This window comes from Centruroides vittatus, unplaced genomic scaffold, assembly GCF_030686945.1.
Source record: "Centruroides vittatus isolate TY-2023 unplaced genomic scaffold, ASM3068694v2 contig_854, whole genome shotgun sequence".
Lineage (NCBI taxonomy): Eukaryota > Metazoa > Arthropoda > Arachnida > Scorpiones > Buthidae > Centruroides > Centruroides vittatus.
In genome coordinates, this window is record NW_027122558.1 from 3,569,802 (window position 1) to 3,858,159 (window position 288,358).

General features: G+C 32.1%; 4 protein-coding genes and 1 pseudogene across 4 annotated transcripts in view; 3 read left to right on the forward strand and 2 right to left on the reverse strand.

The window, feature by feature from the left end:
• The first annotated feature begins 9,108 nt into the window (after positions 1 to 9,108).
• Positions 9,109 to 210,459, forward strand: LOC136982618 (G protein-coupled receptor kinase 1). Its single transcript, XM_067279163.1, is given in 22 exon segments — positions 9,109 to 9,474; positions 46,829 to 46,905; positions 57,036 to 57,109; positions 64,893 to 64,994; positions 81,680 to 81,754; positions 81,820 to 81,881; positions 110,474 to 110,525; positions 145,725 to 145,816; positions 154,619 to 154,718; positions 154,812 to 154,893; positions 159,708 to 159,838; positions 165,559 to 165,653; positions 167,875 to 167,982; positions 178,618 to 178,684; positions 178,766 to 178,866; positions 183,738 to 183,808; positions 183,811 to 183,899; positions 191,617 to 191,782; positions 196,737 to 196,870; positions 200,052 to 200,177; positions 201,785 to 201,950; positions 209,607 to 210,459. Coding segments are annotated over 21 exon segments (2,076 nt in total). The 5' UTR covers positions 9,109 to 9,361; the 3' UTR covers positions 201,944 to 201,950; positions 209,607 to 210,459.
• On the forward strand, positions 52,022 to 52,112 carry LOC136982634 (U5 spliceosomal RNA; annotated as a pseudogene).
• Positions 210,460 to 225,003: 14,544 nt separating the features above from the next.
• LOC136982540 (piggyBac transposable element-derived protein 4-like) lies at positions 225,004 to 226,694 on the forward strand. Its single transcript, XM_067279034.1, has one exon. It carries the CDS (start codon positions 225,004 to 225,006, stop codon positions 226,663 to 226,665), a length of 1,662 nt encoding a protein of 553 aa, XP_067135135.1. The 3' UTR covers positions 226,666 to 226,694.
• An 18,207-nt stretch (positions 226,695 to 244,901) lies between these two features.
• LOC136982541 (uncharacterized protein F54H12.2-like) lies at positions 244,902 to 246,450 on the reverse strand. The gene is made up of 2 exons (XM_067279035.1): positions 245,721 to 246,450; positions 244,902 to 245,245 (listed from the first exon to the last, which is right to left on the reverse strand). Exons 1-2 carry the CDS (start codon positions 246,448 to 246,450, stop codon positions 244,902 to 244,904), a joined length of 1,074 nt encoding a protein of 357 aa, XP_067135136.1.
• A 38,804-nt stretch (positions 246,451 to 285,254) lies between these two features.
• Positions 285,255 to 288,358, reverse strand: part of LOC136982633 (B-cell lymphoma 3 protein-like) — a 16,054-nt gene continuing 12,950 nt past the window's right edge. The window contains exon 5 of the mRNA XM_067279191.1: positions 285,255 to 285,536. Within this exon, the coding sequence (XP_067135292.1) occupies positions 285,309 to 285,536 (228 nt within the window). The 3' untranslated portion in view covers positions 285,255 to 285,308. The remainder of the gene's footprint in view (positions 285,537 to 288,358) is intronic.

Sequence of the window (288,358 nt, forward strand, 5' to 3'; positions counted from 1 at the left end):
CCCAAAAATGTACAAAAGAAAAATGAAAAATATTCCTTTTTGACTTTATCGACATTTTTGTGTATAAGGAGCATTGATGCTCCTTATACACAAAATTTTGATGGTTACAGGTTAAAGAGGTGGGGATAGAGGGGTGTCATGTGCCATATTTCGATTGAGGTTGGACTTAATGAAGATGATATTTATTATTAACATTTACAATTTCTTTTAAAAAATTAAACTCATCCCTACTCTCAAAAGTAAGCTTTTTGCCATTCGATAATAATTAAAAATATAAAAAGTTTTAAGTAAAGGTTTCTTCTTCCAATAGACAAGTTGTATTTATCATGTCTTTCTTCATTATTCTCAATTAACAGAGACAAGATTAAAACAGTTCACTTTATTTCGCCTATTTGACATTGCATTTAGGATTGGTAATTTTCCAATTTCTCTTCGGGATCACGGCTTCAGTGTAAGGATGTTGTCTACAATATAACGAACAAAAATTTAGTTCGTGTTAATATACTTTTGTTATCCAGAATGATGCACACGGTGCCTAATTTGTGCACATCCTAATGGTGCAGTTTCTATATATCAGTCTCATTCACTTACTGGCATGCTTTCTCTATCTATTTTTCAGAGGCAAATGCAACACTACTTCCATTTCCCACAATTATTAGCTCCCGATTACCTCTTAGAAGGATTTTAACTTCAATAATGTGGTTTATAACATGACAAAGGTGAAAATGTTTTCATTGTAAATATTTTCACAAGTTGAAACCAAAATTTTCAGACTATAACTATAATGAAAACACAAGAACACTACATATATTCTGCAAAAGAAAAAAGCACTGTACGAAAAAATCAACAACGTACTGAGTTTGGTACGGACAGACTGACCTGAGTACACTATACTCTCAGCGATTTGATTGCTTACTTAAAGCACTTTTAAGACCTGGCTCGTACTTAGATTATAAAAATCTTGTTATATTGAGCGTTAAGTACTACACTTAGCAGTTTTAACTCTGATCTTACCTTCTTTATCATAATTAAATAAAATTTAGAAAATAGCTAAATAGCTAAATTCGAGATGAAACAATCTAGATTTATATCACTTATTTAATTGACTAAATCTCAAATCTAGGGGTAAAACAACAATCTAGATTTAGATGATAAAAATAGATTCTAAAATGATAATCCTGCCCAACACGTGGTTTTTGACTTAAAATAGAATGACGGTCGATAACACCCATCGTTGCCACCAAGAGCGCTGAATCTAAGGTTATAGCCACTCTATGTAGTATATTCTAGCTCATTGAGATTGGCAAAGATACTGACTACAAAGCCAATAGTTGAAGCCATTGCTCTGACAGGCAGAAAGTGCATTCTTTTGATTAGTCCCGTGTTTCTACTAAGCTTTCACTTTTAAATGATTTAAACACTAATACTTATATGAAGCAATTTTAAGTGGTCAAATATTTCATTTCCTTTGTTTAATGTGTTATATAGGTTTCCAGTCAGCAATGAAGAGTTGACAAAGAAGAGCTAATTGCAATGACAAGAGCAGTGCCGTAACTAGAGCGGTGCCAGCGGGACCCAGGCACAGGGCGTAGAAATAACCTGGACCAAGTTTTATATCATAGTTTTGGGGCGTAGTTACAGAAGCTCGCACCGGGAGCATAAAAGACTAGTTACGACGCTGGACAAGAGACGCATAGATGCTTACAGCTAGAAGCTACATTTGTTCAGTTCATTTTCATGAGACTGGCTTTAAATATATAAATGGAATAGGATATCTTGAACGACATGCAGTGCCAAGAATCATCTATTTTTCACCACACTTGAAAAAGACAATGCCACTGCTAAGAACCCTTCGAAAAAGGAAAAATAGTTCATATGAAAATAATATAAATGGTGGAATTGACTCTTCATCAAAGATACCTCATCTGCGAGCGTCGTGACTTAATAATGTGAATAGTGCTTTAATGGCATCTACCGAAGGTGTTCATAAGGAACATAATTACTCGTGTCCCAGATCCGGGAAGATACGGCAAAATAACTATTAGATAATCCATTTTATAGATGTACTAGCAGATAAGCCCGGTGTTGCTTGGGCAAAAAGTAACGATAGCAAAGATTAAGATTATCACATTATAGTCAATCTTACCCGTTTTCACAGAATGCAAGAATTAGGTCCCCCCTGTTTCCAGATTAATTAGATAATTTTTTAGATGGGTCTAAAAATATGTTCGATTTTCCGCAAAAACGCAAAAAAACCGCATCTGCGCCTGTAAATCTTGCACGCCGCTTTCTCTTAACACTTCCATTGTTAACACTCCGTTCTTAACACTTCCATTGTTAAGGAATACACTTCTTTCATCCCCACGTGATACCCTACTAAAACGCAGCTAAAAACAAAAAAATGCATCTAAAATGGTACAGTAGAAGCTGAGTTCTTTAGGATAAATCTTAATCCTCTCCCTCTCCCTCGCGGGTGGGGGGAATTTCGAAAAATCCCTTCTTAGTGTACGTTCTCGTGACGTACCCGAACTGTGTACCAAATTTCAACTTTCAACTCCTAACCGTTTGGGCTCTGCGCTGATTATTATTATTATTATTATTATTATCAACCCATCTCGATTATATATATATTTATTTATCAATGAGAATAAATGGCGTGCGTCACTTACACTCTTTACAGCATAGAGGTAGTGCTGTAAGACAGATTATCAGAAAACGTTAAAGGTCAATGAAAATTAAATACTTATATTATACTAACATCGTGCAGAGATTGCTACTATATTTATGTTCATTTGTATTACGATGTATTGTTGCTATTAAGGCTTGTATTACCGAAAGCTGTTTATGTCAAATTGTCAGAATTAATTGTTAATCCCTGTCACAAGGATTTTTTAATTCCTGTTTTTCTGCTAAAACAAATAACAATAATTCAAATTATACGCCGTAATCTATTTCTTACTACAATTACATTGCACGAAACTATCAAGACCTTTTATTCACATTTTTTAAATAGTGTTTATTTTTATTTTACAAATTTTAATTCGGCACGATTTAAACATTCTTTTTAATTTCAAGATTTCTATTATGACCATGCCTCGTATGAATTTTATAGTGCATATCTGACGTCATACGCGTATAGCGTAAAATTTTTATTTTAATTTTATATTTTAAGCCTACATGTTTTACTTTCTCTTTTTGAATAAAAATCAATTATAATATAATAAAACCTAAAGCAGTTTACTTCTTTACGATCTTAAACCGAGTTCTTCTTTAAGCTCTTCGATGGAATTTTGAGAAATCTTCGGGCACTACGTAGTATTTTAAAGCCCGCGCGGCCAATTTTGCCTTAGACACCAATTACGGAAAAAAGGAATAGGTTAGAGTTTTGGGGTGGAGGGAACGAAATAATACGCCGAGCGGTTTGAATAACGACGCGTTAGAAACGACTATGGCGATCTCGGAGGCCTACAATAATAGTTTAAATCGAAAACAACGGATACGCTAAGTGGGTGCACAGAAAAAAGGTCTACCGGGCCAGGTTCCTCTCTAAGAAGGCCGGGCCAAGCAGGTTCCGCAAAATTCAATTGTTAATTTGCTTAGTAACGGTCAAAGCCACCGGGAGACGAGGTGCGAAAACTCGCAGCGCTCGTCCTCTTGCTAATTTACGGAACGAGACCGGGACTCTGCCGTTTTCCGGGCGGCGAGGGCTACGAAAGCATTAAACTCTGTCCAATTAAACCCTTTCCGTTTTCCACCGTTAAACGACTAACAGATTCTTTTCGAATCGATTAACCGGGCTATTGCCGTCGGGTTTTCTATTTCCCACGGACGAGTGCGTCGGCCAACTGTCCGGTCTAACAAAAGTCGTCCGCCGTTCCCGTACCTTTATTTTCTGCTTTTCCTGCTCCGGTGCCCGGACCTAAGGACGAATTTCGGCCGGCGCGGAAGGAAAGCGGAGGGAATTTACTCCGCGAGTCCGGCGCCGATATTTCCCACTGAAAGAGGGTCGGGGGTACGGATCCCGGCAATTCGCTCTGACGGGCCTCCTATTACCTCCCGCTGCACAGCGGTCCACTGTCGATTGGGTGACTAAAGAAGAGACGCACTATAGACAAAATTTGACTGTTTTCTTCTACATATTTAAATGAGGATGTTTGTTTGTTTGTTTGTTCGTCATACACTCCTAGACCGTTCAAACAATTGCTACGAAACCCCGCAATTACGTTCAAATACTTCTAACTTAGATTCTGACTGCATCTCACCCCAAAATACCGATTAGATTTCTATATATCGACTAATTTCTGTCTACGTTCGATGTGTTGGCTTTACAGTTAGCGCCATCTATTAGAAAAAAATTAACGACAGTAACTAAATACACTTTCTACAAAAAAGATATAATTTAAAATAATATGTATTCTATTTACCGAATAACTGCGACAACGATATGTCGCGAAATAGACGCGCCATTATGCCATTACTGGGACAAGTAGCACATCGCACTTGCCTGCGCGGAATGGAATAGTGTTTTTTTTTTTTTTTTTAACTCTTTCCGCCCTGTGGGCACTAAGAGGGCCTTCTTTCAGAAGCGCCCATTATGGAGTTCGGGCCAGGCCCACAATGGGGCGACCGGGTGGTGAGGCAGATGGGGCCCGAGCCATATCCGAACGGACCACCCCCCGAAAAATTCCCTGGGATTATTCGACCCGTTCGGATTCGAATCCCGGGTCCCCCAGAGCGGGTAGGCTGCCACCTTGACCGCTCGGCCATCCGGCCAAAGTGGAATAGTGTTTCTGTCCCCGTGCATCGTACTCTTTCGCTTTAGCAATAGCGTCTCTGCCGGTTATGTATCTAACTCCGTTCTGGGAAAATTTTGAATTGAAATAACGTGATTCGCGGTACAAATCGGAAGTTCTTATATATATATTTATTTCATTACATTTAGAGGAAAAGTCTTGAGTAGACATTTGATTTCCTCCCCTACAATAGCACATATAAAAACAAATAACACCCCTTAAAACAAAGAGAAACAAAAATAAAAAAATAAATAAATAAAAATGAAAACAGGTAACAAATCTTAAAAGATAAACAACGCTTTTTTACATTTGAATTAAAAATCAAAAAGTGATCACCATGTAAAAATTCATCAAAATTATTAAGATTTTGCGATATACGGTAGAAGAGAGATCGAAGATCGTTGGGATAGATTTAGACGATAAAAATGAGTAAAAACAAGTAAATGAGCGAACTTTTCTCGATGGAATATGGAACGAAAACCAATCTTGATAAACAAGACTATTTAAATATAGTTAATCTGGTCTTCCTTCTCTTACGATTTCCACGTCAGGTCTCGACTTTCATCTATCTAACTCCGTTCTCCAGATTAAGAAAGGACAGAGACGGACGGACGGACGACAGTGGAAATTTATAGGTCTACAATAATAATAACAATAAAGGAGGAGGAGGGGCTGCCTCTTTTGCCAAACTTAGCCACTAGGAAGAGAGAAGGGGTGAAGGAAAGGCTTGAAGGAAGGGTTTCTGAAGGGATAGGGGTATAAAGTAAGAGGGGGAAAAAGGCGAAAAAGTTCTTAGGACCTCAGATTCGCTTCAATTTTTCCAAATGCACCCTCAATTACAGTAACAGAGTGAAGTTAATTACGACACACTTGTAGTCCGGCTCGTGGGTTCGCGCACGGCGCGAACAGACCCGACCAGGAAGTTTTTCGGCGTTTTCTTCGCGTTCTGTAACAACCTAAAATAGGGAACAGCTTTACATAAAGTCTCTTTCCGCGATTGCAGCCTCCCAGCTCACGGCAGGATCGCTCACTGTATTGGCATTGTCGCTAAACCAAGAATAAATATCGTATATACTCTACTGTATATTCTACATAATACTTTCTCATAAACGGCAATATTTGCCCGGAGCATTCCCGCCTCTCCTGATTTCATCTTTTTCTATCTAATTCACTAATACCCATTGCCTGGACAACTTCTTAAGCTGAATACTTGCTTACAAGGTGTTTCATAACTTTTGGTCTATAGAGCATTGAGATGTACGTTAGGTGCAACCATTCTTTGTAGAGGCACAAAGTTAGAGATGGAAGTCTTTTTTCATGTGCCGAATGTTTAATTATTTCCTATTTATATACTGTGGCCACATCCTGCTTCATCCAACTGTTGCTAGTCTGTTGTACTAATGTGCACTTTATTCACAAGTGGAGCTCTTACTGTCAAATCTACTTCCGGTATGCTTATGCTACAACTTTCAAAAGTTTCCTTTACTTAGATGTTTTTGCCGAGCTTTACTTTTTTACCCTGGTTTCACCAATTTTTTAAAATGGAATCACATAAAAGCAATTATTCTCGCATTTTTACAATAATTTTTTATTTAAAGATGTCGTATGAAGTCTTTCGGAGGTTAAGGTTAGCACCACGCGGGGCCATCACAACCTATCCAACATGGATCACTTTTCAAATATTAATAGCAGACCAGTATAATTAATAGTGGTTGACCATCCTCTCTTCCAGGAGGAGGTCAACGACTACTTTTGCTCGAATTACTTCAACCCCCTTCCGCAAGACTCCCTTCGTTCTATTGGACCCATCCGGTATGGTGGCATTTGAATAGGAAAATTACATAACACGAGATTATTGGCCATCACAAAATACGTTTCAAGTGGTTTTTCTAAGGCTACCGAGTTTAAATATTTGGTCTATTTTTCGCAAAATTTGATTGGTTAGCAGATTACCATTCGATATTCGGCTGCGAATAAAACAGTTTATTAAAGCTAACATTAGGAAAAAATAGGCTATATTTTAAAAAAGTATAATTTCAATCGCTTTTTGCTTGACCAATGAAATCGTGCTATTTCATACCATCGAATATGGTGATAAACGTCACAGTGGTAGGCTAAAATAACCAAACTGTCTATATTGTTTTCGTTTCAATGCTTGTTATATTATAGTATTTGATTTATATAACTACCAAGGTTATCATACGTAAGCAGGGCCGGATTTACCAATCCAGGGGCCCTGGGCGCACATTCGGTGGGGGCCCCCCTTAAAGAGTAGGCAAATTTGATGATTTAGAAAATTTACACAAAATACTGTACTTTCAATTAGATTTGAACTAGGAAGTTGTAAATTTCATTTAAAAATAAGGCTATTGTAAACATACATATATTTTATTGTGTAAAACTATTTTAATTTAACTGAAAAATACCTATGTGAAATTTTTTCCAGAAATTTTCCGATGTTTCATAGATTTTTTCCCCGGGTTTGGTTTTCTTTGCCTGTTACCCCTCATGATTAGGCCGCACTAGGCTGTCGCGGTAATAGAAAAAAAAATATGTTTAAACGTAATTTTTTTTTAGTTTTGTGGGGGCCCTGGGCACAGGCCCCAAATGCCCTTATGTAAATCCGGCCCTGTACGTAAGGGTGTATCACACCGAGTGACAACCCAACACATTTTAAATTAAAAAGTCTTTATTCTCTACTATACACAATTTAAAAAAAATTTCAAATGCGTTAGATTGTTTACTCGGTGTGATAAACTCTTACGTAAGATAACGTTTGTAGTTATATAAATCAAATACTATAATATACTACAATAGAAGGGTTAGTAGTACGAAATAAGGTAAATCTTAATGTCTGTTCCTCACTTTGTGCCCCGGCAACGCTAGTTTCTGTATAAAAATCGGCTTACCCGTTTTTTTTCTATCGGTCTCCTATCCTCTAAATTTCAATCGGATTTTTAAAGAAATAATTAACTGGTTTCTTAAAAAGAACGATATTGTAATTAACAAACATATTTATACAGACGACGTCCCGTATTTTTTATTTATTTATTTTTATAAGTAAATAGGAAAGTCCGGCAGGACGGTCGACATCTACCCCCCAAAATTGACAAATATATGTAAAACTAAAAGTACGTGGCGTTATACATCAAATACAGTATACGTTAAAAGAAAAACGCGTAAAAGTTGTGGGAAAGGATTTGTTTTCGAAGAATCGCGTTTCTCCGACATAAAATAATTACCGTGCTACGGTACGTCGTTCGGAAACGTTTCCTTTTCGTAACTCGTAGTTCCGAAGTCTTAACCCCATTTACGTGTATGTATATTTTACAGATATTTACAAGATAATCAGCCGATTCGTACGCTTTCTAAGCGACACCTCCTTTTCCGTCATGGAATCCGGAATGACGTCGGACCGTCTGTCCGTCCGAACCGTACGACCGGCCATCGTCCCGCAGCCGTTTTTCTCTTTTCCGGCCACGCTTTTGTTCCGTGGGTTACGCGCCGTAACGCCTAATCGTCCCGTCGCCGCTAACTTACCGCAACAGACTAATCGTTGGACGTTTCCTCTCGTCCCCCGCTCTGCTAGATTTTATAAATAAAATACTCGATCCGTCCTCCCCTTTCCCCTGCGTAAATCGTAACGACCAAAGGAAAGACGGGTTTTCGAGTGGAAATTTGTAAAAATTTAATTCCGCCGCCGTCCGACGCCGTTTGGGCTTCTTCCGCGTAAGTGTTTTCGCTCTCATCGACCCAAATAATTAAACTGGCCGCCGAGCGTCCGAACCCGACCGACGTTACGCGCAGATTTCCGGCCGCGTAATATTTATAAATATTTTCTAACTCGCTGGAGCAAAACGCGGTTAAAGTCGTGCTTTTCGGTCAGAATGGAAGGACGGAAGTGGACGAGAGTTTCCTAAAAAGTGCGATTGTCGCCTTTTGTTAAGAAGTTTCTAATCGAGAAGTTACGACGCGTTTGTCGCCGGCGAAAAAAGCCCGTTTCGTCCGATTACGACCGCGGCGGAACGTAATCGAGAAGAACGAAAGACCGTTTTAGCGCCGACGATTTTCCGAAAAGAAAAAAGTCGAGGAGTCGCCGCGTTAAAATCACTAACACCCGGAAACTAACGTTTAACGTTTGTGGTTTAAAAGCGATATTTGGAGTAAGAAATAGCTACGGGTGGAAAATAAGTTTAGTAAAAGGAAATTTCCTTTGCAGAAGGATAAATAATTTTTACCGAATTGCCGGGGAAGATACGATGTCGGTCGGAACTCTTTAAAGCTAGGCTCGTCCGGCCGGCCGACTCCGCACGTCGTCGACAGAGGGCGCTAGTCGGACTCATTCCGGTCTTCGGACTGCGACTATAGGATGCAGAAATGTCCATCCGGTTGCGACAGTCGTTGAACCAGAGTGCGTGATGTTACGTTCCTGATGATTAACGTAGTAGTACGAAACGTGTCGTATCGGAATACCACGCAACAAATTCTTAAAGATAGGTGCAGCAGAATAACGTAGTACACTTTAACAAGTTAGGCTTAACCGGAGTAAATTAGGAAGAGATCCCAAGATGGCGGATCTGGAGGCTGTCCTGGCCGATGTCAGTTATTTGATGGCGATGGAGAAAAGTAAGTCGACACCTGCTGCCAGAGCCAGTAAGAAGATCATACTGCCAGATCCCAGGTAAATACCTTATCGTGTCTTTATTTCCACCGTTCGCTAGCTTCCGGGTAGTTTTTAGCTCGGTGCTCGTCCGTCGGAAAATATTTCGAAAATCGTTATTGCCTCGGTCGGTGGCAGTTTCGCTCGTTTTCGTAGGTACGAAAGTAATTATAAATACGGCGCTAACGTTCGACGCTTAAGAAATGGAGTTTAAAGACACCGCTCCTTTAACTCGTATCTGACGTCTTCCCTTAACAATTATCGGTTAAATCGGAAAATAAGCTGCCACTGTGCTCCTTTGCGCTAAATTAGGAAAAAATCGCCGTTTACTTCTTTAAATATAAATCGAGTCCAGTCATTTCCATTTATGATGAAAATGTCCACTTCCCGTAAATTCTGTAATTTCGTTTCTTCCACTTAGGTTTTCTTCTTCCCGTTGATATTACATTGGTTTATACTTTCGTCGTGGCCGGTGTATTTTCTTTACGTCCAATGAATGCAAATTCTGCCGTTAATGCTTTACTGGAAGGATGGAGGAAAATACGAATTAAACGTAGTAAAAATGAAAATGACTCCTTTTAATGTTTCGTCCGTAAGCGATTAATGAGGAAAAATTCCGAATTCCGAAAGCTTTCGGTCGTCGTTCATCGTAAAACTAGACTCGGGATCCGAATCCCGAAATGCCTACGCTTTGGTCGAGTGAACCGTGAACTGGCCGAAAAGCCGGGAAGACCCGACGTCGTGGTGATTCGGCCCGTCCACGATTCGCTTGATTGGGGCGCGTGCGTTTCTCGATTCTGGTCGGTGATGCGCCGACCCCCCAAACCACTGTTTTTACTAATACGCGTGCGATATTTAGGATGTACTTTGCTTAAATACCGGGAAATTGATTCACTTTATAAGTGTTTTGATCTGACGTTATTCTTGACTTGTTAGGAAGTCTTAGTGTAAATGAGAATGTAATGTTTGGATGCAAAATTACTAATATTTGGGTTTCAGAATTATTAAAAAAAATATACAATTATGACAAGATTGGGCTATACTATAGATTACTACCTATGGAATTTCGAGACTTTGAGTATATATTTGAACCGATGGGACCGAGATGAGTTCGACGATACCCTACTTCTGGACCGGAGACGAAAATAAGAAAGTTCACGCGATTAGGCTTAGCGGAGAGAGCGACGTGACTCTCAATCATCGCGCAATTGCCGGAAAAAAGTATGGTAACTTTTTTATTTTTCGTTTCCGGTCCAAAAGTAGGATATTGTTGAACTTGTCTAGGTCCCCTCAGTCCCGAAATTCCATAGGTGGTAATCTATAGCATCCCCAAAGATTGAAATCTAAAGTCCGTAAAAATGCAAGAAAATAAATTTTGCAAGAATTTTATAAATAAGATATTTTTTTGTGGGCAGAAGATTTTGCCAGATGTTCAAGTCTTACTAAAATTATACCGGTTTCCGTCGTCGTTGATGGTATGCCCGAGACTTAGTTAGGTAGTTAGTTAAATAATTATCTGTTGTTCTTGGAGGGACTTGCAGCAAAATTAGTGTCTCCGTACGGAAGACTCGGTTATTTATCTATTTAAAATTTACCCGAAATGGTCACGATCATCCCTTACACAAAGTACGGTAGTTACACATCTAAGGTAAGCCGCCAGTATCCCATACTTTGCGTACGGGATGCTGGTGGCTTAAAAATTACCGCAACTTAAATGCAAAGGTTTTACACCTTTGCATTTAAGTTGCATTACACCTTAGCATTTAGTAACTACTGTTACTTTTGATGCCTATTATTGTTTGTTACTGAATATTTCTACCTGGTGTCGATGCTTCCGCTAAGCTGCGATACCGTGTCCCCAGTATGCAAATTCTTAGCTTTTAGTTCGCAGATTTTTACTTGACACACAAGCAGATGACATAATGACTAAATTTGCTATTGATATGATAATTTGAAAGAATTTCATAATAGTTGGAACTTTTTTATAAAGCTATCATTTTGAATAATTTAAATAAAGAAAATAAATGCAGCTATTAAGGAAACTGGCTTTTTAATTACCATAGAAACATTTTCTTGCCTTTCATTTTGCCCCAAATTTAGCTTGACAGTGTTTGTATCCACCGTAGATACGTGTGGTGTTTTTGGAGGTTTTGAAATTTCAAATTTGTGTGTAATCTTAATCTTACAATATTATTTAACTTGTTGAGGTAGACCATTAGCAAAGCCTTTTCTGTGTGGCTTAAGTTATTGCATTTGATCTCGGAATTTGATTGTCTTGATAAAACCTTGGCGTTTTCTGTTTCTTGCCATGAGAAATCGACAAATGTTACAAAAATGTGGCTATGTGACTTCGTTTTCCAGATAAGAGGTCATAGCATGAGGAAACAAGACGATGCAATATGGCATGAATCGTGCAACTTTATCAGGCAATGTCCTGAGGTCGATAGCATGTCTTCTATGGGCTTATAAAATTGAGTTAGATCTCAGAATTTGATGGGCTGATTTTGATAAAACTGTCATTTTCCATTAATTGTGATGAGGAATACAAAAATTAGGGTCCATTTAAATAGGAGTCTGTTGACTTCATTTTCCATATATAATTGAATCAAAGTGACAATGTTCGTGCTCCCTGATGTGATTGAGCGTGCCTAACAGAAGTTAGGGGAGAAAAATAAAAAAACAACATTGTGTGTGTCTAATGGAAAATAGATGCAAGAACTGAACAAAACACAAGAACAAAGCAGTCTCCATTTATTGCTTTGTCTTGGATTGCCTCTCCATATCGGCAAGTGCAAGGATCGTCTCTGTACCTGGCTGGTGCAAGGATTGCATCTCCCACGGCTGGCAGCTATGAGAATTGCCTCTCCTGTGGTTAGCAGGGGCAGAAGGGATATGTGCAGAGGGCCCCAAGACAATGGGGTGCCTGCCACAATTTCAAAATTGTCATATGAGCAAAGTAATAAATTTGTAGAATGTCATAAGTGAGTATGAAAAATTATATTATGAAATATAATATGCATTATATTAATAAAAAGTAATTTTATAATTAAATTTGTAACAGTCTAATGAAAGGCTTATCCAAAAGACACCATATTTAAGTTTCTCTCTGGTGCAAAATGCTCTAGCCACATATATAAGTACAAGGATAGCCTCTTGTAGTGACAAGTGAAAGTTTGCATGTGTGTCTGTCAGGTACATGGATCACCTGTTCTGTGCCTAACAAGTGTCAGGATCACTACTTTCTTTCTGGCTCTACCTCAATTCTATTGCAGTATGACAAAGTTGTACAATGACCTAGTAAATACATTTTTTTTAAAGTTACTACCATGATTACACCATTTAATAGTGGTGGTAATCTTCTCAAAACTAGTTTATGCAATGGTCAAGTGTGGGCTTCCTTAAAAACTTAAATGCAAATAATTATTATGGCTCACAAAGTATAATTTTTGCTCATGATGCCCTACAGCTTGGCTTTACAGCTTTGCTTAGCTTAACTTCATAATGCTATAGTTTTCTAAAACATTACTACTGTTACAACTAAAATTGAAAAGGAATTATCATAAAAATGAAAACTGGGGATCCGTCTAAAATTTGATTGAAAAACTTGTTCTTTAAACTGGTTTTGCCGAGAAATGTGGACCATAGTGGAATTTTTGAAAACACTGATTGAGAAAATATTATTGCAATGCAGATGCCATTATACAAGTTGTATAATGTTGCACCTTTAGTTATGATGAAGAAACAGTATTCAATTAATGGATTTATCCCATAAAGAGAAACAAATGTAAATTAACAACAAAAGAATTACTTTTATTCAAAAAACTTTAAATTCTTTTCTAAGGCTTTACACAACACAAACTTGTATAATTTTATAGAATCTATCTTCTTATCTATGCAAAGATGACAAAGCCTTTTAGTTTTACTTAGGCTTTTCAGGTGTACTTGATTGTTATGTCAGTGACTTCAGTTGCATTCATTTCAGAAAAGATTAACACTTTGACAGTAAAATTACACTATGTTATACACTGAATTTATGGTTTGAATTGTTTGGATTTTCTTTTTTATTTATACACATGCAGTCAGATGTAAATGAGTGATTCATTTAAAAAAATCCTCTAACTTATAACATAATTTAGTTTATGTGGTATTTCAGAGAAAGATTATTTGAATACCATTTTGTCGTCTCAGTTCCTGAGCATTTAATCCATTTATTCTTTCAATGAAAATATCTTTATTAGGATTTGTCAATGTATCTAGTTTTATGGTATCACTTAATGTATTGGGTGGTTTAGAAAGTAACATCATGTTTTACTATCAGAGGGATTAGTTGCATTTTTAACCAGCCAACTTCATTCTAAGCTATATTGTCATTATATATTTTGACAACTGACATTTCAAGGCTTATTTGTAAAAAATTTTGTTTGATTCTGTGCATTTTTTGGTGTCCCAAATAATATGGAAAATCAAAAGCAGCATTTTTGGCATATTTTGCTTTTTTATTACCGAAAAGATGAGAATGCTGTTCAAGCAAGAAAAAAATCGTGCGACCTGTATGAAGATGTGTTGACAGTGCCGAAACTGGTTTGCAAAATTTCAATCTGGCAATTTCAATATTGAAGATGCACCATGTTCTGGAAGGCCAATTGAAGCTGATGAAGACAAAATAAAGGTATTGATTGAAGCAAACTACTGAATAACAACACGAAAAATTGCTAAGAGATTAAGTTTGTCGAATTCAACTGTTTATGATCATGTGAAACAACTTGGTTTCATTTCAAAGCTCGATGTATTGGTTCCACATGTTCTTGAAGAAAGAGATTTGCTCCATTGCATTGACATTTGTGATTTGCTTATCAAATGCCGAGAAAATGATCCATTTTTGAAGTGAATCATAACTGGCGACAAGAAGTGGATTATTTACAACAATGTTGAATGCAAGCAATCATGAAGTAGAAGAGATGAGCTGGCTCATACCACTTGGAAAGTCAATATTTATCAAAAAAAAAAGTGATGCTCTCTGTTTGATGGGATTTTAAAGGAATTGTTTTTTCTTTTGTTTCTTGAGCTTCTACTAGACAATTTCACAATTAATTCGAAAGTGTACTGCCATCAACTGGACAAATTGAGTGATACCATCAAACAAAAAATACCAGAATTGATCAACAGAAAAGGTGTAGTGTTTCACCATGATAATGCCAGATCAAACTTCACACAAGTTTGGTAACATGTCAGAAGTTGTTACAGCTTTGATGGGATGTACTACCACACTCACCATATTCGCCAGATCTGGCACTCTTGGATTATTGCTTGTTTCGGATTTTACAAAATTTTTTAAACAGTAAAACATTTACTTCAAATGAGGATGTCAAAAAACACTTGGATCAGTTTTTTTTAAGCAAAGCTCAGAACTTATGAGTGTGGAATCATGCTACTATCAGAAAGATGGCAAAAGGTATTGGACAAAAATGGTCAATACATAATTCAATAAAATATTTATATATTATACGAATTTCTTTTTGTGAAAAAACGAAATTACTTTTGTAACATCCCAATATTATTTATACATAAATTAACAAAATTGCTCATTCAGGACTGTGATGTCAAATCTGAACATGACTTTTTATTGTCATATTCTTGCTTTGTTCTACTCAGACTACTTATATACAGGGTGGTTCATTTTAATCAAGCCAGTGGAATAATTCAAAAAATGCACATCCTACAAAAAAAAACTTCATTAAACCAAAGATATTAGACATTTGTTTTCTTGAAAATTACACACTGTTTCATCATAGATGGCAATACAATCAGTGAAAAAATAGATCAGCTTCATTTTATTAAAGGAGAATTTCCATCTTTTATTGCATATTATAATTCTACATAAAAAAAAACTTTAATCTGAATGTTTTCTGAAATCAGCACTTATCAGTGGTTGAATATTTAAACTTAGTGTGTTTGCTACACTGCATGCATGCATCTGTGAAGTTCATTGAAAAAAAGAAACAAAAAAATTATATGAACCAGTACAATGGACCTTATGATCACTTGTGATGCCTGATTTTATTTGTGAGGATATTTAAAGAATGCCTGTAATGGAAACCAACAACTAGAGAAGATATGATTGAGAGAATTCAATCGTCTTGTACAGTACACACTACAAACATACCATGAGATGTGTCTGTAAAATCAGACATAGCAAAAAACACATCCACCAAAGGGACTCAATTATTTCCAGTAACATTTGATGTGAAATAATTCAGGCTATTGGTGGATGTGTTGTTTGCTATATTATATTATTCAGGGTCGTGCTGTGCTATGATGCAGAGAGGCAGCCGCGCCATAAGGGGCCAGCATAAGTGGCATTTAAGAGGCGACATTTTGAAGATTTGCATCATACTGAGAAAATCTACTGCACGGCCCTGATGTTATTCCATTCTCCCATTGGTGTTTGAACTCAAAAACAGACATTATGACATAGAATTGATATATGCATTAGGAAAATAAAGGTGACTTTGAGCATCATTTACAATACGAGAGAACTGTGAGAGGCAAGGGGACTTTTGTTAATTAACCCTGCATGTCACATGAGGCTGACTAACTTAGTAGTATTGTGTGCATGGCATCTCTCAGATTCCATTGTTTATTCCAAAATTGTGAAATTATTGGCATCCTTACAATTATCTTTTATTTCCATATTTTGTCTTTTTTCTAATGATGTAAAATATGTGGATTGATGAAAATGCATATTTTGTTCATTTTATTGAAATTTGATCAGATAAACATTAAATTTCACTTTGCTGTAAATTATCTCAGATTTCTTAGATTAACACAGTGTTTATTTGTAATCGGAAACAGAAGTGTTGTCTTTCAAGGTCAGATAGGAAAACTTCATTACTTTAAAGGGAAATCATCAGTCAAGCTGGTGATGATTTCCACTCCAAATGTGAACAAAAAGCAAAGTGTTTGTTAACCCTGTAAGCGAAAGCTTTCATCCCACTTTTAAATTGGGCAGATGACAATGTTTTTGTTTTATTTTATTTGGAGGAATGTTCTCTTTAACATTTATCAACCAGGAAAAGATAAGGTACACCACTGTGTTGGTGTTACATAAAAATAATTTATTTTGTCAGTACTTTCGACAGTGTATAACTGTCCTCTTCAGGCAGAATCATTTTTAGAGAATAAAACATTTGAATTTAGGAAAAAGAACCCAAATATCAACCAATGTTTTTTCAAGTTGCTTGATCTGCATGCACATGGAAAATTTAAATTACATATGTATTTACAAAATTATACAATAATACAAAAATATGATGATATGTAAAAGAAAACATCAAGAATAAAATTGGATTAAAATAAAATACATGAATAATAAATTAAACAGTCAATAAAAAAAAATAAATGTATAGTGATGCACTGTCGCTAATGAGGTGTTTTATCAGAAACCATGTGATTTACGACTTTACAAGATTAAACAGTGCTATCCTCAATTGCAATATATCTGGTGTGGGAGAGTAGCATGGTGACATTGTTGAGATGCAAATTGTTGTTATGATACATAAAATTTGATATCCATATGAATAATACTTTTCAATCCCCACAATGTTTTAGGAGGAAAGTTTGCGACCAAAGCAGCTTAAAGTTATTCTCTTTTGCGTTTTTAGCTAGCTCTCTTATACATTTGTTACATACTACATGATCATCATGATCTGCAAGACGGAGACAGAGCATTCTAGTAGTGGTTTTAATATATAATAGTTTCAACCCAGTTAAGGGATTTGTAAGAGTATAGTATATACACCAGACTTTTCACACAGTGTAACCTCATCTCTATCATTACAAAGTATCCTATGTAAGATGGGCTAGAGTGCTAGTGGCATAATACAGTCAAATTTCTTGAAAACTCTATGAATACATAATGAAGTGAGACCCAGGTATGACATGGCTGCTGTTATGAAAAACTAATTCCTTCGTACGATACAAAGTGAATAGTGAAGATAATCATGCATTTGACTTGGTTGACTAGATGTTTGAACTTGGCTAAAGAATATAGTGCTGCAAACTGCTAATATAAGAAAGGAAAGCTTTTTATCTACAAGCAATTGTGAGAGGAAGGATATAAGAATGCCCTGCATATCAGTGATATAATAGCAGAGTTGTATCTGGAGGGCTGAAAAGCCGTAAAAGGAATGATATAAGGAGGTTTGCCAAATTTATGATTCACAGAAAGATGTCATCGTGAGATCTACTTACAAGCAGATCCAAAACAACAATCTTTGCTTCTTATCTTTTTCTATTAATATTTGGCATGTATAGTTATTTAAATACTTTATTATTTAGCAACCAGTTTTGTTAGAACTGATTACTTTAATTTTTATTTTTAAATGCAGTATAGTCATGCAATTATCAACAATCTATTATCTTAATTCAAAAATTAATGTTACTTGAAATATTACAGAAAGTATTAACATTTTTTGCTGATGGTTTAACTATGAATGGTTTCTGTATGAGAAATAAATCAAAGTAGTATTGCATGGACCATTGAAAATTTGACATGCAATGATATGTTTTTGAATGCATAAATCACTAGTTTTGTAACTTTAAAAGTTGTATACAGAGGTTCCACTGTAAATACCTGCTTTAGAATATGTCCAATTTGGAATATGTTCTGTTTGGACGAAACAAATTTTGCTCGGTATATGACTTAATTCAATTATACGCGCCATCTATGAACAAGTAGCACTATCGGTGTACTAGACCAGACTAGATGTTTGCAGTGCCACGGTTTATAACTTTGTTAAATTTCTTCTGATTTTAATTTGTAAGTAAACTTTTATTGTTTTTATTAATCATGAATTGCAAAAAAGCAAATGAAAAGCAACAAAAAACTAAAAAAAATGACTAGAATCACAATGGAACTGAAAAAAGAGATTGTTGAGAAATATGAAGTGGCATGCGTGTCGAGATTTAACTGTTGCATACCGTATTCTGAGAACGACGATATCGACAATCATGAAAAATAAAGACATTATTAAATCTGCTAACGTTGCGAAATCAATTTCTAAACAGATTATTAGTATTAAGGAGAGTTTGATTTGATTTTGATTTAATGATTTAAATAATATAATACAATATACTGTAATAACCTTAAAAATCTATAATAAAATTTATTTATTAATGTGCTCAAACAGTGTTTAAATTATTTTACAACCCCATTAATATACCATATAAAGAGGGGGGCTTTTTTTTAAATATGAGAACGGATTAATCATTTTTACATTACTTCTTATGAGAAAGGTTGGTTTGGTATACGTCCTATTCGATATAAGTCCAACCATCAGGAATGGATTAAGGTTGTATACCGAAGTTCGACTGTATTTATTTATTTTTATACATCAAATCTGATGACATCTCCAAGACAATATATACCATCACCTTGCTACAACAACACTAAAAATAACAAGACAGATAAAAACATGCAAAGCAATAAATGTTATTCAGAATGAAGCATTTTTTTTTACAGATAGCTTTAAATTTCAAGAATCATATTTTATTAAATAAATGCATTTTTTACCATGCCTTGATAACACTTATGAAATAAACAAAATTTTTGAATTCTGTTAGTTTGTATCATAAAAATGAATTTTATAATTTTTGTTGTGTTGCATTGCTGTACACAATTCATTGTTCCCATTTAAAATTAATTGTAACTTTTCTGAAATACTTAACTCATTCTGCATCTCCTTACAATTATCTATCACACCATCAATTTGAGATTATGTATTAATGAACTGGTTTAAAAATTAAAAGAAAGAGTAATATATGATAAATAATTGTACTTTAAACTAATATTTATCATTTTTAAATTACCAATAATTATTAGTGACTGTTTTGATTTGACCAGTTTATTAATATTTTATAAAGTTTGAGAAATTAATTAAGGAACAATAAATTTATACCTTTGTAAAATATTACAGGATTTATAGTATTAATGAATGATAAATTAAAAACTGTTTCTTTTCTCTTCATGGAAGTCATATAGTTTTACAGTTTTAGATTAATAACAGGATAAATTTTTATTTAATAAATTGTTTTATTTTAAATTTAAATAATTAATAATTAGAATTTCTTAATTAATTAATCTAATTAGAAATTAAAAATAAATTATTAGAATAATTTGATTGGTTAAAAGTTTGAAGAAATTAATAAAATTTGTTTTCAAAATTGATTTTTTAAAAATTGAATATGATAATTAATTTGAAAGAATGGTTGATTACTAATTACTAATGGTTTTTTTAAACATTTTTTATAATTTAATCATTTTGCTTGTTTATGATTTTTCATGTTGTGTATGCAGTTTTTTAAACGGTTAAGGTTATTCAGGTATCTGATTACTTGGGATAATAGCTTTGTACTCAAACTTCAGCACTATTCCATAGCTCTGATTTGTAGAGGAGAATTCAATAATTATTATTTTTTTGATATATATTAAGTGTTTCTTAAAACAATATCGTGGATGTAACTTTTATCATTTGATGTAAAATACAACTTGACTGATAGCCACCTGACTTATGTTTTACATTTTAGTACTGTTTAAACTTCATACTCATTTCTTTCATACATTATCAAATCAAAACTAAGTTAAAATGTCACATGGTATGTATGAATTCATATAATCTGGCAGGAATATCTTGAGTTGTCTGTACTCATGTTGTCTCAAGTGATTTGTTTAGTATCTAGTTACTAAAATGATGTATTTCTGAGCATCCATTTCTAATATAAATTTTTATATGTACAGTGAAGAAATGCATTTATGGGATTATAAAGATCTACAGTACTTTAAAAAGACTGGAGAGACAGTTATCATAACAGCTTGGGTATTTCTGTTCATGATTCATTTTTTTGTCCAGCCTTTCTTTTCTATCTTCTTCAGCTATGTTTTCTGCATGTTGCATTAACATTGTGATATTTTTTGTCTTGCAGTCATATTTATTTGCCTGCTATGTGATATTCTTGTGACCTTGGGTAGGAAAAATTGTATTGTGTGATTGGTAGTAATTGGAAAACATCACATTTCCCAGAAATTACTTCTGACAAAATTGCCCAATTTTCTCATATTATACCAGTCTTAGTCATGTAAAAAGCTTATATACATTATGAATACACTGATCCCCATGTTCATGATTAATTAATTAGCACCAATTGATCTCTCATGAATATTAAATTCTTGAACTTTGAGTTCCATTTTCAGTGTTAAATTTATAATTAGTTTCAAGCCTTTATGTATTATTGTTGTTTTAAAAAAATTTCAGAAAAGTCAATTGTTTTATGAAATAAATATACTGTGCAATGGTTTGTACTGCCAAAAGAAAATATAAACAAAATAGTAATATAACTTATGACAGGCACCATACCAAGTGAGTGAGTGCAGTGATCTTTTAGCACTGTACCTGCTTGAACATTCACAAATAGAACATTCAATTTCAGTTTTAACCTTTGAAGAATTCTAAATACAAATTTAAATTGAAACAAGTTAAATAAATAACTTATGAAAAATATGAGTCACCTATACACACCGGGTTAATACTATTCAAATCTCCTGCAAACCTTATAACCGGTGCAGTCAAAGTTCATACGCGAACGTTTTTGGCCCCTCACTAGGTCCTTCTTCAAGCGAAATTTTCTTTTTCGACCATTACATCGAATAATATCCTGTTAACGGATAAAAATTCGAATCGTCAAAATTCCGAATCTAACGAAACCGCGTGCTATCCAATATTCCAAAGTTTACGTAAGATGATCGCGTGCTTATCTTCGTGATGTAATCATCTAAACGCAATCCGATCGCACTTTTTCGATGCGACTTCCTCGTAAGGATCTTTTTTATTCATTTGGCCCCCATTGTTTCAAATCGCTGACTTGAATTAGTGCCTGCCACGCTAAAGACAGCTTCATCTCGTCCTTCGAATTGATTGGTTGGGTGTACTCGAAGGCTTTACAAATCTCCATTTGCTCTAACCATCTAAGGTGGTCCGTGTGCCGAGTGGTGATGAGGAGTTTTGCATTCGTGAAGTCCGCTGTTATTTCCGGATCTGAGGCGTAAATCGCAAGTGCGGTGCTGTTTCTGTTAGCCCTAATGTCTTGCTGATGTTCCTTCCACCTAATTTCCACCGATTGTTTTGTGGCGCCAATGTCCATTAAATCTTTATTAAATCTATGGTCCTTTAAAGGGACCGTGTACACCCCTGGAAGTTTTCTCCTGTCCGGTCTATCCTTATCATTACGGAGTATTTGAAAAATCGACGGGCATCGTCTGTATGCTATACGTATTCCTTGTTTTTTCGCAATTCTTTTATATAACGATGCCAACAGGGGGTTGTACGTTACCGGTACCAGTCGTTGTGTCGGCTGTCCTATGCCGCCGTTGGGGGGTGGCGCCCGACGCGTGCCGTCCTCATATTGCCTCTCTAACCTCCGTATTAATCTGTCATATCCATGCTCTTTTGCAACTTCTCGCAGGTACTTCATTTCCTGTTCAAGTGCTTCCCGTGTCAAGCAGTGCGTGTGTGCCCTTTTGACCAAAGTCCTGAACGCCGCAATTTTGTATTGGTGAGAGTCACAAGAATCCGCCGGTATATACGTCGGGAAATTCGAAGTCTTGCGGTATATGGAGGTATTTATGCTGTTTTCCCCTAAGTCTATGCTCAGGTCCAGGAAGTGTACCACCGTCTCGCTATGCTGCTCAAGCTCGACATTGAGGCCATACCGGTTGTCATTAAACTGCTCTATGAATACCTTGATGTCTATGTCCGTTTTCCATAGCACGAGGATGTCATCGACGTACCTTGCATATAAGCTTATGTTGTTGTAGTACGGTGGAATTATCCTCTCTTCCAGTTGCCGAATTACAAGCTCACAGAGGTCGCCCGAGACCGTACTGCCCATGGGTACGCCTCTCCCCTGCGTGTAAGTAATTCCTCCAAATTGGAATATCGGAGAGTAGCAAATTAAGTGCCCAATTCCAAAATCTGATTGTGTAAGCATTCTTCAAGTGAAAAAGAAAATTTCGCTTGAAGAAGGACCTAGTGAGGGGCCGAAAACGTTCGCGTACGAACTTTGACTGCACCGGTTATAAGGTTTGCAGGAGATTTGAATAGAAAAATATGAGGTTAACAATAAATAAAAATAAACTTAAAAAATATACAAGGTTAACAAAACACAAATAAATATGCTATTAAGAGAAATATATGAAATAAAACTATGAGAGTATAACACATAAGCTAAATATGATTATAGGGAGGGACATAATTCAGGAGTTTTATGTCCAAAACCTTTTTCATAATATCTTCTCAGTCTGAAGGTAATGTATTTGCATCTCTCTTGTTCAGGCACTACTCTTTGATCCTACAACACTGGATTTGGATCTAGGCTGTGACTTCAGGCTTGGCTTGCAACTGCATGTAGCTGTTATTCAAGTTGGAACTGATCAAGTAACTTGCCAAGCTCTTGCAACTCAGCTCCTTCCATAGTCTGATTTTCTCTAGTAAGAAATGGATGTCGGTAGAGCATCCCACCTCGTATGGTAGTACAAAACTGCTTCTAGCTACATTTTCCATCAAGTAGTAACTGGTGCAGGTGGCAATGCCGAAAAGTGGTTCTTGGAATGAATGCCTTCTGTTTGTCACCTTTATTAGAGCTGCCTTTACCCTTGAGATGAAACATTAGAATGCTGTTCTTAGTGTGCATTTCTTTAGCACCTAAATGTATAACATGTGCCCAGCATGTCGTATAGAACAATCTCGTGCACACTGGCATGAGTTTCAAAGCAGTAGCATTCATATATGGAGTGTTATCTATCAAAAGTCCAACAAAATTGTCTAACTCAACATTTAAAAGTTTAAGAGTTGCAAACACTACTTTGACATTGATATCACTGTTGCACTTCTTTACAATCTGTGATTGCACTAGTCTGGATTTGATATGTAATTTAATATATTGCACCAACTTGGAAATAAATTACTAAATATTACATATATATAATTACATATTTTCACAAAATTGTGGAAATAAAATTGTAAAAATAATAATAATAAGCAGAAATTAATACTTTCATCAAGAGCCGCATGTAACTCAAAAAGAGCCGCATTTGCCCATGTCTGCTCTATGGTGTTACATTTGAAGCCAAATTGGATATCAGGGTTCTTGATATACTCCAGCTTGTGCATTCTGTCCTGGAAGTCTTGACAATGTGTGTATGCTCTTTTAATGAGAGCTCTAAAGGCCACAAGCTTGTAATTAAGTGGATCATGAGAGGCCCAGGGTATAAACAGTGAGCTATAGGAAGGCTTTGTGTAAACATTGGTGGTAATAAAACTGCCCTTTAGTGCAGGCCTGGCCAACCCAAATTGTTTCGCAAGCCACTTTGATCACGCGTAACATTATGGTGGGCCACAATTTAGGCAAACATGCTTTTAAAAAAGTAAAACAAATACAAAATGAATAAGATTTTATTGTTATACCAAGAGTTCATACTCATACTTGCGCATTATAACAATGACACATGCAAATTTTCATTTATTTAATTGTTTTGGTATACACATAACAGAAAATAAAAGTTTTAATAGATACATGATATCGCTTAGTGGGCCACACAATTTAATGTGACGGGCCTCATGCGGGCCGCGGGTTGGCCAGGCCTGCTTTAGTGTGATCCAGAAAATTGCACTAGGTCACTTTCTTGCTGAAGCTTTAGTGCGAATCCAAACAGGTTAAGTGACAGAAGCACGGCTCTAACTTGATGGAAGGGTACAATGCTTGGAAGTACTGAGATACTCCTCATTGTTCAAAAGAAGATTCTGTAGTCTTTTGATTTGGTACAAGGTTTGTAAAATGCTACATTCGTGTGTTGGAAGATTTTCAGTTATGACGGTGTTAAAGATATGTTCGACGAAATGGTTGGTGAACAACTTTTGTCTACCACTGGCCTCGTGTTCTTTCCCAATTTACGTATCTGCAAATCTAAACAGCCTTAGGGCAGATGGAGAAGAACCACAACATTGTCCAAGTGGAGTATAAATGCCAAATCCGTGTTACTGAATCATTTAACTCTTGTCTGTAAGCATCCAGGATATTTGGAGGGATTGTCGTTCATTCTGTATCAGCGATGTATTTGGTCATCAGTTTGTTGTATGTGGTACATGATAATATGATTAAATCCTTGGACTTGTCTGCTTTTAAAAGGACCACATTCTTTTTTGTCAGATGCCTCCTGCTGGCTGTTATGGAGGCCCATATTGAGCTGGGAGTGTTTTTGAGCTTCTTCCTAATTGCAAAAACAAGTTTTCCATCTGAAATACTCTTTCCTCATTTCATTCAAATGCTTTTAATGAAGCATGTGTGAATTTTTAATGAAAGTAATTTATTAAAAATGGATTCAGAATTTAGACAAAGTTTTATATTACATAGTCTGCTTGCATATATGGCTTATAAATGATGATATAAATAAATTAACAAGTAGCACGTGACATAACCAAGGTTACTTAGATATGGTTGGGGATTTGCTATTGTAATAAGTTCTCGTTTTTGTTCTAGAGATAACTGTTCCTGATAGGGTGGCATTCTGATTGTTCAAGACAGTGAGAGTCGCATTAGCACGTGTACATTTTAGTGTTTTTGTGGGTTGTTTGGTAATTTCAGTTTTCTTCTTGTTTTTTGTAATGTATTGATACTATTATTAGATTCGGCTTTAGATTGCAAGTTCTTAAAGAAGTGTGATGGAAATCGTTGGTTTTTACTTTCCCAGCTGTTATAACAGAGAAAGTATGGCGATCCAGCAGAAAATGATCACCCAATATTTTTACAGTTTTGGAATCAGGACACTTTGAATGTCAAGAAATGCAAAAAAAAAAAAAAATTGGGTTTTTCTGTATGTATGAATGTTAGTGTGTAGGCAAGGGTGTCGCCAAGGGGGGCAGGAGGTGGCAGCTGCCTTCCCCTAGAAATTCAAAAATTAAATGCTAAGTTTTAATTAAAATAGTCTTCTTAGGCATCTTGTAAGTTAAAGAAAATGTTTTAATTAAGATATTTCTTTTCGATACATAGTAAATGATTAAAACTTCATGAATCGTTTTTATTTTACCTACATACAATTCATTTCCTCTATCAATTTACATCATCTTGCACCTCCCCCGGCCCATTGGCTGGCGTCATCCTTGTGTAGGCCTATAGAGTTAGTGGAAGGAACGGCGTAACTAGATTGAGGCACCTCTAGCAGCGATGCCGGGTAACAGAATCGGGGTTACAAAGGCGGCACCAGTGTTGTTTCACCTAGTACTTTTGTACTAATCTAATAATTTTTTACTTGTTCCAGTACCAAGATACAAACACCATTTTCCTAGTACCATTCATGAAATACTAATACCATTCCTTTCAATTTAGTACCTTTCAAAACATTCATTTTTATTCCATATTTCTATATTTTTTTTACTTTGGTAGTAAATAGATGTTTTTATTGCTTCCTCATTCAAGTGCAGCACTTGAACGTATTTTTTTTTTTTTTTACAATTAAATTTAATAAAAACTACAAAATCGAGTTCTTACCGATTTCCGTGAAGCACTGTTATTAGCAAAGGAGCTAGTTAAAAGCAACAACGATAAAATGTTACACTTAGAAACCATCATCTGCTTCAACCATACAAAAACATTCTAGTTAGAAAGGTTCTGATGATGATGATCTTACCAGTGATTTTTCAATGTGATAATTTTAAAGTTTAGTACTTCATGTTCATTACTTTTGTTTTAACATTTTGTTGATTTCATTGTTGTCCATTGTTGTTGAGGAATAATAATGAAAACGTGTTTCTTCTATGTGCATTCTTGCAATATATTAATTTTTTATGTTACATGTACCATTATATATATTTTAATAAATAGAAATTTGATAAATTATAAATTTATATATTATTTATAAGTACAGGTGTACCTCGAGTTACGTCGTTTGTCAAAAAAGTATATGGAAAAATAAAAATCAAGTTTAAGTCATTTTATTCGACTTTACATCCGTCCGCCACAAATATTGAAGTCGTGATATGACTAGAAAAGCGTTAAAAGCACATAAAATCATATTAAAATATGTACATTTACAGTAAATGTTAATATAATCATCACAAATCCTAGAGAACGAAACATGAAAACATCTGTGTTTCTGTGTTGTCGTCTTATTTAGCGGTCTTTAAGTGCTCATTATTGGCGTTTTCCACCGTAGTTTCGACTTGCGTCGTAACTACACAAGTAAATTCGACTTACGTCGCCTCTCCTGGAACCAATTACCGACGTAAGGCGAGGTATATCTGTATATATTTTAAAATATATACATACATTCAGCAGTTTACGGTCAAAGTAATGCCTGCATTAGTCAATACAGTTACGTCTCGACTTACGACGGACTTCGGTTTCGCAATTTCGGACGTAAGACGAGAAGTGACTGTACTTAAAAAACAGCCATCTTACACAAGCACACGCAAAGGGTAACTAATGGCAGAAGAAAACTAAAGATGACGCAGTCAATCGCAAGATATACAGTCAAACCTGTTTTTGTGCGGTCTTTTTCTGTGCGATATTTTTTGTGCGGTATATGAAAATTTCAATCAAATTGGAACATAATTGACTCCTGTAAAATTTTCAAAAACTCTATTGGATGTTTTCTATGACATCAGCAGGTTTTTTCATTTTTTATTCAGTAAAATTTTTTTCTCATACGTTTATTTCGGTCCCCTCTTATTTTAATAGCATAAAAACCATAAATATTATGTTATATTTGAACAGATGCGGTAAGTTAGCTCCTCTCCAGCTTTAGACTGCAGGTGTGAAATTTCACGCCTTGTTAAATGAAATAACACTTCCTGCAGCTATATTTATCAAATAAAATCATTATTTAACGATTATTTTTAACTTTTTAATGTTAGATTCGTATTTAAGTGGAAATAATTAATTAATATAAAAATTAAAATTCTTAGAGGATTTTTTTCCCCATTAGGTGTTGCAGAAAAAGGCCCGAGGAGTTAAAAAAGCAATTCCTAGTTATTTCGTACCGTTTCGAGTTATTTTCTACGTGAGAATTTTTTATGCGGCCCCTATTCACCGCATAAAAAATATTTTTTTAATTGTGTTGCGAAAACTATTTTTTATAGCCACTCGTGAAGTTTTGCGCGATTTTTTTTAATGAATTTTTTTTATGCGGTTTTTATTCCCCGCATAAAAACAGGTTTGACTGTATATGTATATGATATATATTTGACGAAAACTGTAAAAAATTGATACATTAAAACAATTAAAAAAAATGTTTTTTTTTTCGTAAGTGCGAATGGTCGTAACTCGAAGTGACTGTAGATCATTTTGACTTAATGTATTGATTCTGCACGTACGTATGTCGTATTAGCGATATTAATATCGATTTTTTTTAAAATACTATCGCACATTACTGGTTAACTTTGTACCTGGAGGCACAGTAATATAGGTAACACTACAACCGACCACACAGCAGTAATTTTTTGAAGTTTAGTGTGACAGAAAGCTGTGGTTGATTATCACAGGAAGAAAACAAGCACCACGTTTCAGTACGTATCCAACTCAAAGACGCACGTGTTTTCCCGAAGCAGTTTTCTTTACTTGCGTTTAGGTGGCGCTCAACTCAGTTCCAGTAGCTCTATAGGAGTGTGTGTGGGAGGGCATAACAGTTCCAGTACTTCTTGTCGAAAATTTCTGAAATTTTGCAGGGAGGTTTGTGTATTAGGGATAAAGGATGCTATTAAATTTTTGAGGGTAAAGGATGAGCGGTGGAAGATAATGGGGATGGTGTGTATCTCCAGTAGGGCCAGACTTAATGACGATTTTACTCGTTATTAGCATTTACAATTTTTTTTATTTTTATAAAACTCATTTCTACCTGTTAAGGTTTTTGCCATTTTATAATACAGTAGTAAAAAATTAAAGTTTTTAATAAAATATGATAACAGATAGCGCCACCAAAATTTTAAATGTTGCCGGGAAACGGCAACATTTAAAATTTTGGTGGCGCAACCCGTTGCTGGTTTATTTAAACACGAAACGCCTAGCGAAAGTGTCTGAAGAGGTGCGTAATTCGAAATGGGTGGATTTTTTGGATAGACATTCGTTAGGCCTGTAACTTGACAGAAGAGTGAATTGCATCCTGCCTCGATCATCTAGTAGTATTTACATCGATATTATTACAATTCTGCTGTCAGATTTCTAGTAGCAGATAAGCGAGTGGGATGTGAAAATGTCGGGCAGAGTTGCTATAATAGCAGAAATTGTACATTTTTACATTACTCTCAGATTTCGCATTTTGCATAATGGAGAAACGAGATGTTCGATTCAAACCGAAACATTATATCGGGAAACGCTGTTCCGCTTACATTACATTCGTAACCGTAATAAAATTTTGCATAATTTTATGCAAGTATTGCCAATAACTAGCTATTGAACGTGTCTCGGCACCTACTTGAGTATAAGGAAAATTGAAAAAATTTACTAAAAGTGTCCGGTATTAATGCCATTACTATATGTATAGAAGATTAAGCTTTCACACTGCTGAGGTTCCTATTCTGATGAAAAAATCTTTTATTGTGCTACGGTTGAATAACGAAAACGGAGAATTATCGACCTATGTGTACTTATAATTATATTGTACTTATATCTGCAGTGGCAAAAGGTATGGAAAAATTTGGTTTATTAAGTTTTAATGTCAATTGTGAAGACAAAACTCGCAGTTTCAACATTGTTTTGTTCCAAAGAAGTCTGTAACAACAAATTTATTGAAGTTAATAAAATTATGTAGGAATTGCATTTAATAACTGGAATCAGGTTGATGTAATATACTGTGTTCAGATATATCAAGGGTTTTTGATACTGTCCCGTATAGTCAATTGCTACAGAAATTAAGATATCTTAAACTACATGATTATATAGTAGCATGGTTTTCATCATATTTACAGGATCGAATTGCACAAGTAAAATGGGAGAATTATCTTTTGAAAACATTCCAGCTTTGTAAAGGAGTTCCGCAAGGTTCTCAGGACCGCTGGTGACTACATATACGGGGATGTGAGGTATCCAGAGTTAAGAATATTAGTCCTCGGAGTGTATTATGATACTAGATTTTTTTCTACAACGCATGTGGAAAAGATAACTACAACTGCTATTAGAACTTTAGGAATGATTTTTAGATTTTTGAGACTATGTCCGGAAATAAATGTACTAAGATCTTTGTATTCAGCTCTTGTTTGTGCGAAGATTTTATTTGCGGCAGTGATCTGGAATACACAACTGATGACAATTTAACATAGAGTAGAAACAGTTAACCGTATTAGAAGAATTGTAGAAGAAAATTTATGTTAAATCAAGAATAGGTTGAAATGTATTTTTTACCTTTAACGACACTGTAATATCCAGTGTATGCAGTTTCTAAGATCTCTGTTAGAATCTGAAACTGAAACTCCTGCTTTGTTAGAACAATTAATTCTGCATATGCCTGTATACAGTAGGAACTGTTTTAGATTTAAAATTCCTTTTGTATAAATTTAATATTGCTCGAAATATGTCTGTCGTATTCTATAATCACTTTGGACGCTAACTAGATTTGTTCAGTTTTAAGCGACTGTTTTGACAGTTACTGCTCAACATATTTAATATTGAACGTTAAAATTGACGTGAAAATTGTTCTTACATGTTCAATACGTTTTTACATTTTTCAATTTTTATGTTTTGTTATGTATTACATACAAAACATTTGAACTGAATTTATGTATACAATGTCATGTTTCAATTTTATGTTTATTCTTTGTATGTTAAACAGACCTGTAATTGGGAATTCCTGTAGGTCGATTTGGTAAATAAGTAAATATATAATTAATTGTTAACTAAAAGCAAAATTTCAAACGTAGGAAGCAAAAACAATGTGTACGACAAACACACTGCGCGTTCTTATGTGTGCATGCGTAACGATGACGATACGTTGACGTCAATAAAGAATCAAATACGATTGGTTCCGCAATTTTATAAAATAAACTTCTAACGTAAAACTTTTCTTATGCTTATACTGGTACGCTATGCATAAAGTTATAACGGACGTTTTTATAATGTAAAATACGTAGTGCGCAAACTCAATAATGATGATTTTTCTCCTTTGATTTCTATACCATTAATATAGTTTCCAACAATGGAAACTGACGACTCATTTATGGAGGTTTTGTGTTAAGAGTAAGTCAATTTGTTGAGACTGAATTCCAAACTAATTTCTTTTCCGAATTCATAAATTGGTTTTCTTCAAAATGCTCAGCACAAAGATAATTATTTTTATATAGTACTTCTGTTTTATTTAGAAGATCTAGGCATCGAGTGTTTTGGGCTCAAAAGCGGCATCTGAAATATAAATAAAATGGAGCTGCGTATGAATGGATAGTATGACATTTCTAATTAATTGCTGGTAATTTATAAGGTACAGTAAGACCCGCTTAACGCGGGGGATGCGTTCCAAGACGACAAAGCGTTAAACGAGGTCATTTTAACATAGAGTAGATAGGGAAAGGAAAACACGCGACCAAAAATAAACAATTTTACTTTAGGTTATTTTTATATTAATTTGGCTAATATATGTTAAATAATACACAAACATATGCACACAGAAATATAAAGTTAATTTTTTGTGACGAAGGTCCTTGCTCTTCTGAAATTCTTGTTTTTTGCGATAAAGTTGTGTATTTTCATTTGTCGCTTTTTTTCTTTCCTTAAGCAAATGTTGGCAGCAGAAGATTGCATCCAAAACGACTCGTTTTGTTTTTGCACTCCTTTCAAAGTCTGGATCATTCGCTACAGTTTATCAACAATTTCGGTTATCGTTATCAAACTTACTAAGGAAATCTGTAGAGAGATTCTTTTGGGTTCTTCGTTTTCAGAATCACTATTTTCCAGTTCTACATAAATTCCTTTTTCTTCCAGTTCTTGAAGGTCGTCGTTGGTAAGACACTCACCAGAAACCTGCAGTAACTCCTCAATATCCTGCTCGTCTACATTTCCCAGTCCTGCTGTATCGATTAGGTTGACAATTTGGTCAACCTAACGATACAGCGATAGTCTCTTCTCGTTGAGAATTCTTGGATACCTCCACACTTCGTTCATGCAGTTATCAGTTAATTCTTGTCAAGCGAAGTCGATATTGCCTATGGCATCCATGATGTTATATATTTTTTCCAAAATTGCACAAAACAAACAGATTTAAGGAAAGTACAGCGCTACGACGAATTGTCACCTTTCTTGATTGGTTCGTGTTTGGGAATAATCGTATTATATACGAATCAATGAAATGCCGCGATAATTTGAATCAGCGTAAATTTTGAGTTTTTTATAGGCTTTCAGCAGACTGCGTTATATTGAATCAGCGTTAATCGAGGCAGCGTTAAGCTTGGTCTTACTGTATACTGGTTTCTTCCTAAGATTTGCCGGTACTTTAAGCCTAACTGCGTTCATGAACAAAACCTGGGCCGTGTTCGGTAACGCAGAACACCTTAGTTAGAATCCTGAGTGGCTTAGTGGACGGAGCTAAGTATGTTCTGAGCTTCATTGAACGATTATTCTTAGACAACTGCAAAATGGTGGTTAGCTAAGTTAAAATTATGATTACAACAATTGTCGCAAACGAACTGGTCGAAAAGGATGAAGTAACCAATACTATTATTCAAATGGAAGCTATCAGATTGCGATGAATTTAATGAAGCAATTATTAACTGTAATCAACGAAATGGATTGCTATCTTCCGTTAAAATGTATTTGGAATCTGTTATGACGTATGATAATTTTACATTTCGAAGTCATTTTAGAATGATTTAATGACTTAGAATGAGAGAATAACTTTGTGGTTGTTATAATAAAATACGTTTGGTCCAACCCGAGCAGCCATCTTGCAAATTGTACAACGAAACAAAAACAATGACGTCACTAGTAGAAGTTAGCATATATGAAAGAAGCTGACTGAACTAGCTAGAATTCTAGCAGTGGGAGGAGTCAAGCAATAGCTAGAAACAGATTCAACTTTGCAGTTTAACTAGATTTAGCAAGAATTCTGAACACGGACATGGTCTTACCATCTGTCCTCCTTTAGGAAATTTAAAGGACAGATGATGATGCTTCCCTCCAGCATTTGAGCAATTAACAGCCGAACAATAATTAACTCAAGCAGTCTTCCAAGATCTTGAATTCATTTTCTACTTCTATCACACGTATTCACAGCATAAACGAAGTTAAATTGAAGTAGTTTTCACGCGGCGGTCACAGTGGCGGTTGCAGTAAGTACTGTACTGTACCTGCGTAGGTATTGATGTGCAGAACAAGTTCGTCCATAGAACTTTCCAGTCTTCCTAGCTTCGGCTAGGTAATTAGTCTACGCCGGTAACCTCGTATTTTGGATTTTCCTATTCAATTTCACCATACCTCTGGTCCGATAGAAATGCAGGACCGTTGCAGAAGGGATTTGAAGTAATTCGAGCAAAAGTAGTCGTTGACCTCCTCCTGGAAGAGAGGATGGTCAACCACTACTAATTAATATCGGTCTACTATTAATATTTGAAAAGTGATTCGTGTTAGACAGGTCGTGATGGCTCCGCTTTGATCGAGTTGCTAACCTTAATGTTCGAAAGACTTCGTATGACTTGTTTAAATAAAAAATTCTTGTAAAACAGAATAATTGCTTTTATGTTATACCTACGCAAAAACCTTATCTCACTGAGAATTATTTATTAACCATAACCAACCAACACTTTATTGTAACATAAAATACTTAAAGGTTGATTAAAGGTTTTTAAAAATCTATTTTATTATTTTGTTACTTTAAATTGTATATATATTACTGCAGTTTACTCTTTGAATTCAAATAGCTCAATATTCCAAATAATTTTGTATTTTAAATGTTTTCTTAACTGTTCTATACAAAAAATCAATATTCCGTGGTTTTTAAAAACCCGCAGATGGCCGTAGAACAAGTTGAAAACGTTCGTTACGGTTAATAATTCTCAGTGAGATAAGGTTTTTGCGTAGGTTAAGAAGCATCTAGCTGGGCATTAAGTATTTTATGTTACAGTAAAGTGTTTATACTTTTACAACAGATTGTATAAATTATGTGGGAAGTGTGTTCTCGTAAATATCGCGTTTATAGAAAAATTACTGGACTGCATTTTGAATAAAATGTATACCTATAAATTTCGAGTGTTTTCCGTTGTATGGCTATTTGTCCTTCCTCAGTCTCGAGAAACAAGTTGGATACACGAAAGTCGAGACTAGATATAGAAAGCTTAGGGGCAGGAGGCCCAGATTAACTATTTAGGAACTTCAGGTTTTTGAATGGATGTCACGTTACTTCGATTTAAAATTTTTCCGTGAAGGAAGTTAGATAGCAATAGAGTAGTGCCGGTCATTTTACAAGAAAAGTATGATGTATTGTACAGGGGCAAAACCACCACTAAAAAATTGATAACATTGTGATGAAAAGTTACGGCCTGGCATTGTGACGATGTCATAATAAGTACTCTCACATCGACAGAAAAACCTTTAAAAATGCATTATTTTTATTCACTTTTCTAACGTTTTCGGCCAGTTTGAATAGCCTTCCCCAGGAACAGAAAAATCGAATGATTCGAATCCAATTTCTATAACGACATTTATTTTAGAACACTTTGAAGTTTCTTAGATGTCTAGTGCGCAGGCTCGTATATGAAGAATTATAATCGATTTTTCTGTTCCTGAGGAAGGCTATTCAAACTAGCCGAGAACGTTAGAAAAGTGAATAAAATAATGCATTTTTTAAAGGTTTTTGTGTCGAGGTGTCAGTATTAGTTGAGTGCAGTTAGAGAAGAGTCATAATAAGTAATCGCTCGTTAGAATTAGTTTGGCTTATTTGGTTACTGCAACGCGATACGTGAGCGATCTCATGGGGATGCATCCCAGGAAAACTTTTATCGGAAGCTAGACCCTATTTAATTGAAGTAAATTCGGAAAACTCCACGTAGCCAGCCTGTATGCCATGCCCGAACTCAAGACGAATTAACTACCAGAGTTCGGTGATTTTATGCACTCTGCTACTGGAGAGCGCTTATTAGAATTAAGAAAGTGCCATTCAGAAATGAAAAAATTCGAGTTATTAGATATGGAAAATTAAATACTTATAGGCTATTTAAAACCTTTCATAGGCTTAAACACTTGATTTCACGCAGGCAGGTGCTATATGCTACCTGTCGCAGTAATTATAAAATGGGTCGATTTTGCGCTATATCATTTTCGCATTAATTAACGGAATATAATATATATTACAAAATGATATAATTTTTAAAATAAGAATTATATTTAGTTTATTATTTTGTTAAATTTTTTTCAATAGATGGCTCTACGTGTAAATCAGGAAATTAATGTAGATAGAAATTAATTGACTCACAGAAATCCAATAGATATTTTGGGGTGGAATGCACGACATTATCTACGTTATGGGTATATAAGCGTAACTGTTGAGTTTCGTAGCAATTGGTCGAACGGCCTAGGACTGTATAAGAAACCAACATTCTCATTTATGTATGTAGATGAATATTTCTTAAAAAATATAAAGTAATTTATAAATCAATAAAATATATGTATGTTTGTAATTATTATTCTACAAGTTTTTTTTTTTTTTAAATTAACCAATTGACGTTCAAATTATTTTACACGTTAATACATTTTTTATACAACCCCTGGTCAGAAGTAAGAAATAATGTTATAAATTCCTGCATCATAAGTTTCTAAAAATGTATAATGTTTGCTTGTCGATTTCTAATGAAAATTTTGAGACGATGTACAGTATTTGCATAAACGTGTGCTAAAATGAAATCAGTTTTATACATTATAAAAAAGTATGATTCATTTACTAATCAAGAGTAGAGACAAAAATATGGAATACTATCATAGCAGGAACAAAAGTTTAGAATATGACGGGCATGTTTCATATTAAAATGAATTTAGTGACGCTGTTATTGCGTAATATTGCACTTCGAGATTGAATCTGCAGAACTGTAATCGTGCTTGATGTTTGCATTCAAAAACTTTGCCAAGAACATACATCGAGTGATTTAGAGAAACAGTTTGTAATTTTATATCACAAGCATGGTGAAAAGCAGCAGAGAATTGCAAAACACGTCCAGTGTTTTTCCTGTGTTCGCTTCACGCCTGGTTGTTTAAGTCTCATTAACGGCCATTCTCATCTGCAGCAATACCAGACTTATTATACCATGATAGGAATTGTTGACGATTTCCTAATCAAGCGATATTTGATGATGTTGAATCAGATTAAAAGGCTTTAGAAATATCGGTCGGAGTGTTAGTCTCTACGAATATGCCGGTTAATTAGCCGACGGTCGGTTTTCGACGAAATTGTGCAATTTGAGGATATTAACCGCGTTATGTACTGTCAACATTAAACATAAGAAAATTTCTTGCTATTATGACGATATCGTTCCCGAGAATTAATTGTGCCGTAATTAAATTCGTTTTGAAAAACGTTAATTTGTTTACGCGTTACGGTAAGTATACGTGCGCGTGGCAGTTAATCGGATAATTGCACATTTTATCGGCAACGATTTAACACGGAATTAATCGGGAGGAAATTTCAACCTAAGCTAATTACCGTTAAAAAGTTACGGTCCCGGAAATCGAAGCAAATTAACTTTTACCCAAAAATCTTTTCGCGCCTTTTCGATTTGGGAAAAAAAGCAGTGGAACGTCAAAACGGGCAAATACACTTAGGTGGCCCGACGGGCCGGACTTACCGTGAAAACGGGTCCTAGCTAAAACAAGAGGCGGGTGGCTAGGCCGAATCTTTCCCTGTGCAGGGTTGAAGGCCGCCGAAGTTCGGAAATTATTTAGAAGGAAGCAAGACGGGCCGAATAATTAGTCTGCGGAAGAATATATTCTGCCCCTCAATAAAGAGCTCTCGCCTGACGAATTTAAATTCGACCCCGAAATGTCGAAATAAAAGATATAGGAGGGTAAAGTGGAACGGTTAAAGGAACTTTATTTTGAATTTCACTATAGTAAGCCAAATCAAAAAAATTAAGAAACTTAGAATATAAAGTAAGGGCTTTCCTTCCAGAAAATAATATAGTTGTGAATAATATATCAATTATGACAAAGTAAAATTATGTAAAGAGGTAGAAGTTTCCACTTTGCCTTGGCTATCAAGGCAAATTGAAAAATTAATTTAAAACTGATTTTATTGTAATACACGTTTCATAAAATGTTGGTAATAAAATGAAAACATTAGGCACAACTATTAGACATCAACACCATTACCATTAAATTTTTCGGTATCTAAACAAAGTTCGTGTTTTCGATTATTACAAATACCACACTGAATCCACTCTTCTGATGGTGGTTCTTCATATTCTCCACATACTGCGCAGAAAGTTTCACCAGAATTGTTTATTTTGTTGCTAAATTTCACTGAATTAGCATTATCCTTTTGGCCTACCTTGGCCGTTGAATCAAATGTTCTGTTATGTATTTGAAGAGGGCAGCTCTGAGATTGTTTTTGCTGCTTGCCTTTGTTGAATACATTTTCTTTTCAAGCATTGCCTTGTAAGGAGAACTTCTCATTTCTAATTTTCTGATTTTTGACACCCCCATGTGGAGGTTTTTCATGAACAAATTTTTCGTCAGAGGCAACATGTCTTTTGGATAAAGGTTGCGAAATGACGAATTGAAAACATTTGGCTTTGTATTTCTTGCAGTTTTGCAAGACACCAGAATTTGATGGCTCTGGTTCTTCTAATGTATAGTTCTCATTTCTACTGGTGTTCATTTCTGCTGGAGTAGCATTCACATCATTTGGGTTTTTAGTCACATTGTAGATATTGGGATTGTCGTTTGGGGCATTGACCACTGGTGGGGAAGTGGTCATTGCCCCAATTATCCGGTTTAGGATTGTTGGTTGTGATGGTATCCTCTCTCAACCTTCTCATACACTCGTCAGTAGGCCGAAGGTGCTGTCTTTACGATGTACTACATTGGCAGGAACAAAGTCTGCTTCTGAAACAATGTCTGGATCAAAAGGCATTATGCCACATTTTCGGAAGCTATTCGTCGCCAACTCAACTATTGCACTCTTCTCAAAGGCAATTCTTGCAAGGTTCGGAATTTTATACTGTTATTTTTCTATGTGAATAATCTGTTTGGAAGGTATCAATCGCTCTCTCAAAGTAGGTTTTGAACGCTTTATACATTGAAACATCCAACGGCTACAGTTTGAGACTCATATTTGGTGGAATGGAGAGAATAATAATTCCATTCTGTCTTTCTAGTTCTATTGTCTAATCCTTGATGTGAGACATGGTTGTCCAAATCAATAGCACCGGCTTGTTTGTTTTAGGCCGAACACAATCAGTGAAAAACTGGAGCCACTTGCAAAAAAATAGGATCTTATCTGAATCCGAACATCATGTCTTGCACCTGTTGGACAGTTATCCATCATTTTCATTTAATTTTTTCCTGGCCCCAAAGATGAAACAAGGAGGAATGAATCTCTCTGTAGCACTGCAGCCCAAATAACAGTCGTTAGCTATCCCTTTTCCGCGGTGCTTTTGATACCCATTTGTTTTTCCTTTTGAACGAAATCAGCTTTGGAGGTGAAGTTTTAACTCGTTTCATCCACGTTGAATTTGTCGATTGGTCGTATGGTCGACTGATGAAGTTGCGCTTTCCATAAGTTGACCCTAGGTTTTAAAAGAAACGTTTTACTTCATTTTATTAAAACCTGTCGCAAGAGCGATGATTGTAGATTCTGGGGCTCTGAAGGAATCCTCGAGGATGCCCTGATATTCCATCCCTTTCTGCTAACTGAAATGCAAGTGCCCATAATGATTCTCTAGTTAAACCGTAGAATCTGTTGTCCAAATCCCTTGCACGATTAATTTTCCCCTGTTCCATTTCATAAAAGAAAAAAAAACCAACGAACTCTCCCTACTTTTTTCGATTTTTGGAAAGGCCAACTGCTTGTGTGTCGGTGAAGGGTTTCGAGAGGTATGTTGTATTTTCTCGATGCAGATAGCAAAGACGATTTCTGTGCTTATTTCATTGTTCTTTCCATATCCTCCTCACTCCACGAACTTCGCTTGTCTTCCGTCTTTAGTTGTTCACCTTCTATGAAATAAAACGGGCGTATCATAAAATAATTATCTCCTAAACAAAGATTCCGAATATTTAAATCCAGAAATAGCCCAATAGAACATAGACACAGGGCATGCTTATCGAAGTTTCCACTTTGCCTCACAACGCTGTCGACTATATTTTGAGGCTATAGTGGAAGTTATTCAAATCGAAAGTAAATTGGACATTAGACGTAATAGCCCAAACATTAAACATTACGTTTATAGGTTTTAAATAAAAAATTACTTTCCTCTGCGGTCTGTGATGCAAATCTGGCGTAGCTTCTTAACGGGATAGTAGAGAGGTTGCAGCAGAAGTTTTCATCTCTAAAACGTGAACGTCGAACGTTGAGCACCGTCATCCCGTAAGCCTAGAAGTTTGACAGTGGCGTTTGGAATGTCATTGGAATCATGCTCGACGTTCCAAATGCCATTGTCAAACTTCTAGGCTTACAGTATGGCGGTGTTCAACGTTCGATTTTCACGTTGTAGAGATGAAAACTTCGGCCGCAAACTCTCTAGTATGTCCACAATATGGATGGCTTCCACCAGCCAGAAAAGAAATCGCTTCTGTACGTGACGTAAGCACTACAGACACTTCAGAGATCCAGGTCAAGGAGTCTCGTCCTCCCGTCCCTTACGCACGTTCGCGCGCCACGAAATTTCAATGGGTTTCCGTTTTCCTTTTCCGGAGACGGGACGATGGGAAACTTCGAGCCGTCCCTACGGTTTTCCGTCACCGCCTTAAATCTAAATTCTTTTTCGTTCCGTTAACATATTTTACGGCTCATTAAATTTTAAACATGGGTCCGGGTTTAATTTTTCTATTTAAATTTTACAGACGGCGCGCCCTTTTCTCTCTTTCGCTTCCTCGCGGCCCGGGATTTAATAATAAGCCGTCGACAACTGCCTTAGTCTTTTCTCGCCCCGTGGAAAGCTACGATAACTTTAAAACGGCAGAGCATTATTAGCCGCGATTTCGGCAACCGGCCGTCTTCGTAATCCAGCAAATTTATCCGTCGGGTAATCGATCGACTCTTCCAAACAATTTTCTGCGTGGAGTATCGAGAAATTTTTCTGCGTTTTATGCAAAATATAAGACATCTTTATGTTTGCGTTTTTTCCTTATCGTTTTCGGTAGAAAAGGAAGATATTTTTCACCGTAAAACATTAATGCCATTCGGTAGGTTGGACGAGGAATCACCGATAATACTCGGCCCGGTCACCCACCTTTACGGCTTTGGCCCGCGGCCTTTTCCCGCCTGCTAAATATTTTTCTTCGCCAGCGTAATACAGGTATCCCTCGAACGACACTGTTCACACAGTTTGCGAAATACCTCGTTACAGAATTTTACAACTTTGCAGAACCAACTCCGTTATTCGATATAGGCCTATATTTATATTTATTTATTGCAGTAAGCACGCGCGTCGTCTCGAATTTGCCTAAAGATTTTAGAATATTGAAATTTTCAATTCGTTTTGTGCCTTTCGTCAATTTAATGAAAACCGATAGTGCAATTTTTCCTTCTTCGTCCTAGAATTTCTACCGACGTTGCTTTCCGACTTTAGCCTTTAAGACTCTCCGTGTTTTGGTTTTATAGATTCACCTTTCGTATTTAGTGAAGTTTATTTAAACATTTTTAGGTAAGTGTTAGTTTTTGAATTGTGGATAAGTAATCGTTCATAAAAACGACCAACGAAATACGGCTGTATTTCGGTACTGGAACTGTTTCCCACTCTGACAATTCCGTATTCGAACACAAATTGTGGGAAAAAATCGCTGGTTACTCGATTGAAGAAACGAGGGTCCGTAGACACTTTCGATTAATAATATATTTTTATCATCCGTAAAATTTTTTGATAAAAATGAAAAAAATGAAGATGTTGCTGATATTTTCGATGGAGATCGACAAAAAAACGCGGAAGAAGACGATACTTCGTGAAAAGAAAACGTCCCGGTTAACTAAAATTAATATTAACGCGTAATACGGTACTTTTTCGGAACGTAACTGTCACGTTATACGAGGGATACCTGTAGGTTATATTATAATTTCCACCAGGCAGGAAAAGTGTCATCACTTACCCACGTATAATTTCGAGTAAAAGTTTGCCCGCCAGTCGGGTATAGGCGTAAGGCGGTTTCAGGTTTAAAACGAAGCCGGCGTAAGTGGACGGCTTTATAATAATTTGGCAATTACGCTTACGTAACGACGAAGAAAATCCGTTCGATTATACGCGGGTTGGCATTTTTATATTTTTCGTCGTTGGCGAATAAAAGAAGACGTTTCTGTTCTGGTGATTTATCAATCGGGTTGCTTTTGTTAATGCTACGTCTGAATATTTATCTATGTTACTCGTAATACGGGTATTTGTATTTCTACGTGGAGTGAGAGTTTTTACGTTTTGTGTCGATGTTACGTAAAGTTGTCGGCCGCCGTTTCCGTTCTTTCGTCTTTAGATCGGGCAGTGGCGATAAAAGCTCCGATCGATACGTCCGTACGGATTACGTCGATTTTTCTTCGGCGCCGTCGCTTACGTTGACAAATAAAACTCTTCTTGTTTAATAACGTAGTAGTATTGTGGCAGTGTTGCAAAATCGTACGATTTATTTCTTCGCGTATTTTGTATATAAATTGATTGTCGCCTTACGTAAATTATTCGGAAAAAGACGTGTACTTTCTTTCTCTAGATCTTCACTCTCGCCGACGGACGGATGAATATTCGGAAAGATATATAGAAAAGATTCTGTGTTTATATATTAATCTGGATTTCGTTTAGTGACGTCGTACTTTTAAGTTGTCCGGAGAAAGTTTATTTTTAGATAGATGTTACTTTATGTTCTGAAAGGAACCGTGTGTATTTTATTTACGCGATCCGATTATCCAAGGACGCTTAATAGAGTTTTTCTTTAACTTCGATGCTATCGTAAAGGAACTCTATAGTTAATTACCTTTTCCTTCTCTCTCCCATCAAAGAATTCTCAGAATTAAACTGATAAATTAACGAAAAATATTTTTTTTGTCTTCGTGAATAACTCCTTTTATGACACGATGTATATATTTCAAAAAGAAACACTGCATCTTGGTTATTACATAGAATTCTTTTATATAATTAGTATTTATTTAATTAACAGTTACGCAAAAAATAAGACGATACTTGCCACAATTTATAACGCTATATTTTATATTAAATATTTCAATACTTTTTTTTATTCGTTTACGTTAATCCTATTCTTTGATTTTATGAAATCTACTTAGGAATTCTGTAAGGTATACTCTCAGTTTAACGGAGATTATTTAATTTATTTATTCATTATTTAATTCGTATTAAAAAAATTGGGTCGACCGGTCAATGAATATAAATTAACTCGATGTACTGTACATTATAATAACATTTTGTATGTCGTATTTGTTTTTAATGTGTTTCTAAACCGAATTCGATTTAACGGACTTCCAACAATAGCGGACACCTTCATTAGTTAAATCACAGCCTGCTATATTTGTATATTAAAGCACATTTGTCTCTCTTTTTTAAAATTATATGTTTAAATTATTGTAGTTGTTATTTATTTTGACATTATTGTTAAATTGATAACAATTTTCTTTAATAATTAAAAATTATTAAAGAAAAATGGGCAATATTTCGTAAAAATTCACTTCTATTTATTGATTTAAAAATAATTTTTCGTTTATCGGGGACAACGTATCGGTATATAAACATATCTCAACATATAACAACTGAATTGTATACGTTTGTAATATACAATTAAGTATTAACGTAAAAAGTTTAAAGATTTAGAGAAAAAAAGAACACAGTAGTCCCTCGTTATATCGCGGATTCGGATACATCGCGCTTTTTTTTTTGTTCCCAAACTTTTAAAAGCATTCGCGTCAATAAATTTTAAATTATCGATTGCCGTTGAATTTCTTTTTGCAACGAACTAGGGTATTATATTCCTACTATTGTCCTCGAAACTACCACTGAGTGCAGATGAAACAATAAATTCGTCAAGATCTAAGTAAGCAAGACACACACAAATTATCAATTATGTTTCCTTTTGATATTAAAAGATGTTTGTTTATTGGTTTTAAGTACTGTCTCCTCATTTACAAGTTTCCGTGAAGTCGAAATTTCATACCTTTATGTGAATTGATGGTATTGTGTCAATTCACATAAAGGTATGAAATTTCGAATTTACCGTGTAATGTGTAAGGAAAAGATTTCTTTCAAATTTTTGTGTATTTTTTGACATTTCAAGGTCTTGAGTCCAAAAATGTAAAAATCTTGCGGGTCATTTTTTGATTGATTGCCGTACTTACCATCTGTTATATACAAAGGCTATTACTGCACTCTTACAACCTATAACCAGTGTGATATAAAAAAACAGGGGACCTATTCTGAGCTCTTCCGATAACTCAACGAGAGCGATACACGGGATATTCGATAAGTCCCCTTAGCGAAAGGCAGTTAACGAACCTTAGACAAATCGCTATTCTGTGCTCCACGTTAAGTGGGTTTCGCTACGGGTAGTCGGTCGAGATGCGTCTGGGTTCCATGCTATCGATAGCTATTACGCTTTAACCAATCACAGTTTAGTTAACATTGTATTTTTGTCACGTGACTGCAACCCGCCATTTTCTAAGCGAAGCACGTGGTTTTAGCATTGTCGTGTATCAGCGCTAGTGAAATAGTTTTGTTTGAAAATGTCGAAGAAAGGACAACGAAGCCAGCGAACTACGAGTCGCCAGTCCGAGATGCTCGTTAATTTTATGGAAGACAACCCGAAATTAATGTCAGAGAAGTTAGATGCTTCCTTCACCGTAAAAGATCGCCAGAAATTGTGGCAAGAAATAGCCGACCGTCTGAATTCCGATGGAGTCGGCTCACAAAAACATCCAGAAAGATGGCGAAAAGTAACTGATAGTCGTATATTTATATATTTATATTCAAAGCTATCATTTTAATTTATACATATGCGAATAAAACCTATTTCAGAAATAATGTTCACGCTATAGCTACTTACTTTAAATTTTAACAAGAAAGCAATTACATTATTCATACAATATTCTTAAACAGTTAAGGTAATTATTTTTAAGCAATACAACAACATAGTTTATTAACTCTCTCTCCAATTGCTCGTGAAGTAAAATCATTCTTACACCAAAAGACGCCATGTTGTTTTCACTTTCGTTACGTTCCTAACGGCAGCTCCAAAGTGACCGATAACAAAAGCTTAGTTATCGCAAGTGGCTATCGGCACCGAAAACGAAACGTACGGCTCGGAATAGCATTTTCACGATTGATTAAACGCGAATCACGTGGTTCCGATAGAAACTGGTTTTTATCGTATTCGTTAGCTTAACGATACTACTCAGAATAGGTCCCCAGGATGCTTATCACCACAAACGTTTTTGAACTGCTGAGAGTTCTTCTTCAGGTGTGATACTGAATAACTGATAGGACACCTTATTATTGTTTCTCGAATTTCCTTTAACGGTCTGCTCTGTCCCATCAGTTATTCAGTCTCACACCTGAAGAAGAACTCTCAGCAGTTCAAAAACGTTTGTGGTGATAAGCATCCTTTGTTTTTTTATATCACACGGGTTATAGGTTCTAAGAGTGGAGTATTTTACACATCCCGGTGTTCTCCAGTGTAGTGTAGTACAAAGGCTATTTTTTTAAATAGTTTATTTTTTAATAAGAAGAAAAATACTGTAAATATCATTAAAATAAATTTATTTCCATATTTTATATATATTTATCTGTTTTTCTACATAATTTATATTTTTGTTCAAACATTTGTCATATCACTCAACAATTTTTTGAGTTCTGACTTCAAAGAAATCTACCATCTCTGAAGAATCCCAATCCATGACTGCAGTTTTCACCTTGTCATCGTTGAACCGTTGACGACGAAAGAACTTTAAGTATCGAACTTTAAGTATCGAAACCAAAATCACTGGGTGCAAGGTATGGACTGTAAGGTGGATGATCTAGTTGTTCTCATCCAAAAGAACTGATTAGACCTTGTGTTTGTGCAGAAACATGTGACCTTGCATTGTCATGGAGCAACATTACACCGGAAGACAGTAGGCCATGCTGCTTGTTTTGTATGGCGCGCCAGAGTTTTCTCAAAGTCACACAATATGTATCACAATTGATTGTTTTACCTCTTGGGATAAAATCTACTAACAAAATCCCTTTCCTGTCCCAAAAGGCGGTTGCCATGATCTTTCGTGCTGAAATTGTCTGTTTGGCTTTCACCTTGGTTGGCGAAGATGTGTGTTGCCATTCCATTGACTGCTGCTTGGACTCAGGAGTCATGTGAGACACCCAAGTCTCATCTCCTGTAATGATCTGGTCTAACAATTCATCTCCTTCCTGATTGTATCGAGTCAAAAACGATAAAGCACTGTCCAATCTTTTTGTTTTGTGATTGTCAGAAAGCAGTCTTGGAACCCACCGAGAACACAATTTTCGATAATTCAGTTTCTCCGAAACAATGGTATACAAAACTGATCTTGAAATCTGTGGAAATTCAATTGATAATGTTGAAATCGTGAATCGTCGGTCCTCTCGGATTTTGTTATCCACATCATGAACCAAATCTTCAGAAATCAGAGAAGGTTGGCAAGGGCATGGCTCATCATGCACATTAACTTGCCCATCTTTGAACATTCTTACCCATTTTTGAACTTTACTGTCACTCATAGCATTATCATCGTAAACTTCACAAATCTGACGGTGAATTTCTGCTGCTGCCAAGTTTCTTGCACTCAAGAATCGAATAACAGATCGTATCTCACAGACGGCGGGAGATTTAATTTTCTTAAACATTTTAAACTTCTACAGCTCAGCATACAGGCAGAGGATATGGCTGCAAATTGCGTCAAAATGCGCACCAAGCTTGCTCGGAGCACAAGCACATGCGTACTGCTGTGATTGTGCATTATTCTCACTTTCATTCACAAATGGACCTTATTTAAAAAGTAGCCCTAGTATATTTTAACGTAACATTCACTTTTGGTGCTCTTCCAATTGGTTTTTACCTTTATGTATGTTAAGGTGCATGTGTATCAGTTTTGCGTGTTTACAAAAAATATTTAATTTAACCTTTTAAGAACAAGTATACATTTTATGTTCCAAAATGGCCAATGTTATGTTTTTTAAAATTTTAAATATTTTGTTTGAATTCTCTTTGTTATTCAAACTGCCTGAGATCCACATGTGTAAATTACGTCAAAAGCACTTGCACAAATAAAATATTTCTTTTAATTTCTTTATAGTCTCCTTATCTGAAGTTTTTAATTGTGTTAATACAACTGTTGGCATGACGTCCAATTTAAGTATTTAGTATACCTAACAGGATGTAATTATTTAAAGTGTATTTATATAAATTTCCAATTTTAACTTTTATTATATTAAGTACAGTCAAACCTGTTTTTATGCAGGGGGATAGGGACCACATAAAAAAAGTCTCATGTAGAAAATAACTCGAAACCGTACGAAATAACTAGGAATTGCTTTTTTAACTCCTTGGGCCTTTTTCTGCAACACCTAATGGGGAAAAAAATCCTCTAAGAATTTTAATTTTTATATTAATTAATTATTTCTACTTAAATACCAATCTAACTTTATTTAACGATTATTTTTAACTTTTTAATGATTTTATTTGATAAATATAGCTGCAGGAAGTGTTATTTCATTTAACAAGGCATGAAATTTCACACCTGCAGTCTAAAGCTGGAGGGGAGCTAACTTACTGCATCTGTTCAAATATAACATAATATTTATGATTTTTATGCTATTAAAATAAGAGGGGACCGAAATAAACGTATGAGAAAAAAATTTTACTGAATAAAAAATGAAAAAACCTGCTGATGTCATAGAAAACAACCAATAGAGTTTTTAAAAATATTACAGGAGTCAATTATGTTCCAATTTGATTGAAATTTTCATATACCACACAAAAAAAATTGCACAGAAAAAGACCGCACAAAAACAGGTTTGACTGTATTTTTAATTTATTGTTATGCAAAACTGACAAAAGAAAATTTTTAAAGAAATGTTAATTTTATTTTTAAAGCTTTTAATATTTTATTGTCATCAAATATATCTTAATTATATCAATGATCTTTTTATTTCAGTGTTCGTAGTGTAATGCACAAACATCTTGAAAAAATGGGAGAAGTTACATTTGATAAAATTTTTAATCAGAAATTAGGTAAGATACTGTTGAATTGATTTGGAAGCAAATTAATGATATTATGAAATAATATAATAATTTTTTGATGACTCATTTATGTATTAAACTTGTAAAGTTATTGGTGTAATTTAATTTTAATACAAGGTGATTCAAAGGTCTCAGTGTGTTTCCTTGAAAAACATATTTAACACATGACAAAACAGTACAGATCAAAGAAATGAATAGGATGTGGAATAAATGCAATTCAGTTTGACTCTTTCACATGTCTATGCACAATTTCTATCTCTCCACAGTTGATCTGAAAACTCTCTGTAACATATCAGGTGTAATGTTTGCAGCAGCTGCAGTGTGATTCTTCAGGCTCTGGATACTGTTCATTTTTACTTTGTACTGTACATCTGTGACTTGATATATTCCCAAGTGAATGAGGAGCCTATAACTAGCTGAGCTTTTATTAATCAATTTACCAGGTTATATGCATTAAGGTAATTATGTATACAATGCTAGTAAAGGAGGATGGTGCCCTGTCCTGTTTGAACATAACTTTATCAAAAATGCCATCTGAAATCAACTGTTACTGTAAGAAAAGTTGTTACATATTGAGATATGTTGCATCATTGATTGTGAATTCTGAAAACATGAAAGATTCATAGATTTTTTTTAGTGAACCACGGCAAGACATTAACCTCAGGTATTAACCTTTCTGACTCAAAGGCTTCATGTGGCAATTCATCAGCCCATATCCATTATGGCAGTTTTCCAGTCCACAGGTGTGGAAGGCCTGATCACTGAACAATAGATGATCCATCAGGTTTTCATGTTTCATCATCTGCAGAAGATCATAACATATATCTTGGCAGGCTGCATAGCCTTCATCTCCAAGTGTATGCAGTATCTGGTCATTGTAGGCTCATTTCTTAAGCTTATTGTTTGGATGTATTCCAAACAATAAACATTAAAAATACTAAAACAAGTACCCACTTGGGTACTTGTTTTAGTATTTTTAATGTTTATTTTTAATTAATTAATTTATTTTATAATACTGTTTTAAAAATTATCTTTGTATTTAAGTCAGTTAACATTTATAATTTTTGAAACAGCATCAGAACATATATCAAATAATTTGTAAACTGCATCATTGCACATATGGAATGTTTTGTTTTTAAATATTTTTATAACTTGTTTGATGTAAAGAATAGCTGTCTTATCTGAAGAAGGCCTTTTAAAGTGGCTAAAATTCAATGCAAGCACAAATGTTTTCAATGAGCTGAAATAAGTCTGAAGAGTCTGCATTGTTTTTAAAATTTTGCAGATTTCCATTTTAAAGGAGCAGATGTCTGCTCACTCTTTTAAAACCTTACTTTTAGATTTATTCTCTCTCTTTTTTTATAATTCATGGTTTTGAGGGGGTGCTGTGTGTTCATCCAAGTTTCTGGTGCAATTTTTTGCAAAGTTTGAACTTGATGTTGTTTTTGTACTAATAAATCAGAATTTGAAAGAACTAATTAACTTTTTTTGGCTCTAAATGTTTCATTTGGCTTACTATAATTACTGTTAATTCTTATTTTATTGGAGATAGGAAGTGTAGAACAGAATCCTGGACCAATGTATTGTACTTTTCCTTCTTCCTCCATGGAAAAGGTTCGACGTCCATTGGTAAACATTGACATTCTCTAAGTGAACCAGTGTTAAAGATATCGCATCTTGAAGATTAATTTTCATCTCAGGAAGCGAGTTCTCCTATTCCTGATAAATTTCTCTCTTTCTTTGAAGAACAGTTTGAAACTATTTTGTCTAAGTTGGATGAACTGTTGTCAAAATTCAATTGGTTGAATAATTTTCATAAAGAGCACAAAGAATGATTGACTTGTATAAAAGAGAAAATTGAAGAGTTTACAATGTTTAAAACAGTATGTACAGATAATTTTTTTATGCAGTCTTTTTTGTTAGATTCATTTCACAAGGAATTAAAGAAATAATGTAGTTATTTCTGGTTTAATGAGCAATGATGAGGAATTGACAACATTATAGAATTTTTTAAGTTGATTAAAAGAAACAATGGAGAATATATTTCTCTGAAAACTTGCTATAGAATTTCAAAAACCAGTTTGATTTTAGTGAAACTTAATAGTCCAAATAATAAAAGATTAGTATTTAAAAATTTAAAATGAATTCAAGAAATTCAAATTTATTGTAGAGTCGTCAGTTTTTGACAATTTCACTTATAGATCCAGGATAAGACGTAAAAAGCTTTTACTTCATTTTATAAAGGCAAAATCTTTGCCTTTATAAAATTGACGGAGAAAAATTCACTTATAACTTGGAGACTAATGATTTGCAGAAGATAGAAGGTTTATTAGACAGAAACAACACTCAGTAAGTTTAATAGAAGTTAAAAAAGAGGATAATTTGTTGATATTTATTCACTGGAAATTTTTGTTTGGAACTGTCAGGAAACATTAAAAAATCAAGAATTTGTTCAGATTCTGCAAACTTACATTATTGCTGTAGTTGAAACCTGGTTGACTTTTTCTTACAAGTGTAAGATCTCAGTTTTAAATCCAAATTTATTTATACTAGAACAACTAGAAAGGAAACTATTAGGTCCAGATCGACCATCAGGAGGACTAATTCTTGCAATTTCTTGTGATCTAGGACAGCCAGAGGTACTACTGAAATCTGATAACTTTATAGCAGTTAAGCTCAATTCTGCTAATTTATTTATAACAATGCCAGAGTGCACCCTATGCTTTGGCACCATGGGACCAAAGGGACACCACGTTTGGGATGACTAGTTCGTCAGGACTGACACCACTGTGTCTTTAAGGACAGACACAGAAACATTGATGGCTGCTAATTTTGTTTTTTTGCATGAGCGGTGTTCGCATTTGTAGGTGCTTGGATTTGAGATGGAGACGCTACTACGAATTTAACAATTAACAATACCCATTTATTTATTGATACTATTTACAATTTGGTACATGGTTAGTGAAAGCACTTAGCAAGGTACTAATTTTAGATATCAATTACAGGCAGCCCTTGGTTTACGCTGCAGTTCCGTTCTGACAAAAACCAGTGCAAATCGAATCGGCATAAAATGAACCCATATTTAAAGTGAGATATAGGGGTAGGTTTTACATAAGTGAAAAATAAGCAAATAATTTTGTTTATTAATACAATATAATACAAAATACATATATTATAAATTTAATTTTTTAAATGTATTTTATGGTAAAATAAAGTGAAATGTTTTTATTAAAAATTTTAAGAAAAACAAATGATATTTCAAAGTTTTGGATCTCTTACATTTTTCGGAAAAAAGTATCCATCTTTAATTGTTTAGATTTTTGTTTTCTTCCATTAATAATTTCGGAATATGGTTGAATGGAGGCAATGATGCTCTTTTTTACATTTGCACTTCGTTCCCAATCATTGTCTAACTCACAAAGTTCATCTAACTCTTCATTCGAGAGTGGCTGACCATGGGCTTCTAAAAGTTCTGTCACATCTTTATCTGTAACATCTTCCAATCTCATATCATGTGCAGTCTGATAATGTCTTCAATTAAATTTTTATGTGCTACCCCTTCAAAATCATGCATGAATGCTGGCAGAAGTTTATGCCAAACTCCATTTAAGCATTTTTCATAACCTTCATCCCAAGCCGACTTGATGTTTTTAATGCCTTTCAAAATATCGAAAGACCGTCAATAGTCTTTAACTGTTTTGTCTGAAGTGTCTAAAACTCTCATTCGCATGAATGTATTACGGAGATAATAAGCTTTGAAGGTTGCAATAACTCCCTGATCCATTGGTTGCAAAAGAGATGTTGTATTGGGAAGCATGAACACCATTGGATGTCAAGGTTGTTTAACCTTGACATCTAATGGTGTTCTTACTTCATCAAGGTTTTGAGGATGTCCTGGATGTCCTGGAGCAGAAGTGCTTTGAATGGCAATTTATTTTTTTGACAAAAGCAAAGCACAGTAAGGCAAAAATAACTTGTGTTCCAATCTGTGAAAATATTTTGTGTGACTCTCTATTGGAAATGGAACAAGAAATATTGTTCCATTTCCAATAAACTGGCAACATGTCTTTATTCAGACCCTTTAAAGCATGTGGTGTCTGTGACTGAAACTTAAACAGATGTTAGTGTATCAATGTTCCAGAAACATTGGCACCCAACAAAAGAGTTAATTTATGTTTTGCAACTTTAACACTTGCAGTGGAACGTTCTTTGCAAGAAATAAAAGTTTATGCTGGTAATTTTTTCCAATAAAGCCTAGTCTCATCAATGTTAAAGATTAGGTCTGGAGAATAGTTGTCTTGTTCTACATAACCCTGAAATTCCTTGGGAAAAGCACCTGCCGCTGCGACATCTGCACTTGCTGCTTCACCACATAATTTTACACTACAATAATTACTTTGGGATTTAAATCTCTTGAACCAACCCTTGCTTCCCAAAAAAGTTTCTTCCCCTCCGTCTGTCTCCTTAAGATTATCAAAAATTGATTTTACTTTTTCAGTTGTAGCAATTTGAGTCAAGGAAATGTTTTCTTGATTTGCATCATTCACCAATAACGATAATAATTTTTCCATTTTTTCAAAAATTTTACTTCTACTGTAACTCACATGCTTTACATTTACTGCTGTAGATCTGTTGAGCAGAGTGTTTAATTTTATCTGCATTTTTCTTAATGGTAGTAATAGTCGATGGAGCTAAGTTCAAAGATCTACAGACATTAGGGCGTGTTTGTCCATTTTCCATTCGTAGAATAACTTCCATTTTTGTTTCTAGAAAGATAGATTGCCTTCTTAACATGTTTAGATAACTCTGGTGCACTTCTTTTATCTGATATAATAACCCTCCTGTATTCTTGTATATGTGGGTACCTAAACATTTAGTATTTTAATATTAATTTAATGTAAATGTATACACACCCAACAATATTAAACAGAAAAAATAAATATATTCAATAAAAATCTTTGTCTATCTTGAGGAAACCGTGTTTTGTATTTTCTTTTCGTTTCTTTTCTTTCGAAGACACAATGTAGTGACGTAAACTTAAACACTGGGCGAATTTTTCATCCTTTTTATTCGGTTGGTATAGGCTCATTGTAATGTTCCCCTCCATGAGCTCAGGTTTCCCTTCATTCTCGTGATAATCTTTCGCCTCTTACTAAAGATTACCGTGGAGGGGAACATTACAATGAGCCTATACCAACCGAATAAAAAGGATGAAAAATTCGCCCAGTGTTTAAGTTTACGTCACTACATTGTGTCTTCGAAAGAAAAGAAACGAAAAAAAAAATCTTTGTTTTAATGAACATATGACGTTGTGTCTCAGTAAATATATCAATATTGAAATGAAAATCAGTCTAGCATAGGGAGAATCACGGAATTACACAGCAGTGATATTGTGAATCAGCATAAATTGAGCCAGCATAAACTGAGGGTTACTGGTATAGTCCCTAACTGAGAGAGAGAGTTCACAATTGGTTGTATGTTGGTAAATATACCTTAGTAGAAGTTGGTTCCCTGGGAATCGCTGAATCGGTGTATCAAATGGTCTGCCAGGTGATCAGAAGGTGCTTCGATGAATTGAAATGATGGAAGTCTTTTTCTGTCTTGAGAGGGCAGAGGATCGGCACTGGCTTGAGCAGTGAAAACAGGATCAGGCAGGAACATCAGTTAAAAGCAAACTGACAATGACTGTGAACTATCTTCTTTTTGTATTTGGGGGGGTCTCTTGTGGGTGTTTCCCATGACTTCATCAGGAATCATCACACCACTATCCAATTGTTGAATTTCAATTGTCAGTTCCAGGTGACACATTCGATGTGTCACCTCAAACAAGGAAACAAGTCCGTTGGAAAAATTTTAATCATTTTCTCTGATTTTTCTTTCAAAAAATTTTTTGTCAAGCCTGGGCTCATTTATTGAAGCAAACCAGTCTGGTCATTATTCTTGTTTATTTGAATATTCTTCATCATAATGAATTATTAACTGAGTTAGAGAATTTAATATAGTGTTTTTTCCATAATGAAATACTCATTATAGGTGACACTAATGCAAGAATAGGAGAGGAATCAGATAACTTTTATTATGGTCTTAACATTCAAGTTTTAAATTCTCGTAAATCTAACGACATTATTTCTTCAAATGATATGTCAGTAATGTAATGTAAGTCAGTAATGTAAGTATTCATAATGATATGTCAGTAAGTAGACTTTGTAGCATTAAATGTTAATCTGTTGGATAACTTGAAATTCTTTAAAATTTTTGACAAATTCAGTTCAGGTTAAAAGTGTGTGCGAGGAAGATAAATTCAGTTCAGACCATTTTTATACTTTGGCAATATTTAATTTCAACATGGGTAAAATAGAGACAATGCAAACTACAGAAAACTCTATGTATGGAATCAGGATAAGCTTGATAAATGTGTTTCGTTAGTCACCTCATTACATAAATTACTGAAGACAAGATTTTTATTAGATGTATGGCAATTTTATTCAGAATTCTTAGAAATGCTATTTACTTCAGCAACTCAAAGTGGAACGTTGAGAATGACTAGTGTATTAAAGCCATTTGATAAACAATGGTTTGATTCAGATTGTTTGTGGTGATAAAGAAAAAAGAACAGTTTATTAAGAAGATTCTGCAAAAATAAATCAAGAGATCTGTTACAAGAGTATTCAAAATTGAACAAAAGTTATAAGTCATTATGCAAAGCTAGGAAAAAGTTATTTCAAGCCAAAATTAAGTTACACTTATGACATACTAAAAATACAAAAGAATTTTGGTCATTGGTAAATAAGTTCAGAATAAGGAGGAATACTGTAAATATAATCTCAAGTGAGATTTGGTTTGATTTTTTAAAATTACAATTCTTAGGGCCTCACAGTTATTCTTTTAGATAGCCTTTCAATTAGAAATATCCCAGTTTTAGACAATCCAATATCTCAGACAGAATTAGAATATGCAGTAAGGAAATTAAGTTCTCAAATCATTTGGTTTGGATAAAATCAGGAATGAAATGATTAAATGTCTTCCAAACAAAATATTAAATGACATTTTAAATACAGTCGACTCCGCATAAGTCAACATCCCAAGGAAAAGTGGAAATGTGTCGAGTTATCCGATGTGACGACTAAAGCAAAGTTGGAAAAAAAAAACACAAAACTACAATTAATAAAATACAGTAGTGCGTTATACAGTAGTATAGGCTTACAATACATTGTGTCCTCCATTTACAATTACTCTCTAGATGAAAAACTGAAAAATTCATTTAGTGTCGTTTGTTTTGAGCACTTAACTGTCTCGACTTTCTTTTTCAATGATCACGAACACTTTGAAAACATCATCTTTGCAATTGTCAATTGTTGGCAAGTAACATCTAAGGATTCTTAATGCCTCTGGCATGAAAAAATGCAAAATTGGATTCTGGTGTGACGATGTAGATTGTCTATTTTCTTTTTGTTTATCTGTTGTTATTTTATACATAAAAATACATAAAATGTTAAGGCATTTTTATTAATATGTACATATATATTAATAATATATTAATAAATAAATCGACCCCTCCTGAAAAAAAAAATCAGTTTGCACCACACGTGCGGAGTGAATTTATTTTTTCAGGAGGGGGTGACGACTTATTGGAGTGTGAGACAGCAAAAGTATGTCGACTTATCCAGTGGTGACGAGTTAAACGGTGTCGAGTAATCCGGAGTTTTTTAACATTAATACCTACGTAAGTCGGCCAGGACCACAGAAAATTGACTACTTAAGCGATTGTGTTGAGTTATCCAGGTGTCGACTTATGCGGACTCGACTGTATGTTTAATTCTTTTAAATTTTATAGTTAATTTCCTACTACTTGGAAACAAATCTGTTTAAAATTCTATATAAAAAAAGGAAACAGATTGTTGCCAACCAGTTATCGTCCAATAGCTGTAATCAACATAGTAAGGAAATTGTTTTAATCCATACTAGCAAACTGTCTTCAACTTTGGATTGAAGACATCATTCTATACCATTTTAGAAATTTTCACTAGGTGGTGCTTTCTGATTCTTTATACATATTGTCCCTATTAAAAAAGTATTTCATTATTTCATCATATTTATTGATAATCAAACTTTAACAACTTACATTGTGATCGAGAGTCATGTCGCTCTCTCCACTAAGCCTATTGCGTATTTAACAGGCAGTCCGGAAAGCCAGCTATATATTCTAAAGACACGTTGGCAAAGACTAAAGAAAACTGCCCATGTAAAAGGCCAAGAAAACAGATTGTACACTCAGCTTTAACAGAGGCCTATGTTGATCCATGGGCACACTGATCGTCTGCATTTGGAGTAAGTTCTTTTGGCATGCCCCCACGTTTCTTTTTAAACAGGCTTTTATCTTCAATTTTATTGTCAAACATAATTGCCATCTGATGGAATTATATAATTGAAATTGTTTTGCAACAATTAGTCACCAGAAGCAGCTAAAAATCTACTTACACCATTGCCTTGCAGATATAAAGCTCTACTGTTCCCAAGTGGTAATGATGGAAGGAAAGATGATGTCTGTGGTATCACTGGTTCTGATTTTTAAACTTGTGTTTATAATTGAATATTTTTTCTGTGATGGCAAATAGCCTACAGAGAAAGGTCAGTTGTCTAAAGTTTGTATTCCAGAACAGTGAAAGTGAATAAGTGGTGGCTCCTTCTTAAACAGACTTCATCTTGAATTTTTATTTTGAAAGAAAAGTATTATCCTGCATCAATCATTTTACTTACAGTAGAGGGCACTAAATTGAAACACTGATTTTCATGTACTAAAAATAAAAGCATGTTAAATTTAACAGTTCAACCTTTTACTACAGCTAACCAGTTTTTATTCTAATTTTTGACTACTTTTTGCCTACTGCTTTACAAAATACTGTACTTTATTGGCAACATTTTTTCTTAAAGCCTGGCAACACTGGTAAAAATTAACATGTCTTGAGGTAGAGGAGATCATGTCTGGACATGTGAGAAAAGTCAGAACCCCTACAGAAAAATTGAAAATTATAGAGGAAGTAGAAGGAAATTTGTCTGAAAAAAGGGTTAATAGAGAAAATAGAACAAATTTCAGTATTCTTAACAATTCTTTAAAATATAGAATAAACAAACATTTGTGCACATGCTCCATTGTGTTTGCATGCTTATTGTTTAGTATTACAAAAACTATCATATAAGCCTATCACTGGAAAATACATGTTCCGTACAAGATAAATAACAACAACATCGACATCGTAAATTTCCCGTGTCAATCGTCTTCTCGCATTAGTCATTTTTCCCTCAAGTCCTGCCAAAAACGATAGATTGAGAATCTACTAGATTAAGGTTTAATGCCATGTTTTCAGGCATATTATTAGCATTATTATAGTCTGATAATAAGGCAGATTGTTGGGCATTAATTAAAAATTGGGTTTGTAGATTTATTGCTTACATAATTTAAGAATTTTTATATATTTAATAATAATACTTATGGGAGGATTGAAAGATATTCTTCGTTTTAATATTATAAAAATTTCTAGTTTTGTTTGTTTTGAAGTGCCCAGTGCTCTAAATAACAAAAAGTGAAGAAATTCAACTGAAAATTGTTTCAAAAATAAGCACTAAGCATTTATAGTTTTCTTCACTTTGTTATTTAGAGCATTGAGTAGAATTAAAATGGTCTGGTAAAAATTTTCATTTACAAGAGGAAGTTAATTGAACTTATTTAGATCATTTCATTTTACATGTTAATTTTATTGATGATGTGGAAAAAAATTTTTAAATGTTTACAAAAGAAATTCTGCAACATTTAAATAGTTGGACACTAAATTATAAGTTTACTGGACAAATTCAGACAAATAAAGATTAATTTAGAATTCTAACTTTAATTTTTTCATATAGGATGCATTAACTTAATAAAATGTAATATACATTAAAACAAAATTTGTTATTAATCAAACCTTGATTTATGATATTTAAGATATAGTAAAAAAAATATAAATTATTAATATTTTTATCATTAATTGCTTCCAAGTAAACATAATGAAAGTTGATTGCTTATTTCTGAAAATTTAAATGTAAACAATATGTTACTATAATTTAAAAAAATTTTTAAATTTTAGGTTATTTATTATTTAAAGATTTTTGTGAAAATGTTTGTGATGAACCTGTGTCACAACTCAGCTTCTATGAAGAGGTATTTTATTAGTATTTTATAATATAAATTAACCTTTATGTAATATTTTTATTTTTTATTTACATATGTATCATATATTTGGTTTCAATCTACTATGCATATTATTGTATATAAATATTCCGAAAGCTTAAAGCATAATATAAAAGTAGCAGTCAAAAAATTACACTACAGTAGAGCATTGATTATCTGACTCAGTTGGGGACTGGGGTTGGTCGGATAACTGAAAAAACGGATAACCGGAAAGTATGAAAAAATACAATATTAGTATAGTATATTAGTATATCGCTATTAACCTACTTCGTGTTGAATTTTCATCGATGTTAAGCCTAACAAATTTTTAAAAAAAATAATAGTCGTTGCTTATTGTATTGTTAAAAATTATTTCTTTATTTTGCACAAAATAAAGACAGAAATAAAAAAATTAAGCCTGGTTTAAATACTGGCCTCCCTTTCATGGTCGAGCCAGTGTTGCCAGCTAAAACATGCAAAAGTTTAACAAAAATAATATTAAAGTAGCCAAGACATAGCCAAATATTGTAGCTCCACATCACTAGCGGACATTTGAATTTGTCGACTAGAACGCGGTATCGGTTAACCGATGTGACGGTCGATCGGGGGTCGGATAATCGATGCTCTACTGTACTATAAAAATTTATATATTGTCGATAATTTTTTGCAGAAATATTGCAGATAAGTAATTGGGTTCTACAAATGTGTGTATGGGCACTAAAAGCTACCATGTAATGGATCATAATGACATAACAAAATGCAAATGTTTTTGTAAAATTAAACACACAAAAAGTATTTGTTTGGATTTATTTAATTGTATTTTTTGTGATTCAGATTTTATGAATTGATAACAAGCAACGTGAGGCTCCAAGCAAGGTATATTTTCTCTTTTAGGTAATGCAATGACTAGGTTTTTATTTTATTCAGTATTTTCTTTGTAATAATCCACAAATTGTTTCTGGAATTTGTCTGGACAAACAAATTCAAGTTTTACCCTGGAGATCTCATTCTCCAGGTAAAACAGGATTTCTTTGTCGTTAAGACAAGTAGTAGTGGTTAATGCCAATTTGTATGACTGGATGAGATTATGTTGAAAATTGAATTTGTCACTTTTGAAAAAGCTTTCTTATTATTATTAATTATTATGATATGATGATGATGATGATGATGATGATGATGATATAAATGTTTTTAGAATTTTTTGGTACATTTGAGAATTCACAGTGGTATTGATTATGCACACATGAAGTTTGCAGTTCTGTTGTTGGATGGAAATTGTGTTAGGTTTGAACAGTTGATCTATGCAAACATCAACTTAGAATTAAACAACATACCTTGGCAGAATGTGAGTGTTACTTGAATCATGAAAGAGAATCACAATATTTATTAACAAATTAAACAAATTATTTATTCAGACTGAATAAATAGAAATCAAACTTCACTAAAGATAGATGCTACTGGTGCAACTCAAATGATTACTCTCTGAACCATATATTAAGTGACTGCAACGGACTAAATAAATATCATCAAAAATATGAACTTAACCAGTTGAGGGTGGTTGTGTTTTTTATTTTTTTGTTTGACCAGCTTGGTTCTTGAAATCAATTAAAAATTTTCCCTTTATTTTGTACTGTGCATGGTTGGAAAATAGCTAGTTGTTGTCAAAAGTAGTGATACAACTGGTTATCATCTAGGATGATCATGATAATGGATGAAAAGACTTTTGTGGTTGGGAAGTTAGACTTAATTTGACTTCTTATTGAATCGTATTATATAAAATTTTAAATAGATGGTGACGAAAATAAGTTTTGAACTTGGCACCATATTCAAAAGGATGAGAAAAAAGTCTTAGTTCTGGAAACTAAATTAAATTTCTATTCAGTAACATTTTCATTCTTTTATAAGAACACTATTGGGTGTGAAAATTACAAAGTGCATTTAAACAATTACATTTGAAAGAAGAAACATTACTATGTTTGAACTTTTTTTAATTAAGCATTTTTTCTTATCCTGATCTTGTGAAATTTGAAATTGCTTACACAATTCTTTTGTTTTTTCAGCACACTTGCCCTCTCACACAATGGCAATTTATGAGAATTTTACTCTTAACTTTCAGCAGGAGGAATTTTAGATTTTGTTGTTCTTTTGCCACACACAAGAACTATTGTTACCAAAGAAGATACATTGCTTTGATTCACCTGAAAACAGAATATTGGACTACTGTTCAATTATCCAGTGCCTTTTTTTTTTTGCGGTAGTTGTTTCTAGCTGTGGATAATTGAGGGTATTTAAAGGCTAGAATATGTGATTGGAATTCTAATTTTTATAATTTTTGTGGTATTGGTGGATACATTATTTTGTGCGTTGTTTCACAGTTTGCTTAACTTTGCAGTTTAATTGAACCTGCTCTGAATTACATTTTTAACCAATTCAAGTTGTTTTTTCTGTAAATTTTCTCTTGTGGTCTGAATTTTTTTTTAGTTACTTTCCTCTGTTGTTTGCATAAGCTTTGATACTGATGATTGTAAAATGTTGAGGTGTTTTGTAATATTGAAAACCATACTTCTAACAGATTCTCTGATCTTTTCTTAAATGTCCTGCTTCTTATCCATTTTGGCCTTCTACCTGTATTCATTATATTACTTTTCTACTTATAAACTTGTGAAGAAAGTTCTGTGCGAATCTTCAGGACTCTTGAGACTAAAACTTCTGAATTTGCATTCTTATTCTAATGCAGTGGTTCCCAAACTTATTATGCCCACGGACTCCTTCTCATAGCAAAAACCTGACCATGAACCCCAAGTGAAATAACTGTATACAACTGCATTATAGCAAAATTTCAAATTTAACTGTGATGTGTTGGATGATGAATGGTGACGTAAAAATAAAATATAAATAAAACATTTTTATATTTAAAGTAGTATTTATTCAAATTATAAATTTTGTTTTAAAATACAAAAGCATGTTATTTTTTAATGAGATGAGTGACTCTGATGGGATGATATGAGATTATTTATGTTCGGCTCAATGTTTGTGAGTAACATTCATAAGTCTCCATGAGTACTAATTTGCAGTCAGTTTCTTTTTTTGTGATGAGGTTCGTAACTGCATTAAATCCATGCTCTACTAAATAGGAAGACGGGAATGCAATCAACAGTTTCTGTACAGTGGCCCATAATGCAGGATATAAAATTGGTATCTGTTTTTGTAACCAGAATTTGTGGTACTCCTTGTTCAAACATTGGTTTCAGCTCCTCATTTGTGGATAATTCAATAAGTTCCTCCTGTATTAGTATGGCTTCATCTGAGTTTGTGGGTCTACTTGCAAAAGGATCCAACACCCAATCGGGGATGCCCAAGTGAAGAATATCTTTGAACCTTTGGCTGAGGTCAGAGTGAAGAGCCGTTAAGTGTTGACAATAAACAAGCAAATCATCATCTCGTTTTTGCAATTTTGAAAGATTTGGAAACAGAGCATTCGCCTCTCCCCAAATTTTGTTTGTATAAAAAAAGTTTTGCAACAAACGCAGATATTATACATTTAGTTTTGATTAAATTTAATTGATCACCTTGTAACTTCAAATTGGTTTCATTAAATTTGGCAAATAAGTCAGTCATATATATTATGTCATTTTTTGAATTAATTAAATTGAGCTGCAAATCATTGTCTTTGCTGTCCAGGAATTCCAACACTGAATCAAAGAGTGCATAAAATCGATCCAAACAAGCACCTTTAGATAACCAACGAACTTCCATGTTAAGTAGTAAATGATTATAATCTTCATCATTTTCTAAACAAAGTTGAGCAAATAATCTAAGCAAATGATTTAAGGCATTCCTTTTGATTTTATTAACTTCCCAAATGATATAATCTAGTGAGCCGTGCAAGCATTCACTAAGGGTTTTGGTGACTGAATGGTGTTGGTGAATGACACAATGTACAGATAATATATTCTGTTTTGCTTGTTTGAAGTATGCCAGAAAGCCTCTGTGTCCTCCTACCATTGCCAGAGCATTGTCAGTATCAATGGAGAGGATATTACCCAATGGTATATCTTTTGTATTGAAAAATGTTTTTAATTCATTAAATATTGTTTTACCTTTTGTATCAGTTTCCAAACATTTGGCAAATAACAATTCTTGGGAAATATTCTCATCTTTTACAAATCTTACGTAAGGTAAAAGTAATGCTTCGTTTCCTGGCAAAGTTGCCTCGTCAATCTGTATGGAGAATTCAGATGTTTTTAATACTCACATAAAGAATTTTTTATGGACTGAGCCATTTCATCAGTCCTTTGCACCATATTATTACTCAGTAGAATTCTTCTTATAATATCGGAAGCTGGTTTATGCAGCACAGTGGTATTACCTCACTTACAGCAGGTAGAATGAGTTCATCATCAATGGTGTGCAGCTTTCCAGACTTTGCAATCAGTAAAGAAATGTTATAAGAAACATGCAGTCCATCATCGTCTCGCTCAGATGTTGTCGCAAAGACTTGTTTCAATGATGGTGTTTTCAAATATTTTTCTTTTGATTGTTTGAAAAAAAATTAAATCTTTTTCTTTTTTGTCGCTATGGACTTTTGTCAAAAGTTCCTTAAGCTTAGAAGGTTTCATTGATTTGTTTGACAAAGTTTTATTGCATAGAAGGCACATAGGTACTTTCATTACCTATGTGCCTTCCTATGTTGGTAATGGAACAAAGCCATATTTTAAATCTTCACCACTATATTGTCTGCATTTTTTCTTTGGCTCACTCACTTCTGTAAAAAAGGGCACAAATTTAAGATACAAGAAAACAAATTATTTCTTTGCAAAAAACCACTATTTATTCATAAAAACTTCTTTCTTGTTTTTTGCAAAGAAATAATTTATTTTAATTTGAAAATGGAATAATACTACAAAGTAACACTTGAATCAGTTAATTATTTAAGATAAGGGTAAAATTTTAAGTAGTAATAAATAAATAATAAAATAAAATATTGGTAAATATTATATAATAAAACTATTAAATAAATTAACTTTAACAAAAGTATTGTGTTGTTGTTTCGAACACAATGAAGTGTCATAAATTAAGGCACTTGGCAGTTTTTTTTTATCTTTTATTTAGTTGAGACGTGCGAAATTATACACATTTTGGGCTTTCAAGCCCCTCCTCAGCCAACTGAAATATTAAAAGGGTATACACAATACATATATAATATACAAGCCTTTTTAAAAAAATAACAAAATCTCAATTTAAAACATACCTATATGTAAACCAAGCTTTACACATTACAGTTACAATCATTCATAACACTTCATTGTGTTCAAAACAACAAAGTTGGAAGTATGGTTTCAGATTATAAGGAAAAAAAGTATTGTGGTTGTAATTTATTCTATTTCATCGACCTCTATGGCTTTCTTCAACTCCGCAGTCCCCTTTTCTCTTTTTCAAGTCAGGAGCCCTGCCCTGTCCTTCCGTCCGCTCTGGGATCTTGACCAAGAATGGCTCTTCCATTGGCTGTTTTGCCTCAGGCTTCCTTTTTTCTTTTGTTTTCTCCAAAATTCAGAGAAATGGTTATCCCCCTATCCTTTTATTCCACCAAGAGTTCTGAGAAGAGATAATCCCTCCTTAAGGCAATAAGCATTAATAAAGAAGTTTCTAGAAGGAAATTATGACAAAAAGGGAAGAACTAAACAGAATGTAAAGAAAATATAAAATATAACTAAAATACATATAACAACATGGCTGATGGCTACAGTATAATCTTACTTACAAATTTAATATATCATATAAGAAGATATCAAATGTGTTCAAAAATAGTTACGTAACATATTCTATCTTCGTAACACTAAAAGAAAAATTATACAACTTTCTGTTCAAAACTTGGAAAATTTGTTGTATGCACTTCACATCATGCACAAAACAGAATTAAATTGTTGATTAGATACTCAACTCGTCTAGTGTCATATTTTAGACAAGTTATCGCACGTAGCGGCAAGATTCCGTTCGTGTTCAAACCTGCATAGATAGGCGGCCGTGGTCGGCTCGACACTCGCCGTGCGTTGCTTGTCATTACTTGTATTTTGTATTTTATGTACTGTACCTATATACTTATATTTTACTCAGAATGTAAAAATGGTTACAGATTTCTTTATTGCTATTTATTTTTAACTATCCTAATAATGAAAATGGGTCAAATTATTTTACTTTATATTAAACTTTTTGCAGATTCCCCGACGTTTACGCACCCCCAAATTAATTTTAATTTGCCACAGACCCCCAAAGTGGTACCAAGGATTCCCTGGAGTCCATAGGAACCACTTTGGGAACCACTGTTCTAACATTTATAAAATGCAAAAGTGCATATTTTATTTTTTGAAAAGGATGGTGTTAGTTTATTCATGGTTAATTTAATTTTTCAAAGATTAATTTGCATTTTGTTACATAATTATGTTACTCTACATGGTGTATTTTTAGGGAATAATTATTAAGCTGTCATATTTCTGCAAGAAATGCTTGATGACATATAAAGTTTTATTATTTAATTTTTTGATCACTACATACTATATGTATTAAGGCAGATGACAAAATAATTTAACAGAAGTAAAAAGCTGTCCTTTTGCTGTTAACATTTGCTTTATTTTATGTTCTTTAAGTTAATAAACAAATATAATTGAAAGTACTTTCAATGATAATATATCCCTATTATCTTTAGGTAAAAGCAGAAAAAAGGAATAAATAATCAATTAAGAAACTCAGTTTGATAGTGTTAATTTATTAAGAATAAACACCATGAAACCAAGTTTCTCAACTATATTATCCTTATACTGGTGCTTTGTATTCCATTGTTATTTTGCAGTCAAAAAAGAAATAAAAAATACAGTTCTTAAATTAAAAGCTTAACATAGAATCTTAGTATTCTGGAATGTGAGGAATTTAAAGCTACTTAAACAACAAAAATTTGGAATGTATAGGAATAGAATTTTATATAACATTTTTTTTAAAAGGATTAAAATAAATATGTACACTTTAAATATTTGAAGGTGTAAACAGCAATAGATTTAAAGGAAACAAAAATTAAAATTATAAATCCTTGATTGTTTCTATTGTACAAAATTCACAAAATTATATGTTGCGATAAGTACAATTAAAAATTTACGAGATAAAAAGCAAAACTGAAAAATTATTTATTATAAATTTTAATTTGCTTAATAACTATAATATTAACTCGTCGTAGACTGCATATCGTATTAAAACACTACACATATGCTACCTTATAAAATGCAGCCGTGTTTATTCGGTACGAACGTTTTCGGTTATGTTAAATGACCTTCTTCAGGAAAATATCCAAAAAAGAAAAAGAAAAAATCGAACACATCGAAAATTTGCAAAAGCGAACAAACTTTGGAACGTTTTTAAAAATATTCTCTAGAATATTTTTAAATATTAAATATTTTTTCTTTTTCTTTTTTGGATATTTTCCTGAAGAAGGTCGTTTAACACGACCGAAAACGTTCGTACCGAATAAACACGGCTGCATTTTATGAGGTAGCATATGTGTAGTGTTTTATAATACTAACATGAATGAATTGTGGTTATATATGTGCTGGAAATAAGCTTATGAAAGATTCTATGAAAAACAAAAACAGTAAATGAATTATTTTAAAATTAGTTTAGACACTTTAATTTTATTTGATTATTACAACATTTATGATTTTAGTAGACATTTAAAATTTGATTATGTATTTTTAAATAATACAGTTATTTTTATTAAATTTTTAATTAGATTAAAAGGTATGAAAAATTAGAGACAGTAGAAGAACGGAGGCAAGCTGCAAGAGAAATATATGATAATTTTATCATGAGAGAATTATTATCTCATATGCATGTATGTATAATAATAATAATGTCATAAATTTAGTCATAAATTTTTTTTATTAACATTATTTATACATCAGGATATAGGTTTTTAAAAACTGAATTTTTGGTGGAACTAATGTAGGCCAGTTTAAAACAACTGTAAAAAATGAAATTAAGATCACATACTGCTAGGATTTGTTAGGTAATCATAATTAAAGTACCACTATTCAATGCACTCTAGAGAGAATTAGCAGTCAAAATATAACCAGTGTGTGGGTGACATTTCTGGAAAAATAAAATTAGTACCAAAACTTACTACTGTGGCACTTCTGACATTGCATGCAACAAACAGTTCATTTGTAATTTATTGGACTTTCAGTTTAATATAAATAAAAAGTTAGATACTTGCTTTTGTACCAAGATATCAGATAGAAAACCATTACCTGGATAAGTGAGTAACCGGGTACTCGGATATTCACATAACAGATTTTGTGTACAAAATGATAAATGATAAACAACCAAAAAATGATTAACTTGCAGAAATGTTTACTAATCATCTGTTTTTAATTGATTAATGTTTCAAATGTTTTCAAATTTTACATTGTTAATTAGAAAAACATTTTTTTCAGAATTGTTGAATCATTTAAATTTAAAATAAGATGTTTTATAAAGTAAAAATGATTTTTGTTGTTTTCTATCCACAATCATAAAACAATAAAACTTTTAGGTGGAGGAAAAACAGCCAATTTTTTTAAACTTTGTCTTTCATTAATAAATTCTGTGTAAATTTATTAAATTTTATCAATAAGTTTCTTGATTTTTATAAAATATTAATAAACTGGATTAAGATTTCCAAATTGATTGATTGATTGATTTGATATGAGTGATATGATTTTTGTTACCAAAGCCATAAAGGTATACTGTACTAACTCAAAGAAGAAATTTTTTAATCAAACATAAATAAACATTTATAAATTAAATCTGAAATCTAAAGATAATGAGATGCATAACTGTAAATAACATAACATGTATAAAAAGTAAATACGGTAGTATTCACTTATAACAAACCTGCCTATAACAAACTCGGCTATAACGAACCAATTTTAAAAGTACAAATGAAACACCCATAAGAGCAATGTTATTTTTTTCTGGTTGCAATGACCCCATATTTAATGAACAATATTTGGATTTAAAAAAGTTATCACTTGTAATGGATTATTCATACAAAGAATACTTCTGAGTTATTACTAGGGTTTTTAAATAACTTTTTTCTTGTAATGTAATGGGAGTGAAATGAAAGGGTTAAACAAAAGGTAAAAGGTTATGACCTAAAATTACCTAATATAGGAAATGTTGCTTAATTTGGGTAGTTTTACTTTTAAGTAATTTCAATGCATACATTTATTTATGTAATTTTCCATAAAAAATTTAAATTTTTGTATTTGCTCTATCATTTTTCTTACTTCATTAAGGTATTCTGAGGTTCATCTACAAGTTCATTAACAATGAACTTAGAAATTTACACTGTTGAGGATTTTCATTTGTTAGTGCTGTAATTTAAAACTTAAATGTTATTTCTGATTTGTTACTTATGGTTAAATGATTTCATTTGATTTCTTACTCATTTAACTATAAATACAGTATTTCAAATTTGAATTTCGAAATCAAACTGACACAAAATTTAAAATGTATGCTGTTATTGGTTAGAAAATTTTCATTCACTGATGTTAATAATAAAGAATAATGAACTGTGTGAAATTCTTGAAGCATATTGACTCTTGCTATTTGCTAAGTTGGAATTACAAAGTATTGTGCAGATGTCCTTGTGAATTATGATAACTCTAAGCAATAATCAGTGTAAACAGAAATGTAAGTCTTATATATTACAGAATAAATATGAAATTATTAAATAGTTAGAAAGCTGTGTAAATCAAAGCAAATTATGTAAAAAAATGAATAAAACTAAATCAACAGTTGCTACCATTTGGAAGGAAAAAGAAAAATACTTGTGAGTTTTGAACATGATAATTCAAATGCTAAAAAGCTTAGAAAATTGGCACTTGATGAATTAGATCAAGGATAATTCAAATGCTAAAAAGCTTAGAAAATTGGCACTTGATGAATTAGATCAAGTATTGTTAAAATTGTTTTCTTAACAGAGACTTAAAAACACTACTGTCAGTGGGACTACATTGCAGTCAAAAGCAAAAGAAGCAAATGGGAAAAGAATACTGAGTTTAAATGCAGTAGAAGTTGGATTGAGAGATTGAAAAAAAGACATAGTATTGGAAGCTGAAAAATTGTTGGAGAAGCAGCTGCAGTAAACCTGGATGTGGTAGAAGACTGGTTGCAAAATAAGTGGCCAAAAATTAGAGAAAAATTTCCAAGATTTGTGGTATCTTTAATGCAGATGAAATGAATCTTTTTTTCATAAGCTTATGCCAAATAGGCTGCTAAAATTCAAAGGAGAAAGCTACACAGGAGGAAAGTTATCTAAAGAAAAAATTAATATTTTACTAGCTGCAAATCTTATGGGAACAGAAAAGAGAAAACTATTAGTAATCGGTAAATTGAAAAATCCAAGATGTTTCAAAAATTGATGGCTAGTGTTAAACTACAAAGCTAACCGAAGAGCTTGGATGATCTTTGATATTTTTTGTGGTGAACTGTGAGAATGGGATGAAGAACTGAGAAAAAAGGAACAAAAAGTTTTATTGTTGCTTGACAACTGACCGGTGCATCCTGACATTAAGAATTTGTTGCATTACACTGGTGTTCATGCCACTCAATACAAGTTCAAAACTAGCCCTTAGATCAAAGGATTATACACAGCTTAAAGTGCAGCTATTGGTAAATTTTCCTTTCTAAAATGATAACTTCAATAGATAATAATGAAGAATTGTTTTCTATAAATCTTGATGCAATAAACTTTAACCATATAGCATGGCCAAGTGTATTAATGGATACTGGATACAATAGTAAATTGTTTCAACATGTTGACTTTCTACAGACTAGTGGAAAAGAATTCGTTTTAGCGTTTGATATAGATGATGACATTCTGATCAATGAACTCTTGAAAAGTAAACTTACAAATGATGAAACAAAAGGTTTTCAAGATTTTCTGTCTAGTTCTGGATGTGTTTTCTCGCTACAATTTTGAAGAATATGTCAGAGTTGATGACAGTGTTTTCAGTAGGGAACTTTTAATCAGTGATGATGATATAGCTTCAGAAGCTTCCAAAAATAATGAAATTAGTGAGGATGAAGATGATACAACATATGCAGACAGTGTCGATTTTTCAATAATGCCAATTTCTGAACTTTTGCAAAACAGTATTGTTATTCAAGAGTTTTTACACATGCATAACACTTCACACAGTATTTTAAATAGTTTTGCTGAAGTGGAACTATATATTACAGAATGCTATGCAACTAGCAAAAGTTCACAATCAAAAACAACAATTTTTTTTAAGTGCATTAATATTGATGTTTAAAAAGGTAATTTCCTATGTAATAATTTGTTACAGTTTATCTTTGAGACATTAAACTTTAGTTTTTCAAAATTAGATTGTTTCATTTATTGTCTGATATAATGAACATCAGTTATAATGAACCAGTTCCGACAGTTCATACAGGTTCATTATAAGCGGACATTACTGTACATTTATAATAAATAAGTAAAATAATGTATGCAATAAATAAGTGGACAACTATAAACATTAGCAAAATATATAGAACTACTAAATATATAGAAACTATACAAATTAGTGTAAACATGTGATGCACTAAATTGTATGGTTTCAAGTGTGAGATAAGCAGAGGGTCAGGGGTTTATCCTCGCTGTCCACTTACACTGCATGGGTTGGCAAAACCCAATCTCTTTGTCATTGGATGGCTAGGAGGGCAAAAAGTGAGTGGGGAGGTCGTAAGTAAGTTGACAGGCAGTTTGGATTGACAGGAGACAGGTTAACAAATAAAACATTTATTGAATAACTAGAATAAAATACAAGGCAATTACGATACACTACGATTAAATGCAATTATATGGAAGTAGATATAAAGCTCTACAAGTTCTAAACAAACAGGAGGCTATGAGCTAAGCCTAGTGCCGTTGCGGGAGAGAGAGTTTACAAAGGTCCTAACAAAATACCTCTTGGTGTGAGATTGGACAATATAATTCGATGTATGGCGGTTGCCGACGATGTGGAAGAGTTGCTGTAGGTCTTCTCTGATGGGACTTCATTCCTGGGCATGGAGAACAAATAGAAACAAGTGTAGGAACAACTTCCTATGCGAGCGCACTAAGTTTCCAGTGGCGCGAGCTTTTATAGTGTTGGTGTGGGAAGCAGTCGGTTGTTGACAATGACTTGCAAATTCTGCAAATTCTTGACAGCTAAGTTTCAACTTTCCCACCTAACTGTTGATAGTTACTGGAGACCTCTGCTCTGTTTCTCCGCAAGGAGTTTTTTCTATCGGTGATTGTTTACAATAATTTTTGTTACAATAAAAACATGAAATTACAATAAAAAAATGAAAGTTTTCTTTCATTTACAAAAATTTTCCTGCTAAAATTTGCCGCTAAAATAATAATGACCAAACAGACAAGTTTGGGTCAATTTAAATCTTTATCCTTTTTTAAATTCCAACCAGATCAGATGGTTAACAACTAGATGATAAAATACAATTATTTTTTAAACAGATGACCAACAATATGACTGTTTGTCATCTGCATCAACTGTATAATTTCTTATGCAGTTGATGCAAATTTTTTTTTGTAGGATTCAATGACAACATCACACAGTATTAAAAGTTTTCATAATCTCAATCTGTTCACTATTGTATTTAAACACCATTCTGAAGAACCCTGGTGTGGTGATTATTATTTAAATGTGTAAAAATCCTTGGGACTATATGATTTATGTAATTATATAAATATTGTTGACTTTTTGAATTTTTACCAGAGGTCTTCACACTGGTGGTTAAATTAAAACAGTGAACAGAGTGATACCAACTGTCAGTTAGGTATTTTACTTTATGACACTTCTGTGTACTAGTGAAATGGTTTTAATATGAAAATTTTATTGCTTTGCTTGTGCAGCTGCAAAGTTGTATACAAATGGTTTTCAAATAATTGTCATGCAGACTACAAAATTATATCAGATGTTGAGAGATGTCTGCAGGAAACTCACAGTATATCTATCATGTTGTAAAAGGAGACCATGAGCTAATCATGTAAATATTCTGGCATATATTTTTGCACATTAACAGCATCCTGACTGTTTATGTAAAGAAATAGCAAACCTTTCACAAGAAACAATCAACGGTTTACTTTGTTTATTAGTACACTAATTAGAGCAGTCAGTTCACAAATCACAATTTTCACTTCAACATTTAACCGACTACATTACATGGCAGTATCTAGCCTAATCTTTTTTTCCATGTTTCATGGTTCGTAGTGACTCATTATTCTCACTATTACTTGTTATTTTTTAGATTGCTCGCTATTCACTACTATTTTTATAAAAAACTCACTTTTCTCATTAATTTTGAGATCTGAGGATGTTATATGCTATATACTGTATTTTGGATACAATTATGACTTGTTTATCAGGTTTGTGACAAAATAGATTGGGTATCATTAAATATGTATACACCTTGCAAAAGATCAATAAGGTGCCACCCATTGGCGAGAGGAAGTACGGTCAAAATCATTTCAAAGTTGACAACTGAAAAAATTGGTTTTTTTTAACATTTTAAGGAAAAAAATGCATTTCTGTTCTGTTAACTACTCTTCATATTGCAATAGCCTTGTTAATTGACGTAAAACAATAGATTACTGATTAGTTTGTTTCACCAATAAACAATTGAAGAGCGACAAGTAAAATATTGTTGTATCAATTGAAAGTTGACAACAAAGAAAACATTGTAAATACAGTAAGAAATTAATTCTAAATTGGTTATAACACAAAATTTAATTCCAGAGTTGTCAATTAAATAGTTTTTTAGTATCAATAAGAAATTATGTTAAAGAAGAGAGAATTGAGTCTTGAAGAAAGAGTATAGATTGTACATGAGCAGAAAAAATGGCAATTCTCCTTCTTTTATTGCAAAAAAAGCATCAAATATCATGTGGAGTCAGAAAAATAGTGGTCAAATATTTAAATAACAATACAGTGAGAAATTTACCGTGGGGACACTGCCCTAAGGCTACAACATCAAGAGAAAAGGCTATGATTTTCTGTGAGACCACCAAAAACTCTTTTATAACAGCTAAAGAAATAAAAGAAGAGCTTATGCTTGAAGCCAGTGTTTCAACTATTAAGAGAAGAATAAATAAAAAAAGTTTCCATGGAAGAGTGGCTCGTAATTTTTGGCAAAGGCTAATCTTTTATTCCGATTAAGAAAAGATTAGCCTATGCCAAAAATTCTGTAGACAAGCCCCTAGAGTTTGGGAAGCATGTTATTTGGAGTGATGAGTCAAAACGAGAGTTGCGGGATGCTAAAAGACAGAAATTTGTTTGGAGAAAAAAAAATCAAGCATTTGATAAAAATAAAACTGTGGGAACAATAACACACTCGCCTTACATAATGGTTTGGTGGTATTTTTCGGGGTTCGAAATGGGCAATATTGTTCGAATTCACGATTGCATGAAAGCAGTAGATTACAAATAGATACTTGAAGACAATTTAGTGGCATCAGCAAGAAACATAGGGACTGAAAATGAATTTGTCTTTCAACAAGACAATGATCCCAAACATAGAGCATTGCTTCTCAGAAAATATTTCAATGAAAATGATATCAAAGTTCTTGAATAACCACTGCAGTCATCAGACTTAAATTTAATAGAACATCTGTGGGACAAATTAGACCACTGTATTCCTCTTAGCCATAGAAAATCTTTATTATTGGACAAAGTAGAATTATTTAAGGTTTGGTCACAAATTGGGCAGGATATCATTGATAAATTAATTAACAGTATGCAAAATCGACTTCTTCATGTAATTCAGGCAAAAGGTGGTCCAACAAAGTTTTGATTTGACTCTTTCTGAATGTTTTATTTTGTGTGAAGTTTGAAATGGTTTTGCCATACAACACAAATTTACAATTTGTAAACATACATAATATTTTCGTAAATTTTTTGATAGATTTAATAAAAAATTAAGTCTTAAAACTAAAATTAACATTAATTTAATTTTTACATATCGATAAGATGATGATAAACTCAAAAGTTCAAAAAAACAGTCCATGTCAACTTTGAAATGATCTTGACTGTGTGTTGATTTGTGCTAGAGAGACTAGTGATTCCCCACTAAGTCATCATGGAGATTCAGCAGTCACTTTATATAACAAATTTGGAAATGAGCCAAGAATGTTATCAAACTTGCATCATTTTTTCTTCTAATTTTTATTAAAATTTTAAACTATGAAAATACCACCAAGATATTTCAACAGATAATGTATTTTGGACCAAGTGAATCTAAAACAAATAATTTATGCAGATTGATATCTACAATAATTTAACACTAAAATGCAACAACAGAAGCCTATGTTTCTGTTTGGAGAAAAAAGTTGACCCGGACTTTAATGCCATCATTGAAGAGAATTTTGTGCTATGTAATTAATCATGTGTGTCACAATTGTGCCGAGTTTCAAACATTGGTAGCACAGCGTTTATACTGAACTCTATTGACTGCGGCATGAGTCAGAGAAGAGGAAAGACGTACTCATCACATCTCATTTTGAAAAAAGAAATAAAACTAACAATTAATAAATACTGAAAACTGGCAGGGGAAAATGAAGATTACACTAGTAGTAACTAGTATTAATGGGATGATTAATCAGAATTGGAAAAATCTGGCATTTTCTGGGAATTAACAAATCTTGTCACATCTGCATACTTCCTCGCAAAATTTTGTGAGGAAGTATGCAGATGTGAAAACAATGCAATTTGTCATCACATTTTGGGTGCTTGTAATTGCACAGCAGGTTATCAAGGACCTTTCTATATGCAATCAGCCATGTTTACATGGATTGTGCGTGGCACCTAATAAATGTGAATGTAAAGAAGGATGGAGAGGAAGTTTGTGTGATTCTTGTAAATCTGGAAAATGGCGATTAAATTGTAATGCAGATTGCATATGTCAGAATAGTGGTGTGTGTTATCCTGTAACTGGTAACTGTACATGTTCAAGAGGATGGACGAACTCTTATTGCAGTAAACCACACAATGTAGAATTTTATAAATCTCATCATGTTTTCCAATTCCTAAAATGATTTTTCCACATTTTATAAGAAAATTAATTGTTTGTTTTGGTCAAAGATTAAACATTTTTAAAATTATGATATTAACAAATAACTATTCGTTTATTAGAAACTTTCATGTTGACAAAGCAGAGAGTATGCAACAGTATCTGTAATGGCAACTTTTCTCTTGTGTAGTCAGAGCAATGAGATTTTACTTGGTCAGTACTAGCTGTTTTTTTTTTAAGAGAGATAGAGTGACCTTCAAATTGTCATTCGGCCAGTTTGTCTGGCAATCTGTGTATACGGGGTGCATAGGAAAATCCCTGTAACCGAAAAGTTCTTGCAAATGGAGAGAGCTACAGGCTATGCAAGTGAGGTAACGGTATAGTAAAGTGACTACGCCGGACCTAATGCAAACAGCAGCAGTGGCCCTAGTGGCAAAATTTGGAAGATAGGCAGTGCAAAACGAAAAGACTGATTTAGATCTTTCTAATTGGAAAGTTTGCTCTATCTGTTTTCATTTTGATTTGCACTGATATTCCCAAATTTCGCCACTAGGGGCACTGCTGCTGTTTGTATTAGGTCGGGCATAGTCACTTTACTATACCATTACCTCACTTGCATAGCTGTAGCTCTCTCCGTTAGCAAGAATTTTTTGATTAAAGGGCCTTTCCTATGCACCCTCCCTGTATATTGAAAGCGAAATGTTCCATCACTGCTGGACACAAATAATAATAAATTTAAAAATTAATTTGATTTACAATTTGAAAATTTCAAAACAACCCAACTTTTAAATGTTTTTAAAAACCTTGTTTTAATTTTTAATTGATTTCATTTTAATTAATCTTGATTTTATTTTTAATTTTGGTTTTGGTATAAAGGCCAGAATTTTAATAATTGTTTTTAGTTTACTTTATTCAGTATTAATTATGTTTTAGTTTTTGTAATTATTTTTAATAATTTATATTTAATTTTGCCTACATTTTTGAACCCTTAATTACAATTTTTAATTAATTGCATCTTCTTTCTTCTTTTGTGACGTAACTACGTAAATCGTTCATGTTGTTTCACTCAAAAGATAATTAAATTTAAATTTATTTAAAGTTTTTAGTAATTTCATTAATTTATTTTCTATAAATCTGCCTCCTTTTTAAAAGTTTTAATTATAAGCAAATTAACATTGACAGAACTATTGAGGTATGTAGTTTCAAATCCAGGCCAGCAATCAACAAAAATTGTTAAGTGTTGGCAAAACAGTTTAAAATATAAACAAAATCATATAATATTTTTTCAATCAAAATATAAAATTATTTTTTATATTTAGTAAGTTGACTTATAATGATAAAAAAAATTACACACAAAAGAAAAATGGATTTTAGATTGCATATCTCAGCATTAAGTACTACCATATGATGGCTATAAGTACAAATGCCCTCCTTGTTAAATTGTTGACTACTTGCTCATTATAATCATAAGTTTTGTTATGATTCACAGATGATGCTGTGACATGTTGAATTTTCAAATGTGATTTGTTCAATTCTAGATAAAAATAATTATTCACTTTAATTTTACTGTTATTTTGAAAAGTTTTAAAAATTGATTTTTCAAGATGAGTTGGTCTAGACATTTGTGGCTAAAGTGAATGATTTCAAAAATTGGTTAACTCATGATGATGATAATATTTGTTTTGCAAAGTACTTAATTTTAGTATCTTAGGAAACCGACTATAATTACGGTCGGTGAAACTTCCGTTAACCTAACGGGTACTTTACGCGGATTCGAGATTAGTTTGCCAGGCCTGGGCTTTTAAGCGTGCATCGAAAAATTAGTAATAATAACGATAAATATCAAGTCAGATCAAAAGTTCAAATATATTTAATTAGCAACTAGAATGTACTACGTACAAATATCAATAATCCAAACCAAATTTATTAACGAAAATCAACAAGTCAACCCGACAATAAACTCAGCTACTTAGCTTAACTTAATAGTAATTCCCCTTTGAATTTCGACAAATCAAATACTTAGAAACTATGAACAAAATCTCTTACTAATTAAACGTCTATCCGTCACCTCACTATACGAAGAAACTACTTCCTCAATCCTTTCGATATCGTCAAATCGTCAATCGAACTCCTCTTTAACACCTTGGATCGTCCAATTATCAATCTGGACTTCTATCAGAAAATACTTCGCTTTCGAATCTACCTCGCTCTCAACGTCGCCTCGATTTGGAATTCACCTCGGTTTGGAAATCACCTCTCCTTCTTCGGTTAACGTACGGGTTTTATACTGTGAGGTGACGTCACACTTGAGCTGGGTCACTCCCCTTATTTACATACTTAGTTGCTAACATTAATTTTCTTTTCTGGCAGCTTTAAGTTTCCGACAAAGCTTATAAACCGTTTACAAAATATTTATCATAATTTTCTGGGATGTTTAAGACGGTTTATCAAGTATTTCTCTACTAGTGATTGTGGGGACTCCCCCCTCCAATTTTTTTTTTCTGCGGACTGTTACTTCCGCCGGGCAGCGCAAGTGCGCAAGATTTTTCCTACGGCGCTTATTTCTCCGTGAGTTGTTTTATTTTCATTTTTCATTACTAACAAGAGAGTGGTGGGGAACCTTCGTCCTAAATAAACATAAACCCCAAACAAAAGATAATAAAACAGAAATAATAATAAAATAAAATTAACGTTCGGACTCAGTTCCTTACAGTTTGGTATTCATTGCATCGTTTGTCGAACTTCATTTAGTGTTGAATATGATGGAATTAAAGCATTTACAAGGCATGTTGATTGTGAGAAGCAAGAAGAAAGAAGTGCATCTTCTAATTAATCTTCCCTCTTCCCTTGGTCATCGCATCTGCCAACAAAGCAGTTTCCAAAGATGGCAATTATAAATAATGTGATGGGATAATTCTTTGAGTAAAAGAGAAGTAGCTGTAATTTCATTGAGTAGTGTTGTAATAACAACTTTATCTGAAGTAAGATTTATTGTATACTATGAAATAAATATTTAAAGTATGCATATCCACATATAAATGGAGAATTTTCGGCTTGCTTTCAGAAGATTAATTCTGGATTTCCCAAACATTTTCCATTCTTAACCTGAACTATAATAAACTTTAGAACAAATTCAAAAGAATTGGAATCTGGAGTTTTCAGCAGAATCAAAATCAGGAGAAATTTTGGTATGGTCCCATCGCTAGTAGAAACATTTACAAATAGTACAGATAACTAGAAGAAATTACAGTGAAAATAAAAAATTGTTAATCCATTGCAGTCCACTTTACCACTCTGAGAGCACAAAAATGGCCTTTTTGTGCTCTCAGAGTGGTAAAGGGCCTAAAACCACAAAAAAAACCCAGTTCCTGTCTATCTTTTTAATGAAAGGTTTCTCACATTTTGGTTACATTTTACTCACTATTTCCGTCCAAAACCCCACGTTTCTCACTAGTTTTGACTTACATATGTGCTACGAGCTCTGATGTTCACTTTTTCATTGCCCAAAATTTTTTTCTATGTACTCTCACCACTTGCATTGTCCTTCCCTTTTCTCTCCTTCCCAGATAGATACCTTTCCTTCTTTTTTTGTTATTTAGCATCATCATATATTTTCTAAAGTGCTTTTCTTCTATTTTCTCTGTATTTTCATTTTTTTCACATGACACATCTCTGTATTCACCAACACAAGTTAGAGTTCACTCTCAAGTTATTGGTAAATTAGTATTCATTAACTTTGAATCAAACACTAATAACTCTAACTAGAGTTAGAATTATTAGTGTTTGACTCAAGATTTGGAGTTGGTGAATACTAATTTACCAATAATTTGAGAGTGAACTCTAACTCGTGTTGGTGAATATGGGGGTCAGAGTTTAACTAATAAAATTTCAAATTAAATTTTAAGAAATATGGCTAATGAGTTTATAAAATAATAAACAAATATTATTCATTAGTGTCTATCAAGTATGGCATCTTTTACTTGTGTGTTAATAAGATTCTGTATGAACATAAATAACATCCAATACCATCAGCAATAGGTACTACATTAAGATGATGTCCAACAATGGGTGATTGGTGTAATTTTGTGCTAAATATCTTGTCAATGTATATTTCATTGGAAATGTTATGTGGACTGATGAATCTAAGTTAATCCAAAATGGAATATTCAGATATAACCTCATCAGTTTTTGGTTCCATATTATTATTTATATTAAATGGTTATTTCAGGTTACCAACTGTTTAAATTTACCACAAAGGGAATATTTTTGTCATGTGTTAGGATAGCTTCAGCTTCCTAATGAGTATCAGTTACTGTTCAAACTAAATTTGAATTTTTAATTGTTTCTAGGATTGAATGATAATTAAAACTACACATTTTCACTCTAAATTTGTAAAAACAAATTCCACATTTGCAGTATTAACCTTGCTTCTCAGCAGTTTTGACTTTTCACTCTTAACTTACATAAAACTGTCTTCCTTTATTTTTCTGTGTTGTAAACATTTAATTATATCCTTCAAATTCCTTGGTTTTAATACTCCCTTCCATCTGGTGATTATTTCTATTGAGTATTGTGCATTAATGATGATGAGATGCCTTTTTAATATGTAAATGAAACATTCTTGCTCCAGAATCGGTACATTCTTAATGCCTTCTTTTTGCTTCTTAATGCCAACTTATAAGTATTATTGATTGTTTCTAACTTACTTTTACTGTTTATTCTATTGCTAATTGCATTAAAATTGTGCTGTTTGTGGGTATCGGGTAATGGAAAATACTCTTTAACCTTGAGATTCATAGGTGTATAAGTTGATCATATGTACAAAAATTCATAACTTTCTTTGCTTAATCCACTTGTATAGATTCTCGGTTTTTTATTTTTTCCATCTCCTCTCTGTCTGTTCTAATTATCTATATGATTGAGGGTAATCTTTTAATAAATTTTACAAAGCCATTCTGTCGATCAAACATCAGAAAGGTTCGATTTCGACTGATTGATAGAATGGTTTTTTACTTGAAGAAGGCATGTAAATGTGGCCAAAAACATTTTAATTCAAAATAAACATTGCTGGAATAAGCAAGGAAGGTGGTTTTTGCACATGTGTGTGCCTACTATATTATTCAGTAAATAGTAATTTAATTATAATTATTAAATTTAATAAGAGATGGTGCCTAACACCTACCTCTAGTGTTAAATTACTTGGGATTTAATAATTATTAGAGGTGGAAAAGTAGCCTGATTTAAATCTGGCAATTATTTGATTTTGTTATGTGGTAATTATGGATTGGATTTTTATGTAAGGTGTGTTTCAAATTTATACGGACACAAAAAAATTAAAGTGAAACACAAATTTGCTGCATTAAGTGACAAATGTTTTATTAAAAATAATATGGATTTACATGTTTCTACACTGCAAAAGAAGAATTTTAATCAAACATTAACATTTTGTCACTGAAAATAATGTTTATGAAACTCTTATACAAAAAAACTGTTACATATTTATCCGGACAGGCACTCATTTTATGACTTAAACAGAATATTGTTTAGTTTCAAGCATTGAAATATGCAAATTAGCTTACATATCTAATTGTAATACAAATTCTTTATGTTGTTCAACGTTCTAAAATGGGTAGAACAAAGAATTTATCTGATTATGAAAAAGGGAAGATTGATGCCTATAAATCACAAGGCAAGTCAATAAGAGAAATTGCAGCATATATAAATCGTCCAAAATCAACTGTTGGTGATTATTTATCAAAAAGACGTGGCAAGGATGTACCAAAATTCAAGACAGGTCCAAAACCCAAGCTTACTCCTCGAGATTGTAGACAAATCATCAAGGTTTGCTCCACAAAACAAACATCAGTAAGAAAAATAAAAAAAGAATTAGACTTGCCTTGTAGCAGCACAACAGTGTGGAAAGTTTTAAATACATCTCCAATGTTAAAATTCAGAAAAAAAGCCGTAATGCCACCACTTTCATTAAAGCACAAAAGTGACAGACTTGATTGGGCACAAAAACACATGACATGGTCCGAAGAATGGATTGAAGTTTTGTTCAGTGATGAAAAAAAATTCAACATAGATGGTCCAGACAGTTGGAAGTATTATTGGCACGATTTAAGAACCAAAAAAAACAAATTTTTTCAAAACGCCAAATGGGTGGGGGATCAATAATGGTGTGGGGTGCGTTTGGATTCAACGGAACCACAGATTTAGCATTTATAACTCAAAGAATGAATTCAAAGAAGTATCAAGGCATGCTTGAAGATCATTTATTGGAAGCTGGACCAAATATTTGTGGACCAAATAGGATCTTTTAACAAGACAATGCCCCTGTGCATGCTCCTAAATCAGCAAAAATGTGGTTTAAACGTAAAAATATTAATCTGATGACATGGCCTGCTAGAAGCCCTGACCTGAATCCGATGGAAAATCTTTGGGGGATGATGGTTCGTACAGTTTATGTTAATGGAAAGCAGTTTTCCACAATTCATGATTTGAAGGCAGCAATTTCAGATGCTTGGGATAAACTTAAGATTGAATTCCTTCAGAATCCAATTGAAACAATGCCTAATCGAGTATTTAATGTAATTAAGTTAAATGGTGGTTACATTGGCCATTAAATTGTAAGAAAACTTTGCAATTTGAAACCTGTCCGGATAAATATGTAACAGTTTTTTTGTATAAGAGTTTCATAAACATTATTTTCAGTGACAAAATGTTAATGTTTGATTAAAATTCTTCTTTTGCAGTGTAGAAACATGTAAATCCATATTATTTTTAATAAAACATTTGTCACTTAATGCAGCAAATTTGTGTTTCACTTTAATTTTTTCGTGTCCGTATAAATTTGAAACACACCTTAAAGTTATATATTTTTTTGAAAGATATTCCACATAACATGCATAAAAAAGAATTTTTGTTAATGTAAGTCCCTTAATTAAGGAGTTATAAAAGCATATAAAAGCATATTTGAAAGGTTAGAGCATATTTATTTCATTTTTTTTTACATGAAATTCTTCAAGCAATCAATTTCCATGCAATCAGAGTCAAAGTTTGTATTGCAGAGAGTGGTGCTCGCATTAAACACTAATTCCTCAGAAGCACAGTCTGCAGCGATAGGCACATATTCTTATATCACAGCTGATAGAAATGTTTTCAATAAAACTGCAAGACAAATGTTTACATTTTTTAATCTTTCATACCAATCCAAAATAAAAATATCATGTTCAGTAAAGCTCAAAATCCTGCGGAGAGAAGGCTTGGTCAGAGATCCTTCTCCTGTTCTCTATGAATAAGTGTTATGGTTTGTCAAAAAGGCACCTTACAACCCAGATTTTAATGCTCAGTTCTTTATTTTAAGCAAAACAGGACCTATTATCTCACTTCCAATAATGCCATATTGAACATTTACTTTTCAAACATGTTGATGATCCATCTCTCTAAACTAGTGAGAAATACTTATAGCATATAATTAGCCAGTATGGGATGTTAAAGATAAAATTGATGATTTTCATTTGATAGAGCATACTCAATTTCCTATAAAAGTTTTTAGGACATTTCATGAAAATCACTTTACTTTATTTTAAAATGTGGGTGTATGGGTGTGATCTGAGACACTGTACATATGCATGTATTGTATTGCACTGTCATTTAATTAATAAGAAATAATTTGTAATATTGAATAGAAATTTTTAGTGAAAGTAACACACAAAAGCATTTAGAATGTAATGAATTCTTTCTTCTTTTAAATTCTTAGGCTATCTTTAAGATGGAAGTGGTGAAAAACTATCACAATGTTTATTTTTTGATGAGTGTATACAGTAACAAATTCTTATTTATGAACACTCATAATTTATTTGCCATTCCTAATGACATTATAAATGGTGGAGTATATTTTTACATTATGCATTTGTTTTGTTTTTGATTGGATATACATATATCTGGTTGGTGTGATTTAGGATTTACATAACTAGAAATATAGTAGTTTCTGCTTCAGAGTTTTTATTTCATATTATAAAAAATGTGAATAACATGACTAGATTATTTGATTTAATTTAATCAGAGTTGAAATTGTTTACTTATTTTGATTTATTTTTATGTTTACATTAAAGTATTTTTATATTTTTTAAGTTTAATAGTTAAACAAAAAGTTTAATATTCTATTTATTTTATTATATTATTCATTGCTGTTATTTTGAAATTTTTTAGAGATATATTATTTGCTTTTAATTAATTAGGTTTTTATGTCTAAAAAAGACTTCTCTTGTTTTAAGTAAAATCATTTTGAGGGATAACAGTTTGAACCATTTGACAGTTTGAATATTCTATTATAACTGCATTGCTTGTGTAAGGATTTTATTTATCAGGTTATTTTTCTTAGTAGTATTCATAGAATGCAATATACCTTGCTTATAAGAAAACAGATATTTTATATGATATTGTTTTATTGCATAATAGAATTACTCAAAGGAAGCAGTAAGTCATGTACAAAAGTATTTAATGAGAAATGAAGTTCCTGTCAATTTATTTCAGGTTAGTTACAGCTTTTTTAATTTAAGACTTTTTTTGTTATAATATCAATACATACTTTTTTATAGCCGTATATAGAAGAAATTTTTAACCATTTGAGAGGAGATGTGTTTAGAAAATTCATTGAAAGGTAAGAGGGTTAGATAATTTTTTTATTTTAAAAGTTATAGATATTAAAGAAAATCTCTTGATATTATGAAAAGGAACAGAGGATAAAGATCCTGTAACTTGTAACTAAAGAAACATTTTTGAACTTAACTACAACTATCTTTAGATTATATATAAACAATGTTAGAAAACTTCCATTCTTAAACCATTGTAATAAATACTTTAAAGTTACATTTGAATAACTAAAATCTAAATTTATGATATTTGAACTAATGCCATAATAATACTTATTGCAAACTCTACTGTTTATGAAATAATATTTTGTGTGAAACAGGCCCATATACAACAAGAAAAAATAGTATCTAATTTACATTTTGTTTACAAATGGACATATATTGTTTGTACTATAGTTCAAATAGAAAAACCTATCCTGAACTAGATATATATAATAATATAATACTCCCAAACCTGAAATCTAGTTAGAAGATTGAAACATTTAATGAAGAACAAACATTTTCAACCTTTACAAAAGCCATCCTGAAGTTCTAACGGTAGAACGCAAATCGAACAAAAACAAATTTAAGTGATGTTCATTATATATGAATGTCACATGGACAGGAATGCCGGAAATAAGTTATAAAATAAAAACGATTACAAAAGAATACAACACATTATACAGGTCTTTTGTTATTTATAAGCATTTAACCTGTTTGTATGTGTTATATTCTTTTGTAGTCATTTTTATTTTATAACTTACTCCTGCTTTCTTGTGCATATGACATTATTATATACAGGGTGGGCCAGCGAAAACGAAACGGCAGAGTGTTCGTGTTCGTCCAAGCAAAGCGCTCGGACAGGTCGATCTTTTGCTCGAGGGGACATCTTTTGCAATAAAGTTTTTGCGATTCTGAATATTAACTAAACAAACATTTTTTTCGAAATAAATGTTTGTTTAGTTAATACAAAATAAATGAGTTTTTAAAATTTTTTGTTGTCTGTTGTATTCAGAATCGCAAAAACTTTATTGCAAAAGATGTCCCCTCGAGCAAAGATCGACCTGTCCGAGCGCTTTGCTTGGACGAACACGAACACTCTGCCGTTTCGTTTTCGCTGGCCCACCCTGTATATATAACAAACATTATTTAAATTTCTGTTTTTGTTCAATTTCTGTTCTACCAGTAGAAACCTCAGAATGGCCGTTGTAAAGGTTGAAAATGTTTGTTCGTAATTAAATGTTTTCATTCTTCTAACTGAATTTTAGGTTTTGGGAGTATTGCAGTTTCAAATGGACATGCATATACTGTATATGACTGATGCAGAAAAGAAAATTTACAAGCTTTATTTCTTTCATCTGGGAGAATTTATGAGGATTAAAGTTACATGCAAAATGTGTGAAATTTCATATACCTTTTTAGGTAGCTTTTGCTTCTACACACTACTGAAATGGAGTGAAAAAATGTCTTCCAATTAATATTAATGCATTGCTCCAGATTTCACATGTGAAAGAGGATAAAACGGCCAATATTAAGAAGCTTTTAAACTCTTTCATAATGTTAAAATCTCACAAATGCTATTACTTTTATAATCGGTTGTTAGATTCAAGGACCATATCTGATGAGGTACACAGTAATTAGGTGTTTGAATCTGATGAAAACAAATCTTACATAGTTTTTGGTTGAACTATATGAATAACAGTTTGTGTTAAAAACAGTTGACTTAAAAGGTAAAAAGTATTTAAAGTTAATTTAAAATTTATTTTGTGTTAAAAAGGTGTTATATAAAAAAATTTATTGTGTTAGCACATAATATGTTACGTTTGCTTATCACCTGAAATAAATGAATGACTGCATATAAAAACAACAATTGAACACATTTACAACCTTTTAAGCTAGAAAAGTATTTAGTAATGAACATATTTGGTCTTATTAAAAGACCATCTTCAGGTTAAATAATTCTATCAAACATTATAATTTGAAGATGGGACTTAAGTCCACTGAAAACATTTGTTCTACAGTGTAAATATTGAACTTTACTGCTGGGGTGTGGGTTATTATGTAAATTTTATCTTTTAGTTTTCACGTGTTCTAAATGATGTGGATTCTCTAAATCCATTGGGGATACTTTAGGAGTCTTTAGAGATCTTTACATTAAAACCTGAGATTGTAACTTTAACCATATTAACTAGGAAGAATATTGCCTTTTTTTAAAGTTTTTTTTTTTCTGTACTTACATTCATATAGAGTAGTAATAAAATGCTATTTAATATGTTAATATACTTGTTATTTGATATAGATGGCCACTTCAGTTACATTAATATTTTAAGCAGTCATACAAATTAGTGATATTTTGTTTTAAACGAGCACAAAATAATTGGTAGCTGAATATTCTTGGTACATCACTTAATGCAAATAATTGATATATCGCTTTAATACAAGAGTGTTTTGAAAAGTAATGCCTTTTCTTTTCTATTGTGTTCATTTTAATTCTGATTTGAAAAAATAGCAGGCCATAAAGTACACTTTTTTCTCTCCCATAGCATTGTTCAACAGGTACTGTACCTGTAGGTAAGCAATATAGGTAATTTGAAATGTTGTCTCTTATCAAATCTTCCACTATAGAGGATTAGAGTGTTGTGGTATGATTATTTTGAATGAAAAGACAAGTGCTATTACAAAGTCATGCCAAAATGTTAGAAGTGTATTCTGAAGATTGCATAAATTATTCCAACATTTGACGATGATTCAAAATGCTCAAACAAGGATAAACAAGCCTATGTGATGAGCAGCAATCTGGCTGCAAGCTCAGAAGGCTTCAGAAAACATATTGGCCTTCAGTTGGAAACTTTTGTCACATCTTCCCTACAACTCTGATTTAGTGTCTAGCAACTATTACTTATTTGACCCAATAAGAAAAGTTTCATGGTGGGAAAGAAGTTTCAAATAGACAAAGAACTGAAATCCAAGGCTGAAGTTTCAATAAACAGCCTTTTGGGAAACTAGTATTTTTAACCTCATGAAGCACTGGGATAATTGTATAAATGTTTTTGGTTTAGACATAGAAAAAATTGGCCTGCAGTTGTATCAGGTCAGTCCATAAGTTCATGCGTATTTTTATCTACAAAAAAAAGCAGCAAAAAATTTTAATTAAATTTTATTTCAATCTATAATGTATTCACCATTATTTTGTACAATTTCTTGCCATCTTGATGGTAGCTTTTTAATCCCGTCTTGGTAAAATGATTTCGGTTTTGAATCAAAATATTCAGAAATAGCCTTTTTTACATTATTCTCATCCTCAAAAGTTTTCCCTTTTAAATATTCTGCAAACTGCGAAAAAGATGTTAATCACTAGGAGCAATATTTGGTGAATATGGTGGATGAGGTAAAATTTCCCAGTTGTAGCTTTTAAGTTTCTGTACAGTTATTTTTGCAGCGTGTGGTCTGGCATTGTTATGCTGAAGAGAACCTGCTTTCTGTTCACTAACGACGGTCAATTTTTTTTTCAATTTTTCATTTAAACACTCTAATTGCTCACAATACATTTGAGCTGTAATTGTTTGATTAGGTTCTAACAGCTCAAAGTGAATTACACCTTACATATCTCACCAAACAGACAAAAGAAATTTTTTGGATGCAACCCACCTTTTGCAGTCAGTTTTGGCTGCTTGTCGCGATCCACCCATTGTCTTTTTCTCGTCACATTATTATAGAGGATCCATTTTTCGTGTCCAGTAACCAGCCTACCAAGAAAAGGTTCTAAAGCAATGCGGGATAAAAGAGACGTGCAAATGTTTACACGTTGTTGTCGGTTAGCTATTGACAGTTCATGTGGTATCCATTTTCCTAGCTTTGAAACTTTTCCGATTTGTTGTAGGTGTCTATGAACAATTCCATGGGATGAATTTAATTAAACGTTCCACAATTTCATCAACTGTTAAAGATGTTTCTGCTTCAACTAGTGCAGAGAGAGCATCATCATCAAAGTCGACGGGTCTTCCAGTACGAACCTTATCCTCCACACTAAAATCATTGTTTCTAAATCTTTCAAACCACTTCTGCGCAGTCCTTGCACTAATTACAATTTGAATATGTACAGTATTTATTTTTTGGCTGCATTTGTAGCATTCTCACCACTTAAAAATAAAGAGTATAAAACATGTCTTTTCTATTTGTCGGTTACTTCCATTTTAACGAAAATAAACAACTGAAATGTTCACAATTCTGAACAGTATTATATGAATGAGATTCAATTTAACACTTCAGTGTAAAAATTATTACATTAGACTGACATTTTTAACAGCAAACAAGATTTTTCTCAAGATCATAAAAATGTGCAAGGACTTATGGACTGACTCGATATTTTGGTTTATATATTCAGTTTGAATAAAATGCATTATCTGAAAAATATAAAAATTAAAAATGCGTTCCTTTTTATAACTTTTTTATGTAATACATTCTATATATCCAAGAAATAATTATAAAGAAATAAAACAAATCATAATTCATTCTGACTTGCTTTATTTACTGGCAGCTTCATTTTTGGTCTATTGCAGTGGTTCTCAAACTGTGAGGTTGTTGTTATAAAATAAATATTGCTATAGCATAAACATTATTCCACAAAGAAAATTTATTGTGGTTGTGACTACAATGTAATTATATTATTGTCAAAGTTTGATTTTATTTAGTGATAAGTATGTGTGTGTGTGTGCTATTTTACTTTTGAAATATAATTGCATACTATTAACTATCTGTAAGAAATTCTTGGCATTAAACCAGCAAAATTACAGACAATAACTCATGACAATCTGATATACAAGGGTTATTTTTTTTTTCAATCTCCACTAATGCATGAAAAACAAAATTGGAAGCATGTAAAAGACAGGGACAGGGTGCGCCCCTACAGAGTAGTATATTCCTTCACCACTTAGCATCATGCCAAGCTATTTTACACAATTGCTATTGTGCGGTAAACATGTAAACATGGCACCACCAATCCAGTCTCTTGCCAACTGTGAAGTATGAGTAGTAATTTGATTTCTTCAAGCCAAAGTGCTGAATGGAGGTGAAATTCATCAAAGGATGTGTAATGTGTATGGTGAGAACTTCATGAGCTATGGATGTGTGTGTGAATGGTGCAGGAAATTCAAACAAGAATGTGACAATGTTTATGATGAGGGCAGTCAAGGGAGGAAGTGTGTGATGATGGATGATTTGGTGGACAAAGTGGATCAATTGATGTGAGAAAGGTGTCAGTTTACCATTTCTGAGCTCAGTTAAAAGTTTCCTCAAACTTCAAGGTCCACGCTGTTATACCATTGTAACAGATAAGCTTGGGTTCAGCAAATTATGTGCACAATGTGTTCCAAAGATACTCGCAGACCATCATAAGACTCTAAGGATGGGTGTTGCCTTGATGTTTTTTTAGTGTTACCATCAGGATGGAGAGAGGTTTTTGGACGAGATTGTGATGGGGGATGAGATGTGGGTCTTGTTTGAAAATGTCGAGACGAAAGAACATTCAAAACAATGGATGCACACTTCGTCTCCAAACAAACCTAAAAAATTCAAACCGATTCTTTTCCACGAACAAAAGGATGGCAACTGTTTTCTGGGACAGAAGATGCATTTTGATGACCGAATTTATGGGACAACCATCAATGTAAAACTCTTCAACACCTTAGATGGGTAATCCATAACAAAAGAAGAGGAATGTTATTTAAGGGCATGATCCTTTTCCATGATAATGCTTGTCTTCACTCTGCAAAAATGACTCAGAAACTCTTCCAGAGGTTCAAATCGGAGCAGTTTCCTTATCCACTGTACAGCCCAGATTTAGCACTTGAGTGATTATCTCTTCACTCAAATGAAAAAGTGGTTAGGAGGCCAGCAGTTCAAAAGCGACACAGAGCCGACTGACAGTGTTTAAGGTTGGCCGAATGGCCAGGCGGCAATGTTCTTCAACATGGGTATACAAAAGCTGGTGTCACGGTATGATGTCTGCCTGAACCGACAAGGCAATTATGTGAAAAAATAGGTAGACTGTAACTACCTTCTACAAATAGTGGTTTTGTTCTTCATTCTTTTTTTTAATTCTGGATCGGTGGAGGTTGAAAAAAAATAACCCTCATAATATAGTGGCATATCAGAATGTTTTCTCTATATTGGAATCAACTGATTTTACAAACTGATGCTTCAATGCTTTTTTTTAATGTTTTATATTTATTTTTTACATCATTTTGCCATGGCAGGCATTTGAATACAGCAATAAACGTATCCTGCTTTCAGGCCATAGAATAAATATTACATAGAGATGGCATGAAAGCTGTCTGCTATGGATTAATGTGAAAATTCAAGATGCTCTTTACTATGGTAACCACTTCTACACTACATGCAGTTATAAGCAGATCACTGAATAATTTATTTATTCCTGTAGTTTCAGAGGGTATTTTTTGTTATTGAACATTTTTATTATGAGTTGATAGCCTAGTGCAGGGGTGCCCAACATACGGCTCGCGGGCCGGATCCGGCCTGCATAATGGGTTTATGCGGCTCATGATTAAGTTTTCAATATTAGCTACTTAACTTCCAATAATTGGTCGAATGGATGATTCACGATGATATTTCATTTTTAAAAAAAATTTCATTGTAGAGATTTGCAACTTTTGTATTTGTCTGTTATAAATTTACACTATTTGAAGAACGAAAGATCCCATATTCACTGAAACTCATCTGCCATTCTGCCATGTCACTCTGTTTATGCTGACGTGTGACGCATAGCGCCGCCTACCTGTCGACCTTCTTTTTTTTTATATTTTTGCTTGTATGTTTCTTTGCATTGTAAAATGACATTGCGCATGCATCAGAAACTTCTCTTCAAACAAACCTGACCTGCCGCCCGGGTCAGCATATTTGTATTTAACATGATTTAATTTTAATATTTCATCTAACTCATGAAAAAATTTTTCTTTCCATTTCGGCCCGGGGGCAAAAACTGTTGGCCACCCCTGGCCTAGTGAGTACATGTTCATTTTGCATATTAAATATTAATCTATATTATTTCACTTTTAAGAAAACTGATTTCCTACATGCCAACTTGTTTTGTTGAGAGCAGTGCAAATAGACCTTGCCTTTCATAGATTAATAATTTATGATTTTGTTTATTTTACAAGTTAGCATCTATCTTCTTTTAACAATAAAGTTTGTTAGTATTAGTATAACTTACTATTATTTTGATCTTTAATCTTCATTTCTTGCATGTCCTATTGTCACCTTATATCTTTTGTAATAGCAATAAACTTAATTTTTAAATTTTGTACTTATTACCTAGTGTATTGGCAACTGAAGACCCTAATTTTGAATTTAATGTTTGTTTATGAAATTTTCATTTAAAAAATAAGCATTGCTTTGTGTGTATATTACTAAATGATTTTTATGGCTTTTTGGCTGTTATAGAATATAATGTAGGGAAAGTGTGGTTATTAGTTAAATTTTAACTCTCTCCAGTTTACTTTGCATTTCTTAACGTTTTCACATTCCAGGCTGCTCAAAAGTATAAAATTTAAAAAAAATGCAGAATAGATGTGTTCATCTACTTTGCATTTTAATTCAGGACTAGACAAATGAAAACTTTTGAAACAGGCTTGACTATTATTAAGAAGGTTATTTGTACTTTGATGAAAATACAGTGAATTGTTTGATTGCTAAAGTTAAAAATATCATTTAAGAAAAACTCCCTTTCAATAAGCCTTAGTTTTAAATCTTTCTAGCAGGGCAATTGCTCCAGGATTATTTGGTGTGTAGAAATTCAGAGAAATGACTGACCTCGTATTAGAAAAACTTTTGTACACACCATTTCTGTGTAAAGATCTCCACATAATTATTTACATTCAGTAAGCTTTACAGCAGTTTATGTTAGCTGAAACTTTTCTTATACTTTAACTGTTCCTAGTAAATAATTTCATTGGATGGAGATACATTGAGAATTTGTTTTTACAGTAATCTTTCATCCATCAAGATAATTATTTAATTCTTAACTTGTAATATGAGTTTTGTGAACAACACAGTTTTAATTTAAAAACTTAAAAAACATATTTTTTAATTATTTATAAACATATGTGAGAAGCAAGAAATTGTGTAGATATTTTTATGAAGTCACTTTTCTGTTGAAAATGTAGTTGTGACCAAGTTCAAGAATCACATCATGATGATCATGAGATATTTTGACAATACTTTTATTATTTGAAAGGAAAGTAACACAGAAGAGAACATGTTTTACTGTTACAGTGAAAAATAGAAAATTGTGTGCACTTTGTAGATTGCTCACAACTTATCAAAAGTAGAAAACTTTTGATGTCTGTTATGTGATTGACTCAAGATGGAGAGCATCAAGGTTTGAATAATAGTGATATTCTTTGCCTTATATTTCTGGTTTAGATAATCAGAAGAGCTTGAAATTTGATATGCAATTCCTATATGTATAGTGTAGTGATGCTGTTGGAATTTTGGAAAGTATGGGTGTAGGGAGTGGGGAGATATGATGAGAGTCATATGGGGGTTCTTCACCATCCAAAAATTTAATTTTTGGGGGCTCTTGTATCCAATGGTAAAGTGTTGATTAGGTGGAAGAGAGGTTTTGACTAAAAACCCAATTTGGAAAGTGGCAGGTGATGGATGGGGAACAGTTGGCAAAAGTCCCATACATCAAGAGCAAGTAGATAGTGTTTTTCTTGGTTTACCATTCTACTTGCACTAATTGTACTGTCTATCTCTCTTTTAACAGAGAACTCTCATCTGATGGTCACATCCTGGAATATTTCAAATTTGGGGAGAGATTTTTCTTTTCTGTTGGTAATTCAATTCTTGATTCTTAAATGGTATGTAAGCACTACCATTGCTGAATAAAATACAAAACTACATAAAAGCACATGTTTTCATTCAGGTTGAGCACTTTTCATCAGGCTAACTGACTTTCATAGTTCAAATGCATCTGTTGAAACAAACAGTTTGAATAGAATACAGTGGAACCTTACTTAATGAGCATAATTCATTCCAGAATCTTACTCATAATGCAAAACACTCATTAAGTGAAACAATTTTTTCCATATAAATTAATGTAAAATACGATAAAGCATTCAATGCCAAAAAAAAAACTAAAATATTTTTATGTGTAATGTTTATTCAAAGAAAATTATACAATATACATCGTTAAGGATCATGAATCATCATCATCTTTTCTTCTAGTGCGGAATGAATTAACTTGGAATTCGAATTCTATTTGCAGAAAACAAAAAAAAAATACAGATAACATCTGATAAACATGTCAAACGATATACCAAATTCTTGGGCTATGTAAAGGATATAATTAAATATTAGAAATTAATTAATTTGACTAGAGGTTGGCAGTTATGCTGCCATCTCTTATTAAATTTAATGACCAATTCCAAATTAAATTTTAGAAATGTCTAAATTAAAAATTAATTATTTATATTTATTAAATTTAATACATGATGGCAGCATAACTGCCTACCTCTAGTCAAATTAATTAATTTCTAATATTTAATTATAGCTTTTACATAGCCCAAGATTTTGTCATATTGTTTGGCACGTTTGTTATATAACGGATATGGTTGTTGATGTTTATACATAATATGTGTGAACACAAGTTTTGGAAAACTGTGTGATCCCAAGCGATACTAAGATGTTAGCAGAATGAGTTCTAAACACAAACTGATGGAGCATGCACATAATCTGGGACTTTCCCTCTCCTTGTCATTTGTTATGTAAAACATTGCTTGTTAAGCAAGTCATTTTTTTACAATTTGTTTTGCTCATTATGCGAATCACTCGTTATGCGAGGTGCTTATTAAGCAAGGTTCCACTGTAGTTACTTAAAATAGGTAATTGCTATCCATACGTTAAAAGAGGGGTGGTGACGTGGGAGGGAGGTGGAGAGGGTTGTATGATTAAACTTCATAGATCAACTTACACACAGAGATAGAGTTTATATCTCTAAAGTTGATAGCCACTATTTTGTATTGTGGTTTTTTAAATTTCTAATTTTTCCAAATATCTAAGCTGTTTATTGTGGGAAGTGCTATGTATGAGGCATGTTCTGTTGAAATGTACATTAATGTCAGGTTTGACGGCAAAGTTTGCTAATACAATATTGGCAAGCCCTTTCATGATGGAAATTCGATGTTCTCTGAGGCAAGTGGTTTGAAGGTTGTCCTGTAGCACCCACAAATTTTAAGTTATGGTTAGGTCTGATCTGTATTGGGGATTGTATACATACCAGGTTGAAGGAATATGTTTGGATGGTATTTTGCATTGCAGAGGAGGGTTAAGATCAAGGGTCTTCTACTGAAAGCTAATGAAAAGTTATTATTTCTGGCATCCTCCTTATACATTGCAGCCAGTCTTTTGTCACATGTAACAGCTTTGTATATGGTGTTGTGGAAGCAATTGTTGGATGTTTTCACTGAGTATGGCTTCTCCAAGCATTTGCACAAAGAATGGCATAGATATTTAGAAAAATTATAAATTTACAAAGCCACGTGAAAAATTGTGACTATCAACTTCAGAGATGTAGAGTCTTCCCCCTGTGTAGAAGTCAATTTATGAAGGTTGGTCTTACAACCCCCTTCCCTTCCTGTCACATCATCCCCATTTTAACACAAGCATGGCAATCACCTTCTAGTAACAATTCTATTTGTACTGTTTGTTTTAACAGATGCATTTGAACTGCAAAGGACAGTTAGCCTGACAATGACCATTCAACTTGGATGAAAATGTTTGTTTTTATGTAGTGTTGTATTTTCTTGCTGGGTATTGATTGTATGTGTAGTGCTTATTTATGTATACCCAATTGGAATAGTTGAATTTAATTGATATGTCATCGTGATGATAATGTGTTGTCTTGAATAGAATTATTCCTTCTTTAAATGGTTGTTCCTGATAGTTTCTTTTAGAATTTCGGTTTGATTGATAAAATTTAAAGTCAAAGATAAATTGTATACTCTTCTCAAACTGCACTTAAGAAAAATAACTACACTTTACCAACCTTTAACATGCAGCCTGTTTTATTAAGGTAATCTAAGGTTTTCGGTCAATTCATTGACCTTCATCAGGATCAAACAGATTTTCGATTTTTGATGAACGAAACCAATTATGGAAGGTTTTTAACTTTGAAAGTTTTCTCAGCACCTATTGTGCAAGTCTGAAAATAGATAAATAGAATCTACAGATTGATAACGTACAAATACAGTCAAACCTGTTTTTATGCAGGGGATAGGGACTGCATTAAAAAAAACGCATAAAAAAAATCTCACGAAACTTCACGAATGGCTGTAAATAATAGTTTTCGCAACACAATTAAAAAATATTTTTTTTTATGCGGCCAACAGGGACCGCATAAAAAAAGTCTCACATAGAAAATAACTCAAAACCGTACGAAATAGAATTTATTGACAACAGATGTCAGCACTTGACTGCATCGTCTGGTCTATCGTCTGTTTTACATATTTTTGTCCAGGTGGTGTTTTGTTGACTTAAAAAGTAAATTATTTCATTTTTTGCATATTCATGCAATAATATTACTATAATAAGTGCATTTATGCTATAATAAGTTTATTTAGCTATAATAAGTCAACGTAAGACATGACGAATCGCACGAGACTAGTCGCCAACTATACCGCACAAATTAAAAATTCGCATTAAAAAAATCGCACAAATAAAAATCGCACATAAAAAGAGCGCATAAAAACAGGTTTGACTGTATACACATACACTAACTATACACATAAAAATAAATAGATAAACAAACAAATGATGATGTAACGGGCACCGACTAATGCCTATCTTTTATCTGTCTGTGCGTTTTTCTTTTGCCAATATGTTCATAATGCACCTGCTCTCCATGCTGCAGAGACTTTGTATGATTCTCTGAAGTTTATAGCTTGTCCTGCTAGACTGCTCTTTCTTGTGAATATGCCAGGCTTCTGCATATTTAATGTGTCTCCTGTCTTGAACCTTAAGTATTATTTCTGCTCTTTCCCATTTCACTGAAACCTCTGTTGGGTCTGCTATAACATATGTCACTAAAGCAGTGACTGGTTGCTCATTCTGTATGTTCCTTTTGTGCTCTTTTATTCTTTCTTTTAATGACCTCCTTGCAGCTCTAATGTAGTACAGTTCTTTTTGCTACCTCTCATCTTGTACGGATATTTTGTAAATTGCTGGAATAAGGCTCTGGTCTATAGGTTCCTTGTCCGTACGTAGCATCTGGTATACTGTTGGATTCCTTTTAAAGACTATCGTTTTGTTAGTAGCTGCTCCTATTTCTTTGTAAATGTTGGTTAAGGGTGCCATGTATTCCATTACTGTGTATTCTTCTACTCTTTCCCATTTGTTACTTTCATTATCATCTATTCTTGTTTTATTGATTAAGATCTTTCAGCAAAAGAAAAAAGCACAGACAGATAAAAGATAGGCATTAGTCAGTGCCCGTTACATCATCATTTGTTTGTTTATCTATTTATTTTTATGTGTATATTTGTATGTTATCAGTCTGTAGATTCTATTTATCTATTTTTGGACTTGTGCACTAGGCACCGAGAAAACTTTCAAAGTTAAAAACCTTCCATAATTGGTTTCGTTCGTCAAAAATAGAAAATCTGTTCGATCCTGATGAAGGTCAATGAATTGACCAAAAACATTAGATTACCTTAATAAAATAGACTGCATTTAAAGGTTGGTAAAGTGTAGATAAATTATATAACTTGCAAATGTTTTGGACTCCTACATTTATAATCTATCATGAAATTTAAAATTAATTTCATATTTTAATTTATCTCTCTCATTTTTTATATGTAAACATTTATTTTTCTATAAGTGAGACAAGACTTGCTGAATGAATAATTCAGGTTCATATGTAGAAAAAAACTGATAATTGTCTTTAATGAAGCAATTTTAAACCTCAGTGAGCAAAAATTACTTACTTTTGTTGAACATTTTAGGTTGTCTGCACAACCATCTTTATGTCTAATTGTTGCAAAGGAGTTAAAGGTCTTGGAAAGGGAGTTGCTAAATGTTATCGTAAACTTCTCCATGATAGCCATCTTCATGATCTTATGGAAATGGGATAGAATATGAAGTATTACCTCATATGGATAGAATATGGTACAGAGTATATGCAGTTTGAATTAAAATTTAAAACCAGAATTGCAGTTAAATAAAAATGTTTTAACAAGAATCACAAAGTAATAATGAAAGTAAATAAAGTAAGAAACTATTCATATAATGTAGATACTAAATATCTGATTTAGTATAGCACTCATAAAATGTATTTCTAGGTTAGTGAAAGGTGCCATGCATCCTTATGATTTATCGATTGTACTTGGCATGCTTAACTGTTTATGTGCAGTTAGACAGGTCAAGGTCAAGGCCAAGCCCTTCCCTCCAGCACAAAATTTTGATTTTTAGGATAATTTTTAAAATTACAATATCTCAGTTCAAAATTGTTGTAGAATTAATCTAGTTTTTTTTTTTTATCACGAACATATCAGCTTATGATGGTTAAATCATTAATATAATAAAAATTTAAAATTTCTGAAAAACATAGAAAAATGAGGGAGAGATGATGGGCCAGGTTAGATGGTGAACACACACAATTACTGTATAAACTAAAAACTAGTGCCATTTATTAATATATTGTGGTAATTGAAAGTTATGCTTTCTCTGTATGTGCTATAAATAAGTGTAAAAATAAGTGAAAAAGGCAAATGTTTCTGTTTATAACTTGCAGAACATTTTACCCAAGCTTACATTTACTGCAGCCTCAAATGTTAAAATTAGTGGATGAATTTTGTTTCTTGCATGTTATACTTTAGTAGTTTGAATAATGAGTCTAACTTGAAACTGGTCAAAAATAACAGATGAAACTCTATTTTGAGTGCTTATCAATACACCAATCTATTTACCAACTAATCCACATCTCTAAGGATGAGATGGTGAATTAGTAGAAAATAATATTTTGTTTTTAAATCTGTTTTCAGAAAATGTTATTATTTTGCTTATTATTATGTTGTTTGGTATGTAAGAAAATACCATTTTGGTCAGTTTTTGAAATAAAATTTATTTTTACAATCGCAGGTTTCAGAACATTTTTTTTTCATCTCACCTTCATTTACCCTAATTTAAAAAGTTTTGCTGAATTTTCTATATACATTAGTTGAATATATTTTTTTTCTTTCTTCAAGCAAAACAAATTGTAAGCTATCAGGTTATCTTGGGTAGCAATTACAACCTATTTTAATACAAATATTTTACAAGCAATAATAAAAGTCTACATTGATGAATAAGTTTCACAGTGACTGAAGCATGCGTTTCACTACAGACCTTGACGTTTAGGTTATTGCTGGAGTCAGTGTTTTTATTTTCTCTGTAGTCAACTTTCACTGCCCACAATTTACATAATAGGAAAAATTACAAAAATATTAAAATTCTTGTAAAAGGGCTTTATCACATTATATTTTAATAATAACTAATAATAATAATAATAATAATAATAATAATAATAATAACGTAGACTCAAACGATACAAAACATGTACACTACGAAAACAACAAAATAAATTATTTACAAACAATGAAAAACTCTTTTACAGACAAATCAATAACAAAGCAAACACTGTTACACAGCACAGTGGCACACCAACAGAAGAAGAACTCACAACATATTGGTCCTCTCTTTGGTCCAGTGCTGTCACGCACAATGCCGATGCAGGCTGGATCGAGGAGGAGAACAGAAACTTGCACAACATACCAACTATGCCCTGTGCTGAAATTAACATACATGATTTCCAATACACTGTTAACAGAACACACAACTGGAAGACACCTGGTGTAGACAACATTCACAATTTCTGGTACAAAAAAGTTTTACATCACTGCACCAGGAACTAGCTAAACACCTAACACACATCATCATCAATCCACAAGACATGCCAAATTTTCTTACTCAGGGCATCACCTACATGAAACCTAAAAACAACAATACCACAGACCCACACAATACAGACCAATTACATGTCTTCCAACACTGTACAAATTATTGACATCCTGTATTGCAAACAAAATATACAAACATGTTGAAGAACACGACATTCTAACGGAACAACAAAAAGGTTTATTTAAAAAACAATAATCTTTAAAAAATTGTAAAATTTCTTAAAAATAAACGAGTTTCTAAAATTAACTCTTTTCTATCCGACTTCGAAAGAGCTAAGAACTGAGATGGACACCGTGGAAATTAATAAATACTTCTTACTTTATTATTCACCATCCATGCGTTATCATTCAAAATATCCAAATGCATTTCGCAAATTTCTTTGCCTCTTCAGTGGATATTACACCTTTACAACAGTGTTACATTTATATTCTATCAAATTTTCCCAGCATGCATCTACAGATAACCCGGTATTCAGATTGATGACATTTGCATAATTTTTGATACAATAATGTTCCGCGATACGTCTTGTTACAATATTTTCAAATTTATACAATATTTTGATACTATTTCTATTTATGATACAATTATTATTTTTACAATGTTGATACCATGGAGATTCACTTCGCTTCAGGCGAATTGCCGCTTCATGCTCTTTAACACGTTGTTCAAGCTGTCTTCCCGTTTCTCCAACATAGATCTTACTTTCTGGGCATGTACATATTAGTTTGTAGACGACTCCTGCTGTTTTCAAAGGGTCTTGTGAATGTCCTACTATTCCTCTGTTTACCACATGAATACTTTTGCTTAATCTATTTTTCTGTTCGCCCACTAAGTTGACAGAACAATTATTAAAGTTATTTTTATATTTTTCATAAAACTTTTTAATATATGGTATTTTAATGTATAGGTTTTTACTTTTTTCTTCTTTTACATTATATCTACTTATTGTATAACAATTATACCACTTACGTATTACTTGTTGAGGGTAATCGTTAAGCAGATATTTTTTAAACAGATTTTCAGTTTCAAGTTCTATATACTTCTGCAATGTCGTTCTGTTGAGGATTTTTCTTAGTTCCATTATAAAAACGTTTCTCTTTATACCTAAAGGACAGTATGATTTATAGTTGATTACTTTATTATTATTACAGATCTTTGTATACTTACGAAACAGTAGTGTTTTTTCGTTTCGTGTGATTGTAACATCTAAATAGTTAATTTCATTATTTTTCTCTTCTTCGTAGGTGAATCTAATATCATTGTTTAAACTGTTCGCATAAGTTTCGATGTTTTGGGCTGTGGTAATATTGGAATCATACAGGATTAATATGTCGTCTACATACCTGGCGTAGAAGGAAATACCTTGGAACTGGAAAATCTTTTGATCTAATGATGTCATGCATATATCTGCAATCTTCGGGCCTATAACGGACCCCATTGCTATCCCATCTTTTTGTCGATAAAAGTCTGTAGAAACCGAAAAATAGTTATTTTTAAAAGCAAATTGTATAAATTCTAAAACGTAATTAGGTAAACTATAATTACTTAAACATTCTAAAATAAAGTTCCACTTAATTGATGGGTACATTGATTTTACATCCAGACTCATAAGTCTAAAGGATTCCTTATTTTGACCATATAACAAATGCGAAATTAGTTGGTCTGTATTTTTTATACTGTAGCTAGAATCTGGTATACATTGTAAATAATTTTTTATATAATGTTCTAAATTATACAATATAGAATATTTAAAATCCACAAGAGGTCTATAAACATTTCCTATTTTATGGGTTTTAAGTCTGATATTAAGTTGCGGTATACGTATCTTGTTAAAATCTATTATCTTTTTATATTCTTGATTTGCAAATTCTTTTTTATATTTCTTCATCAATTTCATTAATCCTTTTTTGATATCTTCGGTTGGATTATAATGCAGTTGTTCATATCATCAGAGAATATAAAAAGATAATAGATTTTAACAAGATACGTATACCGCAACTTAATATCAGACTTAAAACCCATAAAATAGGAAATGTTTATAGACCTCTTGTGGATTTTAAATATTCTATATTGTATAATTTAGAACATTATATAAAAAATTATTTACAATGTATACCAGATTCTAGCTACAGTATAAAAAATACAGACCAACTAATTTCGCATTTGTTATATGGTCAAAATAAGGAATCCTTTAGACTTATGAGTCTGGATGTAAAATCAATGTACCCATCAATTAAGTGGAACTTTATTTTAGAATGTTTAAGTAATTATAGTTTACCTAATTACGTTTTAGAATTTATACAATTTGCTTTTAAAAATAACTATTTTTCGGTTTCTACAGACTTTTATCGACAAAAAGATGGGATAGCAATGGGGTCCGTTATAGGCCCGAAGATTGCAGATATATGCATGACATCATTAGATCAAAAGATTTTCCAGTTCCAAGGTATTTCCTTCTACGCCAGGTATGTAGACGACATATTAATCCTGTATGATTCCAATATTACCACAGCCCAAAACATCGAAACTTATGCGAACAGTTTAAACAATGATATTAGATTCACCTACGAAGAAGAGAAAAATAATGAAATTAACTATTTAGATGTTACAATCACACGAAACGAAAAAACACTACTGTTTCGTAAGTATACAAAGATCTGTAATAATAATAAAGTAATCAACTATAAATCATACTGTCCTTTAGGTATAAAGAGAAACGTTTTTATAATGGAACTAAGAAAAATCCTCAACAGAACGACATTGCAGAAGTATATAGAACTTGAAACTGAAAATCTGTTTAAAAAATATCTGCTTAACGATTACCCTCAACAAGTAATACGTAAGTGGTATAATTGTTATACAATAAGTAGATATAATGTAAAAGAAGAAAAAAGTAAAAACCTATACATTAAAATACCATATATTAAAAAGTTTTATGAAAAATATAAAAATAACTTTAATAATTGTTCTGTCAACTTAGTGGGCGAACAGAAAAATAGATTAAGCAAAAGTATTCATGTGGTAAACAGAGGAATAGTAGGACATTCACAAGACCCTTTGAAAACAGCAGGAGTCGTCTACAAACTAATATGTACATGCCCAGAAAGTAAGATCTATGTTGGAGAAACGGGAAGACAGCTTGAACAACGTGTTAAAGAGCATGAAGCGGCAATTCGCCTGAAGCGAAGTGAATCTCCATGGTATCAACATTGTAAAAATAATAATTGTATCATAAATAGAAATAGTATCAAAATATTGTATAAATTTGAAAATATTGTAACAAGACGTATCGCGGAACATTATTGTATCAAAAATTATGCAAATGTCATCAATCTGAATACCGGGTTATCTGTAGATGCATGCTGGGAAAATTTGATAGAATATAAATGTAACACTGTTGTAAAGGTGTAATATCCACTGAAGAGGCAAAGAAATTTGCGAAATGCATTTGGATATTTTGAATGATAACGCATGGATGGTGAATAATAAAGTAAGAAGTATTTATTAATTTCCACGGTGTCCATCTCAGTTCTTAGCTCTTTCGAAGTCGGATAGAAAAGAGTTAATTTTAGAAACTCGTTTATTTTTAAGAAATTTTACAATTTTTTAAAGATTATTGTTTTTTAAATATACAATAACCGATCCCATTGCTTGATATTTGTTTAACAAAAAGGTTGTCGTAGAAACCACAGGGGATGCAAAGAACAGTTACTCATAGATTCAGTCATTCTACGGCAAGCACACAGACAACACAGAAACATACACATGGCATATATAGACTACAGAAAAGCATTCGACAGTGTTCCACACAGTTGGCTGCTACATATCCTACACATGTACAAAATACATCCATCACTCATTGCATTCTTTCAAAACACTATGCAGCACTGGAGAACAACACTACATCTCAGGGCCCATAACACTTCCATACAAACAAACCAAATTTTTATTAGGCGAGGAATTTTTCAAGGAGTTTCCTTGAGTACTCTCTGGTTCTGCTTAGCCCTGAACCCATTATCTAACATGTTAAACAACACGCAATATGGTTACAATATCAGACATCGAAAAAACAACACAGTTTACACTGTCACATCTCATGTACATGGATGACATAAAACTTTATGCATCCACACAAAAACAACTTCATCAACTCCTACAAATCACACATTCATACACCAAGGACATACAAATGGAATTTGGCCTAGATAAATGCAAAACAGTTCACATAGAAAAAGGAATCCTGAAGAAAGAAGATTTTGCACTTGGAAATGGAGACGTTATTGAATCCATGGAAGAGGGCGAGTTCTACAAGTATTTAGGATTCCAACAGGCCAAACTAACAGAACATACACAAATAAAGCAAAGATTAATTAAAAAATACCAAAGTAGGTTAAATGCTATTCTCAGAACACAGTTAAATGCAAAACACACAGTTAAAGCAATAAACACATATGTCATCCCAGTACTCACATATTCTTTTGGAGTTATACATTGGACTCACACTGATCTTGAGCAACTCCAAAGGAAAACAAGAACAACACTTACTAAGCATAAACAACATCATCCTAAATCTGCCACAGAAAGATTAACCCTTCCACGTAAAGATGGCGGACGTGGCCTGATTGACATAGTTAACCTTCACTACAAACAAATACAGTCACTGCGAGAGTTTTTCTACAAAAAACAAGAAACATCACAATTACATAAAGCAGTAACTCTAGCAGACTCGAATAACACACCATTAAACTTACACTCACATCATATGGACACAACACAACATATAAAAAGCATAGACACCATTAAGCAATCGTGGGCTCGAAAGGCACTCCATGGCAGGCATCCTTACGATCTGGCCCAGGATTTTGTTGACAAAACTGCGTCAAACAGCTGGTTAGCTCGGGGATGCCTCTTTGGGGAGACGGAAGGATTCATGATTGCCATACAGGATCAGGTCATAAATACTAAAAACTACAGAAAACACATACTCAAAGATGCAACACTCACAAATGACACATGCAGAAAATGTCACATCATGCCAGAAACTATACAACACATCACGTCTGGTTGCAAGCTCTTGGCACAGACAGATTATTTACACAGACATAACCAAGTAGCAAATATAATACACCAAGAGCTTGCAAAGAAACACAAATTATTAGACATCCACGAGCCATACTACAAGTACATTCCACAGACAGTATTGGAAAACAACACGCACAAAATGTACTACGACAGAGCCATAATCACAGATAAAACAATTTACCACAACAGACCAGACATTACACTCATTGACAAACACAATAAAATCACATACATTATAGACATATCCATTCCAAACACTCACAATATACAAAATGCATGCACTGAAAAAATTAGCAAGTACACAGAACTCGCCCAGGAAATAAGGCATCTGTGGAGGATGGATGGGGTGCTTATTGTACCTGTAGTTCTCTCCTCTACAGGTGTCATACCACACACACTACACAAAAGCCTGGGCACATTAGAATTGAATAGAAACACATACATCACTCTACAGAAGGCCACTATATTGAATACATGTCATATTGTGAGAAAATTCCTGAATACAGACACACACACTGACACACTTCTTTAATTTCTGTTTTGGTTACTATGCCTTGACTTTGGTCCGGCATAGTACTTAGCCACCGGTGTTAACCGAGTATATCTAACTTAACCCAACAAAATAATAATAATAATAAGGAACAATGACAAATAAATTATAGTCCATTTACTTTATGGCTAAGAGAAGAGATTCAATTTCCTTTTCTCGCTGCTAGGCAAAATATATCCTTCTGCAGCTTCTCATTCTTGTAATATGACTGGTCAAAAACTTCGTGAAAATAAGTAAACATCAAAGAAGTTTTAAGAGATTAAAATATTTATTCACCTGAACAATTAATTAAATTTATGTAATCGATTTCCAGCTAAGTCCTTCACTCGTATCACTAAAGTCAGCCATATTAACTGTGAAAAATGAACAAGAAGGTGGAGCATGTTGCTATTCAACCAATCATTGAGAACATAGTTAATTGTGAGTATCTGAATTATTGGCCTACATTCTACTTTCTGTGTTATGTTGTGACATCATAGTTTATCACTTTTGTCAGCTACCTAGCAACTAACTGTCAACTTTTACGCCTGAGAGAGAAACATCTGCTCCATTCTCAGACACCTAAGGGACACTTTCTCACCACCTTTTCAACTTAAGTTATTGATTTCATTCATTTGGTATTTATTGCTATGAGGATCTTATGTAAACTCTCTCTCTCTCTCTGAAAATCACAGTGGTAGGCCTATCTCCCCTTTGCTTTTTTTTTGTATGTAGATCATGTCTTGTGTAAATAAACGCTGTTTAGCTGATGAGGTCTCTGCGAGAGTTACTTCCAGAACTTTGCCTCTCCCTCCATCCCAAATCTGATCGCTCCATAACGCGACCACTCACATGTCCGATCTTTGAACTGCCACGGCTTCCATGTCAGCTAAGGCACAATGGTGTCAGTCTTGACAGGGGCATCAAAGAGGTGCCAATCCCCTGGTCACATAATTAAAATACAAAAACATTAAATATATCCTTTTCTCTATTTGTAAGTTTAATTCCTTTCATTACTACCACTGATGATTATATAATTTTGAAACATATCATTGTTTCTTATGAATTCAAAGTTTTAGAGGGAACTGCTTCTCGTGGAAGAGTTACCCAAGGTTAGAATAAGTAGACTATACAGAGAGGATAAAATCTCCAGCAGTAGCCTACAAGTAGCCAAAGGTTTGTTGTGATGTGCATGCTTTAGTCACTGGAACTTTTTTATCAATGTGGAATTTTATTATTTTTTTCTTAAAATATTTGTATTAAAATATAATGTGACAAAGCCCTTCTACAACAATATTAATATTTTTGTAGTTTTACAACCAATATAATGTTTGTATAGCTGCCTCCATTTACCAAGTGGGGATGTGTTTGTGTTTATCATAATCTAATTCAAAACACTTGTGTGTTTTTAATATTGTGTAGTAGACACTATTTACATATAATTTAAGTATTATTACTGATCGATTATAATATTTATAATATTATTTTCATGTTTACTTTTATTATGTAATAGCAGAAGGAGTGTTCACTTTGTAGGAAATTTAAAATTAGACTGTTCTGACAAAATGCATACTTGATTACTAGTGTCAAACAACTAAAAGTTGGCTAATTGGAACTTAAGAAAGAACTAAAACAAGTAATTTAACAACATTTGTTTATATTTTGTCTCCCTTGAACGTAGCAAAAAGAGGCATTGAATTTTGTGCCAAATCTATAGTTAGACAGTTCTGACAAGATGCTTATTTGTTTAAATAGTGTCTTTCTAAATATAAACAGCCACCCACAGCTTAGAAAGTGTTTTTACAGTGGATTTAGCAATTAATTATCTACAACAAAGTCTCCACTATTTCACAATGGAAGGGTTAAGTTTTGTGGAAAATTTTTGGCAAAAGAGTGATTACAAAACAAGGCTTGGTTTAAATAGTGTCAGTTAACCTGAACACAAGCCAACCAAAGTTTTAGATGATCTCAAACACAAACTTAACAAAAGATAAAACATTAAATCAAATGTATTATTCCATAGCTTTTGATAACTGCAATGCAACTTCGTATCTGATTGGATATGTAGGAATCTGAGGTTAATATTGTTAATTTTTTAAGGATTTTTCTGTTGTTTAGTCTTTAGGAGTCCTGACGAGCTTGTCCTGGAATTGTTTTCTACATGGGGAATGTTCTCAGTTACTGTTGATATGGTGGCTAACATAGTTGCACATTTTTCTTTTCACACACTGTACTGGTGTTCATTGAGGTGTCTGGGAAGTTTGCAAGATGTAGCCTTTATACTTGCTGATGCAATTCTTGTAGCACAAGATGAAAAGTATCTCATATACACAGGAGAGTGTATTTTTCAATGGGATTCTTGTCGTCATTTAGGAAGCTGTGATGATTTACCTTTGAGATCCTCATTATGAGAGTGTGCACACATTGTACTGATGTAAGAGTCATGCTAGATGAGCTGGATAGACATCATCATTGTATAAGATTGTTGCCCAAAGCACTATCAATAAAATAGAACTTCAAATATTACAGACAACTGGCATTCACCGAAGAACCTGAAATAAATTCCAGTAGAAGATTAATTCAAGTAAACTGCAAACAAATGTTTTTGATCTTTACGAGAGATCATCAGGTCCAATGTTCTAATTTACAATGCAAAAAAAAGAACTGTTACATAATATAAAATTTTGAAAAAAGGAACATGCAAAGTGTTAATACAAATAAAAATGAACGTAAATAAAAATTAGAAGCCTGATTAAGTAACAAATACAAAATCACCTCGCAACCTTTACACAAGTTAAAGGAATAAGAATTTTTAATTTAACATTTTGAAGCACAAACATCTTGCCACTGTTTATTGTATAAAGCCAAGTATAGGATATCTATTTCTTGTCCTTTAAATTAATACAACAACTTATTTTTTATATTTGAATATTCCAATGACTTCCAGTGTCTTGATATGTTCATTTTATTGCATTTTTCTGATGAAGGTTTATCAAGGTGTGCTTGCATGTCATTTTCAGATGTGTTTTTATTGCCAGGGTGATGGGTGTGTTTTCTTTTATTAGTATTTATTAAGCCAGTTTCTTTTGGAGAGATTATTTAGTAATAGTACTTATGTACTCTAGATCACTATTTCTCAGACTATGGATTGCGACCCAATATTGGGTCTTGTTAAAACTTTAATAGGTCTGAAAATGGTTATACCTTTCACAGAAATAATTGTATTACTGAATATTCTCTATGAGGTAGGAACAATAGATGCATCTGTTAAGTACTGAAAATTTCATCTAACATAACCTTAATTGTTATAGTTAATCACTTTCATACTTGTTCAAACATTTTCGACCCCTCCTGGGTCGTCTTCAGGATATTGTTGTAATAAAATAAACTAACGTGCGGAGTTGGAACGTTCAGATCGAATCCAGTCCGATTCAAATTATTATCAAACGGTTAATCTTGCTAATGAAACTATTCTCTCGTGCTATGATGACGATATGGTGTGTGAGAAGATCTTGGTGTAAATTTGCTGCATAATCATTAAAATTAATTCCTTATGACTCAATTACCGGGTGTTTTTCCCTCATAACAGTATTTCCACGCTTGTGAAATGCTAGCTGCATCTTTATAGTTAATGCATGTGTTTTTTAGTCCAGCTTTGTAAATTTCTAGTGTTTCCATTATTCTGAGCTGGTCCGTGCGGTGGGTGAGTCTTTGAGACGAGCATTTTTTAGATCTGCATGGATTCCCGGTTCAGAAGCTGCACGTGCCAGGGCAGTGGTATATTTCTGTTTGTCTATGTCGTATTGGTGTTTTTTCAACTGTTGTTGCAGGGAGCGTTTGGTAGAGCCAACATAAACCATGTTATTATTGAACCTGCTATCTTACATGGGGATCTCATATACTCCAGGCGCGCAATTCAAGTCTATCGGGTCCTTTCCATTGCGGAGTAGGTCATATACCGACGGTGGCCTGCAATATGCCATCCTGTTTTTTGTGATGTTTGAAATTTCTCTATAGATTCCATCAAGGTGGCTGTTGTATGTTACAACTTTCCTCATTAGGTTGTTATCACCCGACCCCACTACGTCTGTGTGCCTGTTGTTCCTGTTCCCGTGTGTAAGTGCGTGCGATGTTATATATTAGGTTCTTGCTGTACCCATGTAATGTTGCCATTTTTTGTATATGTCTGAGTTCAGTTAAGGTGTCCCCATACTTCAAATTGTGTGTGAATGCACGTTTAGTTATAGCCCGGAATGCCGCGATCTTGTAGGTATACGGATCTGAGTTGGCGGGGATGAATAACGGTATGTAGCAATTTTTGTAGAAGACCCTAAACCCGATTTCATTATTGTATAATTGAAGTTGCAAGTCGAGGAAGTGTGCTGATGAGTTGCTTTTTTGGTCTAATTTGAGGGATAAGCCATATGGGTTATTGTTTATTGTGTTGATGAACCTATTAGTGTCAGGTTCAGCTTTCCATATGATGATGATGATATCATCGACATACCGCTTATACAGTAGGATGTTGGAACTGAACGCCGGTATGATTTTATGTTCAAGTTTTCTTATTACCATCTCACATAGGTCCCCCGAAAGGGGGCTGCCCATTGGAACCCCGCGTTTTTGCAGGTACGTTTTATTACCAAACCGGAAGGAGGAGGAATAGCAGAGTACGTCTGTGAGTTCTAAGATTTGTTTGAACTGACCCAGGAGGGGTCGAAAACACTCAAACAAGTATGAAAGTGATTAACTGTAATAATTAAGGTTATGTTAGATGAAGTACATTCCTCCAGTTTTTTTGTTTGATGTTTGAAGTACTGAAAATTTTTTAACAACTTTATTATTATTATTATGTTGGGTGTAGTGGGTTATACTCGGCTGACAACAATTTCTGTGAACTATTATGGACCAGAGCAACTAAAGCAAAACAAAAATTAAATAAATATGTTAGTGATTTTATTGTGTTTGTCAATGAGTGTGATGTCTGGTCTGTTGTGGTAAATTGTTTTATCTATGATTATGGCTCTGTTGTTTTGTTGTACATTTTGTGTGTGTTGTTTTTCAATACCAAATGTGGGTTGTATTTGTAGTATGGTTTGTGGATGTCTAATAATTTGTGTTTGTTTGCAGGCTCTTAATGTGTTATATTTGCTACTTGCTTGTGTCTATGTAAATAATCTGTCTGCACCAAGAGCGTGCAACCAGAAGTGATGTGTTATATAGTTTCTGGCATGGTGTGATATAGTTTCTGGCATGGTGTGATATAGTTTCTGGCATTTTCTGCATGTGTCATTTGTGATTGTTGTATCTTTGAGTATGTGTTTTCTGTAGTTCTTAGTATTTATGACCTGATCCTGTATGGCAATCACGAATCCTTCTGTTTCCCCAAAGAGACATCTCTGATCTAACCAGCTGTTTGATGCAGTTTTATCAAGAAAATACTGGGCCAGGTCATAGGGATGCCTGGCATGGAGTGCCTTTTGTACTCACGACTGCTGAATGGTGTCTGTACTTTTCATATGTTGTGACATGTTCATGTTCTGAGTGTAAATTTAGTGGTGTATTATTTGAGTCTGCTAGAGTTACTGCTTTATGTAACTGTGATGTTTCTTGTTTTTTTGTAGAAAAACTCTCGCAATGTCTGTATTTGTTTGTAGTGAAGATCAACAATATCAATCAAGCCACATCCGCCATCTTTTTGTTGAAGGGTTAATCTTTCTGTGGCAGATTTAGGGTGGTGATGATTATGCTTAGTAAGTGTTGTTCTTGTTTTCCTTTGGAGTTGCTCAAGGTCTATGCGAGTCCATGTATAACTCCAAAAGAATAAGTGAGTACTGGGACAACATGTGTGTTTACGGTTTTAACTGTGTGTTTTGTGTATAACTGTGTTCTGAGAATAGCATTTAACCTACTTTGGTATTCTTTAATTAATCTTTAATTAAACCTTTAAATCTTTTCTTTGTGTACGTTCTGTTAGTTTGGCCTGTTGGAATCTTAAATACTTGTAGAAGGCTTGCCCTCTTTCATGGATTCAATAACATCTCCATTTCCAACTGCAAAATCTTCTTTCTTTAGGATTCTTTTTTCTGTGTGATATGTTTTGCATTTGTCTGGGCCAAACTCCATCTGTATGTCCTTGGAGTATGAATGTGTGATTTGTAGGAGTTAATGAAGTTGTTTTTGTGTAAATGCATAAAGTTTTATGTTGTCCATAAACATCAGATGTGTCAATGTAAACTGTGTTGTTTTTTCATGTCTGCTATTGTAACCATGTTGAGTGTTGTTTAACATGTTAGATAATGGGTTCAGGGCTAAACAGAACCAGAGAGTACTCAAGGAAACTCCTTGAAAAATTCCTTGCCTAATGAATATTTGGTTTGTTTTGGAAGTGTTATGAATCCTTAGATGTAGTGTTGTTTTCCAGTGCTGCATAGTATTTTGGAAGAATGCAATGAGTGATGGATGTATTTTGTACATGTGTAGAATATGTAGCAACCAACTGTGTGGAACACTGTCGAATGCTTTTCTGTAGTCTATATATGCCATGTGTATGTTTCTGTGTTGTTTGTGTGCTTGCCATAGAGTGACTGAATCTATGAGTAACTGTTCTTTGCATCCCCTGTGATTTCTACGACAACCTTTTTGTTGTTTCTGTTAGAATGTCGTGTTCTTCAACATGTTTGTATATTTTGTTTGCAATACAGGATGTCAATAATTTGTAGTGTTGGGAGACATGTAATTGGTCTGTATTGTGTGAGGTCTGTGGTATTATTGTTGTTAGGTTTTATATAGGTGATGCCCTGAGTAAGAAAATTTGGCATGTTTTGTGGATTGATGATGATTTGTGTTAGGCATTTAGCTAGTTCCTGGTGCAGTGATGTAAATGTTTTGTAATATGAGATGATGATAGACAACAGTGATAGGAGAAGAGGAATGTATGATGGATTGATGCAGGTGGTGAGAGGTGAGAAGGGGAAGAATTTTGGTCAGTTAAAAACTGATGTGGATGGGAAAGGTTAAGCTAGATACTGTCATGAAATTTTATGTATGAAATGAAAATTGTGAGTTTCTGTTCTCTGTAAACCTTACAAGTAAGTTTGAGAATTTCAATACAACACTTCTAACATCCAAAGGTTTTCAATGAGAATGACTTTATTCATATATGCATTTGCAATAATAAAATAAACAAATCAAGTCATTGTCATTGAAAACCTCTTGATATTAGAAGTGCTCTATTGAAATTCTCAAAGTTATTTGTAAGATTTACAGAGAAAAAAAAAGAATTTTAGCACCTCTTATCCATATAATACTGAAAATTGTGAATTGTGAACTGACTGTGTCTAATTAGTGCAGTAATTAACAATGAAGTGAAGACTTGTTTCTTTGTTTAGATGCCAAATCTCACAATATAGACACAATAGAGTTTGTGTAACTTGAAATGGTGTCAGGAAAGGAAATAATTGTGAAAGGTTTGTTATTTCTACAGTATGTGTAAATTTTTAAATTTGCATAGTGTCTTTGATTAGTTTGGAAATACATTTTATGAGTGTTATACTGAATCAGAATTGCACTTAGTACTTACATTATATTTATATTTGTTACTTTATTTATTTTTTATTTTTACTTTATTTGTTTGTGGTTCCCATACAGCATTCTTATTTAAATGCAATTCTTGTTCTAAATTTTATTTATGATGCATGTATTCTGTACCATATTCCATTTTATTTCTATAGGATCCTGAAGATGGCTGCATAAACAGCTGGAAATTTTCAATAAAATAAATAAATTTTTGTTCATTCAGGTTTGAATTGCTTCATTAATTTAGGTTCACTATAATTTTAAGAGAAAATTTGAGCTTTCTTCTCAATCAGTTCTACAAATTTCTATTATTTAATGCATCATTTTTAATGTTAATTAATCTTAATTATGTAAATTGTAATTGTTAGAAAAAACTAAAAAATTTCGTATAAACTAAATTTGTTTTTTAATTTTTCTTAGTGAGAAATATACGAGGTTTTGTCAATGGAAAAATTTAGAGTTAAATATTCAAGTAAGTTTTTCATAAAATTAAAAGTTATGAATAATTTAAGACATTTTCCTCAGAAATTGATTTAGAACTATAAATATAGTTATATAGGAAATGATTGTTGAATTGCATTATCATTCATAGCTAAAAATTTACGTGAAAATTGTTTATTTTTGATGATTTTGAAGAATTAATGTGACAAATGAAATCACAATATGCATCTATCATTCAAAATTGGTATTTATAATATTTAAACATCTTAATCCCAGACATTATGGCAATCATTCTGATTATTAAAGTAGCTGGTTATTTTTCTTATACTATTAATAATCAAATTATTAGAAATTTGGTTTTACTTATTACTTATAACTTAATTATTAATAGTAGCAGAAAAATAGCCTGATATTTTGTGGCAATCTTTTGGCTCTTGTATATATAATTTTGCTTGTTATATAAATATAACCACAGTTTTGACTCAAAGTTAAAAGTTGTGAATTGAAAAATTTATATAATAATTTTTATTTGGAAATTGGATGTTTAAAACGTCTATAATACATTGTAGATATAAACTCTATTTTCAGGGCTTAAAGCATCAAAAAATAGTAATCCCTCATAAAAATTCAGATAGTGTCAGAATGTAATTCCAATCATATTTTCTTTTCGAATGTTTGTAAGTTTATACTAATAAGGAAGGGGGAAAAAGTAACATTTCAACACAAGATACATAAGTTAAATGAAAATAATCTACAAAGCAGAAATCGTTATAGATGGAAAATGACTAATTTAAATTGAGATAAATATTCTTAAAAAATTTTATAAAATCTAAATTATAAATTCGACATTGTGTGCTGACAAAATGAACATGTTATCTGTATATAAATAAAAATTTTTATTCATTTTATTACACATTGTATTTCCAACGTACAATAACTCAGCATAGAAAATAATTTATTAATAATATATTTACTGAAAACTAGTAAAAATTATCGATTATAATTTCACACTGAAATTAAGAAATATAGAAAGAAATTGAAAAAACAAAATGCAAATAAAATCTGAATATTGAGCGGAAGAAAACATAAAATTACTATGTTTGAGTGGATTACACTATTAATGGTGATACTTCAATTAATATTTTTAATCTCCATTACCATATTAACATTTGGAATCACATTTGTGTTTTATCACATCCTTAAATTGACATATTTGAACATTATAATAATTGGCCATTTAATAAACATTGAATTACACTTCCCATCAATCTGATAATAGAGATTAAGTTTCAGATGAAGATAAACAATTATGAAAACGTTTATTGTTTCTTCTAATTTGTGAATGTTTATAGTTTATTATTGTCCTGCCCATTACATTTGTTATGTATTTATTAATAAACAGTTACATTTAATATGATATGAAAACCTGTAATAATTACTACTTTCAGTTGATTCAATTTTTAAAAGTTTCATTTGTATTCAGAATCACTTTAAAAATAAATAATATTTTTATTTAATTTTATTTGCTTTAGACTGTGGTTCTTTGTATAAAGATCAATATTTAAGAATTAAATATTTTAATCTTAATCAAAACGTGACTAATAAAATAATCTATTCCTTCATATCTGTTCTAGTGGAAACAAACACAAAACTAAATATTCTGTTTTGATATCAAATATTATCAGTGTTAAAAATAGTAAAAAAATAAAAATAAATAGCAATATTTTGCTTGCATTTTTACTTCTACTATATTTACTATTTTACAAAGTTATTGTGACAAAGTTTTCTAAGTTCATAAAATTTAAATGTAAAGATAGTTTCTGCATAATTATTTATATTAGCGAGGTTGAGGCCGAAGTTTTAAACGCAAAAACGTGTACGTAGGACATTCGGCACCGCTTTCCTGTAAGTTTAGAAGTTTGACAGTGTGTTTGGAAAGTCAGTGGAATCATCCTTGACATTCCAAATGCCATTGCCAACTTCTAGGCATACAAGAAAGCGGTGCCGAACGTCCAACGTACACATTTTCGCATTTAAAACTTTGGCCTCAACCTTGCTACTATTTGAATGTTTGTCTCTGCTTTTTATAAGTAGCATTTGTATTGATAAAACTAGGTGATGACTAAAAATTTATTATCAAAATATAAATGAAAAGTTCTATTTATAAAGAATAACTTGTGAGAGTTAATTTTAGATGCCATACATTAAAACAACGTTTACTATTTTGTCAAATATGATGAAAAGTCATGTCTGACGTAAAAATATCGAATTTGAAAATATCTTTAATTTATGAAGAAGATGAAGAACGTGAAACTAGAAAACGTTGCTGAAAACTGAATAAAAAAAATTAATGTATACAATATAAAACTAAATAAATATTGCAAACAAAGATTAAAATAATCATCTGTGTATTTCATTTGAATGTTTATTTAGAAAATAATGTTTTTTTTAATGTATTTAGAGTATAATGAATATGATTGATACTATAAATATTTTAGAGCTTTTCATAGTCTACTCTGACTATTGAAATAACAATAATGTTTTTAAATTGGGATATTAGTTTGTCTATTAAAAGCAGATTGTCTGTATTTAAATTAACTGTTTTATAGGAGAGAGAAATAAATTTATGAACAATTGAAAGTAACTATACAATGATTGTTTTTAGCGAAATACAAATTTTTTAATTTAAGAGATAAGATCTAGCTAAAGAACATAAATAAGTAGAAACACAAGTGTAATTTATAGCTTACCAACAGAGAACATATATAATTCTATTATTTTCTGATAAATGTGCATAGTATTTAGTTAAATTATTTGAATTGATTGGTCATTGGATTTGAATTTGCAAACATGGAATATGAAAATATTGAGATTTAGTGAAATACAAGATCGAGAAATTAATTTATGTAGAGAAACAACATGTATGAAATTACAAAAATAATAAGTATTGTGCTAAAAATGTCTTTTAATGGTGAACGTTGGAGTAACTTTCAGTTAACGAACATTCAAAATATGTTAAACTAAAATTCTCACACAGAATAACTTCAAATGGTTCAGGATTAGAGTAAACAAGTAACATTCAAGGTGAATAATGAAATGATACCAGTAGTATTTAGCCAATAATATACTTTAATAATAATAACAAAAACAAACATCTTCGATTTTTAAATCGTCGTCAGGTTAAAATAGCAGTCAAACATATAGATGGAAATTCGAATGTCACTTTAAACAAAATGGAATAATTATTTCATCGGTGGAAAGCACAGATGTCCACATTGATGCAACCAGATATTTTTTTAAAGATAAGACCTAAAATTATAGGTGTAGTTAAAAGATGGATTTTTATTCTTTAGTTTATATCTCGGCATCTTTGTACTTTATTGTAATGTTCTAAAAAGTAACTTTGTAAATTTTGAGTTTTTGCAGATGATTCAGATTGGTTCACTTCCTTATTGGGTGTATTAGACTTGCTTCGTTTAAAGGTACCTGTTTATCATTTTTGGTTGCAGATATTGCTAATGCTGTAGTTGGCATTTAGTAAAGTATATTATTTGCTGAATTACTGGTATTGTTTTGTTATTTATACTTAACTAAACTCAGTTTAATTGATCATTTTGTCACTGTTTACTGTTGATTTTTAAAAAACTTAGTTTTTTGGCTTTTTTTCAGTAACTTACCACAGAAGGAACTCTTATTGATATAGGCTTTATTAATGGAAATGCATTTTAGGGCTTAATGACCCCTCTTCAGTCCTTATTTTTTGTACAGACCTTAGCAAAAGAAATAATATTCATAAATTACATCATACATGTGTGTTTACAGATATTTTCAAAAATCTTTTTTTTTACTTACATTAGCTGATTATTAAATATAAATTGAAATTAAAAAATTGGACAGTTGACTTGATATATTAAAAAACCTGCTTTAAAAAAGGTTGCTGTATAAGATAAAAATAAAGTAGATAAGTAAAAAATATTAAATAAAAAAATTAAAAATAAAAATAAAAATAATGTAAATTGCTACTACCCATAAGTGGGTAAAATTACGAGTTGGATAAGATTTACAACAAATTTTTTTAAAAATTAAACAAATGAATTCATGCATAAAACTAATAAATAGAAGTAAAAAGTTAGGTTTAAAATCTTTCCTTCAAAAAAGTTGAAAGTGAAAGGTCTTAAAACCATTATAAAATTGTAAAAATTACACAAACAACTTATATGAAAACCCGATACATACCCAATTATAGCTGTTATATAACCCGATAGCATACAGCAATGGTTGGTTTTACTACAAATTACACTGTGCGAGATCATAAATTGACAAAAATACCACACAGTATATTATAACCAGAGGGGGGGAGGAAGTTTGGATGGGATCTCCATTGGAGTCTACTTGTCACGAAGTGGTTGTCAGATCTCACTAATAGTTAGACCATTATTTAAGTTCATTTTATATTTATATAAAATATTAGTTCATATAAGTTTATTTTATAACTAAATTCAGTTTTTCAAGTATTGCATAGCTAACACTCTAGAGGAGTAAATATGCTCAATTGAAGTGGTGAGCAGATTACATTATTACAACAACTCATCAAAATTAGTTTATTTTAATGCCTAAAATAAGAATGTAGAAGTTTTAAAAAAAGATAAATTATTCTGCTTTGTCAAGTATTTGGATAAATACTCAGTAGTAACTCTGTTATCAATGTTATCAGATTTAATAAAATAAAACATTAACAATCCATTCAATTTTTAAGTTTTCCTGAGATGACATGTGAAAACTGTCAAAAATACTAGTGTAAAATTTTAAATGTTTAAATTTTATTTTATGAAATTTGTTAACATCAATAAACTGAGTTATTTAATGTGTGTAATCTTTTTGATGTCAAGTGCCATGAATATTTGTACAGAATTTTAAATTTTAGGATTTCAGAACATAACCTGAATTTTCATGAATCAGGGATATAAACTTTTTGAAATAATAAATGTCAAAATAATCTTGTAGTTTCATAAAATTTCATTTATATATATTTCTAATTTTTTTACTGAACATTCTTATCACTGCTGAATAAATTGAAATTAGTCTACTTGTAGCATATCTATCAGTGGCCTAATTTACAGGCAACATTCTAAAACAATTCATATGTTTATAAGACATTCAAATACAAAAATATACAGTAGAATACAAAAGATAATGTGTCTGATTAAAGAACAAATTTCTTATAAATAACATTATTTTGCAAAGAGAGAGTTATTATAATAAACATTTGTTTTGCAATGTTAGAGGTGATGATCCACTTACTATGTTGCATGAATATATTTGGGCTATATAATCTGTTTGTCATTATAAGAGAGAGAATTATAATATAATGTTTACTATTATATTACTAATTTAAAAGTTGTCGCGCATGCATGTGTGAATTTCTTATAACTCATGCAATTTTTGTTTACTTCAGATGAAATTTTGGATATATTTGTTTTATGTTCTGATGGAAAGTATAGGCTACTTACTTTCTGGAAATGTTAGCTATAGAATAAACATTTTATCAATTTCAGATTGATGTTAGTGACTTCATTAAGTTTGTGCTTGACGAGAGAATTTTCCATAAGTTGCTTTTTTTAAATATTTTGGCAAATGGTGTATTTTAAAGTTACTTCATTAAATTTAAAATTTAAACAGACTTCATTGTGTGACTTCTATAAAAGTTTTAAAAAAAAAAACTTTCCATAGTGACCATGTGATGTTCTATCATCTAATCAGAAGTAATGAGCCTGTTATTTAGAAAGTGTTATCACTCATCTAAGATATGTGCAATTCATCTTTGTTTTATCAAAGTGGAATTAAAAACACTTGCTATTTTTTTAAAAGAAAAAAAATGTCTAGGAGAAAGTGTAAGAATAAAATTGGTCAACTTTATGTTTCTTTATCCTTTTCAAGAAATGAAAACAATATTAAGGTGTTTATTACTAAAGGAAGATACCAAGGAAATCTTTTAAAAGACGATAGAGTGTTAACTCAGAATGTAGAAAAAAAATATTAAAATCTTTTTTTATGAAATTTTTTTATTAAGATTTCATAAAGAAAGATTTTAATATTTTTTTAATATAACAGCCATCATCTGTTTATGTGTAAGTGAATTTTCTATAACTCCTAGTTATTTTGTTCACTCAGGTGAACTTTTACTTTATTGCTATTTTATGTTACAACAGATAGTATAAACTTAATTTGTAGAAATATTAGCAAGCCTTCTTGAATTTCTTGAAATCTGTACTCTTTTCAATTAAACAATCTTTACTTTCTCATAAAAAAGGATTATGTCATGCTTGATGGGAATTTCTAATTTATAATAATTTTCTAGTTATGAACAAAGAATGCAGATCCAGCATTAGTTAAGTCTGTTTGAAATTGTGTGTAGTGATATTGAATATTATAAAAATATGAATACCAAAAAAAAAAGAGAAAAATAATAAATTAGATACAGTAAATTAGAATTATTAGGTATTTTTTATCATACTTTAATCACTTGGATCATATTTTGATAATATAGATATTTAGATAAAATAACAAATCAATTTCTTTTATAAAAGGAAAATAAATAACAAGAAAGTTTGCATAGCAAATATATTTTTTAATTAGTTGATGACAGATATACAAATTCTTTTGTTAGTGCAGAATGCACAGCTGACCATAAAAACTAAAAATTATGTGATCAGTTTCACTGACGTGTGGTCTCGCATGGATTTAAAAAAATTAAAGTGTTTTTAAATTTCGAGGAGGTTTTTTTAATTAGGGTTTTTTTTTTGTAAAGTAAAACATGTATATTATGTCTGATTTGAGATACGTAATAAATATATTTGTTATAATCAAATCATTAAACAATGAATTATTTTGTGCTATATTTAGGCCAATTGTTATCTATCAGGATATAATATAATCTATTTTTTTATCAAATTACTGTCTTGTACAAATTTTAATAATGAAATCAGTTTTTGAATTGAATGATTTGATTACGATTATCTTTTTGGTTTTTTGTTGCTTAGTTATATATGTATAACAATGAATGTATTTATATATATATAGATCACACACACACCACACACACACACACACACACACCACACAAAAAAAAAAATATAAATTTGACTTTGTAACCAAAGTTAAACTCTCACTTTATCAAACAGTGTCTCAATTACACCATATTGAATTTTGTGTATTATTTGAATGATGCAAAAACAATTGAATAAGTTTTTTATAAACACTAAAAGAAGATACATACAATTTCTGTTTGTATTCTTATCCACTTGGACCTTCTTTATTAATAGAACTTATTACAATGGTGTAGTTTCTAATTGGCAAATAGAAAAGATCTCACAGTCAGTTAAAAAGTCAAAACAAAATATTTTTCTTTAAAAATCAAAATTATTAAAAGAAGGAAGTTACAAGCAATTAAAAAAGGAGCCAACTAAAGATTTGTCAAAATTATTGGATAAAGAATTAGAAAGAATTAAAAATTAGCGAATCATAACAGATGAAGACATTAAGAAAATTAAAACAGAAGATAATAGAATACCTAAATTTAATATTCAGTTAAAACCACACAAAGAATCAGTTAAGTATAGACCTTAAATATTATACAGTGGAACCTCGCTTAACGAGCGATGTTTCGCATAACGAGTGACAAGGAGAGGAGAAGCCCCGAATTGTGCGCGTGCGGCATGCTCCATTAGTCTGTGTTTAGCACTCCTTCCACTAGCATCTTAGTGTTGCTTGTGATCACATATTTTTCCAAACTCGTGTTCACACATATTTCTTATAAACATCAACAACCATAGCCCGTTATATAATAAACACATCAAACGATATGCCAGATTGTTGGGTCATTAAATTTAATGACAGATTCCAAATTAAATTTTAGAAATGTCTGAATTAAAAATTAACTATTTATAATTATTAAATTTAATACAAGATGGAAACATAACTGCCTACCTCTAGTCAAATTAATTAATTTGTAATATTTAATTATAGCATTTACATAACCCAAGAATTTGGCATATTGTTTGGAGTGTTTATCAAACATATTAGCTGTGATTTTTTATTTTTTTTTTTTTTTTTTTTTTTTTGTTTCTGCAAATTGAATTCTCATTCCAGGATGGTTTGTTTCGCACTAGAAGAAAAGATGATGATGATTTACACTCCTGTGTATATTGTACAATTTTTTTTTTTTCGAATAAAGGTTATACATAAAACATTCGAGCATTTTTTTTGGCATGGAATACATTATTGTATTTTACATTAATTTCTATGGGAAAAATTGTTTCACTTAACAAGTGTTTCGCATTATGAGTAAGAGACTGGAACGAATTATGCTTATTAAGCGAGGTTCCATTGTATATACCAGGGCTTTGGAGCAACCATTTTTTTGAGTTGCTCTGCTCCAGCTCCACTTCGGCATCAAAATATTTGCTCCAGCTCCGCTCTGTGCTCTGCTCCATGCTTCAGTTAAAATATTCTTACAGGAATTACATTAATTTTTTTTTGAATATATAATTACATATTAAAAAAACTTGTTTATTTACAACTAATTTATTTATTATTAAAAGAATTAACATACAACCTAAAATTTATTTGTTGATTTTAATAAATAAAATGGCAGACAGCAAATCATCCTTAATTGACTGCCTATTATCAGTTAAAATTAATCTTAATCCAGAAAACACACTCAACACTTGCTTGAGAAGTTGGCATGTTTGAAGCAACTCTGCTTGCTTTTTTGATGTGCTCTGGATAATGGTCAATGGCTTCAAGTGCATTCACCTTTAATCTCCCCACATCCTCTTGCATTGCAGTCTTTCTCAATATGTTTGTCAATTTCGTTGTCATTTTTATTATGTATAGTGGAAATTCGATGACTGTTTTTTCTTCTGTCCAATTCTTTTTCAAAATCATCGTCTTTTGAATCTATATTATATTACAGGTTGGCTGTGACAGCTCAACAATTGCTGGCTTTTCAGCCAAATCAATTAGTATTTGCCTTTTGATTCGCCATTGGATGTCTGAAAGACCTTCTCTCACTTTTAGTTTTTCTGCTGCACTTAATAAGATTCTATACCTAGAATCAACATACACTCCAGCAGGAAACTGTGTATTTTGAATAAGCTTTTCTTTCTGCTTTTTCGTGGAAGACAAAATTCCTAACGCAACATATCCTCCAAATTCTTCCATACATTTTTCTAGTTTACACCATTCTTTCATAAATATCCCCGGAGTAAGGTCGGCAGCTTGAAGGACAATTGTCAAAATATTTGGTTTTTCTAAAACAGCTCTGATACGTTTTACTTCATCCCATTCTGCTTTGCTAAGTTCCAGATCTTTTGTCCCGGCAGCAGCTACTTATGTCTTTGAAAAAAAATGATGATCGAGCATGTCATATGTAGAACGTTATCTTGTTACCGTATCTAGGGGTTGAGTTTTACCATACATTTTCAGCAAAACATTACGAATTGTTGGGCGTTCGTAATTTTACCATAACCTGTCAAATTTTCCCTAATATTTTTATTATTTGTTCATTCTTTAATCCATTCCAAATGGCCAATTGAAGAGAGTGAATCTCACACCTGATTAGTTGAATTTTTATATTATCATTACACCATTAGGGAAGGATCTTTAACCCACTGTAGCGAAATGTATATATTCATTTTTTCCGTGTCTTCAGTTTTTTCATCATCTTTATCCTGGGAAATGTTTTCATGACTGCCAAGTTTATTTACAGCACATATCATGTTTGCTGCATTATCTACACAAATACTTAGTACTTGTTTGACAAGTTTGCCACATGTTAAATAATATCAGTGTTGTAAGCTTAACAATGCAAAATAACTTTAATTTAATTTGATATTTAATGGTTTGTTAAAATTGTTATTGAAAAATCAAATGTAAGAAATGAATATTAGTGCTGCTCCTAGTGGTGAATTTCTGTACTAAAGACTAAAGCCACTTTCATTCTAAACAAAACAGAACTATGTCAGAGAATTTCAAACATGGACTTAACTCAATTTTTAAATTTTATGACTTATGCCACTTCCATTTTCACCGGCTCATAAATTTAAAAAATATGCATATCGGAGCAGCGGAGCACTACAAATTTCTGTGCTCTGGCTTCGCTTTTGCTCCAAGTGAAAATCTGTTGCTCCACCTGCTCCATGTTCCAGCTCCAGCTCCGCTCCAAAGCTCTGGTATATACTACAGTTCAGAGAAATTTTTGAAAAATAACTTGAATTTATTAGATATATCAAGATATAGTTTGAAAAATGTTGATGAATTGTTAAACAGATTTAAAAAATGAAAATATAAACATTAATAGTAATATGAAATTAATGTCTTTAAATATAAAAAATATATATCCAAATATAACCAGAGAAGATATAAAAAATTTTTAATAATAGCAAATGCTCTGCAGTGGATAACTAATTTATGTTATGGTAGTAATACAAAACAATTATTTTCAGTTTGATGATGAATATTACACCCAAATAGAAGGAATACCCATGGGAACATGTATTGGCATGAGATTTGCAGAAATATGTATGATACCAATAGATGAAAAAATAATAAAATTGAATTCCTTTTGTGTTTATTATAAATATGTAGATAACTATATAATCAGTGTAAAAAATATGTTACACCTATGCAAATGTCAAAAGTACTCAATTATAAATCAAATGTATCAATAAATATGGAGTTTAATATATTTAAAGTGTATATAGATAAAATTAAGGGTAGAACTGATAAACTAGAAAACCAGAAACAGAAATACAAGAAATAGTAATAATGTTTTTAACAATCATCTTAAAAAGTTATTAGATAAATGGATACAGAAGATAATTAACAACAAAACTGAAATAAACAATTTGATACCAATAAAAAATGTGTAAAATTACTTTTTCAAACAGTTTAAGAATATAATTTAAAGAAATTATTATGTAATAACATAAATTTAATACTTCAAAAAAAAGAATTATTTAAAGTATTTATATTATAGAAATAGTAAAAGTAGAAGAAAAAGGAGTGGTATATTCTTTTCAATGTAATTGTGGACAAGAAAAAAATGTACTTAGGTGAGAGAAAAAGAAAACTTAAAATATGTAAATATGAAAATGAATATGAAAATATGTATAAAGGAAATTATGGAAATTCAGCAGTTGCCAAGCATTGAAATAAAGGTGGATGTGAAATTAATTTAAATGCAGTAAAAATAAAGAAAATGAACGAAATGAATATTATTTAAGACAATATTAATATTAAAACAATTATTCGAACATTTTATATAAAAAAAAAACAAGGTTATAGAATTAATAATGATTTGGGAATAGAAATTTACCAATCATAGAATGGCATCATTTAGAGAGTAACGTGTAAAAAGTTAGAGGAAGTGAAAAGGAAAAATATTATGGAAACAGGAAGTAAGTCTATTTGGGAAAAAATAACCAAGTTAGATAAGTGAGTAAAGCCATTTTTTAACAATTTTTATAAAACTTTCAATTATTTACGAGATTTTATCCTTTTATACAGGCATATTTATAAAAACATTGTTAAGAACCCTTTTATGAATTCTTTGTCTGTATTAGAGTATTAATAATAGACAATAAAGAACCCATAAGTAATTTTATATATTTTAAATATTATTGTCAGCATCCATATATTTATTTCTTTAAAAAATTTGTTATAGAATATTATTGTAAACCTGCTGAAGAAGGGTCTTCAGGTCTGAAATTCACAAACACAGTGTACAAGTGAAAATAAAGATACAGTATTTTGTTTTGACTTTTTAATTAAGATTTGAAATATTTGCCAATCAGAAACTACATCAGTGTAATAAATCCTATTAATAAAGAAGTTCCAAGTAGACAAGGATACAAACAGAAATTGATAACAGTAAGGACGTAGAAGTAAAAAGAAGAATATACATATATTTATTGAATGTAAATATATGGTTTTAGAAAAAATTGATTTTGCAGTATATAAAAAAAGAGTTAGATTTTAAAATGACAAAGTTTCATGCTAAATAAAGTGAAACATATTATCAAACATTTTAATTTAAAAGAGTAATTTGTGCATTATTTTATTATTAATACTACATACAAAACTAAATAGACTATTTACTGAAGCACATTACGGTAGAGCATCGATTATCCGACTTAATTGGGGACTGGGGTTGGTCGGATAACCGAAAAATATGAAAAAATTACATTGTTAGTATAGTGTGTTAGGCCTGGTTTAAATACTAGCCTTCCTTTCATGGTCGAGCCAGTGCTGCCAGCTAAAACATGCAAAAATTTAACAAAAATAATATTAAAGAAGCCAAGACATAGCCAAATATTGTAGCACCACATCACTAGCGGACATTTGAATTTGCCGACTAGAACGTGGTCGGTTAATCGGGGGTCGATAATTTATGCTCTACTGTATAATTTTGTAATGAAAAACTTTAAAAAATTAATTAATAGTGAGGAACAGTTTAAAACATCTATACAGTAGTTCTCAATTTACAACTGAGTTCCATTCTAGAAGTTATGTTGTAAGTTGAACGTAAGAAAATAATAGTCATAATAGCATAGCTTTTGAGGCCCATGCACAAGCTTATATAACATAATCATTTACTGTGTGTTTGTATTGTAATAGAGTAAAGAGACACCGTTTAGGTGTGTTAGACTTCAAACCTACATTTAGTATTTTAATCATTTAAATACAGTATTGTATTAAAAAACACTTATTAACACACACAGGATGGCAATGTCATTCAAAGGAACCAAAAACTACACAGGTGGAGTACTGCATAGAACTAATTTTACTTTTACCTAGCTAGTATTTTATTAATTCACTTTAACTTATAAAATTTAAATTCGAATTATTATTTCAAACTGAGTATTTGTTCAGGAAGTTAGTTTTGTAAGGAATTGCTACAATTATTAGATAAGAAATGTGATTTTTGCATTTTTGATTTAAAAATTGTGGTGTACACTGATGCTGATTTTTTAAGTTACTTTCAAGTTTGCTGTTGATGTGTCAGGACTTTACAGAATGATAAGTAGTAAATTTATTCATATTACAGTGTTTTATTATGAATTGCAGTGTTGCATTTAACATTAACTGTACTGTGCTATTGATTTGTTTGGAATGAAATTTTTTTCTTTGTTATACTAATTTTCACAAAATTGTAAGCTGTGAGTTTGTAACTAAGAGACTGACTATACAATAGTATTATATATGTTATATATATAAACAATTCTTCAATAAATTTAACTAATATATATAAGCATCAACTTAACTTAATCATAGTTTGATAATTTGGCAGATTTATTGGTTCATATGTAATGTATTTTGAGAAACATATTATACAGTATTATTTTCCTTAATAAACTATAATAATATAGTTGATAATGTTGAATTATATATATGTATAGGTTTGTCCATAAATTACATAATGCTGTTTTTATAATTTTCCACTATCATCTTATCCCTGTAATGCTGTCACACACACTGCTAGAATTACATAATAATGCACATAATCTATCAACTGTTTTGTGTTAAGAGATAATACTTTCACATTCATTTTTTTTAGATCAGACAACATAAGTTACAGCCAAATTCAAGAAGTTGTTACCATTCAGTGAAAAAATTGTTGGTAACTTAATTATACATATTTAATAAATAATACCAGTCAATTTAAAGACTATTATTATGTAACATTTCTAGAAGTATTCCCAACCCCTTGTAATGCATTATAATGATTGCTTATCTGCTCCATTTTCTGTATCCGTATCTGCATTACATAATTTATTTAACATTATGTTACGTGTAACAGTTTGTGAGAAGTTATAGAATGACAAATTAATATATAGTGCTTCTAGAATAAAGGAGGAATTATTTTATAAAAAAAAAGTAGTTTTTGATAAATTATATAAGTTATAAATAAATGAAAGAAAATAAATGCAGTAGATTTCTGAGGAGGAATTATTGTTTCTTTTAATTTATATTTTTTTTTATAGATTATTAAATTAATTTGAAGATTTTTAAGACATGTAATATGTATTTGATAAATTGATACTTTCCACAGATTTATTTTGTGTAAAAGAATATTTTAACAATGATAATATAAGATAATAAACATAAATTATAATCACAAAATAGCTATTGGGATTTTTTCTGTAGGCTTTGAGAAATATTTTAAAAATTGTTCATTTTTAGATGATAATAAAAGTGTAAATTTTATTATGTGGTAAATTTGCAATTTTTGGAAAATTCTTTACAATTTCATGAATACGAGTAATAAGAAATGATTAAATGAAAAAATATTAGAAAAGTGTTATAATAAAAACATATTAGAAGTTTATCGTAGTTTTTGTGTAGTTAATAAAAAAGTAATCTTGTATTATTTTGAAATTATAATTATTATATGAAAAATTTTATTTATTTCAATAAGATTTAAGTTTTTTCAATTAAAATCAATGCAATATTTTGTTTTAATAATTAAGTAAAGTAATTCATTAAATATATATTACTTTTAAAATTAAGATACATATATCTCAATTTTAAAAGTTCTATATATTTACCTAAATTATTAAATCTAAACAATTATGCTTTGTTAAAATCCTGTTTGCAATTAATATAATTTTAATGTACTTTGACTAATTATTTACCACAATTTATGAAATCTAGAACAAACAAGAATAAAAAAAGTACAAAAATAAAATTAATACATGTTTAAGCAAAAAAACCTTATTACTTATCTTGTGTATATATAAAGCCTTAATTAATCAAATATAAATAGATTAATTAAGGCTTTATATATGCATAAGATAAGTAACTAGGTTTTTTTGCTTAAACGTGTATTAATTTTATTTTTGTACTTTTTTTATTCTTGTTTGTTCTAGATTTCATAAATTGTGGTAAATAATTAGTCAAAGTACATTAAAATTATATTAATTGCAAACAGGATTTTAACATAAAGCATAATTTTACTGTGGTGTTTGTTTTAAATACCAGATTCTTAATATTTTGTATTCACGAAGTTAATTTTTTGAAAACATACTAAGACAATTGACATCTAATTTATATATATTTAATTTTATGATTATTTTGGTAATATTTATACAAATAATAAATAGAATATTATAATACAAAAAGTATTGTAACACAAACAAATTTATGACAGATACAAAATTAACTATCAAAAAATAACGTTTTTCTCTTTTTAGCAAAATGTTTATTAATGGAACAAACAAATGTTTTCAGCCTAATTTATAGGCCTAAGTCAGTCTACCATCAGCCCTGATATAAGAAACACTCTGTTTTGGAATATTGAATAATGTATTGAATGACTTGCTGGAAAGAGGAAAAGATTATTTTTTGATATTTACAGCTGGTTTCAGTTTTGTTTTACATTTTTTCATACACTTAATTGTATAATTATATACTAAAAAAAAAAAAAAGACAAAAACTTGAGTAAAGAAGAGAGTACTTTTTGCATTTGTAGTTGATTTTAAAAAAAGAGAATGGATATTATTTACACACAGACATTGATGTGTTAAGTGACAATAAATTTTGTATTGTACAGTATTATCCAAATGTCAGGAATCAAATCACGAAGTATCATCAGTAAACGGGAAAATTGAGTAAATTGTGTTAAAATAATGTTTATAAAAATCATTTGTACAAATTTATATAAAATATGAATTAGGCATTAAATATGTAATTAAACCATATTTTATGTTACAGTAATAAGAATTATTCAGTAGTAAAACAATGATCTTTATTGATTATTTTTTATTCACCTATTTTATTGAGGTTCCAATTACTGAATTTAAACTATATGGACAAAATTGCTTAGATGCCAAAATTCAAAGAAAATTTTTTATTTCAAAATTTAATATCTTCTTGGTCCACCTATGGCCCTAATGACAGCTGTTTCTCTTCTATTCATGGATTACACAAGATTCTGGTAAATTTTTGCTGAAATTTTTAAAAATTTCTCCTGCAGTGCCACTCTGAGATCTGAATGGGAAGAAGACATTGTGGTCAAGATTCAATTTGTCATTCTATTTTGTCCCAAAGATGTTCTGTGGGATCAAAATCTGGACTTATAGCTGATCAATCTAACCTTTCTTCTTCATTTTCCTGAAACCAGGCCTTTATAAGCTGTAAAGTATGACATCATGCATTGTCATACAGATTCAGACAATTAATTGAAGTACTGCCACAAACTAGGCAACATAAATTTATTCAGAAGATTCAAGTAAGGACCCAATCTCATAGTTTCAGATATAACAATTAGCACTTCGTGTCTTATCCAGATGAAACAGTGCTAAAATTTTACTGAACCTCCTCTTAATTGAACTGTTGGAACTATGTGGTCTTACTGGAATTATTCCCTTGAAAATTGTTGGATCTGAAGTCATCCACCTGATCAGAATGTAGCATCTGGAATATAATGGAGCATATAGTGAGATTCATTACTCTGTAACGCCTTCTTTCAATCTTCAATACTCTGAAGATAGGAAGTAAAAAATCAGTTAAAGCGTTATTCAGCATTAGTAATATTTGGTTAGGGGTAGCTGTCTTGCCATGGTTTTCTAGAATATGAAATTCACTCTGTATGTATTGTTTTGGTACTAACACGCGTTCATAAAGCTCTCTTCATCTCACACGGAATGACTGCCACATTGATTTTTGAACATTTCTCATTAGGTTTCTTTGGTTACAGTTAATTTGAGGTCTTCCACTCCTGCTGATGTAGGTCTATCTGTCTTCCATCTTTGAATGACATCAGCCATCAGTGATTTGGAGCACTCAATTGTCTGGCAATATTGCATATCATAAGACTGATAATGTGACATCCAACTGCCATTTGACATTTAAAGTCTATTAGTTTTTTTAAACAGATAACACATTTGAATATGCATGTGTAATTTACAAAACTTGTGGAACTAATCAAGTGTCTGAACATATTTTGTCCATATAGTGTATATAATATATTTTGTGATTCATCTAATAAACATAGTCATTTCCTTCACTTAATAGAACTTCTAAAATTTTATTGAGATTAATCTCTCCTGACTTTTATCTATTACTGTACATAACATTACTGCATTATATCTTTTTGCAGTGGAATAGAGTAGATATCTCTTTTTTTAGGAAATGATGATCATCATCACAGATGTTCTCTTGAAAAGAAGAAAGTTTTACAGAAAGAAGTTTTAATGAAATGAAACTATTTTAATTGGTAAGTTATTTAAATACTTATTGTTCAAAAAGTCATATCAACAAACAAACATGAATTTGGAACTATACCAATACAGTCTGTATGGAATTCTACAAATTATAATATTTTTGGACAGAAAATAAAAATTGAGATTAATAACTTTTCATATGACTTTGTTAATTAATTTTTGGTGATAATCAATTAAGCATTTGATTCAAACACAACCAACAACAGACTTTTCAATACCATGTTTAAAATTGGTATGTTTAAAATTCAGAGAAAAGACATTTGATATAGGAATAAATCTTGATAAATTCAAAATATCAGCAAAAAATGTAATTTATAAAGAGTTTGTTTATGAATCTAATCTTGTATAACTAAAGGAACATTGAATAGGCAAAGATTGTTAGGTTATTTTGTGGAATATATATATTTTTTTGGTTTACTGTATAAATTACTGTTGTTAAAATATGGCTTTTTTTTCTTGCAAGCTTATTTAGCTGCAAAGAAAAGAAACATGTAAAGTTGTTAAACTGTTATTTATGAATATTGTGTGAAAATATTGTCATATTCCAAGTAATAAAGAGACATTTTATAGAACTGCTATATTGGAATTTTGTACAGCTAATCAACATTGGCATTTACAGGTAATTCACATTGGCCATATACCCTACAGAATATTGCTAGAATGGAAATAAAACCTCTTACATAATCTTCATTCAGTGGCAGATCTTTGCACAGGCACAAGAAGTGTGCACTTGGGCCTCCAAAAGTAAAGCAGCTTCAAAAATAGATACATTATGCAAACCTCAGACATAGATACCATCGTCATCTTGACATTTGGAGATTTATTTTTAAGTAAATGATTGACTGATCAGTGTTGTTTTTTTGAGTAAAATATTTGATAGCATTATTTACTGTTAGTATTTAGAAGAAGGGACCTCAAAACTAGGTTGTGCTTGGGGCCCGGCCCCCAAGTGCTTGATCTGCCGCTGCTGGCATTTCTGGACTGACTATTAATTAAAAGCATGACACTTAGTATCTTCTGACCTACATATTGTTATTTCAAACAGTAAAACATTGTTTTTATGATATATTTCTCTCACTATAGAATTAATTATAAAATTAATGAAATGGAAAAAATCAATTACTAAGAAAGAACCTCAAACTTCCTAATTATCTAAGATACAAATGTCTAGCAAATGAAAAATTTGTTTATCATTTTGTCATTTCATTTCTATTTTTCTAATCAAGTAATAAAATATACAACAATAATAATAAATGCTAAAACAAACTCAGAAAAAAATGAAATAAAATAATTTTAATGCCAATAATAATTAATTAAATGGGTTTTATTCAATTGCTTATATTCTTTATATGGTAAAAGACTTGATAGTTTGTATTGGTCAGTTATCTAATAGAAATTTCAAATTTTATTTCATTTATCCAATTACTGTTAGAAAATGTTAAATGAAGATTGTTTTATTATTGTCTTTTACTTAAAAGTTATTTAATTTAAATTTTATATGAATGATACCTGAATACAATGTGGCCATATATCCTGATTTAGACTAGACAGTTTACATTTGAACTTTGTATTCTGTCATCCCCAAATGCTTGATGGGGTGCACAAAAGTTCCATTTGGGAGCATGATGTAATGAATGTCCCTTGTGAAGGTAAGATGTTTTTTGACACTCCATTCAATGACTGCATGATGCTAGTGTATTGTATAACAAGTACAGGATGCATTGACAGCCAACTGAACAGTCTGTCCTAACATGGACTTGCTTTTGCATGTGTACATTATAATTCAACCCATAGTCTAATACAATACACTAATATAGGTTGAATGGTTCCTCTAAAATTATCATTTGGCAACTTTTTCTGTCTCCTTGCAACTGATGCACACACTACATGGATCTTATATGTTAATGTATGGGCAAGAAAGAAGGCTCAGCTTATTGTTGCAACATTTATTGAAAATGATACTTCTGGCAAAATGCAACTTTGATGTTTCTGGTACTGGAAATGTATGCAAGAAACTGTACCAAGTATTCGTACAGCACTCAGACTTTATATGAAAGATTCACTTATCAGTGAAATATTGTTTAACAAATGTGTTCTAGAGTGAATGCTGTTCTGAGTACATCATCTGTTGCATAGCAGTGAATCATGAGACAATTTGAATTTACAATTGTCACAATTTAGTTTTCATAGTATTCTGAATATTATGTAATGTATCCTGCTCTTGTGTCCACTGTAGTTAATTGTTAATATGAACTCAGAAGTTACAAGAATACGGTTACTGGCCAATGGCAGTTAAAAATTAAACATTTTAAGAAAGATTTAACTGGATGTTGAAGAGAAAAAAAGAGTCTGTAATATTCCCATTTTTCAGTATCTTCTGTGAGTCCACCTTACTCATATTGATATGTAGTCAGAGTAGACAGTAGGGTGCAAGCAAAGCAGTTCAAAGCCATTGAGTGGTTTAGTGGAATTACTGCAAATAATGTCACTCCTCCTCCTTCAACTTTGAATACACCTCGTATCTCCAGTTCAGAGGTATACCAATGGGTAGTCCCATTTCTGGCACGTTATTTGAAGTTGTAGTTCAACATTTGGAGAAGGCAGTACTTCTGGAATTCCGAGAATGTATCTTATAGTATTCAAAATACAATGACAATATTTTAATGATTTGGTCTTTTAAGTCTTCTATACACTCCTTCCTCAGCTATTAATAGTCTAGTAACTTTAGGTTTTTCTGCAGAAAAATTTTAAGCAGTCTTAATTTTTGTATATTGCTTTATTTAGTCATACTAAATAAAATGTCAAAAGTCCCCAGCGTTTTGCAGTATGATTAATGTTTCACGGTGCTAAAAAGTTGCTTACAGAGGGTATAAAATTGATTTTTCATTAATATCTCTGTCGCTATTGATTTTACAGCAACGAAGGTTATATATAAACTTAAAGATGAGAAAATTTTCTACAAAAATAGTCCTTATTAATTTTTTGATATAAGCAATTTAAAGTTGAAGCTATAAATCACAATATTCATGCATATTACATTTTATTAATATGCACAAAAATTAATACATAACACATTCATAGATGTTAGAGAAGTGTCATTCTTAACATACCTTTATAATAGGTACTGCACATGTTAAAATAAATACGAAAAAAATGTGCCATTATTCTTGTTCTTGAACAGACAATCTGGTTTAGGAGGTTGTGATGTTTGTTTTAGTTCCAAAAAAATTTTTATTCAAAATCCATCCCCACTCTTTGGTATTCAATTCATTACCTAGCTATGTTTGGACTTGATAATACACTCAAAATAGATGCTCTTTACCTGCACTAACTGTAGGTGGTAGTAAATTCAAGTTTACTATTTGTTCTTTACAATAGATTTAGTGAAAGACAAATATCTATATTTGTTGATGGAATTTTTTTTAATGAAGTGCCATATATGTCCAGGAAAAATTGATTCCATTAAAAGAAACTATTTCACAAGAAGCATCACTTTGGTTGAAAATTTGAACAGCATAATGCAAATCCTGTTGTTTTTGTAATAGTTTCAAAGCCGCTGTTTTACTCTTATGGAAAAGAGCAGATGTTGCAGACCCGAATTTGTTCTAAATTGGGTTTTATTTGAATTAAGGATTAATGCATTAAATTATATATTATTTAAAATTACAAAATATTTTGAAAATAAATTTATGATTCATTTGAATGTTGATTTTTTTCAGTATGAATTTAGTCATTTGTCTTAGTATAAACGTTAAAATTAATTTTTTAATGTATATGTGTTGGAAAATATAAAAAAATGTATGATGATGATTATTTTTTTTCAAATCGTATGAAAAACCATCATAAATTATATTTTTAATTTTACTTTATCTTTGAGAATAAAAATATCTTATAAATAAAGGAAGACTTTTATTTTTGTCCGTTTCTCGCAGCATTATATTTATGTAAAGCATTTGTAGACACATTTGTGTTGGGATTTGTGGTCGTCATTGAATTTTCTGTTTTTTGTTGCTTTTTTTTCGGAAAATATATTTCTCTTTTTACTTATGCAGTTTCCTAGAAACTTTTAATCATATTTTAAAAGAAAAGAATTGTGAAAAATTGCAGATTTCTTTCAAATGACCTTAAAAGTTGATTTTAGCAAACAAATCAGTGGCACCACTGCCTACAAACTGATCTGCCACTGAAATTATTACAGATTATTTAACACAGTATTTAGTTACTTCCATGTTGTACATAGTACATTAATAAAGCAATTTCATTGACATGATCTAAAATTATAAGCAAATAGCTAAAATTAGGTTTGGTGTCATCAGTATTTAATTAGTTACTGTCAATTTGCCTGATAATAGTAACTTTACTAATTTTAACATAAAACCTAATGATGCATGAATATTTTGAAAGTTTTGTATTTAAAAAGTATTTTCTTACTTAATTTCAATATTACTTTGAAGTATAGTTATTATTTCTTGAAATAATATCATTTTAAATTATTACAAACGTAAATGTCGATAAACTAATTTTAGATAGATGTCAAATGATTATTAGATTACATCTGGCTAGATTAATGCTACTAATTATTAATTAAATGCCAAGTAATATGGCCTAGAGGTAATTTGGTAGGTATTAGGTGTTATCTCTAAATAAATTTGATGATTATTATTAAACATCCATTTTGTTTCAAGATACTTAAATGAGTGGGATTACCTGCTGAGTGTCATAACCCAACCTTCCCCTACTGCATTTTCTGTGACTGAAAAAGTTCAGGAAAATTTAATTTTTTCAGATATTTTCAAAATTCATGAAAAATCAATGTTATAAGTAAGATTTGGCATCTCACAGACACCATACAACCACTGGGAGTTTAATAAAAAAATAATATCTTTGATGTTACAATACAAAATAACATTTTCAAAAGTATGCAAATTAATCATAAATATAAATTTATTTTATTTTTTAAAGATGGCTGACAGATTTTTATCAAATTATTCAAAAGTTTATAGATTTCATTCTATAGTATAGAAACAGAATATAGATAAACTACCATATATTCCGGCGTATAAGACGACCCCCGACTTTTGAGAAGATTTTCCTGGGTTAAAAAGTCGTCTTATACACCGAAATATACGGTATCTTAAAAAGAAATGAGCTTAAGATAACAAATGGTGATGATTGTATCACTAGAAGAATCAGGAAGAAAGGCATTAAATAAGATTAGGCTTTCTTTTAAACTGTATATGGAGATAGATTTTAAAACCAAAATGATTGCTTGAATAGATTGAGCTATATTCTGCTACGCTTAATGTTTATCTAATCCATACTATTAATAATTGTATCTAAATTAATAGCTTTGGAAGTAAAGATTGGTCATAGGTTTAGGTATTGTAATTGACAATGCATCTTCAGTGTAAGTGGTAGTTGTGGATTAGAGTCCTGCTCTGAGCTGATTCTTTTTTTTCATATCCTTCTAAATTAATTAATAAATATTAATTCAATTTCAATTATTAATAGTATCAGTAATATAGCCTGATATAATTAGGTAGTCATTAGGCTTTAATATAAATATTGGGATTACGAATGTTTATATTTTTATATATACATTATGCTGGGGTAATGCAATAGCTGGCTGATTGCCATTGTGAGAGTTTACAGGTCAAGGGTACTAAATTGTTCCTTGTCTCATGAGTAACCAGTTTGATAATATCTAAATTAATAGTTTTAGAAGTGAAAATTGGAGATTGATTTTAAAAAAGTCTACACACACAAAATATATAAAATCTTAATTTGTATTTGAACTAAAAAAAACTACATATTGTTAAAACATGCCTCTTGTAACTGAAAAATGAATCAATAATTAACTTCATTTCATAAAAACTAGCCAAGACAAATTTAAGTATGCAAAAAATTTAAGAAAATTTTTGAGTACATACTAGATATGTCTTTTCACTTAGTCCTTTCAAATGCACTTGAGGAAATAGCAATTGTATAGCAGAGTTGACCTTTTATTTGAGGTTATTCGTCCTCAAATAATTAACTTTATATTGTACTATAATATCAGTAATATTTTTATCAACTAATTATTAACACACTGAAATTTTAAAATTATAGTGTTTATATTATTAATGTTTATAATTATTTTTTTATTGCAAATTATTACTTTCTGTAATTTTTCCATATGTTGTAATTCAGTGGTAGATTTATTTGTCATTCCTTTAATTTAATGTAGAAATGTTGCATAATATATCATCTTCTGTCCATGCCTTCTCCTAAGGGAGGTTGGCGGCCAGCAAATACCACTGTTCTCTTTTGTGACTTTTATGAATAATTTCTTCTATATCCAGTCTCGTCCATTCCTTGAGGTCATCCATCCAGCCTCACATAATATATAAAGACACTAAATACATTGTAAACATTTTTTGTAATAAAATTTAATTAAAACAATAACATTCAGCCTGATTGATAAGTCTTCATCAGGTTTTTAAATAGATTCTATTTTGTATGGTGTGTTTAGTATCTTTATATACTGTGGAAGATTCAGCTTAGACTATTAATTAAAAGTTTCATATTTAATTAACTAAGTACATATGCTTAAAAGTGGGTGAAAACATTTTGATCATTTTTACACAATGAGACCATTAAAACTAGCTACATACTAATGTTTTAAGAGAATTTTGAATTTTATGTAAAAGCAAACTTTTAAATAGATATGCAGCATTATGTAAGATTAAAGAAACTAAAGTTACATATTATCTTTTTGTATAAAGAGAACATTTTTTGCAGGTTAACATTGTTTATCTTTAGAAATGAATTTTTATGTAAGTATATTATATATACCAAGGTAACCTATGTCATACAAACCTGACATACGTGCCTGAAGTAGCACATAAGGATAAATCATCTGGCATGTAACTTACATGATTTCAACTTATTATGTGTTTTTTAACTATCCTTTTGGTTTATCACCCAATTATTTTTTTTCAATCAGCTTTTTTACATTTATTTTAATTAAAACATGTGTGTTTAATTTTTTGATGTCATTATTCAAAGTTTAAAATTTTAGCATCTTTAAAGCTAAGTGTACATACTATATGGTACACAGGCTCAAAAAGGTTAACCATTCCTAGTATATACTGTATGTTTGTTTTTCATTTTACTTGAAAATTTTGAATCCATGAGAATACTACCATTAGGATTTTGTATTCCACAGAAGATGAATGACATTGTTATGTTAGATAATGAAGATATTGAGGAGATAGATGAAACAAAGAATTTATATTTAAAAAATCTACAAATGAGTTGCATAACTTTTCCAGCTGCTATTTTTTTCAAATTTTATTTAAAAAATCACTTTTTAATTATTAATCATAAATAAAATTGTATGTGGTGCCATTTATTGTGGGATTTTGTTATAAAAACTTTATATTTTTTTAATTATAAAATAGTGTGAAAGGATGGGAAACACGTGACAATAAGACAAGGCAAATAACAGTCAAATCACGTTTTTATTGATTGAAATGAGGAAACAGGTTGGACTGCCTGTTACAGAGAACAAAAGTATATATGTTCTACGTCCCCGCTCTCACTCGAACTTCCTGTGACAATTAATTTATATACAGTTCCTCTTAAAATTAAGACAATTACAATTCAACTTAAACCTAATATTATTACTACTTACAACTAGAAAGAGAAAAGAAAGGATGAAGGATGGTTGGATAGTCTACCGGTAGCTTTGATCAGGGGTCCTGATATGGGTGTAATGTTGACTATGGTCACTTTGTGGACGGTGAACATCCAATCCATTCACATCCAAGGTAATAACAACCAGTTACCCTTAAATATGTGCCGAGGCTGGTCCTTGAGCTTGTACGGAAAGGCTCGCTTACTTAGTTCCAAGTCACCATCTGCATGTGGTCTATACTGACCCTCTCCTTCCTTTTATCTTCCTAGGCCTGACTCCTTGTAGCTTGTAACTTGGTCTCTCTCACCTGACCTCCTATCTCATCTGTGGCGAACTCAAAAGTGACTCTCGCCAACTCCTGGTTTTTCCAGGTCCCCTTCCTTTTCCTTTGTACACTGGCCAATCAGGACCCACAAACATTAAAGCATGTGACAGGAAAGGGTTAAAGACAGAAGGAAGACAAATTACAAGAAAGAAAGGAGTTCCTATTCTATATACAATTATACAAAACAAACATGGTGGACAGCCATAATAGCAATGGACAGTTTGAGGGTAGAGATAAGTTTTATAAAACAGTGTAAGTGCTAATGAGTAAAATTTTCATTAAGACTGATTCCACGTGATATATGACAGGTGACCATCCTTTATCTCCCCCCTCAACCTTATATCACTAAAATTGAATAGCAACAATGTCCCTTGCCGTGCTACCGTGCCAACATACACACATATCCATAGAATTTTTTTTTGTTCAAGGGTCTTAAAATATGGAGATTTTCAAAAACAAAAAAACTCTGGGGTGAAATTTGACGCATTTCCAATATATTCCCTTATGTATAGATAACAGCAGGGAAAATAAAATGAATACTATAATTTTGTATAATCTGTTGTACTACTATGTTATGTAAATACAGTGTTTGTTCCTTTTTTATAATAATAAATTTTGTACATTTAATGATATTCAAATATAAATATGTATAATGATGAATATAAATGAGATATAAATTCAAACAAAAACATCTGAGATATAAAAAATTGCATCAAGAAAAAAATTATGACAGTTTGGTTTACAGTCAGATTTTTTGTTAGGAATTTTTTATTGGTGAAGATAAGCTTAGCATTTTGAGGAACCCACAAGATTTTTATTTTGTAAGTTTGTTCGGTGTTTCTTCATGCAATAGCTGCCAACCGAATGTTTTCAATACACCATTACTAAAGTCGTAATAAAAAGTTTTAAGCAAAAGTTTTGCATAAAATCGAGCTTTTGGTATTCTGGATAACATTTTGAATAAAAATCATTTGTTTTGATGTAATTTCATCCTTACAAGAATAAAATTACAAACAAACAAAAGTAAATTAGCTCTATGGGGAACCTGTGCGAAATCTGATTTATTGACCTGGAATTTTTATGAGCACCTCGCTGATAACAATCAAGGCTTCAGTTTAAAATTTGAGCTTCTTAGACCCAGTAGTTTTTTCTCTAGGAGCATCTGTGGTTCTGGATGAAGAATAAGAAAATACAGCTTTTTTGGTAATTTTTGCACTTTTCAGTTGGCATCCTCTTTATAGAAAAATCTGGAATTTTGCACACTGCTTAAAAAAAGAATTATTTTTTGAACAAGATATTCAGAATTACCATATGCATCTCAGGATGGCAAAATTGACACTCAAATTGGCAACTCTTGATTCCTGTATATACTAGGAGCCCGGGACGCCCCCTAGTGGGCGTTCTTTACAAAATTTATAATAATTAAAAATCATTTAGTGTTATTAAACATTCTATAACTTTAAAAGAATTTAATTTATTTACTTACCTTTGCTGGTAACATTCACTAGGGCGCCCCTAGTGGGTGTTAATTTAAATAATAATTTATATTGTTAATTTAAATGATTGAAATATGACACACAATAGGGGTGCCTCTAGTGCCCGTTTTTGGCATACCGTTACATGGATGGACGGACAGGCACACGTTCAATGGGTTATATATATAGATCAGGGGTGGGCAAGCAAGAGTTCAGTGGGAGCCGAAATGTAGGTTTTGCAAAATGCACGGGAGCTGCAGTTTTGTACTTTCGTGGCGGATAGTATGGTAAAGCACGCAATTTTATTATATAATATAAATATAATGTAAAACAAATATTGAATTATTTTAATAAACATATTTTCACAAAATTATGAAAATAAAATTGTAAAAATAATAATAAAAAACAGAAATTAACACTTTCAGCAAGAGCCACACGTAACTCAAAAAGAGCCGTATTTGCCCATGCCTGATATAGATAGTCAGCCAGTGGCTTTTCACTTGGCATGGAGTCATTGCTGTGACTCTCGATTTATTTAATAAGTTTAATCCAATGTTGAATTATTATAAGGATCATATATGCATCAACTATTTAGTTTAATTTGTTACTTAAACTAATGTAAGGTTATGAAATGTCATCTAATTTAATTTAATAGTACCACATTTTTAATTTTAGCCTTTATCAATTTAGATTCCAATGCACTTTTCATTTATTTTATATTAATTAAATATGTACTGAACTGCAAGTTGTAAAAGTGTAAATATTTGATTATTTAATATATAAATCAAATTCACATGTAAAGGAAATCTTTTTTATAAATATTGAAAACAAAAATCAGTGACTTTATAAAAGTTAAACAGGTATTGTTAAACATTTAATTAATATTGACCTTTACAGATTACATTTTAAAAATGTACAATATTTAAGACTAAAAACAAAAAAATAATGTTTGAAGTCTGAATTTACACAACTATGGAAACACAATTAACACTAGCAGAGTTACCCTACATGTTCTTTTCTTCTTATACTTATGCAAATTGTTTAAAAGTTTCTCTGCTATTGGATATTTGTAAAGGTTTTTGTAAAATAAAGATTAAAAAATATAGAGCAAAATATATTTAATAAATGTATATATATATATATATATATATATATATTATCTGTAAAAAATACTTTCAGATAGCCAACTGTTTAAATTATTCACAAAAGAAAATTTTCAGTTTGTTTTAGGACAGCTTCATCTTCTTAATGTACACAAGTTACTGTTCCAACTGAATTTGAACATTACCGACATATTGAACAACATTTCAAAACAATATATTTTCAAACTTTATATAAATTTTGACAAATCCAACAATAATTCAAACTATATATTTTTGTTCTAATTTGTTAAAATCAAATGCTACTCATGCATTGTATTAACATTGCTTCCCAGTTCAGCCATAAGTGTTAATTTTCACACTTATGGCTGAACTGGGAAGTAATGTTCATACTATGCATGAGTAGGGTTTGATTTTAACAAATTAGAAAGAAAACATATTGCTTGAATTATTGTTTAATTGTCAAAGACAATATAAAGTGTGAAAATATATTGTTTTGAAATGTTGTTTGATATGTCAGTAATGTTTAAGTTCAGTTGGAACAGTAACTTGTATACATTAAGATGCCGAAGCTCACCTAAAATGGGGTGAAAATGTTCCTTCATGAAAAATTTAAATAGATGGCTACCTGAAAGTAAGCATTTTATACAGTGTGGCAATATGCCATATTAATGCATATATTAGATATAAGTTTTCTTTCTTTTTGTTCTTCCTTTTGTTTTCTCAAATTTTCTATTAACATTCCTTCCTGTGGGTGGGGTAACCCTTTCCATGAACCATGTTAACAATGAGAAGTGAAGTCCCTGAGGCTACTAGAACGATAAGAAGGTTCATTCTTGGGTCGGACTCTCGGTGAAGGTAGACGTGCAAAAGTTATGTTCCTGCTCATGATCTAGAAGAACAAAGGGAGACGAAGATGGCCTACAGAAAGAGAAAATACCCCGCTAGTGTAAAGAGAGAGAGACAAGGTCCCTTGTATAAGGAGAATCTTCGAAGAGATCCAAAAAAACTCAGCGAGAAACAATTTGGAGTAGTTCCCCACCAGCAGAGCATCAATACCAAACAGAGAACCCTGGTATTCCTTATAACCTCTTCTATCATGCTAAAACTTCTTGCTATTCTTCCTTTCCTTTTTAGTTTATAATTTAGTGTAAGTTAGTTTAAGATTACAAGTCCATCTTTTCTTATTGTCGTGAGTGCATTCTTTTGTTCTGTATTCACTCAATTCACTCAATTCCTTGCTCCAGTTTGGGATATTGTATAACATTAAGAGTTGGAATCTGAAATAACCCTGTATATTGCTAATCACATGGAAAAAAAAAAATAATTGTTATTTTTTTGTGTACTGTTTCTTGTGGACTATCGTACACTCGTGTGACTTCACAACAGATAATAATATGGAGCCAGAAACACACAAGGTAATATTTGACAAATGTATATTGTATGTCTTTTAAAAGTTTTTATTATGTCATATTTTCTCATTCTGTATGTTACATTTTATTTTTTGGATTTGAGTGTACATTGCATATAGAATGTTTCTGTTTACTTTCCTGGCTTTTAGATATAACAGATGGAAAGTATGTTTGAAAATTTCTGAAACTCTGCAGGGAGATTTGTTTATGAGGGGGATTGATGGTATTAAATTTTGGTGGTTAAAGGTCGAGGGTGGGGTGGGTGGGTCATGTATATCTTCAGTAGGGTTGGCCTTAATGATGACTTTACTCGTTATTAACATTACAATTTTTTATAAAACTCATCCCTACTGTCAAAATAAAGCTTTCTTGCTATTTTATAATAGTTAAAAAAATAAAAAGTTTTTTAATAAATTATGATAACAGATAGTGCTCCCAAAATTGTGTGTGTTGCTGGAAAGTTGAGTAACTCGTTGCTGGTTCATTTAAAAAAAGTTCTTAGAGTAATAGCATTTGATTTATGAAAACACAATAATCTGATGAAGATTTTTGAAAGTGATTGAAAATGTTCTTTTCTTTTTCAATAAATAGATTTGATGGAACCAGTACAGAAGTGTCTGTGACTGTTTATTTTATTTTCAGCTTTTGCAGTAAAACCATTAAAAACAATGATTAATTTTTTAATGGTTTTTCCTCTTTTGTGTTTTTGGCTTTATGAATGAGTCTATAATATAAATGAGTCCTTCCAAAAAGTACAATATTCTTTGGATTGAGGAAAGTGATTCTAAAAGTGTTGTAATTGGCTTTTCTTTGAACAGTCAATCTGATAAATTATGATAAAAAACCCGAAGTTAATTATAATGCCTGATTTTGTTTGTCATTATTCATAATACACGAGCTTTATGAATAATGCTCATATTAATCACTTAGTTCATAACGTATACACTAGGATTATGCTTGTATATCAATATCTGTTTTTAGCTATTTTTATATATGTTGTATCAAGGTGCATGTTGTATGTGACTACTGTGGACTTTAACTGATGCCTGGAGTATTAAACCTACAGTTTTTTGTTGTGAAATGCAAGTTTTTCTATAATCCTATGGGTGTACAGGTAGACCTTGGTTTACGCCAATTTACAATAACGTCACTGCGCAATTCGGCATTTCACGGTGTAGTTCCCTGATTTTCCTTATGCTAGACTGATTTTCGTTTCAGACTTGATGTATATACTGAGCTGCAACATTGTACATTTGTTAAAACAAAGATTTTTATTGAATAATTTATTTTCTCTGTTTAATATTATTGAGTATGTATACATTTGCATTAAATTAATATTAAAATACTAAACATTTAGGTACCCATGAGTAAAGTTATTACACCTAACAGTCCAATAAATGGCATCTGAATCCAGAGCACCAGTGAACTATTTGCATTAGTTCGTATTTCATATCAGTTCGTTCAGGAAAATACCTTACAACGCAGTAGCACTTCCGGCAATCACAAACTATCGTTAGTGAGACGAAACCAACTTCAATTTTCCCAGCCAAGTTGGCCTTATATATGCGGTATGGTGGCCGACGGTCAACCAATCAGCATCTCTGCTCATCTGTAGCTCTATGTCAGGTTAGCATATCATTTCAACTGTGGAAAGTTTGACGGATGAACTTTGTGAGTTAGACAATGATTGGGAGCGAAGTGCAAATGTAAAAAGGAGCATCATCGTCTCCATTTGACCATATTCCGTAATTCTTAATGAAAGAAAACAAAAATCTAAACAATTAAAGATGGATACTTGTACTATTTTCCAAAAAATGTAAGAGATTCAAAACTTTGAAATATCATTTGTTTTTCTTAAGAAGTTTTAATAAAAACATTTCACTTTATTTTATCGTAAAATATATTTTAAAAATTAAATTTATAATATATTTATTTTGTATTATATTGTATTAATAAACAAAATTATTTGCTTGTTTTTCATTTATGTAGAACCCAACCCTACACCTCACTGTAAATATGGGTTCATTTTACGCCAATTCGATTTGTGCCGACTTTTGTAGGAACGGAACTGCGGCATAAATCGAGGGCTACCTGTATCTATGTTTATTTGTAATCTTTTATATGTCATATTTAAAATTTTTAATCTGTAATCATTTGAATGATTTTGTAATGATTTGAGTAGAAGGAAATTTGTAAGTGCTATGTTAAGTAAATATAACAAGTGATTTAAATGTTCTAATTCAGCTTTGTCATCATCGAACTGATACAAAATTATGTATTATTTTAGTGAAAGACAATTCTTTTCTTATTCACACTGTGTGAATGTTTCTGTTTAAGACATTTGTTTATTGAATTAAATTGCTGACAGCAGATATTGAAATTTGTTATACTATGTTCTTAAAGTTCATGATAAAATATATTATATAGTTTTTATCAAATACAAAGCAGTAATTTCTCAGTTAAAATATGTTCAAGGCAAACTGTTAATTTAATACAGTTATATAAAAAAAAACCTTTTGTACTTCTGATAAGTAGCACTGAGTTCAGCGTTAACGTAGATTCTTCTTTTTATTGCAAGTACTTTCGATGAAAAATTACGATCGTCGTCTTCAGGCGAAAGTGGAAAGAACAAATTTGAAAGAGGCATGTTGAACGTTCAAACCGTTTTCAAATTTGTTCTTTCCACTTTCGCCTGAAGACGACGATCGTAATTTTTCATCGAAAGTACTTGCAATAAAAAGAAGAATCTACGTTAACGCTGAACTCAGTGCTACTTATCAGAAGTATATACAACTTTTGCGTGAGTTAACTTTTATTATTTTCTAAAAACCTTTTGATTTCCAGCTATAGTCTAATACTGTAAAAAATCTGTTAAACCTGTTGATAGTGTTTTCCTCAGTTAGGAATCATTATTTGTAACTGAGGAAGATCTATGAATAGATAAAAAAAACATTTTTTATGGTATTAAATTACTGCTTGAAATTAAAATGTGTTTTCTCATCTAGCAGTAATATTTTTTTTTCCTTTTATCTTTAAAGTGTGGAGTTTTTTTGAGCTGAAACTGCAAACTGACATTGTTTGTTTTTAAAATAACACTGTTATAAAATACTGTTTTTATTGTTTGTATGACAGAGTTCTTTTTTCAAAAGTTATGAAGTGTAATGCCACTTTTTAGACAATGTCATCACAAGTGATGAGTCTTGAGTCTTTGAGTACGACCCCAAAACAAAAAATCAAAGTGCAGAGTGGCCTCGGTGTCCCCTCTTTCCAAGAAGGCCAAAATGAGCAAGTCAAAGATTAAGACAATGCTCATTGTGTTTTTTGACATTGGGGCTCATCCACCATGAGTTTGTACCACATGGTGTAACCATCAATGCTAAATTCTATGTGGAAGTGCTCAAGAGACTCAAACAAAGGTTCATTATGGACGATTGGAAACTTCACCATTTCAACATACCAACCCACACCGCCTTCCTCATGATTCACTTCCTGGCTGATTCAAACGTGCCAACAGTTCCCCAGTCGCTCTACAGTCCTGACTTGGCTCGTCCTGACTTTTTCTTGTTCCCGTGCTTGAAAACTCCCATGGAAGGACATCATTTCAGGACAGTTGACAAAGTCAAGGAGGCTCGTATTAAGGTTCTAAATGACATTTTGGAAAAGGCCTAGTGTGACGCCTTCGATGCCTGGAAATCTTGCTGGAAGCAATGTATTGATGCAGGAGGAGCCTATTTTGAAACCTTTTAATGTATTGTACTGATCGGATCAATAAATCTCTTCTAATCGACTCACTGACATTACTTTTCGGACAAACCCTGTATTACTAGACATTTTCCTAATGGTGCATTATATAAATGAGAGTTCAGTTAGTGCCAGGCCTTGACTTTATGCAGGCAATAAGTAATGAAAATTGTTAATAACTCGAAAAACCCAAAATAATTACTATACATAATAATGAAAAAAATCTATTTATTCTTTTAAGCCTAAATATATACAGTAACAAAATAAAGTTTGCAAAAAATTCAAAATGTAATAAAAATATATTTTACCAAATCAAAAAAACATATATTCATGTATTAACAATAGTCATGCCAGTTATCTGTCAGCTTTCGGTGGAAAAGTTTTGAATTGAAATAATATGACTTCCAGTTTGCATCAGAAGTTCGTATATAGTTAATTGGGACCTCCAGTCCCTGAGGTTTTCATATATGGTCTTGTCTTTCATCTAACTAACTCCATTCTCAAGATTAATGGGAGATGAACATTTAGCAGACTACGGTGGGAATTTATAGGTCTGTAATTTTTTAAAATTGTAGGTTAACAAGAAAATTTTCCTGGCACTTGAGAACTTATAAATTAAATTATAACTATTTTAGAATTATCTCTACAAAACTGACAATCATAAGTATGAAATTGAAGTCTATTGAAAATTCACAAGGAAATCTTACATATTAAGTTTGTCTAACCCTCACCAATAAACTTCTATGTCGTCATTAAAACTTTAAAGTCTTGCTTTTATCTCATATGACTCTTAGCTTCATCTCGTTCGATCTCACACTTCACCTTCTTATAGCGCGGTTGTGGTGACATTAAGTGATTTCACCCACTCGACCCTATTTACATACATCAGTGGCAAATATTCATTTAATTCTAGTAATCTTTTTTTAATTTGTGTTGTTATTCTTACATATAAGCTTTTACAATTTTTTATTGTTCTTTTTGGTGACAATTTGGGATGGGGAATCGTTTTTTTAACTTCCTGTGAAAGTCTTTTTAAGATGTTGTTTTTGGATTTGATGACATAACAGGTTGCCACCAGCAGTCATCATAGTAAGGTGAGTTATTAGAATTTAGAATTTTGTCTGGGTGAGGTGTGGTCATCTATTTTTAACAAAATAAAATTCCCCAAAATAAATAAGAAAATGAACAAAAAAATAATCCTTAAACAAAACATAACAGGTTGGGATCAGTTCCTTATAGGCATTCCCATTTGTTTTATGTCTGTTTAATAGACTTGCATGCATTTTGAGCAAATGCCTGGTAATTTCTTCTACTTGTTATTTGGATACACGTGGTTTTTTTTTCTATATGTTTTTTTCACACACTACCCATGGCAAAGGAACTTATCACACCTTGCCTTCATAATGATCTTATATGATTGATTTATATGTATGCAGGTAAAACAAGCATCTTATCAGATGCTTGTTTTACCTGCATACACATAAATGGCACTTGCACATAAATTATCTCCTAATTTTATCTCCAAAAATCAAATAATTGTGCTCTCATGGCAATTCCATATTTATTTTTCTGATAGCAGTGTTCAACTCTGCATTGGAAAGATATATATATATATATTATATATTATAAGTATTATGGTATATCTTCAAGAGTTTTAGTATTTAATGAAATAGCATGAAAATACTATTATTATTTTATTTTTGATATCTAGAACCTTTCTTGTTTTATGTATGTTGATGCCCTGTGTATTGAATAAAAAAACAATTAATGTACATTCATGTAGTCAGAAAAAACAAAATACAGTTAATAAAAACTATGTTTACATGCAAGCAATTATTTAAGTTACCTTAAACATAATATGACATGGCAGTGTTTTGTTAGTATTTTAGATAGTCATCAAAAGTTTAATATGCATCAAAAAGCAACAAATGTAAAATATTTGAAATGATAAATCAGCAGATCAGCTTCTGATGAATATGTCAACTAAATAAAAATAAAACTCAAACTACTTGTTAAGAAAATCAAAATTTTATAAAAATGTTTTTATCCTTCTGGTTGGCCAGTAGACAGTTTTATTTTTATTTATACTAATTAATTTTTTAAATATGTTTGTCAAATAATTATTTAATAAATAATAATTTTTTAACACAATAGTTTTTGAATTTTATATGATGTTTGTTTTTTGTAATAATTGAGGTATATGTTTTCACACAGCTGACCATGAATGATTTTAGTGTTCACAGAATTATTGGACGAGGTGGTTTTGGAGAGGTGTATGGCTGTCGCAAAGCTGACACCGGAAAAATGTAAGTTTTTAAAATAATAAATATAGTTTTAGATGTTTAATATAAAATGGTTTTAAAAAAGTGAAAATAATCTGAAGATTAAAAATAAAGGACAAAATAATACTAGTTTCAGAGTATGTCAACTCCATGAAAATGACAAGTAAAACCCAAATGCTAAACTGACTAAAAGAGTCAAAGTTCATTGGATTAAACTTATTAAATTTACTTTGGATAGAATAAATATTAAAATTTGAGTCTTGGAAGTTGAAAGTCTCATAAGTCAGTATCAGGGACCGTGAAAAACTTCAACTTGGAGAAAATTTGAATTAAGAAATTCAATTTGGAGACGTTAAATCCCTATGCTGTTTCATTGAGACCTACCAAGTGCTTTTTTTCTTTGAGTTAAAGAAGTGTTACTGTACTATTAGTGTAAGAAAACTAAATTTAAATGTATTAAAGATGTAATTTTTTTGACTGAACTTTATTCCTTCATTACCTTAACAAGCAGTTTCTTTAACGCATTAAGTATTGCATTTTATTTGTTTTTAAAGAGAATCTTGCAACATTTTATAATACAGTTGGAAATATATAATTTTAATTTTTTTTGTTAGTTTCTGCACTTTATTTTACCCCTTTTGTTAATTTAACTTTGAATATGCACCCACTATATTTCCATGTATCCATCTATATCTTCTGTCTACATTCAATAATCCCTAATTTTTCTCACACTTCCAGCAATAAGTATTTTTATTGTTCTAAACGTTTTTGATCTGTTTCAGAGGCCTGCTTCAGGTTACAATTCATTTTTGTTGCATATTGAATGTTGGCCAAAATATTTTAAAATTTAGAATTTTAAATTAAATTTTATTCTTCTGATTTCATGGTATTTGGAAGCAATTATAATACATGTTTCAATCTTACTAATTTAACAAATGATAAGAATAATAATAATGTATAAGCAAGTAATAATACAATGTAAATGTTATACAAAAATATTATAACACAGAAAAGCAATTCTGAGGTTGACTTTCTAGATATTAATGTAAAGTTACAAAGGGAACATATTGAAACGTGGAATATACTGCAAACCAATTTGTTGTTGTTTTTTTTTATTTCGTCTATATCCAATGATTCATACAGTTACAAGATGTTAATAAGAAGGCCATATATGTACTGTTCAGACCTGAATGACGCCACAAAAGATAATAATTACATTATAAAAAAATTTTTTTAAGAATTGTGTGCGCTGCCACTAGAGGACTCTCTAACTTTTTTACATTTGTTTGCGGACAGTAGCCTCAAATAAAAAGTCAGTTCTGCCGTAGACTTGTTAACGCCTCTACAAAAGCGTATGAAGGGACTGAAGGATATAGACTCATGTATATGTATAGTCTTGTAAGAAATATATTTTTTTTCTCACCATAAAAGAATTAAAATTCATAAAGAAGGTAATAGTAGAACACGGAAAAACTTATAATAAACAGTGAGAAGTATGACAAGGAGAATAGAATGTAGTAGTATTAAGCCTCAACAGCATAACATGGAGATACAATCCACAATACTAGGGAAAGGCACGTAATTTTTGACTATCACTCAAGATTATGTTCAACATAGCTAAGTATGCAAATGCTAGAATAACATACAGATGCAATCCTACTGTTTACAGAAATTTGTCCAATGCTAAAGATAAGATAAACAAAAAGGGGCACCTGGAGATCTGGAAAGTTCCCATTTATGACAGCAGGTTTAGCAAATTTAACAAGTGGAATTTACAAATTGATCTTGGACCCACAAGATTAAGAAACACCAATATGATATAACAAGTTTTTTATATGAGTGACAACACTTTGCAAGTGAACTAGATTGTTTGTTAATTGGAACAAAGCAAGGCTAATAAAATGAGTATTTGATGAACACAGGCTCAAGACTTTAGAAACTTTGGAAATATTCAATGCAAAGCATTGAAATATTTCCAAAGTCTCTAAAAAATTAAACAGAAGAACATTAATAGTAAGATCCCAACATGTCTTCTGATGCATGACATGCATTAGTTGATAATCTATTAAGCATTAACATTGGACATTTAAATCCCAGTTCCAAGTTAAATATTATTTTTTGTATAACATTTATATTGTATTATTACTTGTTAATATCATTGGTTACACAATAATACAGCTTAAAATCTCTCACCAAATATCACATAAAAAAAAGGTGAGTGCTGCATTAACAGCTTCTTATTTTAGCTAGCATTTTCAACAAACTTACATTTATCATCTTAAGGCAAACAAGATTTAAAAGATAGAACATAATATTCTAATGTAAATGGAATAAATATTATGTAAATAGAAATTAAGTCATTACGTGCATGCTACAAATATTGATTACGCTAAATAATGTAAGATCATGAAGTTGTGTGGATATAGACTCATGTTAAAGGTGTGATAGCAGACATATGCCACTATTTAACCATTTGTATAGGGCAACTCACACACTGGGCAGGTCAAGCATCAGATTGTTGCATGGCTCCAAGATTGTTGTAAGGAGAGATTCCTGTATAAACATGAATTTCTGGTCACTGTAGCATCTGAGTAGCTTTGTTTGAGTTTGTAGCCAGTTGTAGTTCTGTTTGAGAACCATTTTTGCAAGCTCCATTGTAGGCTTTCCTTTCACCATGTTTTCCTGGTGCTTGGCTAGGTGGCTGGCAAGCATTCATGTTGTGGCCCCAATGTACTTCATATTTATCTTCACTATGGGATTCTTTAACAGCACAGTGTAGATCTGTGTGATTACCGAAGTATACAGGGTTGAGGTTGGGTAAGAGAGAATAAGGCCAAAAAAAATAAGAAGTGAACCACACGAATTCCTTTATTACAATAGGTAACAAAAAAAAAATCGCAGCTCTATACCTAAACTCTAATTACTTATATCTAGTCATAGAGAAACTGTTCTAAAACTTATATCTAATTATTTACAATAATTACATAGGCGATCGTATTCGATGAGTCTATACTCCTCACCATGTAATAACTGACCTGCACATGCGGTCAATCGTCGAGCGCCAGTCCAAAAAATAATACTCTCTACACTTGTTCTTACTATTCTGCAGTACTATCTAACACAGTGGTTCTTCCCTGTAGTTCATGTGACGCCGATGCAGATGGATTTCACTTGCTTGCTTGAACTGTCACCTTTCTCGAAACAAAATGGCGGCAACTCTTGCCTTCCTTCGTTCTTTCTCCTCCTCAAGGGAAACCCAACAACAACAAAAAGTCTCTTCCCTGTGTGGCAGTGCCTTTTATACTTCATTCTAACTGAGGTCACATGATCCACCACGTAACTTGGCAAAGAGCCAATCACGATGTGTTTCGCGTGACACCCAAAATGCGATTCACTACGATGAAAAGGCGAATAAAAAAAACCGATACAGTACAATAATGCAAAAGGAAAATAATATAACAAAAAAATAGTGTCAGAGCACTACAACAGTATACTCTCTCAATTTTTCAAAGGTGAAGAGTTTATCCCAATCATCAGATGAGTCTGCTTAAATTCAATAGCGGGGATAGAGGCAAAAGAAAGTTATGTTGCCTGAATATACAGCAATGGTGGTTGAACAATTGACACCTCTCTCTCATTATGCAGAGTTGTGCTTAGAAGTAGTGATTCACTGACCATATTAAGCACATGCATGAACTTAGCTTGCAAAAATCTAGCTGTGTATACCGTCAAACTGATTGTGTTTAACTCACTGTTTACAAATGCTTGCATTGATATTAATAAGAACACTATTCTAATGAGGGGAACAATAGCAGGATGATCTGAGGCACCATATTAAACTTACTGAAAACCAAGAATAGTAGTCTTACAGGAAATTTATGTATGTGCAGATCAAGAATGTTATTGCCACATCTACCTCTTTTTCCCCATGTGAAGTTAATGGAGGGGAATACATCAGATTAAGGGTCGGAAAGCTCTTTGCATAGACGTTTACGGCTCTTCGGACATAAACTCCAATTTCTCCTCATCTCAAGCAGCCTTATAACTCCGGTTTATGAGATAGAGCCACCGAACAAACTTCGACTTGTACGGCATACTCTCTACCACTCTTCAGCCCGTCCACACTTGACGACACTCACGTTGATCAATATGAATCGCATGCGAGTGGTAGCATTTGAAGCATATATATATATATATAACTCATTGAATGCATGTCCGTCCGTCCAACATCTGTCCATGTAACATTATGCCAAAAAGGCCACTAGAGGCGCCCCTGTTGTGTGTCGTATTTCGCACATTTAAATTAACAATATAAATAATTCAGTATATTTGTAATAGGAATTTATTATTGTCACGGAATGCCCGTAACGCTCACTAGGGGGTGTCTTTCAACACGGTGGGCGATTTGTCAAGCATTTAAGCCTCGATGCGGCTCTCTGGTACTTTTGTTATCCTGTTTCTATGCCAATTTGGCTCTTCTCACTTGACAAACTGCCGACCCTTGCACTAGATATTTCTTGTTCTAACATGAGAAACATCTGGTGTGTATTGTCCCACACTATGGAAATGTCATTAATGTAACACGAGTACAACTGTGAGTAGTGGATGGCAAGCGGGAAATTTATTGTTCTGTGCTCAAATTCTCTCATGATCAGTTCTACTAGAACAGTAGATAAAGGGGAATCCATGGGGACACCCTGTTTTTGTAAATAGATTTTTTCATTGAAACAAAAGTAGTGCTCTGTGATGATCACTGCATCATGTATAAGAATCCACCTATACACACCGGGGTAAAACCACTGAATCCTTTTGAAACCTTTTAACTGGTGCGGTATGCTCAAATTTTGTAAGCAAACGTTTTCGGCTCCCTCACTGGGTTCTTTCTCAAGCTATGTTCTCTTTGTCGATTGTTATATCGAAGATTATTTACTCTGGATAAAAATTCGAATTATCGAATTTTGAATCTATCGAAACCGTGTGCTAACCAACTTTTAAAATTTTTTTTAAAACAATCACATGACGTTCGTTTGCCACGTATAGAGCCCACAGAAAACAATTAGCTATTCTCAATTGGACCGTATTTCTTAACAAGGCGATGTCTAGAGAAGCAAGTCACACTTATTTGTAAAGTAAACAAGCTGCCAAGAAGCGACGTGATAGAAAAACTCCAAACCAGAGTTAAACGCTTCTCGAAATTGAAATTAGCAGCAAGACTAGGTATGAAGGGTATTGTAATGGACGCCCCGGATACACCAAAACTCTTTGCGTTTGCAAAAACACATAAGCAGGGACGTAAACTCAGACCAGTAGTAGATAAAGCTGTCGCCCCCACTCGTAAGCTATACATAACAGGGAGACCGCACTACGTAACATTTTAGCGCCACACTTACAAGGATACCAATACTCAATATCAGGTTCAGAGGAATTGTTGGAAACCCTCAGATATACAGAACGTCCGAATCGAGTCTCCATCATAGATTTCCAATCACTGTACCTATCCATTGAATTGCTGCCATTTTTTTGTGCACTTAGAGACTTTCTTTTCCAGTACGTGAACGACAAGAGATTACACAATCAGATACTGGAATTGGTACACATAGTTTGCTACAGTTCGATATTTCAGTTCGGAGGAATCACTTATACCCAGGGGAGAGGCATACCCATGGGCGGTGCGGTCTCGGGCGACATTTGCAAACTGGTAATCAGGCAATTGGAACAGAGGATAATTCCACCTTACAGCAGCGACATAGTTTTGTATACGAGATATGTGGATGACATCATGGTACTATGGAAAAAAGACCTAGACGTCAATGTATTCTTAGGCCGCGACTCCACTAGCCGTAAAAGGCCATAAAACCCCTCGCCGTAAAAGCTTTTAATCACGTGACCATGATATTTTACGCCTGAGCAAGTCGTAAAACCAACGTAAAAGCGAGTTGAGCAGTGTTCAACTTTTGAAGTGAATACGATCGTAAACTGGTACCATCCACCAATCAGAAGTCAGTTAAATCTAGGTCATCGTGACACGGTGCGAAAATGGCGGAAAACGAGCTTTTGTGTACGTTCTCTCATGGCTACTCTAGAAGATCTGGAAAGATTTATTGAAAACATCCGAAAGTATTCATGTATCTACGACAAGAGGTATCCCGATTGTAATAATGGATGCCTAAAACACGCGATATGAACGGCCAAAGGAAAATCCTTCAATTTAGAGGAGTATATAATAAAAAAGCTAAGCCAGTGGTTTCCAACCTGTGGGGGGCGCCAAGCTGTTGCAAGGGGGCATGCTGCTCAACCATCGCATTAAATTTTTATAATGTTGTATTAATTATATATTCTTTTTTTGTATTTTTGTAAGATTTGTTTTTATTACATTTAAAATTATTATTTCTTATAATAAATAATTATTTTTTTATATATATATTTTTACATAATATTGTATATTATTTTGTAGCCCATTAACTCCTTGGGACTCCGGCGAATTAAATACTTTTTAATTTTAATGTAGTTAAACATAAAAACGAAAAAAAAATTATAGAAATGTGTTAATTTTGAAGAAAAAGCTTCAAAGTATAATTTCCTTTGTCTCGCCTTAGCGCGAAACTTGACACCGATGTGTCATTGTTTACACAGCTGGATGACCTTGAGAACAGCTGGTGTCGTCTTTCGCGGGACATTCTCATGAAACTCTCGGGAGGAGAAGGGTAAAAAGTAGGGTGAATACTAGATGGCGGTATATTTCTAAATATTTTTTTAAAATTACGATTTTAATTGAAATTTCCGACCCCCCGACTTAATTAAACGTATATATAATAAAATCTATTAATTAAAAAAATTAAAAAACTATTGGATGCTGTTTTTGACATCAGAAAATAGCTTTAAATAACTTTACCGAAGTAAAATCGACGCACTAGAACTTTAGAAAGATGAATAAAGTTTTATAAAAAAATCCCATAAAAAAACCATTAAGCGTTAATTGCGTGTCATTAAAGGTTAATTAAACTCGCAATAAAATTTTTTCGCGCGGGTAAAAATTTTTCAAAAAATTTGGAGACTTAGAAAACATCCGAAAAATCAAAAAAAAAAAAAAATTTTTTTAGGGGTCCTAAAGGACCCCATTTTTTGTAACGCTATACAACTTGCCCGAGATATCTCGGGCTAAGGGCTGAACGCGTTAAATAAATATAATATCAGTTGAGTATTTATGAAATTAGATTGTTAGAAAAATTAGGGGGCACAACAATTTTTTTTGTTTAAAGGGGGGCGCAGGTACAAAAAGGTTGGAAACCACTGAGCTAAAGCTTATAAATGCTGTATATTATCTTAATAATATAATAATAAAAGTCAATATATGAAAGTAAAGATATTACTTTTACTATATTTGTAATTATAGTATAGAGAAAATTCGTAGAATATAATTATTGTCTTTATATCGATATATCACATATACACCGTAATAGTACTGTCGCCATAAAAAGCTTCGCTAGCCCGACCTCCACCGCAATCCGAGGCAAGGAACAGAGGAAATCCACCTTACAGCAGTGACATAGTTTTGTATACGAGATATGTGGATGACATCATGGTACTATGGAAAAAAGACCTAGACGTCAATGTATTCTTAGAGCAAATCAATGACAACCCATATGGCCTTAGTGTCGAGCTTGAGCAACATAGCAATACCGCAGTACACTTCCTGGACCTAAGCATTGAATTGGGAAAAAGTGACCTGATTACCTCCATATACCACAAGACTTCTAATTTCCTGACATATATACTCATGGATTCATGTGACCCATACCAGTACAAGCTGGTGCGTTCAAGACTCTAGTCAAAAGGGCACACACACACTGCTCAACACAGGAAGCGCTCAAACAGGAAATGAAGTTATGATACCTGAATATATATAATTGTTGACAAGTTTCATGATAATATGCTGCACCAATGATATTTTTTCCGGACATCACATATCTTTACTAAGGTGATGAAAACCACTTAGAAAATACTTTTATTTCCCATCAGCCAGAATCCATCACTTGATGCCAATTTTTCAGGTTTATTTAGTTTACACTCAAACCTGTTTTTATGCGGTCTATTTTCGTGCGATATTTATTTGTGAGATTTGTTTTATGTGATTTTTTGTGTACGGTATATGAATTTCAATCAAAATTGGTATACCGCACAAAAATAATTGCACAAAACACATTTTATTTCCCATCAGCCAGAATCCATCACTTGATGCCAATTTTTCAGGTTTATTTAGTTTATACTGAATGTAATTATGGCTTGATTTGCATTGGAATTGGTGTTCATCTCCAACAACAGATCACTTGAATTGAAGCATTTCATGTAATGTGCGCTAACAGAATAAGATGCACTCACTTTAGCATAAAAAAATTTTTGACATAATTTTTCATATACATGAGAATATTCTTAACATTATTTTTTATTATTGAAAAACATTATTTTGAAAATACATCTGTAAAATTTCTTGTCAAGTATCAATAAATAAAATCATGGTATATCATCATATTTGATAGGGAAAAATTAATTAGTTTTTCAGAAACATTATTTTGTCGTAAGATAAGCTATTTTTGGTAAACTTGTGAAATTTCAAAGAAAAACTTTGAAACTTTGAAAGATATGCAATGTTCAATAAGCTATACATGTCAAAATGACCCATCAGTGGTTTTAGTGTTAATTTGGTTTGAAAATTTTACCATTATAAAGTAGAAATATATAATTTTAGTTATTGCCATTTGAAAATACATGTCTAATCTAATAAATTATTAATTTCTATGCTTGAATCTGTTTTTTTCTTCTTCAAAGGTATGCAATGAAATGTTTGGATAAAAAACGAATTAAAATGAAACAAGGTGAAACTTTAGCATTAAATGAAAGAATTATGTTATCCTTAGTCAGTACTGGAGTAAGTAATTTTGAGATACATTTAAAATTCTTCAATATGAAATTATTTATTTATTTTCATTAATAATTTAAATTGATTTATTGTAATTTTTAGGAAGACTGTCCATTTATTGTTTGCATGACATATGCCTTCCAGACACCAGATAAACTTTGTTTTATATTAGATCTTATGAATGGTAAGGATTATTAATAATTTTATTAATTGATTTAATATAAATTTAATTACAATTAACTTCTGTTAATATGAATTGCTAGGAGAACAGTAGTTAGTTTGCTTCATTGGTAATGTGTATTAATGATTTTCAGAGTCAAGGTCAAAACTGTATAATTTATATAGTTAAGGATTAATAGGCAATCAAAATCTGTAAATTATAATATTTTGAATCAATTTACTAAATAAATATGTTCTCAATATAAACTTTATGCTAAGTTTCAAAGGACATCTAGCTAATTGAGAGAACAGCAAAAAATTAAATTTATTCACATAATAAATTAATGTTTTAAATGATTTTCAAATCAAATAAAATCAGGAGGAATATTTTCTATGTAAGTGTAGAGAAGTATAATAGAGTGGTTAAACAAGATATAGCTAAACTTTAACATTATTTTCTGAGTACAGTAGATTGGTCTGCTAAAACCAGATGCTTGAATTGCTCTACAATAGGAGGTTGATTCCGTCTTTGCGTACTTGGAGAAGAAAATTATTTTTACTCAAAATAACACATTTATTACGGTACCGCTTTTTTGACATGAATAATAAAATCATTATTAAAAAAATCTGGCAATGAGTTGCATAACTTTCCTACTATTATGAAAACTAATGAAATACCAATGATCGCCTTAAAATCGGGCTATAAATTGGCTAATTAAATGATTGATATAAAGTAATTTGTTACTAGAGGTAGACGTCTTAATTAAGTTAATAATTATAATTTAAGTAAATATTAAATAAATTTAGAACCTTCTGGAATAAAAGAACTGACCCGGGGCAGGACTTGAACCTGCAACCTCTGCTTGCCATGTGGTGCACTTGCCAGTTACGCCACCCAGACCCCAAGTGAGTCTTCACTTCCAGAAGTATATAAATTTAGATATAACCTTACTTGGTTAAATACGGTACTAGCTGGGGACGACTGCTACGTCCACGCCCTAAGAACAACTCCACAATGGCACTCAGCCAGCTAACATTAAGAGATGGCACCTAACGTCTACCTCTAGTAACAAATTATTTTATATCAATTATTTAATTAGCCAATTTATAGCCCAATTTTTAAGGCGATCATTGGTATTTCATTATATACTCATCAGGCTTAGTGACGTTTATTTATGTTATAAAAACTATTTAAAAATAACTTTTATATTATTAATATAATTAATAAAATTTTGTGTAGCACTATCTGTCACGAGATTTTGGTATAAAAAACTTTTTATATTTTTAATTATTATCAAATGACAAAAAGCTTAATTATGAGGGTAGGGATGAGTTTTATAGAATATTGTAAATGATAATAATGAATAACATCTTCATTAAGTCTGACCACTCTCGAGATATATCGCATGTTTATCCTCTATCTCTCCATCCTGTTGATCTTTCACAACCAAAATTTAATGGCATCAATGCCATTATATACAAGCTATTGTGTCAAATTTCATTTTTTTATCTTTAGCCTGTACTGAGATATTAAGCAAAATAGAATCCCCCATGCACATACATACATAAATACATATCCATGGAATTTATCATTTATATGAGTTTTTTGGGTTTAGTGGATCTCAAAACTTTGAGATTTGCAAAAATCTCAGAGGGTCAAATTTGACATGATTCCATTACTTTCTTTTATGTATACATAATAGCCAGGAAAGGGAGGTTGGGAAGGTAATTTATAGTTTAGTTAAAGCAAAATTTTCCTAGAATTCATTTATCACATGAAAATTAATGCTGTGACAATGGTATTTTGCCAGGGCAATGGCAAAATTTGCTTTATTGGTTAATTTTCTTTTTAAGGTAAGTTGACTATACTGTCATTTTTTGCATATAATTTTTTGTGCCACATAAACTTCGTGTAATTTTAAATAATTAAACAATTTATTTTAAAGCAGCGCAGTGAAAGTTTAAAACACAGAATTGTGAACTATGTCCAGTCTCAATTTACCAAAGTTCTGAGTTATGACAAATTATATTTATGATGGTTAAAGCTAACATAATCTTTGTTATGGTAAAGATCAATGGGACGGACTAGAGATTACTGCCTCCAATTTAAGATTGAAAATTCGGTTAAAATGCATTAACACAATAAAATTTCAAAAATACAAAATAAAAAAATAAATGGTATAATTAAATTTACAATGCATATAGTAGTGTTATTGAATTCTGACTATTTGGACTTTGACTCATTGTCTTTTTATTTTTACTGGAACAAAGAGTACAATGATACAAACTGTCTTGTAACATTAATTTTTAATAACATGTATAAAGAAACTAAGTGCTTTGGAAATTAAACATCCATACAGTAATAATAATTTTAAACTATCAGAGGTCACTTCAGTGACCTTGTCAGGTAAAAAAAAAAGTTACTGACTGACTATATACATAACGAATCAGAGTTGAAAATTTTCAGGGATGATTTCTTCACCTCCAAACACCTGGAGTAATTCCAAATATATTTTTCAAAAGAAAATTGTTTTCTTAGGTCGTGTGCAAAGTTTCAAGATTCTCTGTAATGCTGTTGACGAAATATAATCAGTTACCACAGATGGTTTTCCTTGTCCACCTTCATCATGTACAGTACATCTGTTCATTCCTCTTTAAGTTTATGGAACCATTTCCCTCACACAACCTTCACTCATGACAGTTCACTTTTCCCTGTAGACAGTATTTATGTTTGAATGGAATTTGGCTGCACTCCATCCCTCAGGTTGCAAAAAGTGAATTAAAGTGAACCTGACATTTGGCAGAAACTTTAATTAAACCAGACATCAGTCTTCGCTTGCTACACTCTATCTTGTGCATGTGTCACAGAGCATGGAATCTTCCTTGCATAGTTGCAAAGATTCTGGAAAACATTGGTCAACAGATGCTAATGTGACAAAAGAAACAAACAAAACTTATTACACTCTCTCTTTGACTGCCCAAATCCAGCAGATGTCATGAACAAAAAACTTTGGGCACGCCTGCATACATTCATCAAACTAGGGCACTGAGACTCACTTCCTTAAACAGAGAAGAAACCATGGAGGAAACCAATAGTCATACTTGTCACTATCCCATTTTGTATATCACTGAAGACAAGGAAGATTACAAAGACAGGTATAGCTCGATCCCTTCAGTCAAGAAACTACTTAATGCATTTAGAACACTGACATTTTAAATTTCTTCAAGAATAACATTGAAAATCTTTCAAAAACTTTTCTGTTGTTTTTGATCACGACCCCTGCAATTCATCTTGGCAGGATGGCCGAGTTGTCAAGGTGGCATCCTACTGCTCTGGAGAACCTGGGATCAAATTTGATGGGTCGAAAAATTGCCATGAATTTTTCAGAGTTGATCCATCTAGATATGTTGGTGTTGGGCTCCTTCACTCGCCACCCAGCCACCCCATTGTGGGCGACATTTAGTTCCAAAAACATACCGATACTGTAACGAGATATCTCGGATCAAACGCTCGAGGTCAGAGGTTATGACCCCGAGAATTGTCGGGAATAACACAGGACAGGTTAAAAGAACATAAGAAGGCAATTTAATAAGGAGAGATAAACACAGTACTGACAGCAGATTTGATAATTAATAAAAAAATGCTTTGACTAAATGTAATTGCCAACTCAGAAAAACATTTTACTATGAATTGGAGAAAAATTTAGTTATTTTCCCAATACAACAAAACAGAACAAGAAAGTAGAAGATAATGCCCAAATCCATAGATCAAATTCTTTTAACAAAAATTATGCATAAATAAACTTAGTAGTATTAAGTTAAATAAATCTGTATTAATTCTCACACTTTTGCATTAATTAATAGTTTAGTCATTGACAAATATTATTTTGTAATTATTCTTTTAATTTGTTAAAACTATATTAATTTTTATGTAATATAGTATATTTTAATTCAAAGTCAATTACATCAAAGAAAAAATAGAGTCTAAAAATTATTAGTTTTGAGTCTAACAAATGAAATATGAAGATTGCTCAATTGAAAAGTGGACATGTGCCATATTTCATCATGCACAGTAGCAATACCTTATGGGTGGGTAAGCTCGACATAAGTGAAGCACAGCTGCATTAAGTATTGGCAGAGTAGGTTTTATCTTCAGTAATTGGCAGATTAATGTTAAGTTAGTTACAATGCATCTAGTATCGAACAATGGATGTTGGTTTGGTTTTTAGTGGCTGAATGGAATAGGTATGCAGACATCAATAAATAATAACAATGTTATAACAAACACTCTGAGTTTCTCCTTTGTATTGTTTCAGGAAATGAGACATGGTGCTATCATTATGCTCCAAAAACAAAGAACACGAGCAAGCAATGCAAGCACTTTTTCTCTTCAGTACCTCATAAGTTCATAACAATGCCCATGCTGGAAAAGTGATGATGACTTTTTTTTTATTGCCTTGTGACATACATTTTCAGACCTTGAGAACGCTTTGCGAGGGCAAAGATTTATGTCGGGCAATGAGGTAAAAGGTAGGGTTGAAGAAGTTTTTTGTTGATAGCTACCAGAATTTTACGTGATGAGCATCAATCTGCTTGCGAGACTCTGGGATTTTTTCTTAATCAAACATGGTGATTTCTTTTAGATTCACAATAAATGTTTGCCAGTTTTAATGTTTGAAGTTTTGTCTATTAGAATAACATTAGTGACAAAAATGTTTAATATTCAAAACCAAACATTTTCCGTTTTGTGAAAGCCTTTGAGATATTTATTGTTATATATATTTGTGAAATTTAACTTTACAAAATTTAGTTTATTTTAAATAATACATATTTTTTCAGGTGGAGATTTGCATTACCATTTATCACAGCATGGAGTTTTTACAGAACAAGAAATGAGATTTTATGCAGCCGAAGTTATTCTTGGATTAGAACATATGCATAAGCGATTTGTTGTCTATAGAGATTTAAAAGTATATATATTTTCTTAAATTAAATATTTTTATTATATTTTTATAATTTCACATTCTAAGATTATATTATTTTAATTTGATACTGCTAAACAAAAACGTAATCATTTACTTTGTGATAAATATTTAACAATTTAATGTTTTTGGTCTTTGGTTTTTCTAACATTTTTTTAAACCACTTTTGGTATATCAATTTGGTCCCAAAGAATAAATGGTGTTGCTTAAATTGTTTGTGTTCTTCTGCATATGTGAGTTGTTTAATAAGTTTAATAAATTTTAATGAGATGGTGCCACAATTCTGTTGGTGATGTCGCTGGTTGTAACTGTCATTTTACAAACTAGCTCAGGTCAAATTTCAGCCAGAAGCAATGCATTTTTCATATTTTACAGACATTTGAAGCAAGCATTGTAGCAGTTTCTGCAAAAATGGAAAAAAGCAAGTTTTATGCAGTTATAAAACACTTTTATTTAAAGAAGTGGACAGCTGTCCAGATCAAAATGGAGTTAGATGAAGTTCATGTGGACTCTGCACCAGCATTGAAGACTGTTTATTTCTGGATAAACAAGTTTAAATGTGGTCGATCATGCACTGAATATGAAGTGTGCTCTGGATGTCCATTTAAGATAACTATGATAGAAATAATTAAATAAGATCATGTTATCATCATGGAAGACCACCATGTAAAAGTGTGTGAGATTGCTGAGGTTGTAGCTATCTCAACTGAATCAGTGCGCAATATCCTGCATGAAAAATTAGATGAAAAAGCTGTATGCACAATGGATATCACAATTGTTGCCTATATACCAAAAAATGCATGCAAAAGGACATTTTAACTCTGACAATGTTTTTGTCTGCAAGACTTTCCATCACTGCACCACAATCTGCAAGACTTTCTACATCACTTTGTGACTGTGGATGAAACATGGATTCTCCACTATACACTTAGTTGAAGCAGTGGACAATGAGTGGTGAAAGTGCACCAAAAAATGGCAAAGACTGTTTAGTTGGCTGGCAAGATAATGGCCCCTATTTTTGGGGATTCACAAGGGATCATCCTGGTCAACTACTAGGAGAAAGGTAAAACAATAACAGGAGCTTATTATGTAACATTATTGGACCATTTGAAAAACAGCCAAGATTTGTACAGAAAAAAGTTCTCTTTCACAAAGACAATGCACCATCCCACAAATCAACCATCAATTGCAATGGAAAAATTGCATAAATTATGCTTTGAATTGATTTCTCATTCATCCTATTCTCCAGACTTGGCCATATCCAACTTCTTCCTGTTTCCAAACTTAAAAATTTGTGAAAAGAAATTCTCATCGAATAATGAAGTCATTGTGACTGTCAATGCATATTTTCTAGACCTCAGAAAAGTTACTTTTTCAACAAGATTAAATAATTGGAAACTCACTGGACGAAGTGTATAGCCCTCGATGGAGATTATGTTGAAAAATAAAATTGATTTTTTTCCAAAAATCTATGTTTAACTTGTCTTTTTACTATACCTATTAAATGATCCTTGTAGACTGTGTTGGTTCTTCAAACTTAAAATTAGAAAAAGACTTTATGATAGTCTTTGTAATTCAGTTCCCGACATATGCCATAATTTTTATTGCATCTTAAATGTTAAATTACACTTTCCAAAATTCTTTTGGCATTCTTCCTTATCAGTTACTTTAACATTTAAAATGTCTGGTGGTAGCTGAGTGTTTGAAACAGTACAATCATTGGTTGCAAAATAGAAATTGTATCTATGGAAAAGGATTATTTTAACTTTGGTGTGGTGTGGAGAGGGTGGATGCTGAAGTGTTTATTTAAAGGCAAAATTACATGAAGAATCGATTTAGCTTTATAATTTTTCATTTTGGTTTTCATATTATTTTGTGCCTATTTTTCAAGTAGCAAAGTACTAATCTAACTTTTCTGATTGGGAGTTACTGGAAGTATAGTTTTAATAAATTCTTTAAATTTTGTTTGATTTTTTTTCGTAATGCACTTTCTTGAGTTTTAACTTGCAGTGACCATCTGCATTTTTACCAGGCAATATAGTTTTTGGGCAAGATGCACTTTCAGAAGAGACTGGATTTAATGACTTTTAAAATGTGATGGCAAATAATTTTCACTCTCAGTATTTCAACAAATTATTTAGTGAACAGTTTGCTGTTTCTGTATTAATATTTGCAGATTCTCTGATAACTTTGATGTTATGCCAACCAGATTTTTGTTTGTAATAATCAAACTGTTCACTGATTAAAAAACATTGTTTCTCAATCGTTTTATTTTATTCTTTTGTTTTTATTGTAAAAAAGTAGATGATTACACTAAATATCATAAACTATACAAATACAGATACTTTCTTTGTAATTTCAATGTAAACCCCAGGACTTGCAGGAAGTTATACTTTGGATTCATTTGATTATTGCACAAGAGAGGTTCAACTTCTACAAGATTCTACATAAAACTATATTTTGTGTCACAAAAGAGTAGACATTAGTCAGCCTCAGCTGAAAGAGTCTGTCAGATGAAAGAGGTGGAACAGACATGTGGGAGTTGAGACATGAACATTGTCTTTCAGCTGTTTTGTTCTTCAGTTTTTAAAATGTCTTTGTACTATCATTGTCATGAATAATTATATTGTTTTACTTTTTTTACAAATTTTATTACTGTATGTCAACTTTTATACAATATTCCTTCTTATTTTGTGTTACAAATATTTTTAAGTAAGTTTTATATTGTCTGAAGAAGGCATCAATGCAATGCTGAGAGTACTTGCAATTTCAATATCAATAAGAGAATCATAATGCCAAAAAGCAATATCGTATATTATTATACGATTATTAGCATGAAGTGTGTGTGTTTTATTTATGAAATGCTAGTTATTTTTTAAAGTTTGTGGATGTTGAAAAGTACAAATAGGCTCTACAACAGAGACAACAAAAGACTGCAGCCATTTCAAATTTAAATAGGTCATTAGACTTCAGCTGATTGTAAGAATATGTGGCCATGGGTTTCCTGTGGGTTTTGATGATACTTTCTTTAATTAAAATGGAAATGTTTAGATAGTGGATACAATTGTGATATAACTGACCCAGCTGTTAATAAGAACCCTACATTATTTTGATTGATGATGATTATAAATTTTTGGCAGACATTTGGAGTATTCCATATTATCAATAGGTTGTCTACAAAATGATAGATGGCTGTAATGTAGTTATTGAATCTTTGCACTATTGATGATTTCACAAATGTGAACAAATCAGTAGTGCAATAGTACTATCTGTACTTGCATATGTAATTGGTGTTTCCTTATTACTAAACACGATAGTTTTGGTGATTATTACTTTTAGAGAAAGTCCAAAAGTACTTAGTAATTTTGATAATGTTTTTTCATATGGGCTTCAGTTTAAGCAGAATGATAATGAAAAGTTATTTTATGGCCTTAAAGTATTAGGATATAAGAGTATAAAAGATTTTAGATTTTAAAAAAATTGTAATTTAAAAGGATTCAAATATAATTGCATACACTTATTAAATAATTAGCCTTATTACAGCTCAAAAAAGAATCTGGCCATATGGTTTGATTATATTTCAGATTTTTTAAGAAAAATGTATTACTAAAAAAAGAATTCTTAACAAGAAAATTAAATCTATTTCACACCTTTAATGTGTCCAGCATACTGTTAAATTTTCATAAAAACGTTTTCGATCACTTCTAGAGATCTTCATCAGTTACAGATTACAAAGAACGAACAAAAATTCGAATTTAAAAAGATCGAATGTTTCGGTGAAAAAAAACATAACTCCGTTGATGATGACGTCACCACTAACGTGAAAAATTAAACAACCCAAATAATTCTAGTCCCCGTGTGTAAATTACCCAACGGTAAAAACAAAATAAGATAGGAATGAAAAGAAGCGGCTAGTGCGTAGATGTAAAATTACGTCATATCCGTTTTATGGAAAGACTTCCAGGCGGTTGCTAAGCTGTCGGAGTCTCTATGATTGATGCAGTGTTTGCTGAGGTGCGCCTTGTGTATCTCCATTTTTTCTATGTGTTTCACAGCTTGTGCTGATCTGGTAGGTTTAATGATCTCCGCCTTGTCCCAATAAACCGTCACGTCCTGCTCCTTGGCGAATGCCGCCAGTACCGTACTATCAACGTTTTTATTGACTGCGTATTTATGTTCCTCTATCCTTTTTCTCAAATTCCTCATGGTAGCCCCTACGTACACAAGATCGGAGTTGAATCTATTATCTCTCAACGGTATCGAGTAAACTCCCGAGAGGGTGTCGTATCTATATCTTTCCTTGTCATTTCTCAAAAGTCTATAAACCGTGGGATTACGTCTATAAACTATGCGGATATTCCTTTTTTTGGCCACTTTCTTAGTGACTTGGTTTAAAAACGGTATGTAACTAAGGACAATCCTTTCTTTCTGCTCATTTTTCTTTATACGTCGGCTGTGTGGCTGGTAGGTCTTAATAGTGAGGTGAAGTGAGTGACAGGTTAATTTCCTTGATTTGGAGATTATATGCAGAGAGGGACACATAGTAACGAAAGTATACCGCAAGCAGATTTATCAACCTTACATCATTCCCAGGAATTCATCAGACCCGGAACACCTAAAATTAACGGCTTTTAAATCATGGATAAAGAGAGCTCACACGCACTGTACTAGCATTTATGATACGTACAGAGAGTTAGATTACATACGCGAAATAGCGATTCAACATGGGTACAGAAGACAAATGATAGATACCCTTATTAAGACCTACCAGCCACACAGCCGACGTATAAAGAAAAATGAGCAGAAAGAAAGGATTGTCCTTAGTTACATACCGTTTTTAAACCAAGTCACTAAGAAAGTGGCCAGAAAAAGGAATATCCGCATAGTTTATAGACGTAATCCCACGGTTTATAGACTTTTGAGAAATGACAAGGAAAGATATAGATACGACACCCTCACGGGAGTTTACTCGATACCGTTGAGAGATAATAGATTCAACTCCGATCTTGTGTACGTAGGGGCTACCATGAGGAATTTGAGAAAAAGGATAGAGGAACATAAATACGCAGTCAATAAAAACGTTGATAGTACGGTACTGGCGGCATTCGCCAAGGAGCAGGACGTGACGGTTTATTGGGACAAGGCGGAGATCATTAAACCTACCAGATCAGCACAAGCTGTGAAACACATAGAAAAAACGGAGATACACAAGGCGCACCTCAGCAAACACTGCATCAATCATAGAGACTCCGACAGCTTAGCAACCGCCTGGAAGTCTTTCCATAAAACGGATATGACGTAATTTTACATCTACGCACTAGCCGCTTCTTTTCATTCCTATCTTATTTTGTTTTTACCGTTGGGTAATTTACACACGGGGACTAGAATTATTTGGGTTGTTTAATTTTTCACGTTAGTGGTGACGTCATCATCAACGGAGTTATGTTTTTTTTCACCGAAACATTCGATCTTTTTAAATTCGAATTTTTGTTCGTTCTTTGTAATCTGTAACTGATGAAGATCTCTAGAAGTGATCGAAAACGTTTTTATGAAAATTTAACAGTATGCTGGACACATTAAAGGTGTGAAATAGATTTAATTTTGGATTTAGTTCCAGTAAGCATTTTTTATTATATATTAACAAGAAAATATAATTCTTTGTCAACTAAGTTCTAAATTTTGAGGTTTTTTTAATATTATTATTTTAGCCAGCCAACATTCTTCTAGATGAACATGGACATATCAGAATATCGGATTTAGGATTGGCCTGTGATTTTTCAAAGAAAAAGCCTCATGCTAGTGTGTAAGTGTTATTTTTTATTACTATTGTTAGAATTTTAACCAAATTATTTTTGAAGTCGTTTACAAAATTAGTTGTTGATATTTTTAATTTATATAAATTTACTCATATAATAACTTTATACAGACTTAAAAAATGTAAATTTAAGAAAATTGTGTAAATAATAAAAAGCTAAATTTTGTGTACAAAACACACACAATGTACAATTATTTTTTAAAGAATATTACAACTAAGTTTAATATAATATAATGAGGATGCCTGTGCAGATTTTATGCTAGACCAGTTATTTTTCTCTCGCTTCAAAATCACTGTTAACCCTTAGCCTGCCGTTTGCCACGCCCCCTTATTTTGTAAAACGGCCAAGGTCAAAATAGGTGAATCAGGCAATATTATTTTAAAAATTCACTAAAAATTAAATTATTATTTTATTCGTATGAAAAAAATCACATATATTTATCAATATAGTTAGTTTTAAATACAACATATTTCGATAAAGTTTGTTTGAAAAATTTATGAGAAAAAAAAATATATATATATGATAACTGACATTCAGACTTGAAAATTTGTTACTATTTGTCAAAATTAACTTTGTCTGGTTACTTCATTCTTATTGTCACTGAGCCAATACGATGTACAATATTGTTCTGTACAATTTGATATAACATTTATGCATGTACATTTATTCGTTGTGAAATAATCGCACATTATATCAAACATTTGTTTGAAATCTGAATTTTATTCTGCTTTCAACTAATATAATAAACTAATATACTTTATTCATTTTATATCAAACAAGATTATTTATTTTCGTAATAAACATATGATTGCCAGTAGCAATAGATGTAACATTTGCTGATATTTAACTGAAGGTCATAACTTGAATATTTATGATGCATTAACATATTATAGCTGAATAAACTTATTATAGCATTAATGAACTTATTATAGTAATATTATTGCATGAATATGCTAAAAATAAAATAAAAAATTATCAGAAAATGAAAAATTAAGGAAAAAACATCGATAATTAAAATTTTTTACATCGACAAAACACCACCTGGACAAAAATATATAAAACAGACGATAAACAAGACGATACCGTCAAGTGCTGACATCTGTTGTCGATAAATTTTATAAAAATCGATTTTTAACAGGGTAACGATGAATCGTTACCCTGGCCGTTTTGCGAAACAATTAGGGTAACGATAGATCGGTACCCTGGCCGGGAAAGGGTTAAAAACAAGTAAATTATTGTATCGGTTTAGATGGTACCATCTTAAGTAGAGAAACAACTTTATGAAAACTGAATACATTGTACCAATAAAATTAATCACTTTATCAGGCTATATAACAGCTATATTAATAATAAATTACCAAACGATTTTACCCTAGAGGGAGTTGTTAGGCACCATCTTGTAATAGATTTAATATATATAATTTTAATTAAATAATTTAGGTAATGTCTGACCAGTTTAATAAATTAATCAATATTTATCAGACTGCATGGCCATTTTAGTCATTATTCATTTTAGCCATTATTCATTAATGACTTGGCATTATAAATAATGCCCTATTACTCACTTGGTTCATAACATTGGCACCACAGCCACGAGAATTAAGGAACACCAATACAATATCAAAAAGAAAATGGCCGACACAGCACATCACGCAATGGACCAGATATGATTGAAACATCTGAAGTTCTTTATATTTACAAGGTGATTAAGAAAGTTGAAGCAGTTAATTTTAAAGAGAATGACGCTATCTTTACAGCTTGGCATACGTTGGGTTAACTGATGTAGAACTTTGATAGTTTTGTGCATGTCTGTTTTTAAATTTTGTATCTATTCAGTTTATTTAAAAAATATATATTCTGTCAGTTTATATCTGAGAATACCTGAAAATGTTTATTGTAGATGAAAGACAATATTAGTATAATAAAATATTTTTTTACCAGTTTTTTAGGTGATATTATGGTTTTTGTTGCATATATGACCAGTTTGAGTTGTTAATTTCTTTTTCATGCTTCATGTTAATTATTTAATGATTTTAAGGAAATTTTCGTTTTCCTGCTATATTTAATAATTTTTGACAAAAATTAAGCATTTTTTGCTTTTATATCAATAAATTATTACAAGAAAATTTGAATCTTTTTGAATTGAATGTTTATTATATAATTTTTTTATATGTTAATAGTATATCAGAATATTATTTGTTTTTTTAGTGGGACTCATGGTTATATGGCTCCTGAAGTTTTATCCAAAGGAATGGCATATGATTCAAGTGCTGACTGGTTTTCATTAGGATGCATGTTATATAAATTGTTGAAAGGGTAAAGAAGTGTATTAAATGTATTCATATACATGTGTGTGTATTAATACATACACAGATATATATATATATAATACAGTAAAACCTTGTTAAGTCAAACTTCATTAACCCAAAGTTGTACAGGTTTCAGGTACAGTTTATAGGATTTTCAATATTATAATCTCATTAAGTCAAAACTTTTAACTCAGATCTATTTTCTGTATATCCTCCACCTGTTGATAGATTTGTCATCTGCCATCTTTTTTTCCTTCTTATATTCCATGGGAATAGATTTAGTTAAGATGAACAAACATCACAGCTTCATGCTGAAAGTGACATCACACTGTTACAATTACACATCATGATTATTTTACTGATATAGTATGCTACCAGCATTTCAACGGGGACATGAGGGTGCCTAGACAACATGCTCTAATGTGCCATAAATTGTATACAATTTTGTAATCATTCTACGGACATCTTGAGAAATAGCTCAATAATGGGGAATACATGACCACAGAAAAATTTCAGTAAATCAGGTATTAAACTCATTAACTTGAAACTCTAACACAAAGTTGAAATATTTTTACCATTTAAACATTGACTTAATCAGGTTTTACTGTATATACTGTGCTTAAATTGTTTTATTACTGAAAGATCTTTTATTAGGAATTATACAAGGTGTGTTTTTAAAGTAAGTACTGTTTTAATATAACGCTGCTGGAGTGCTGCAGTCGGCACTTAGTGCATGCGCACTGTGTACCTACATCTGTGGGAAGCCACAAACGCCATTACGGAGCCAGTTTACTGTTGTTTGTGTGTTATTGAAAAGCTGCCGCTCATTGAGAATCCCGCCGACTACGAAGTGCGTGCCCTTATTCGTTTTCTCAGTGCTAAAGGCTCGAAAGTGGCTGAAATTCATCGCCAAATCAGTAAAGTTTATGATGAAAGCGTTATGAGTGATGGAATGGTACGAAAATGGGTTAGGGCCTTTAGTAATGGCCACACAAACATTCATGATGAGGAACGAAGTGGGCGACCTTCAGTCATTACCGACGATTTGATTGAAAAAGTGGACTGTAGAGTGAAAGAGAACAGATGATTCACAATTTCATCTTTATCTAAAGAGTTTCCTGCAGTTTCAAGAAGTGTTTTCTATGAAATTGTGACCGGACGATTAAATTATCGGAAGTTGTCTTCTTGTTGGGTACCGAAAATGTTGACAGAGGAGCACAAAACCAAACGTTTGGCCGGTGCATTGACTTTTCTTGAGCGCTACAGTGACGAGGGAGATGATTTTTTAAGCCGTATTGTTACAGGTGAAGAAACGTGGGGAGCCTACGTTACACCAGAATCGAAGCAACAATCCATGGAATGGCGACATTCATCATCTGCAAGGAAAGTCGTCAAGTTCAATCAAACAATTTCTGCTCAGAAAATCGTGTGCACGGTGTTTTGGGACAGATACAGAGTGTTGCTTGTTGATTTTTTGCCTCATGGTGAAACAATCAATTCAGCTGCATACTGTGAGACTTTGAAAAAAACTGCACCGTGCAGTACAAAACAAAAGGCGGGGCTTACTGAGCAAGGGTGTCGTTTTGCTACACGATAATGCTCGTCCACATACGGCAAATCAAACTCAAGACCTAATCACATCATTTGGCTGGGAACAATTAGACCACCCTCCATACAGTCCCAACCTAGCACCGAGTGACTATCATTTGTTTCTGCATTTGAAGAAGCATCTGGCAGGGCAGCGCCATAACAATCACGACGAAGTCAAAACGATTGTTCTGCAATGGTTGTCTCATCAGGCGGCAACATTCTTTGAGGATGGAATACAAAAGTTGGTCCCACGATACGATAAGTGTCTCAATATTAATGGGAATTATGTAGAAAAGTAGTGTAAAATATGGGCTTTCACATAAATAAAAATTTTGTTAAAAATGTTTGCTTGTTTTTTTTATATTTCAAAACGGTACTTACTTTAAAAACACGCCTCGTAGATTAAAGAAAAAACTGATTTTCAATAAACAAACTAATTTTCAATAATCTTCAGATTCTCAATAATCAATATGTAGCCTATTTGTGACATGACTCTGAAAATTCTTTACTTGTCAGAACCTGTAATATATGGAATAATTGTGCTTATGCTGTCTTAATTTTTAACCATGCCCGGTAACTTCAATAACTGCATTATGCCAAGTTGTGCAAGGATACAAACGCAGGCCTCGGAGTCGCTCACTTTTCTCACTTGTACTCACTTTTCTGAAGTATCCTCACTTTTCTCACTTTTCAGGTCATTTTCTCACTTTTCTCACTTTTTTGGTCATTTTCACGTGCTTAATTAAGATGTGGGGCAAACCAAAAATAATTTTAAAGCCAAACGAATTGCCGAATTATCGGACTATCAGAATAGAATTTTTTAGAAGAAAATACGCGGCCCTGAGCAGACTCAAAATTGCAACTGCCCGCTCAGTGTCGTTAGGTTATAGAAAACAAAAATTTATTTAACGTATTTAAAAAAATCTTTTATGCACTTAAAAAATCCCTCTCATTACAAATTCAGAAGCCAGTGTTGAGTAAAGTTATGTACTCATGCCATATTTTCATTATTCGCCAAAATCTACCTTATCCGAATTGCATTTCCTTCTACAGAGTTTAAAAATAAGTATTCTAAGCATCCCTGCAGTTTTGGCTGTTTTCTAAGAAAATCACTAAAGTCCTTTTGCAGGGGAAAGCACATTACGCAGAGGGATTAATCTCTCAAGCTGACAACACTGCTGCCGCTTTTAAATTCAAAATATATAATTATTAAAATTAACACGAGATAGTAGCGTAACCTCCTACCACTAAAAAAGATTTCGTTTCTGACCATTTAGTTATCCTGGTTATAGCCCAATAATTTGGCAGATTATTTGGTTTTAATTAACAATCGGGTTATGGAGTTGTCGTTTACAAAAATATTTTTTTACTTGATTTATCTTTAAATAATTTCATAAACTTGAGTTTAATAAAATTACTTTAATGATTTCATAGCATATTGTTAACGTTAAATCACATCTACATCTTCCCATAAATGTATGTTTAAATTGACTACAAGTATAATTATTCCATATAGTAAGTGTTATTTTCATAAAATGTGTGATTACTTTGCTTGTGAAATATCCATTTTTTAATCTTCTCTTATGCCGATTATAATTGTGCATTAATTGAGAGACTAAAAAAGTAAACGAAAATGTAAATTCATATTTACATATAAAATTTACCAAATAAATTAAAATATTCGAAGTGTTGTAAAAAGTACAACACGTAATTGCTTGTGAGAAAGATTTTCACAGGCTTCCCAAAGGTTAACAACTTTGCAACGATGTTGGTTTTTATTCATCTGCAGGAAAAAGTTTTTTGTTATTTATGAAATCATTAATAAAATATTATTTTACTTATATTATTTGGAGTATATTTATTTCAGATTTATTATTTTATTTGGAAATCAATATTTACACATCTCGAAGCATTAAAAAATAAACAGTTTCTGATAATGATAAATATCCGAGAATAGCCAAATTAGTGAAATCAGCATCGAAAATCCCGTTCCCATGAATGAGAGGATCAATTTTATGCCGGGCACTTTCTCCTGATAGAGCATCAGTGTTGGAAAGAATGCTTAATTCACTTTTGATTGTTAAGGAGGGACTAAACATGTATGACCAAAGCCCACACCTTGTACCTATTGCAAAGGACGACTGAAATTAGCTTCCTCGGTGCATAGAAATTATCAAGAACGATTGGAAAATGAAAAGAAGTTAAAAGAATAAGAGAAACGGAAAAAAGAGCACAGAAATGTTTTGAAGAACAACAAAAGAAAGCTGTTCGTAACATGAAGATTATGGAACGGCAACTGAGTTTAAACCAGAAAAATGTAGAAGAAAATGAAATACATGCGACAGTCTAAGTTTTGTTAGAAGCAGCAAACAAAAAAACTGGAGAAGGCTATTAACAGCAAGAACATGAATGAAGTACAAGCAGCACGTGTGATGCTTATTAGTGTTAAGTGTTCAAAAGCAAGAGGAAGCGAAATAGAAGGAAGTTGATAACATGCAGAATAATCTTAATAAAAGAACATCATCTTTCATGACTGATTATTTACAGAAGCCAAAGACTTTTCAAGTATTCATGGTTTACTGGAAATACAGAAGCCACTGGTTATCGGGAAACAGAAAAAAAAAACGCGATATAACCGAGTAATAAAAATTCTGGGCTTTTACTAAACAGATTATACATGCTATGGAATCTCTGTTCTTTCATCAGCAAGTGTTTCTGATATAAAATAAGCTTAGTTTTTCAATCCTGAATTTTATTCGTAGGTTATATCGAATTAATTGACGTTTACGTAAACATCGAAACCATGAACGCCCATTTAGCATTGTTTCTTTAACAATGACATTGAAAGACAAATACTGTCGATATAAAAACAAAACATCAATTGCGATTTTATTATACAGTACTATATAAATCGCTTATTAGAAATTCATGTAGTTTATATTTTTCAATAAAAATTATAAATGCTGTAATTGAAAATTTAAAAAAAATGAATATTGAATATATAATAGAACATCAAAACTTATAAAATTACAGAGTAAAAATTCTCTAAAAAGCAAAATGAAGTTACTACTGTATAAAAATTTTAGAAGTTTTCGTTCAGAATTAGAGAGATCTTTTCCTTACACATTATGCGGTGAATTCGAAATTTCACACCTTTATGTGAATTGACGCAATACCGTTAATTCACATAAATGTATGAAATTTCGAATTCACAGAAACTTGTAAATGAGGAGACTGTACTTAAAACTAATAAATAAACAACTTTTATATCAAAAGGAAACAAATGACAATCGATCTATCCACCTGTTCTGCATATTTAGCTCTTTCTCGTATTTCGTTGCAAATAGAAATTCAGTGGTAATTGGTAATTTAAAATTAATTGACTCAAATGCTTTTAAAATTTAGGGGACCAAAAAAACGCGATATAACGAGTGGCTACTATATTACAGTATATACAGAAATTTTTAAAATGTGTTTAACCATAACAGAATAAAAAGAAATAACAATTTTTACTGCTGTTTTGCTGAGTTTTCCTTCTGTGTTTTCACTTTGTTTTGTCACTATTGCACTCACTTTTTATTCACTTTTTCTGTATTTCAACTCACTTTTCTCACTTTTTCAAAGGGGAAATAGCACTCCTAGGCCTGCAAACGAGTATGAAGTTTTTCTTCATAAACCTGAATTATTAAAGTCAAACGAACTGTCGAATTATCAGGATAGAAGCTTGATGCTGCTATTAAAGCAGCCACAGCCAAGGAAGACAAATCAAGAATATTAGAGAACAAAAGAAGTACAGTGATACCTTGGTTTTCATCGATAATCCGTCCAAAAACAATTGGACTAAATCCGAAACCGACGAAAACCGAAGCAATTATTTCCATATGAATCAATGTAAATCCAATTAATTTGTTCTAGACACTCTAAAATACATACCAAAAACACATTTTATAGAGAATTAATAGTGCTAAATACTAAAAGCAATAAAAAATTAACATAAAAGACTAATTGGCATAAAGATAAAAGCATTAAGATTAAAGATAAGATGATTAGCATTAAGATGAAAGCAATGGAATTGTTCGGCTAGACACATGGGGTGATGTCTTGTCTTGTAGAAGCTAGTTTGACATGAGCTTCTAGCCTATATCAACCTGTGGTAAAGTTGACGTTATTGTCATGTAATAGTAGTTGTATGTGTTTATGATGGTTGTGTTGAGGGGAATAATGCCTTCTGGGAAATCCATTTAAGAGTAACTGGCCCCTATTCAGGCATTACAGATGTGGAGAAAACCCAGAAAACTTCACATGGCCAGCCCACCCTGGCGAAGCGCGAACTCACGACCGAACTCCCAGTGTTCATGGAATGGAACCATTGGCCAGTGGTGGGCTGTCGCAGGGTAATGTTCACACAGTGAGAAATAACACCACAATGCGCCAGAGAACGTGTGGGTCGCTCTTTGTTTTCGCAAAATTAGCAGCAAGGTCACTTGAGCACACCGACAAAACCCGAGGCAATCAACGAAAATAGAGAGAAATTTTTCGCAAAAAAATTCAATGAAAACCGAAACCGACAAAAACTGAGGTATTACTGTACTACAGTCTCAAATGAACTAGTAATCTTCCAGGCTACAGGTGAAAAAATACATAACATCTGTCTTCTCTTAAATGCATTAAACACAACTCCACTCTCATCAATTGAATCAGGAAAGGCATTCTCTCTCAGTAGCAGGACTTTTCATTACTAAAATAAGAATCAGATTGAGTGATTGGAATATTGACCATCTTTGCTTTTTAAAATCTTATAAAAATTTACAATAATATTTTTTATTATGTTTTATTTAAATATTGAAAATTACCTTCTAACTTAGAAGTTTGATCTAAGTTCATTTTATTCTTTAAATCTTCAACTCAATCCAAAGGCATTTTTTTTTTGTTGTTGTATGCAGTTTCCAGCAAACTTTAATAAATTTTTTCTCTTTGTGGCAATTTCTACATAATTCAAAGGTAATTTTTAATATATATCTTACACAGCTTTATCAATATGATTTTGGCAGTTGCAGAATATATTAAATTACTTTAAAAAATAAAAAATAATTATACCATTTGATTTCAAGATATTTTCTATATCTTAAAAATAATTATTCTATCCTGAGATTTCCTGGGATCCTGGGACAAGCAAAAGACCGGGAAATGAGAAACCCTAATATATACTATCTTAAGAAAACAGTATGCTTCATTAAACAAAGTTGGTAGTTAAGGAAAGCAATACAGTTTTCTACATGTAGTTCTTGCAGGAATGTGAATTGCAAAATTATAAAAGTTAAACTCCTATTAAATAGTTCATAAAATAGAATGTTATCAGAATATAAAATGTGGAAAAGTAAATCAGGAAATCAAAGCCAAATTCTTGCAACGTCTCTAGAGCAATTGAAGTGTTGCTGCTTTTACAATTTGATGAAGTAAAATACATTGTATTTAAGGAAGATACAGCTGTAGATCAGAGAGGCAAACAATAATTAATAACAAAATGGAAGTTGGCCAGAAAAGAATAAACTTGTGGAATAGAACATGAGGAGATGAGATGACAGTGGTTTCAAAGAATACCTCTATGAATAACAAGTTTTTTTTGTGTTGAATTAATAAGATATTTAAAAGTACATTCTTCATTGAGTATAATGTTAAGGTTAGTGATGAAATGGGCATAATCGTTTGCTAATTAAGTTGACCAACAACTTGTTCTCACATTTCAACCTAAAATTGAAAGAACAATGAAAATTAAAACGGCAATAAATGATACCATTAAGCAACAGTTATTGAAATTTGTGACATATTCAGAAGACATGCTGTTCACCTGTTTTAATTATCTGGCTACTGACAACTATTGCCCAACGGGCAATGACTTTTAGTTGATAGCTAATTATATAACAAAACTTAAACTCAATCCAATTTTTGTTGTTTCAGCTAGTCAGTTCAATGAAGTTGAAATCATGTTCTCATGCTTGATTGTATGTTTAACTGACTTTCAACTTCCAGTTATTCAACAATAGTTGAACCATGAGAACACCCCTCTAAGGACAATCATATAGTTGAAAGCCAAAACTGTTATTTTTGAGGAAGATAGTAGAATGGAGCAGTAGATGAATAATAGAAACTACAGTAGAGCGTCGTTTATCCGAATCAATTTGGGACTGGGGTTGTTCGGATAACTGATTATGTACGAAAAAATATATTAACCTATCCGACGTTGAAATTTTTCTCCGTCGCGTGTTGCTTTGTGTTGAATTTTAATCGATTTTAATCTTACGAAAATTTTTATAATAATAATCGAGGCTATCGTATCGTTAAAAATTATTTCTTTATTTTGTACAAACAAAATAAATATATTGAAAAATATAAAAACAAAAAAATTATACTTTAGAAGTTAATCTAGTATCAAAAACGTTCGATTCCGCACGACACAGTCCGACTGGAAAGCTTTCGGTTAACCGGCTTTCGGATAAACGACGCTCTACTGTAATTTATAATAGTCACCAACGAAAAAATATAGTAAGATCCACTTACTCAATTACTGTTCCATACTTACCATATATTTATTCCATTTAGTAACAATAAGTAAGTTACATAACCTTTTTTAAATGGCTACCTGAATGTCATTGCTTATTAAAGAGTAAATAAATGAAATTATGTTCTTTGTTAAATAAACCAAAGTGTACAGATTTAAAGCAAGTAGTTTGATTCTTTTTAATAGAATGTTTTCAGGCTTATGCATATTTAAATAGAACATAATGAATTTGAACAAAACAGGAATATTGGTTATCACAGCATCATAAGTTTTTTTTATTCTTCATTTTTTTTTTAACATCTAATTTTAGTAAAACATTAAATTAATGAAACGAAGTTTATTTTGGAAATGAATGAAACTTGTCACAATATTTAAATAGAAGGTTTTCTTAAAAAATAGTTTGAGTTTTCTTTCATTTAAATAAATTATTATAGGTTAAAAAGAATTTCAAGAATTTAAGCTCTAAACTAATAGACTATTATATATATTTAAAAAATTCGTTTAATGTGATTTTATTTTAATTTTGTTTAATTTAATACTTCACTGATATTATATTAAAAGACAATTTTAGCAGTTTGTTGTTATGTCAATCAATATGTTTAAATACATTTTATTCTATATGAAATTTCAAACGCATAAAGTTTATTATAAAAAATAATAAAAGCAATTATGTTAAACCTGTGACTTTTGGTTTATTTAACATTGAACAAACAAAATTGTGTGTAAATATTCTCCATTACATAATTCAAAAATTTCAGTGCATATAAGACAATACCTTTTAAAATTTTATAGGAATTCTATATTTTAATAAACTAACAAATGCCTGAATAATTGGGTTAATAAATGGCTATAATTAATTAATAAATACAAATGAATTTGGTATAGAGGTAAGCATTAGGCACCATCTCTTAACTAAATTAATAATTATAATTTTAATAATTTAATAAATAATTTAAATAATTCTATATTGTTATTATACGAGACATGTTCAAAAAGTAAATATACATCACTTATGAGCAGAAAGCTGCTGTTTTAGTGCATGCATTGACAACAGTTTATTTGATCGTGGTCATTGTTACGCTGAGTCTGTTTCAAGTGGTTCCTTTTTTTCTGATGGCTGCATTGATTCAGAATCTCACCCAAATGTGAAGTGTGCTGTCATATGTTTTTGCAAAAGGTGAACACCCAGCAGATATTTACAAATGAACTGTTTCTATTTATGGGAACATTATGAATCGACAAAATGTAAGAAAGTGGTGCCATGCATTCTCTGGAGGCAGGACTAATGTTAACCTTTCAGCAGTGGGAGAGTCAGGTATGGTTCTATCCCTTAGTAGTGGAGAATATACCTGAAAAATTTTTAAAGTATTTTTTCACGCAATTTTTCTCATTTCCGTTTTAGAAAAAGTATTTGTAAACAGTTATGTCTAGTAAAGAAAAAAGTCTTTTTTTATTGTTACATAATTCATTTTTTGTGAATTTTTTTTGCGGTAGTTTTTGGCTTGATTTTGGTGCTACCCCCAAAAGAATTTAACGTGTATATATGTCTCTCACCACTGCCACATGATCGCCCTGGACGTATATATACGTCCCTCACTGCTGAGTGGTTAATGATGAACACAGGAGTGGTAGACTGTCTGTGATCTCTAATAAACTTTTTCGAGGAACTGAGGAAACAATTAATGCAAATCGGCATCTCACAATAAGATAATTGCATGAAATCATTCCAGAAGTGTTGAAGTTCACGCTTTGTGAAGCTGTGATGCTTCTCAAGTGATTCAAGTGGGAAATTTTTGACCCTCTGCCATGCAGCTGAGACCTTCCTCCCAGTGACTTCCACTTGTTTACTTATTTAAAGAAACATCTTGTGGGACAACATATCCAGGATGATGATGAGATCATAAATGAAGTTGAAATATTATTCATGGCAGCAAATGGTAGAATTCTATGATGCTGGGTTTCTTAAGCTAGTACTCAAACTTAACAAGTGTTCGGACAATGGTGGCAGTTATGTAGAAAAATAACGCATTTACCAGTGTAGTGGATGTTTGATCAAATAAAAATATTTTGAATGAATATTAGTGGTTGTATCTTTTTTCAGATACACCACATATACTACTGATTTGATGAAACTGATGTAGATAGTATATTTTCTAATATTAATATTTGAGTGAAAGTCTGTATAGCATAAAAAATTTACTCTCTTAACTGGATATTTATTTATGGTGATGATATTGGTAATTTAACTTTTGAAAACCTTATTACATAAATTATTGAACTTCTAGAGTTTGTATTTTTTTTTTTTTTTTTTTTTTTTTTTTAATGCTTACTTATTAAATAAATGTAATAATTAAGTATAAATATTTTTGGTTAGATGTTTTATTTAAGTTTTGAAATTAATTATGAAATTATTAATAAAAATGTTTAATTGGAAAAATTAATTATGAAATTTCAAATTTTATTAATTGTAAATTATGTATTTTATATTAATAGACACAGCCCATTCAGGCAACATAAAACAAAAGACAAGCATGAAATTGATAGAATGACAATGACAATGGTAAGTTTTATGGCTATTTTTTAAATAATTGTAGATTAGAAAATTTGACTACATATATATATTTTTTTTTTAAATCTTTAGAATGTTGAGTTACCAGATTCATTTTCTGTTGAATTGAAAGCATTGTTAGAAGGTTTGCTGCACAGGGATGTTGATAAAAGATTAGGATGTAAAGGAAAGGGGTAAGATTATTTTTCTTACTATTGTTTTTGTTATTGTTATTAATGTTCTTGTTATACTGTGTATTTATATTTCCTATTCAAATAAACTGAAATGGACTAATTGAGATAAGGAGGGTTGGTTTTTGGAAATTTTCAGTTGCAAAATGATATTTAAAAGCCCATAAATACTATTTTATATATACTGTAGTTTTGTGCAGATAACCCATGGATTACCTATGTTTGAAAGATAGTTTAAAATGGGTTGCGGGTTATATACCGTTTTTAAATAGCAATCACAAGTTAAAGTTGATTCAAAACTACTGCATACATCTGCCAGTGACAGGCAACAATTCACTGGATTGACAATTATCTACCTGTATTTAAGATCTTTTTATTTAATGGTCTGTCAACTGATGATGGTTTCTATTTGTGATTGCATCATGTCAAAATGCCACATCAGGACTGACATCACTGTGCCCTAAGGGACACAGAAATCAGAATAATCATTAGATGTTGGTTACACATTTACCGCCTACAAGCGTGAGCTGTTACGCTTGTAGGCAATCAGATTCGGGATGGAGGAGGTTTAAGAGATAGCATGTTTAGAAGAAGTGCACTCAACTATAGAGTTAACATAAACAAATACCCATTTATTTACATATGATTATACATATATTTACAGCTATAGGAGGTCATTAGGAATATTGTAGCAGGTCGTAGCTGTGAGAGAGAGAGAAAGAGAGTTTACATTCAGTCGTATGCTAATAAATACCTTGATTCGTTGAGTTGTTCGATGAGTGGACACTTGACTCAAATGGGTAAGATATTGGATAGTTTGATGAGGAACTGTCAGTTGGTAGATATGTTGGCTCTAGCAGGTGGAGGATAGGTAGGTTAGATCTAACTCAGGTAATCAGTATTCCATAGGGGTTGTTGACAGTATACAACTGGATAATGTTGGAGCATGGCAGAATTTTTGGTCCACAACAAGGTGGTAATGAATGCATGATGATTGGCAAATTGTCAGTGGTGGACCAACTCCTGATGACGGATGAACTCTGGAGATGGCGAACTGCTTTGTCATCATTGATTTTTCTCTTTTGTTGGGGGTCCGTCCTCCCTTTTTCTTCTCATGAACATCTTTCTTTGATAATGTTAATTTTTATGTCCAATAGAGAATTTTTTTTGTTAGGTTCCTGATGGCACATTTGATTTGTCAACTTGGAAAGGAAGTGACTCCAAGGTGAAAAATATAATCAAATCCTTCAACAATTTTTGTTGGGAAGAATTTCAATGTTATTTTGGGGGGTTTCCTTTGTAAAATTTTTCATCAAGTCTGGGCAGTCACATATACATACATTCCATAGAGAAATGTTTTGGCTGACAGAGGGCACAGAGACTAATCATTGGGAAAACAAAGGCAGTTTGGAATGAGAGTGCTTTAATCACCATATTTATATTATAGACCATGTTTCCCAACCTTTTTGGATTCACATACACAACATGCCAATACCAGCACACTTCCAATTAAGAAATATTTACTAATGTTTTCATCTGTTTATAACAGATGAAAACATTAGTAAATATTTCTTCATTAGAATCAAGTGTCAGGAGACATCTGTGCAATGACAGAGATGCTATTTCCATCCTAGAGAAGTCGGGCGTATACTCTATCCTATTAGAAAACACAACATCTGGTATACACACCCATTATATAGAGGCGACAATTAGAATATTATCTTGCCGCGTTTCTGAACATCAACATTCCATCAGGATAGGCAGGTGTGACATTGAGTATTGAGGATGGTGTTACAACATCAGCACACTCCACGGTGGGACCAGAGGAGCCTGATGTATGTTTGGGAGGCTTTCCACACCATATTACTAAATCCATGCAACTCCCCCACACTTGAGTTGCCTGCAATGTGGGTCAGCTTATATAAAAGACTGAAACATCACTTTTAGATCCGCTTCCAGTGTGTAAGCTACACAGCCTGGTGCATGCGCATAGTCATCTCACACACTTTAATTTAAATTCTTTATGTTTGCTTATATTAAATGTAATTTGTTTTAAATGGTTAATATCGTTAGCTTTTAAATTTAAAAAAGCTTGTTCAAAAAGTATATTTGAATTTATATTTGCCTGAGGATGATGCCTTATAATATGTCAAAAGCGCTAGCAACAATAAAATGTTATTTTAAACGTGTTTAATGCCTTTTTGTAAAAGTTTCTGTTTTAATTTAGTTTTAAAATATTTTTGAATAACTTACAAAATATGTTTAAATTATTTCTCAAAAACATCACATATTTAATTTAAGATAATTCTTTGAACAATTATTTTCACATAAATAAATACCTAATTAAAATTTTTATTTATGTAAAATTGTATCCATGAAGCCTAGGGAGATGTATATGAGAAAACTTTACAACAGTTCAAAGAAAGTGCACTATGCTGTAGATAGTGTGTCCATTTCTTTGGAATTAATTCCTACTCTATTCTTAAGTTCCTTTTAGATTTCAGTATTAGATTTCTGACTTAAAGTATTTAAGGTGTGCTTTATCAGAAACCCTGTGTAGCAATCTTGCATTATGTAGATCAACACATACACTCTCACATCCAGCGTAAGTGACTAAGACCATGGTTGAAAGCTTTTTCTTATCAAGTATTTGTGCTCCTTCATTCTCACAGTGATACAGTCGCTTTGCAGTGCTCTTGCAGTCACACCAATATATAATAATGTGTGGTTAATTCTGTCATCACACACAGGTACTGTGTAAATATTGTGAGAGTAAGAGTCAGATAGTGTTTTTATCATTTCTGATGAGTGAAAAATTGTGGATGAACATCAACATGCTAAATGAACATTCGTTGTTCTTGAGATTTCTCTATAAATTTTAGATAGTGTCCTATTATACATAATTTTCTTTAGTTGTCCCTCCTGTGGTATAATTCTGTTCTCAGACTGTAGATATTGTTTTGTTAGCGTTTTGACCAGAGAGGATGGGTATTCATGTTGCATTGCCAATGACTTAATTCATGACAATTCTTTTTCTTTTTCACTCTCCTTTGAACAATGTGTATAGGCTTTTTACAAGAGATCAAAAAGTGGAAATTTTGTAACAATAAGGGTCATTCAAATTGTATGGTATAAATAGAGGTGAATATAACTCCTTACAGTAAACAGAGGTGGAAGTTCTAATATGATGTTGATATCCAAAATATGTAAAGCTTTAAGACTTTTTTGCTCAACACATAACAATAGGCCAAACAAGTTATTGTTAAAGTACTTTAGCATTGAGTCATGGTTAGGTTTGTCCTTCCACACAATGAGAATGTCATTATTATATCTGGCATACAGCACTATATTTTCATAAAATTTAGGCAATATGACATTCTCATATTTTCTGACCACCAATTCACAAAAGGTTTCTGATAGCAGGCTACCCATGGGTACACCTCTACTCTGCAGGTATGTGACACCTTTATATTCAAAGAAGGAAAAATGAACCATTAAGTGCAATAGATCCAACACAGAAGATAGATATTTATAAGTGTCCTCTATATTTCTTAGAAGAAAATCCTAAGCTTGCAAAAACAGGGTTCAAGTTTTATTGATGGGAACAATGCATCATAATCACAGTTTGTGATTATGATGCATTGTTCCTGTATACGAGACTTTGAAGTGTCAAGATTCCAAAGTATTCCAAAGTGATGAAGTAGACTTCTCTAGTACTTGTTCCAGACTGGTGATAGTTGTAGGGATGCTACTCTAGATGATTATTGATGTATTTGTTTAATAGTCTCTCCATGTTAATTGTGGGTGAAGTTGTTTTATCAAGCACAGAATCTAACTGTTGACTCATTTTGTGGGTTTTTGCAAATGCAAAGATATGTGGAGGTGTGGAAGCCATGACATTTGTTGAGAAAAGTTTTAAAATATTAGCAAGGAGGCTGTTGGAGATCTTCAAAACCTTGGAAGTTATAGATATATTATAATATTATTCATTTTTCATAAGTGCCATATGTTTTGATTTATCTACTTTTTAAGGTGGTGATGTCATTGTTGTTTAACCATCTTTTAGATGCATTAATAGACGACCAGAGGGTCCTAGAAGAATTAGTAACACAAATACTATGGATGGTCATTGTTGTCTTCAATCTGAAGTATTCTTTAGTGGTGTGATCTAGATCTCCTATAGTTTTTTCATTGTTAGGTATAGTTTTCAAGGTACTGGATCTCAGAGGAGGGCGTAAGAGGGAACTCGTTTGAAGACATGCATGAGTGTCAAAGGAGGTGGAACATTGTCCCAACAAATCAATCACATAGACGCTGGGAGTCACCATCAATATTTTGATATTTGGCAATCCACCTTATAACTTCCTTTTGTGTTTTTTTCTTCTCACTATACTCACATTATGGAGCATTAATAACATTTCTTTTTATATGTTAATCATGTGCCAAATTTAGAAATAAAACTGTATTCTACAAATGATCCTTATTATCTTATTTTTTAAACAAAGTACTTATGATTCTGAAACCTTGATTTCAGAATCATAAGTAATGTTTGTTTTTGCAATGCAATGTTTTTTTTATAAAAATAAATTGTTTTTTAATTCCTGAAACCAGTTTCTTCAAAGAAATACAAATTGTTTCAGAAGATTGGTCACACTTTGCAGTAACAATATTGTATTGATTTTGAATCTTTTTAATTATTATGAAAAGTCTTGTTTGGATGCACCCATTCTAGACATTTAAGAATTATTTAGATATAATTTTTTTAAATAATTTTTCTTTACCTCATTAAAAAATTTTAAATTATAAAAAGCAAACACTATTTTGTATGAAACATTTCAAATTTATAATATTTAATAATAAAATACTTATTACAGTTCTGAAGAAGTAAAAGAACAAGCATTTTTTAAAGGTATTGATTGGCAGTTGGTATATCTTCAAAAGTATCCACTCCGCTTATACCACCAAGAGGAGAAGTTAATGCTGCAGATGCCTTTGATATTGGTTCATTTGATGAAGAAGATACAAAAGGCATTAAAGTTAGTTCTTTTATATTACTTTTTAATGTGTATTATATAATTGTTTCCCATGTATTTTGTTCAGTTTAAAAGATATATAAATTTAAAATAAATGCTGAATTAAAAAACTTGTTTTTGACTGAGCAGATTACTGTTAACTATAAAAAAAAAAAACACTTTTCATAAGCTGAGACTAATTACACTTGAACAACACTTAAGTATTTAAGGCAGTGATTCTCAACCACTGTGCTGTGGCACTTTAGTCAGCTGAGAGATTTTTGAAGTGTGCTGCCATGGCGAATACCCATACATAAGCGACATCAGACAAGTAGTTCAATCAGTTCTACCTTCCTAGGGTGCATTTGGAAATTGTAACCAGTACTACCAGTAACTGCCAGTACTTACCAAGGCATTTAGAAAACATGACCTAAAAATTACAATATTTTATGAGTATTGTAATTTTTACTTTGTCAGATTCTTTTATAGATGTGTATTTATAACATCATAATGTTGAATGTATACAAAAGTTACCCAGCTGAGGCAGACTTTTGAACAGACCAAAATGAATTCTAGGAAATTTTGCATTGATTGAATAAAAAGTCAGAAAGATGTATGATGAATCTGTAATTATAACAGAGAAACTAATGATGTTCATAGTTATTTATTGCAAATTATTGAGTTGCATTTACATAGTCTTATATTTTATTAATCTATATGGAATTTTTTGTCTTGTTGGCTTTTTTTAAATGTATTTTGTTTATGTACAAAATGTAGGCTGTTCAAAAAAAGACCAAACTTTTGCTATGAAAATTTTACTATTTATGTAGAAGTTTCATTAGTCCTTGACCACTTCAAAGTAGTTCCATGTACTGGCTACACACCACTCCCAATTTTTCTTTTACTGCTAGAATGCATTTTTTTTTTATCTTCTGTGTAATTTGAAAACAATGTCTTTTCAAGGTTGTTTTCAAACTAGAAAACAGGAAAACTGCAGAATTCATGTATGGAGAGTAAGGTGGGAGGGTCTTGTTTCTTGCTAGTGCAAGAGTAACATACAATTGGCACATTGTCATGGTGCAACATCCAGGCTTGCTTTTTTCATGATCCAGGTTTCTCACACACAGCAACCATAAAACTTCTACATAGATCTTTGTTGACTCTCTGATCATGATTTCCAAGATCTCTCATTTTCACTCTGTTAGAAGTCTGACAGATACCATATGCACATATTCATTCAGATGGTTGTAGCTCAATGACTAATGCAGATAGCATGATTCAGCAAGTAGCGCAATGTACCCAAAACTTGCTGCTAAATGGCAGTATCTTCCACATCTCACTTCATGTAGGTTTTCATGATATTCAAAAAGGTCAGTCTTTTTTGAACAGCTCCCATATATATTTTATGAGTAGATATATATGGTAACAGTTGGATAACTTTCCATTCTTGGCTGTTCTGAATTTTGGATCACACTTCGATAAACATGACAAAGTAGAGCAGGTTAGTGAGAGACTAATTTGGAGAGGGGAAGCTTAAGATGTTTTTACAGATGAAGTGCTAAAAAGATGTTTGGCATTATTAACTCCTTCAAATAACAGTATTGAACAATTTTATAAATCAGTGATAAAAATTATTTGGGACTCTGCAAGACATTGTGGCTTAGTTACTAAACAGAGGACTGTTTTTTTGCATCTTTTGGATGGTTTGATGGTGACTGTAAATCAGCAAAAAAAAAAAAAAATTAAAAAACAGAGCATTGAGAGTTTTTCATAATAATAGAAATAAAGGAAATCTTGTTGAATTTTGCAATTTTAATACTTGTTTTTGTTTCTTGTGCCAAAACTAAGTAAAAAAAAAATATTGAAATAGAGTGAACTGTCAATTACAATCAGCTAAATCTTCAAAGAAATTTTTGTCAATTATAAATAAGATAAATTTAAAGAGGACACCCGACAATAATATTTTGATTAATAGCTGGTAAGCTTTTTTAGAAGAAAGTTTTTGTACCTCAACTCTAGAGTTAGCTCTAAATGCTACAGTGGAATGTTTTTCTCCAATCCTAGATACTCTATTTTTCTCTAAAAAAAACTAAAAACTACGATTGCTAAGTTAAAGCTCCTGGTTCTGATGGCATCAAAAATGAATGCATTAAACAGTTACCTGAGGAAATGTTTATGAATTTGTTAAATTTCTTGAACAGGATAAAAGATTTGGCTGCTTTTTCACAAGACTGGAAGGGAGTTCTGCTCAGAATGATTTACGAGAAAGGGGATAAGTCTGACTCTCATAACTATTGCACAATTGCGTTGTTGAATAAATTTAGAAAGTTTTTTACTGGATTGCTGTTATGAAGTTTATGTGAAATAGATGTAGATTGACAAAGGAAAGACGTATCAAAAATACTGAGCAACAGTATATGGTCAAGCAAAGTATTTTATTTCATGTATATGAACAGGTTTTTTTTTTTATAGATTCCAACTCCACAGTAATTACTCACAATACAGCTTCAAACAATATTTTGGCATACAATGACAAAATGTACCGATCACAACATAGAAAGATAAGTTATAACTGAAAACTATGACTAATACTTACATGCTAACTTAAAACTAGGGAAGAAATATGATGATAGGGAGAGTAGAGAATTTGGGAAAGTAGAATATAGTAAAGAGTGAAATATCCAGGGTTTTGCTGGGCTTCACAATTTGGGTGGGATGCCTAGTTGAACTTTTTTTGAAAAGTCTCTTATTGTCATCTTCAGTAGGTTTCTCCTTGCACCTCATTGCTACACCTTTTATCATAACTACAATAAAATCCAACTTTCTTCTCAGACTCTCTCAAATTCTTCAGTTGTTGCCATTTGCAACCTGGAGCACCACATTTGACGTCTGTCTACCTGCCCACCATGTCTAGGGCAAAGAATGTCTCTTTCTTCCACTCACTGGTCCTCAGAGCCTCCATTCTTTCATTGTTCTCCATAGTTCCCAGAATCGGTCATCACCACCCAAGGGAAGAGTTAGGAAGGAAAGTTGTGGAAGCAAGAAGAAACGAAGAGAAGACAAACTATGTGGTATGGCAGAAAAGTAATGAGACAAATTTTTTTGCAACGGTTTTATTTTATTTTTATACATTAACCTATTTCATGGTGAAATTTTTCTCTATTGCGTGTGGCCGCCATGTTGAATATTGTCTAACAAAATATTTTTTTCTTAAATAATAATCGTGTCTACTGTATCATTAAAAATTATATTTTTCATTTTGCACAAACAAAATAAATATATTGAAAAATATAAAAATATAAAACGTTATATTTCAAAAGTTTGTTTTAATATAAAAATTATGATGCATAGTGACATCTATTATCAAAAATGATCTGATGCAGAGATGAATATATTCAGGGTCACCAGGGCAGGTCAAATGAGGCCAGCATGAAAATATTCGGGAACAATGCGGGACAGGTTAATGTTATCTGCTTTGGAGTAGTTCCCTTGGGCAGCTATACATCGGTGGAGGAATTATTGCCAGTCTTCATAGCAGTGCTGGGAGGCTTCAAGTGAAATTGCCTGCAGCAATGCAGTTACATTCGTTTGGATGTTATCGACAGTACCAAGATGGCATCCTTTCAAATGGGTTTTGATCTTAGGGAACAAAAAAGATCACATGGACTGGGATTAGGCAAATAGAGGGCCTGGGGAACCACAGGAATTTCTTTTTCTGTCAAAAACTGGTTGATGAAGATGGCAGTATGACAGAAAGAGTTGTCATGGCGGAGTATCCAAATATGCACAATCTTCTGTCTGACTCAAAGCATTCAATGTTAGTCAACGATCTGACCTCATAAGATTTCTCACTTTTCCACAGTTCTCAATGTTGAATGCCTCTCTGAGCTAGTTCGTCTTCTACTGCTTCTAGGCTTTCCAATGTTTTGTGCCACCAAAAAACTTGTGCTCATGATAAGGGGTGTTCCCCATAGGCTTGTTGAAACTTTTCATAGGTCAAACTCACGGGTTCACCAACCTTAACACAAAATTTGATGGCACAACGTTGTTCAAATTTTGCTATATCATTTTTCGTAATGCAATACAAAAACAAAACTCCATTTATCACACTCTCTAGGATCGCATAGTTACCGCACAAGGTTGAAACTGTTACTGAGCATCTAGGAGGGACTGACATACAAGCTGCATGAAAGGGAAGTTTGCAGTGTTGCCATATTGCTCTCATGATGCGAGTTTCATTACTTTTCTGCCACATCTTGTATACTTAAATTAATATTTACAAAATGGCGTACTACCACACTGTTTAGCTGACTGATTAAATGGCTGAATATCTATAGTATTATTTTGAGATTTCAAGGCCTATTTGTCAAAGGGAGTGGAATCGGTTATAATGTTTTTATTCTGAATGCATTAATACAAATAGTCTTAGCAAGGAAAAGACAAAATTTATTGTTTTTGTTGACTTGGTTAAAGCTTTTAATAAACTCAATCTTAACATTTTGAGTGGAAAACTTCACAGAATGGGTATATCTAATTCCTTTATCTGTCTAATTAGTTTGTATTACATAATGAGTTTATATCATGTACTTGTGGATTCTAAGTTCTCTAAAAGTGTTGTTTCTAATAGGAGTTTACTCCAGGGTGAACCCTTAAGTCCTCTTCTGTTTATATTATTCATCAATGATTTGCCTAATATTTTCACCCACTCAGAAAGCTCAGGATTTTTTTTAATGAAACAGATGATTTGCATTGTCTTCTATATGCTGATGATATACTGTTGCTGGCTTACTCTAGAGTTTCTTTTCAAAGAAAAGTCAACTTAATGCATAGATATTTGGGAGAAAATGATCTGACAATAAGTATTCAAACATCAAAAGGAATTGTTTTTCACAATGGTGGAAGATTTCACCACTCTGATAAGATCTTCATTAAGAACAAAGATAGAAATAAACAACCCTATTAACCTGAAACAATGCAACAGCACACCAACTACTGCCATAAATCATCAGGCTATAATTTGGAATAAATAATTATAAATAATAAATAAATTTGGTACTAGAAGAAGATGTTAAATGCCATCTCGTATTAAAATTAATAATTATAATATTTAATTAAATAATTTAGATTAAACTGGAAGAAAAGAATCGGCCCAAAGCAGGACTCAAACCCGCAACTTTTGCTTATCATGCGAATGCATTGCCAGTTATGCTACCCAGACCTTCAGTTCAATTTCCTCTTCAAGTATATTTAACATTAAGCTATAGTCTTCGTCAGCCATCGTGGTGCCAACTCTGGGAGCATTCAGTGACCTCGTCCAGTAAACATCCACACAAGGCACTCAGTCAGCCATTGCATACCCAGCAAGGCATAGATATACAAATAAATTGGTGTGTTGTTGCATTGCAATGGGTTAATAGGGTTGTTTATTTGTATAGCATCCAAATTCATTAACTTGTTACCTGTTTCTCTCTTGTATGATTGAACTTGAATCAATAAAATAATAATAATAATAATAACAATAACTCTCTTGTGTTCATCACCTGGTCATGGTGGGAGCGAGAACCCAGTAATTTTACTGATATATAGAGCAATGTAGGCTGGAGCACAAGCTCCTTGTAGGGACACCCATACCAGTAAGGTCTATGGGGGGAAATGAAGCTGAGAGTGACCACTCACTTTGGAGATATTTACCATGGTAGTAACCAAGTCTAACTGTGCTTGTATGTCACCCGGGTTAATGGGGTCCACATTCATGAGTTAGGCAGAGACTCACATTCAAAAAATAGGCCAGTCTCCTTTGGTTACCAGTGGTGAAAGCAGCACCATCCTAAGCATGGCTACTGCAATGCCTTCAGCAGATGTGAGGAACCAACCTAGCCTTGGTGTTTCTGTGGCAATGCATTCACAGACCACAAAGGCTGGAAAACCATGCTAATAGATGAAATGGACAATGGAAATGAATGGGTTTATCATTCATACTTACTAAATCATAACAAAACTCAAAACAGATATGACAGCGTACAGACAACAACTACCTCATAGATTCACACAATGATAATCTCACTTCACTGTAATCGAACAAAAAAGGTTCTTGATCAAGAAAGAGCAATTATACAGAACAACCCTATCCAACAAACAACACTTGTTTTGTAATTTAGTATTTTAGTGTTTATTCAGTTATATTGGATTTAAGATTTTTTGTTACAAAGATATAAAATAATAATAATATTTTATGTTTTTTAAAACACCATGAAGTATTGATGCTAGACGCTAGACTTTTTCAAATCTACTTTATCCTCCTCTGTGCTTTTCAGTCTTTAAACCAACTGTGCTAATACAAATAAAAATAATTTTTTTTTAAATTTTTTAGTTAATGAATTTATATAGCATTATTGATAGTAAATGCTAATATAGAGTTTTGATTAATTATTAAAATATAGGCAAATGATTGACAGATTTGATCAGGCTGTATTACCGCTGCTATTAATAATTAAACACTAAATAATTTGGCCTTGAGGTAGGAGTTAGGTGCCATCTCTTATTATATCTCTTATTACTCTTATTATCCATCTCATAAATTTAATAATTATAATTAACTTAGTATTTATTTATTGATTAATTCAGAAGGTTATTAATTTACATTAATATAAGTATCAGGCTTACAGATGATTATTAAAATAATCAAAATACAAGTATAATCACTCAGTATATATTGTTGCTTTACATTATATATTTTTGTTAATAAACATTATTGATGATTAATCTTTATTTAGTAAAGGGATATTGAGAGTAGATAATCCTGTTGTTTTTATGAAGCATTCAAAAACACACTGAAAAATTTTGATGATAATAATAATTTAAAAGATGTTTAGAATTTATGAAATCTTTAACTCTTATAAAATTTAAATACAGTGGAATTTTGCTTAACAAGCATAATTCGTTCCAGAGTCTTACTCGTAATGCGAAACAGTTTTTCCCATAGAAATTAATGTAAAATACAATAATGCGTTCCATACCGAAAAAATGCTCAAATGTTTTGTGTATAACGTTTATTCAAAAAAGCTGTACAATATACAGTGTTAAGGAGCGTGAATCATCATCATCTTTTCTTCTAGCACGGAATGAACCATCCTGAATGAGAATTCGAGTTGCAGAAACAAAAATAAAATCACAGCTAATATGTTTGATAAACACTCCAAATGATATGCCAAATTCTTGGGTTATGTAAAGGCTATAATTAAATATTAGAAATTAATTAATTTGACTAGAGGTAGGTAGTTATGTTTCCATCTCGTATTAAATTTAATAATTATAAATACAGACATTTCTAAAATTTAATTTGGAATCGGTCATTAAATTTAATGACCCAAGAATTTGGCATATTCGTTTGGCGTGTTTATTATATAACGGGCTATGGTTGTTGATGTTTATAAGTAATATGTGTGAACACAAGTCTGGAAAAATATGTGATTACAAGCAACACTAAGATGCTAGCGGAAGGAGTGCTAAACACAGACTGATGGAGCATGCCACATGCGCACAATTCGGGACTTCCCCTCTCCTCATCACTCGTTACACAAAACATCGCTCATTAAGCGAGGCAAATTTTTACAATTTGTTTTGCTTATTATGCGAAATATTCCTCGTGCGAGGTGCTCGTTAAGCGAGGTTCTACTGTATATGAATTTTACTTATTATAAAACTTTTATTTGTAAATGCACATTTTTTTCATATTATATAGTTAACTGAAGCCGATCAGGAACTGTACAAAAATTTCCCAGTTGTAATATCGGAAAGGTGGCAGCAAGAAATAGCAGAAACTGTATTTGAAACAATTAATCAAGAAGCAGATAAAATTGAGCAGAAAAAACGTGCCAAGATGAAAATGAAGTTTGAGGATGAAAAAGGTAATGCAGAATTACTAATATTGAAATAAAAAACAAAATTATATTTGAAACTTTTATTTAAAAAAATGATGATAGTGTCCTTTGAATTATGATTTTACTAAACTATTATTGCAAGAACAGTTGTTTTATGAGAGAATATTAAATGGGAATTAAACTTTTTCTCTGACAATCATGAAAACAATGACATAAAATGTTTAATGAAACCAATTGTCATGCAAGTGCAATCAAACAAACAAAGACAATGTTTAGATGGCTTTTCCTTTATATAGGCTATACTGAAAGATAAGTGGAGGGGATAAGAGATGAGTAAGGAATTAAGTAGGATGGAAAATTGGGTATAGGAAAGTTAAGAAAGGAGGAAGTTCGTGGTTATCTGCAGGTACCAAAAAATATAAAATAGTTGAATCAAAAACATAATAAAAAATATACAAACAATAAGACAACAATAATGTGGACATCATAAAGCAAAATTGGATATGACATCACAATATAATTGGGCATACATTACTAGCAATGAAAACTAACATTTGGAGGTGTTTTCCCAGTCTAATGAATACATGCAATAAGTGCAGCTGGTGATATTTATAACAAGGATAAAACATTTAATTCTGAGTTTCCAGTGGAAACTGTGACAATTCAGTAAACATCTCCAACTGGTGTCCAATCTGAATTTGATCCTGAATAACCTGGCAACAAACTAGGTGCCAATTGAAAAAGGGCAGGAGAGTAATCACAACTAACCAGTACATTTGATCATAGATGCAAAGTCTTTAAAAGCCTATAACTTACACACATGGTAGCTTTTTCCACCAAGATGGTTTTTTTTATAAAAGTGATAGGAATCAGGAATACAGTGATGAACATTTTCCCTTCAATGTGATAGTTCCTTAAATTCTATTTGTGGACAATACTATAATAGCTTTTAAATAACAATTAAAATGTTACAATGTTAATTTTGTTTATATGTTAAGTACTGTTATAACTTTTATAAGATATTGCAAAAAACAGATTGAACCACTTTTTGATAGATGCAACAAGTGTAATGATGACCAACAATTGGTGAATAGTAGTAGTTGGTATTTTATTTGTTTTTCTATGATTTTGTTCAATCTAATTTGATATATCTGAAAATAATATTAAAATTACACATTGTTGTACAGTCAACTCATGTTAATATGAATCACTAGGGAAAAAGTAGTTAGTTCATTTTATTGAAAATTTATATTAACAATTTTCATGCTCAGAGGACAAGATTGTATAATTTGTGAAGTTAAGAATTAGTTGACAATTGAAATTTCTAAATTACATTTTGAATTAATTTACTAAGTGAAGTTAAATAAAATTAAATTTATTTCCAAAGATAAATTAATGATCTATTAGTAAATGATTTTCAAATCAAAGTAAGGAGGAGACAGTATTCACTGTTTAAGTATGGAGCAGCATATCAGAGTTGTTAAACAAAACAAAGCTAAAAGAAATATGTGATATTTTTTCTGTTGAAAACTGTTTGATAAATTATAAAATATTTTTTGGTATCAGAGTAAAAAAGAAGCCAAATTTGATGCAAAGTATTCAAACCTGGTATCACTTTATGCATTCTCGATGTGCATATTAGCACATGTTTGCATGGGACCACGTCCATTTAAAGAGGTAGATGTCCTTAAACTTTAACCCTGTTTTCTGAGTACAGTAGAATGGTCTGCTACAACTAGATGTTGGAATTGCTCTACAATTGGAGGTCAAACCTGTCTTTGTTTACTAAGAGAAGAAAATCTGTTTTATTCAAAATAGAACATTTATTACTGTATCAGGTTGCTTTTTACACTTTACAATGTGAATAATAAACTCATTATTAAAAAAGTAAGGTTATTTCTTGGGGATTGTGAAGGTTCAGTTTAACAAACTCTTGTAAAATTTTTGCTTGCTTTACTGCATGAAAAATAATGTTTTGACAACATAGTAGTGAAATCACTTTAAGGTGAGAATTCACTTTATCAGTGTTTGCTTTAATGTGAGTCAAACCTTAGGATGGCCAAACCTTATCGTAGGAGAAAGGTTTACAACTGTAAAGATATACTACTGTGATGAGAAAATGTCAAGAATTGTTTATTTAAACTGCACACATGTGAGATAGTGCTGTTGTCGTCTTTTTTTTTTTTTTTTTTTTTTTTTGTCCTTTGATTTGACTTTCATCAACATCTAGCATCAATCTGTTCATCATCATCTGTTTTCATTTGCAAATAAATACTTGTTTTGTGTATAAAGAATTTATGCATTGACATGACAATTTTTAAAAATATCAAGTGTAATTGAACAAAGAACTTGCATTAAATTTTACTTTCCCAGTGGAATTAATGCTACAAAAATGTTGAGAACATTGCAAAAAGCCTTTGGTAACAATACTCTATCAAAAAACAAGCATTTTCAAGTAGTACAAAATGTTTAAGAGGGTGAATACATCAAAGACAAACTATTCTCGGGTAGACCATCCACTTCAACTGAAGAACAAAATATCTCTTGTGTCAGAGATTTGGTGTTCAGTGATTGTCATTTAACAATTAGGGACATTATTGAACATGTTTTGGTATCATTTGGATCTTTTCAAGCAATTTTAAAAGGTCATTTGGACTTGTGGTGCATCACTTCTTGAGTCATCCCACAATCATTGAATTTTTTTCCAAAAACAACAATGGCTAAAGAAATACTTTCTGAAAGTAAATCGTTCTTAAAATGCATCATTATGAGTTATCTAAGCATGGCAGTTATGGCAATTGCCATAATTGCCATAAAGCAATTGCAATAGCCAAACTCACATTACACAATGTATAACTTTGCATATACAGGAGTTGCGTGGCATAGTGCAAAAATTGCCACTTGGTGATATTGTTATTAAAGTGGCAATAAAAATCCTAGTCTTGTTTCAACATTTAGTGTGAAATTGAATCACGAATCACACTTCAGGAAAAGCAGCAAAACGTTGAACTTTTATAAAATTGGAGTCCCATGCACCACACACCTAGCAATTTCATGACATCACATGGCAAATTCAGGCAGAAAAGTAGGAAGTGACATTCAGGACTGAAAGCAGTTTTGTGTACTGCTATCCGGTTTAGGCAGCATTGCACAAAACAGATTGGGGATTTTTTTATCAGCTGAGAAAATTTGGGTAGTTTTTTTGAGATGACTTTTTTCCACTATGTTCTATTTTCAATAGACTAAAGCAAAAATTTTGACGTGACACAACCTGCAACTTGTGAAATACTGTTTAAACAATGTAATCAAACATGTTATTTGGAATTATTCATTAAAAACTTATTCAAAAATGATTCCTATTGCTAACAAGGGAGCCAGATGTCTGGGTCTCTGATTCAAACAAAACTTGGTGAGCATGTATCTTTAAACACAAGCAGCTCCTTGTCCAAATAATAGGGCCCACTTCTCAAACATTTCCAAAAATTGGGCTTTCAAAAATTTAGTGTTTAGCTTATACAGTATGTCTTCGGAAGTTCCTCGTCCCAAAACAGTGGTAGCCAAGTGAATAAGATGTTAGGTACTGGAGGTAGGTAGACAATGTGGGTTCGAACCTTCTAAGTTTAGTTTTAGTGAGTTTTGAGATTCTTATCATAAGCACCTTTGTTTTTGTTATGAGAAACTTTATCATTTTATTGCATCATTAACATTATTATTACTATTATTTCTCACATTTAAAGCTTACAAACAAGACAGTAAAAATTATGACATCATTTCTTGTTTAGCAAAAACAAGCCTTTATAGATTCAACTCTTTCATGTCATTAAATAAAACTTTTATTTTTTCACGTTTACTTACACATATTTTACATACTATGTCGTCACAAGCATAGCTTCAAATGTTATTGCACATGGACGAAAAAGATGAGTGATATGAAAATAGGGTAGCATTTTATTTTTTTAATTGTTAATATTATGGACAATTTCCTCATGTGCTCATGTTTGTTACACTTAAAGTGTCACAATATCACCATATCTGAGAATAAATATGAAGAACATTTTATCTAACAATGCAAGAATTAAATCTACAGAGGCTTGTTTTCCATATACAGGAAATAATGTCACAATTTTTAATCACTTGTTTTATAAGCTTTAAATGTAAGGAATAATAATAGTAATAATAAAGATAATTAGTAATAATAAAATAATAATGTTACACATAAAAAAACTAAACTAAAATTCTGAAAGTTCAGACCTACATCAGGTCTAGCTCCAGTGCCTTGCATCTTATTCATTTAGTTATCACTGCTCTGGGACAAGAAACTTCCAAAGACTTATATTAAAGACTAAATAATCAATTTTTAGAGGCCCATTTTTGGAAACACTTGAGAATTGGGTCCTGTTATTGTACAAGGAGCTGCTTGTGTTTAAGGCTGTGTGCTCACCAAGTTTAGTTTGAATCGTAGACCAAAACATTAGCCCACTCCTTGTAAGTGACACTTTAACATATTACTTCTGCTTTTCAGATGCCAAACTGATAAGGCTACTAGAACCTGCATTAATTAGTAAGTAAAACTGGTGGCATAGAAAATTAAAACTGGCAAAATGGTGGTGATATCTTTAAATTTTCCAGAACTACCCCTGCATATAGCATATTTTTTTAATTATTCATTTTTTCAACTTAAGATGTGTTTTTTGGAACATAACCTCATTGTAAGTCAAGGAGAGACTGTATTTAATTAAGAGTATATATTTAATGTTTTTAGTTTTTATCAAGTCTGTTTTGATTAATATTTATTTGTGTATAGTTTTTAAAAATCTTTATTCTGTAGATAAGCGCACATATACAAGTGTAGAATTTCTAATAGTCTTAGTTAAATGCAAATAAATAAATTATTAACTACTATTAAAATAATGCTTTGATGCGTGCGTGTGTGTGTGTGTGTGATGTAACTTTCAAATATATCTGTTTTCTTTAATTTTAGAGTCTGATTGTATTATTCATGGCTATATTAAGAAATTGGGTGGGCCTTTTGCATCTGCTTGGCAAACACGTTACGGAAAACTCTATCCAAACAGACTAGAACTTCATACAGAATCAAGCAGTAGCAAACCAGAAGTAAGTGACTTTGCTGTTTTAAAATAGAATATGTTTATTTTTTAATTTATTATTTAAATACCAAATTTCATTTATCAGAATTAACATATTTACTTAATGATCGATTCTTACATACTATAATTATGTGTAAACAACCCAACTGGAAATCACTATTACAGGTTATTGTACAATCAGACAATGACACCTTTCTTTATGTTGTAGTTGGTGCATATGATTTTTTAAAATGTGTTAAAAGTTACAAAAATTAATGTTTAATATACAGGGTGTCTCAGTTAAACGTGGGGTCGGAATTGCTTTCCTGACGTGGTAGATGGCGTTGCGCGAAAGTTCCGAGCATTCTTGCAGGGGATCATCATTTCACACAAAGACGCAGAGTTTGTAGGATGGCTTATTATATGAACACAGAGTTAGCTAATATGCATTTGGTGTATGGGGTTGCAGATTGTAGTGGGCCAGCCACACAGTGCTTATATGCAGAACGATATTCGATGAGGCATATTCTCAGCCATAATTTCTTTGCAAGCCTGCACCAGAGGTTAGCTGAGACAGGTTCATTTCAAACAGCTGCCAGGGATCGGGTATGAACAGCACAGACTCCGGTTATCGAAGAGAATGTACTACAGCAGGTACAGGAGACTCCAAGTGTGAGTACGCGAAGTGTAGCGCATGCAGTAAAGGTTTCCCGTTCCAGCATCTGGAGGATTCTCCAAGAACACGATATGCATCCATATCATATGCAGTGTGTCCAGGCACTGCAACCGGATGATTGTGAACCTCCTATTGCTTTCACACAATTGTACCTTGGAAAGTGTGCTACAGATCCCTGTTTCCCTGCTAAAGTGTTGTTTACTGATGAGGCATCCTTCACAAGGGAAGGAATATTCAACACTCATAACTTTGGATAACTCAATGAAGCCATGTTATGCTGGTTCAAACAAATGAGGACAATTAACGCCCAAATCTCTGGGCTAATAATCCAAGAAATTACTAAAAAGTTTGCAAAGGAGCTTGGATTAACAGATTTTCAATCTTCAAATAGTTGGCTTGAGAAATTTAAACTGCAACACTAGATCCCAAGAAAGTGTGTAGTGAATTTAATGAAGTTCCAGTAGTTGTTGTTGAAGAGTTCATTGAAAAGTTTTGACTTTGCTAGTGGCTTCAAAGATAATGACATCTTTAATGCTGACAAATGGCTTTTTTTCAAGGCAATGCCTGACAGGAACTTTGCATGAAGAGTGGAAAATATTTTGAAGAATTTTATAATTCTGCTGTATTCTAGCTTTAACTGGAGAGAAGCTAACACCTATGTTTATTGGTAAATCTGCAAAACCACACTCATTCAAGAACTTGAGCATGAAGACCTTCCCATCACCTGGAAATATAACAAATCTGCATGGATTAATGGTGCTGTATTTGAAGAGTGGATAAGAGGTATCAACCAAGAAATGAAGAAAAAGTAACAGTTTATTCTCCTGACAGTGGACAATTATCATAGCCATCTCCAAGTGAATTTGTAAGTTTTACATCTTACAAATGTAAAACTGAAATTCTTGCTTCCAAACACTATGTCAAAAATTCAACTTCTTGACCAAGGCATAATGCACTGCTGAGCCCAGTTTATACAGTGAGTCATTGCTAAAATGCAAACCTATGGTCCATCTGCACAAGCAAATTTATCTGTTTCATCAGTTACTCCTCTGAATTGGTTCTGCTTGGAATAAAGTTTAGCCTGAAACGATTCAGAAGTGTTTCAAGAAAGCTGGATTTGTTGCAACTCAAGCAAGATATTTCATCCCCACTAGAGAGCCCCTTTCATGATGGAATTCGAGAGAGTAGATTTTTGAAGATATTGTTGCACTGGATGAGGATATGGCAATCTGCAATGAACTGGATCCAGAAGCAATTTTCCAATTAGTATTGACCAAAGTACAGCCAAGCAGAAAAGTGCTGGAACCAACTAATGAAGCAAAAGAATTATGTGAGAGACAGAAATTGAAGATACAGTAGAGCGTCGAAAATCGGAATCAATTGGGGACTGGGGTTGTTCCGATTAGTCATTTGTTCCGATTACCGACTTTGTACGAAAAAATATATTAACCTGTCCGATGTTCAAACTTTTCTCCGTTGCGTGTCGCTTCGTGTTGAATTTTTCTCTGTTGCATGTCGCTTCGTGTCAAATTTTCGTCGATTTTAAGCCTAACGAAAATTTTTATAATAATAATCGAGGCTATCGTATTGTTAAAAATTATTTCTTCATTTTGTACAAACAGAATAAATATATTGAAGAATATAAAAAACATGAAAATTATACTTTAGAAGTAAATCTAGTATCAAAAATGTTTGATTCAGCACGACACAGTCCGACTGAAAATCATTCCGATTACCGGCGTTCCGATTAACGACGCTCTACTGTATTCCAAAAGAAGAGGATGTCAGTCATTTGATAATGCAGTTAGTCATTTGCCATGGAAAAATTCCCAGATATGCTGAGTGGTTTAGCCAGTATTGAGAGTGCTTTTTCTGATTACCTTCATATAACGAATAAGAAACAGACAAAAATTGATTAACCCCTGTACAATCCCTCAAATTTTTTACACATCTTTCTGTTGCACCCTGTATACATGTTTTCATTGATTTTTGAAAAATCACTACAGTAGATAAATTCTGTTTATATTACACATATTCTTTCTTCAAAGATTCTCTTGATAAGTTTATATAAAGAGAACAGCTACTGAACAAGTTCATAGTCATAATTTAAATTTGACAGATAAACTCCACTTACTCTCAAATTGTGTTTAAAAGTCAATTCTTTAAACTCATAATCATGAGTGCAAGAATATATTTGCAAGAAATTATGGCAATGTTTTCATTTCTATTCATTTTTATATGATTAAAAATCATATAACAAATATTACTGATTGTCATATTTCTCAATTTCTTAAACATCACTATTCATGTGCACACTTTGTTGTTTTAATTTTATTACACGAATATTAGTTTTTACAAATAACATATAGCATATATATTTATTATATAATAATAAACTTATAGATATATATTATGATCACTTGTAAATTTGATTCATTTTAAGTTAAATGGCTAAATAAAGTTATTTCTAGGAATTGAAATTATATTTAAATATAAATTATTTTAATAAAGACTAAGAAAATTTTTTATGTAGCTTATTTTTATGGATCAAATAGACGACGTGTGTTCTGATTATGTTCAAGTTAAAGGAGAACAATGCATTGTATTGAAAATGAAAGGAGAAAGAGAACGTGATGCAAAAGTTGTGCTTACTAATCCAGTAAGTATATTTGGTTGAAATAGTCTATTTTTTGAATAAAATAATTAACAAAGTTTAATAAACTAATGCCAAATGAACTGCCAGAATATAAAGCAATTTGGCTATAATTTGGTGGTTTGTCTATCATCTGATGATAAATTTAATATTAGAAATAAATTTATTTTCAATTTAAATTTAGAATATTCTGGAAGAAAAGAGTGTTAGATATATATATATATATCTGACATCATATATGTATCTTATGTAAGGATTTATTACACTGAGTCACCAATATAACACATTTTAAAAATTCTTCATTTTTCTACTGTACATGATTTAAAGAAGTTTTAAAATGTGTTAGATTGATGCAATATAACATTATATAACCTTTGTATAAATATAAATCAAAAACTATAATATAATTTAATAGAAGAGTTAGAAGTATGAAATAATCTAATCTAGCAGTTAATAGATGACTAGCACAACTATTTAAAGGATAAGTATGATGTACAGGAGAAAGCCACTACTAATTTGAAGTGGAGAGTACATATTTTAAATTAAATAAATTAAAAATTACAGTGACGTCACAATAAATAAATGTGACGTCACAATAAATAAATGCTTGTGTATATGTATAAATATATTAAAATTTATACAATGTATTTATTATATACAGTAGAACCTCAATTATCTGGACTAATTGGGGGTGAAAGTAGTCCGGATAAGGAAAAATTCGGATAATCGAAAAATAATACTGTACTGTATTTAAATCGTGATCAAATTTTCAAGAAACGAACGTTCGTTTTGAATTTAGACTATTACTGACCAGCACTAACACTGCCTATTATTTAAAGGCCCTCTGGTGGTGCAAGAAGATGGATTTTATAAAATAAAAAGCAGTTGAAACTGTCAAATTTTTATTCATAAAAATGCAAACTATTTATCATTTTATTACGAGTAAAATTTTTTCGTCGCGTTCACGGCTTTTAAGTAATGCATAAACCTTCGAGGTGCGAGGCCGTAGGCAGTGGCCCACGTCGCCCATGCCTTACACCACCCTTGACCATAGAAATGATGTAATTTGAATATAAATTATTTATAAATATGTATGTCAAGTTATATTTTTATTATGACACAAAATGTATTAAGAAGTTTAGGACCACTGTGCCGGGTGAGACATTGTTGGGACAAAAAAGTTATGCATTCAATCACGTAGCCTACATAAACAATGTCGCAATCGCCAAGTACAAATCAGCAAATTTGTAAAATTTTTGTTTATTTTGAACAATCCGGATAATCAAGGTTCTACTGTATTAATATGTATATACGTATGTACATATATGGTGTCTCTTCAAAATTGCACACAAATATGGTCTATCTGAAAGAAAATATCTCATCTCTCTCTAGATATCACAGAATAATACATACTAAAATACTAGAAACAATTGACTATTATCAAAGCAATTGAAATAAAATAATAAAATGCAAGTATAATTTTTCTATTGCACGCTAGCCAAAATGTTGTTGGGCTGCCAAATTCTTTCAGTTGACAATTTGAAAGTAGCATGAAAATTTATAAAATATATATAATGTAGCTAAATTATTTTTATTTCATTTTTTTTTTTCAGGATGAGATTGGATTGAAAGAATGGTTGATATCATTAAAGTCCACACACAAAAATTCTCTAGAATTATTAGGAAGCATGGCAAAAAAGGCTGGTAAAATCTATGGCACAGAAACTAACAACAGGAATAACATTGTTAGCCGTAGTGCTAATGGAAATTGAACATCAGGTAAATACTTTGTTATAATGTTTTAATTATCCATATGCAACATATTCTCTATGTTGGGGTCTCCAATCTATGGCTCTCAAAGTACATTTATCCAGCCCACATAACTTATTTTCGCATACGTGTTTTATTATTGATGTTCAAACAAGTTCAAAGTGGACAAACTTTAATGGAACATTAAAATTAACAGATCTTGCTGCAAATGATTTTTATAAAAACCTGTTTGAAGAAGGGAGTTACAACACCAATTGGGAGTCTGGAATAATATAGCAATAAACACATTTATCAAAGAACCTTAATTGAATTTTAGAAAGTTTTAATTTGAAATAAAACTTTTGAACTAACACTTTTAATCTACAAATGGTATGTATCATCTTCAGGTCTGTATATTTGATAATGGATTGCTTTAATAGAACAATGGTGTTTTTTGAAAAATCAAATGTAATTCTCGAATACATTAAAAATAAATAAATAAATAAATAGAGTGAGGTATGAAAAATAAAAAGTAAACATGCAAAAATTACATAAATATAAACAAGAACATTCCATTATATTCTCCCTGTGTCATGATATAATATCATAGTTGATCATGTGATCATATATGAGACTTGAAGCTTTAGAAATATTTTAATGTTTTTTATTACATTTAAATACAGTAGAGCATCGATTATCCGACCACCGATCAACCGTCACATCGGTTAACCGACTGCATTCTGGTCGGCAAATTCAAGTGTCCGCTAGTGATGTGGCGCTACAATATTTGGCTATGTCTTGGCTACTTTAATATTATTTTTGTTAAATGTTTGCATGTTTTAGCTGGCAACAGTGGCTCGGCCATGAAAGGGAGGCCAGTATTTAAACCAGGCTTGATTTTCAATTTTTTCTTTATTTTTGTACTTATTTTGTGCAAAATAAAGAAATAATTTTTAACGATACAATAGCGACGATTATTATTTTAAAAAAATTTTGTTAGGCTTAACATCGATAAAAATTCAATGCAAAGTAGGTTAATAGCAATATACTAATACACTAATTACATGGGATATACTAATAATGTATTTTTTCATACTTTTCGGTTATCCATTTTTTCAGTTATCTGACCAACCCCAGTCCCCGATTGAGTCAGATAATCGATGCTCTACTGTATTTCTAAAGTTTGCATTAATTTTAAAGACTAAAAACAACTATCTTACACTTGACAGAATCTATATGATTATATGACCAACTGCAATGTAACATCATGGCATAATGGAATATTATCATTTATATTTATATAATTTTTATTTTTATGTATCTGAGAATAATTTTAATTTTTAAAAAAATGCCATTTAAGCGTTTCATCATCAGATATATTGATCTGAAGATCTCCAACTGTAGATCAGAAGTGTTAGTCCAATAGTTTTATTTAGAATTAAATCTTGCTGGAATTCAATTAAAGCTCTTTGATAAGTGTGTTTATTGAAGAAGGTAGTTAAGTTTTTACAAATCTCCTCCAGAAAAAAGTTTCAAAAGTCTTTAAGTTTGCACAGGATATATTTTCTACTTTTGCTTCTACATATCTTTCTAACAAACCTTTTCAAAGATAAGATATACAGTCAAACCTGTTTTTATGCGCTCTTTTTATGTGCGATTTTTTTAATGCGAATTTTTAATTTGTGCGGTATAGTTGCGCGACTAGTCTCGTGCGATTCGTCATGTCTTCACGTTGACTTATTATAGCTAAATAAACTTATTATAGCATAAATGCACTTATTATAGTAATATTATTGCATGAATATGCGAAAAATGAAATAATTTACTTTTTAAGTCAACAAAACACCACCTGGACAAAAATATGTAAAACAGACGATAGACCAGACGATGCAGTCAAGTGCTGACATCTGTTGTCAATAAATTCTATTTCGTACGGTTTTGAGTTATTTTCTATGTGAGACTTTTTTTATGCGGTCCCTGTTGACCGCATAAAAAAATTATTTTTTTAATTGTGTTGCGAAAACTATTATTTACAGCCATTCGTGAAGTTTCGTGAGATTTTTTTTAATGCGTTTTTTTTAATGCGGTCCCTATCCCCCCGCATAAAAACAGGTTTGACTGTATAAAATTAAAATATTGAACATCACTGTTACAAACATTTAAAGAAAATTTTAATATTGGGCGCCACAAAATGTTTATTGTTATTTGGAAATTTAAAAAAATTTTAATCTTTAACTGTGTCTTTCATACTTGGCCTTCAGACTTGTTTTCTACAGCTTAGATGACCCTTCTCAGGAAAAGATTGGAGATCCTTTGAAGATTGAAGATTGCTTTATGTATACAATTAATAAAGTTTTATTTATTAAAAATCTTGATTTAAAAAGTAGATTACTAGGTCATAGCTGTCTACTTAATTGCATCAAGAAAATTTTTCAGTGTCTCTATAGTCCAACACTGCAGAGTGGCACACATGAAACTTTTTTGTTAACCACTTGTGGACATATGTGACAAAGCAAGACTGATGTAATTGCACATTGTCAGTTACTAGTTTGTTGCATGTGCAGTTAGCAAAACAGTCACAATTGTGATTATTACAATAAACTAACATGTGCCAAGTGCATTTTTTTTAACTGTACAGTACAGTATATACAGTACATATATACAAAATCCAGTAATCTGACACCAGCTGGTCCAATATATGACAGATTACAGAGACTCTACTATAGTTCCTAACAAAAATATTTAATTTTAACTTAGACCGAAGCATCCTTTTCTAAATACTTTTACTGGAGAAAATTTCAACCAAAGAAATTTTCATTATTACCATATTTAGTTATATTTTTTTTTCTCCTAGTTATTATTCAAAACTGTACTTAAATTCATTATGTAATTTATAATAAGAACAAGTAAAACGGCAAAGCCATTCTTGGGACAAAACTATGTCTCAGTGAGCACGAGCAATGCATGTGCAAATCTCATGCTCACGCCTGTTTGTAGAAACAGTCTCAGCATTTTGTATTTTATTTTGACCGGTTCTCGGTCCCCTGACTATGTACAAGCCTGGTTTATTTTATGTGCACATGATTTGGGCACCAAATACTCTTGCCAAATTGTAACTCTTGACATGTACTCCTTCATACCTCTAACGTGTGCAGCCATCGACAGCAGTGCAATTTTAGAGACGAGACAGTCTTGTCAATAATATTGTGACAGAAGTATTGAATCAGTGAAGCAAATTATCAGGTCAGTCCATAAGTCCATGTGCATTTTTATGACCTTGAGAAAAATCTTGTTTTGCTGTTAAAAATGTCAGTCTAATGTAATAATTTTTACACTGAAGTGTTAAATTGAATCTCATTCATATAATACTGTTCAGAATTGTGAACATTTCAGTTGTTTATTTTCGTTAAAATGGAAGTAAAGGACAAATACAAAAGACATGTTTTATACTCTTTATTTTTAAGTGGTGAGAATGCTACAAATGCAGCCTAAAAAATAAGTACTGTACATAATCAAATTGTAATTAGTGCAAGGACTGTGCAGAAGTAATTTGAAAGATTTAGAAACAATGATTTTAGTGTAGAGGATAAGGCTCGTACTGGAAGACCCATTCACTTTGATGATGATGCTCTCTCTGCACTAGTTGAAGCAGAACCATCTTTAACAGTTGACGAAATTGTGAAACGTTTATATTCATCCCATGGAACTGTTCATAGACACCTACAACAAATCGGAAAAGTTTCAAAGCTAGGAAAATGGATACCACATGAACTGTCAATAGCTAACCGACAACAACGTGTAAACATTTGCACGTCTCTTTTATCCCGCATTGCTTTAGAACCTTTTCTTGGTAGGCTGGTTACTGGACACGAAAAATGGATCCTCTATAATAATGTGACGAGAAAAAGACAATGGATGGATCGCGACAAGCAGCCAAAACCGACTGCAAAAGGTGGGTTGCATCCAAAAAAAATTCTTTTGTCTGTTTGGTGGGATATGTCAGGTGTAATTCACTTTGAGCTGTTAGAACCTAATCAAACAATTACAGCTCAAATGTATTGTGAGCAATTAGAGCGTTTAAATGAAAAATTGAAAAAAAAATTGACCGTCTGTTAGTGAACAGAAAGCAGGTTCTTGTGCAGCATAACAATGCCAGACCACACGCTGCAAAAATAACTGTACAGAAACTTGAAAGCTACAACTGGGAAATTTTACCTCATCCACTATATTTACCAGATATTGCTCTTAGTGATTATCATCTTTTTTGCAGTTTGCAAAATTTTTTAAAAGGGAAAACTTTTGAGGATGAGAATAATGTAAAAAAGGCTATTTCTGAATATTTTGATTCAAAACCGAAATCATTTTACGAAGACGGGATTAAAAAGCTACCATCAAGATGGCAAGAAATTGTACAAAATAATGGTGAATACATTATAGATTGAATAAAATTTAATTAAAATTTTTTGCTGCTTTTTTTGTAGATAAAAATACGCATGAACTTATGGACTGACCTGATAATTTTATAATTTTGTGTTTATGATTTCCTCTTTCTGCTCATAGTAATCTTCATTGAAAAGACTGAATATAGTCTGTCTAGTGTTGCCACCACCTGGACAAGCCAGTTTTTAAAATCATGGTTTGGATTAATTATTAATTTGTCCTGTTTTCGTAAAAATTGTGAAATTATGATGAAACAAAATAAATTTATAAAAATATTTGCGAGTATTTTGTAAATATTAGGTTTGTTTCAACACAAGTCCCTAACTGGTTTAAAATTGGTATGTGCATTGCTCAGTTCTTGGCTGTAAAATGACATTGTAGGAAACTGTACAAGGCGTGCGCAATGCTCATGCACGTCTCAATATAACATTTTAATTTTAAAATGTCTGGGTCAGCAATTTTGAAAAGGTGGCAACACTGAGGCTGTCTATACAAAAGATTTACATCTTTTAAAGTATTGTATATATACTGTAGTTAGTTTTCAAATTAAATATACCAGAAGTCAGAAATTTGTAAGTTACTTGAAACATATTTAATTAATATTAATGTTTGTATAAAAAGGCCAGGCTTAACTTAACTTCAACACCAGAAATAACATGTAAAAATTCAAGAACTTTAATTTGTTAAATGCACAGTTTTCATTTTTATAAAGAGCTGTGTATGAAAAAACCAGAGACCTCAATTTTAATACTTACTTTCATTATTAGTAATTATCATTATTAGAATAACTATTATTAATGAATTACCGATACAGACTATACATTTCTCAACTCCTAATCTAAAATCACTTAGCAAGTTTTAAATCCCGTGTAAAGTCAATTCAATGTAATGACATAACCAACGATTGCCTGAAAGATTGAGCTAGAATTTGGTTAATTAAATCAGTGATTCTCAAAGTGGGGGTCGTGAAAAATATTTGGGGGGTCCCTGAAAAATGATCGCAGATAAATTTTTTTTCAAATATTTTATAAATTTACTGTGGATTCATGTTTACAGATAATAGAAATAAAAATATATAAAATAATTTTTACTTAAATAAATTGCACATATAAATAATAAAAACAATATAAATATTTTAATACGAGCCTAAATATAATAATAATAAATTTGTGCGCTATTGGGTAATCCCCGAGTTCCACTCTCAGCCTAAACTATGATAGAACAACGTTGTCATTTGGAACGGTGTTCGGTAGCAGCTTGCGTCTGTAGGGCAAGTCGAGTTAGAAATACAGTACAGCGTCGATTATCCGAAAACCAATCAACCGAAAGCTTTTCAGTCAGCAAATTGAATTTTCGCTAGTGCTGTGGCGCTGCAATATTTGGCTATGTCTTGGGCTATTCTGATATTTTAGTTGATATGCGTTTTTAGCCGGCAGCACGGGAGCGACCATGAGAGGGTACTTAAGGATGCGCCAGTATTTGAATGAGACTTTTTTCCCATTGTGAGTGGTAAGTTTTGCTTGTTTTTCTGAGGACTGTGTTGTGCTGAATCGGAACATTTTGAGACTAGATTAACTTTCGAAATAGAATTTTTTTTTTTTGTATTTTTCAACATATTTATTTTGTTTGTGAAAAATAAAGAAATAATTTTTTAAAAAATTTCGTTAGTCTTAACATTGACGAAAATTCAAGTCAAAGCGACATGCAATGGAGAGAAAATTCAACATGGGATAGATTAATTAAACAAACGAAATTAACTCCTCCTGAATTTAAACTAACCTCCTCCCTCCGGGATGTTTTTCTACACTTACTCATTCTTCGGGAGTCCTTTGAAATTTTTAAGTGCAAAAGGGGGGTCGAAGACCAAAAAGTTTGAGAAACACTGAATTAAATGATTATTATAAAGCAATTTGACACTAGAGGGAGGCGTTAGGCGCCATCTCTTGATTCAAGTAATAATTATAATTTTAATAATTTATTAAATAAATTTAATTAATTAGTCATTAATGGAATTCATTTAATTAGCCAAATTTTAACCCAATCTTTTAGGCGATCATTGGTTTTTTCATTATATACTCATTAGGCTATAAGATGTTTATTATATGTCAATTCAATGTTTGAAATATAATGTTCTTGCATTGACAGTTACTACAACAATTGTCAATTAATAAGTATTATTAATAATCGTAGTAATTGTCAATGATCAATACACTAATAAATCACAACACGTGCCAAGAGGATCCGTTTGACATCCACTTAGGTAATCCCACTCATCTTTGGTTTTATTGCTTTAAGAACAAGGATAAATCGCTTGCTTTGATATTGATTGAAGTCGCACGGTCGAATCCGAGTTCAAAAACAGAGCTTTTCATTGGCAGACGAAAGAACCAAGAGAGACGTAATTGTTATTATTAAAGTTTATTCGGTTTTAACATACGTCACTCTTTTCTCCCTCATTAAGTTGTAACATACGCAATTTTTTATGATAAGTGATATCTCCAGAACAATTTAGTAACTGAATTCACCGTTTGACAAAATTATTTCCTAAAGTTTATACCATTATCTCAGAATTTGGTTTATGTCCATATGTTTGTCAAAAACAAATATCAAGAGAGTTGAAAACTTATATTCCAACAGAATAAGTCCACGCGTTTTCGGTTTCTCTATTCGATCCATACCTCCACTCTAACAAACAACAGCCATTGACTTAATGTAAAATGTCGAGTGCATTCAGTTGGTTCTTGTTAGCAAGTTTGCAGATTAGTAATTTCTATCACAAAATGCTTTATTATAACGTTTGGAGTAGTTTCTCGTTCATGACAGCCGATAATACAGTGAAATTTGTCACATGTGATGACAGACATCACATTAGACAAATAGATCAGATGACCAGAAAATGCTTTACACCAGTAAAAGGTTTAAAGTAATTTGCAAATTTCCATATTTGTTTTGATAATGTTCGATAATTACACTGCAAACATTCTGACATAATTCAACAGTTTCGAGGATAACACACACACACACACACACACACACACACTTCACTAAATACGATACTTAGTTAAATTAGTGGAAGCCCATATATATTTGTATTTTTGTATTCGAGTTTTATTTGGTTACTTGGTCGACAGAGGACGATGTCACTTTTAAAACACAACATGCACGTAATGAGTTGTTGCCTAATCAGTTAAATTAAGTGTAGTGGAAAATAGCAAAATCTTAACAAGGATCCTCTTTTTATTTCAGGCAGGGAACAAAATTCAAACAGCGAGAGTGCAATTACTCGCCGACAGGCGAACCTTAAAGTGTCACCCGGGACCCGAAATCCCTTGGACGTGCAGCCGACAGAAAACCGGGATAAAGAGTACGCGACTTACATTCTCCTCCCTACGTTCGTCTACCATCCGAATTTTGTTATAAAGATTCCGCGGCCATCGACCGCATCCGTGCAGACTTTCGTTGTCGAGGCGGCGTTCGACGGGACAGAAGACGCGACGCGCCCACTCGCTCGGCCTCCCATGTATAGTACTTTAATTTATTCCGTGTCTGTAATTGTGCGATCTGTCGATAACCGCGCCTAGATAGAGACAGAGAGGTCGACGCTGCCCCCTAGTTTCAGTGTTTAGCTTTGAGCTTCCCGACAGAGTCGCCTCTTCCGTCAAAGACGATTAGACACCTCTCTTCTAGTCCGTTTTTTCCCCGACCATTCTGCTGCCACCCGCAAGGAAGGGAAGAGCGTTCCGACCCGTCGACAACCGGTAAAAGAAAAAAGTGGAAAAACTGGGTGGCAGCGCAACTGGCGAAGGATGCAATGGCGCCACTCTGCCTCCTCCTCCGTCTCCTCAAAATTTGTTACAAAAGGCAAAAAAACTTCCCTGCGGGGTGGAGGAAGATTGGGCATTGCCCGTCTTGTCACGGGTAGAAGAGAGAGGTCGTACTTTACGCAGTCTTCAGGTGTCAAATGTTTTATTACAGGTAGAGGTTATTGTAAATCGTCATGTATAGTACATGTACTTAAACGTCGTTTTCACAGATGTGACTATTTAAAAAATGAATATGGTCTAACGAATCAGTGATGAAATAAACATCTTTTATTTAACTTTTGTCTTCCTCGCCTCTCATTTTTTCTAGAAGAGGAAACGAGCGTGATGACTAATTGATACACTATTATTTCCATTATTTATTTGTTTTACAGAGAATTTGCGTCCTTCACGAGTTACTTTCCAAAAGATAGGAAGGAACAAATGAAGGGTTTGGACTCGACCCGGTTAGATGAAAAGTGTTATCGTTGCTGCAGCAACTGTATGGCCGAGCGGTTAAGGTGACAGCCTACCTTTTTTTTTTTTTTTTTTTTTTTTTTTAATAACTCTTTCCGCCCTGTGGGCACTAAGAGGGCCTCCTTTAGAAGGCCCATTATGGGTTCGGCCAGGCCCACAATGAGGCGACCGGGTGGTGAGGGACGGGGCCTGACATATCCGAACGGACCACCCCCCGAAAAATACCTGGGGATTTTTCGACCCGTTCGGATTCGATCCCGGGTCCCCCAGAGCGGTAGGCTGCCACTTTGACCGCTCGGCCATCCGGCCGACCAGCCTACCACTCTAGGAGACCAGAGATCAAATCAGGACCGATCGAAATACCCCAGGAATTTTTCAGAGTTGTCTGTCCAGATACGTCAGGCCCCGGTTTTCGTCATCCAGTCATCTTATTATGGGCTTGGCCAAACTCATAATAAGATTGATACGGAGACCTTTCTAGTGCCTGTAGGGCCGAAAGAGTGAAACTACAAGCAATTTTTATTGTGACGACGCCACAATGCTGTGCTGAACCTTTAATCATCATTTAATTTAAAAATTCACGTGACTTTTAGTCCAAACTTCATATATAGTTAATGGGACCACTTGCTCCTAAGCTTATATCTGGTCGCAGACGACAATGGGAATGTATAGGTCTGCAATTTAAAAATTGCAGCTAAAAAAAAGGCCTCTGTGCAAAATTATTTATCGGGCCCCACTTTATACTTACACAAATACTCGTATTCTATAATTTTGTATAAACTATTTAAAAATTTTATTTTATCTTGCCAAGGTGTTGTTAATTGACAAAGCCTTCCTCGCCTGTTTTTTTCTGAAATTTTTACTTCTTAAAATGGTTGGGGGACTAGTAGCATTCCGGGAATCCCGTAGTTTGAGAAAAAGGGCGGCATGACATTTGATGTTACTGCAAAAGGTAATTAATAGTGAAATTTACCAAGTTATTACTTTAACAGCCGTTTCTGACCAACTTTAAAATTGAAATTACCAACGAAATTTGTTAAGTTAGATTTCAGTATCGATAGTTCAACAGTTTCTAACTGATTTTCCCCAACTTTTTAACGTCTAGAAATGGAAATGCCCTTCGTGGCCGACAAATTTAGGCCGTAAACGGTTGTCGATCGGAATTGGAAAAACTTTTCCTTCTAGAAATATGAAGTGTATCGCCGTTATCGATTACAAAGAAACCGGTCAGCTGCCTTAACGGTTGTTTTAAAAATGGCACAAATAGGCGTTCTCCGATGCGTCTCTATTTTCCCACAGAGTTGTGCATCCACCCTCTTACCGCCTAGTAGGGTAAAGTGAGAAATTTCTACCAATTAAGGGAGAACTGTTAACAAAGGAAAAATTTATTTGTTACCGATGCAAAAGCCATATACAGTTGTCAAACTTACATCTAAATGGCCGGGTGTAAACACTTATGAAATAGCGGTCGAGAACATGGAAAATTAATCTCTTTGTCAAATACGCTTTTGATCGGATCTCTCCCCACGCGCGCGTGCAATTCCCATCGTCTATTTGTAACATCCAAAAGTGCTTTTGATCGATTAAAAAAATTACTTCTGCAGCCATAAACATTAAGAGTAAAAAGAAGTTGCAGATATTATGCTTCCGACGACTCCCAGGCTGTGCGTTCCACGCTGGCCTAAGTTGAAGGCGCTACGCCCGTATCGGCGTCGCGCACCCGGCTACATCGATTACAAATGTCGTCATGTATTGCACATGGCAGGTTCGATATCGTCGTTGTCACAGAGATGTTCGCGTGCAATGTCCTCCTCTGCAATTCCGATCAATGGTCGTCGGACTTACTCCCAAATGCCACGTTGGAAATTAGCACCGTTTCGGTTGTGGTTCGGGTATTAACCTCGGACATAGTTGTAGATAATCGGTAAAATTTGTGCTTTACCGAAGCACAAACTTGACCAATTACTAACAACTATGAATGAATTATTATTGTTTACAAAAATGTTTGTTCCATTAGTCTTATAATTCTTTTATTATGTTTTAACTTTTTGCTAGTGTTAAATGTGTCTTCCACAGATCTGCATAGAACGATGATGTCGAGTTGCCGACTTTTTAGATGTGGGCTGTTTGCAATTTCCTCACTTTATCGTAAGTATATATATATTATATACAGTATTAGCACGAATATTACACCGTGTTTTTCCTAGAATCTTAGAAGCTTGCACTAAGAACAAGAAGCAGCCATCTGGATCGATATTTTAAAGTGTGGTAGATATTACACATCATTGTATCTCTTCTGTAAAAGAATACAGTATCTGCCTTTCCCGCTTAAGACATTTTCCCAATTCGGTCATTCCAAAATGTTTTAACGGGGTTCCACTGTGTAATATGATGATTGTGATGATAATCAGTTTATGACAACCGTGCGGAGTATCTTCAACAAAGAGAAGGACAGTTTGAAGATACGAATGACTTCCATTGGTTGATACGAAAGAAACGTTGACTTGGAAAAACGTCGAAAGGAAACTACCGCAAGTCGTATCCAAATTTCCACATCTGGCTGTCGATGGAAACGAGTTATTCGATGAGATTACTTACATTTACAAGTTTGCTTCTGCAGAAAAGATTTGTATATGGAACGCCATGAAGTCAACTGTTGCGGATCGATGGATAGAAAGACTTGGATCTTTCGCAGCAAATAGCGTACCATATGAACAAGTTTTGAGGAGGTTGCACACATGCGGCGCGGCCAGGAAAAGCGATGTCGCAAACGCATCTTCGCCGCGTGGCAGCACAACCACACAAGCGGCAATCCGCTTACATTTCAGCCCATGTATTCAGTCTTCAAGATGGCGAACGATATCAACACTGCCGCTTCCACGTGTTTATAAATTTTTTTGTAGCCTACGGCATGCTTTATTTAGCTAGATTTCGTCGACGATTCGAATGAAGATTTTGGATTAGAGATATTTTCTTAGGTCGAGAAAGAACTGGTATACAAAATAGGCTTATTCCTCGATTAAAATCTCTCGATAAAGAATACTATTTCGAGTAAGATTCGGTTGTTTTGTTCTTTGAATTAAATTATATATGATTATTTGTGTAGAATTTGTGTTAAATTTATTATCCTTTTTTCTTTATTCTGATGTTAGTTATCTCGGTTAACCGCATTGAACCTTCCGCCATTAAAACACCACGTGATTGTATTTTCTCACGTGACTACCAGACGAACTGTTATTGGCTAATTGAACACGTCTCCCTTCGTTTAATCTTCGTGGCCGTGCTCGGTTTTTGTTTTTCGGACTTAAGACCGCCAGCGTCGAAAGGCTTCCTTGGCCGGTCGGATCCAAGGGCGGAGGAATTTAGTCTCGAAGTACTCGGGACGGCTTTAATTAAATATATCGTCGGAAAACGTAACACTTTCGACTGGCCGAGACGAATAAATACGGAAGAAGCCTGGTCGATGCCCGGCTACGTCTTCCCGTTTTCTATTATATTTTTGGCAAACTTAACTTATTTTCTGCTTTGTGCAGTTTAAAACAATTTCGAAATTCGCTCTCTCCCTCCTTTCTCCTAGGACGTGAGTAATCGCGGTCTCGAATTTTAAATTCTTTGGATTTTTGTCTAGTATCTGGAAAAGAGCTCTCGGGGAAATGGAGGATATCGTTCTGTTGAAATTGAAAAAATAATTTAACATGCAAAACTTTTTATAATTTAAATAGCCTTAATAACCATGTATTCACAAAGCGGAATTAAGTAGAATGCTAAACTTAAATCTTAGGTAAACTTCAGAAAGAACTTTTAGGTCGAACGAGAATCACTCACCTTTTCGAAAGACTTATACGAGTCGACGATACCTAATTTAGAAAAAATGCCAGCACTGGTAATAAGGAGAATGTGTATAAATTCGGACATGGGATAAACTGCGAATGTTCTTAGGAGTACATCCGCTACCCCTTCGCGTTTTGAGGAAACTCCGTAACTCCGTTCCCGGATGCCACGGACGGTCTCCTATCGAGATATAATATAACTAATTAGAAAAAGAAATCAAATTATTTTAACCTAAATTTTGAATGATGTCTGAATAGAACGAATGCATTTAAATGGTGTATTACCTTTTGTGTTTTCTTAGTTTTACTGAATGCCAATTTCATTTTAACCATGTCAAAAAAATTGACTTTTACTACAGTTATATGTAATTCTGTAGCAAACTATACAAGTAAAAGAATGGTAAGATTTCCGATGTGAATGATGCTGTTGGGATCTTAACAGAGTGTCCGTAGGAGCAAAAAAGTCAAAGGAAACATATCTGTAAATGTCATCTTTCGCGAGATATTCACTAAATGGGCAACCCAGTGGCGGTAGTCCCAGTTGCCTTCATGCTTGCTTTATAATTTTATTTATTAAAAAACGAAATTATTTTAACTTTTTAAGCGAAATATAGTATTTTTCAAATCGATTAATGTTTTGACGTAACGCGTGACGTATTTGTCAGAACGTCCAACGTTCGAAACTAACGTATTGTTCGAAGGTATTATTCGATTTTTACTATTGTCGGTCGCCATCTTTAAACGGGAATTTTTTCGAGTTTCGCTTTTTCTCCCCTTTTCTTGAGATTTCCGGAAAGAATTTTGATTATAAACAAACTTCACTGAGTGAGTAAATTATTATTATTGATTTATAAGAAATCAAAACGGAATAAATAACTTGCCATAGAATGTTAAATTAAAATATATTTAGGTCAAAGTATACCTAGGGAACCCCAATGATGGTGCTACGGCCGCGCTTCTGACTGTTCGTGCTCCCGACTGGCCTCCCGGACGGGAGCCGCCGGCAGTCGCCGTGTGCTAAACGTCACTGGTTATTTATTCACGGTAGTTATTGAACAAAAGAAAAAAAAAGGAAACGTCTACTAAAAATATAGTTAATCTAATCTAGCTTAACCTAACAGAAGTGCTGCCATTGGGGTTCCCTAGGTAAACTTTAACATATATTTATAATTTTAGAGTTTAAATTCCATTTAAAACGCGAGATTTTTTAAAGAATTAAATTAATTTAGCAAATTTGGTTGTTAATATAAATCAGATTAAATGTCATAAAAATGGGTTTAGACCTAATATGTTCTGTGTAAGTTGAAGAGTTCACCCCTTCTCTTCAATGTTTGAATGTACAGTAAAAACTCGCTAAGATGAACTGTGTTAACTCCGAGCTGTCTACAGCTTACTGGTACAAAATATAAAATTTTCCATGGGTGTACTATAGATTACTCCCTATGGAATTTCAGGATTTTGATTATATATTTGAACTCAGGGGACCGAGACGAGTTCAACGGTACCCTATTTTTGGACCAGAGACGAAAAATAAAAAAGTTATCACACTTTTTAAGTTACCATACTTTTTTAATGCTCTCATGCAGACGGCACCGTAGTTGCTAGTATTGCCATCTTGCGGTAAAGTCTGCAAACAGTGACGTCGGACTACGGTCATCTCCCGGAGCGTTAAACAAGCGATACGAGAGCGGAGAGAGCGACGCGACTTCCGATCATCGCGCGATCGCCATTTCGGTTAATCGCGAACATGGCGGCCCGACTGACCTCTCGTATGGGCGCCACCACACGCCGCCATGTGCTAAACTAGTGATCGATTCACGGTAGTTCTTGAACAAAGTAAAAAAAGGGGGAAACGTCTACTAAAGGCAATTTTAACGGCAAGCCACGCGATTCCCGATGGCGATAGCGAAGTCGGAACTGTCTGTAATTTTAATTAATTCGAACCTGTTTTCCCGTGCATTTTCACCCTGCCATAGTTTGGGATCTTCGCTTTCTCTTACATTCCGCCTGCATGTAGTCAATTAAGATAAACATTACAGCCCTGTGATATCCTTTTTGTAATACAATATGCTACCGCCTCTCTGATTGTGTCAAAGGGAGGAAGCTCATACGGTTTCTATATACTCATGCAGGAAAATGGCAAGGTTTTCTGATACAAAAACGATTGTCATTGGTTGCTTATCTAATGTCATTCTAATTACAATAAAGCTGCGAAATTCTGGTCGTTAATATTTTAATTGCTGGAGTTCCCACGAGTTTAAAGGCACTGTGAATTTCGAGTATTCTCGTGTTTTCTTTATTTTGAATTAGGGTCATTTGGAGTTTCAAGTGAATTATCGAGTAAATTATTGAGTGAATTTCGTTAATGTGTTTTCTTTTCAACCTAATTTATTCGGTTATCTTCGAATTCCTCGTACTTCGAATTTAATTCATTCCGGGAGGTCGTTTGAAGTCCGAAGCATTTTTTTTCGTCCGTTACAGATAATTGGAAGCGAATTAATCCATTCCAAGGCCCTAAACGATACCATTTCGATAAACTTAAAACGACAAATACACATAATTTAAGGTAGGAAAAAAACAATTAAATGTCATAATAATATATAAAAACAGGAAAACCATAAACAAAATACGTAAATACTCCATAATAAAATGAAAATTCCGTATACCGGTCGCACACAGCCGACTTTGGCATCTTAAACATGGCCGCCAAATACCATACCTGTTTCCTTTTCATCTCAATCGTCAATATTATAACCATAGACTTCGTTGCTTCCATACACTCGATAAATGCCATGATTAATTAACAAGTAAAGGTTATATTGGGTTGAACAGAAAACTTTGCATATTTTTAACAGTAGTCCTTACTTTAATTAACATGAATGTGTTAAATTCACGACTGATATAATTAAATCTGACATTACCAATGGTGTGTGATTAAAATAAACTTCTAAACAAAGAATACAGACTTCTTACTTCGCCTTTTGTTTGAATAACGTCAAGTTGAGATGTCTTCAGATATAAAGAATATTCCCGATGTGCTTTTTGAGTTTCGGAAAGGATATAACGCCTTACAAACAGTGAAAACAATTCGTAATTTGTATGGAAAAATTTTGAACTAAAGGGTACAAAATGTAGGGGAGCCCAAGAACAGACAACTTCCTATACTTCCTTTGTTAAAGATAGTCGACTGCTGGACCAATCAACGACAAACCTATCGATTCGGAAGTTAGTGGCGCCGAGATCGCCTGGCGTCACGTGACGAATCATCGATGACGTTGCTATATAAATTACATTTCAATGCTCACTCGGAAAATATGCTATTTCCGTTTTTCGGTACGCGCCAAAGTCGAATTTAAATCAAATTAATTAATAAAAACCTTGGAAGAAACTGGATGTTTGGCATATTTTGGCTAAATGTGGGCGTCTTTAAGTATTACGTGACGAAATCTTTGGTTGCGTTGTTTTTTCCAGGTCTTTTTTTCTTAAAATTTTATCAGAACCATGTTTTCAATTTAAATTTAGTGTTTCGTTTTCTAAAGAAATCTGTTAATCTTTTGTTTTAGGAGGCGTGATTCCTCTACTATAAATTTGGCTTTATTACTGGTGTTGTTTGGGAGCATCTGTCAGTGGTGTGTCACCGATACCAGAGTCGGTAGATTAACTGGTCTTTCGGCTACCTATCTTCGCTACTAGTTAAAATCAACTAGAGACAAATGTTACCACCAGGGGCACTGCAATCACTACAAGAGCGCTAGATCGAATCGCAGTGAGGTCGAATGCTTTTTTTTTTATTGAAAGATGTATAACTTTGGAGTTTGATTTCGTAATTTTCTATATGAATTTTATTATAAGAATGAAAAAGCTTTTATTTAAACCCAAAACCAGGTTTATGGATAAATAAATGACACTTAATAAAACATTAAACACCTTCCATCGCTGAGAAATGTTTATTTAATAAAGATTGATATTTAGTTAAATAAATGACGAGGAACAAAACTGACATAATATCACAATTTAATAATTGTACTATTATGTCAATTTATTATACATACAAACAAATTATATTACACATAATTATAATAATAATAATTATTATTATTTGCGCTATTAAAATTTACTTTAAGTGAGAAATTTTTCTGTTTTTTACTTTCAATTGATGAAATAAATGATTGATTGCATTTTTTCACGCGAACGATTAATCGACAGATAACAAAAAAGTGCAAAAATCTGGAGGTCAAGTAGGACTTGTGACTAGCATTGTGGCATCCTGTCATCAATGTAACAGAACACTGATTTAATATATTATCCATTATTGAAAAATAAACATCCATGTTTGGGTTTGATAATTGTTCACATACTTTGCTTTCTGCCCAGTACATCAATTGGCAAAGCTTATAGCTTGGATATAACAAACCTCCTCGAGATTTGATGAATGTAAATGTCTTCTCTGGTGCAGCATCTTCAGGTTCTGCTGTTAATATATTTTTGCATTTATCACAACCAAGTGATGGCAGTAGATGATGAACAATGTAACCTCCTAAATAATGTAGAATCAAGTTAAATGTTTCTGGTGCACAATAATCATGATCTAATAATTCATTATCAGTAGGAGCTCCATAGGACAGGCTTGGATTACAAAGCAAATTTTGTAAATGTTCTTCCAATTGTTCTTGAAAAATAATTTTTTATGACTCTGAAGAAGATTTTTTAAAGTAATAAGAGAAGATTTGGGATCAGTTTGAACTGATGCTCGTTTGGGAGGACGAACCAAACTATACACAGTCATCAGTCTGTACAGGATATAAGAACTGTACTGTTGTGGGATGAGAATTGCTTCCACTTCTTTGTCTTATCATTCCAAAGAAACGCTAATTGAAAAGAAAACATAAGTTAAGAGTTTAATACAAGATTATATAATCATTACACTAAGTCAGTTTTACCTCTAACTATCACAAACTATTGCATTGTATATTGCACCACACTGTTCTAAATGAATAATTGCTTGCAAAATAAGTTTTGCAACAGTAGAACCTGGAACAGAGCTTTTTGAACAGAATGTGCCAATACATTGTACCCAACTAGCAAAGTGAGGTCTGAACATAAACACTAGGCCATGATCACCTGCTGTAAATTCACTCTGTGGCAACACAGAATTGTCACCACAATCAACAAGTCCAATCATTTCACCAGTAGCTTTTGAAAGTTCTATATGTTTTTGAAGTGTGATTTCATCAAAAATTAGAACTCTCTGTCATTCTGTTTGTGGAATAGTCTCCAATTTTGACTTCAAAATAACAAAAAGATCTTCATCAAATCCAAATTTGGCATTAATGCCTCTGATATATTGATGCAGTGTAGACTGACTTGCTTTTACCTTGTCAATCATTATTTCTCAAAAATTCATAGACAGATGGTGACCTAATTTTTAAAAGCACAGTCAAGTAACCAATTAATGTCATATCTCATACCCTTTTTGCTTTTTATATGGCATGCTTTCAGCATGTGCTCTATTACAAGTTTCTGTCTTGGTGGTAAGGAATCAAGTTTATCAGCTGACAATTGTTTTATTTTAAGTTCAGCAATTTCTTGATGAAGCTTGAGATTTTCTGTTTGAAGAGTTTTCACTTTCTGCTTATACATCATCATTTGCTTTCTGCACCAATACAAATGCTGTTTGACTTTTAACAATTCAGACTGCAAAGCAGAGATTTTATTGACTCAGGATGCTGTGTAGTTGTTGCTTCATATGTGGAGGGTTCTTCTATTTCTTTTTCTACAGTTGTTACTTGGGAGTGTGTATCATGCAAATGTAATGATTGATTAAAAAAATATCAGACAATTAATCTTAAAGTATCTATAAGGAAAGTTGGGCCACAGAGAGATAGCCCTCAATGAATCACAGTGGGTCTCACAAACCCAGCTCAATCTTTAGTTAACATTTTTTAAATATAAAATGTTCCTTAAAAATTTTGTTATCAATACATTAAGTAAGAAAGAAAGAAAGAAAACAAAGCGCAGAATTTAACGGTGAAATTGTAGTTTTTTTACGCGGTAGATAAAATTTAATAGTTTCATATTAAAACAGGGTCCGAGAGACCCACTGCGACTCAGGCAGGGGCAAAAAGTTACATGACTCACTGAGGATTAAGATTACGTAAAAAACATATAAATATTTACCTTTGGCATTGTCTTTTCGGGATCTCTTCCTAGATTGTTCTTCATTTCTTGTTAGACATCGCGTTGATCGTTTTTGAGGTACAGACTTACTGATGTACTTAGGACAATTAGGGAAGTTTGATGGATATGCATCTGACGTTAATGCCCAGCGATCTCGTGGAATTTCTACTTTCTCTCCATTTATAACATGGGAGTAGGTTTTTAACCCCTTAAGCCCATAACCCGAGATATCTCGGGCTGCGCGTGCAACTGCGCGGTCCATAACTCGAGATATCTCGGGCAAGTATTAAATAATCGTTTGTAAACGTCCTATGCCTGATATATTACGGAAAAAGCTTATTTTGTATTCTATTGGATGTTTTCTATGACATCAGCAAAGTTTGAAATTATACATCGAATAGAAGATTTTGTTATTGACCAATTTTTTGGTCCCCTCCTATAGAAACATCACAAATCACCGATATTCTCGTGATGTATTTATGTGCATACGGTAACTGATGCACATCTGTGTAGAAACCTATCGTCCCCTGAAGCTTACTTGGGAAAATCCCGCTAGCTTTCACAAACAGCTGTTCTCAAGGACATTTAGCTATGTACACAAAATAGCGGCGCGCGTCACGTGATCCGTTTCAATTTTTTTTTCTGTGAAAGATAATTCGTCTCTGAATAATATGTAATAAAGGAAATAAAGTTTTTTGCTAAACTTTTTTAGAAATGTATTTCATAAATTGGTGTATTATTAATTTTTTTAATATTTTTGGGTGTTTTTCCTGTAAAACACAAAAAAACATAATGTGAGGTTATACTTAGCATATAATATAAGTAATAAGAAGAAACTAGTCTAAAAACTATTAAAAAATCACGAAATACATTCGAGTAGTTACAGTAACTCGTTCAGACTCGTGTAGAAAAACCTACTCCCCTTCAGGCAATCTTGGGAACATCCCGCGAAAGTTTACAATCAGCTGTTCTCAAGGTCATCCAGCTGTGTATCTATATGTGAAGCTAGCAAGAAGCCTGTGTCAAGTGTCTTCTTGCCAGTTTTGTTTTATAAGAAAAATAACAAGTTTCTAAATAATACATAATAAAATAAATAAAGTTTTAAACTAAAATTTTTTAGAAAATCATTTCGTAAAATCGTGTATTATAAATTATTCTGATTTTTTGTGAGATTTTTCTGTAAAGCTTGTATGTCAGCATATAAAGCTAGAAACGAATATTTATAGAATAAATATTATTGTGATATAAGAAATTGTTTGTATTTGTGTAAAAATACACATAATAAAGCTTTTATAATAAAAGTTCTTTGGAACACCTGCCAGCAATTATGGAGGAAATCAAAATAACACGCTTGTCTAGCCTAATTTTTTCTTATCTTCCTATATCGATTGTTCTGTACAGATTGTTGAATATTTTCTTGCAGTTAGTATTTTTATACTTTATTTTCATCTAAACACATTTGATGTAATTTTATCCATATATACAAATTTACAATAATATTTACATGTTTCATTTTCGAAAAAATCATAAAATAAAAATAAATCAATAGATTTTATTTATTTATTTTATTATTTAGATATTACTTTACATTTATAATGTAAAGTAATATGTTCTCTTTTGTAATAAACGAACTGCGCCCTTGTATAGCCTCATGGTGTAAAATATCATTGTTTACAATATACTATTTCTCTCTTCATGACAAACTCCAGGGGGTAGTGCGGCTCAAGCAATGTAGGACAGAAAAAAACCTTTCTCTGGTAATAAGCTAGTGAAAAATATTCATATACAGAGTTTTTATAAAAACTCTGTGTTCTTTTATCAAAAATACAATGTTTTGCAGGAAAAGCACTTTTACGGGTGCAAGTATTGTTTCAAATGTGCTATCTCGTTTCAAATTCGCGCTACATTCAGTCTTTTTTTCTTTTCTAGCAAAATCATATTACAGTTTACTGTAGTTTTGTATTTTGTTTATCACGAATTTAAAATTATAATAATAAAATTTTAAAGTTTCAAAAAAAAAAACTGTATTTATTTATAGAAAATCGCTATAATATCGTAAATTCATTACTCACGCACGTGTTCTTTGAAAACCACAGCTTTCTAGCTTCAGCAAGTGAGAAGTTATTGTCATTTTTCACACTACTTCTATAATTACTCTCCTAGGAGGGGAGTGGATGAGTCATCAGAGCGTCGAAGTCAACACAAGTTTTCTTAGCGATAATGTATAAGAAGCATTATTTTTATAATATTTCGACGATTTTTAAATAATCGACTATACTATGCAAATTTGCATGCGATTGTTTACATATTTTCTCATATTATGTAATAGCAAGAAAAAATGTTCACTTTCCCAAATAATTTATAACTTCACAGTTCTAAAATAATGTTTACTCACCTAAATACTCTCTAAGAACAATAAATTAGCTAATTAGAGCTAAAAACGATAGAAACAAGCAATTTTATAGCGATTGTTTAGATATTTCAAAGACTAGCCTGAGAGGGATGGCACTTAGTGGAAATTTGAGCTCCACTGTTTTCACTGGTGGCTGATTCGTTGATCTAATTTCCACATAGACAGAAAGTAACCAACTACAGTGTAAAAGAAGTTGACTATCGATTTTATCAGCCAATAATCTGCCTCCTCATCTCTAATTGCTTTACAATGGGAGAGGACGGTATTTCGCGAAATATTTATGGTCCGGAGGTGGTGACAAAACATTTATTGGTTGAGACAGTCAAAAGACACATACAAGAAAGCAAATGAGAAACTTAGATTGCTACAGACTTGATTACAGTTTGTACAAAACTCCTCCTTCCTATGTTATATCTATAGAACAACCTTCTTTTGTTTATTGGATAAAACAAACCGTCGTTCACATGCTTGTTGAGCTGTATTAGGTAGATTATAGCTAATTGACTATCCTTCGACAAATAAGCTTCGATTCGGGTTTGTGGGGTGGGAATTTTCAAGCAAAAAGCCATGCCTTCTCAGAGAGACTTTGTCAGCTATAAACATATGCAAACAATCATAAATCATTACTCTCATTTATTTTTACCCGAGTTTATTAAATTTATATGTATATTCATACTATTTTACGTTTATAAACGTTTTTTCAGAATCATCCAGCCACAAGTTTTTCTAAAAAACAAAGTGATTCCGGTTTATTGTGGTACTTCCGTAATACATAAAAAAATAATACATGTATAGTCGTTCATATAATAAGGTAATAATCGCTTATTATAGTGCTCTGTTATTATAATAGTATAAATAACATAAACAAAATCATATATACACCATCCATGCACAAATGTGTGTTGACCTACTTTTACAACTTCAACCGCCCCCCCAAACTAGTTGCGTTGTAAACTATAAGCTATATTGTATCGCTACGTCAGTTTAGAAAGCTGCATGATTTTTTTGAGAAAATATACCTGTCTACGTAACATAACAGATTGATCGAATGTTTATACAAAAAAGTTTTTTGATTTTTTCAAGTCTTGAATTTTATAAATTTTTGTAAACATATATATATTGTAGTCAGCAATCATAAACGGTGATATGTTATTCGTATTTCTGTAAAATTATTTACGTATAAAAGCATTTAGAAAGAACTTCCAAACACCTGCAAGTAATTATCAATTCTCAGATGAAGAAGTTGTAATAAGCATTTGCTAAATGGAAATGTGTAATGTACTGTAAGTACAAAAGTTCCCGATAACGGGTGTAGCGCTGCCTGTGGCGATATCTTTGGTCTTAGTTCTAAAGATGCAGTTAGGCCCCATCAGGGTTCTCAAATGAATTTATGACTTTTTTGATTTTTTCAAATCTTGAATTTTATAAATTTTTGTAAATATATATATGTTTTAGTCAACAATCATAAATGGTGATAAGTTATTCATATTTCTGTAAAATATTTTACACATATAAGTATTTAGAAAGAACTTCTAAACACCTTCATGTAATTATCAATTCTCAGAACTTGTAATAAAAATTTGCCAAATGGAAATGTGTATTGTACTGTAAGTACAAAAGCTTCCGATACTGGTGTTCTCAAATGTTACAGTTTATGACTGCAATAAATGTCAGGTGTTTATTCCTAGAATTTCGGTGTCTCTGTTCTTCTTTCGAATGCTTCGAGAAATTCTCACTAGTGTTCTTGCTCTTCAGTAGACACGACACGTTATCATTTTGTTCTAGTGCGATCTTACTTGTTAGAATAACTAGCTCTATAAAATTCATCCTGTTATTTTCAAGTAAGTTTATAAGAAATATAATATTCCTGGAAAATAATAATAATTACTATTTTATTTCGCGTTCGATATATATAACGGGTTTTAGATCATTTTTTTATTGTCAGCATGTCAGATTCGGAATTTGACATCGAAGAACTGTCAATGTCTGAGAGTGAATCAGACAGCTGCATCAGCATTGATGAAGATGGATTATCAGATCACAGTGAAGATGGATCAGATCACAGCGACGATGGAGTCGACACCTCTATAAGAAAATGGGTGGAAATAAACAAGGATGATCCTCCACCACCTCCTCCGCGATTTCCTTTTCGGGGAAGTTCAGGATGCAATTTCACCCTTGCGGATTATTTTGACCCTTTAGCGTACTTTCTATTATTTTTTAATTTGGAATTAATAAACATGATTGTAACCGAAACGAACAACTTCGCATTGCAACAGGCACGGTCATCAAGGGATCAGTGGGAGCCAGTGACAGTCGAAGAAATATATATATTTCTAACGATTAGTATATTGCAAGGACTGTTGTACAAACCCAGTGAGAAAATGTACTGGTCCAGGAATAAACTTATAGAAACCCCAATTTTCGGTAAACTAATGAAAAGAACAAGATACGAGGAAATAAAAAAAAATTTACATTTTGAAAACAATACCAATTTTAATCCCGAAACACACGATAATCCAAAACTTTGGAAGATTTGGCCGATAATAAATAATTTAAATTCAAAATTTTCCCAATATTATACCCCGCAACAAAATATCAGCATCGACGAGAGCCTCCTATTATTCAAAGGCCGTCTTTCCTGGAAGCAGTACATTCCTCAGAAACGGTCTCGTTACGGTGTCAAATTTTTTATGTTATGTGAATCGGAAACTGGATATTTGCACAACTTTCTAATTTATACAGGAAAAGGCACTTGCCTAAATAAAAAATACGGGCATTTTTTATTTACGTCACAAGTTGTGCTATCATTACTGGACCCGTTGTTAGACAAGGGATATTGTCTAACTACGGATAATTATTATACTTCCCCACAATTAGCAGATTATCTAATAACGCGCAAAACAGATTGTTGTGGAACACTACGAACAACAAGAAAAGATGTACCGAAAATATTACACAAAAAAAAATTAAAAAAAGGAGAGACTGTGGCAATGCAGAGAGGTAAAGTGCTGATACAAAAATGGCATGACAGGAGAACAGTCACTTTCCTCTCTACTTTCCACAGTGCTACAATGGTAAGTACAGAAACGCGTACCGGTAATGTACTAATGAAGCCACAAGTTGTTGTTCACTACAACAAAACTATGGGAGGTGTTGACCTTTTAGATCAGCATCTCCATGATTATACTGTGGCAAGAAAAAGAGGGAAGAAGTATTACAAAAAAATATTTTTCCAGTTACTAGACATTTCACTTTATAATGCCTATGTGTTATATAAAAAAAATGGTGGACAGAAACCAAACATGCTATTTCGACTGACTCTAATAGAACGACTGATAACCACATACCACACCGTAACGATGGCCAGTAAACATGGTCGGACGAGAACTGCAGGTCCGTTAAGACTTACGGAAAAACATTTCCCGGACTTTATTCCGCCGACCGACAAAAAAGTAGCTCCCACTAGATGTTGTGTTGTCTGTTGTAAAAAGAACAAGGACGGAAAAAAAATTAGACGAGAAACAAGATATCAATGTGAACAATGTCAGGTGGCCATGTGTCCGGCCCCTTGTTTTAAGATTTATCACACAAAAGAAAATTTTTAATATTATTTCCAACTTAAGTGTAATTTGTATTGGTGTAAATTGCTTATTTATATTATTTTTATATTCTGATTTGTATGCTTTTTTTATCATTATACTTTTTTATATTTTTATCTCTTTATTTTGATATTTTTCATTTTTATTTTTTTGTGATTATAGCTATGTACTATACAATATGTAAAGTATAGTATATTATGTATATTTGTAAATATTTTTTTTTCATTGTAAATATATTTTTTTTTCATTGTAAATATTTTATTTTTTCATTTATGTTACTTATAACTTTACTTTTATTTCATTAAATTTATTTTCATTTTATGTTGTATTATGTTTCATTTCTTAAATTATTTTTAAACGCTAAGCGACGCTAACTACAAATGGCAGCTTTCCAGCACGACACGGGAGTCATGCAGACAAGCCAACATTGCAGGCTCCTGTACCCCTGTAAAGTTGGCTATCCAAAGGGAAAGATGCCATTTAGGAACCAACTTTGGTGCATTCACAAAAATTAAAAAAATATTTGTTTTTCAATTAAAATGAAGTGTTTTTTTAAATATTTAACAACAAAATGATTTTCCGAATGACATGCCAGTTGGAAGACATGTATGAAACGGGTTAAAATAAATTACTCGCAAAATGTACAGTACATCACAAACGTAACATTTACTTGTTAGCATCTTGTCGACTCGTGGAATGCATCGCATCTACTCCTCAATCTTATCGTTAGGAACACGGAAGAAATGTCTCTTCTCGTTTGATGACTTATATCCTACCTTGCATCCTGGCACAAAGCACGTTGGCATTTTTATGTAGCTAAAACTACAATTATTATAGGTCGAAATCACTGACTTCTGTATTATACACAGCAAGAACATCGCTCTTCTGCCAACAGAGGCGCCAACTAGCGGCAAATATTGGCTCTAGCTAAGTTTGAACTATTAGTCGAAAAACCAGTTAAGTAGCTGAGTTTTGTCGGGTCGACTTGTTGATTTTCGTTAATAAATTTTGTTTTGGATTATAGACAATTGTACATAGTTAAATTCGATTTACTAATTAAATATATTTGAAACTTTTGCTTTGACTTGATATTTGTCGTTATTCTTACCAAATTTTTCGGTGCACGCGTAAAAGCCCAGGCCTGGCAAACTAATCTTGAATCCGCGTGAAGTACCCGTTAGGTTAACGGAAGTTTTACCGGCCGTAGTTAGTGTCGGTTTCCTAAGATACTAAAAATAGTACTTTACATTTCGTTCTCACTAACAAATTTTATAAAAATTTAATACAGATTTTCCTTGCGGCATTTCATCACAAGTTTGTTAATCAATTTTTGCAATTGTTTCATTACCTTTTTTTCAATAAAATTAATCAATTAACTGCATTATAAATGATCCACGAAGAAACTGAACTAAAAATTTTTATAAGAAGTGACTGAATATTTCTCTGTGTTTAAGAGTAAAGATAAATGATGGATAAAACAAAAACAAATAGACAAACTACAGAGGACATTATTATTTTAAATTAAAAATATGACTAAAAATTGCAACCCGGAATTTCCTAATTATGTGTTAGTGCATCAATAAGTGATATTTTTCTACATCCTTGGTTTTGATACTGAATGTTTCTCACATTTAAGAGACTGGAGAATATCGAGTATACAGAATTGGCCATCTGAAAAAAAAATGAAATATTGTACCACAAAACAATAAAGTATTAAACATTTTGATATTTTAAGTTGTAATAAATAAATAAAACAGTTTTTTGTTTTTTTGATTTAAAGTATTACTCTTGAACATGATGTCACAAGATGCTTTCTTTAAAAAAACCATCAACGAGTTGCGTAAGGGGAAAGATCTAGGGTGCAATTTCCGGCAACATTTAAAATTGCGCCATTTGTTATGACATTTTATTATTGATAACTTTAAATATTTGTTGTTATTATAAAATGGCACATAGCTTAATTTTGAAGATAGAATGGGATTTATAAAAATTATAAATGTTAATATCGTGTAAAATTGTCATTAAGTCCGATCCCACTCGAGATATGACTAATGACTCCTTTTATCTTTGCACCCCGTCGAATTTTAACCATAAAAATTTAACAGCGTCGGACATCCTAATACGCCATCCTCCAAGCAGAATTTCAGAAAATTTCAACTAAAAGTACAGGAGTTATTAAGCTTCAATGAGGGTGAACAAAATCGTGCCCCACGTCCTGCCACACACAAACATCAATATATACCAGTGGCGTGTTGTCATCGGAAGCGGTGGAAACGCCACTTCTCTTGTATTTTCTAAAATATAAATGTTTATATTTTAACGTAGTTTGAATTAATTAATGTTTTATTATAATTGCATTATGTATCTTATTACAAATTTCTATACTACATGTGAAATAAACGATAAGATTGCTATTGTATATTCGAATATCAGTGGCAGAATGGAAGCGTTGTATTGTCGAAACCACGTCTGCTTCCAAGCAGCCAGATTATAGGCATTGACGCATGCGCTTTACAGAGCACCAACCTGGCGGTTTAGCTGGTGGAAGCTACACACGTATAACGCTTCCAATGATTCTATTCCGAACCGGTTCTGGGCTGTTAGCCGCCCTCGCCCGATTATGTGAATCATAAGTACAGTACATTTATAACTTACCAGTAATTCCTATCGGTTGGGTTATGTTTTTATGATAGTTCTGTACAGTTGACAAAAGTTTTAAAAATATCCATCAAAATATTTGTTATTTTTATTCTGCCCACCCATCTTATATTACGGATTTCAATGTTAAACCAGTGATATTACGATTTTGTACTGCCCATCTATAATAAGGGTATATAGAAAAAAACGTGTACAATTCTTGTACAATGTTAAAAAATTAACTGTTACTTTGGCAGCATCATTTACAACCAAATTTAATGAGACGCACGAGGTACTGTACAAAAAAGCTCCAGCGTTTATTTTTCTTAAATTTACAATTTCCAAGACTACAAATATTTAGGTACAAAGTAACCGGTTTCAACTTCTTTCTACTTAAGAAGTAATTAAATAATTTTTTTAAAAAAACTTTTTGCCATGTGGGCACTAAGAGGGCCTCTTACAGCAAGCCCAGTATGGGTTCGGCCCGGCCCGCAATGGGGCAGCCGGGTGGTGAGGGACGGGGAACGACATATCTGAATGCATCACCCCCGAAAAATTCCTGGGGATTTTTCAACTCGTCTGGATTCGATTCCAGGTCCCTCAGGGCGGCAGGCTTCTAACCTTGACCGCGCGGCCATCCGGCCGTAATTAAATAATTAAGAGATTAGGGAATTGGGGGCATAAATAAAACCTTGCCGAAAGAGCAGGAATTTTACTTAAACAAAAGCTTAACCTGGTTCGGTTAAGCTGTAGAGATGAGCCGAGTACAGTGCGGAATAATTTCTTCGTAATATTAGATAATAAAGACAGAAATTTTTCCAGTTCAATGAGTGACTAAAAAGTTGTAAATTTTGGAAATTTTCGTGGTCACTGCTCCTAAAACGAATTAGAAAACAAATGACGGACAATCTACTTAGTATTAAGTTTAACATATTTAGATTTTTACAGCTATGGTGAGAAACGTTTAAAATTTACAACAACCCTGTCGCGTTCTTTCAAGTACACTAGTGATGCGACGAGAGGCATTTGACATTGACCGGTACTGGCACCCTCGGGATTTGTCATGCACACCTACCTGGACCGTCTCCGATTCCATCATTAGCCACTCGTATCGAGCCATTCGACTAAGTGAATTGTTTTAAAATTTAAAAAGTAAAGAATATTTTATGTTAATTTTATGTACGTTTCTTTACAAAGCTATATTTAATTATAATTTTCTTTAAAAGTATATTAATTAATAGAATTGAACAATATATTGTACCAGGTATCTACATTCACTGCACATTTTATTTCACCGAGTAAGTTTTTATAATTTATTTTTAATTTCATGCGTTATATCGTGGCTAGCAATTCAGAATGTAATTGTGATGTTAAAAATACATTTAGAGAAGTCTACGGTTTTTACTGGCTTATCGAACAAATGAATACGAATGGACCCTAGACTAGAGATGGGCAACCCTTTTCTACGTAAGGGCCGCATACAACAGAAAGAGGAAAAAAATGTTGGTAAACTACAATTATTTATTCATGTATAATTATAAATTAGCATAGGTATACTTAATTTAGCTTCTGGAACTGATGTAAATGTAATATATTGGAAATATTCGGTTAAATATTCGTAACTGCTAGTTTTAAATTAGTTTTGATGTGTCTGTTAGCCGGTTTCTTGTTTTAATTTTTACTAAATTCATTGCGGGAAAAACTATTCACATACAGAGGTTGTAAAAATAAAGTTTGAATTTTTGCTGCATACTTCCTTAAACTAGAAAATTGATATATTTATTCACATGTTATGTGTCACAAAATATATGAATGTGGGCCGCAGGTTGCTCATCCCTGCCCTAGACCATCACTGACACGCAATTAACTGATTGCCCCTGGAAGTCAGCTTCTTACAGAAACAGCTTCCCTATCATCAAATGTCATGACACGCCACTGATATATACAGAAAAATCCACAAATTTTGTTTTGCATTTTTCGACGTTTTCAAATTCTCTGAGTGCAAGAGGGTGAAAATATAACGGGGGGGTATTTTTGCCCGATTCCCATACTTTCCCTGTGTTATATATAACAGCCGGAAAGGTAAAAATTCACAGAAATCCCGAAACGTTACCCGTTGGCACTTTGTTAGTACGGTAGCAATTTGCGACCGTCTACCAGTATATCATTGGCCATTGAGAGAAGAAATCAACAATCACCGTTATAGAATATTTTAATGTTTCTCTACCACGAGGCAAGAAATTCCTCTCTGTAAAGTTTAAAGGTTTTACCTTGATGGGAAATTTCTTTGTTATGTTGAAGAAGTCTTCCATTGAAAACGACAAAGAAGCTTTTCCAAATCTCTTCATGAAATTCAAAATCTGTTCAAACAAATCATTTGCGTGAATTGTCTAATCTGGCACAATAATTAATTGTCAAAAATGAGTTTAATTCGTGAAATATAATTATAATTTTATAATAAATACAAGGCGCGTTTCTTAATTATAAAGGAAATCATTTTACTTGAAAAAATGATATTAAAATCCTGTACAGTATTTTGATTTCAGAAGCCATAAAAACCCCTAACATTGAAAGTCCATCAAAATTATCCGAAAACAGAAACTTAAAATTATTAAAGAAAGCTCTAACAATGGTATTACCTTGAAATTATTGTCATCACATCTAGACTTTCTGTAAGAAAATCCTTTGACGGATTTTTAAGACATAAACGACTATAGTGTAAAGAAAGACCGAGCAATTTCTTCTGTTACTAATAAGACTATCAGATTGAAATGGCAAAAGAAGTGATATCCTACTACATGGTTGTCCAACTGTTTTCCTAATGGGCCAAATTAGAAATTTACATATATTCAGCAGGCGAAAAAGGTACTTTATATAAATATATAGTTTTAAAAAGTTCAAAATGTGAGTATCAAATTTTAATAACAAATATATATAATTACAAAAAAATACTGTATAACTGACTGTAAATAAATTATACTCACACAAAATAAGAATAATTTAAATACGATTTTTGATATTGCTTTCCTTTTAAACTATTTTTAATATCTGCTTTTATGGTATTAATCTTAATTCTAAGAATGTTAGGTTGAGTAATTCCCATTTAACTATTTCTTTCAGCAATTTTGATGTTTTTCGTGCACGAAAAGAATTATTTACAGCAGTATGAACTACTCCACATGCATAACAGCAGTTTTCTAGCACCAATTACGTCATTACGACATCAAAGCGTATCCAGTGAAACGAGAATAATTTTTACGACATACTAGTAGTAGTGGTTTGAGTAGCACTGATCACAAAATTAATTTCATGAGACATACTGATCACAAATTTAAATTAATTATTAAATGTTTTTATAAATTTGAATTAAATTCATTTTATTTCGACAATAAGGTAAAGTTTCCGTATTAATTATTAAATGGATAAAAATTCATTGAATAAGTTAAAATGATTCAATTTTTGCAGGCTGGTAACTAAATTTCTTTTTAAAATATATCAACTAGATATATACTTACAATTCATCGTGTTGAAACTTCTAATGAAAATTTACTTTTTATTTTTACTTAAATTTAAAAATATCGCGGTCGAGAATATTTGCTATAATAACATTTCAGTAAATTTAAAACATGACAATTTGAAATAATATTTTATTATTAGAAAATAAGTTGCACCGGTAATTTTTAAAATAAAAATTTGTCGAGTAAATTAAAACACAACTATTTGAAATAATGTTATAACAAAAAGACAAAGTTTAATATATTCTTTCTAATTATTAATTTGCATTAATAATTTTTACAATTTGTTCTAATACAGAAATAGTTTAATATAATAATTATCTAAATTATATTTCTTACTTATTTATTAAATGCCTATACAATGTATTCATTTTGAAAATATCTGGTTTTGTTTAATTAAGAATTGTTCGTAAGATAGAATATCACAAAAAGAACATTTCTTTTTAAAACATTTGTGGTAATAACAATTTCTAAAAATATTATCCAATCTTAGACATCCAAAGAAGTTCGATGTCTAAATAATTGTAGTTGCATTAAGAGAATAAAAATTTCTATCTGCCCATTTTTTGCCAATATTTGAGGATTTAGGTACTCCCAACTTTTCAATGTCAAATGATGGAACTTTTTATGTTATATATTGTTTCGGTTAAGTTTAAAAAATTAAATTTGCCCTCTCTTGTATTATATCGTACTTTTTATATAAATTAAATAAAATTTCATATACCTTACTATGAAAATTCCCAACATCCAAAATTATATTTTTTGTATGATAAATACAGCTCATGAAATTCACAAAATTAATTTTTCGAGTAAGATTACAAATTATTATTTAATTTAATTAATAAATTTTTATAATTTAAGTACATTTCGAGTAAATTAAGATCACAAATAATTTTTCAGGATATAAATAATTTGTCGTGTAATAGTTTTATTATCAATACTGAAATTAATTTTCTTGATTGATATTCGGGTACACAAAATAATATAACATTGAAATTATTTTGAAAAGGTTTTTAGGTTACAGTTTATTTAAGTGTTTCCACTGTTTTCTTCAGTTTATCTAAAGTAAGACATATTTCTGCATGTAAGTGCAGGAATAAATTTTCACGATGGCTGATGATAATTCTCGATTTAATTTTTGATATTTTGGAACTCGTCAATAAATTGTTGGTCAGGTTTTTGGTAACCAGAAACAAAATTCCAGTTTAAGTAATCTTGTAATTTGCTTAAAGTTGTGGTTTTTAATTTTTGGTATTTTAAAACTTCTTTTATATCTAACTTATGTATGAAGAGGATAATAAAATTATCTGAAAGAGGTTGGAATTTGGCAACTTTATTCCAATCAAATTTTAAGTAAATTAATTTTTCAAGAGAAATCTTGATCACAAAATTAACTTTAGATGTCTATTAAATTAAGATTACAAATAATTTGTTGTGTTTAATTTTTTTTCAGGTTATAAATTATTTTCAGTTCAGAAATTTCTCGGGTAAATTACAATTATAAATAATTCTATTCTCAAAAAAACTACTCAATCTGTTTTTTAGTTTTCATATTTAAGAAAACTTTTCAATCCAATTCATTTCTTTAGTTTTTATATTTAGAAAACTTTTAAATTTAATTTATTTCTTTAGTTTTCATGTAACATCTTGTAACAGTGTAACAGTTAGGCAAAGTTTAATATATTCTTTCTAATTATTAAATTTATTATTATAAAATGAATTTGCATTAATAATTTTTACAATTTGTTCTAATATAAAGAATAAATTAAAACGCGACAACTTAAAATAACATTTAGCAATAAGACAAAGTAAAATACAGAAATAGTTCAATATAATAATTATCTAAATTATATTTCTTACTTGTTTAATTAAGAATTGTTCGTAAAATAGAATATCGCAAAAAGAACATTTCTTTTTAAAATATTTGTGGTAATAACAATTTTTTTAAATATTATCCAATCTTAGACACCAAAGAAGTTCGATGTCTAAATAATTGTAGTTCCACTAAAAAAATGAAAATTTCTATCTGTCCAATTTTTGAGGATTTAGGTACTCCCAACTTTTCAATGTCAAATGATGGAATTTTTATGTTATATATTGCTTCGGTTAAGTTTAAACAATTAAATTCAATTTGTTCTCCCTTGTAATAAATTATATCGTACTTTTTATATAAATTAAATAAAATTCCATATGACATTCCCAACTTCCAAAATTATGTTTTTTATATGATAAATGCAGTTCGTGTAAAAAATTTTCCAAATTTAACAGATTTTTTTATCTCGTGGTGATAAATTATCAAAAGTGATGAATTGATTAGCAGTAGGAAAATTCCCTGTTCCTGAGGGGAAGTACATTTTTACATTAGTAGAATACAATTTATTAATAAATTTAACAGAACAATGGTTGTAATGGTTGTTTTATAATCAATTACATTTTAGTTTTACTTTGTTGTATTTAACAATAAGTTAAATTACAATTTACTTTTTATATTAAAATAATAGTAATACAACGGTATATATAATAAGCATTATTTTTCCCAATTTAATTTGATAAAGAAATGTAATGAATTTATTATAAAAATCTATCTACCCAAAATTGTTTGTATGTCTTGCTACAAACCCAATTTGTCTACATGAGGTGTTGAATGGAAGATTTTTGTCTCGAATCGTGAAAGCTTCGAAGTCAAGGATAACTCGTATATCACTGTTTAATGTTTTTATGGCCAACAGTCAATAAGTTGAAATGCTTCAAAATCTATCGGCATGTCATTCTGTAATTTTATATAAATAAAAATTAGGATTAATATTATTTTATATTTAATAAGAAAATAACGAAAAGATTTCATACATAAACATTTCTTACCGACCATATAGAATGTTCATTAATGTACCAAATGTTGTCTCGTCTTCCTATTTTTGATATTATATCACGATTATATTCAATTATTTCATCCATTTTATCAAATTGTTAATGTGAAATCTATAAAAATATAATTTTTAAAATTTATATTGTAATTGAATTGAAATGAAACTTGTTTTTAAAATTTACAAAATTTAGTTACTATAATGAAATGAAAGTAAAAGATATATTACAAGAATTTTACTCAAATTGTACAGTAGCAATAATGATAATAATAATATTACAAAATGGTCTTTCTTCAAATCAAATTTATACTGTGTGATCCAACTTATTAAACTTTGAATTACTATACGGTTTATACTAAACCATAATTTCTTTGAAATAATATTTATTTAACTGATAAACTCTAATTAAAGATATTAAATTTATAAAATGAAACTGTGATTATATACATTTTTTTTTATTATAAACTCATTTCACCTCAATGAAAATTATTACATATCAACGAACTTTAAGAATAAATTTTACAACAATAAGGTGGTTTATTTTAAAAACAACTTATTTAATTAAGCTAACTAAAAACATAATAAAATTGTAACACTATCTGTATTAGTTATATATTATAGTACGTACAATTAGATTAGTTTTAAATATATTTAAAAAATTTATATATAATATGATTACATTTATTTATTTAATATTAACTTATTATCAATAATATTATCATTTTAATTAATTTCTATACATTTAAATTTATATTACTGAGTATTTATTTAAATATAATTAAGAAAGAGTTTAAAGAATATTAAACTCCAAGAAAACGAACCTCTGATTGTAATTCCTAAAAATTTGTTTTTCACATGATAGATATAAACCCTACAAATAATTGCTGAATTCTTATGTCTAACTGTTAACTTTTTAAAAATAATAGATTCGTTATAAAAATGAATTTTGCTGAACTTTTCCCTTCAGTTTATCTAAAACATGACATATTTCTGCAAGTAAGTGAAGTAATTAATTTACATAAAGTCGGCAAAAATTTTTCGTATTTCAGAAATAAGTTATATAGTACTTTTAAACTCTATCACTTCGCGCCTACTCCCTAAAATTTTGTTTCTCATATGATACATATAAACCGTGCAAATAATCTACAGATGAAAAGAAGGAATTATAAGTCATTTGAACAGTTTATAATAAATTTTATTTTAACAATAAGTTTAATATATTGTGTTTAGCTATCAAATTTATCCTAATGTCAGAGTAAATTAAAACACGACAATTTCAAATAATATAACACCGAAATTTCTTTAGCTATACTAATCATAAATCTTATTGTTAAAATAAAATTATTTTAATTAAGGCAAAGTTTAATATATTTAGTTTAATTATGAAATTAAATTGTGCTGATTTGCAATAATAATAATAATTTTTAAAACAGCAATTTAAAATAATATAACATTAAAGTTTTGTTGATTGTAACAAAAAATTACAGCTCTATTTATACTTAAATTCAAAGGATATTGACAGGTTTTTACTACAATAGTTATAGAATGAAGCTGATAAAATTTATAAAGCAAAATTTCAAAAATTGTTTGTGGAATAACATGGTTCATCTGAGTTTCATATTTTATAAACTCATCAATATAGTTTAAAATTCTACCACTCTTCATAAATTGATGTTAAACTTGTGAACTTTTCGAAGATTTACTTTTATCTAGAGTTAGGTCTAAGTCAAAGGCAAACTTTTAAATAAAAATACTTACTTTCTGAAGAGGATGATCTTGTATAAGAGGTTCTTGCAAATTTCAGTATTGATAATAAAACTATTACACGACAAATTATTTATATCCTGAAAAATTATTTGTGATCTTAATTTACTCGAAATGTACTTAAATTATAAAAATTTATTAATTAAATTAAATAATAATTTGTAATCTTACTCGAAAAATTAATTTTGTGAATTTCATGAGCTGTATTTATCATGCAAAAAATATTATTTTGGATGTTGGGAATTTTCATAGTAAGGTATATGAAATTTTATTTAATTTATATAAAAAGTGCGATATAATACAAGAGAGGGCAAATTTAATTTTTTAAACTTAACCGAAACAATATATAACATAAAAAGTTCCATCATTTGACATTGAAAAGTTGGGAGTACCTAAATCCTCAAATATTGGCAAAAAAATGGGCAGATAGAAATTTTTATTCTCTTAATGCAACTACAATTATTTAGACATCGAACTTCTTTGGATGTCTAAGATTGGATAATATTTTTAGAAATTGTTATTACCACAAATGTTTTAAAAAGAAATGTTCTTTTTGTGATATTCTATCTTACGAACAATTCTTAATTAAACAAAACCAGATATTTTCAAAATGAATACATTGTATAGGCATTTAATAAATAAGTAAGAAATATAATTTAGATAATTATTATATTAAACTATTTCTGTAAGTAGTAGTGGTTTGGGAAGCTTTGATCACAAAATTAATTTTATTTTAACAATAATGCAAAGTTTCTGTATTAATTATTAAATGTTTTAATATCTGAGAAAATTAAAACATGACAATTGTATGAAATAATATAACACCAAAACTATTTTTGAAATTTTTTTTATTTTATTTAAGCTTTTCCAGTTTTTTCATTTACTTTATCTAAAACATGACACATTTCTGCAAGTAAGTGGAGTAATAAATTTTGGTGATTGTTGACAATATATTCCCGGTCTATTTTTTGATATTTTAAGATGTAATACCAAGAAAGTTCATTTTGGAAGTCGTCTATAAATTGCTGGTCAAGTATTTGGTAACGAGAAACATAATTCCAGTTTAGATAATCTTTTAATACGCGTAAAGTCATAGTTTTTAATCGTTGGTATTTTAAAATTTTTTTTATATCAAACTTATGTATGTATCGCCTAATAAAATTATCTGAAAGAATTTGAAATTCGGCAACTTTATTCCAATCAAGATATTGTGAAAAGCTGGTTAAGAATGATTCGTCTAACACCTGATATTCGCAAATTAAATCCCATTTTGCATATTTAATATGTTTTTCAATAAATGAAGTAGAGAATATATAGTTTTTCCATAGGATTTCCCAATTTAACTTATCAGCGAATTCAGAAATGAATGTGAGAGATAAATCGTTTCGTTGACTGATGATATCCCAGTCAATATAATTTCTTAAATGACGAATATTATTTTCTTCTAATGGCGAAAACGAAGAATCCCCCCAATCAATTAGCAGTTGAGTATTGTCTATAAAGAAACAAAATTGTTTTTTGTTAGGAAATATTTATTTAATTAATTACATAATACGATACAGTATTCATATTAATAACATTTTATTATATGGATATCACAATAGAATACATTATTATTCAAATTGAATACATATGTAAATGGATAACATTATTTAAATTGAGTACATATATTAACAGATACAAAATTATTTATTACATTTCATACAGTCACATCTTGTAAAATATTTGTCATATATTGGTAATGTTATTTTATCATTTTATTACAAAAAATTTACATTCATGTGTTTTATTCTTAGACAGTTTTAATGATGCTGCTTTAAACACAGATAACTTTTATTACAAACACTACGTATTACATAAGTATGTTTTCGTTTGCTTACTATTAAAAATCTGTATTGCGAAGATGATGATGATATCAAAAAATCTGTAAGAATTAAGAGTAGAAGCTGTAATGACCGAATGATACCACATCTATTCCATTATCTAGAATGAATTTTTTATCATAAAATGGAGAAAGCGAAATTTTGTTCTGCAGGTACGTTGTTACTACATGATTTTTGCTTTTAATTCCATATTGCTGATGTCTTAATAGCTCTGTGTTGAATAAAACTTCTTTATATTTATCGTGATTAAATGTTTTTATAACAGATTTTTTAATACCTTTAGCGGTTTTTTTATTTTGTTTATCAAAAATATAAGAATACATCTTTGGTTTTAAAGAACAAAATTCAATTATTGGTTTTGAAAGTGTTTCATCTTTAAAATATCCTAATTTATTTTTGTTCATTTCATTATATAATTTGTGAGTTTTAGGATAGTTACTAAAATCAAAAATATCAGGGAATGATTTAAAATCCTCATAAATATCATTTGTATAAATTTGAAGTGTTAATGAATCTGTGTCAGTATATAATAAATGTACGTTTTCACCATATCTGTTTTTAAATACTTTATAAAATGTTTCATACATATGTAATTTGCTTAATTCTAATACACAAAAACCTATATAAATAGGTTTGTCTAAGCATAAATTAGGTTTCTTCATTTTAAAAATTGTGAGATTATCATTTATAATTTGAAATTGTTCTACACATGGTTTAGATAGATAGCGACAATATTGATTTAATGTTGTAGCTGCTTTTAAGTTAATACGCTTTCTTACATTTTGACATGTTTTGCCAAAAAAACTATTATTCATTAATTTAAAAAATGATTTGTCAAAATCATTAGTTGATTCTTGTCTTTTTTTATTATTAAAATATATATATTTTTTAAGCCATGCACTTTGACAAAATGCCAATACTCTATGAATTTTAGTTACTATCAGGCCCTCTTCTAGATAAAATTTTAAATTTCTATAATGAACCACATAGTTTGTTTTATCAAAAAGAGTAGGAATTAATTTTTTACTATTAGTATATTTTAAATTTAATTTATCTAGTACTGTTTTTTGATAATTAGATAATAAATCATACGGAATGGCAGTGTGTTCAACAGCTAGCGGCAAATTATCGTGTCTATCATGAATATATTCGGGATATTTTAAATCAACTTCTAAGATATATCCTATGCTATTTTCATCAGATATATTAGCTATGTCTAAAGCATCTATTTCATCTTTGTGCAGCCATCTAAAATTATTTACAGGTAAGTATGCACTCATTACAAACCCATAAAGATTATTTGCATCTATCGACAGAATATAATTATGAGGTTGATTTTTATCATATGTTTCGGGTATTAATGGATTATTAGCTTGCGCAAATCTTTTCCTGCTAAACTTACTCCCCCCTCATTCCATTTTCAATAAATAAATACATATCAAGATCATTAAATAATTCTAATTCAATTTTTGTCATTTTTAAACCACAATTCCATGTTAAATCAGGTGTTGTTATAAAATATACAGGATCTAAATTATAATATGTTAAACTTAATTTTCTAAAATTTTGGAATATATCTGCTAATAATATGGTATCGACATATTGATATAATTTTAAATAGTCCTTGAAAGTTTCACAGCGAAATTTTTTCCAAACTAATTGTGCATGATTATAATCATCATCTGTAATATTTTCTCCTGATAATTCGTTATAAAAACATTTTTTTGGTGGTAGCTGTATTTCATCTAATATTTGTTCATTTTTAAAATAGGAATATGGAAAAATTCCTTTTCTTTTTAATAATTCTCTATATTTGTAATGACGAAAAAAATGATTAAAAATTGGAAAATTATAATTCGCATTTTTTAAATTATCAGTTAAAACAGAGAGAGAAGAATTTAAAAACTGATAACTGTCAATAAATTTAAAATAATCTAATGAAAATGTTGTAAATTTTTCTGAATTTATTGGAATAATTCTAATTTTTGAAAATAATTTAGAAGGTATATTTTTAAAAATTAAATGCGAATCATAACCTGAAAAATTGTGCAATATAATTGGGATAAACGTTTTTAGTCTATAATTTAAATTGCATTTATTATGAGCCCACCCCTCGAAAACAACCTGTTTGGTGATCGTGGTCCATTACACGGATATCATCATCATCAAATTTTTCATTACAAATATGACATAAATATCTTGAATTATTAGTAACAGTATTTAAATTAATTTCAACATTATGACTTATTTTACTTAACAAATTATTCAACTGGTTTTGAATATCAATTAAAAAATTATTAACAGCATTATCACCACAATAAAAATTAGCATATATTATTTTATCCTCGTTTTCAATAATTATAATCGAATAACATATAGGTTTATGAATTTCAACGATTTTAGTAAAACTTTCTTTAGGATTTATTTCATTAGAAGAAACCTTTTCCAAAATTGATTCAAAATCTGCAAATATGCAGATTGGGTGAAATAATGATTTTTCATGAGAATGAAATTTGGTGATTGCTTCTTTTCCTTTCGGGATGGATACTTTTTGATATTTATGATTAGAACAAAATTTGAGATGGTCATTTAAAGTACATTCTCTTTTAAAACCATTTAAACATCTTTTGCAAAATTTTCTTGGTGAAAATTTGTCTGACATTAGTCTATTAAAATTTCTAATTAAAAAATAATGAGATTTATATAATAACAAATCTATTTCTTTTTCAAAATGAAATTTGCTTATATAAATCGGATAAATTAGTTTGTTTTCGTATCCATATACATTAATATTTAAACAATTATTTTTTTCAAATATCGGAATATTTTTAACATTTACAGGAAATTTTAAACTATTTATATTTAAATATTTTAAATATTTCCTATACAAATATATAGAATTTTTGTTGGTATTAACTGTTGGATACATATTAGCAATTATACAATATAAAAAACATTGATTGTCTGAACATTTTATATTTAACACACAATGTTTATTAACTATATGTTTTGGAAGAATAATATTACCACATCCTCCAATTTCATTTTTGTATATTCCTATATGAACATCTATAAATATAATTTCTTTCAGTATCCACCCCGATCCATATTTTATAAACTCATCAATATGGTTTAAAATTGTATCAAATGCATTCATTAATTTTTCATTAATCATATACGAGGATAAAATATGCTCAACACGGCTAGAAAAATAAACATCTTGATACTCTATAATATCATCATCTTTATATTTTAAAAATTTAGTTTTTAAATTTATTAAAAATTTTCTTCTACAAACAAAATTATCCTTAGCTAAAATATTATAAATACTAGATGTTATTTTTTCAAAAAAGACAGATGGATCAGAATTTTCTAAAATAAGAGCACGATAAGTTTTAGCATAACCTCTAAAAGCTTTTTTCCTTAATATAAAAGACATATTTTATACATTTACACAATTCTCTAAATGTTCGTTCATTGCATCAAAGGCTTTTTTATAAAATTTAAAGTCGTTAATATTAATATTATATTTGTTAGGTGGATAGTCCCCTTTCATTTTTGTCAGCGAAACATATGTGTTAGAATGGAATTCTACCACCTCCATGAATTGATTTTCACATATTTTGATGTTAAACTGAGTAATTTTTGAAGATTTACCTTTATCTAGAGTTAGGTCTAACCCAAACTTTTGGTCAAAGGCAAACTTTTGCTTTTTCAACTCCTGATCTTCTATATTTTTAGGTTTGGGTCCTCTTTTTTTACCAACACTCTGTTTCGTGTTAAAATCATAATCACATTCTAAAATTAACATTATATTTATTGAATTATTTTAAGTAAAAATATTTAAAATCTAAAATAAAATACTTACCTTCTGAAGACATTTTTCTTAGATGTATAAGTTCTCAGCAATGTATTAAGCTGGTATCCTGACTGTGTATTGAGCTAGTCTCTTACACACAGTATTTATACTATCGCTAGACACAAAAATAACAGATAACACGGATGTGAATTAATATTTTTAGACAGTATTTTTTAACAACAGGATATTCATTAATAATTTTGGAATAACAAATGGGTTATTAATAATTGGAACGGGATACCAATTAATAATTTTAGAATAAGATTATGTCTATTAATATTCTTCAACTGTACATAACAGGAAATCTAAAAAAGTATATCAAAAACAGGATAGCAATTAATAATTTCAGAATAACATGATTTCTATTAATATTCTTTAACTGTACATAACAGGAAACCAATTAATAATTTCAGAATAATAGGATATCTAAAAAAGTGAATTGAAAACACATTGTGTCTATTAATATTTTAAGAATGTACTTCAAAATAACACACCCCTGTTGAATTTAAGTATAAATACAGCACTAGAATCAGCACTTAATAACTTCTACCAAGATGAGTTCTAAGTATATTTTTTGTATATATCTATATTAAATAATTTACAAAAATTTATATTTAAATAATTTTAATGACTTCTACCAAGATGAGTTATAAGTATATTTTTTGTATATATCTATATTAAATAATTTACAAAAATTTATATTTAAATAATTTTATTATTTTTCATTGAAGTACAATATTGATTATACATTATTGCACTCGGATGTTCTAAGTAAAAATGATTTTTAACAAATTTTTTTACAAATTCATCGTTATAAAATTTGTCCGTTGTACAGTCAAACCTGTTTTTATGCACTCCTTTTATGTGCGATTTTTATTTGTGCGATTTGTTTAATGCGAATTTTTAATTTGTGCGGTATAGTTGGCGACTAGTCTCGTGCGATTCGTCATGTCTTACGTTGACTTATTATAACTAAATAAACTTATTATAGCATAAATGCACTTATTATAGTAATATTATTGCATGAATATGCGAAAAATGAAATAATTTACTTTTTAAGTCAACAAAACACCACCTGGACAAAAATATGTAAAACAGACGATAGACCAGACGATGCAGTCAAGTGCTGACATCTGTTGTCAATAAATTCTATTTCGTACGGTTTTGAGTTATTTTCTATGTGAGACTTTTTTTATGCGGTCCCTGTTGACCGCATAAAAAAATTATTTTTTTAATTGTGTTGCGAAAACTATTATTTACAGCCATTCGTGAAGTTTCGTGAGATTTTTTTTAATGCGTTTTTTTAATGCGGTCCCTATCCCCCGCATAAAAACAGGTTTGACTGTACTTAATTCTTTTAAACATTGATTTCTATTCATTTTATATAGAAAATACAAACAGAAATATCCACAAGTTGTTGAATATAAACTCTGATGAACTATATTATTCCAGCAACAATTTTTAGAATTTTGTTTTATAAATTTTATAATTTTCGTTTTTGTCGGTTTCATTCCATAGCTATCATAGTAAAAACAAGTTTTTTCAGTAAAGAACACAGATACCCAATGACTTCCAGGCTTATTTTTTTCATCTAAATTAATTATAAATGATTTACGATTAGCAATGCAAATGGGTAATTCATCAGATGCAAAAACACCTCTGAAAGTCCTTTTTATTTTCGAATCACTTGAAGCCAGTCTCCATAAAGTAATGGTATTCATTAATAGTCCACAAACACAGTTCTTGAGTGATCAATTTCTAGAGTATTATTATATTTCAGCAAACAAATAACATTCACAGTTTCTAATATTGCAGTTGAAAATTTTAATTCGATTGTGATATTTCCTTGTTGATTAACATTTATATGCGATTCTGATGCAGAATGATCGGGAGTAAGATCGAAACAATATAAAGTATAGCCATCTTTATAATCGTCGTAAGATATATTTGTAAATTTATGATGGTTAATGCATCCTATATCTTCAAATAATGATATAAAATTTCTTGCATATATTTTATTTGTATAATCAGGAGTATATGGTTTTGGGGGAATCATTTGATTGTCTTTTAATAAACATATATAATTTAAATTGTAATTTTTAAAATTAAAAGGATTGTATTTTACATTTCCATTAAATGCTGAATTTAAAACTAAACCATTTGTAATTCTATAAGGTAACTGGCCAGGCCGGATGGCCGAGCGGTAAAGGTGGCAGCCTACCGCTCTGGGGGACCCGGGATCGAATCCGAACGGGTCGAATAATCCCCAGGAATTTTTCGGGGGGTGATCCGTTCGGATATGTCGGGCCCCGTCCCTCACCACCCGGTCGCCCATTGTGGGCCTGGCCGAACCCATAATGGGCCTACTAAAAGAGGCCCTCTTAGTGCCCACAGGGCAAAAAGAGTTATAAAAAAAAAAAAAAAAAAAAAAAAAAAGGTAACTGGCCAATAACAGCATTTGATATATTTGTAGACTGAATTCCACTACTTAAAGTAAAAACTTTAATATCTGTTCTGCAGAATGGCATTTTTATAATACCTGTTTGCAATGCTTTTTCTATTCCAATTTGAACTGATGAACTAACATCTACTTTATTAATTTTTAGAGATGCATTTTTAATAATGACTTTATAATTATCATTATTTGCCATTAAAGCAAAATTATCTTTTGATCTTTCTAATTTAATTCGTAAATCAACATTATTAATTAACAGTTTAGGTTGATGTGATAAATCAATATGAAGTCGTCTGACTAAATCTATTAGTCTACTTTGTTTACCAATATTAAATCTTTTAGCCATTCCTTCATTATTTTCTATGGAATCCATATGTTGTGCAGTATCTTTAAAAAATAATGCACTCGTTAAAAAGGTTTCTTGTGCTTCTTTTGAGTAAAATAATAAGGCCTCCAAAATTGCTCTGTAGGGATAATTAACCTGTGAAATTACTTGTTTGTCGTTTAGAAAAACACTGCATTGAGAGAACAAACTATTTAAAAAATAATTGACAGGAGCAACTTTTTCATCTACAGCGGTATCTGTTCCATTTTTCTTTACAATTTTTGCTTGAACATGTAGATAAATTGAATGTAGATCGATATAATTTTCACCAGAACCGGATACATAAAATTCAATTGGTGCTCGACTATCCGAAATTGTTGCGACAGGATGTACTATAACTTCTGATGTATTGTCAATAGCTAGTTGAGTTGAAACTGTACTGAATAAATCCAACTCACTTTTGGTGCATGGACAAGAGTGTGGATCCATTTTCTCACTCAGTAAATATATCTTTTAGTTTTCGCCTTTTATTCTGCGACTGAATTAATCTTTTCATTCGTTTTCTTTTTATACCAGATCCACCTTGTACTTTTTTAATTACATCATCTTTTATTTCGGAACCAATATCTTTTAAATGTGATTTTGTAGATTCTTTAAATGATTTCCCGCTAATTACATCCGATCCAACATTTGATGCAAAGTTTAATGCTTTTCGTCCTAGATATTTTCCTACTTTACTAAGAATAGGAATTGATTTACGAAATAAATCTCCAAAAAATCCATATCCTCGTTGTATTTGCTGTCCCGCAAAATAATTCCCTGTTCCTAATTGTCGTGTGAGAGGAAATCGTAACTCAGGTCTGTATATCGTTCCTCCCGCTTGATTACAGTAATAATTTATACAATCTTTAGGATCGAGCTTCATTTTGTACTTTCAAACATGAACTAATATTAACAAATAAGACTAAGCACTATTTATAACTGCTTAAAAGATAGAACTAATAATGTTTTTCCTCCAAAAAAGACAATTTCTTTTCCACCGGCAGTTCTCAACTCGATTTCAATAGTATCAATATAATTTTTCTTCAAAGGAAAATATAAAGGTGAGGGATAAACTTTAACTATTTGATCGGTCTTTTCTCCCATAACTGGTATAACTCTTAGAAGAGGAGCTGTTATATCCCCCACATGATGAGAAGCAACAATATTTGAATAAATAAAAATTTCTGAAATTCCTGCAGACAATTCAAGTGGATATTCACTTACATATTCGCCTGCTGAAAATTTCTGTGTTTTAAATCCTAATAAATCCTTTAATTCGTTTCCAAATTCAATCGTTATATTTTTAGGAACTTTTAAAATGATTTTGTTATTAGGCAGTAATCCTAATTTAATATATTTAAAAATTCCGAGAAATTTTTCAGCTGATGAATATAATCCAATAGGAATAAAAATTTTTTCTTCTACATCGATTTCTTCAACAACTTTTTTATTTCTTTCTATTAAAATTATAAATTGATCCTTGTAAAATACAGGATTTGATAGATATTCCTTAGACCCAGTCCGCAATATTAAATTTGAAGTGTCTTGTTTAAATATAATTTCTTTCAGTGGAAAATTTAATAAATAAAGTAATTTGTGAGCACTGTCTTTTGTAACATGCAACTCGAATCCCTCCTTCACATTTATTTTTACATCTTTATAATCCTTGTCTAAAACGAATTCTACCGAGTTAGAGCCAGTTAAGGAAACTATATTATTGTTTATCCAATCGAAAAGCGTCTCTCCTTCATTTTCTTTAGCTGTAGTTAGTGGAATCGTATATGTTTTATCTTCTATTTTTTCTCTTCTAATTTTATGCTTAGTAATAGTATAATCATTGTTATGATTAGATATGTTAAACCAGTTTCTAGGAATAATAACTTCGCTCAGACCGACTACCCATTTTCCATGTAAATCAATAGCCGGACTCATTTTCACAGTGAAATTAGACTGCTTATTTTCAGGAAATAAATCCATGCTAGCATTGCTTATCAGAGTTACAAAAAAGTCAGACTGCATCATTTTGTCACCTTCTGTAATTCTTCTGTATAAAATTTTCCTTCTAAAATTTCATTATTTAAATCTTTCAATATGTACGTCGGAGGATGAGATGAAAAACGATCGTGAATAACAAATATTTCTTTTGTCCAACCTGGTAGATATCCTCGACTAAATGTTTTACGTATTTTCGAGATTCGAACAAAATCACCAATATTAAATTTAAATGTATTCCCTCCTTTTATACCATACAACTTTTCGAAAATCATGCTATGATGTAGAGGGGTAACTTCTGACGGAGACATACCGATACTTCTATGAAAACTATTATTGTAACTTTTTACAATATCAGATAATTTATCGATATATTTAAAAGACTTACGATACGTAAATAATCTATATATTTTATTCCGCAGAGTTTTATTTAATCTTTCGACAACAGCTGCTTTTGTATCAGAATGAGTAGAATAATGATTAATTTTAAATTTTTTAAAAAGATTTTTTACTAATCTATTATAAAATTCTTTTCCTTTATCAGTTTGTAAATTTTTTGGAATGTTTTTTCTAAAAATGATTTCGAAAGCTTTAAAAACTGACTGAGGTTTTTTATCTTTTATTGGTTCTACATAGCAATACTTAGTAAATACATCGATTACAGTTAGTAAGTATTTTACTCCATTATTAAATCTAGAAAATTGTTTTAATACAATTAAATCGGCTTGCCATAAGTCATTAGGATAAAAACTTTTAGTTTTTCTTCGCGAATATTTAATTCTTACAGGTTTATGAAGTGTATAAGTCAGTTGAGAAGATAGCCATTTTTTAACAACAGATTGTGGTAAATTAGATTCTTTAACTAATTTACTTACACCACCAAAAGATGCTGGAGATTTAGGATTATAGTATATCGATTTTAAAAGTTTTTCCATTCGGAATTATTCTTCCTCTTCCTCTTAGATTTTTTCCACTGGTGAAATAGTCTTGGAGAGAAAATTTCTTCGGGAGTCTCGACTGATGCTGGTTGATACTGTGTTTTTTCAGCTAATGTTGTCAAACTTTTGTTTCCAATCCACTCTTTAGGAATGTTTATTTTCTTTAAACCGTCCCAAAATTCGTTAAAACCAACAGGAACTAATGCGGTTTTTCTATTTCTCATTACATACGAAATTAAGTCTACTATATGACTTCCAAAAATAGGTTTCCCATCGGTTGTTAATTCACCTTTAGAATTCCATCCGTAATGACTTTGATTCAACTTATCAATTAAATGTGGTATATATTTTTGATATAATTGTGGTACAGATAAAATTATTTGTTTAATAAATGCATCATCGACAGCTTTTTCTTCAGGTTGAGATTCCGTTTCTTCGATTTTGTCGGATACAACAGATACTCTAACAGGTTCTTTTGGCGCATGAACTGTTCTCTGATATCTCGAAATCAATTGACTTAATAATTTGACTTTACTATCATCAGATAAATCACCAGTCTCAAGTAATTCTTCGATATTATTACCAATTCTTATTTCAGGTTTTCGATATGCTGACAACAATTCAGGAGGGACAAGAGCCATTTGTTTCGCCATTAGATTCTTTTTCCTATTACTTTACCAATTAGTCCACCTGCCATAGACAATAACGGAGCCAGTAGAAGAGGAAGGAATCCACCAGATTGATTAACTAAAATTTTTTTCTTAGTATTTAAAGGAACATTTTTTTCACTTAATTTCCTGATAATTTTTTTATATTTTTGTAATTTACGAACATCGGCAGGTATATTTCCTCTCCGCAAATTATCGCATATTTCACACAAAACTTTAATTTGATCCGGAGTAGCTTCTTTCAATATTGCTTTTCGTTGAGAAGGAGTAGTCTTAGACAAAAGTGCTAACATATGATAATTTTTCTTTACGTTCTTCATTTTATTGGTAAGTATATCCAAAAAATACCTTGTTCGTCAGGAAAACACGAATCTCTCACAGAAAATTTCTTATTCGTTTTAGGATGAAAATCTAATAACAAATAACCAAATTCCTTTTCTGTCGCTTTTTTATATGCATCCATAAAAAAATCACATTTACCAGCAAAAGCTTGCCGTCCCAAACAACTTACTTGACTTTCATCGCGATTATTTTTAAATAATATCAAATAATGTGTGTTTAAAGTTATATCTCTCATAATTCTATTTTTTGGAAACAAATTTTGCATTATCACGATCACGCTTACATTATAATGATGAGACTCTGTTGTAAACAAAAATGCAGTTTTTGAACTGAGTTCATGCATCAAATCATCAATTATTATTAAATCCCATCCTTGCACGGATTCAGGTAAGCCATACATGAATGTAACATCTTTTTCCTCGTGAAAAAACGGTAAATATACGGAATAACACCATAGAACCTTTTTTAATGTCTTTTCATAAATTTTGTTACGAATAATTTTTCTCACTAATGTTGTCTTTCCGCATTGCGAAGGTCCGACGATTATACAGTTACTAGGATGTTTGAAATACATATTAATCAAACTTATAAGCTTTAGTAAATTTATAATGCTTTGATCCACAAATTATCTCCCTAAATATTAATATATTCTTTTTGTTCCTTTCTATATAAATTTCTTTCATAACTTCTGAACATTCCTCGAACGAATAATATAATTTATTACTAACTTCATAAATTCTTCCATTCTCGTCAACAATTATAAAACCAAATTTTCCATCTCCTTTCCATATTTCGTCGTTAACTTTAAAATAACGTAAAACAATAGGGAAATTATCAGGAATATCGAAAAAAAAATTATTTACCGCAGCAATACACGTATCTATAGACTTGTACAAACGAGGAGAAACAGAATAATTTCTATCACCGTCGTAAGTAATAATAAAACCATATCTCTCCATGATTGCAATTTTTAATCTTGGTATTAAAAATAAATTCTAACTTTCCTTAAAACTCAATTTATATCAAAAACCGACCAATCATATATCTTCTATAAAATAATTAATTTATAAAAACATTTAATAATTAATACAGAAACTTTGCCTTATTGTAATTAGAAAATTAATTTAATTCAAATTTGTGATCAGTATGTGTCATATTTATAAAAACATTTAATAATTAATACAGAAACTTTGCTTTAATGTTAAAATAAAATTAATTTAATAGGTGGTTGTCTCTTTAATCCGAAAACATTCGGTAGACTAACTTACAGCTGAACAGGCTTAAAACTTTTTTATTGGTTCTTCATCAAATGCATTTCGGACCAGTTTTATGAGTCCTGGTCCCTCATCAGTGCTACAGGAAATCAAAGGTTTTTTATTAACATGGGTGACGCGAGTACGTACATAATAAGATTTACAAAAATTCTTTAAAAAACATTTTAACTAAATACATTTTTTATACCTTTTTCGTATACTCTTTATTAACAATACATTGCTTACTGGTATCTGTTTTCATATTCGTTTTTTAATTCCTATTTTCCCTTGTATTTACAGTAGTACTATAATTATAAAGTTTTCTTATATTAAATCTTTTTCAAAGATCTGTGTAACTAATATAGAGTTTATTAGTATAGAGTACATACAGAGTTATTACGCCAAACTATGGTCGAAAATTTAAATCATAAATATATACTTAATAACTACCCCAAGCACTTATTAAATATCTGGCAAACACAATATTACAAACACAGGTTTAATATAAAATACAAGAAGGAAACCAACCATAAACCGTTCCCTTATATATCTAAACATATTTATGAAAAATTCTCTAAATCCCTAAAAAATGACAATATTGTTTTAGCCCCTTTGTTAACAAACAAAATATCGCAACAAATCTGTAATGTTAAAAAACCAAATAATAATAATATATGGGAAAAAACAGGAGTCGTTTATAAAATCAGCTGCAATTGTCAACACCCACAATATTACATAGGTGAAACTGGTCGTAAATTGGAATCACGGATCAATGAACATATGGCTGCCATCAGGTTGAAACATAACACCTCCCCTTGGTTTAACCACATAATAAACAATAGTTGCCAAATAGAAAAAAATAACACCAAAATTTTACATTCCGAGAAAAATATATATAAACGTAAGTTTAAAGAACACATAGAAATAAAAAAACATAGCAATAATAGTAACTTAGTGAATCTGTCAAATGGAATGCAAATCGACCAACAGTGGTATTATGTAATAGAGGGCGCAACAGACTAATAGTTTTATGTGTGGCACCCTACTGCAAAAACGTTCTAGTATTGTAAAAAGCGCAATGCTTTGCGAACAACCTTAAGTGTATATTGACAGGACCAAAATTTGCTGTAAAATGTTTAAAGTACATCCAAAAAAATAGTAAGTACGTATTTAATTTTAGAAAACTCTATATTAGTTACACAGATCTTTGAAAAAGATTTTATATAAGAAAACTTTATAATTATAGTACTACTGTAAATACAAGGGAAAATAGGAATTAAAAAACGAATATGAAAACAGATACCAGTAAGCAATGTATTGTTAATAAAGAGTATACGAAAAAGGTATAAAAAATGTATTTAGTTAAAACTGTTTTTTAAAGAATTTTTGTAAATCTTATTATGTACGTACTCGCGTCACCCATGTTAATAAAAAACCTTTGATTTCCTGTAGCACTGATGAGGGACCAGGACTCATAAAACTGGTCTGAAATGCATTTGATGAAGAACCAATAAAAAAGTTTTAAGCCTGTTCAGCTGTAAGTTAGTCTACCGAATGTTTTCGGATTAAAGAGACAACCACCTATTAAACATATATACAGCGACTAAACAAATTTAATTAAAATTAATTTAATTCAAATTTGTAATTAGAAAGTTAATTTTGTGATCAAAGCTTCCCAAACCACTACTACTTCTGTATTAGAACAAATTGTAAAAATTATTAATGCAAATTAATAATTAGAAAGAATATATTAAACTTTGTCTTTTTGTTATAACATTATTTCAAATAGTTGTGTTTTAATTTACTCGACAAATTTTTATTTTAAAAATTACCGGTGCAACTTATTTTCTAATAATAAAATATTATTTCAAATTGTCATGTTTTAAATTTACTGAAATGTTATTATAGCAAATATTCTCGACCGCGATATTTTTAAATTTAAGTAAAAATAAAAAGTAAATTTTTATTAGAAGTTCCAACACGATGAATTGTAAGTATATATCTTGTTGATATATTTTAAAAAGAAATTTAGTTACCAGCCTGCAAAAATTGAATCATTTTAACTTACTCAATAAATTTTTATCCATTTAATAATTAATACGGAAACTTTACCTTATTGTCGAAATAAAATGAATTTAATTCAAATTTATAAAAACATTTAATAATTAATTTAAATTTGTGATCAGTATGTCTCATGAAATTAATTTTGTGATCAGTGCTACTCAAACCACTACTACTTACATGTGAAAAAAAAACGATAAGATTGCTATTGTATATTCGAATAATTCGGTGGCGGAAGGAATGTTTTCAATCAGCCAAATTATATAGGCATTGGCACGTGCGGTTTACAGAGCACCAACCTCACCCGGTTTAGCTGGTAGAAGTAACACACGCGTAAAGCATCCAATTTTATATCCTCGACCGGTTCTGGGCTGTTAGCCGCCTGCCTGCTAGATATTCGGCAGCCCTCGCCCGATTACGCGAATCGTGAGTAGACTAGATCAACGGCGGGCAACCCCCGGCCCTCGGGCCAGCTACGGTTCGCGAAAAGTTTCTATCCGGCCCGCGAGATCTTTAATAGATTACTAAATTGGAAAAATAACTAATTAATAGTTATTTTTCCAATTCTTTGTAATTTTCGAAAACGATAAGAGAAATAAATGTAGTAATTTACTTTTTATTTATTTATTTCGTATTTGCAGACTAAAACAATTACGAGTCACAAGAAGGCGTCGATTAACTACTACGGCCCGCGGAAAAAACGTAAAATTTATTCTGGCCCGTGTTATAAAAAAGGTTGCCCACCCTAGACTAGATTTATAACTTAACCCAACCGATAGGATTTTACTGGCATGTTTTTATGATAGTTCTGTATAGTTGACGGGAGTTTAAAAAAATCCATTAAAACATTTGATATATTTATTCTGCGTTTATTCTGCTCTCCCATCTTATATTATTTACGGATTTCAATGTTAAACCGGTGATATTACGATTATAGTATGTCCCATCTGTAAGGGAATGCAGAAAAAACGTGTACAATTCTTGTATAATGTTAAAAAATTAACTGTTACTTTGGCAGCATTATTTACAACCAAATTTAATGAATGAGACGTACAAGGTACAGAAAAAGCTCTAGAATTTATTTTCCTTAAATTTACGATTTATATATCCGTTGTCATAAAAATTTCTTTCCACTTCTTTTCCAAGACTACAGATATTTAAGTACAAAGTAACTGGTTTCGACTTATTTCTACTAAAAAGTAATTAAATAATTAAGCGATTAAGGAATGGGGACATAAATAAAACTCTGCCGAAAGAGCCCGAATTTTACTTAAACAAAAGCTGAACCGAACCAATTACTAGCTGAGTACAGTGGGGAACTGATTTCCGTGTACACCTGGTATTAAAACGAATTAGTCAGAAAACAAATGACTATTAAGTTTAACATATTTTTACAGCTATGGTGAGAAGCGTTTAAAATTTACAACAGCCCTGTCGCGTCCTTTGAGATATACTAGTGATGCGACAAAAGAGTCATTTGACATTGACCGGTATCGGCACCCTCGGGATTTGGCAACCTGCGTGCATGCACATGCCGCACACCTACCAAAACGTCTCCGATTCCATTTATTAGCCACTGGTAGGGAGCTATTTCACTAAGTGGATTGTTTTAAGATTTAAAAAGTAAAGAATATTTTATTTTTATGTACGTTTCTTCACAAAGTTATATTTAATTATAAGTTTCTTTAAAAGTATATTCGTACAATTGAAGAATTTTTTGTACTAGGCATGTATATTCGTCACACATTTTTTTTACCAAGTAAGTTTTTTTAATAATTTTAATTTTAGCTTTTATATCGTGGCTAGTGATTAAAAAATTTATTTTTAAAGAGTTTTGGCTCGAGACCGTATAATGAAAAAGAAAACATTATTAAAAGAGAAAGACTAATGCCTAAATTAAATATAAATAGGTCGACAATAAAATTTCGACATTTTGACGATAAAATTTATGACGAATGACGATTCTTTCGTAAAATTGAAGCAGTTTGGAAATCAAAATAGAATAGAATTTAACATCGGTAGACAATATAAAATAAATATTGAAAATTATAACGAGATAACTACGATTAATAGATATATCTAAATTAATAGATGTTATATGTTTTTTCTCAAAGCGAGAATTGGCATTTAGCAAGCATAAAAAATTTATTGAATCTAATAAGAAAGTTCAATATAATTACCTCTGTTATTTATTAAGTACGTCGGATAATCTATTAAAAATACATTTAAAGAAGTATACGGTTTTTACCGGCTTATCGAACAAACGAATACGAACGGCCCTGACGCCCAATTAATTGATTGCCCCTGTAATTCGGCTTCTTACGGAAACACAGCTTCCCTATCATCAAATGTCACGGCATGCCACTGGATCTGAAGTTAGAAAACCCGTATCTAAAAACCAATTTCTAATGACTTTTAACAAATGAGGCGCATCTGGAAAATAGTATATATTATTTTCATTAGATGCACGTATAAATTTAGTATCGAATATATTTACTCCTAATTCCTTTCATAATCCTATATTTTGTCCACCACAGTCACCAACAACAGTAACAACAGTATATCCTGCATCAAAAGTTTTGAAATAACAGTAAATAAAAGTTTTTTTCTTTCATTTTAACATCAAAATCCAAGTAAACTGGTTGTTTCCACCATGCAAATAGTCCTCTTGCCATTATTACTAAGACTTAATTATTGGGTCCAATAAATTTATCCCTCACTTTATCATGTTCATATATACGCTTTACCCGAAATATCAGTAAAACTGCAGGTAATGGGATATTCATTTGATTTCTTAAGTATAAATATGATCTTACGCTTAAATATCTCAAAGTAAATGCCAAATTCATATTCTCTTTCTTCCATTTAATTTTCTTTTTTCTCTCCAGCAGATTATATATTTGTGTTTCTGTAAAGGTACCTTTCAATATTGATATAACAAAATCTTTTTATTTTTTTCAATTTTTCGTGTTCTTTTTGAACGATGACAGTTTTACTTTTCCACAATTTCAGATTTCTTCGGATCGCTCGCATTCTTATCTCAATATGTTTAATCTTCATTTTTAAAATAGAATTTTCATGTTTTAATTTAAAATTAAGATCTAAAGCTTTACAATTGTTACATTTGTTAAGAGATTCTTCTGGTTAATCCTGTTTATTTACAGCTAAAAGTTTTTCTATCAGGTTTTTTCTATTTCTTTTCAAGAAAGTACTGTCAAACCTGTTTTTGTGCGGGGGATAGGGACCGCATAAAAGAAAATGCATGAAATAAAATCGCGCGAGACTTCACGTGTGGCTATAAAAAATAGTTTTCTCAACATCATTAAAAAAAATATTTTTTTAATGCGGTGAATAGGGACCGCATAAAAAAAGTCTCACGTAGAAAATAACTCAAAACCGTACGAAATAACTAGGAATTGCTTTTTTAACTCCTTGGGCCTTTTTCTGCAACACCTAACGGGAAAAAATCCTCTAAGAATTTTAATTTTTATATTAATTAATTATTTCCACTTAAATACGAATCAAACATTAAAAAGTTAAAAATAATCGTTAAATAATGATTTTATTTGATAAATATAGCTGCAGGAAGTGTTATTTCATTTAACAAGGTGTGAAATTTCACACCTGCAGTCTAAAGCTGGAGGGGAGCTAACTTACCGCATCTGTTCAAATATAACATAATACAGTCAAACCTGTTTTTATGCGCTCTTTTTATGTGCGATTTTTATTTGTGCGATTTTTTTAATGCGAATTTTTAATTTGTGCGGTATAGTTGGCGACTAGTCTCGTGCGATTCGTCATGTCTCACGTTGACTTATTATAGCTAAATAAACTTATTATAGCATAAATGCACTAATTATAGTAATATTATTGCATGAATATGCGAAAAATGAAATAATTTACTTTTTAAGTCAACAAAACACCACCTGGACAAAAATATGTAAAACAGACGATAGACCAGACGATGCAGTCAAGTGCTGACATCTGTTGTCAATAAATTCTATTTCGTACGGTTTTGAGTTATTTTCTATGTGAGACTTTTTTTATGCGGTCCCTGTTGACCGCATAAAAAAATTATTTTTTTAATTGTGTTGCGAAAACTATCATTTACAGCCATTCGTGAAGTTTCGTGAGATTTTTTTTTTAATGCGTTTTTTTTAATGCGGTCCCTATCCCCCGCATAAAAACAGGTTTGACTGTATTTATGGTTTTTATGCTATTAAAATAAGAGGGGACCGAAATAAACGTATGAGAAAAAAATTTTCTGAATAAAAAATAAAAAAACCTGCTGATGTCATAGAAAACAACCAATAGAGTTTTAAAAAATTTTACAGGAGTCAATTATGTTCCAATTTGATTGAAATTTTCATATACCGCACAAAAAAAATCGCACAGAAAAAGACCGCACAAAAACAGGTTTGACTGTATTTTTTCTTCCATTTGACTGCTTAATATTTTCATTTCTATAATTCCTAAATTTACTGTCGGTAATGAAGTTTTCTTTAGTTTAGGTCTTGCCAATAAACCTAATAATTCGGCTTTTAAATTTTCTCAAAATCATTTTCTGCGAAATGATCGGAGCAAACGTGACAAGAATCGGGATTAAATTTGTCTTTTCTTTTACAATTATGGATCCATTTTCTTATTATTGGATTTTTAGGAAATGTAAAATAACTACCTTTCATGTTTAATAAGTGTTTTACAATAGCTGTTATTACAAGTTGCAACAGCACATGCTGCTCCCAGCATCTAATAATAATAATAATAATAATAATAAAATTTAGGTATTTTTTTTATTTTCTCAAATAAATCTAATCGAGATACATTCTGAAGTGGTAAAAAGTAGTATTAACTTTTCTTACATAAAAATTATTAAACAAATGAATAACACCGCTACATCTATGCATTTTACGTAAACATGCATATTTTAAAAAGTTATATTAATGAATAATAAACAAGATTTCTTTTTTACATCTCGAGTTATCTTAAAAGTGTTACCATCCTGTTTCGGGGCCAGCTTATTATTTTTAGTCGTCGTTTCATCGTGCAGATACTATTTTTATACACGCAGAAAACTATTCTTAGTATTTTAAAGTATTTTAGTAATAAATATATTTTATCCGTAACCATATTCTGTAATTTCTACAGAACGAAGAGTAAAGTCAACAACAGAATATCAAACGGTTCCAGGAACACTTTTGTTACTTCCGTACAATTTTTATCGATATAATTATCGACACAATTATGTTTAATAATAGTAATAATGATAGATATATTTTCCTTCGAAGATTATGAGTCTAAAATCGCTAAACAAAGTAACAAAAATAGTAAAATTTCAAAATTTTCTTCTTTCGCTTACTGTGGTGAAGCAGTCGCACGACACTGATCGACTACGGATGACGTATATCCGGAATCTGGCAGGAAGTGGCTGAATGGGCTGAATGAGCTAACCTTATAGGGTGCGTTCTTTTATTCCTCCGCGTAACTCTGCGCGAGCGACATTCGTTTAAAAATTCCTGCCGAACGCGTTCCTAAATTCCGGTCGGAGTGCGCGCCTTCGAACGGCAAAAACGGGCGCTTGTAGCAGTAGTTTACGGTGGAAAGCAACATGGCATCTTCCATGGCTCAGATAGTTTCGTTTCCGGCTCCATTATGTGGTTTTATGAATGAAAATTTAGAAATTGTGAAAGCTCGAGTTAGTGCACGCGGTGATGTGTCTTTACGAATTTTTTTCGTGGCTATTTTGAATGCACTTTCAACAAGTAATCCATTTTATGGTTAAATTTTACAATCGGGACCCTTCTTTTGCCTTTAAAAGCTCATATTTTAGAATTATTGATTCCTCCATCACGATACTATCGATAGTGCGGGCGCCGCCATCTTTCTTTCTTTCACCGTCGTTCCTAAATGTCTACAAACAGCGGCGCAGTCCCGTAGTAGCGGAGACGCAGAGCGACCGCTATAAAAGAACGCACCCATACAGTCAAACTTGTTTCTGTGTGGTCTTTTTCTGTGTGATTTTTTTTTGTGCGGTATATGAATATTTCAATCAAATTGAAACATAATTGACTCCTGTAAAATTTTTAAAAACTCTATTGGATATTTTCTATGACATCAGCAGGTTTTTTCATTTTTTATTCAGTAAAATATTTTTCTCATATGTTTTTTTCGGTCTCCTCTCATTTTAATAGCATAAAAATCATAAATATTATGTTATATTTGAACAGATGCAGTGAGTTAGCTCCCTTCCAGCTTTAGACTGGGAGTGTGAAAATTCACTTCTTGTTAAATGAAATAAAACTTCCTGCAGCTATATTTATCAAATAAAATCATTATTTAACGATTATTTTCAACTTTTTATTGTTAAATTCGTATTTAAGTGAAAATAATTAATTAATATAAAAAATAAAATTCTTAGAGGATTTTTTCCCTATTACGGATTGCAGAAAAAGGCCCAAGGAGTTAAAAAAGCAATTCCTAGTTATTTCGTACGGTTTTCAATAATTTTCTACGTGAGACTTCTCTTTTATGCGGTCCCTATCCACCGCACAAAAACAGGTTTGACTGTATTCTAGGACCTTGTTGTCACGTGACGATAAAGCGCTCTCTTACTGGACAATTTAAATTAAACCGACCAGTTCATTTCGATTAATGGCGTGTTCGAACAAGTTGTAATTTCGGCCATCTTGAAAGAATAATGAATTTTAAAACAAGAAAAATTTCTATTTTTAGATTAAAATTATAAATGAACCATGCTCAACCACAAATACTCGACATTTCAAAATTTTTCGGCAATATTCTACAAAAAGTTTTCAGTTTTATATTCAGTTTTCTATAGAAAGGCCTCTCTATTAAAAACTGGTCGCGATTTAGATGTGTAAAGAAAACCCGGAAAACTCCACGTAGCCAGCCCATTGGTTAGGGCCTAACGGTTAGGCCCAAACCAGTGGCGTAGCTAGAAAAGAGCGGCGAGAGCGGCCCCCACCTGGTGTCACCCGTTTAGGGATGACACCCGACCGTAAAAAAAAAATAAAAATTAAACAAACCATCACAATATTTTTCAACGATAAAGAACTCAGACTTGAAGCCATTTTAACCAAGTTATCTATGTTTAATAACTTAATTTATTAATTGTGATAATTTATAAATGCACATATGCTACAAAATAAATAATTACTCCAGATTAAAATGTTTACAAGGGGCAGTTATGCAATCACTAGTTTTGCTAATTTTTATAGGTGGCAGTACTAATGTATGGTTATGATTTATTTTGTAAATCTAAACTTACACGTCACGACATCGCATATTCGATATAGCGTTCGAGTTGCTCAAGTGCAAAGATAAAATGATTCAATAGTGTTCTATAAAAAAGTTAAAAATGGTGACACCACGATATCCGCACCGAGTGCCACCCATGCTAGCTACGCCGCTGGCCTAAACCCACTTCCAACACTCAGTATTTGGTGATTTCATCTACTCCGTCACTGATGGAAATCTTTCAGATGCCATTAATAATTATATCATCTTCATAATTTTTCGTATTATTTAAAAGTTCCATTAAATATACTTATTCTCCATATCTTTATGGAAATTCTTTAGATCCCAGATGAGCTTGCCAACTCTCAAAGAATTGAATCTGGGAGTTTTCATTTCCAGAGTAAAAAAGTTTGGGAGATTTCCATTCATAATATTGCTGATAGTAAATATCAGCAATATCAAAATACTGTCGCCTATTCTTCAGTGTGTTTTAATATATACTCCCAAAAGTTGGTGGTCTTGTAAAGCAAGTATGGAAAGAATAAGACCCAATTCGGAATCTCAATCCGACTAAAATATTTTGCCAAATTTCGGGAGAGTTGGTGATCCTTCTCATAGATGGTTTATTGGCGTTATATCAACTAATCCGCTAATGCATAAAACGCACGTGTCGCAAATATTAACAGCTTTCTGGTTAAGAGTAAGGGCAAGCTCTTGCCTAGAATCCTTGGTCATTGCACACATGTATTAATATATGTAGTGCTCAATTCCATCACGGCAATTACAGATGGTACAGATGTCCGTTGCCGATTTGCCAATCCTGCAGGTAGGCCCCAAATCTCCCATGCCCCGTGAAGAATTGGGTGGTTTCGAAGTTCGATTCATCCAATAGTGAAAGAAATAGTCATGAATAGATGGAAAGAAGTTCCTGGCAAAGTCATTGTAGCTATCCCATCTCTGCTGCCAGAGATCCAAGACGTAGTTTCACTATTGGAGCTTAAGCAGAGTGGCATAAAGCACTGAATACTTTAAAGGGCCGGTGGTACCGGTTGTTGCAGACTCTCTGGCAAGTAGGTCTGCACGCTCATTACCTAGGACACCCTGTGACCCCTCACCCATTCGAGAGAATACGAATTCTGAGCTCAGGATACATGGTTAAGAATCTTTCTAGCCAGAAGGTAAAGGTTATTGGCATTCCTGAGTGCGTTGATTGCTGAAGCACTATCAGAGCAGATGGTAACTCTACTTCCGGTAAGATTGGCTTCACAACAATAACAGCCATGTAAATGGCACAGAGTTCTACCTGGAATATAGAGCAGTCAGGATGAAGAGTGCCAGCGTTCTGATAAAAATTTCCTTTTTATTGGCAAAAACGACAAAGGCCGAGCCCGTGCTCGTCGAATTCTTTGAATCATCAGTGAAAATTGTATAATCAGCAGAAACTGTAAAAAATGTGTCAAACTCACGTCTCAATGCTGGATGAGGGAGGGTGGTAAACAGGACATCTGTCTCATAGTGCCTTCAGCATAGGAGGTAGGGTTCGCAATGCCTTTGCTAACATGATAACTACTAGCAATGTGCTTCAAATGAAGATTCATAGGTGGTTTCCTACTGATGTTTTGAAGTGAATAATTCGACATTCATAGCATATGAGATAATGGAAATGAAGACCACATTGTAAATACAGCTGAGGGCAGCATGATTTAGCCCCCAGTGATTTTTAGCAATTCTTTGTAAGTTATTGAAAATAAGAGTGGTTATATCAGTAATTTGATAGATGTGGAGACTCCAAGACAGTTTATGCTCAAAAACAACACCCAGAAACTTGAAGTGAGGGACAATGCAAATGAATCGACCTTGCAACCTGATGCATGGAGTGCGAGAGTAAAGATGGAGAGTATGGGTTAATGAAGACGACACTTTTGGTCTTGTTGGAATTAAACCAGAGCTTATTGCATCTGTCTTACTCCCTGACCGCAGGAAGGACTACGGCAGTTTTAGTCTCGAGCTCACGCTTTGACTTGCCAAGAATAAGAAGAAAAGCATCATCAGCATAAACATCCAGAGTATAAACATGCTCTGCAGAGTCAATGTAAAGAAAGTCATTAAAAAGGATACACCACAAGAGTAGGTCACAACAGAACCCTGAGAGAAGCCACGCTCCAAATGATGAGAAAAAGTGTTAGGACCTGACCTTAAGATGGTCTCTCTGTTGGAGAGGAAATCTATGGTTAGCTGGCAGAAGTAAGCTGGACACCCGAAAAACACCATAACTTAAGCAGAAATTGTGAAGATAAAAGAGGTGTCTCAGTAATGTTGTCAGGTCTGGGTGCTTTATCACGTTGCCAAACTTGCTTGGTCGACCTAGTCTCCACATTTGTCGCTTATCGAGCATTTGTGGCATCAGTCCGAAAACCGGACGTGGCCATCTCGAGTGTAAACGATTTGGAACGGCAGTTTCGATAATAAATCTATCCTAGAATAGCAAATAATTTCCATATGTTTCCCTGCCTGACCATTCATCCAAGCAAGAAAAAGTCCTACAAACTATTATTTAATGGACCGTTCTACACGAAATTGTCCCATTGCTGTACTATTATCACCACTTATTACTATCGTTATTACGGTTTCACTAACAAATTTTATAAAAATTTAATTATTTCAATGACATTACAATAAAATTAATCAATTAACTGCATTATAAACGATCCATAAAGAAATTCAACTAATAGTTTTTATAAGAATTGACTGAATGTTTCTGTGTTTATGAGTAAAGATAAATGATGGATAAAACGAAAACAAATAGAAAAACTACAGAGGACATTATTATTTTGAATTAAAAATATGATTAAAAATTGCAGCTCGGAATTTCCTAATTTTGTGTTAGTGCATCAATAAGTGATATTTTTCTGCAGCTTTGGTTTTTTTCCTCAATGCTTTTCAGATTTAAGAGACTGGAGAATATCGAGTACAGAGATTCGGCCATCTGAAAAAAAGAAAAAGAATTGAAATACAGTAGAGCATCGATTATCCGACCCCCCGATTAACCGACTTATCGGTTAACCGACCGCGTTCTAGTCGGCAAGTTCAAATGTCCGCTAGTGATGTAGCGCTACAATATTTGGTTATGTCTTGGCTACTTTAATATTATTTTTGTTAAAGTTTTGCATGTTTTAGCTGGCAGCACTGGCTCGACCATGAAAGGGAGGCTAGTATTTAAACCAGGCCTAATACACTATACTAATAATGTATTTTTGATACTTTTCGGTTATCCGACTTTTCAGTTATCCGACCAACCCCGGTCCCCAATTGAGTCGGATAATCGATGCTCTACTGTATTATACCACAACACACTAAAATATCAAAATATTTAATACTTTAAGTTGTACTAAATAAATAAAACCGTTTTCTGTTTTTTCGACTTAAAGTGTTACTCTTGAACATGATGTCACAAGATAATTTCTTTAAAACCCCATTAACGAGTTGCATTACGAAAAAGATTAAGGGTGTAATTTTCAGCAGCATTTAAAATCGCGCCATTCGTTATGACATTTTATTATTAATAACTTTATATATTTTTTATTATTATAAAATGACACATAGCTTAATTTTGAAGATAGAATGGGATTTATAAAAATTATAAACGCTAATATCGAGTAAAATTGTCGTTAAGTCCGATCCTACCCGAGATATGACAAATGACTCCTTTTATCTTTGCACCCCGTCGAATTTTAACCATGAAAGTTTAACAGCGTCAGACATCCTAATACACCATCCTCCATGCAGAATTTCAGAAAATTTCGACTAAAAGCACAGGAGTTATTAAGCTTCAATGAAGGCGAACAAAATCGTGCCCCACCTCCCGCTACGAATGAACATCAATATACACAGAAAAAGCCCACGAATTTTTTGCATTTCTCGACTTTTTAAAATCCCCTGAGTGCAAGAGGGTGAAAATCTAACGAAGGGTATTTTTGCCCGATCGTCATGCTTTCCCGTGTTATATATAACAGTCGGAAAGGTAAAAATTCACAAAATTCCCAGAACCTTACCCGTTGGCATTTTGTTGGTAGGGCACCAATTTGCGACCGTCTACCAGTATATCATTGGCCATTGAAAGAAGGAATAATAGAATATTTTAATATAGAATATTTTAATAGAATAGTTTAATGTTTCTCTACCACGAGGCATAAAATTACTTTCTGTAAAGTTTAAAGGTTTTACCTTGATGGGAAATTTCTTTGTTACGTCGAAGAAGCCTTCCATTGAAATCGTTAAAGAAGCTTTTCCGAATCTCTTCATGAAATTCAAAATCTGTTCAAACAAATCATTTGCGTGAATTGTCTAATCTGACACAATAACTAATTGTCAAAAAATGAATTTAATTCCTGAAATATAATTATAATTTTATAATAAATACAAGGCGCGTTTCTAAATTATAAACGAAATCATTTCAATTGAAAAAATGATATTAAAATCTTGTACAGTATTTTGATTTCAGAAGCCATAAAAACCACTAACATTGACAGTCCATCAAAATTATCCGAAAACAGAAACTTAAAATTATTAAAGAAAGCTCTAATAATGGTATTACCTTGAAATTATTGTCATCACATTCAGACAATCTGTAAGAAAATCCTATGACGAATTTTTAAGACAAACGATTATAGTGTAATGAAAGACCAAGCAATTTCATCTGTTACTAATAAGACTATCAGATTGAAATGGCTAAAGAAATGATATCCTATAAGAGGGTTGTCCAACTGTTTTCCTAACGGGCCAAATTAGAAATTTACATATATTCAGCGGGCCAAAAAGGTACTTTATATAAATATATGGTTTTAAAAAGTTCAAAATGTGAGTATCAAATTTTAATAACAAATATATATAATTACAAAAAAATACCGTATAACTGACTGTAAATAAATTATACTCACACAAAATAAGAATAATTTAAATACGATTTTTGATATTGCTTTCCTTTTATACTATTTTTAATATCTGCTTTTATGGTATTAATCTTAATTCTAAGAATGTTAGGTTGAGTAATTCCCATTTAACTATTTCTTTCAGCAATTTTGATGTTTTTCGTGCACGAAAAGAATTATTTACAGCAGTATGAACTACTCCACATGCATAACAGCAGTTTTCTAGCACCAATTACGTCATTACGACATCAAAGTCTGTCTAGTGAAACGCAGTGGCGTAGAGTGGGTGTCAGCCGCCCGGGGCAGAGGAAAATTTCGCCGCTCCCTTATTTAGGTATTTTTACAATATATTATTATTTATTGTGAAATTCTACCGTCCCCTAAAAGTGCCGCCCGGGCCGGCCGCCCCTGCCGCCCCCACTACGCTACGCCACTGGTGAAACGTGAATAATTTTTACGACATAATTTACTAAAATAAATGAATATGTATCTAAAAAATTAGAGTGCAGTGGGCCGCAGATTGGACATTCCTGACTTAGAACACAGATGGAAACAGATTGTGTGGTTAATGTTACCTTAGGTAGCCAAGATGGCGGCTCGTCTTTGATTCCAGCAAGGAAACAGTGGGACGCACGTTCTAACCTAACCTAACCTATTCTAATAAATTACCATAATTATTAGCAACCAAATTATTAGAATTGGTTAGGTTAGGTTACAACGTGCGTCCCACTGTTTTCTTGCTGGAATCAAAGACGAGCCACCATTTTGGCTATCTAAGGTAACATTAACCGATTGTGTGTACTAATGAAATTAGTACACACAATTGCACGGTTTACATGATCTGCAATATTGCTACGATGTAAGTAGTTAAGAACAAATGTATTCTAAGAGGTAGCAATGAGGTAATAGTGTTACATATTGACAGGAGTTAAACCTAATGTTGCTTTCGTTAATGGTAAAATGAATGATATTGCTTATAAGCTCTTCCATTTGGTAAAATAATTGGAAGCGCTTATTAAATGTTTGACAACACAATATTTCAATCTCTACAGCAAGAAAGAACGTGAGAAATGTTGCCACGATAATATTTTGAAGTTATCATATCTTATGTTAAGATGATTAATAAAACGTAACTTTATTGCTTCTTATAACGAGTTTATAATTTTTGGACATTTCATATTTACTGTATTCATAAAAATTTTGTGTTTGCTAATAACTATTTTTGAATTGCATTGTTTTTTATAATAACTAATATTCAGATGTGTATGGAATAGATATATTAACGTTTTACATCGTTTAAATAATAGGGAATAATATACAAAGCTTTACTGAATCATGCACGCATTTGGCTTACTTTCAGCTTGTGTTCAAGCTCCAAATTACAGTCTGCGAATTTTCGAATTTCTTGGAAGCCATTTTGCATCTGAAATATATATTAATTTATTAAAAACTGAACGTCTATTATCTAAGAAGTTTTGAAGATACTTACTGCGGCAACACATGAAGAAAATAAATAGGCGAGTACAAGAGAAGTGGCCATGAAAATCAAAGTAGAGATAGAAGAAACTACCGTGACAATTTCATGCACTTTTACGAATAAAGCATTGTAAAAGAATAAACAGGTCACCAACATGTTAATAAAGTAATCCAGCAGCAAAGCAGGGCCGTAGATATTGTTTATGTGATTTAAAAACAACCACAATTGGTCGTGACAAAGGATTACAGATTCTATTTGAGGAAACAAATTTCTCTTATTCTTGTTAATTAATAAAAGTTCTTTGGATAAACTCAAAAATCCAGGTTTTTCTATTTCAAAAACTATAGCAAGGATAGGCCAAATATAGTTTTGTCCAGCAGCGAAATACATCCAAGACATATCCATTACAACGTTGCAGAATAATGCTTCATTACGTGAGTAATATCCTCTTTTGAAAGCAATATAGAATAGAATAAGAACTATAATTAATATGAGTACAGAGAGAAAGGAAGTGAAGAAAACCATACACTTGGACATTGATTTTAATCGATAATTTATTTTTTCTTTATCCGAGAAAGATATATTTCTTAATTTAATTGTTGTTTTCATTTTTCTCCGTTTCATCGAACTGTACATTATCACATACATCATCATGCAACTAGTAATTGTTAATATGATAATAGTTGTGTCGCCTCCAACTACTTTGAATACTTCAGCGCAAGGAACCCACTCGTGTATTACTGGAATGTTGGAGAGAATCAATACAGATAAATTAAAAAAAGAAATATATTCTACCATTTCGAAATAGAAGGCTTTCACCAACTTGACCAGAAAATTGCTTCTATGCGAACACCGGCAATTGCATTCTAAGAAAGGATCCACACCAGACACTAAGGCCATGGATAGCATCGGTCGGAGATAACATCTCAAACACAATTCAATCTCTTGTACCATATTTATTTTTTACTAAAATTAAATACTAGCCACAGGTATTTAAATATAATGTGAATAAATGAGTTTGATAATATTCTTATATACAACGTTTCTTTCAAAATTATAACTTGCTCATACGAGTTAATAGAAATTCAAAGTTGTACATTGCATAGATTCTGATTCTTTCGTTCACTGTCGTATATGCGTTTAAGAGTATTGATATAACATATGGTGCTTATATAATAATAATCATAAATTTATTTGGAGTCTTTGGAGTTTTCATATAAATGGATGGAATAAGACAAATTCCATTATTGGTATTAAAATTCGGAATTATTGGTTATTGGAAATATTGAAATTGATGCGTACGAATATACCTTTTTATACGCATGACTCCATTTGTTCGACTTTAATATTCTCTTGCAACATTTATGTAAATATGTAAACAAAGGTATGAGAAATCTTAGAAATAGCCATAAAGTTCGAAGTTTCCAGAATAAATCGTCAATGACATGTAAGATTTACGAAATGAAAAGAATTTTCGCTTTGGAAATGATTCCTTGCGATTCGAGTTATTAAAGAATGAAGGACGTCGCATGGAGTTATGTTTGTAAACAAACGATAAAATTTCTAAAAGAGATCTCTTTTAGTAATTCAATTGTTCATTTGTTACTACAATGAATGTCTTAAATCGCAGAATACACACAACTATAATCGGTTACAAATCGGTAACAAATTATGCCGAAATCCGACATGTTTGCTGAATTCAAATATACAAATATTAAGAAACATCTTAACATTTGTATATTTGAATTCAGCAAACATGGCGGATTTTGGCATAATTTGTAAATCGCTCGAGCAATTCTAAGATAATTCGTATCCCAAAAACTCTCCCGGACCTATAAACCACACCCATTTTAGGTGCTCCTTCGGATATACTTTTCCGCATGATTTGAACGAGCGTTTTTGGAATACATCGCCGTTTTATACGTATTTTTATATAGATGTAAGAGAATTAATATTTTTAAAATATTTATTTATGTAGGAGAATCGATATTTGAAAGTTTTATATATATTTTTAATATAAGAGTATTTTTAATATATATATATCTTATATATAAAATTCTCGTGTCACAATGTTAGTTACCGTACTCCTCCGAAACGGCTTTACCGATTTTTACCAAATTTGATATGCATATTCAGTAGGTCTGAGAATCGGCTACTATCTATTTTTCATACCCCTACACCATCTCCCCCCTTTCAAAAATATATTTATATATAAATTAAGGCTTTTATGTCCAACAGATGGCGCTACCTTCCGACGAACTAAGTTTGCTTTTCTGTCAGGCATTATGCTTTTCTGTGAGAATGGACTGAAGCAGATCATTTTCTATCTATCTATATAAATAATATATAACGTTCGTTTGTTCTTTTCTATGTTGTTTATATTAGTTTTAGTTTACGTTGTTTAGCATCGCGCGTGAGTTCTTTTGTATTTTATTTAAATTTGAAATTGGTTATTCGGAACAGTATTCGAATGTTGTTAGCCTGACGATGGCCATGGAATGGGCCGAAAACGTTTGTTTATGATTAAAGTTAAAGGTTCTCAGCATCAAGGTGTTGTTGTCTTACAGTGTAATAGAGTCTGAGTGAGGTTAGGAGAATAACTATTAATTATTCCTATTTTATTAAAATTATTACTTAATATAAATATTAATATAAATAAAATATAACGTTCGTTTGTTCCTACCGATTCCTTTGAAATTTTGACACAACGTTGCATTCGAATACGCACGTGTTTTTATATAATATACATGTCGAAATTCCCCCCAGTGGGGGGAGATGGACGGGATTAAGGCTTACCGTGAAGAACTCGGCTTCTATTATACTATTTTACATGCGTTTTTTGCGTTTTTAATTGCGTTTTAATAGGTTACGTCAACAGAATATACACTAAAAAGGGATTTTTCGATATTCCCCAGCGGGAAAAGTGACGGGATTAAGGCTTACTGTGAAGAACTCGGCGTTTATTATACTATTTTAGATGCGTTTTTGATTGCGTTTTAATAGGGTACGTCAAGAGAATATACACTAAGAAGGAATTTTTTGAAATTTCCCCCACGGGGGAAGTGTTACACATTTATAATAGATACATTTTGAGCCACAACAACGCGTGGCCGGGTCAGCTAGTATATATATATATAGACGGCCGGATGGCCGAGCGGTCAAGGTGGCAGCCTACCGCTCTGGGGGACCCGGTATCGAATCCGAACGGGTCGAATAATCCCCAGGAATTTTTCGGGGTGGTCCGTTCGGATATGTTGGGCCCCGTCCCTCGCCACCCGGTCGCCCCATTGTGGGCCTGGCCGAACCCATAATGGGCCTACTGAAAGAGGCCCTCTTAGTGCCCACAGGGCGGAAAGAGTTAAAATATATATATATATATATATTATATATGATAGGCTATAATATATTATATCATATATGATAGATTATGATATATTATATTATATATGATAGATTATGATATATTATATTATATATGATAGATTATGATATATTATATTATATATGATAGATTATGATATATTATATTATATATGATAGATTATGATATTATATTATATATGATAGATTATGATATTATTATATTATATATGATATATATATGAGATTTTAATATATAAGAGTATTTTATGTATATAAAAGAATCGATATTTTTAGAGTTTTATATATATTTAAGAGAACAAATATATAAGTTTAATATTTAACCCTGCGTGATTTGCTAGGAATTGTTCTCTTACTTAGGTCGCATGGGTCTTTCAGATTCGCTATTTTTATTTCGAAATTAATAAATTTTATCTATCGCATAGAAAAACTGCAATTTTTCCGTTTAATTTTACGCTTTGTTTTGTATCTAGTAGTATAAATTACTTCTGTTTTTACAAAATTGTCTTTTCAATATTTATTTTCACGTAATTTGATGAAAAAAACACAAAATAATAAACATCAAATTTCAATTCGCTGTAAGTTATCTGACGTTTCACCGATCGTCATCGGGTTTGTTTGCAAATGGGGAAGAAAGATCACTTATTCGTGTGAAGTTAGTAGAGATTCAGTATTACTGCTAAAAAAATTTTAATAGACCTCGCGTTACCTCCTACGGCGAGAGTCAATAAGCATTAATTCTTTTACGGCTCTATTAAAAAATGCTTTTTCCTGGGTTTCAAATAGACTGATTGACAATGATTTTATTTTGTTTTACTCATTAGAATGTCATCTTTAAGATTTAACAGATAGTTTCGTTAGACTTTTTACACATGAATTTTATTTTTTATTTTTAATGTGATATAGTCGTGTGTTAGGCTTAACTCGATCACCTAATACAAAAATTGACATCGGTCAAAATATTATTCAATCCATCAAAATTCTTTGCTGATAGTTTAGATACAAATGTTTTCTCTGCGCGAAATGAATCGATCGATAAAATAATGTGAAGACCATCAAAAATTCGGCAATTTACGACATGTTCTCGATTCTGTAAATTGTTTTTTTTCATAATACAAAATCTTCACATAATAAAACTTAAAAAATGCATCCGTATCAATACCCAAATGTTATCAGAATGCAATGATTAAAAATTTTATATTTTTCACAATTTGTATTATCATAATTTATTTTTGAGTTTTTTTTTCTCGCGCATTGTGTATCGCGCGACAAAAAGTCGCTACGCGATCGAATTCGGCGATTTCGTTTATAATTACTTGTTATCAGTGGCGTGCCGTGACATTTGATGACAGGGAAGCTGTGTTTCTGTAAGAAGCCGACTTCCAGGGGCAATCAGTTAATTGCGCGTCAGTGATAGTCTAGGGCAGTGGTTCTTAACCTTTTTATACTCGCCGCCTACCAAATATTTTATAATTTTTTGTGACCCCCATTTTTTAATAATAATTTATATTTGATAATTTGATAATTTACCTATAATAAATTGATTTTTTTATTATTGCTTTATTTTTTATATAATAAATGTAAATCATAATTTTATTATTTCATTATCTATTTAAATAACATTCAAACTTCACAATTAAACACGAAAACTCATTAATTTTTAACAGAAAATAAAATAAGAAACATGTCGATAAATCGATCCAATGTCGATGCTAAAACTAAACTAAAACTAAAACGCCCTCTTGTGGTAAGGATTTTGCATAACTTTTGCAAAAATATTTAAATTTTCAAAGCCTACTATTTTTCCTAATTATTTTTAAAATTCCAAGCATTAATAGTTTCTTAAAATTGCTTTGGAATAAAAGAAGTAAATACTGCGGTGTAAGTAGCATATTTGCATTTATTTCTTCTGTACTAACAAAGTTGTATGTAGGAAGAAATACAAAATAAATAAATAAAAACTAAATAGGAAAACTTTATCTTTCTTATTTCACTTTTCGATACGATATTCGGATTATACATCAATTTTCTTTTTATTATATTCTGAAGGAAATTTTGCATAATTTGGCGGCCCCCGGCAAACTTCTTATGGACCCCCAGGGGCCGCGGCCCCCTGTTAAGAATCACTGGTCTAGGGTCCGTTCGTATTCATTTGTTCGATAAGCCAGTAAAAACTGTAGACTTCTCTAAATGTAATTTTAATATCACAATTACATTCTGAATCGCTAGCCACGATATAAGGGCTAAAATTAAAAATAAATTATAAAAACTTACTCGGTGAAATAAAATGTGCGGTGGATATACATACCTGGTACAATGTATTGTTCGATTGTATTAATATACTTTTAAAGAAAATTATAATTAAAATATAGCTTTGTAAAAAAACGTACATAAAAATAACATAAAATATTCTTTACTTTTTAAATCTTAAAACAATCCACTTAGTCAAATATCTTGATACGAGTAGCTAATGGATGGAACTAGTGACGGTCCAGGTAGGTGTGTAGTGAGTGTGTGCGTGCCAAATCCCGAGGGTGCCGATACCGGTCAATGTCAAATGCCTCTTTTGTCGCATCACTAGTATATCTCAAAGGACGCCACAGGGCTGTTGTAAATTTTAAACGTTTCTCACCGTAGCTGTAAAAATCTAACTATGCTAAACTTAATAGTCATTCGTTTTCTAACTAATTCGTTTTAATACCGGTGTACACGGAAATCAGTTTCCCACTGTACTGAGCGAGTGATTGGTTCTGTTAAGCTTTTGTTGAAGTAAAATTCTGGCTCTTTCAACAGGATTTTATTTATGTCCCCATTCCCTAATCTCTTAATTATTTAGTCACTTCTTAAGTAGAAATAAGTCGAAACCAGTTACTTTGTACCTGAATATCTGTAGTCTTGGGAACACAGTGGAAAGACAAATTTTTATGACAACGGATATATAAATCGTAAATTTAAGGAAAATAAATTCTAGAGATTTTTTTTTGTACCATTGTATGTACTGTACGTCTCATTCATTAAATTTGGTTGTAAATGATGCTGCCAAAGTAACAGTTAATTTTTAACACTGTACTAGAATTGTACACGTTTTTTCTGCATCCCCTTACAGATGGGACATACTAAATCGTAATATCACCGGTTTAACATCGAAATCCGTAAGTAATATAAGGTGGGAGAGCGGAATAAACGCGGAATAAATATATCAAATATTTTAATGGATTTTTTTAAAACTCCTGTCAACTATACAGAACTATCATAAAAACGTGCCAGTAAACTCCTATCGGTTGGGTTGTTATAAATCTAGTCTAGGGTGGGCAACCCTTTTTATAACATGGGCCAGAATAAATTTTACGTTTTTTTCAGCGCCGTAGTAGTTAATCGACGCCTTCTTGTGACTCGTAATTTTTTTAGTCTGCAAATATGAAATAAATAAATAAAAAGTTAATTACTACATTTATTTTTTATCGTTTTCGAAAATTACAAAGAATTGGAAAAATAACTAGTCTGCTCATGATTCACATAATCGGGCGAGGGTGGCCGAATATCTAGAAGGCGGCTAACAGCCCACAACCGCTCCGGGATATAAAGTCGCGTACTCTTTACGCGTGTGTCGCTTCTACCAGCTAAACCGCGACGTTGGTGCTCTGTAAAGCGCATGCGCCAATGCCTATATAATCTGGCTGATTAGAAACTGACCCGGTTTCGACATTCCTTCCGCCACCGAATTATTCGAATATACAATAGCAATCTTATCGTTTTTTTTTCACGTGTAGTATAGAAATTTGTAAAAGATACATAATGCAGTTATAATAAAATATTCATTTTAATTAATTCAAAGTACGTTAAAATATGAAAATTTATATTATATAAAATACAAGGGAAGGTCATTGGAAGGTGGAATCGGCGCTTCCATCGCTTCCAATGACGGCACGCCACTGCTTGTTATGTAGATCGGGCTAACTTTTTAGGTTTGTTTCGTTGTGCCGCGATGAAAAATGAATAAATTATAAATGCAGATTATAATTAAAAGTATTTTTATCAAATTAATGTGGATTATTAGATTATAGAATAATGATAGCTATGCGATATGATTGTCTGGTAGTTGTAATTATTTTCTTTATATCTAATTCCGTAATGTTTAAGGTATAACTAGCTAACTTCTAGTTTTTTTTTTTTTTAATTACGTTTGAACGAGAAAGCATCTGAAAATTGTCTACTGGGAAATTGACTGCGGTAAGAGAAGCAAATTTATAGCGATTGTTTACCTTTGATTTCCAAGATTATTGCCGAAGAGGGAGGATATTTCCCGGCAATTTATAGCTAGACTGTTTTCACTAGTCTCCGATTAGTTAGTAAATGTGAGAAATGGCAACTCGCATCGCCTAACATACGCGGAATAATCATAAATTAATTATAAAAGTTACAAATAAAAATCATACGATAGAAATAGAATAATAATAAAAATAATTATAAATTAATTACACATTACTTTTGAAAACAATATTATAACCAAAAAAAAACAAAAATATAAATATATAAATAAATAACGATATCATAGGATTTAATAAACATCGCGCGACAACTTAAACGCGATAAAGTTATCGCGACACTCGCTATCGGCAACGGCGACAAATTAATTGGTCTTTTCTTACCCCCATCTCGAGTCGCACCAGTCTGTCAGACCCAAAATATTTTTTTTTTCTCAAAAATGAGCGTAAAACGAAAGAATACTAAGAATAGGAAAGAAGTAGATATTTTCTCTTTAAAAAATGGATCCTTTCTCCTGTTATTGTTTGAAATCCGAGCTGGATTTTTTTTAAACTATCCCGACACAGGCTGACAGTAAAATACCGTCAAATATAACAATTAAACGTAATCGATGTAGAATTAGTTTACTCAAATAAAAGTCTACTTTTTTAAAGAGAAAAAAAGCGTTCTTATTGAATCCGAAAAGAAACAAAAGCTAATATTAAATTTAATTGCCTATATCCGAAAAGCATAGAAATATTTTTACTTGCCATATTCTTTACAAAATATATTCTGGCGATTCCATAGATTCTGGTAATAAAAAAATATTATTAAATCATTAAAAAAGATTATTATTCGAAATTTATAAATTTTTGAAAAAAATACTTACCTCCTTTAAATAATATCATTAAATTATTATTAATTTTTACTACAATAAAATTTCCCCGTTGTCATATGATATTGACAACGGGATTGCCCGTTGAATAAAGATCAATGTAAAAAATATGTAAACGATCCTGCGCTAGAATGTTTCCAAATAATAAACGAAGAGTATAGCATTTTCAGATTAAAGAGAACAAATTTATTGCTCGATAAACCGCTATACACAGGTTTTTGTGTTTTAGAGTTGAGTAAGTTACGTATGTATTACGTATATTACGATGTATTTAAAAATTATTATAGAGTTAAACTTTTGTATACGGATACCGATTCTTTAACCCTCGGGTGCCTGGTGGGGTCTCGGAGGCCCGACTCATTTTCAAAAGTTCATAACTATTTTAATATTTGCGTTAGTGACTTAAGGTTATTAGTAGCTTCGGTTCTCTTCGTGCGCTCGCGATCGACACAAAACTTTTAGTTCATCGCGCGATATTCTGTGAACAAGACGTGTTTGAATAAGTGCCGTGCGTCACAGACTTCACCAGGCGTGCGGAGTTGCAAAATTGTAAGTAATATTTTTTGTGTTTGTTTGATTTTTAACACGTTTACGGTGTCAGTAGATAAACGTTTAAGCAGCTACTGAGCGTCTGTAAAAAATGATCCAGATTTATTTGCATGAAACGTGTAAAATTACTATGGGAAAAATACGTCAATTCTCGATTTCAAACTTTAACTGAAGAAGATAAATTTTTGTCTTAACAAATAATTATATTATGTGCCATTAAAATGAAGCCAAAATACTTAAATTATAATGAGATTACATCATGATTTCTAGAGAAACAAAGTTAATATTTTTGTTACCACAAAAAATGTTAATGTTTTTTATTATGCAATTCAAATTACTGTAAACGGTTGTTTTACAGTAATTTGAATCGGACTGCATTCGATTTGAACGTTCTAATTCTGCACGTTTATTTATTTTATTACAACGATTTCCTGAAGATGACCCAGGGTGGGTCGAAAACGTTAGAACAAATATGAAAGTGATTAACTGGAACGATTAAGGTTATGGTAGACGAAGTACATTCCTCCAGTTCTTTTATTTGATGTTCGTTGGAATTAGAGTAAGTCTAGTCAATACTCGTTTGTATTCGATGCCAACCGTACTAAATGAGAAAAAAGCACGTGTCAAACATTGCCCCTATCTTTCGTTCTTTGAAATAATCAAAGTGCCGGAATCTATTCGCTTCGTAATTGCCATTTCCCTTAATTGGATCGTTTTAATTGGGACCAATATTAATTAATTTCTTATCTCTACGCAGTAGTGGTTGCCCTCACACGGAGGATGTCCGTAGGAGGGCTAGTCATATTGACTGGACAAAGCCCACAGACCAAGTACTTAGAACGCTTGCAGCAAGTAAAGGAGACTATGAAACACTAAAGGAATTGATGGATGTTGTCTTGGGTCTTTTCGACCTCTAGCCCGGCATTCTCGCCGGGCAGGGCTCCCCTTGCAGGGGGGGAACCCCACCGCCCGTTCTGAGAGTAGCCCTCTCCTATGGTTGAGTACTCTGAGGTGCGGCTTAGACCGCACAAAAACGGATGTCAAAGTTAGAGGGCCGTGCCTGAGAGCGATGAAGGCAAGGAAAGCAAGGAAGGCAAAGAAGGCACTCGGGTTGGTGGCCCTTGGTCCACTCACACCCCAGCTAGAGCCAGAGCTAGAGCCAAAGCACTTATTCTCGGGCCGGCTTTCACTCGTCTAGGAGCTCGGTGCCCACCGGGCGATGGACCGGCCTATGATTAGAACATCGTCTCTTCGTACTCTGTAGTGCCATTCGGCGGAGCAGAGGTTATCACTTAGAGTTGATAAGATGAGGCAGTAGTGGTTTTAGGTAAGGCGCTAGGCGAGTGCAGGCTTACAGGACCCTTTCTTCTGTAGATTTTTATAACGTAAAATCCGGGATATTATGTAGTCCGGTATCGGATCTGACGGAATGTCGAAGGGCCCTCGGAGGCCGCCAAAAGCCAAAGTCTAGATCGTCTACGCCTAAAGCCCTCTACCATCTTTATACCGTTTTGAATATCTTTATATCACTTTTTTTTAAAAAAATTATTTGCTTAAGAACTAAAATATCAATTTTTTTTCTAATTTTATACGCTACGATTGTTAAATTGTGATTTGTCAAGGGGGCCTTTCCCAGGAATGTCTCTATCACGTTGCCAAATTCACTTGGCTTGCCTAGTCTCCACATTTTTCGCTCATCGAGCATATTCGGCATCAGTCTGGAAACTGGAAGTAGTCATTTACGATGCGAACGACTTGGTCTGGCAGTTGCCACATGCGAAGACAAAAATACCACAGAATAGCAAATACTTTCCGTATTCTTCCCTGCCTGGCCCCTCATCCAAGCAAAAGAAAGTCCTACAAACTATTAATTAATAGTTACTTTATATTGGACCGTTATGTAGGAAATTGTCACATTGCTATAATATTACTACCACTGTTCGGAACTGAGTCCGAGCGTCATTTTTATTTTATTATTACTTTTCGTTTTATTATATTTTGTTTGGGGCTTATGTTTAAGTTAGGACGAAAGTTCTCCACTACTCTCTTATTAGTAACCAAAAAAGAAGATAATAAACCAACTCACGAAAGAACGAGCACCGTAGGAAAAATCACGCGCACTTGCGCTGCCCAGCGGAAATAAACAGTTCGCAGAGAAAAAAAAAATGGAGGGGGGAATCCCCACACTCACTAGAAAAGAAATACTTACTAAACTGTCATAAAACAGTCCAGGAAATTGTGCTAAATGCTTTGTACACGGTTTAAAAGATTTTGTCAGAGAATTGAAGCTGCCAGAAAGAAATTTGATGTTAGTAAAACTAAGTACAGTAGAGCGTCGATAAGTGGAACGTCGGTAAGTGGAATGGCCGGAAAGTGGAACGATTTTCAGTCGGACTGTGTCGTGCTGAATTGAATATTTTTGATACTAAATTTACTTCTAAAGTATAATTTTTGTTTTTTTTATATTCTTTAATATATTTATTTTGTTTGTACAAAATGCAGAAATAATTTTTAACGATACGATAGCCTCGATGATTATTATAAAAATTTTCGTTAGGCTTAAAATCGACGAAAATTCAACACGAAGCGACACGCAACGGAGAAAAATTCAACAGGAAGCGATACGCAACGGAGAAAAATTTGAACATCGGACAGTCTAATGTATTTTTTCTTACAAAGTCGGAAACTGGAACAAATCATTAACTGGAAGGACCCCAGTCCCCAATTGGTTCCACTTTTCGACGCTCTACTGTATGTAAAATAAGGGGAGTAACCTAGCTGAATTGTGACGTCACCTCACAGCATAAAACCAGCACGCTAACCGAAGACGATCGAGGTGTACTACTGAGTAAAAACTTCGAGGCGAAGTCCAGATTGAGAATTCGGCGATCCAAGGTGTTTAAAGAGGAATTCGATTTGACGATAGCGAAAGGATTGAGGAAACAGGTTCATAGTATAGTGAGGTGACGGACAGACGTTTAGTTCGTAACACGGAAAGACGACGGAACGGCAACCGTTTTCGTCGTTCGTTGCCGCATGTGAGTACCAGGCTTAAGAGATTTTGTTCATAGTTCTTAAGTATTTGATTTGTCGAATTTTCAAAGGGGAATTAAGATTAATCTACCGACTCTGCCGATACTAATTTATTCTCTTTTATTGGTGAGCAATTTGCTTATTATTGTTAGATTTTTTTTCTCTATATTTTCGTATTTTATTGAGAGATGCTCCCAAACTTTAAATATTACTGTGAGATCCCGGGGAGGTAAGAGGGAGTCATACCTCCCTTTCCGGCGACTCACTTGTCAAGGATGGCTGTTACGTCGACGGCGCTTTACGCGTTACGCGTTACGCGAGTGGAGGAGGAGGAAGGATGGGGTCGACGATAAGGCTAAGCCGACAGTCAAGAAAGACACCATTTTATAACAAAACAAGATTTATTAAAATTGAAACGAACAAAACTACACTTCTACCCTCATATACAAAAGGAGGGGGTCCGGAGAGAGAGAGTTTACAAATATTTGTTCATACCTCTATAAATTCCATAATAGACGGAGTCCGGTGAATGGAGTCGTAGACTGGCACTTAAAACTTGGTTACTTTTTGGGTCCGGTCGATGGCACAGTGCACGTCGTACTGGAGAGACGATCGGAGAGCCCTTTAGGGGGGAAGGAAGCGTCTTTTATAGATTTTTGATGAGAAAACCAGTCACGTGATCGACAACGGATTTCAATTAGGGCCATAGGTGTTCCCGGGATTCGAAGCAAACGACGAGCTCAAACGCTAACTGTAAATGATCGTGCAAGTTGATCTACCGGCTGCGAGGGAATAATGTCTTATTGATAGATAGGGGACGATAGTTGCCAGTCAAGGGTCAACATTTTTTTTGGTTATGGAATTTTGTTGATTAAGCAGTTGTATATCAGGAGTGAAATAATTCAGAAATTTAGGTTTTTAACTTCCAGATTACACATTACATTTTAATTTTAAATCTTAACCTATAATTTAAATTATTACTTATATAATATATTATTGCATATTTATGTCTGTGATTTTTTTGTTCTTTGTATTTAACCGTTTTTTTGGGGGGGGGAGGAGGTATTGCTCCCTGCATGGAGGAATGTATCCAGTATGCGTAATAAATAAATAAATAAAAGCCGCGTTAATTGACATTCACGAAATACAAATGGCATTCAAGAATTCGTGTTTAAATATGTTTAACTTAAGGATACGGAATACGTTTTTATAATTTTATTTATTACAAATCTCTTAGAGATATTTTACAAAAGTAAAACAGGAATATTTTAGCATTTTGAACAAAACATTTGCAATTAGTTAATATGCTGACGTAGAACTTATGACGTAACGCGTGACGCATTTATCGTAACGTCCGACAGATTCGAATTCGTTCTATTTCGAATCGCCGGCGCCATCTTGAAATAGAAAGTTTGCTGGAAATTGCGAGTTATTTTTTTCCTCGTTTTCGATATTTTTTGTACAAATTTCAATAACCAAACGCTGCGTAACGTAAGTAACTTATTCAATTTTGATATCTTATTAATCGAAAAATATTAACTTAATTTAAATTAGATACGCCTTAAACCTAGATTTGCGGTATGTAACTTTTAAAATTAAACGAAGAAAATTTATTAATATAATATTTGATATTAATTAACACTAGATAGCCAGTTAATTAAACTAAAGCTACTTATTATTTTATTATTATTAAATTCAATTATTAAAACTGAAATTAAAAATAAACGCGCCGCCCTCCGGCGCTTTCGATACGCCGTTTAGAAAAATCGTTATAAAAAGTTTTAATCGGAATAAATTTGAGTTTGTGTAATTTTGAGTAACGTTTTGCATAAAATTCATTTGTTTCCACCGAATTTTATTTTTTATGAGCATAAAATTAAGCTTTAAAACCGAATTAGCTCTATGGAAACTCTTCGTAACTTTGACCCGTCGACCCGGAAGTTTGGCGATCTCTTTACTGATAATGAAAAAGGGGTTAATGTTACCTTAGGTAGCCAAGATGGCGGCTCGTCTCTAATTCCAGCAAGGAAACAGTGGGACGCACGTTCTAACCTAACCTAACCTATTCAAATAAATTACCATAACTATTAGCAACCAAATTATTAGAATAGGTTAGGTTAGAACGTGCGTCCCACTGTTTCCTCGCTGGAATCAGAGAAGAGCCGCCATCTTGGCTACCTAAGGTAACATTAACCGAAAAAGGTTTAAGTTTAAAATTTGAGTTTACTAGATTCTGTAACATATTTTTTCTCTAGGAGCGTCTGCACCGTTGAAATGAAAAAGAAAAACCTTTACGGCCATCTTTTGTACTTTTCAGTTGCTTATATTTCGGCAACTCCTTTTGTAGAAAAATTTGAAATTTTGCACGCTACTTAAGAAAAAGAGTATTTCTCGAACGACGTGTTCTCACATTTACTATAGACGTTTGAAAGACGTAGAAATCGACTCCCGAAAATCGGCAACTCTGATTCCTATATAGGCCTACGTAGTGAGTTTTCCACTGGGCGCTGTGTGACTGCCGTGACTGTCGATACTGCACAACGACCCTTTTGCTATTGAATTGATGAATTCAGCGCTGTAAAAGCAGGAGAGCAGTTTTGTTGGTGAATTTCTGAACACCTATTATATTTTCCAATTCATTGCAAAACTACAGTAGTCATTTTAATTACCTTATCGCATTTTATCGTCTGTTTCTGTATTAAAAATATCCGTGTTATTGTGAACCTAAATATATTCTCTATCTCCATCGCTGTTTTAAATAGACCACGAAAGTAAATCTTGCCTAAGGCTGCTGCTGCATCAGAAGCTCGTTCCGTCATCTCTCCTAACGTTTTTGTCGTCGTCTAATAGATTTTCCAGAAAATAAATACGTCCACTTCATCCAATCCATTTTCAGTTTTACTGTACCAAGCTATAATAAAATAGGGAAACGGTGCACACGTTCACATAGAAAAAAGAAACGAAATGCCAAATGAAGGCACCAGAAAAGCCGGACGTCAACAAAAATAGCTGCTCTTCTACTGCCACTGTTCCGCTCATTAAACGATGTACGCGTATGGGTTTTACCTCGTAAAAAATCACGATTGTGGCTGAAAAACTTTTTCGAAAATTTCGGGGTTTCGGTCGACTGCAAACTTTTTCGACAGTCGAGCCCTTTAACAATTTCTAAACCTTTCATGAATACTCTCTCGGGACATTCCAATTTTCAACGCTGACTCAGCGCTGATCTCATCGTTCGCTAAAATTCGTTTTTTTTTTTTTCAACGTTAAAGTGGCGCCGAGTGTGTTGAGTCAGCGCTGACTCAACACAGTCCGCACTCAACAGATATGTTGACTGCTACTTTCCAATGAATTGTGGGTAATTGGTACGACATTTCAATGGAATCCATCTTGCTGAGAATGGAATCATGGGAACTAAGCACTTCGTACTCAAGTTTGAACGCTGTTGATGACGTCAAATTGTTGGTTTCAACACTCAATACTCGTGTTGAAAATTGGAATTTCCCGTCTGCTTTACAATAATAGAACGGAGTTTGATAGATGAAAGACGAAACCCGAAATGGAAACTTTAGGGGCAGAAAGACTAACTATGTACGAACTTCCGATGCAAACCGGAAGTCACATTATTTCAATTGAAAAATTGTTCCCTTAAAGGAGTTAGATAGATGATGGATGACACCACCACGACTCTATTGTTAAAGGTAAAGTATGATGTACAGGGGCATTTCAAATTAAATAAATAAATAAATAAATAAATTGCAGCCAAGCATTGTGGCGATGTGACAATAAAAGTGTGGTTTTTACATTGTATATGATTTATATTACATATCGAGATATAAAATAAACGAACACCTGGTTAAGTAAAAAATTGAATTTTTTCCACCCAGATTGCCAGATTTACTCGCCGTGGGGACGTGGACGGTTAGTTTCTCTGGGCCACCTGACAGGTTCTTAATACAGAAGTTATTTTTGAAATAGAATCTCGTAAAAGCCTGGAGTTACGCGACTCGTTGCTAGCCTTTTTAAATATGTTTACGCCGTGAAAATTGCACGGAACTTAAGTAAAGTCAAAAATGCGGTCGATGCGATTCCGCACGAAATAAGGTAAATAAAATGAATATTAAAAATTTGGATGTAAATTTTTATAACGTCCAACATCGACCCGAGTATTGATTTAAGTAAAAAATAAAGGAAAAACTCAAGTAAAACAAAGGGAAAAATTAAACTTAAACTTCAAGAAACGTTACCTCGAGACTAAACTATTAGTAAATTATAAACGAAACGGCCATGTTTAAAATTAAATAATAATTAAAAGTAATAAAAATAATAATAAGTAAAATAAGAATGTAATTATACGAATATATTGTTTCGAGAACGTTACACAATGAAATTGTTTAAAATTAAATGTTTATTGACACCGAGGACGCCGACAATTTTAGTCTGTGGAAACCCGCAACACAATACAGTAGAGCATCGATTATCCGACTTAATTGGGGACTGGGGTTGGTCGGATAACCGAAAAGTATGAAAAAATACATTATTACTATAGTGTAGTAGGCCTGTTTTAAATACTAGCCTCTCTTTCGTGGTCGAGCCAGTGCTGCCAGCTAAAACATGCAAAAATTTAACAAAAATAATATTAAAGTAGCCAAGACGTAACCAAATATTGTAGCGCCACATCACTAGCGGACGTTTGAATTTGCCGACTAGAACGCAATCGGTTAACCGATAAGTCGGTTAATCGGGGGTCGGATAATCGATGCTCTACTGTACTTCAACGGAGAATATTTTGGGTGTCCGTGCTAATATTGCCGTAAGCGCCTTCGCAGCACAAACTGGAGTTTGTGGCCTCGCCATAATTATCTAGTATAATGATAAAAATTAAACACGTAATTGGTGCAAATGTATCTCTAACGGAAATAGAATCATTTTGGCGGTAACAAAGTCAATCGTTATCATTTTAAGAAATAGTCGAAGATCTGTCGGAAAGGTCCCAGGAGGGGCAGAAAGTCTAAATGCATTTCTTGCCGTAATAAAGTCGGAATAGTCAATTACTGATGTATTCCTTGTGTGATTTGTTCTCTCCAGCAAAATTTATGCTTATAACTAAAAGATATTTTTAAAAAACTTCCGGGCATGGAAAAGTCTATAGAAACGAAACGGGTCACTTTTTCAAATAGAATAACCCGCATTTCCAAGAGAAATTACATTTTATGTAAACGTGATTTAATAACACATTACAGAAGATATTTTCTATAATTTCAAATCAATTTGCGCTGCATACAGACGCTCTGCATTCCTCACATATAGATTAGTTACAATTTTGGCACAACGTTTCGGTTCTCTGTCGTTTGATCCGAAATAAAATGCAGAGGAAACCTCTTCTTTGTAAGTAATTTGTTGTCGAACAGGTTTGTTCTTCGGGAAAGCAACAGAATGTTCTACGAATAAGCCGAATCTACGTGGAACAACTCATTGTGAATTCAATTTTGACTGGAGTCTGTAAGGCCTTTTGTGTTGCGAGGGTTAAACTGACCCAGGCGTCAGACACGGAAACCATATACAAAGATAAAACTCGGTTTACCTATTGTTTCCGGTAACCCGAGGCCTATTTCACACCTAGTGGATGAGAATCTGACGTCAGATATCCGCTTACAAAATGTACGGCTGCCGGACACCGGATACTCGCCAAGACTATGGGACAAAATCTTGGCATTATCCGGCAGTAGACGTGCTAGGTGTACGGAAGTCATTGCGATATTTGACATAATACGACAGCATCGGCACAACCCAACTCGATGTTTACACCGGCCATTTGGTGAATAGGTGTGAAAGTAACAGATGAATCGGATACTCAACGATAGGGTATATATGAAATGCGAGTAGAACAGAAGTAGATATTTTCTCTTACTTTTTGATTGTAAAATACACGAAAAAATTATATTTTTCTTGCAGTTCTGACTTACGGATTTTTTCCAGTTCTTCTGGAAGTTGATTTCCTTTTGCCTTTTTAACTTTAATTTTTTATTCATTTTTGATACAATGTTTTTAAAATTTTTTAAGTTATACAATATCCATAAATCAGAACTGGAAGAAAAATATAATCTTTTCGTGTATTTTACAATTAAAAAATAAGAAGAATAGAAAGCCTGACTCCATCGTTTTTATAATTATTTTGACAGATATTTCCATTTTCTCATTGCCGGAAGTGCAGAAAATAAGGGTCTTCCATTATTTTCCACTGCCAACCGGCAGTCCGGATGCCAAACTGCTAGAAGACGGAAGTCTAGCGGAAGTGTGAGACACTGTCGAGAGAAAAGGCATTGGCGGTTACTTTTCCTTCCAAGATGGCAGCTAGGGCCACGTTTCCTCTGTCGGAGGCCACGCGTACCGGATCTATTCCCGAGTAGTCGGTTTTGCGTGGACAGGCACCGAATTTCTTCAGTAGACAGACGGCATCGTCGTTCTCTTTCATCACAGAATGCATCAGCGCCGTTCTTCCACTCTTCCCGTCCTGAAAAATCCCATTCCGTGTTAGTGTCACCATCTATGATTAAACAAGGGATTTTTCTTACGATTTGTGGAACGTCCGTAGAGTTTGCATTTTTCTTTTGTAATGAGAAACTGCTACAACATTTTGTATGCTTCACGCCACCTACGAAGGCAGTGTTATCATCCAAGATGTTTCCGCTTTGGAAAGGTTTTTTTGTCTCCATTGGCTTTCGGTGTTTCGAAACAAGTAACTGACAATTACATATTCATTCAATGCCAAAAACAAAAACTATTTGTGCTACGTAACCGACAGAATTATTACATAAGGAGAATTTCGTGCTATTGATTCGGTCTATTATATTATTAAATCGACACTTTGACCGAGAATGAAAAAAATTTCCCGAAATATGCTAATTGTCGATATGTTACAACTTCTCGGAGTTCGTATTACGTTTCTAAACACCGACCACTTATTGTACGATTTAATTTTGATTTTTAATCTAAAGGAAATTGTAAATATATACGAATACTGCTATTTCGTGTAAGTTGTTTTAAATTTTCTACCATTTTTTTACTACATAGACCTTATAAATGCAAACTCTGACTGGTTAAAAGTTAAAATTTTGTAGTTTGGTTGTAGCAATTGTTGAACTATAGATAACGAGAGCTTCGAGTTTTAAATAACGCAATAGAAGGGGTGCAGTCACGTGATATAACGTCATCGCTCCGCCCAACAAAACAATCGTTCGCCATATTGGTTGCTGATTTCACGTTACCTCGCTTGATTACTTTATTATGTCAACGTGAAAGAAAGGAAATTTACCAGTCATTGCAGCCTGTTTGAAAGGTAATGATTTGATAAAATATAAAGAGAGAACTTATTTTATTGGATGGGATCCATATGAAACGAAACAAACGGATTTTTCACCCAACGATTTAATCGCATGGCCAACTGTAGAACATGGAGGCGCAGTAAATTATTTGGTTTTAACAACTAACGCTGTCACACCGGATAAGACGAAGGCATACAAATCACTCGATGCTCATAATTACTCGACAAACGGATTTATTCATCGTGACATTTCATCAAAAGCCGTTCGTAATGATTTAATTTTGCTTGTAGGAAAGGTACGTATCTTCACGCGAGACTTTCCACTACTCATAACATAATTGCGTTAATATAAAGAAGAATGTAATTTTATATTTAGTCACATTTTAAGTTAAGTTGTATCTATAAATACCATTACATTTTTTTCTTTTGTCACTGTGGTTTTGTGTTGCGCAAGTCTCTAACAACCTATTATTAAGATTAAATTAATTAGCCTAATAAATATGGCTATAATAAATTGAAGGGCCTATCACATCCGGGACTGACTGGAACAAAATAGACTAAATTTTTACAAAAATTAGCCTTTAATTAACCACAATCAAATTTTTAGCAGAATGCGTTTCGGGCACAAAAACTCATCAGCCTACACACCCGCATACAGTATAAACAAATATCTATCAAGACCATCATAACATAAATATGCAATTCCAGACCAATACATTTTGGAATTGGCTGATGAGTTTTTGTGCCCGAAACGCATTCTGCTAAAAATTTGATTGTGGTTAATTAAAGGCTAATTTTTATAAAAATTTAGTCTATTTTGTTCCAGTCAGTCCCGGATGTGATAGGCCCTTCAATTTATTATAGCCATATTTATTAGGCTAATTAATTTAATCTTAATAATAGGTTGTTAGAGACTTGCGCAACACAAAACCACAGTGACAAAAGAAAAAAATGTAACGGTATTTATAGATACAACTTAACTTAAAATGTGACTAAATATAAAATAACTGCGTTAATATAAAGAAGAATGTAATTTTATGAGTAGTGGAAAGTCTCGCATGAAGATACGTACCTTTCCTATAAGCAAAATTAAATCATTACGAACGGCTTTTGATAAAATGTCACGATGAATAAATCCGTTTGTCGAGTAATTATGAGCATCGAGTGATTTGTATGCCTTCGTCTTATCCGGTGTGACAGCGTTAATTGTTAAAACCAAATAATTTACTGTGCCTCTATGTTCTACAGTTCGCCATGCGGTTAAATCGTTGGGTGAAAAATCCGTTTGTTTCGTTTCGTATGGATCCCATCCAATAAAATAACTTTTCTCTTTATATTTTATCAAATCATTACCTTTCAAATCGGCTGCAATGCCTGGTAAATTTCCTTTCTTTCACGGTGACATAATAAAGTGATCAAGCAAGGTAACGTGAAATCAGCAATCAATATGGCGCGCGCTTGTTTGCGCAGTCTCTGTATATTTGAGCGCAGTCATGTGACTTCACGTGCACCCCACCATAGCACTAGCTTGGGTGGAGTGGTGTTTTGCCCCTGTACATCGTACTTTTTCCGTTCGCAATAGCGTCTTGCCGGTTACGTATCTAACTCCGTTCGGGGGAAAATTTTTGAATCGAAATAATGTGACTCGCGGTACAAATCGGAACTTTACATATAGTTAATTCCCAAGGCCTTGCCAACTTCAAATTCACCCAGACGGCAAGACTTCTTTGGCGGGAAGTGTGAAAAACAATTAATTTTATCTCGATTTCCAGGTGACATAACGTAGCAAAAAATAGCCAGGTACACCGTCTATGGCCAGTAACAGAGTGACCGGTGTCCGTAGTTAACGGACGGCAACGGATCGGGAGTATGCTCCGAACAGTAAAACCCCGGCTAATTTAGCTACCGCGGGTGTTTGATATACAATACGGTGAACGTCCGAAGTACGTTAGTAAAACTTTATTATCTTTATACGGGAAAAGATTACCACTAATCTCCTACATAAACTTCTT

Bases quoted from the DNA above. Each gene is read 5' to 3' on its own strand.
- LOC136982541 (XM_067279035.1), bottom strand. From the start codon at position 246,450: ATGGATCCACACTCTTGTCCATGCACCAAAAGTGAGTTGGATTTATTC. The intron at 245,246-245,720 runs GTATTATAAAAA...GTTTATTAAAAG, and splicing joins AGAAAAAGCATTGCAAACAG to ACAATCAAATGATTCCCCCA.
- LOC136982540 (XM_067279034.1), top strand. From the start codon at position 225,004: ATGTCAGATTCGGAATTTGACATCGAAGAACTGTCAATGTCTGAGAGT.